The 255,607-nt window shown below is 41.4% G+C and overlaps 3 protein-coding genes across 10 annotated transcripts; 2 read left to right on the forward strand and 1 right to left on the reverse strand.

Annotated features, from left to right (window-relative positions):
• Positions 1–4,683: 4,683 nt before the first annotated feature.
• phf3 (PHD finger protein 3) lies at positions 4,684–17,352 on the forward strand (the record flags this gene model as incomplete). Its single annotated transcript, XM_028989155.1, has 15 exons — positions 4,684–4,870; positions 4,962–5,087; positions 5,364–6,645; positions 7,568–7,841; positions 8,378–8,438; positions 8,767–8,887; positions 8,969–9,125; positions 9,210–9,326; positions 9,502–9,630; positions 9,711–9,849; positions 11,517–11,703; positions 11,822–11,969; positions 12,178–12,267; positions 12,357–12,552; positions 12,647–17,352. Coding segments are annotated over 15 exons (5,016 nt in total), but the record flags the coding sequence as incomplete, so codon positions are not given.
• On the reverse strand, positions 14,881–185,084 carry eys (eyes shut homolog). Of its 8 annotated transcripts, none has more exons than XM_028989232.1 (49): positions 185,031–185,084; positions 181,869–181,921; positions 175,128–176,027; positions 174,250–174,366; positions 169,938–170,131; positions 168,771–168,898; positions 167,722–167,836; positions 165,985–166,144; positions 160,989–161,093; positions 159,598–159,737; positions 159,067–159,230; positions 158,687–158,940; positions 158,441–158,545; positions 151,040–151,162; positions 146,719–146,823; positions 143,861–143,983; positions 143,414–143,527; positions 143,018–143,131; positions 142,348–142,461; positions 140,182–140,379; positions 135,314–135,435; positions 130,450–130,571; positions 128,071–128,330; positions 117,730–117,826; positions 115,824–115,931; positions 114,916–115,061; positions 108,931–109,063; positions 108,703–108,781; positions 107,718–107,908; positions 105,603–105,727; positions 104,498–104,622; positions 103,756–103,978; positions 94,883–95,073; positions 92,790–92,881; positions 84,989–85,139; positions 84,378–84,490; positions 83,727–83,977; positions 68,189–68,353; positions 61,968–62,118; positions 41,632–41,740; positions 39,444–39,664; positions 30,298–30,470; positions 26,690–26,872; positions 25,836–26,002; positions 24,312–24,456; positions 21,400–21,562; positions 19,173–19,345; positions 16,341–16,502; positions 14,881–16,154 (listed from the first exon to the last, which is right to left on the reverse strand). In XM_028989232.1, exons 3-49 carry the CDS (start codon positions 175,900–175,902, stop codon positions 14,959–14,961), a joined length of 8,685 nt encoding a protein of 2,894 aa, XP_028845065.1. In that variant the 5' UTR covers positions 175,903–176,027; positions 181,869–181,921; positions 185,031–185,084; the 3' UTR covers positions 14,881–14,958. The 8 variants fall into 8 exon arrangements, 7 of the variants coding, with proteins under 7 accessions (XP_028845065.1, XP_028845061.1, XP_028845062.1 ...); XM_028989228.1 differs by having other exon boundaries at positions 108,931–109,102; XR_003750536.1 differs by lacking the exons at positions 14,881–16,154; positions 16,341–16,502 and adding exons at positions 16,510–16,971; positions 17,040–17,184 and having other exon boundaries at positions 108,931–109,102.
• Positions 185,085–216,119: 31,035 nt separating this feature from the next.
• On the forward strand, positions 216,120–218,001 carry LOC114795704 (G-protein coupled receptor 4). Its single transcript, XM_028989285.1, has 2 exons — positions 216,120–216,204; positions 216,365–218,001. The coding sequence occupies exon 2, from the start codon at positions 216,371–216,373 to the stop codon at positions 217,376–217,378; it is 1,008 nt and encodes a 335-aa protein (XP_028845118.1). The 5' UTR covers positions 216,120–216,204; positions 216,365–216,370; the 3' UTR covers positions 217,379–218,001.
• The last annotated feature ends 37,606 nt before the right edge of the window (positions 218,002–255,607 follow it).

Consider the following 255,607-nt stretch of genomic DNA (forward strand, 5'->3'; position numbering starts at 1 on the left):
CTGCCAATATAGCGCGCTGAGACAAGAGTCCAGATGTCGCCGCTTCAAATCCGGTCGTTGGCATAACTTTTTTTTTTAATCTCCATTACAGAAGTCAGGCCCTCAGGTTATTCGGGCCCTGATACCAGATCCGGACTCTGTAACTATCTTCACTACAATAATGCACCTGCACCCTGCAATCCCGGTTCTCCATCATACTCCCGGACTCGGTCATGTTCTGTGGAACCATAAGGTGAATTTAAATGACTGGAATTCTGGAATGAAAATATCATAATAATTATTATGCATCCTTAAGTGAATTCTTCCTGCTGTGCAGATGTGGCTACATCTAAGAAAAAAGAACTACAGCCCAACAATACCATCAGAATTCTCTCTCACGTTCTTCTGTAGATGCCATGGTGACTGAGCATGGAGAGAACTTCAGCCAGGGCCAGCGTCAGCTCTTCTGTTTTGCCAGACCTTTCGTGCGACAGAGCAGCATCTTGATTACGGATGAGGCCACTGCCTCTATAGACATGGCCACGTAAGGGTCACCAGAGGTCAGAGCACCACGTCTGTCCTGTTGTGTAAATTCAGAACTACGGTGGCCCCGAAGGGCCAAGACAAATACAAATGCCGCAATGCAAATGCAAATGTCTGTATGTCTCTAATGCAAAAGCCGCAATGGAAGTTCGGCACAAGGGATATGTGCCGAAATGAGACTCTTTACTGCTGAGGACGGATATACGACGTTGGAGAAGTAAGTGAAACGCTGATACTAGAAAACATTTATTAATGCCTGACATAGAGCAATGTTATTCAGCGTGTTATGTAAGTGATGATGGACACTGTGTTCATATATGAAATATCTGATATTGCACGTCCGAGGTGGTCATGCGGCCATGACTGGAATCTATCAACCCTCCGGAGACAAAATCCATAATAAACACATGACCACCAACAACATTAACAATTCAAGCCACAAACTAAACTTCATTTTTGCGATCTGTTCATGGAATAACAGTAGCCACATGCAGTTCTAACATGAACAAATCGCACTATTCACCGCACACTGCTGGTAGTGGTGAACATAGGGAAATACAGATTTTTTATTTGTTTTATTTACAATAATTCAAGCACATCTGTGCTGAATCTATAGCACTTTTACAACAGTGACTCAGGCAATGGATGTTAAAATGTCAGACAAGATGCTTCACAAGCCCCCCAACTCCAGAAGCTTAAAGCACATTGCCTTAGAATAGATGAGGTGTTGTTATTGTACCCCAACTCCTTGGAACACAATAAGCACCTCACCTTTGACTAAAATAAGAAACAGTGAAAAATACAGTTCTTGAAAAGCAAACACAATGCACCTGAAATTAAGTTTACCTTATTATGAGTTATCTGCTCAAAATGTTCCCACACAGGGGAAATAGCTGGCTCCATCCTCTTACCTCTCCTTCTCTCCTCACTCTTATAAATCTTCAAACTCTCTCTAAATTATCTCCAAACTCTCCAAAGTATCTCCAAACTATATAAACGCTATCCAAACTCTAGTATCCAAACTATCAAAACTCCATCCAAACTCTGAACTGACCGCAACGCTCCATAAAAACCCAAATTTTGAATGGAGCCTGAGGTCTTTATATTGCCTTAAACCTCACGGCAAAATCTGAACATCTGTGTTGTAATGTGGTTTCATTATTTTGATGTCACGTGGTTTGGACCACTGAATCTCTGTTTGCGTGAATTATTTTTTCAATTTGGTGTATTTTATTCTTTTTTCTGTGTTTTATTACTTTCAGGGTTTGGAGTGTGGAACACGTGTGTGTGTGTCCTTCTCCCCATTGTGTGGTAAGCTGAATTTGGCTCCGGCTCACGCTTTGTGTATTTTATGATGTAAACTTTGGATTGATTATTCTGAATCACCTCTCATGCCTGGTTTTGTGAACTAACCTGTGTTTCCGTTTGAGCTCATGGCAAAGATTCCTTTGGGTGAAATTCCCTTAGATGGCGTAGTCTAACTCTCACGTACCCATGGTCCTGCTGACAAGATACTTCATTTTGCAGTCTTTCAGCTGTAAAGTAAAACATTTTATTTTCAATTTTATTTCATGTTATGTGTATTGTTTGAATTTGAGCATTCGGTGCACAAATATTTTCATAGTTTTGTAATTGATTTTTCCTTTGAAGTATGAATATTATTTCATGCAATTGCAATGCCTTGACATCAGAGATGTAAATACACACAGTCCCAGTCATAAAAGCAATTGTACCAAAATGAACATTTTAATTTGTCTCTTTTGGTTTTATTTTCGTTATTTGGTTTTATTTTCGTCATCCATTCAAAGTAGTTGCATCTCATGCAGAGCAAAAGAGCAAAATCCAATCCTTAATTGAAACACATGTAGCAAAACACATATGCCACAATTATTGGAATCGCTGCAAGTCGTAATTCTCACCTATAACATTTTCTGAGTGTGGTATGGCAAGCGGCTTTAACATTTAAGAGGTATACAGGATGAAGATTTAAGATCAGCGACATACTTCCGGCTAGTAAAAGTGTCATTTTAGTCATCTGCAGCTACATTTTGACTAGTTAGAATGTCTGATTGACATGAATGGGAAAAGTATTTTAAGTTTTGACTATCCAAATGTGAATTCCAGATATCATTAACTCAGTTGTGACTAGTCAAAAGCCTAATTTGTAGATATCTATAATGGAATTTCGACTAGTCATAATTCCAGTTAAAGATAGTTCTAATGAAACACATATAAAAGACATCTTATGTATCTTTTTGGATGTCTCAGAGTAGGATGTTGGAGTTTTGACTAGTCAAATATCTCATCCGATATCTAGAAAGACATTGCAGCTATCCTGTGTTGGCTCGCCGTTTTAATGCTAAAATCGATTATCTGATTCGATTATCTTGCTAAATGCTAAAAATCATCTCCTGACTTGCCAGATGTGTTTGTAGATATGTTGAATGTGTTCTGGTAAAACGCGTGCCTGGATGTCTGGAACGCTGCGTGCTGCGCGCGAGTGACGCATGACGCCGCGAGAGCGTGAAGTCACGCAGCGCGTGACCCGGCGCGTCGCGAGTCCTCGCGCTGAAGTCGCTAATGGCGGCGCGGCTGCCCGAGAGTCGGTGATAACGTGGACCCGCCAGGCGCCACCGCCCGCCAGATTCCTCCGAGAGACGACAATGGCTTGGCCCGGGCGCGGAGGATTGGAGGTAAGGCGGCCGGAACCGCGGCGGTCGCCGCACGGTGTTCGGGGACGAAGTTCCCCCGAGAGGGGGCGTGATCGGGCGGCCGCGGCCTCCAGCTTCACGCCTGGCCCGTCGCCTGCGTGTGGTCGTGCGTCCGAGTTTAATAACGTGCCGGGATCTGGCCGTCGTCTCCGGGGGGTGAATCGTGCAGCGGCGCCACATTTGTCGCTGTAAACACGGCGGCCGGTTGGTAAGTTCGGACCGGCCGTAGCTTAGCGTTAGCCGCGTTAGCCAGCTGGCCGCTACAAGCTAGTTAGCATTAGCATGTGCTGGCTGAGCGCGACCTGTGCGCTGCGGATAGTCCTCGTTTGCCGAGAAAAGCCCCTGTTCACGCCGCCGTTCCCGCGGAACGGTGCTCGGGGTTAAATTAAACCGGCGACGAGCGAAAAACGTGGCTGCGTTCACGGGAGTGTTCGGCGACTTCGAGGCCTACAAAGTACAACAAACAAACCAACAAGCTAGGCGAACAGCTCCGAGCTAAAGTTGGCGACGTCGCGCTTGTTTGGGTGTCTGCTCGCTAAAACAGCGTGTGTGTGTGTGTGTGTGTGTGTGTGTGTGTGGGTGCGAGTTGCGGTATCGTGTGTTTGGGGTCATCTGTGGTGCTGGTTAAGCCGGGATGCGGGGGGGTTTCTTGCTGTTTTACGTCCACTTGCTGCACGTGTGCCGTGTTCTGTGGGGTGCAGCTGGCGTGGTTTGACAGCCGTGAAGTTCCGTGGAGGGCATCAGTCCAACAATGTGTTGCTTTTTGAATGTGAACTCAATATATAAAGACTCAGGTTCTTAATTCAATTTCTAATACTTGATTTATTTTTAATTCGTAATAATCGCCTCAAAATACATATTTATTTAAAACAGAAACTAACAAATGGACATCGTTTTTAAAATATTGAATAAATAGCCTGTAAAGATGTATTGGCTGGTAAATTATTCTCAGATATTCCATTGGTCAGTTATAATGATCATTGAGTGTTTGTTGACACCATATTCATGTTTCTGTACACAGACGTGATGTTCTTTGTCCTTTCTGCAATAGAATTGCCAAAGCAAGTTACAATTGCAACAGTAGTTGCTGTCTTTCCTGTAGCTATATTGTCATCTACAAATTAAAATGTCATCTGTTTCTCACAATTTATATTGTGTCAAAAAGTGTATGTAGTCTTGTCACTTATTTCTACAGAGCTAATCTTATAATGAGGGTGGTAGCAGCCTAGTGGGTAAGACACTCGCCTATGAACCAGAAGACCCAGGTTCAAATCCCACTTACTACCATTGTGTCCCTGAGCAAGACACTTAACCCTGAGTGTCTCCAGGGAGACTGTCCCTGTAACTACTGATTGTAAGTCGCTCTGGATAAGGGCGTCTGATAAATGCTGTAAAATGTAAATAATTAGAGGCATTCATTGATGTGGTTGTCACCTTTAACCATTTAATTCCCAGTGATCAGGTGGAAGAGTCCTTGTTGCTTGGCCAGAGCTTGGAATGTGAAGCAAGTGATGAGTTTGGAACAGGTCAGAAGAGACCAGAGGACTCGCTGAAGAACATGCTCAGTGACAAAGATCCTATGTTTGGATCTGCTAGCACTCAGTTCCACCTTTTGGATGATGTTGGCAAGTGTACAGGTAACATAGTCTCTTGAGGATTTACTGCATTACATTTAAATATTCTAAAATACTGTGGCCATAGACTGATGTCATCTGTGATGTGTTTTAGATCCTGAAATGAGTTCATCAGAAACTGGACATAATGCCCCTGACACCAAGTTGTCAGGACCGACTGTCCAAAGGGGGAGAAGAAGAGGAGGACTGATTCGTGGAGCCAGGACTGCGGTACAGCACGGTAGGTTGCGTCGGGGATGACTCTGCAATGACATGTTCTTCTGCAGCAATTTTAAAGCAAGTGTCTTAATAGGATGACGTAATTTCTCTGGGTTTAATCATTATTTTTTTTATTGATTATGGCACTTAAATTAATTCCAGGATTGTCTGTACATTTCTGTGCAGAATTGCATGATCTGCATCATTATGCAGTGTTTTCTCTCACAAGTACATTTTTAAGTTTTGAATGCCACCAGTTTCATTGTGTGGGTTATTTAAAATCTCCTTTTTATTTCAGACCCTCCCAGTGGTGCAGTTGAAGGCGTACACACGCGACGGTCCGGGCCTGGGACACGACCGTGTGGTGTTAAGCTTCAAGGACGAACCGGCAGGAGAGAAGTTGGGAAAAGTCTGGAGAAGGATGAGGCTCTACAGGAGAGAAGGGAGAAGCTCCTCAGTAAAAGGTTTAGTGTGAATGATGTGGAGCCCTCAATGAACCCGGTGGTTGTCCTGAGGAGGTTGACCGTCACTGTGGGAGGCTACAAAATTGAATTGCTCCCAGGACCGTCCCATATTTCCGGAGTGCTGGGCGAGCCAGTGGATCAGACCAGTGCCACCCCAGCTGAAGCTGTACGTGTTGAGGCTGCGGGCCTCGAAGTTCCCGTTCAGAACGTTGGTGTGGAGAACTCTGCACCTGAAGTGACTGGAGGTCAAAATGGTGCTGAGAAGGTCGAGAAAGTGACGTGTGCTGATGACACCCTGTTAAATTTGGGACCTTATGTGAACCCAAATGAAGTGCAAAATGCAAATGGTGCTCCCTTACCTGTCCTCAGCGAGGTAGACGCCACGCCCACGGACCCCAAAGTCAGCGACCAGAATAACTCTCCTCCGCTGAAAAAGGGCAAAGCTCAGAGCAACAACATCGCACAGCGCATCGCAGCCAAAAAGCAGCTGAAATCAAAGCAGGCGCTGGCCTCCGCCAAAAGTAAACTTTCTGCACCCAACAAGCCCTGCCCCGCCAGAAAAGCGCCCAATTACGGGCTGTCGAAAAAGGGGCCGACAGGAGCGCTGAAGAACCTTCACGGCACCAAAGGAAAGCCTGTCAGCGCTGCCGTGAAACGGCCTAGAGAGAGACCTTCATCTCCCAGTTCCCCGTCCAAGCTGCTCAAGCTGAAAGAAGGAAACCCGAAACCGTCTGAGATGGTTCATCATAAAGATAATAAGGCCCACAAAGCCCCTGCACCTCACAGCGTACAGGCGGGTGTGAATAAATCTCCCCAGCCTCAGAAGAAACCGTCGCAAAATCCTCAGCCGGCTGTGAAGAAACCCGACATCTCCTCAAAGGAACCGGCCGAGGATGAGGAGCAGGAGAAGCAAAGGGTGAAGAAAGGCGAGAAAGTCGTGCAGAAACAGAGGAACAGGAACTCCAGGAGCCTCTCCGTGGACGAGCCGGAGCTGTTCATCCCTGATAATGCTCCCTCGGTTAGAAGAGACACCGCGGAGGCTGAGGCGGCCGATGGCGAGGCCGTGTGGGATCCTAGTAAACACTGTGGATTGTGCAAGAAACCCCACAGCAACAGGTACCTGTTTCTGTTCTTCATTTTTTTCAGGATTTGCCTTTTTTGTCCTGCATTTAAACACTTAAGTAGACAAAATAATATATTGAGTTTATACTATTAAGACAAATAGCCTTAACTGTAATCTAAGCGATGAAACAAGTGTGTAATTCGTAGATGCAATTGTAATCCTGAAGTAAAGGTCAGTACACATTGAAACGGGATCTTACTTTTGAGCTTCTGTATGTGTTTTGCTGCTTGCTTTATTCCAATTTTAAGTGATTCTCTGAACTGGAGAGAAAACAAATACTGTGATGCAATTTGCAGTCTGAGGTACAGTACAGATGAGGTACAGTACAGGCCAAAAGTTTGGACACCTTCTCATTCAATGTGTTTTCTTTATTTTCATGACCATTTACGTTATTAGATTGTCACTGAAGGCATCAAAACTATGAATGAACAAACGTGGAGTTATGTACTTAACAAAAAAGGTGAAATAACTGAAAAGTTATTGTTCTAAATTTAAGTTTCTTTCACCCTTTGCTCTGATTGCTGCTTTACACACTCTTGGCATTCTCTCGATGAGCTTCAAGAGGTCGTCACCTGAAATGCTTCTCCAACAGTCTTGAAGGAGTTCCCAGAGGTGTTTAGCACTTGTTGGTCCAGCTCACCTCAAACCATTCATAGTTCATTCATAGTTTTAATTCCTTCAGTGAGAATCTACCAACGTAAATGGTCATGAAAATAAAGAAAACACATCGAATGAGAAGGTGTGTCCAAACTTTTGGCCTGTACTGTGTATGCATAGAAAACTGAAGAATTATTCCAATATTTGTGCCTGTGTTAATGTTTCTTATTATTAAGTTTCTGGATTAACGTTATTGCTATGATCATTATGTTTGGTGTCATGAAAATAAAACCATTTCTTCTTCTTCTTTTCATTTAGGTTCATGGTAGGCTGTGGCCGCTGTGATGATTGGTTCCATGGTGACTGTGTGGGATTGGACCTGGCTAAAGTGCAGCAGATGGAGAGAGATGACCAGGAGTATGTGTGTCTCAAGTGCTGTGAAGAGGAGGACTGTAAACCTGAACCAGGGGATCCAAGCCATGCCCCCAAGGAGCAGCCACCACCTCCTGATACCCAGGCTTCCAGACAGAAGCCTCCAGCCCAACAACAGCAGCAGCAGCTGACAACAGGTGGGGTCAGACCACTGAAGGAGGTGAGTTCATTTTCTGCTGTTATTAACATTCTGTGCATTTCTTTGTACAATTTATTCTTTGCGTTTTTTTTTCTTTTGTTTTAAATGAACAATGCTAGCCTTTGCCTTTTTTTTTATCTTTTTTTTAGTGAATTGTTCATGATCACCATTCTTTTAATGGGTTTGTTGACAATTTTACCTTTCACTATGAATGAGAGAAGGCCGTGGTGTGGGGTGTGATGGTCTTTCACATACGCAGTTTAAAAAAATTATTTATTTTTTTTTAAAGCCCACTGTTGTCAGCTTAAACAAAGCATCTCTTATTTGTGGTGGGAATGTACTGTGATTCTTTTTTTCTGAGGCTTTTAGAAGATAACACATCATTTCTTTATTTTTTCCTCACATGGGTTGCTGTGTTTGCTGAAATCCTGCTGAGAGCAATAAGAGGAGAATAAATTTGATTGAACTCAGTAAACTAAACTGATGATGATTGGTTTAAATATACAAACATCCTTCATTAGTGCCTTGATGATCATTTCTTGTTCTGTCCGAACCAGGAATCCTCCAATCCACAACGAAAGCAGTCAGCTGAAGTCAAAGATGTCACACCCAAACCAGGTTTGGTTTTCTTATCTTGTCCTCATAGTTTGCATATTTAAGTATATATTAGTTTATGATTAGAAGGGTCAGTACACAGTTTCACCGCCGTTTGGAGTTGCGAGGCTACACCACTACGTAGAGAGTTTTGATTCTGGCCTCCTGCTGTGTGTGTGTGTGGTTTGTGCGGCTGGCTGTCTGTAACCCACACAAACAAAGACATCCACACTAGTTGAACTGGCAACTCTCAGTTGACCATAGGTGTGAGTGAGTGGTGTGTGCGCAAGCACCCGCCTTGGGTGAAGGCTACTTATGTATGGTCATTGAATGTAATGACTTGTGTTAACAGGTTCACATGCAAAAGTGGATAAAAAGAAAGTTCACATTTCATCTGTGAGTTCAAAGAAGCCATCCACTGAGCAGATCCGCCGCAACGTCCGGCATTCTCTGAAGGATATTCTCCTGAACCGGTAAAGGTCATTGTACATACGGACACAGTAAACATTCTCAGTTTGTCGAGCTAACAGGATCTAAATGTCTCAACGCTTCAGGCTGAAGGAGTCTGACTTCCAGGTGTCCTCCGACAAGACTGCTGAAGTTGCAAAGAAAATCGAGAAGGAGCTGTATGCCTTTTTCCAAGGCACTGACACCAAGTACAAGAGCAAATACAGGAGCTTAACTTTCAACCTGAAAGACACAAAAAACAATGTATGCCTGCTTTTTTATGCCCATTTACTTTCAATCCACTCAAGATCTAGAAAGACAAAGATGACATGATGCATTCTGTCGTAGGTGTTGTTTAAACGTGTTCTTAGAGGAGAGATTTCTCCCCGAGACTTGATCAGAATGAGCCCTGAAGAGTTGGCCCCCAAGGAACTAGCTGCTTGGAGACAAAGAGAAAACCGCCACGTAAGTAACTAAAATGTGCACTGGGGGAATGTGCTGAGGAAAGGTGTTTTTTTTTTTTTTTTTTTTTTTTTTAAAGCGATACCATCCGGTTGTTCTGTTGACGATGATCACGTTCTATACTGACCGAATGTCATGGTGTTTGTATGAGGTCTTTACCAACGTTTCCTTCCATCAGACAATTGAAATGATTGAAAAGGAGCAGCGGGAGGCTGAGAGGAGACCCATCACTAAAATCACCCATAAAGGAGAAATAGAAATTGAGAACCAGGAGCCTGTGAAGGCGTCAGAGACTATTGAAGTGGAGGTAAGGCGGAGGTCATCTGGCGTGTTGCGTACATGCAATCAGCACTTCCACATACTGAGTGAGCCGTAATTTTCCCTCAGCCAGAGCCGGCTCCCAAAACCTCAGAAGAGCCGGAAGAAAAACCCCACAACACAGAGCCAAAGGTCTCCAATGTCGCTACAGACACAACCAGCATGCACAAGTCTCACCTCTTTGACTTGAACTGCAAGATTTGCACAGGTAAGAAAGAATAGATTTTCGCTTACACTGATTGAAAATGATGAATGCTATATAATGCAGAAAATATGGTCAATCATCAGGAAAAAGGATGTTTGGGATTTGTTTTGCTAGATTGTGATCGTTTATACAGGGAGTGCAGAATTATTAGGCAAGTTGTATTTTTGAGGAATATTTTTATTATTGAACAACAATGAACCCAAAAAACTCATTAATATCAAAGCTGAATGTTTTTGGAAGTAGTTTTTAGTTTGTTTTTATTTTTAGCTATTTTAGGGGCATATCTGTGTGTGCAGGTGACTATTACGGTGCATAATTATTAGGCAACGTAACAAAAAACAAATATATACCCATTTCAATTATTTATTTTTACCAGTGAAACCAACATCTCCACATTCACAAATATACATTTCTGACATTCAAAAACAAATCAGCGACCAATATAGCCACCTTTCTTTGCAAGGACACTCAAAAGCCTGCCATCCATGGATTCTGTCAGTGATTTGATCTGTTCACCATCAACATTGCGTGCTGCAGCTACCACAGCCTCCCAGACACTGTTCTCCCTCCTTGTAAATCTCATATTTGATGGACCACAGGTTCTCAATGGGGTTCAGATCAGGTGAACAAGGAGGCCATGTCATTAGTTTTTCTTCTTTTATACCCTTTCTTGCCAGCCACGCTGTGGAGTACTTGGGCGCGTGTGATGGAGCATTGTCCTGCATGAAAATCATGTTTTTCTTGAAGGATGCAGACTTCTTCCTGTACCACTGCTTGAAGAAACTGGCAGTAGGACTGGAAGTTGAGCTTGACTCCATCCTCAACCCGAAAAGGCCTTACAAGCTCATCTTTAATGATACCAGCCCAAACCAGTACTCCACCTCCACCTTGCTGGCATCTGAGTCAGACTGGAGCGCTCTGCCCTTTACCAATCCAGCCACGGGCCCATCCATCTGGCCCATCAAGACTCACTCTCATTTCATCAGTCCATAAAACCTTAGAAAAATCAGTCTTGAGATATTTCTTGGCCCAGTCTTGACGTTTCAGCTTGTGTGTCTTGTTCAGTGGTGGTCGTCTTTCAGCCTTTCTTACATTGGCCATGTCTCTGAGTATTGCACACCTTGTGCTTTTGGGCACTCCAGTGATGTTGCAGCTCTGAAATATGGCCAAACTGGTGGCAAGTGGCATCTTGGCAGCTGCACGCTTGACTTTTCTCAGTTCATGGGCAGTTATTTTGCGCCTTGGTTTTTCCACACGCTTCTTGCGACCCTGTTGACTATTTTGAATGAAACGCTTGATTGTTCGATGATCACGCTTCAGAAGCTTTGCAATTTTAAGAGTGCTGCATCCCTCTGTAAGATATCTCACTATTTTTGACTTTTCTGAGCCTGTCAAGTCCTTCTTTTGACCCATTTTTCCAAAGGAAAGGAAGTTGCCTAATAATTATGCACACCTGATATAGGGTGTTGATGTCATTAGACCACACCCCTTCTCATTACAGAGATGCACATCACCTAATATGCTTAATTGGTAGTAGGCTTTCGAGCCTATACAGCTTGGAGTAAGACAACATGCATGAAGAGGATGATGTGGACAAAATACTCATTTGCCTAATAATTCTGCACTCCTTGTATAGTTTTTAATGAATGCTTGATGTGACATTTTAACAGGACGTATGGCGCCCCCTGTGGAAGAACCAAGCACCAAGGTGGTGAAAGTGGCCACTACAGTGGTCAGGAGGCAGTCTACTGCAGATGGAGATGCGGCTCCCACACCTTCCATGGGGACAGAGGATGAACTCAGCGCTTTGGAAGGCAGCCTACTGAAACCCGGGGTCTTATCCATCTCTGAGGGCAGGTATGATCACTTTCCATGTTTCATTAATTCTTCTCATTATATTTAAATATTTTATTGTGGTTTTAGAATGTTTGACTGGATGATAAATTAATAAACATGGGCTGTCTGTTTTTTACAGACCAGAGAATCTAGGCAGTAAAGAGGATACAGCCACATTTCTTGCCAGTTTGGACCATCTGTGGAGAGGTTTTGTTGACATGCCAGCCGTGGCCAAGCTCCTCACAAAAGCCTACCCAGTTTCCGGGATTTTGGACCGCTTGACCGAGGTAAACATCACATTTGTCTGAGGAAACACCAGAAACGTCTACAGCACAGTAGGCCCACTCATGGTGCTTTGCAGATGGGACTTTTTCTATAAAAAAAAAAATAAATAAAATAAAACATTTACAGCCATGCTATTCTAAATATAAAATGTGAACGAAGGGAAAGAAACACATGAAAATATGTTTTTTTTTTTTTTTTTTTTTTTAAAAGGATCTGCCTGGAAACATCCAGGTTGGCGGCAGGATTTCACCACAGACTGTGTGGGACTATGTGGAAAAAATCCGCGCGTCTGGGACAAAAGTGAGTTTTTATCTGAGCCCATTATTAATATTTCAAAAGGGTCAAGTGGTGCGACCAGCTGATTATTCAATCGCTGCTGTTCCATTCAGGAGGTGTGTGTGATCCGTTTCGCCCCGGAGACGGAAGAAGACGAGATCTCGTACACGCTCCTCTACGCCTACTTCAGCAGCCGCAGGAGATACGGTGTGGTTGCCAACAACCTTAAGCAAGTGAAGGACCTGTATCTGATCCCGCTGGGATCTTCAGAAAAGATTCCGCACCAGATCGTCCCATTTGACGGTCCAGGTACAGAAAGAAATGTTTATTTATCTACGTAGTCAGTCAGTCCTGGTTTACTTATTAATTATTATTATTAATGTTAATTAATTTCATTGACCAGGCCTGGAGACAAACCGTCCCAATCTCCTTCTGGGGCTCATCATCAGACAGAGACCTAAGAGGGACTTTGGAGTCATCCTCCCCGTGGAGACCAGTAGCTCGGGAAGGTTTCTGCCTGAGAACAAAGTTCAGACCGAGACAGTGACCAAGCCCGAGAAGATACGGGATGAAAGTGACTATATTAGTTCCCTGCGGGCCCCGGTCGTGAAGGAGGCCCCAAAGCCGCAGCCCTCCGCGCTACACGAAGATCCGATGAAGGTCGACGGTAACGAGCTGGTCACCTCGGTCACGGAGATCAGCCTGCTGGAGTCCGCGAAACCGCTACGCTTCCTGCCCGGCGTGCTGGTTGGCCACAAAGAGGAACCCGTGGCTGCTCCTGATCTGGCAGGCAAGCCTCCATCAGCAGGGTGCGAGCTGAAAAATGCACCTGGAGCCCCCCTGCCACCGACGTCACAGGACGAGTGCGCGACCCTGGCAGGTGCCACCAAAACGTCACCCGCTGCGCCCCGAATGGACAGATTCATCATCAGGAAAAAAGATTCAAAGACCTCTAAAACAGATTCATCTCCATCCAACCAGGCCGAACGAACAGAGAACTCTGTAGAGAGAGAAAGTCCTGACTTGGCAGTCCGGCCCGTTTCTTTATCTTTGAAGGACAAACCGGCAGATGTTCCAACAGAGACGTTTCTTGCTGCTCTGTCAGCACCTCAGCCCAACACGGAGTCTGGAACCGCTACTGCACCAAGCCCTTCGCAGCCCACCGGCGAGAACACCAACCCAGCAAAATCTGATGAGGAAAACAAATCTCCTGCTTCTTCAGAGACGCAAGAAGAAAGTCCTACAAAAAGCCTGAAACGGCCAGCGAGCTCAATACTGAAGAACACTTCTGCACAGCTCTCTCCAGAAGAGTTGAAATCTCCACAGGCTGCCGAAAAGCTCAGTGGTGGACAGCTGGAGAAACAGGACACTGACAAGACGTCCCCTCTACCACCGGTGCCTGGGAGCTCTGGTGAGGAACCCAAGGAGGACTACCGGCCTGTGGAGAACATCCAAAGCATACAGATCATTTCATCCAATGGCAAAAACGAAGATGCGTCAAGGTGTCGTCCTGCTCTTCTCAGTCCTCCGGCATTCCCTCCATCCAGCCACGTCCCGCCGTTTCTCCCAGGCGCCCCGGACTTCCCGTTCCATCCGACCTACCCTCCTCAAACCAACCCACCGTTCTCACCCATGTCGTCTCCCCTCGCCCCTCCACCGGTGATGTTCCCCCAGAACCACCTCCACACTTCCACCTGGCCCCAACCCATCCTGCTCCGGCCCGGATTTCCCCCGGCTCCGGACCCGCTGTCCTACAAGTCCGAGAATTTCGCCGCCAAACCCCCCCCGCCCTCAACCAAAGACGACAAGGGCCGAGAGCAGCACTACACCGACCCGTGGGACCGCCAGCGCCGCCCGCCTGAAGATCGGCAGAAGAAGGACGACCGAGACCAGGCGCGACACCGGCACGAAGAGAAGAAGAGCAAACACCACGACCGAGAACGCGGCAAACACCATTCCGAGAAAGGCGGCCATCGCAGCCGCAGCCGCAGTCGCAGCCGCAGCCGCAGCCGAGAGCGACACCACAGCCACGACGACAAGTACAGGGACCGGGGCCGACACTCGAAGGACGATCGCCACGCAGAGCGGAGGAAAGACCGTCACCATAGCGACGACCACAGCACCCGCCACAAGGACCGAGACAAACACCGACGGGACTCTGATTATGAGAAAGGGAGGAGGAATTCCAGAGAGCGCCGATCGTGATTTCTACTCGTAGCCTGCGTTTTGGTAGCGCCGCCGTAAACGTCCACGAAAAGCTTTTTAAATCCCGAAGAATGCGTTTTAGTTTGGTTTTCTACCGTAACACGCTTCACGCTCTGTGTACCGTGCTGTTACCGGTCCGCGCCGCCATTTTTACCGCCTCTCCATCATTACGCCTTTAACCCGCACCGCGCCCGGTTCTGTACGTCGACATTCTTAAAAAAGAAAAAATCAAGTTTTGTACATTTTAACTTGTTATGCACATTAGAGAGCAAGTGTACAGTTCGTAATAAAGATAATCTTTTATTATTGATAAATACGAGTCTGTTTCCCTGTTAATTGATTGCTGACAGACTGCATTGTTTTAAATGTGTGATTTTTATTGAGAATCAACTATTTGTAGAACAGTAATAAAACCTGAGGAATTCCGCCCCTTTTATACTGTATATACTTATTAAAAATCCGCATTACAGTGCCCGTCGCGGATAACCGGCTCCCACGCAGGCCGCGGCGCTACTCCTCGCCCCCGAACACGTCGGAACCTTCGTGGTTGTGCAGAAACTGCAGCTTTCCGGCGCCTCCGAACAGAACCGCGTCTTTAACGCGGCCCACGAACCCCGCGGAGAAGAGTCCGGACGTCACGGCCGAGACGTTCCTGTGCGGCTCGAACCCCCCGAGGTAGCACACCGCCTCGTAGTTGAGGGCGACGTAGCGCTCGTCCGGGTCGACGTCTTCGAACAGGACGCGGTGGCCGTTGAGGAAGACCTGGACCGCGGTCCGGCGGTGAAGGACCCGCAGGTGGTTCCAGGCGCCGCGGCCCAGCGTGGAGTTCCGGTGGATTAACGGGACCGGGATCCTGTCCCCCAGGTTAATGGCGACCTGCAGGTCGCCGCCCCGCAGTCCGACAGACAGGAAGTCGTCGTCGTCGCTCTCCGCCCGCCCGACCCACGCCAGTAACCCGTCCTCTGCGCTGCTGGAGAAGTTGAGGGACAGCTGCGTGTGCCGCAGGTCCCGCGTCCGGTACTCTGGGTCAGTCAGCTTCAGGTAGGACCGTCCCACGAACCTGATCTCGTCCGTGGATGCGGCCCGGTCACAGTGAGCCCCGGCCCGGCCCAGAGGACACATGCAGGCGTACGAGGCCGCGGCCATGTCGGGGACGCACACAGACCCGCGCCGGCATGGGCTGTTCCGGCACAGGACGGACATGTTGCACACGGGACCTGTCCATGCTGGGGGACAGGCGCAGCTGAACGCGGCGACGCCGGTGGCGTGGCAGGAACCGCCGTTCTGGCACACCTTGTACCCGCAGCCAGTGCCGTCCCAGTCGCCCACGTTGGCCCCGCCCCCCGCCCCACCCTCCGTCAGCTCCAGCTGCTGGCCGTTCACTGCCGCTTCCCGGATGCAGCCGGTGAAGCCCACGGGCTCGCGCTCCACCGCGCCGGGGGCGACGGCGGCCAGTGGGGACACGCCCCCCACATACAAGCTGCCGGCGACATCGAGGGTCGTCATTCCACCGGTGGCGTGGTGTGCCACCTGGTGGCCGTCCAGGACGAGGTAGCCCTGGCCACCGTCCCGCCCGGCCTGCAGGAGGTGCCACGTCCTGCCGCTCCGGTCCACCGTGTTCAGCGACTGCAGGACAATGGTGACGTCACCGAGATTATACCGCAGCTGGACGGAGCCTGCAGACAGGGAGACACTGAAGAAGTCCCCTGCGGAGACATATAAACATACACAAATACACATTTAACCTTCTTAAATTGCACATAAACAAGCCTGTACATAACCAAAATGCACACACTCACATTTTATTATATAAAATGTGTATATATATATATATATATATACACACACACACACACATAGTTTGGTTATGGAAAACTGATGCATTGTCCCACCTGAACGGCCGCTGAGATGCTGCGCTGTGTAGAACAGGATGCCCTCTGTTGACAGAGTCTGGAACTGCAGCTGCACATGGGTCCTGTATCTGATGCCGATGGGAGGGAAGGACATCCACGAAGAGAGGTTCCCGCTGAAGAAGGGGTCACTAATTGACATAGCTGGGGGGGAGACACACCTTATTAGCAGCCTGGATCAAACCTCATAAGGTTATAAGATTTAAAATTGTCGCATGTAGAGTTAAAGTAGTGAAAATCGTCCTGAACCACCCTGTTTTGACACACAGTCAGAGGCATGTCCTCCTTCAGCATCCTTATGACCTGAGGATAGAAATTTCTCCTCGGTCTCTCGGTCCTGGCCATGATGCTTTGGAGACTTCTGTCCAATTTAAGGTGCTGTTACACTAGGCCATTCAGATACCCCATGCCCAGATGCTCCGCTGGTGGTCACCTACTCTTTCCAGGTGGTCACTTACTTTCCTCTGGGCCACTACCTGGATCAGGTGGTGCTAACCAACCATCCCCGCGTTCTTCCATGTGACTTCAGTGGGTCCCGCCATGTCCCCATTCTCCCCTTTCCCTGAGAAACCTCCCTCGATCCACCTCATTGCCTGCAGGTGTCGCTGTGGTCCTGTGCCCAAAAATTCGAATGGTGGTATATGTACATATTGACATAGAGATAGATGGACAGATAGTTACTCGAAATGGCGCCATATGGAGGCAACAGGCTAAAAGAAGTTATCGGTGATCCAGCAGCAGTAACATTAACCGGCGAGATCGCCTCAGGACACCAGAGCCGCTGCCAGCTGACCAGCACCGGCAGAGCTGCTCTCAGCACAATTTTCTGTAAAAGAGGAAGACTAAGTGAACAATAGAACCAAAGCTGTCCATGAAAGACAATGTGTGTTATCCTCAGTGATTTCTTGATGATGTGGGCATTTAAAAAAAAAAAACAAAAAACAAATTTGCATTAAATTCTCTCTCCTCTCATTTGTCATGCTGCTATTTCCAAGAGCATGAATGAGATTTGAACTGCGCAGCACAGCAGCTCCCCATTGTACAAGGTTTGCACACATAAATGGATGCTCCACAATGAAAAGAAAGTCCACAGAGACAAATCATTCAGTGAAGTGATTTGTAAAATTGTGCTGGAGGGATAAAGACGACAAAACATGTATACTGCAAGAACTTGGAGGGAGCAAACGTAAGAGGAGACTTCAAATGGCGTCCCATGATATAAAAAAACACCAATTTTACCCATATAACATATATTATAAAATCATAAATCATTGACAGTAAGAAATATTTTCCAACATATTCCTGCATGTAGGAACATGGTGGTAGTAGCCTAGTGGGTAACACACTCGCCTATGAACCAGAAGACCCAGGTTCAAATCCCACTTACTACCATTGTGTCCCTGCTCCAGGGGGGACTGTCCCTGTAACTACTGATTGTAAGTCGCTCTGGATAAGGGGGTCTGATAAATGCTGTAAATGTAAATGTACATACATATATTCTTTACATATACACATATATATTTTAATACACTCATCCATATTCATATTTGGAGATTGTATAGTGTACTTTTTAAAACTACTGTTAGTATAGTTTTTTTATTCTATTCATTTTTGTTGCTGTTATTTTCTACTGTCCACTTTCTGCAGTAACAATGCAATGTTCCGAATTGTTGGACTAATAAAAAATCTTATCTGATCTTATGTTACTATGGCACACACAGGTACCTTATTCATGCTAGTAAAAAAAACTGTGTTCTGGCAGCATTCAACATGTGCAATTTTTACGGCACCCCTTCCCCCTACACCTGCAACAATTTGCATAAATAACATTTCACAAGCAACACTCTAGCCTAGTTTTTTGTACATAGCATAAAAGTAAAAATAATATATGCAATGTTATCTTTATTTGCATGTCAAAAAGAATTTGCGGCTCCCGGTGCTTTCTCCTTTTGGAAACCGGGTACAAATGGCTCTTTGAGTGTTAAAGGTTGCCTACCACTAGCTTAGATAAATATATAAAAATATTTTATATAATGCAAAAAATATAAAAATGCTTATTAATGCTGCCCCTGACATTATATAGCACATATTTCACTCTTGAATTTTATCTTGTAATTTTGAGTTTAATAGCAATAAATGATATAATGCATGATATGTAAATTTGAAAGTATAAATCACTACATTAGTGAATTGATGTGGAAATAATCGAGAATCAAATAGAACAGATTCTGAAAAATGTAACTAGTGAATCAGAAATTCAAACACACACGATACGCTGTATCTTATATGGCACTATAAAAATCTTTATATGCTATGTAAATATTATATAGACATTCTGCAGTGAACTGCAGGCTTTTTTAGTTCTAAAATTCCACTGAGAGAGTGCCCATTGTCTATAATCCAGTATTAGTCCTAGACCGAGCTGTAACAGATGTGGGACAGCCCTCAGCCGGAATATCAGTTTTTCTGTGGCTGCCGCTGCTTTGTGAGGGTGAGTTGATGCTCCAGTTTAATGGCCCACAATAAGAGTGAAAAGACTGTTTGGATGAGAACGCATGACGTTGAATCGGGTCTGTTGAGTGATGGGATGACTGCATTCTGAGGGAATCTGACCGACCAAACACAACCTCATATCCACCTTCTTCCCAACGACTTGGTGAAGGAGTGATTTTTTACCTTTGACAACTGAAAGTCTGGCATGAGTAAAAAGTGAGGGAATATGAAAGTAGGCATGATTAATTCATGCAGCCATCACAGAGCAACCCACCCAGTTAACACTGTTTATTCAGAGAGGTGGGGATTTGCTCATCTCACCTTGCTCGCAGAACTGGCCCGCGGTGCCGAGGGGACAGTGGCAGGTGTAGCCATCGGGGACGGGGACACAGGTGGAGCCCTGTGCACATCGGGGAGGGGGGTCGTGCTCGGCATCGCAAACGGAAACAGTTTCTGTGCACAGAGCTCCCTTCCAGCCAACTGGGCAATGACAGCTGCAGAGGCAAGAAAAAAAACAACATGCATTCTGATACACCACCAGTCAAAAGCTTGGACGCACCTACTCCGTGGCGGTTATGGAGACTGACGTGGAGCCATTATGAAGAATCCAATGCAGGAAACATATTTAGTACTTTTTATCAGGAGAAAGTGAAGTATGTTTGATGAATCTGCTTTTGCAGAGTACCCTTGTGTTGTGAAGATGCTGCCTCGATCAGGGCAAAGGCTCCACCTTGTGTTGAAACTAACAAGTACAATAGGATTGAGAAAAAATGGTATGTGTGGGCCATATTTCATATTATTTTTAGAATTAGCTGTGGGCCGATTAAAAATGGATCACGGGCCGCAGTTGGCCCGTGGGCCGTAGTTTGGACACTGGCCAGGAGACACTGTGTGTTTAAATGCAGTGTAGTTACTGTTCTTAATATCCTCAATAAAGTACGGTTACTTTCAATAATAAGGAATAAATCTGCCTTCTGTGTAAATTAATAAGCTGCTTGATTTAATGGAGTGCCAGAAATGTTTGGAGGTGGTACCTGCTGTGATAAAGCACTATTATTACATATTAGGGCCTAGTGACCATTTTTTTATTTCTATTGCATATTGAAAGGTTTCCATTCATTGCTCACATATTGCTCCACCGTGACTATAGTTACTATAGTCGTGACTATAGTAAATCTAGGAACATTTCTCTCTGGAGACCAGCGCATTTTCTTCAGAACGCTAATGGTTACTGTTCAGACACTCCATTAGGAGACGGGGTGCTTGTATATTTTTTCTCGCGATGCCCATCCTCGGGTGCCGTTCTGAATCCTGGCAGTTATTCTGACAACGTGGGGAATGTGGGGACCGAGTGTGGCGCGACACTTCAACTCCGCCACTCCGGCAGCTTATTTAGCTCGGTTACTTGGTTACTACCAGCGTGTGAAGACAAGCGAGGCTTTTCTCTCCGACTGCTGCAGATGCTGGAGCTCAATTCTCATCCAATTAAAAAAAAAAAAAAGGAGCGGGTGAAAGCAAATCTGTGTGCTGCAAATTTGTGCTGGAGAAACGTCCAATAGAAGAATCTAATGGGCCGGAGTCTTCTCAGCAATCTGACTCCTGTATGAGACGCTTGTCAATTTAACACGGTGTTAAGCAGTGTTTCGCCCTGCCTGCATCCCTCCTCATGGTGCAGAGTGTGATAATCATATTGATTGACTCAGTGGGAGGGGAGCGAAGGTCTCAGAGCCTTTGTGTGACGCGGCGCTTTAACGCAGGGCTGGTGCCACCAACAATCGGCATTTACTGAGGAGAATGAATGAGGAGATGAGCTGTGGTCAGGTGATTCACAAATAATGACTGGAAATGAACTTCGGTATCAAGGTTAATTACACACCTATTATCTAATGCTGCTGATCGTTCTGGCATCACCTTGTCACATGGCATTGTCACCCGGCACAATGTAATAAGGTGGGACGATATTTAGAGACATCTGCCGTTGTGAGATTATTATGGTGAGATATTGTGGCTAGAAATCCAACAGAGGTTCTTGGATGAAAATGGTTTTATGCTATTGTGCAGAATTGTTTTCTGGAAATTGGTGAAACTGGGACTCGATATTCACATGTCACAGTCTAACACCCTGGAAACATGGCCCTGAACCATACTGTCATTCCCTAATCCATAACACACACACAGTCAGCAGGAAAGCCACATGGTTCAGAGATTCCCTCCTGGACGACATTCCACTGACCAGGTCGAAACCAAATTGAACCAACCTGGGAGACGGGTTTTACCAAAACTTTTACTGAAACAGCTTAATTTTCAGTTTTTCTAATGCAAACATGAATGTAAACCTGTAATCTTGAATTGAAACTGTAATATTTAGATTTATTTGAAGGTCAGGATACTCATCACAGAAGACCACAAAGTCACAGGTTCAGGGGACTGTCCCTCTAACTACTGATTGTAAGTCTCTCTGCTAAATGCCATAAATGCTATTAGTGGTAGAAACTGACACATGAATAATGTCCAACATGTCCTAGTCCTCGGAAGTGTGCATACTTACTACACGGTGGAGCCCGAGTCAACACAAGTCCCTCCATTGAGGCACGTAGTCAGGCTGCAGGGACGGACGCCACACTGCCCCACACTGCGCCCCGACACTGGATTTCCTGGCGTCCGGAATTTTCCATCTCCTCTTGTCCGAAATTGCAAGTCAAATATGCATCCTGTACCAAAAGAGTGAGAGAGATGAAAGAGAGTGTCAGAGACAGAGCTTGAATTTTTCATTAGGACCTGAATATCAGAACCACCGAGTGAGAAGTGGATCGCCCCAGAGGACAGAGCAGAGCATATCCGAATAAAAGATTTTTTAGTTGATACAACAGGCATGACGTGAAAAGATGTTCTTGATTAGATGAATCAGACGGTGTTGTGGTGGAAGGGAATTGTCACGGCCTGATAACTGATGACCTATGTCTCTGCTTTTGAGCGCAAGCCCCTCCCATTTCTGCTGCATGGCTTTAGACCTCTAGGGCATTTATCAGACGCCCTTATCCAGAGCGACCTGCAACCAGTAGTGACAGGGACAGTCCCCCATGGAGACACTCAGGGTTAAGTGTCTTGCTCAGGGACACAATGTTAGTAAGTGGAATTTAAAACTTGGCTCTTCTGGTTCATAGGCGAGTGTCTTACCCACTAGTTTACTCTCATCCCCACCCGGCTTTACCGGAGCGTTCTGAGCAGTGGTATAAGAGGAGGTTCCTGCCTCACTCTGTGCAGCATTAAGCTTAAAAAGCTCGTCCCCACACACACGATGCCACGGAAATGTCATGCTCGCTCATGAATATTCATGGCGCGCAAATATGCGCCATTGACAACAGCCAGTCAGATGGCAGGAGAGGCCGAGCGCAGCACAAAGAGAAGGGAAACACACACGGCTCCTGGGGGAGAGCGTGGGACGGGCCTGGAAAGTGATGACGGCCTGGAAGCAGTCGCTGGCGAGCATGGCGGGAAGAGAAAACGTGTAATTACGTATGCAAATGCTGCTCCCAGTGTATTACCCGGCTCCGTAAACTGACAGGCAGCCGCGTAAACAGAGGTTCTGCGAAGTAACGGAGGGGGAGGATGTGTTGATAACCAGGCAGCTGAATGCATTATCAGTTCATTTGCCACCAGCCACCGCGGTTGGAGTAGCTGCAAGGCCACCGCAATCAGATTTGATGCCTGTTAGCCGCTGTTACTTCCCCCTGCAGAAACGTCGTGAACGAGAACATGCAGCGTGAAGGCGAGTGTCGTGTTCGGCATCTTTTAAATGAACGACTGAGCATAATTTGCTTGCTGGAGTCATGCAGAGTCAGTCTCTCCCCGTTTTCCAGATTTAATATGGACTCGTTCCTCCGTTCATTTACAGTAAAAAAAAAAAAGAAGTCATCCAGAGGCCACTTCTCATCATCATCCCGCCTACAGAGCAGTAACGACGTGGCCCTCGTATTAGACCCGGCGCGGTCAATGTCAGCCAGGAAGCGGCGCTGTGGCGAGGTCACAGTGGAGCGGAGGGAGATGATGCTGATTAACGGAAAATCATTCCGATGCTGCAGATGTGCCGTACGAGCGGGAAAATCCATTTCCACCGGGGGCTTTACATCGCTGGATGAAAGTAATGAGGGGCGTGAGCGTAATCAGGCCGTATACAGGCTATACAATCCCCTCTGATGAGAAAACGTCACCCCGGAAAGAAGTCAAATAGACATATTCCGAGTGGAACTTCTCATGGTATATGCTGTTTAAACAACCTGGCCTCATCTACTCATCTGCTCACTTTAGGACAGATAAATTAACCCTATAGCTCCTGTAGGATCCAAGAACCAGGCCCCAGTTCCATGTGAATTACTAAAAAGTTACTGCAGAATAATAAAGCAGGTGCTAAATTTTTAAGTTTTTGCTTTACTGGTGTCAGTCAAACAGCACAAAAAAGATCCAGCACTCATTTGAGCTTGTTCAGGTATTTAAAAGTGCCGCTGTTATTTTAAAGATGCCCTGAGTGAATTTAAAAGTTTTTTTTATGCATACATAACTGTCCTGACACGGTAGAAATGATGTTGCAGCAGCGTCCTGCCTGGTCTTGTAACACCATTGTGTGCCTCGAGATGGAGAGTTACTGTAGTAGCAAGTCCCACCTTACAGGAGAAGAATGAATGCTGTTCTGATTGGAAGGTTCCACCCAATGTGCATTTCTTGGTTTCGTATGACGAGGTGAATTCAAATTTCTCCGTGTGCTATAATTTTACACGTTGCACCTTTAATGTAACAACCGAGTCAATCTGTTACTAACTACCACAACACTTACAGTTGCTGTAGTAGATGTGGTCATGATGACCCATAACCTGTTCTAATCGACTAATCCCCACTTTCCTCTGATGAAATTAAATGTGGGACTAAATCTGTAACCAATGACTGCAAGAATTTGACTTGACATGAGTTAGAAGGAGAATTTTGATGAACTTTTTCTGTTCTTTCCACTAGTTAGCCTCTGGAAGATAAAAATTAGACTTGATCACCTAACATGTCCAAGTAATTAATGCCTATCATATAGTAGTAGCGGGGCAGTGGTGGCCTAACGGTTAAGGAAGCGGCCCAGTAATCAGAAGGTTGCCACCAAGGTGCCACTGAGGTGCCACTGAGTAAAGCACCGTCCCCATACACTGCTCCCCGGGCGCCTGTCATGGTGATGGGTGATGGGTTATGGGACTCAGGGTGATGGGTTAAATACAGAGGACAAATTTAACTGTGTGCACCGTGTGCTGTGTATCACAAGTGACAATCACTTCACACTTCACTTAATGTTTAGTAAATCTCTGGGTACACAGAGGCCATCTTCCCTGAGAACTTTTCTGTTAAAGGAAAGTTAAGAGCAATCCTGTTGAGCAACAAAACACAAATAGAATATTGATTGATGTCTCCCATGTCCTGCTTTACCTTGAAAGCTGTTCTGAAACCGGGATCCGAGAGGCAGCAGTTCCGGCGTGTACTCGTTGTATCCACCTACATATAGCTTGCTGAAGATATTCAAGCCGCCAAGTTGGCCAGGAGAAGACACCGTCTTGTTTCTCTGACCATCGACCTTAGAAGAAATGGAGAACAAGGAAAATGACTGTGGCTTTGATGAGTCACCCGAAATGGATTGAGTTTTATCCATGCTTATGAAATATGGCATTAGGGCCATTCATGAATACAGAAACTGCAGGCCTGGCCACAATTACAAGCCTCTGGCTGTCACCCCCCCCCCCCCCTCAAAAAAGAAAGATGAGGCATTGTCAGACAAAATATGGAATGGAAATGGAGCATCACATAGTCTATTGAGGACAGACAGTAATTCAGCTTTTCATGAAATATGTGCTTCAGACAGTCAGTAGCTTGCATTGAAGACTTTGGTCTTAGGGTCCAATTTCAGTATTAGCGTGGAATAAAGGGCAAAGTTATTTTCATTCATTAGCACAAAATATTTCCAACCACACAGTAAATGTATGACAGTGGTGTGGTCTGCTGGGAGAGGAGCATCACTGCTGGGGACAGAAAGAGACTGAACAGGCTGATCCGGAGGGCCAGCTCTGTTCTAGGATGCCCTCTGGACTCAGTGGAGGTGGTGAGTGACAGGAGAATGGTGGCTAAGCTGTCATCGCTGCTGGACAACATCTCCCACCCCATGCAGGAGACCCTGACAGCACTGAGCAGCTCCTTCAGTTGCAGTCTGCTGTCAGGCTCTACAACAGCTGACCACACTTATACCATAGTGTATATTTATACATATATTTTTTAATACTCTCACATCTTATATCATCTTACAGGAGGTGGGAGTAAACAAAATCATTGCAAGGTCCTATTACGTCCATAAAAAAACATTTGTGTCCATAAATAACCATAAACAGATTTTGAAGATCAGCCAGGTCCTGACATTCAGCACAGAACTGCATGTACCCAACAAAAGATGGCTTTAATATGGGGCTTTCTAGGCAATGTTGTCCACCAGATTGCTTATGTTGCAAGACTAGGCGATCAGTCAACACAAAAAATGATATTCATACTAGGAATGGAATTGTGTCTTGTGTTCATGATGGTACTTCAAAGGGGATACTCAGATTTTATCTTATTATTTAAATTTTTTTTAATTTAAAATAATAATACTAGTATTTAGTACCCCTTTCCTGAGAAGACTATTGAATGTGTCCATTATCATAAGACCACCTGCTATCTGTATGGAAACAGACATAAAACATTTACATTTACAGCATTTATCAGACGCCCTTATCCAGAGCGACTTACAACCAGTAGTTACAGGGACAGTCCCCCAGGAGCAACATAGGGTTAAGTGTCTTGCTCAGGGACACAATGGTAGTAAGGGGGATTCGAATCCGGGTCTTCTGGTTCATAGACGAGTTACCCACTAGGCTACTACCACCCTTTACCACCATTTACATTAAAATTAAATGCACAGTGAAATACCTTGAGCCACCCAGTTTTGAGATATCTGCCAAAGCGGACAGCATGAATCCTGATTCTGGGGTTCAGCAAATCACTGACCACCGTGCCCACTCCAGAGCCGAGGTTAAACTTGTGAACAATCCGTCCGTGTCGTACTCCCAGCACAACAAAGTCATCACCATTTACACCTGAAACACACACACATAAAAAATGTACATATTGCTGTAATAACTGAGTAGATTGATAAATGCTCCATGTGATAACATCTTTCACAGCTTCTATGCACACCTTGGCTGTCCATTCACATAAAAACGCAGAATTAGACGTAGTTGATGAGTCAACGCCGGCGATTTATCAGGCCAATTATCAGGTGTGCCGCCCGTTTTTCATCCTTTATGATTTCTCTCTTTTGATTTTGTCCTCTACTGTAATGTGCGTTCCCTTGACAATTGCTACATTATTCATGCCGCTGTCTTTTCTCCCCTCTCCCTCGATGAATCACCCTAAATTGTAATCCCAGGAGGGCCCGGCTGAACCGCTCAAGATCCGTGGCCCTCGTGTTCTTATTCAACTGTCTGTCTGTGATTAAACAGCCCGGCGCTGGTGACATGGCAGCTCAGCCACCGCGGCTGACCTTAAAGAGAAATGAGAGGAAGAGAGGGAGCAAAGGGGAGAAAAAGGGAAGACGTGCAGGGGCTGCTGTCAGGCGGCTTACCTGTTTTAATAGGATGAGAAGCACCGCTGGCAGGCGAAAGCAAATGCCTGGTCTTTAACAGACTTATGAGGGTCTTTGCTGAGCTTTTGCGTACTTTGTGTATATATTTTTATTTCGGCTGCCAAAGCCGCTTCCGCTGTTGCATCATGGTTTTTCTCACCATGTCCTTTCTGCCCGGAGAACAGGATGAGGTTGTTCCTCAGCGCAGAGCCATTGTTGGCGAACGTGAGCTTCAGCTGGAAGTCGTAGAAGAAGCTGGCGCTGAGGATGGGCGGGTAGGACACAAACGCTGTGTAGCCGAACTCGTCTGTGCCGCCGAACCTGGTGCGGGTGATGTTGATGGCTGAGAACCCAGAGAGGGAAAGGAAATGATGGAAAAAGCCAGAAGGCACCAGCATTTAGAAAACGGCCTCAAGGTGGTGCCATTGACTAACGCAGAGAGATGAAGGTGAAATCCTCTCTCTCTCTCTCTCTCTCTCTCTCTGTCTCTCTCTCACACACACACCCGTTGAAATGAGCTCATAAAGATAAAGGTTAGTTTACACATCCTGCGTTTATTCTAATAAAGCTTCTTTCGTTCTTCTGGGAAAATGAGCCTTTTAGGTTTTAACAATGGTGGTCAAAAAAATCCCCCCAAGATTCATCAGCAATCATCCCTGTGCACATTATCACACGCCTCTCAGACATGATTGTACACATGCGTATTTATTAACGTCCTTTTTCCTGCTTCCTCTCTCGCCGCCGCCCTGAACGGCACCCAGACCTCGTTTCTCCGACAGAAGTGTCTTTGAGGGCCGAGTGCCGCTGCTCTACATCTTCACAAATAACTATCATTTGCCTCGCCCCCCTCCCCCCGTGGGCTCCTGCTAAACACAGTACTTTGGGCTGCACTCATTCTCTACTCTTCAGCGCTGCGTGTGTGTATGTGTGTGTGTTTAAATTATTTATGCCCCCTGGAATGGTGGAGTCATTATATGGTCCAGTTTTATTTGCACAGTGCCTAATGAAGGGCGGCATCTCTCCATCCCATCTCTGTCTGTCTGTGTGTGTGCTGGTTGATGTGTGAAGATTATGCTCTGTACAGTAGGGCTGGGCGTGGCGGCAGGCCTGACAACTCTTGCGCTGATGCCGTTGTGTGCCGCATGAAGGCTAGTGGGGATAATGGGTGCTGGATAAACTCCTCACAAATCTCATAATCTGTGTTTGTGTGAGGGGAAATTGTAAATCCATTTGGGAAGAACTGAGGGGAGACAACTGTCATGTTGTCTCATCAAAAACTGTCCAATAACGCCACGTTGGGGCCCGCAATATCACGACGTGATTAAAACGTATATGCAGTCAATCTGATGGCTACACAAAATGCAGCAGCACGACTGATCTTCAACCTTCCCAAATTCTCCCACACCACCCCTCTGCTACGTTCCCTCCACTGGCTCCCAGTAGCTGCACGCATCAGGTTCAAAATACTGATGCTGTCCTACAAAGCCAGACATGGAGTAGCACCATCCTACCTCACAGCCCTTATTACACCTCACACTGCACCTCGTATACTCCGAGCCTCCAGTACTGCTCGCCTGGTCCCTCCATCTCTGAAGGTAAAAGGAAGACGTTCATCTAGACTCTTCTCCGTCTTGGCCCCTCGGTGGTGGAATGAACGTCCCCTCGAGGTCAGAACAGCTCAGTCACTGAACACCTTCAAATGGCAGCTCAAGACCTTCCTCTTTAAAGAATATTTAGAGGAACTTGTAACCTTCTTATTGTTTGACTTTATATATAGAAACTACAACAGAGTGAATAAAAAGATTGTATTCATAGTTGGGGGTCCTAATGAACCAGAATTTATCACTTCATGGATGATAACATGGAAGCACGTTGTAAGTTGCTCTGGATAAAGGCGTCTGCCAAATGCCCTTTAATGTAAATGTACTATTCATGAATTTGGCTCTAGTGACTCACACACACACAGACACACACACACACACATACCATCATCTGTTGAGCGTGACTTATCCAGACTCACACGTTCAGTTCTGACACACTGTAGGCCTATCCGGTAACTACCCTAAAATGAACCTATAAAAAATCGTAGCGGAGCAGGCGAGTGCTCTACATGTTACTGACAGGTAAATGAACTCTATTCATCTCTGCCGCCCTGTTTGAGGGCATACTTGGCGTCCCCGCACTCGAACGGCCGGGCACTCGACACTTCTCTGCAATCTACCACCGATGGAGAACCAAATATGGCGTGAACCGGCGTGTAAATAGAGACCATAAATTTGGGGCTACAACTCCCCACCCCCATTCCTTCGGCGGTTCAGTAGAAGCTTGCTGCGGTTTGTGTTGTAAAAGGACGGCTTTACCGCCAATCGATACTCGCCGGCGCGCTTTCACTGCAGCTTGGTCGTTTTTACATCACGAGACAAGCTTACACACATTATATCTTTATGGCAGAATCGCAGAGTAAAGGCTGCACCCTGCATCCATCACCAGCACGCCATGCTGCACAAAACACCCCCCATAAATCAGAGAAATTATCAAACATCCTTCCCAAATGACATTTTAATCCCCCTCCCCCTTTTATGATGCGGGCCTTGTTAGATTTGCGCCAGACAGTGGAAGAACACCTGAACAGATGTGTGCCGTTCTTCAGCCACTGCGCCGAGTCTCTGGCAGCAAGAAGAGGGCGTCACTTGGGAGACATTCATTTATCCAAATGGTTACTGTGGGGACATTTAGCAAGTGTTGGCAAAACAGCTTGCCCGTGGTATAATAGTGGGGCTGTAGAAATTGGGATTATCGCATTTAATCCACAGACACACTGTCATCCGTCTGGGCCTGGATCCAACTGGATCTATGGTTGGGATGTAATGGACTACATGATAAGAATGCAAAAATGAAGCATCTGTATTCAACCCTTGTCACAGGATTTTAATTTTTTTATATTTTAGAATTCATCTGTGAAAGTTAATGATTTATTCACATTGAAGCTGCTATCCAACAATGAAACGACAAGTTCACCCCCCCAGAGAGGCATCACAAAAAGAAAAATGCACCAGAATACATTTTAAAGAAATTAAGTATTTTGCCCGACTCCGATCAACATTCCATGCTCCTGCTTGTAGAGGAAGAATGTGAACATGTTTAATATCACATTAAGCCATTAAATATCATTTCCCATCAACACTCAATGATTAACTAAGTGAAAAAACCAACAACAAGTAAATTTAAGATGTTAGGGTGGTGCCGTTCTTGGGTAAAGGGCCGCTGTTTTGGGAAGTGGGCTACTAGACAGCCTGACCTGAAGTCCTGGCTGGTGCGCGGTATTGACTCCGATGTTATCTGATGTTATCAGACTTTAAATTCAAATGTCAGTGTGAGATTAGAGGACTGCCTGGCGTGTGGGCGCTGTCTGGCATGGCCGCTTGTAAGCAGTGCCAAGGAGTCCTTCAGCTGCCGCTAATTAGATTAGAGCAAATAAAAGGACCATTTGTTTCCCTGAAACTTCTATCCTGCTCTACGTTCTGGAATAAAAAGAGGATTTCACCCTTTATGTCATAAATCAGCAGAATATTGATTAGGAGAGAGAGTTGCATATTATTTCATCAGGGGGAGTCCGGATGATGCGTACTGTAGAAACGAAATCCTTCCGCTGGAAATAAGGATCACATTTTTCCTTATGCATGGCTGCATAACACAGCCAGATCTTTAAAGGACAAATAACATTCATTTATAAATAATGGTGACATGTCACTGCCAACCGCCACTTACCGTCCTCACACAGGAGACCTTGGCGTCCATAGGGGCACACGCACACAGCCTCCTTCTGGGACTTGGGAACGCAGGTGGCGCCATAAGCACACGGGCTGTGCGCGCAGGCCGTAAACTGGCACAGCTTGCCGGAGTACAGCGGCGGACACACACAGAACCAGTTCTCCGCATCGCTGCGTAAGGAAGGGAAACACACAGGGAGAGACGTCGTGAGGATGCAACCTATGAACCGAGGGAGAACTGAGCCTGGTGGGGGACAGTCGACATACGTCCACGATAATCAGCTGGAAATGACTGGGCCTCCTATGGCCAGTTTGGTAAAGAGGCCACGGCTAAATGCAATTTCATTCCACTGAACTCTCCAAACTACACGCGTAAACCCCGCCAGCGGGGCTGCAGGAGAATCTTTGGCCGAATGTAAATACAATGGTTCCCACTGTGAGACAGGATCTTTCCCTGCAGCTGCCGGATGATTGGGAGCATTTGAGTTAATGTATGCAGGGCCAAAAAGCCCACATGAAATTCCAATCCATCCTTTCTCCATTCGTATTCCCCCGCTTTATCTCTGGGTGAGAAGTGGAGGGTGGGACGGCATGATAAGTAATATTCAGACAGGGACTTCATAAGCTGCTCAGAGATGCACACACTTTTCAAAGGTATTATATCAGATACAGGAAGTATTGGAGGGGTGTCAAGTCTATAAATTAATAATGCGCCTTGAGCAGCTGCACAGCGAGATGCGTTTTGCTTCTCCAGAGCCGGATTCCCGAAATGAAATATTTACATTCTGTCTCAGGAATTTAGAACAGTGGGAAATGAGTGTCTTGATGGGGGAGAGAGGAGGAGGAGCACCTTTTTCCTACAGAAATGTCATGCTATTGTGGTAGCAGGATAAACATCCCGTGAAGATGCTGGCCTGACTGTCTTATTTTAGTATGCGCTGTGTACAGACACACACACACACACACACAAATAAAAACGTCTTAACAGCATAATAAAATTGAATATAAGAAAAGTTGCCATCGGAGATAACTGCTCCACCGCTTCTTTCAGATTGAGCATAAAAGATAAAAAAAAAATTGCAATATTTATCAAACAGGAAAAAAAAGTCTAATTTCCTCTCACTGTAGGTAACATAATCTCTGACCCGATTTGTGGCGCCGGCATGCGAGAGCCGTTTTTTCCTGTCCCCGAGGAGGGAGCAAGTGGTTTGTCACTGCCTTTAGGACAGCAGGGGGTAATGACACTGCAGGCTGTGAGATTAGTGCCCTGCATTATGTACAACATGCAAACACATCTGTTTCCATGACTGACTGCACTTCACTGCGTTCACTTGCTGGAAAACGTGTCTTCTGCTGACCGAGGCTATCGGAGGCTCCACAAAAACAAAAAATCGTAACCTGACTCGCAACCTCTGGCCAAAAGGTTAAGAACGTCTTGGGAACATTTTTAGAATTCGAATCAATTTGAATCCATGCCTCATTATAAGTTTATGTAAAGCAATTAGAAATGGCCTAATGCATGCTATCACGGTAACGTACGTAGCTTGTTATTCATGAAATTGACACCGAGACGCAACCTCTTCCTAAAAACCGCCCATTTGAATCATAATGACAGCTGCGAAGCAGCGTTATGCAGGTCACAGCTAAACTGGGTCAAATGTTTTTTGAAAGTATGATTTTCATAAGAGGAATAATGAGCTGTCACCACCACTGCCCATACCGTAATTCATACGGAGAAAATAACTCTCCTGCATAATTTAATGAGGGGAAATGAGGGAGATGGTTTCAGGGATGATGGCCAGAGCCTTCGATTTGCCTCAGTAAACATCTATGTAAAAATATGTTAAAAAAAAAAAACTTTTAGAGAACACAGCACCTTGTGGGAATCCAGTTTCAAGTATCATTTGGCTGGAGAGGCGATTTGGTGCCAGATCGTTGGATTGAACGGGTCTGGCTGAAGCGGTAAAGTGATGGAAAATGGCACATTGAAGAGTGCACAGCCACTCTGTGACGCTGAGCATTATACAATCACGTTGTTGATGTTCACAGCTATTATGGCCTTTGCAGGTATTATCACAGGTAAAGCAATGTGAAATTCCTTGTGCCAGGAATTTTAAAAGAAAGGGGTCCTGCAGCCTGAATTTCACTCATACAGTATCTCACAAAGGTGAGGACAGGACACCCCACAAAATTTATTACATCTTTCCCTGGGACATGTGAAGTAGTCAGTGTGCAGATTGAGTAAGAGTGCACATGTACTGTCCCAAAATAACTAAACACAGGCCCAGACAACTAAAGTGAGTAGAAAATGAAAATGTCCAGATTGTGCCCAATTATCAATTTTCCCTCCCTGGAGTTATGTGGACTCATGTGTGTTAAACTTTGTGTTGTCACTCTCACACACTCTCATCCTGGTCACTGGAAGCTCAACATGGCTCCTCACGGTAAAGAACTCTGAAAAAATAATTGTGCAGAATTATTATGCAAGTTGTATTTTGAGGAATCATTTTATTATTGAACAACAACCATGTTCTCAATGAACCCAAAAAACTCATTAATATCAAAGCTGAATGTTTTTGGAAGTAGTTTTTAGTTTGTTTTTATTTGTAGCTATTTTAGGGGGATATCTGTGTGTGCAGGGGACTATTACTGTGCATAATTATTAGGCAACTTAACAAAAAACAAATATATACCCATTTCAATTATTTATTTTTACCAGTGAAACTAATATAACATCTCCACATTCACAAATATACATTTCTGACATTCAAAAACAAAACAAAAACAAATCAGTGACCAATATAGCCACCTTTCTTTGCAAGGACACTCAAAAGCCTGCAATCCATGGATTCTGTCAGTGATTTGATCTGTTCACCATCAACATTGCGTGCTGCAGCTACCACAGCCTCCCAGACACTGTTCAGAGGTGTACTATGTTCCCTCCTTGTAAATCTCACATTTGATGATGGACCACAGGTTCTCAATGGGGTTCAGATCAGGTGAACAAGGAGGCCATGTCATTAGTTTTTCTTCTTTTTTACCCTTTCTTGCCAGCCACACTGCATGAAAATCTTGTTTTTCTTGAAGGATGCAGACTTCTTCCTGTACCACTGCTTGAAGAAGGTTTCTTTCAGAAACTGGCAGTAGGACTGGGAGTTGAGCTTGACTCCATCCTCAACCCGAAAAGGCCCCACAAGCTCATCTTTGATGATACCAGCCCAAACCAGTACTCCACCTCCACCTTGCTGGCGTCTGAGTCGGACTGGAGCTCTCTGCCCTTTACCAATCCAGCCACGGGCCCATCCATCTGGCCCATCAAGACTCGCTCTCATTTCATCAGTCCATAAAACCTTGAGATATTTCTTGGCCCAGTCTTGACGTTTCAGCTTGTGTTTCTTGTGGTGGTCGTCTTTCAGCCTTTCTTACATTGGCCATGTTTCTGAGTATTGCACACTTGGCACTCCAGTGATGTTGCAGCTCTGAAATATGGCCAAACTGGTGGCAAGTGGCATCTTGGCAGCTGCACGCTTGACTTTTCTCAGTTCATGGGCAGTTATTTTGCGCCTTGGATTTCCACACGCTTCTTGCGACCCTGTTGACTATTTTGAATGAAACGCTTGATTGTTCGATGATCACGCTTCAGAAGCTTTGCAATTTTAAGAGTGCTGCATCCCTCTGCAAGATATCTCACTATTTTTGACTTTTCTGAGCCTGTCAAGTCCTTCTTTTGACCCATTTTGCCAGGAAGGGAAGTTGCCTAATTATTATGCACACCTGATATAGGGTGTTGATGTCATTAGACCACACCCCTTCTCATTACAGAGATGCACATCACCTAATATGCTTAATTGGTAGTAGGCTTTCGAACCTATACAGCTTGGAGTAAGACAACATGCATGACGAGGATGATGTGGACAAAATACTCATTTGCCTAATAATTTTGCACTCACTGTAAAGATGGCTGAGGTCAGAGGAAGATTCCCAACACCCTGAAACTGAGCTTCAGTATGGTGGCCAAGACCACACAGATGTTTAACAGGACAGGTTCCTCTCAGAAGAGACCTCACCCTGGTCCACCAAAGAAAAAAAGACGTATGAGTGGTACCAGCATTGCTGCAGAGATTGAAGGACTCAGGGATCAACCTGTCAGAGTCAAAGTAGATTCAACACACTGAATCAAACTGGTGGGCATGGCTATCGTCCCAGACGGAAGTTTCTTCTAAAGTTGATGCACAAGAAAGACCTCAAACAGTTCACTGAACACAAACAGACTAAGGACATGGATTTGGTTCAGATGGATTTAGTGTGTGGTGGCAACCAGCTCCATCATGTCGTCATGGAGAAGTGGAAGAGGATTCAAGCGGCAACCTGTAAAGCTCCAGCGAACTACCAGATAGTTAACACATTGCTGGAAAATAATGGTGTCCACACAGAATATTGACAATTTGGACATTTGTTACTACTGTATCAAAGTGTCATATCTTTGGTATTGTCCCGAGGAAAGATAGAATAGAATATTTACTAAAACATAGGGGTGAGATACTGTATATTCACTTTTGCAGGAAGGTGATGTGTTGTCACCCTGAGAGATGATAAATGTTGTAATAATGCTTGATATTGGGATTTAAAACCACTGTGATATAATCAGTGTTAGTAATGGCTTTGTGCTTGTTATTGTCGAGATGAGTTCTCTCCAGCCCGTTTCCTTTTAAATTTAAAATCCCCAATAAATCCAATAATGCATTAATGCTGGTAACACTGAACCAGCCAACTGCACCAAATCCTGACGAAGACTATAATTGCAGTTGTCTATAAAAACAACAACAACACCATTAAAGGCTCTGGATCAATGCACTTTTCAAAAACGTCCTGAGTATTCTCACCAGACATAGACAACGATCCGCCATTACAATTTTTAATAAATGACTGTAGTCAGAGTCAAAGTGGTTTGAAGGTGAACCCAGCGTACAGTACATAAGGCAGGAGTACGGCCCGAATGAAGAGCAGGGAAATAACCGAGGTTATATATAGATGCCAGTCCACCTGAGCTCCACGTCTACAGAATGCCACGGCTGCCGTGCCGATTCCCACAGAAACACGGGGAGAGCATGAAACAATTACTTCCAGAGTTATTGCAACTGGAGGAAAGCTGGTGTCCAGCGCAATAACACACAGCAACGCAGCACAGCGCAGCAACCCCCCCTGCCAATGGAGAACACAGGCAGAACAGGCCTTCTGGTTGCTTGCTATGTCTACGAAGTCTTTAAAGCGAAACATTATCTCTTTAACCTTCTTTTTTTTCTAACCTGGGGCCAGAATCCGGCGTTTAGCGCTGTCAGGTACACGCTGGCAGAGGGGCAACCGACTGATTGGTGGGCCTGAGAATGCAGTAGATTGCTTGTGCTGTTTAGTGGGGCAAGTAGTCAATTATCCACTTGGGCAGGCATGACATACATTGTAACAGAGTTTAGCGGTGGGCTTGACGGGGCTGGTGAATGATGTCTTGGTGTGAAAAGGTGAACCGACTAGAACGCCTACGGATGTTCGGATGTTTGGTGTTAAGCCCTGTTCAAGGGGACCACCAGCGGCAGTGCCGGCATTTTCACTGTACGATAATGGCCGAAGGCATGACCCACATTATAAATAAACTAAGACAGCATTCTACATCTGTATCGTCATTATATTTATTTCACAAAATATAATGCACAATTCCAAAAGATGAAAAAAGGTACAGATAACAGATTTATTGAGGAATATCTCTTTATGCACAGTTTCTGCTTTCTGAGTGGGTTAGACATGTCCAGATTCATCGGTTACTGAGCCAATTTTTTTCATTTGTTAAAAAATGCAAACTTTGCACATTATGCTGTGCTAGTGACGTGACACGGTTCTGGTTTTCTTCTTTTTCTCCAATTGGATAATATTGCAGCTATGGCAAGTTCTGACACAACGCAACCATCAGTTTTGTGCAGCCCATGATTTCCCGGCCCATGGTTCTGTAATCCAGAACATGGTGCTCCCTGAGAGGACCTCAAAACTGGATTGAGATTACGTCACTAATGTCTGAGCTATTAGATTTTTAGTTTTCAATTATTGTTATCCAAAGATTAAAATTGTAAAATACTGTATTGTATATGTCAGGAAGAGAACTGTATTATTTTATACACACTGTCAGCTTGGCATAACACTGCAAACACATCTTACAGCCCCAGAAAGTGGCAAAATGTCCCATTGTATTTTGTAAGGAAACTCATTTAGGTTTACTTTCAGGCCAACATGAAGCAAGACAGAAGAAGCTGGATTTGTCTCCTCTCTGAAAATATATACTGAAGCCCAGAGGTATGGCGGGAGCCACTGCTGATCTGCGCTACAACTATTGCAAATAAGTCTACACATGCACCCACTTGAAAATATACACATTAATGATATTCTCTATCATTTGCAGAGAATAAAACAAAGTCAGGGGCGCTGAAATAAGTGTGACTCCTGGCAAGTCTTATAGGTACTACTAGCTGCTCTGTCCTGTGAAGTATGAAGCATTCTTCAGACAAATCCAAATCAGATCTCAAAGAGAGAAGCGTGCCTTTCTAACCAAAAAGAACGAGAGCGAGGTAAAAAGATTAGCCGTTCTTTCAATTACAGGTCTCCTCGTGTTGCCCTCTAACTGAAACACAGAAAACTCGCCGTCATCAGAACTTTATCACTCACAATCTGAGTAAAAAAAAAAAAAAAAAAAAAAGCTACTGTGTGTTGGAATAAGACTGGAAAAGTACAACAGCCTCAATTATTCATGATTCCAGACATCTTGTTGAGCCGCAACTTTAAACGGACATGGAGATCATGTGGCACAGGAATCAATTATTAACTGTTATCTCATATTCAACAGTTTAAAAATGTATGGTTTGAATCATTTATCCAGATGTGTACAGCCATTCTCTTTCATCACATTATCCCAATGTGGGCAGAAAAAAAAATCGTTGCAATGTACATTGATCAGACAGAAGCAAAATAGATGGCATGTTCACAAACATGGGCTTAAAAGCGCTTTCATTATCCCACATCTGTTACAGTGTGCAACAAGCCTTTAATTTCTGCAATTAATGGCTGGAGCTCAGCTCTCCCGTTTCCTCGCTGGCTGCACAGCACCAGTGACTCCGTGCTTCTCTTCATTCGGACATTTCTAAGTGCGTTAATTTTAATTGACCGTGGAAAGCGATACCACCTCAGCAAATCGGCTCTTCATTTCTAAAGAAATGAAGATTGGTTTTATAGTTATGCAGGTGCTGCCAAGATCTGGATTTTGAAAAAATGAAACATAAAAAAACAACTCATTAATCTTGTTTGGAGTCTGTGAATAATCAAATCGATTAAGAAATGAATGAAATCATCGGTTCCGAGGCCTTTAGGGCAAAAAGAGAAGGGGTTCATTCCACAACGTGGCCACGCAATTAAGGTCGATTGCTTGGTGAAGGCTGCGCCGTGGCAGATTACAAAGAGAGATAATCGCCGCACCTCCAGCCTTCGCGACACACACCTCCTGTGGTGTGTGTGTGTGTGCAGACTCTCCTGTGTGTGAACGCTCTCTCTGGGCGAGTGTGCGGTCCTGCTGGCACCTTCCCAAATGAACAGCTGCACTGTCACATTTCCGCGCTGCGCTGCTGCATAATGCCCTGTAAGTGGAGCCCGATCTGTTCTACCCTGTTAGGACCACGTCACAGTGGCAAAATGTCACCGTGTGCCCAGCTGTGCTCATCCACGCTGTATATTTTTGCAGCTCCTGTGTAAAACCACCGACTGTAACCTCCCAGAAATCCCTCATGTTTTTGCCTCTCCGATGTATAAGGGCTTGCCTTTGCATAATATCTTGCATAACATGCATGCACAGTCTATTAGAAATAATGACAGGCAGGGCAGTTGGTGCAACTGCAAGAAACCTGACAAAATCTGGAGGGGCCTGACCATCCATCATCATGATTCTCAGGAGAACATGCATTAACTGCAAACAGGTTTTAGTTCATCTTAATTGTTCTGTGTGTCCTTTCTCATCCAAACTGCCCGTGTTTGGACAGTGTCAAAAGACACTGCAGATATTTAGTTTTCTCCCCAAAGTGATATTTGAAAAAAGTATTCTATGGTCAAAACAAGGCGGGGATATGAAACCTTGGCCTTGGCTGGGTCCAATGAGTATGCGGACCTGACACTGCGATGTCCATGTTTTTTAATATGTAAAATGCACAGAGCTGCATTTTATTGGCACTGTGCATGGTGCAAATGAGAAAAAATGAACTCAAGGCGACATGCTAGTTAGCTGAGGCGCAGAGGCATGGGAAGCAAGGATATGGCTAACTATTCCTCTGCACTTCCTTCTTTATGTGCTTTCATTTCCAATCATGCAGGACTTGATGCTATGTCCTATGCACCATGCATAGTACTTTTAGAATGAGCCCCAAAAAAAAGGGCATAATACACTGTGCCAAAATGCTTAACCATGCTCATCAACGTTGTAAGTCGCTCTGGATAAGGGCGTCTGCCAAATGCCGTAAATGTAAATCAACAAATTGTCTATGCCTGTAACAAGCTAAATTAGAACTATTTAGGTTAAAACCCTCAATGAAATACATACTATGTATTACTACTTTTTAAACGGACATGGTTAAGTAATTGGACTTTCATGAATGTTAAAGATGTGTATATGCAGTGAAAGCTTCAGGAAAAGAAAATGAAACATTTTCCACACTAATGTGCAACTAATGGCTTTTGATTCTTTTACTTTCCTAAATTGATTAACAGTAATGGACTCCTTATCGTGGAGAGGGAGCATTAAGACTAATTGGATGGTGAAGAAACAGACACTTTCGGAGGTGAGAGGATGGAGTATTGATTTACAGAATTTATAACGTAAGGACACATAACCATTATGCCTGTTGTTTTAATGGTAAAAATTGAATTTTCTGTCACAGTACAGCCTGAGCCATATTTATTCATACAATTAGAAAAGGCGAGAAAGTGAAAAATTCCTTCTCCACTATCTATGTCATTTATGGTTGACATTTGCTGACATTTGTCCATAAGCTGATAGATAGTTCCGGAAATGCGATGAGGCTATAAAGAAGGTTGGAATGCCAGTGGGAATGTGTCTCTTACCTGACACAAGTGCCACCGTTGCGGCAGGGCTGGTGCTGACAGACCGGTGAGGCGCAGTTGAGGATGTTCTGTCCCCTTACAGCCTCCCTCACGATGTCCAGCTCCTTCGTGTTGACCTGCAGCTCCCGGACACACCCAACAAACCCAGGCCATGTTCCTGTTTGGCCGAGCAGTTCTGAGTGAGGTGGGACCCCTCCAAGGAACATGGGCCCAAACGCTCCCTATATGACACACACATAACATGGGACAACGGATTGACTAAGACAACAAGCAATAGTGAGGAACATCTCACCAGCCACAAGGGACTTTCCTATTCTGTTCCTTCAGCCTGACCCACATGTGAAAAGATGATGTTTTCCTCCTGTCATATTTATAGAACCTACAATCTCAGAGGAAAGTGTTTTGCCCACTTTTTGCATCATTTATTCATTGATTGTCAATGTCTGAGTCAGCATGTTCTGCAACAACATAGCTGATTTTTTTTTTTTTTATCTCAGCAGAAGCACTCAACAAAGTTAAACAGCATCAGCTTGTTGTGTCCGTTGCCCTGTATTAGTCAATTCAATTTAGCCAGACAGTTCTTTAAAAAAAATCTGGAAAACCCATTCTCCATGCATGGCTTTTTCTTTTTATCTAGCTTACTTTAGCTTAGTTATTTATAATGCAGTCTGTAATGCACTCACCCGAGGGAAAGAAAAGAGAATTTGAACATTTAGATACATGTAACAGGCACAGGAGATAAGGGGCATCTCACTGCCAATTTAGGGCTTGGTGTTATTAGGGAAATGCAACTCCTGCCTTAAATGGGTAACTGTATTGATATTTACACACACACACACACACACACACACACACTGCAATTTGCAAAGGACATAAAGTCATAACCAGCCCCACTCTACTTCCCAGGTCAGATTAACACAACCTCTTATGACAGGATGCAAATAAACCAGTCATTTTTAAACAGCGTGTGAATACAGCCCCATACCCTTTTATGTGATGTGGCTGCTGTTGCACAATGAACATTTAATTGAAACACGGACGAGGTGCTCCAAGCGTGGCTTTTATATACAAATTAAGTGTGTGGTGTGCTTGCTTGCTTGCTGTGCTGAGCCAGGCATTTTGAATGCAAATAGCCCTAATACATGACGGCCATCAAACTACTCTGTATGCCCCTTAAAAGTATACGAACAACAATATAGGAGCTGTGTGTGATTATGCTCCCCGTGGCTGGTGAGGTATTTTGACATTTCATTCAATGAAATATTCATTTCAGATTTCTTTTTTGGATAAATTAACCCCCCTTTTTAAAACTATAATACAAAAATGATAGAAAACACTCATTTTATTTAATGGGCCCCGCTACATTATTACAGCGTGTATTGCTGGTTAGAATGGTGGGGGTTCATTTAATCTGTCTGATTTAATAATACTGATGCTAATTAAGCTATAGAACCCAATATAGAGAGGGAGCGTGTTACTGCAACTCATGGCACAGCTGTTATTGGGTCGCAGGCATACACAGCATGGGAGAGCAAAATAAAAAACTCAAAATGGTTCAATACTCATTAATATAGAATGTTGCTATGCAAATAAAAAAGTACTTACTTAACACACCATTATAATGCATTTCAGGCAATCTGTGTGGTCCAAGCAAACCACTGTAGGAAAGTTTGACTGAATAGTTGATTAACATGCTGGAGAATTACAGCATGTCCCCTCTGTACAGAACACACCGTGAGGAGCATTGTGGTCTGTGGTAGGCTGCGTATGCTCTCACACGTGGACCTTGGTTTTCGTACTGCGCTTTGCTCCGTTGCTATTCCACTTGAAAGCATCTGATTACGTCCGCGGGAAGGCCTGAAGTTCTCAGTAATTACCATCACCATGATGAGCTAATTATTTTCCTAGAAATCAAGCTCTGCGTTCCTCAGAGAGCACATTAATTTCAATGTACAATCATTCCCGTTCTTTACAAAAAGAGCAATGTATGGGTGCGTTCTTCTCATTAATAAACAATTTACAGCTTGTTGAAGAATGCCCAAGCGCCCTGTGTGTGCGTGTGTGTGGACAGCATTCGTAAACTTGACCTCCTCTTTTGGGTTCATTGAGACAATCCCGCAAAAGAAATTCTATTCATCACAAAGCACAGCCCACACATGCCGTTCATCCAGATCCCGCCGGCCTTTACCTCTGACACTGGATGGGACAGATATTCCTGCTGCTGGCTCACGGTTTCATTATCTACAGCTATTTCAATCACACACGACCCTCCATCTTTACTGACAGGCAGCCGATATCTGCGGAGCAGAGGGGGAGGACACGGAGGAGGGGAGAGACAGAGGAGAGGGAGAGAAATCTCATTAGGACATGCAGCATTCATGATAAATCCATTTAACCATTAAAATTATGCAGACTTGGTGCAGAAAGCAGGGTATGGCAGTAGATCTGGTGTGACTGCTGACATCTAGAGCTTGCCATTTCGTAAACTCGGACCCAGACAAAGTGCAGCCACCAGGAATTCCTCCTCCCCTCTGCCGCTGCAGCGATGTAGTTTTTAACACACCGAGGGTATAAAAACACAGTACAGAGCTTGACATCATTTCTGTTTTCACTCTCGTACATGAAGGCTGCCTGAACAAATTACACACTAATTATTAAATGAGTCAGAGAGAGAGAGAAAACATTTACAAATGCAATTTCACGGCAGGATGGTGATATGCTGTGTCAAAAGAGAAGGCCATTTAGACAGATACTTTAATATAGAATCACAAGAAACTGGGGGAATTGTTACATCACAATATCAAAAAGAGCAGACATCTCAATATGTCACGGGTGGGCTGGACACGGCGATGAAGGAGGACGCATTCGCACGATTTCACATGACAGGGATTAATACAAACTTCACGAGACAGGGGAACATAAACACGCACAATGACCCGACGGCGAACAGACACGAACAGGACAATTATATAAATATACACCAGGTGAACACGATCAGGGAACATTACACAGGACGAACATGAAACTCCAGTCCAGACTATGGATCCGGAGTAACCCCTGCCGGTCCGGATCATGACACAATAGAATTCAATGTGTTTTCATAAATTGTTCCTAAATTTGTAAAACTGCATGAACACCAGAGTTATTATGATGAGGAATTGTATCCCATTGTCCTGACATAGAAAATATCAATTCAGTCATATATTTGGCTTCCATTTAACAATCAAATAAATTTAGTCAAGAAACGTCCCACTCAGGTCAACTCAGTGCTATGGTGGTTTGGATCCAGCGATTTGACTGCAATCATTTGTTATTCATAAATCTCCAGCATGAACATATAAAAAGTCCACATAAATCACTTAATCACTTACCCATATACAGTACAGGCCAAAAGTTTGGCACACACCTTCTCATTCAAAGTGTTTTCTTTATTTTCATGACCATTTCTCACTGAAGTCATCAAAACTATGAATGAACACATGTGGAGTTATGTACTTAACAAAAAAAAAAGGGTGAAATAACTAAAAACACGTTTTATATTCTAGTTTCTTTGCTCTGATTACTGCTTTGCACACTCTTGGCATTCTCTCGATGAGCTTCAAGAGGTCGTCACCTGAAATGCTTTTCCAACAGTCTTGAAGGAGTTGCCAGAGGTGTTTAGCACTTGTTGGCCCCTTTTCCTTCACTCTGCGGTCCAGCTCACCCCAAACCATCTCGACAGGGTTCAGGTCCGGTGACTGTGGAGGCCAGGTCTCCACTTTTTGTTAAGTACATAACTCCACATGTGTTCATTCATAGTTTTGATGCCTTCTGTGAGAATCTACCAACGTAAATGGTCATGAAAATAAAGAAAACACATTGAATGAGAAGGTGCGTCCAAACTTTTGGCCTGTACTGTACCTATTGCAAAGTCAATATAGAAAATATTTATTGCATTTTTATTAAATATGTATTGCTTTTATTGCACCATCGTCTGTAAATTAGTACTGTGATATCCTGTGTGTTCGTCTGTTGTGATTACTGTCGCTCAGGAGACGATCAGGAGGAATTTGATCTTTTTCGTACCTGTGTTTTTTAATGCAATTATTGACAATACATTTCACTCAATGTAAAAATCCACACTCAAGTCATTAAAAGACAAAAATGAAAACATAAGATCCCTCAGACCTGAGAGGAAAATGTAATGTTGAAGTGTTACACAGAAGATGCATGCTATTTGAAGGAATCAAAAACAGTGGTGTCCACTTGATTTGCTTGATTCTTCAGCAGTACCCGTTGAGGAGGGAGGGAGGGAGGGACAACGTTGTTGCTGATGTGTTATCCAGAGTATAATGTTTTTCCTGCGTTCTTCGGTATTGGGGTTTCATTCCCGTCAGTCTTTCACTACTCCTAGGGCCCAGGGTTTGTGAATGAGCTGACTAGGTTTGATGGGTGTGCGGGTGGATTTTCTTAGGTTTCGCTTGGTTTTGTGCTTTAGCGGTGGTTGGGGGGGTCTGGGGGTGTCAGTGTACGGGCAGGACTGGATCTGGAGGCAGCTAATTGTTGATTACACCTGTGCTTATAGTGAGGTTACATAGGTGGCTCACTTCCTTCTTCAAAAGGGGGTGAGAGAAGACTCTCTTGCCTGACACCTGACTTCCTACCCCCCACGCCGACACACACCATTCTCTCCTTTATCTCTCCCACTTATTCATTTCATTTCTGGTTGTCTGTTTGGATCCATGTACCACTTTTATAATCATTCATTATTTATCTTCCCATAGATTTTGAATTACATGTTTGTTTCCTTGTTTTCACTAAAATATTATTAGCCTTATACTTTTGTATTCATGTCCCAGGTTGTGTGTTCGAATCCCGAACTGACAAGGTGCCACTGAGCCAAGTGCTGTCCCCACACACTGCTCCCCGGGCTTAACACTGCTCACTAAGGGTGATGCAGGGTTATAAGCAGAGGACAAATTTCAGTGTGTCACTGGGTTGTAATGAGTGGCATGTTTTACTTTCACTTGTGAACAGAACAGTTACAGTAAGAAACCTGTGAAAATATAGAGACATTCAAAAATGGAAAAGTGAGGTTGAAATACCAGCCGTTAAAAAATGGCGAGCAAGATGGACATTCCAGCATCTGCGTGTGTGTTTTTCTTAAAGGTTTGCTGCCTTCTCACTGAATTTTGGGCCCTCCTCCTTTTTGAGCCATTTATGTGTAAATCCTCACTCCTTTCCATTAGATGGGCATTAAAGCAACAGACTTCCCAATGGTGGGGCCATTGGCCCTACTCATAAATTCAGTGATAAGACACCACAGGATTGCTCCAGGAAGTGTTCTTCTTCTCTGTTCACATGAGCACTATAACCCGTCTCAGGTCTGCCTTCAGTCCTCAACTCGGTTTATCCTCTCTGAGACAGCTTCGCTGCCATCAGTATATTACACGGATGTGGTTTCCAGTGGCAGAAACAACGGAAAACGCTTCTGCTGAAACGCACAGTCCAAATCACAAGCATGGCGGAGCATCTGATTTGATGGCGTAATGTTGACTCCAACCAGTGACCCGCACCTCATTGGGTCTTAAGTCAGCAGTAAAGCTATACACACACATTGTCTGTATGTAGTACCGAAAGGCAGGGGGAACATTTATTAATTATTCAGTGAAACTCTGTCCATGAGTGTTTCCTGTTGTCATTTCCTTTCTTGCTTGATTTTAGGTTCTAGGTCTAATAACGTCTTAAAAGTTAAAAAAAAAAAAAAAAAAAAACATCAGGGCAGAGGTCTCCAAATTAAACTATACAGATCTGGTGGATGAACATACAGAACTGATTCTCAGATTCAGAACCTTCAGCGTTATACAGGTCATGACATGAGAACATGACCCCCGAAGTGATCGCAGATGAATCCTTATGTGGGGGTGCAGGCTATTGCAAGGGCAGACAAGCGCAGGTGATGACAATAATCTGAGCAGAGTCAGGCGACTGGTGAGGGTGAATGAGGCAGACGGGGTGAGGGTGTGACGGTAACATGCCCCCGTGAAGGAATACCACAGGGGTGCAAGACGAGATTCGGGGAAAGGAAGACGCGCTGACAAGACCTAATCAAGGTGATGGCAGCAAACGCGGAATCATTGTTGGGGTCGGGGAACTCAAAAGCCTTCCTTCCGTATATACAGTTGTAGATTTGGGATTGTGTGTTCACTCGGAGGATGGTTCCCCAGCCCCTTTAACCATCTCTCCTTGGGTCTAGGGTTGTGTGTCTGCTGCAGGAACCAGGATGTGGAACCCACAGACTGTGGTCCGCCCCTCCTCTGTTTGGTTTTTGGGCTGTGTCCCCTAGCATGCTCCAAAAATGACAGGCTGAGATCAAATACCAGGAAGGTTGAAGAGAATCACCACCCGAAGGGTCTTGCTGAGGGACACAATGGAAGTTTGGTCTTCTTTATGGTCTTCTGGTATATAGGCGAGTGTCTAACCTACTAAACTACTACCCAATATTTAGTTAGTCTGTATGTGTGAGTGAGATATATTATATATATATATATATATATTAGTGGATGTGATTATTTGTTACGTGACACACCACAGCACCCAGTGCAGAGTGAAATGTGTCCTCTGCTTTTAACCAACCCCCTGTGTGGGTGGTACCTTGCTCCTCACCTCAGTGGCAACTTGGCAGTTCAGGATTCAAACCGGCCACCCTTTGATTATGGGGCCACTTCCTCACCCGCTAGGCCACCACTGCCCCCCAAAGGTTGAGCGTGGTGAGATTCGAAGATAGGTCTCATTCACCAAACATTCCGGATATAACCGCTTGGCCAAAGGGGTAGATAAGTTGAAGTGTTCTTAGTGTTCTTGTAGTGTTGTAAAGCTCTCATGGTCTCATGCTGGGGGGTCAGAGGAGATTTCAGGAATCAATCCTGGTTCAAAGTGGGTAATGATGCAAAAAAGCTTGAGAACCACTAGCCTATATTCTGCTTTGTTTTGGGTACCATGCCCTATTATAACTTCTTTTATGTTTATTGAAACTTGTCTTGACACACATGAACTGTCTGTGCACTCTGTACATGGCAATAAAGTTCATCTTGTTGAAGGTGGAAATGTTTGGCAGGTCTCTCAAAAATGTTAGCACACAAAGGCTAGGCGCTAGGCTCATTTTGTTGTGACATGACAAAATGACAGCCACAGGGCAGTCAAGTCATGTCCAGCCTCACTGAGTTTGACTGATAGGCATTCAGGCCACACTGACATCAGAAAACATCAAATATACCAGATAAAATAATATAATATCCTGTCAAATTTTCATGACTGAAATTGTGTATGTAAATGCAGTTACTGGAGTGAAGCAGGCTGCATTTTCTCTCATTGCTATGCATTCTGCTACTGAAAATTACTGTGAAAAGAACTGTGGGCATCTGTATGGATGATTATCACCATATGTTTCACTGGGCTAACCTTGATCACATGGGGAGGAGGTTTTCTGCTACTTCATTTACAAAAAAAAAAAAGAATGCTCAAAACTTGAAGGGCACCTCATGGGTGATCTAATCACACTACAGCAACACAGACCAGCTTGACTTAAGCTTTATAAAAATAAAACTCAGACAGGACCATTTGTTACTGTCCTTACGATTTGTTCCAGTTGCTTTCAAATGTAGGCGCTGTTAGTTCAAGTAGGTAGTCTTTGGATCAAGTTGATTCCACGTCCTTTTCCATGCTTTTGATAACTGCAAAACTATGTCAGATGGTAGGGTGAACCCATAATTATAGCAATCAATACAGCAATTTGTTGTATTAGTAGCACATCTGTTAACATACTGACCTTAAGTCCTCTTACAAACTTGTCACTGCATAATCCATATTCTGATTATGCTCAGATTTTTAGGTGCTGGCAATTGCCTTTCCATTCCCTGTTGAATGATCAAACACTTCCCGTGTTGGAAAACACCCCCAAACCCTCCAGCTGGCCTGACAACAGGGGCAGCTGGGGACTTCTGTGCCGCACATCAGCTCACCCACACAGCCTAAAGTCCACGGTCCATTTGTGATTGCGGCTTCACGTCGGCAGGAAAATAAACTAGTAGATGCAAGCAATCATGGTGGCCACCCTCACGCTAATTTGACGCAGCCTTCCAGGACACCTCCCCAAAGGCAATCAAAGGCGCACAACTTCAGGCTGGACTAATTTGAGCTCGGGTATGTTATGAAGGCCATGGTGCATACAGATTGAAGAATTAATGCCCCCCCTAACAAGCGAGGATGGAATGCAGCCTGATTTTTGTTGCTCAGAGGAAACAAAAGAATGGCTCATTGGACAGTATGTATCTTGCATGAAAAGGGATGTGACACTAACAACCCAACCCAGGTTCCCCTAATCTACCATCCTACTGGTCTTAATATAACTTAATAACACCGATAATGCTTATGAAGACATTTAGGGTTGCCTGAGTACTGCAGCGATTTGGGTTCTCTGTAATGTCTTCTACAGACAGACATGATCATTACAAACAACACGTGTGACATTAGAGATTAGAGTGCACTAGAGATAAACACAACAGCACATGTAAGCAGAACAAGAGGAACTGCAATCATTTTATATGTCAGTGAGTAGAAAAATTGGCTTGGAGTAGGAAAACTCCACAAACTATCCCACATATCCTAGTTTCTTCACAATGTTCTGCATTGATAAATACATTTCTATAAAGACATAATACAGACTGTCATAAAATTATGGCAAACTATTTATGGGAATGAGACAGTGATATGTTTTTGAAGTATCGCAATTGTAATTTTTTAAGGCTGAAATCATACAACATATACAACAGAAATAAGATTGCAGAAGAAAAGGGTTATGGAGTGCTACAAGTGCCAAAATGAAATAGCTAAACACATCAATAATTAAATGTGTGATTAATTACTGACTTGAATTATAAAAACTCCAAATGAAAACATGATTAATTAATTAAATGTGTCATATTGAAATTTTCAGAATTTATTTAATTTGGGTACATTCAGTGCATCACAAATTACTTCAATCTGTCAGTCTGAACCCACTTGCTGATCTAACCCTTGTCCTTTGTAACAAAGGTTACCTGTCGAAATAACTCAAGACTACCTCAATAAATTCCTCCACTTTACCCGCTACGTGCAGTGACTGAGCATATATGGAAGTGAACTCGAAACAGACACAAATCCCGAATCCCATCATGGTGCCACTGAGGTGCCCTTAATCAAGGTACCATGCCCACACACTGCTCCCCAGGCACCTGTCATGGCTGAACACTGCTCACTAAGGGTGGTGAGTTAAATGCAGAGGACACATTTCGTTATGTCACCGTGTGCTGTGACAAAATCTGCTGGAAAATCAGCCAGAAATGGCTTCAGACCAAACTAAATCAGGTTAGTCCCGCCCACTTACTTTGATGGTGAGACTGACAGATAAATGATGAATTACATCAAAGTAAGTGAATGAAACTGAGTTAAAATTTTATTTTATTATTTAATGATTGATGTATTTATCTATTTAATTTTGCCACTTGTAGAACTTCATACAAGGCTGTCAATCCCCATGTATGTATTAATTAAAATTAAACAATGTACTCGTACCACCCACAGGTTTTAAAGTAAAAAGACGTAAAAGGGGGCATCAGAAGGGCAAAATTAACCCACCTAATTACAGAGTGAGCAGATGATTGCTGGCAACTTGTAAGGGTATCGAACCCTGTTCCTTGTTATCAGACATCTTTCAGATTCTGGATTTAACCAGAGACATGAAAAGGAAAAAGGCAAAGCACATACTTTTCCAACCCTCCCACCAAAAGGCTAAATCAAGAAAAAAACAAACTAATTGTGCTGTTGCACACATATACATACCCATAATAGAAAAAAATGTTTTAACAAGTCATCTTAGTATCAAATCAGATTTGATAGATTTAAAGATTTGCAGATTTTAAGTGCTGGTGACCCCTGAAAGTGCCCCCAAACATGGCCAGCATGGCAAAGCTGGCTCCTGAGTGGTGAGAATTTCCGCTCAAACCACCATAAAACAGTCCAGAAGACAGATTTCCCTGAAAGTCATCAGTACTCTTATCAGGCATCTTAGATTATGGTTGCACCTAAATCTGTGGGATAGTAGATGATGTGGAACACGGTTGGACACTCCCATGATACACGATACAAATAAGCCTCCCGAATGAGCTCTGCAAGGCACATTATGTCATGGAAATCGCTACTTAGATGAGAGTTTCCATCAAGAATTTGTTTCAGGAATTGCTATGACACTCCCCAGCTTTTCCTGTAACGCTTAAGTTGACCATAAACCATCCACTATGACTGAATAACTAATAGATGAAACATTAAACTCTGGTTCACCAGATGTGAGGCTCTAATCACAGCATGTGGCACTTTGCCATCAGACATCTCTTTGCGTAATTATGAGCAATTTCTGCATTACCTGATAACTTCACCCAGGCTGAGATCAGGCAGGAATAAAATCAGAGTGCAAAAGAACGGTTTGTCATGAAAGAGCAGGGCAAGCATTTGCATTTTGTAATGTTTGTTTCTGAGGACGGCCCAGCAGGCTACTGCCATATTATTTTCCAGTTTTTAATATCCACCGAATGGCTATTTGTTGATAGAATCAGCGAGGGAAAAAAACAAGACTATATATAGAAAGGACAAAATTCAAAAAAGCATAATTTTTGTCCTCAAGACAAACACTGATAAAGATGACATTGCTTTACGTTCTGAGGCCATAGTGGACGCACAGTAAAACCTCGCCATGGGCCAGCCTGAGCGGAGCTCCCAGTGAGGATGCATGTTGGTTTTCATGATGAGCCCGGGCCTGTGAGAGCCTTACCAGACTCCAGGCTCCTGTCCTCAGGGGACAATGAGCTGGCGTAGTGGTAGCAAGGGGGAGAGAGAAGGCACTTTACCAAGCAGGAAGCATATTGAGATCAGTTCTGAAGTAGGCAAAGTGAAAATGATGGCAGTTTAATATGCAAATATGTGCAAAAGAATATGACACAAAAAACAAAACATGATTGATAAATTAAAATAAAGGTTTCCATATTGATGTGGAAACTTTCGTTGAAATTCATTCAAGAAGAACAATTGAGAACTAACCATCACTCTTTCTTTTTTTTTTTGCTTATTAATCAACAAGCTCTCATGTCTGTGAGGCAGGTATAGGGGTCATGAACCCACTTCAGATTCATACAACACACAACAGCACACAGTAAATACCACAAATGTTATGTGTAACATTATTTGTGTATGGTTATGAAATTATGATTCTTTTTCTTCCACATAAATTCTGTGAATCTGTGTGTTGCTGACTGTGAACGGGTGTGGCCTGATGTCTCCTAGCATACTGCTTCAAAGTCTGAAGAAAACAAACAATTTAATAAATATTTCAAGGCTTGAAATAAACAATATTCTCCATGCTCTTCTCGAGCTTCATTTATTCATGCCCTCATATGGCTACCACTCCAACGGGAAGGGCCTTTCTAACTGTGCTATGCGCTCCTCCCAATGAGCTGGAGATTCAATAATTTAGTACAGCACCTTTCCCAAGGTCTTGGTAAATGGTGTGTTTGTGTCACTGATTCTCAGTGGTTTAGGGGTGGTGTGGTGAAGAACTGTGGCTTAGTGACTTAACATTTTTCAAAATAAAATAAAATAATAATAGTAAAAAACCCAGGGAACAACACATTTACGGTAGCAGCACTGCTCAACATAATCTACATGCTGGCAACAGATGGCAGTAAAACATCATGCAGGGTAGCACTCTGCCAAATGTTTTTACTGGAGGGCACACAAACAGCATCCCGAGGAAAAGGCGAAAAAACGTCTCATATCATCCAATTCCAGAGTCCGGCAAGATGGAAATAATAATGAAAACGACGTGTGAGTAATCATTGTAATTTCCAGGGCACACCACTTCTCAAACCCCGATTCCCTGCAGGTGCAGACACACACATTACAGCAGATGATGCACAGATACTAAGTGGGTCAGAACCTTTGAACATTCAAAGCGACATCAGCCCGAATTCTAACACCATTTATCTAAGGGCACTGCAGTTTAGAGGCATGTGTATTATTATTAATAATAATTACTAGGAAATGCTTTACTGCCTCCTGTCCAACCCAGAAATGCATTAAAACCAAACAATATCTTTAAGAATCGGTGTTTGTTGGATTTACTACTACTACAATATTAATAATAATAATACAATTTTTATAGCATTACTGTAGGTGGGAGTGAAAAGGGCTCTTATCACACGATTGTCATGTTCTGTCCTCTTCCAGCCATGCACCCGTCTGCTTTACAGCGCTGTGGCAGATCAAGCCGGTCACCCACCTCCGGCGGATCAAATGGGAGCAGACTGCTACCCGGCGCTGGCACTCGTTCTGCTGCGGTGGCTCTCACACTAACTGCTACAGCAGCTCCTGCATAATGTGCTCCGTGACTGGCAGGCATCAATTATTTTGGGTAGCCGGCGCACCATGACCCCTCCCCCCCAACTCGCCCCACCCATCCCGCGATTCCGTCTTTCCGCCTGATCAACGGCAGTACAATTACAAGACAGCCGCCTGACATTGGGCTGCTTTGCAGATGAGGCGTTTAGGGAGGAGTCAGACGGAATCAGAGGGTAAAAATAACCAGGGACATTCGACCTTGGCTCTTCAATGTGATCACTTGACGGAAAGGCCAGCGCAATGAAGTGAAACAGATGTTGGAGATGCAAATTGGATATGAATTTTGTTAAATAATTTGGGCATGTGTTAGCTTGTTATTTTGCTGTCCCCATTCAGTAGCAGTACATTTGGGGGGATAGTTTCATCTAATACGTAGCACAATGGGACATCTGGATCATATGGGATTCACTTGGAAGTCAGAATTCTGAAATATTTGTGCTGATAATCTTTGTGTGTTTGTGCTCAGTGTTGCCAGATTGGCATTATTTTGCTTTATTATTCAAATATGTTAAGTGCTTATAAAAATCTTGCCAGTTTTGTGTGTGTTTTGTGGTGTGACATATTAACAGGTGAGGATTTAAATAGTCTACAATAAGGAAGTAGGGTGCATGACAGCTGTCAGTCATATATATCAGCTGCATGGCAAGTAAATCACAAATAAAATGAATGATTTGCATAAATGAACTAAAAAAGCTGAGCCCTTTAGCATGAAATCAGTGATTAGCATTGACCACGTTTACGTCCAAACAACATGGAATTGGAACTGGCCACACATCACGCTGTAAAATAATCAGTTTCGGAATTGAATTGATCTCTGAGACTTTGGCTCTCATAAGTAAAATAAAGACAAGCACAGCAAGTCGCCGCAAAAGATATGGCATGGATTTAAATATTCCCCGTGTCTGGGTCTTTAAAGCTCACCTGTAATAAAGAACAGAATGTGGCGTGGTGGAAAGCAGTGTCTCATGCTTGTTGACCGTTGCCACAGTGACAATAGAAAGGACTCACAGAGCGAAACACGGACCAGGCAGGTCTGCGCCAAAACGTGCAGACAGGGGCTGAGCGGAGAGGTGGTGCATTTCACAATATGCATGACACTTTAACCTAATTTAACCCTTCCGCTGTGGGAGAGGGGGATTCTCACGGGTCACATTTAACAACCTATGGCTCAGCATGAACAAGATCACTGGGTCTCAGAGGTTACATTTGTAATGCAGCGTGCCAAGGAAGCCATAATTGACCGTTTCATTGTCTGTATTACACATGCAAATCTGATGAACCTGGCTCGAAAGCAAGGTCACGGACGAGCCAAGACGAGAGTGTCAGTCCAATCACACTGCCATTTTATATCAGAAATAGGTAGCACCGCACAGACAACAAGATATTATAGGACAACGTTCGAGTGGACTAGATTAAAAGGGCCATTCACCTGTTTTAGCTATTCTAAATAATGCTGATTTACAACTACATTATTTTAATTACAGCATTCTCTCCAAATGGTGAGTAAGCATTTAACGATCTTATGCACATCCACCAGCCAATTGAAATAGAGTGTTCACATGGATATATGATTTACAGAGAGATGTTACATTCCTGTGCTGGATGCACTTTGTCACTCAAAAATAGGCATATTTAATGAAAGTTGACATAAGCTGTTATACTGTAATATTCCCCACCCTGCAATACTGTATTTTGCATTACTGCTTTTTATATAAAAAAATGAATCCAATGAAAGCATGAAAACAATTTAGCGCAACTGTGTATGCAGCCTATGGGGATTTTGCTCTAAATGAGGCAACTGACACAGGTTTCAATCTCTATTCAGTCTTTGAAGATGTGCTATAATTCTCCTGGCCTCATTTATAAACATTGAAGTTGCTTGTCACCTCAGTTGTCACCGATGGGAAGCTGCTCGGAGCCGAAATCATCTCTCATTCCGCCGCATTTGTGCCATATCAACTGAGTTATCGCCTGGATAAAGTTAGTGCAAGAAGACCGTCGGCTCTTACAGTCAGAAATACTCTGATTCTTGGTTTCCTCAAGATTTTACAACTGCAGGGAGGAAAAAAAGGTTTCTTGACATCAAATGACAAGCAATGAATACAGGGTGTAATAATTAGCCATTTAACAGATTTCATAACTCAAGAAGGGGTGGAATGTCGCTGAACAATTAGCAGACGACCACAAAGAACCGTAAAGCTGATTGCTTGTCACACTAATTCCTGCCCACAGTCCTGACACTCCTTTAGATAAACCAGCGCTGCCTTTAGCACTGCGCCACTATTTTTGGTTGAGTGTCTCCTGAATGACCTTCTGAGTCAAGACGTGGTGATGCCGGGTCTCATTAAATCTCATGGACCCTGAAAGGTGACCTCTGCAAACTAAGTCCATCGCCTCGATTATTGATATCCCCAACATCAACACAGGACTCTTATTTTTTTAACCAATGAAATGAACCAGAAGATGTTAATGCTGGAGGCATCAGAGGATCCGTACATGTTGTAGCATGCTTGTTACAGTAATTATCCATATTGTACTTTTTAAAGAAAGCACGGTATTTAAAAGCCAGAGGCGTGGCCCAGCACATTACAGAGCACTCGTTGGGAGCTGCTAATTCCCTGATTAAATATTCACAATGCTTCATCCTCCCCTGATGTGCATGATTAGCAAGGTCGAGCACCGGAGACTTGAGACAGATGAGATATGGTAGCTCCTGATAGGGTTGGGGTCCAGCTGCTCATCAACAACACCGCTGCTAGTTTCCAAATTTGCATACCGTGCAACAAAAGCTGTTATGGCTTACTCAGATTAATAGAAAAGATGGAGAAGGTCACCAAAGTGACAACAAAAACCTCACACACACATACACACACAAAATCTCAGCTAAAGATTAACATCCATATCTCAAGGATCTTCCTTGGAATTGTACATATTTGTAGTGCTTACTGTTCACTGTTCGAGACGTCATTTCTGTAATTCGGCATTCAGAGAACTGTCTAAATGCTCCAGTGTCAGAAACAAATGCCACTCCAGAGAGATGGGTCTCTGATCGAACAACCCCATCAGACTGCAGTTCCGATGGGCCCATTCGAATGTCTGTGCCTTTTGTTTCAAGTTCCCAGCATTCGTGCCACTCAAATATGGCGCTAATGGACTGGTCTCCGACACAGACTGTGCTGGTTCTTGTGACAGAAAGGTTAAATAGGGGCTCCTGGTGTGGCTGTCACATGGCTGATTTGTTGAATTAATTGGCAGATTCACTGGCTGCCGGAAATCAAAGGAGAAACTCTCTACAGAATTAATGCCATGCAGTGAGGTGCCAGTCAGTGACTCGCTTCCACACTATGGCTTTGAGGATGGCACAGGAAAGACCATTTCTGATGGAACGGTGGACTTTCCATGCATGAATTAAAAGATTTCGCAATGATTCTTGATATATAAATATACAGATATTTTTCAGATAGAAATAAAGTTGTAAATAAAAGGAAAACCCCTTAATTATCCAAGTTGCAAAGACTTGTTGGTCACCAGTGCATTAAGCACAGAGCTGACTGCATTTATCAGGCCAATTTTCTTGACTTTATCTTTCAGTTTAATGGGTTTGTTGATCTGTGATGTCATCAATTTGCCATTGTTCAAGAAACAGTGTTTCAAACAGCGTTCAAGAAATACATTGCTATTCAACATAATCTATTTTATTTCAATCTATATGACTAGGTGTTAGCAATAGGTTCTGAATAGATAGAGTTTTGTCACTAGTTCCCCATTACATCATTTTGATTGGGTGGTAGTAGCCTATGGGTGGTAGTAGGCTAGTGGGTAACACACTCTCCTATGAACCAGAAGACCCAGGTTCAAATCCCGCTTACTACCATTGTGTCCCTGAGCAAGACACTTAACCCTAAATTGCTCCAGAGGGAACTGTCCCCCTGTAACTACTGATTGTAAGTCGCTCTGGATAAGGGCGTCTGATAAATGCCGTAAATGTAAATGTAATGTAATGATTGAATGCCGATTACTGTGTAGGATGTGTTTAAATTGTCCAGAATGAGGAAGATGGGGGTGTCAAAGGTGCACCCTAAATCAGTACCTCCCATTATACTCTAGTTATAAAAAAAATGTGTTAAACATTGTCTTCTTTGTTTCTAAAAATAATTATAAAGTTTGTCCTAATTATTAGGAGGTTTCATATTAAGAGTGCACATTGTTTACTTGTACAGTAAAGTTACAGTAATGTAGACAAAATGGAGAGTAGTGGGGTAAATACTGCATTAACTCCATATTAGCAACCACCATTACAGCAGTAGAGCAAAGACTACCATCTGCCAGTCTGAAGCCTTGCAAATCGGCTCCATTTTTTTTGACCCACAAATCTTGCAGTTGTGTCATCATTTGAGCTGAGTGCTATGGAGAATATGGCCCCAGACTTTCCCCATGATTCTCCTGCTGCCATCTGGGTAGCACAAGTAAATAACTGTGAGTCAACCAGAAACATTACAGGGATTTATCACAGACATGATTGAGTATAGGGATGCTATTTTTTTAAGTACAGAATAGCAGACATGTGCTGTATGGCCAGACAATAAAACCACTGCCCAAGTATTGTGTAGATGCCCCTGTAACCAGTACTCGAGTTGAGGGGGGATGAGGAGGGATGCCATCCCCCTAAAATAAAAACAGTCAAAACGATCCCACTTCTAAAACGAACCTCCCCCTGTTCCCTGCCTTGAGCAAAAAAAAATAAAAAATGTACCTCAGTAAGTGGCATAGCAGGTGACAGCAGGGTATTAATAATAATGTGTATTAATATGAAAAGAACAAGACCACATGAATTTACGTGTGTAGCAAACCAGCGTACCCTCCCCTTCCCCCTCCACTAAAGCCAGCCAACAGGGCCAATAATTGGCAGGTTCATTATGCATTTTTTTGCCCTTTCATGGTGACTGTGTTGATGTTTAACATCAAGGCCAAAAGGCATGGACAGCTCGATCTGAGGGAATTCAGATTTAAAAAGGCAAAAAGTCAAGAGTCAGAAATATCAGGTCACACTGTTTATAACCCTACCATTATGCTACCAAAGGTGTAAAAAGTGGACACAGCAATATCAACACAGCTAATGATGTTTGTTTGGGGTCAAGCTTACAATCATTTTACAAGTGGCATTCAAAGTAGGTAGTAAACGTCGCTAACATTAACATCATTAATCATACTGAAGAGCAACCAGACAGTCTACTGTAGCAGAGACATGAGAGCAAGAAAATCTGAGTATCTGAAACATATCTGAGTATCTGACACGTAACATCCACACCATGCATGTTGTTTTAGGATGGTAAATATATATTAATTATATTTTTGCTTAAACAACAACAAAAATGGTGCACAGTTGGTATCCCACCATGTGCACCGTCATCAGCACAAAATATGTCTGGTAAATGATAAAATTCACCATCCCGCCTGATTTGTTTTTACAACTCGACTACTGCCTGTAACAGCTCACTGTACATCTGAAGATGTTAGCAGCATTCCGATGAGGGACCTTCATGGACTGCTTATACCTTGCCTGCATAAGCCACAGATGCTTAATCGGATTGAGATCTGGGGAATTTGAGAATTCACATCCACATGAATGCAGGACCCAGAGTTTCCCAGTAGAGGTTTGACAAGAGCATCGCACATGTATCACAAGTGTGGCTAGGCTAGCCATAACCTGGATCCTGTTATCCAGTCTTGGACACCTCAAGAAGAAGACCTCAGAAGATTTTAACTTCTGTCAAATAAACGCTGCATGCAATGTTTTCTTGGCGTCAATTTCTGTTGAAATCCCAACAAACGTTAAAAGAGCATTAAACAGCATTAAGCGAACACCAGTGAAACGGCAATTAAATGCAGATGAAAAACACAAATGGCTTTCAGAGGTATAGACAAGGGTGAACTCCAACTCAGACCAGCGCTGTACTCAGATCAGGTAGCAACAGCAACTCTAAACTCAAAATAAACTCCATATATGTGCTATATCTCCATAAATGTACATAAAACATGCAACACATCTTCACACAACGTGCAATAGACTGTAAAATCCAGTGCAATTTGTATTTTTGTATATTCGTTGTACTCAGTATGACAGACCATTTACTATGGTACGCTTTTGGCTCCCTGAGGGTACCCGTTAAAGCTAATGACCCGGGAGTCAAGTCAAAGGCCTCGCCAAGACCTGCTACAGCATTACAGAACACTACAGCAGCATCGCCAACACTGTAATTCAATGCAATCTTAAACCAGTCACTTCATTAGGATGCCTGCTCAATCAGCCACTTTATTAAGACCCCTGGTCCTTCGGCGACATTATTAGGAATGCCTCTCCATGAGCCACATTATTATAACCGCATGCTAACATGCTAATTTTTCAACATGCTCCAAACCTCACCAAATTTAATGTGACGCCTCTTGGCCATGCCCTGTTAGGCACAGACACTAGAGGCATGACTCTTTAACAAGAATTTGTATGCCAAAGCCAAAAAATCACCAAGCAGTGTCATTATGATGTAAATTGGCATGTTCTGCACAGTATCGATGCAGAATAATCCACGTCTGCATCACGATGTATCGATTAATTTCAACAGCCCTATTGGGAACAGATTTTGGAGATGGTCTGAAACCCTCATCCAAAAGCACAAGTTGGTCCTTGTCAAAGTCACTTTTCTCCTCTCACTTGTTTTTAAGTTGAGACTAATTTATTTACATTTTATTCACCCTTTAAACATTTAAAAGTATTATTTAAAGTCTTATTTTTTTTTGTATTATTATTTAGATGCAGTCTCATTTCCCTTCATTACAAAACACGCATCTCATGACTTACAGACAAAGCACATTATATATTATTCAGCAGATAGAGTGCAGCTAATGATTTGGAAATGGTTAATCTAATTTTTGGGGGTGGGTACACACCTGACATCTTGTTTGCACATCTGACATTACAACAGGATAACTTTATTGTTACTGTTTAGCAACTGCACTGGGAACCATAATGATCGCATTGAGTCTACAATTCTTTCAGTTTAATGGGAGAAAATGAAATTACGTTGTGTTGTTGTGTGTGGCTATATTAGGTTATGCTAACAATGCACGACGCAAATGAGTTTAGCAGGTTTAACACAGGCCTGGCACAAAATGCAGGAGTGAGCATCATGGTCAACCTCTGGTTAGCAGCTTTTTCTGCATGTGCATATGTTTTGGCATGTCTGTGAGTAAAGAGCAACTTTCATCTTAATCATGATCAGATTAGCTGCATGTTAAAATGTAAAATTTTTGCAGACTATAAAGTCAATTGGTTGGTTAAATACTATACACAACTATACACAACCTAACCTTTATGGAAGGTTAATTCATAAACACGTTCCTTTTTAAGCACTCTTAGAGGAGGGATACTGAACTATTAAACTAATTGTATTTGGAGACCGGTTCCTAGAGAACTAAATGAGCGATTTTTAAAAAAATTATAGACATATTAAAGCACTCGCTGTGGATGAGAGTGCCTGTGAATTTTTAGTAACACTCCACCCTTGATACTTAGAATAGTCCACTGAATACTATGGTTTATGGGAAAAAATACTGTGAAACACAATTGCTGCAGTATTATAGACCTTTTCCACTTTCATTTCTCACTGCTGTTGCTGAAAAAAGCACTGGTTATATTAATCAAGTCATTTCTGCTCCTGAACTGGTTCACTGCAGCTTACTCCTGCAGTCCAGCTAGAGGGGAAAAAAAAACCCCGATGTGAACCCTTGGTGAGACATGACTCACATATCTGCATTCTTCTGGTGCGGCGCAAACTCAAAAAGTTTGAGTGGATTTGATCAGTCAAACTAACTCAACCCTCCAGGTATTCAAATACCTTTTTTGAGGTAATTAACCCAAGGGTTCAAATACTTTTACATCGATGTTCTCAATAAAGACAAATATTTTTTAGTATGCAATGCCTTATTTTTATATTAGATTAGATGAAGATCAGATTTTATTACAAATTAATGCACAAAACCATAAAATTGAGTTCACATACTTTTTCTTGCCACTGTAAGTATTGTCCTGAATTGGTGTCTCCCAGGTCCTCAGCACATAAAAATAAAGTAAAGCACTTGGCTGTAAGTATAATTTCTTGCATGTAGCATAGCAATGGTTAATGGAATAAAGCTCAATTTGAATGTCTGCCTCTCTTGCCTCTGGCCTTTAATAAATCTTTTCAGTGGTATGAGCTACTGCTTCTATGTTCACATAGTGTATTTTAAAAAACGTTGTGCATGTCGATTATAATTAGTTACTGATGAATTCCAAATGTTTGTATAAATGTGAAGCAAATTATTTTGCATACCATATGAATTAAAAAAGTGACCTAATCATTTAGTTGCTAGTAATATTAGTTTTTAAATGTAACATCAATTTAGCACTTACCAAATAATACATAGTCAAATGCATTTAGTACACTTAAATTCATCCAGTAATTTCTAAATTCATTACAAAAAAGCACAAATAAAGTTCAATTATGAGAATAGGCCTTGAAGGAATGACATGCATGTTGCCTAGCAACATGTGGCTATTCTCTCCAGAGGAGAACTCAAGTCAAGAAATGGAATGCAAAAAAACAAAAATAGTTAGACGAAGACCAAACAAGTAGCACAAGATGTCTCTTTTGCTACGCCTGCACAAAAAAATTTATTCTGCAAGCAAACTAGAATGAAGCAGCTAACATTTCATTCCTTAACACAGATGGCAACTAAAATCCTTTTGGGTTCACCAGGACTGGAAAGGGAAAGTGCAAATTCTTCAACCAACATTGAACTGAAAACTGGCCCCAATATGTCAGTGCTGTTCTCTGAACAGAATGTACAATTATAATTATATCAATTATTTACTACATGAATTAATCATTGTATTAATTAACAGATAAGCTTACGCATGGACATATTATGTATTGCTTAGAAAAATACAAATCATCTTACAGAGATATGAACGGTCGACGTAAAAGTAAAAAAGAGGCACACACACACAAACATACAATCCTGACAATTCCTCTTCAGAACCGTAACGCAAGTCAAATTGTCCTGAGAAACAAGACTCGCTGAATAATGAGCAAAGGCTGTCCCACGTTATCAGCTCAAACAGAAGGGCTATTGTAGCTCAATTTGCTGAAAAAGTGAAGTTCAAGGTGTTTACCTCTAAATTGTGAAAGTCCAATCCACGGAGGAACCTCCTAACAATATACAGGACTTGAAGGAACTGCCAAGCTGCCACTGAGGTCCCCTTGATCAAGGTACCATCCCCACACACTGCTCCCCAAGTGCCTTTCATTTACATTTACAGCATTTATCAGATGCCCTTATCCAGAGCGACTTACAATCAGTAGTTACAGGGACAGTCCCCCCCTGGAGCAACTCAGGGTTAAGTGTCTTGCTCAGGGACATAATGGTAGTAAGTGGGATTCGAACCCGGGTCTTCTGGTTCTTAGGCAAGTGTGTTACCCACTAGGCTACTACCACCCTACCACCCTTTCGTGGCTGCCCACAAAGGATGATAGTTAAATGCAGAGGACACATTTCATAGTGTGTCACCATGTGCTGTGCTGCAGTGTTTCACAATGACCAAAAGAACCACTTTTGCTTCAAAAGGGGCATGAATTGTTGCAAAGGACATGCACATATAGATACTTAAAATGTAAGGAAGAAAAGAAGAACCTGCACTTGAAAAAATTAGAAATGGCTATTCATTCCGCACTTAAAACAGGAATTTAATCACATAATCTTTACACAGATACACAGTAACCTCCAGACATTATGCAGGTCATTTCATGCTACATATCAGATAATCCACACTTAAAATAGTCTGAAGTATTTTTACTCGTGTTAGAACCCTTTCTTAGTTCGTAACTGATGACTTGTGAAAATTTTGCCATTTAAATAATGCAAACATGCCATTTCGAATTACCACTTAATTTTTCTGTCATCAAAATATTTTATCCAATGGACTGATTTGTGGGACAGATTCTGAATATTAACATCAAAACTTACCGTATAGTGATTGGTGTCAACTTATCACTGCTGATATTCTGTGCAGAAAATGCCTCCAGGACATGAATACCACTGCAGCCCAATCTAACGCCTGGTCGTCCATGGTGCAAGAAAATGTGAAGGAATCGATCTCCAAAATTTTGCTCACGAGCTAGAAGGAAAAACAATTTAACAAAATTTTTTTCATCATTCAAATGAATTCACAGTGGCTCAACTCTTTCAACTCTCTCAATGGCTAATGTCTTGTTAGAAGCTATCCATAGCTTGGTATTATTTCAGCAGGCACAACTTATAGAATTGCTTATAGTTTTTAACAACTTCTTTCTCTAATTTGAAAATCGCATGAAAGGTGCATCAAATCTGTTATTTTACCAAACATAATGGTGTCAGGCACAAAAACCCCAACCCAAACCAAACCTATCAGAATTACTGTAGCACATCGCTAGGCAGAAATGTGGAAGTAACTCCAGCTTCTAATGTCTGATCACGCACTCATGCGTGGCATTGGGCTTCCCTTGACAGAGGGCTCTTTCACTCGTGTAGTGAGCAATTCTGTCACTCCAAATTTGCAGCTAAGACATAAAGAGTCCCCTCAACTCAGCACGTATGAGCTACAGTCAGAAGCCCTAGAGCGGAATAATATGCTTCCCTTTCATAAGTCTGCTCTGTGTTTTCTTTAGTGGTAAAGGTTAAAACGGCCAACTGTTAAGGTGTTTGAGAATTTTAGAATGACAGATTATTAACTATAACTCACAACGAACAATTGCGTATAAAATTATAGTTATTGTTGAATCAGCCATGAATTTTTACCATGCATTCTTATTCCTAATATAACTTACTTAGAACTTATAACTGTGCTACATAGATAGCTTCTTTTGCAGAGATAATGCAAATGATACTTTACAAGCATCAGGGGAAAATGGATGTTCATTTTTGATGAGAACACATTCATTCTCAGCAACAAACCCCTTCTAACCCCTCTGAGGTACCCAGCCACACTGACAGCTCAGGCAATATACCGTTTTCAAAAGCAGTTGCTTTCTTCGCATCGCTGAGACATTCAGGATTCATGGGTTATCCAGAAAGATAGATGCGAACAGATATTATTTTAATTTTTTTCCACTTTCCCCTTTTTGGGAATAGGGAAGGAAATGACAAATTACTTGTCGCTGTCCCCATGGCGTGGTTACCGTGTGCCGGGCCTAACAGACCATTCGTCCTTTTGTCAGTAAGTGTCACCTGCCCTCTTTCCTTGTCTCTAGCTGACAGGCGAGCCCAGAGGGAGTCTTGTGGTGTGCTTCAGGGAAGGTTGTGTACAGAGAGGAGAGCCGGATGGGAGGCTGGTCTGCCGTTCAGACTTTCTGCATTTACATGCCTGTTTCTGCCTTTCTTCTGATTAACTTTGTCTTTTTGATCTCAGGAGTTTTCTCCTCAGCTGGCATCCTCTGATCCAAAACCGCTTCGGCACTGTTTGTCATGGGATCACAGCAAGATGAAAAGCAGGATGTCTTCCATTTGCTCACTAAACAACAATCATTGTTTGCTGCTTCATTTGTATGCTATATGCTTGCAACCCAAACAGGGTCATATTCATTTATGCAACATCTGCAACTGCAACATCATCAGATTTATTGTAGGGTGAGGGTCTTTTCAAAAATCCAATTAATTCACCCTAGTAGGTTAGCCTAAATTCTCCCCTGGTACAAACCCAACTTACTACCATTGTGACCCTGAGCAAGGCACTTAACCCTGAGTGTCTCCAGAGGGACTGTCCCTGTCACTACTGACTGGAAAAAGACATATGATAAATCTTGTAAATGCGTGCATCATTCTTTTCATTTTTGTTCGTTAATCCAACATAAATAATAACAAATAATCTACTGTTTCGTGTTTAGGGTGTGATCAAAAACAGCAAATGAAAAAAATGTGTCATGATATTTAAGTCCTTTAAAAAATTGTAAGGTGTGAATAGTGATCGTTAATGTGGCAGTGCAGTATAAATACGGTGGCCATACATTTTTTTTAAACACACACATATTTGAGGGAATGAAGAATCAGAGAAGACAGTGAAGTGGCTGTCAGTTCACATGGAAGCACAAAAACAAAGTTTTATTTTTGTTCTGTGATTTTGAATAGAATCCATATTCATAGAATATGGAGACATTCAACTAGCTAATTCTCATGACTATCTATATTCAGACACTTAATGGACATTTAGCTCCGTGTATTTACTGCTCACAAATAGTTTTTTTGAGAATAGGTCCACTCCTAAATTTATATTTGCTGTAATCTGAAACTTTCATGCACCTTGAATTACGCATTGATTATCAGCCCTCATATTTAGATAAAAGCATCTCACGAATGAATGTAACAGAATAATACACGGATCTCTGGCTCACGAATCTATACCACAGACAGCCCTTCTTGCAACTGCATTTCATTCATGCAGTAACTTTATGGCATAATTACATGAAGTGGGTGTATGAACCCGCTCCAAGAGGTGTGTAAATAAATGTGTCTTGTTCCGCTCACAAACAACTCGGTGAACAGCTTTTATATGCACTACGAGGCTTTGGCATGATTTCAGTGATGGGATTATGTGTTGACATGAGCTAAATTTACAATCCTGCGCAAATGTTATTGATCTTCCAGGGCTAATCAATATTTGAGCTTTTAAGTGAACCTGTGTTTGCCCATCCAATGATATTCTACAAAGATACTCAGTAGAATGTTACTCTTGGGTTTGAAGCCTCTAGTTCACTGTTCCCCAAATCTGAGATGTTGTACGGTCCCTGATTTCTTGTGTCAAGCATATAAACAATGTAGACAGGATTGTAGCATCTGTCATTTTCAGTAAAATGTTTTGTCAGTGCCAAATAAACATGATTACTGATGTTCTCAGTGACCCATGGATCAATAACTGAATCCATCTCTTCTGCTTTTAAAACAATACTGTATTCTGCAGATAAGCTATTTTGAGCATACATTCAATGTAAATGCACTAGGGAGGACACAGGCGGAAAAAGCAATGGAGTAAAATATATAAAAAAAGAAGTATGTTGTCAGAGCGGGCAGGTCTCAGTCTGTCCTTTTTTGTCTATTAATCTATAAAGGGAACTCATGCTGATTTTGGCAGCTAATGACATGAGATAAACACCATCAGATAAAGATGTGATAGGAAATACACACAAGCAGGTACTCTAACAGGCTGGAGTGACATCCGTAATCAAATTCACATAAAAATTCTGTTACTCAATTCATGTCAGACGATTTAAAGATAATTTATTACATATTTTTACTCTGACAGAATTATTAATTTCCAGTCTGGCTGAAATGAATAATTAAAGGGTCTATATGAACATCTGCTGACAGCAAACACAAATATTGATATGGGGATGCTGTGACTTATTTCATGAGCATGGTTTCCTTTTCACAGAATTCCCCTTCCAGGAAGCACACATAAAAGCAAAAGACAAAAAAGGGACAAATTGAAGAATTGCACAGCATCTGCAGAACTGCCTGGGTTTTTCATGGGTAGAACGAGAGGAGCCCTGCCACAAGAGCCACACGAGGTACAGTTATAATTTACTGATTTATGTTGGTTTGTGTGTGTGTGTGTGTGTGTGTGTGTATGGTGGCTGCACTGGCTGAAGGAAAGCATTGGAATGTTTGTATGGAAAACGGGAGAAAGGGGGAACACTGAGTGCTGTCAGGCTTGATTTCTTGACACTTGTTTTGAGTTTAATTGTAAAATATTGGCACAGTAAGAAATGGGTGGACAATAAAGGACTAAGAGATTGTTGCATTTTCATTCCATAGCTTAAGCACCTACTGTAAAATCCAATTCAAAGAATTTGCATTATGCTGTGGACATTTCCAGAAAGACCTATTTTTTTTGCCAGAACACTTTGTCCATTTTTCTAAATGTAGCAATTTAATGGAACACAAATTGTAACATAAAATGTGCTGATAAAATGCTGACCTTTTGAGTTAAAGAACATTTTAAAGAAGGGTTCAATGTGGCTAAGAAAAAACAGGAATACCAGGAATGTAAAACATATATATTTTTGGTACAATGGCCATAGTCAGCTTTAACTAATTTTTTAATAAGTCCTCTGGAGTTATATATGGTAAATAGGTATTTTCATAAATACGTTGTGTGCATACTTCAGCTTGTCTGTTGCATTGAAACCAATATAGTGCTGCTGGTTCCAGGGTCTCAAATGAACTATTTGGTCATCCGGCCAATTGCTGGTAACCTGAGAAATACTACTTTTTATTATATTATATCAAATATTTACTATTAAATGGTGATTGATATTATGTTTCATACACACACTCTGCAAGCATCATTTATATATCTCTCAACCATTTCCCAGGACCTGAAGTCCTCAAAAAGACCCAGCAGAGGATGTACTTCCTGAGGCAACTGGGGAAGTACAGTCTTCCACAAGAGCTGCAGGACCCAGTTCTACACTGCGGTCATTGAGTCTGTCCTGTGCTCCTCCATCACCACCTGGTATGGAGCAGCCACTAAAAAAGACAGGATCAGACTGCAGCGGACTGTACGGACAGCAGAAAGGATCACCGGTGCCCCCCTGCCCTCCATCCAGGACCTGTACCTCTCCAGATCCAGGAAAAGGGCAGGGAAAATCATCTCAGACCACTCACACCCTGGTCACAGACTTTTTGACCTGCTGCCCTCTGGCAGACGGTATAGAAGCCTGCAGACCAGGACCAACCGACACAGGAACAGCTTCTTCGCCCTCGCCATCTCCCTCCTAAACAGCCGATACTGTCACACTGCAAATCACCTTCAATATTGCACACTGCATTTTATGTACACTTTGTATATAGGATTTAGTTTTTTGCCTATTTATTTCAGTAGATTTAGTTATTTATAAAACAGTACAAACAAATTCCACAACTTGTACAATAACACTTACACACATCCTTGCACATTGTTGTTGTTTGTTGTTGTTGTTTTCTACTCTGTACTTGAGAGACACCATCTACCTGAATAATCAAATTCCTTGTATGTGCTTGCACTTGCTTGGCCAATAAATACGATTCTGATTCTGATTCTGACACATGCAACACCATGTCAAAAGAAAATTCTTTTAGCCTAGCCGGGTTTTGGTGTTATTGTGCACCTAAATAACATCAGATTTCTTTATTAATTATTAAATATTCATTATGAAGTGATAAGAGATAAAAGCATCACAATATAAAAATTAAGGTAAACATTTGTAAAATATCACCTGTAAATGATTGTAATAGGAATTGTTTCCATATTATCGTGCAAAGATTTCAAAGTCATATGTACAGAGTACAGTGTACAAGGTCAGAACTGTTACGTCCCTGGACGTATGCTCCCACGTGTTCTGTGTGGCTGGCTGGGTTTTTGTGTCCTGTCTCTTTTAGGTTGACTTTGTGGGAGGAGTTGAATCCTTCCAGCTCCACCTACCATCTGCCTATTGGTCACCTCCACATATATAAAGAGACTTCGGGTGTTCGGGAGGTCCCCAGGGTCTGCTAGGCCATTAAACTTGCGGGATGTCCCCACGGTCCACGGAGATCTGCAAGGATCTCATTCGTGTGTCCTGTTGCTTTGTGTGATAGACTTTTTGTTGTTAGCCTGTTAGCCTTATTTTTGTTATCCCTGCTGAACCATCCCTTCCTTTAGGCTGTTTTGATGTTGGTTAGCTGTCCTGAGTTTGGTTGTGAGGGAGTAACAGTGGACCTCCTCCTCTCCACACCCTTGTCGCATTTTTTAAACCCCTGGACCCCTAGGAACGTGACAACTCTCTTTAACCAATTAACCAATAATTAAACAAGGGGCCTTCAAGAGGCCACATTATTCATAGGGGGCCAAGTATTTGTCCAACATTCTTGCACACAATCCCTGGACAAGGGAGGTCTTTACTGGGGTGTGGCTGACATATCTGCAGTGCTCCAGCATGTTCTGCCAGCTAATAAACCCAGAGGTAGGCTACTGCAGCACTGCAAATGTCTTCCTCTGTGTGATTGTTATAAACATTCAGCCTTCAAATCTGAAATCAATGACATTTCTATTACTATTTGGATTTTGCTCTCTCAGTGCAAACCAAGCTCCCTTTCAAAGCATCTAAAATTCAACGCAATGTGAAGGGGCCACTGCTGAAGCTGCAACGACCAGCAACGCACAAGACATTAAAAGCATCACAATGCTGTATACTCACTGTAGAGCATTGTGCCATGAGATGCTCTTGTTTTCACAGTCAAATATATAGTAACAGTGCTGTCTTTGACAGTGGAAAATGAAGCCCCGGGCTGCAGTAGAGATGTGAGCGACTTCATCTCCAGGTAGGAAGTACCACCGAAGGATGGAAAGTACACAGTAGTATCTGGAATAGAAGAGAAAAGGGGAAATATCAGTCATCTTACTGGCAGAAAACTTTCCAAGGGAGTGGGATTTTTGTGTTGCTTTTTACACAATTGTAATCGAAATGAAAAAAAAAGCAAAAAAACAATGAGAAATAGAAACACACACACACACACACACATATATATAAAACGTTTACATATCATTCCATAATTCAGTATAACAATATCTAATACATAAATATGTACACATTGGTATGCTATATCTGACTCTACAGAAGCTTCTCATGTTATAGTCTGGATGTGAGATTCTACATACAAGTCTAGTTAGTACCACTAATCTCCTAATATTTGCATCTTTAAAAATAAGTGCAAATGTACAGTGGATAAAAAAAAGGTTTTCCTAGGTTTAATGTGACCTGAACAATAACCTGAACAATTCAGTTGACTAACAAAGAAATCTCTGAGGGGAAATAAAATGTACAATACACAGGTTACATTAGTGCGCACACTCTTACACTAAAGGTTTGTTGCAGCACCTTTTGGTTTAATTGCAGCATTCAGTCTTCAATCAGCATAGAATAACTTAACTTGGCAATATTTGACCATTCTTCCTTTGAAAAGTGTTCCAAATTTGTCAGGTTGTGAGGACATCTCCTGGAACTGGCTGGCCAATTCGAAAACATACTTGTGAAGCCATTAAATGAAAAGGGGCTTTAACAAAGCAATAGATGCACTCATATAAAGTTCCGAAATATTGTACCTATATTTTACATTTTAGCAGTTGGCGTAAACTTTTTATGCTCACTGTATGCATGACACTAACTTTTGAAGGAGTGCAGCTTTATTAAAGTATATCATTCTGATTCCCCTTATTCCTGATGAAGATATTTCTGTTTACCATGATGCAGTTTAAACAAGCCAAAATCCATAATCACATAAAAAAATCCTGCCTGCACTGGAATACCATATACATTAGATGCTGAGCTTATATATTTAGGTGCCATTCCTTCCCCTGTTCCCTCAAAGCCCTGAATGCTTCTTGGTTATTTAAACCCAATGTGTCCTTGTCTGTACAATGCACAGAGTGATTTATTGTTTATACTGTGCTTTTGTTCAGCTCTGACAAATACATGCTCTATGAAGCAGCGCTCATGTGCCTCCATGCCACATTTAGATAATGACCAGAAACAGCAACCCAGAACTGGAAAACTGGATTGGCTGCTCATGTCTGGGTCAGACCATTTCCAAAATGGCCTTAATGGCCTTATTGCTGTAAAGAATGTTGACCAGTGACAAGGTCTGTGACATAGAGGGTTCAAAGATGGACCATGGAGAAAAGGAAGAGGGTGAAGTGGTCTGAGGAATCATGTTCTCTTTTAGATTATGTTTACCAGGGAAGACATGGCAGCAGGATGCATTATGGGAGGAAGACAAGCTGAACGAGGCAGTGTGACGCTCTGAGCATCTGCTGCTGGGGACATTCCCTGATGGCAATGGCTTTATCAGCAGGATGATGCCCCTGAACCAAACCCAGCATGATTTTCCTGTATTTTTATTCATGCAGTCCAAAACACTTATTTTAAAGTTCATTTTACTGTCCAAGACATGAATTATTTCTGCGTTGCTAGTTTCATTACCAGCTAAACCGAACATGAAGACAACATTTTTCATGTTTGCATGATTTTTTTTAGTAACTGGTATAGTTCCTTTTTTAATTTCAATTAATTCCTATTCATTTTACGTTTGTTCGCTCTTCCGTCTCCTTGGAATAAAGCCTCCTAATTTACTTTTTACATGAATCAGATTCATTTCTTGATTGTGCGGTAATGTGTATGCTCAGTTCTGGACGTTGACAGTGGTCTGAGAGGGGCCTGTCAGAACTGTGAGCTGCTGCGTTATCTCCCTCAGTGTGACAGGGGCCACCGCTGCGGGGATGGAGGCTGGAGGATGCTGACTGGCCAAGGACTTCACATGACAGTTGAGAACAAGGCTACTCGTCTCACTACTCGTCACCGAGCTGAAACTGGGCTTTTTTGCTTCTGCAGAAGTGCTAGAGGGTCTCCTGTCCGGTAGATAGGATTCTGGCTGCTCAGCACAGACAATAAATGGCACAGAGGGACTTCAGCGAGGTCACTTACAGCATACATTTATACATTACTTACTTTTGACAGCCAATTAATGTAAATGTCTGCTGTAGCTTAAACATCAAACTCCCCTGAGAAAATGGATATGTTTCAGTTCTGTCATGGTCAAGTCGTGCTGTACTGTACATACTAATCACTAGACATCTGTCACACCATAGGCACTCACATCCAGCTATAATAATAATAAAATGTTCTATTTTCACATTTATTTTGTATTTCATAATTCACATAAAAGGTGAACAAATGTTGGCCACACACAAGCAGATTTACAGAAACCTAAAAACACTACACCATTTGAAACATTTCAAACAGGACAGATTTTGGAATAAAACCAAAAAAGAAAACTAATTTTTCTACTCAGCACTTCTGCGATCCCAGAAGAGGACAGAGTAATTGATCGAGGCAACATCTTGACTGCCATCAATCTATCACTTTGAAAATTACACAGGCAATTACCAGCATGTGCTTTATAGCACTTCCTACAATTAGGGTTAAATTATAGAATCGGTGTGGCCTCTGACATCCCATATCACCTTAATTGTACCAAACAGAATGAAATATGACTTGTAATGTGCATTGGATGAGGAAGACCTTAATCGATTAATTGCCTGTCATTCGGGATGACCTTATGAGTGACCGCCAGCTTTTGATCTAAGTAGGTTTGTCGTTTATCCATAGACAAGTTCACCCCAGCAGATATCGGACCCCTGTCTTAAATCTCTGATATGCGTCTTTCTCTAAAATGAAATGATTACTTGATTAGGTTCAAATGACAATAATCCTCACCTGGTATGCAGTGTGTTGCATTTTGAGGAACGATGCATAAAGAAAGGGAATGAGCCACTCAGTGCAACAGCTATCTTTCCTGAGGTAGGTAAGTCTGACAGCTTTTACAATGAGCAACACCCTACTGGGCTGAAACAAATTTACGGAGAGTGAAAGTAATGAGGCGTTCCAGGAGGTCATGATCAATACAGAACAAGCCTGAATAATTTCTTGCTTCATCGCGTTACTGGCTCAGCCACCTCTCCCTCTGCACCCCCACCCCTCCCTCATTTAGTCCACAGCTAATTTTTCTTAGGTCATTTAGCTTTCAATTTAGGCCTCACATATTTTGCAAACTATTTCCCCACTGCAAGCAGCCGCCCATTTCTAATCCCACGCTAATCACGAAAGGTGTGAATTCATTCGGAAGGCAGGGAAGGAAAAAGCGAGCTCAGCTGGTGAGGCGAGCCATTTCAAAACAGAGAAGAAATGAGCTCAACAGTGTCACAACGGAAATCTGGTTCTAATTCCAGAGTTGATATATCCATCCACCCGTTAGGAGCGTGTCTTCTGAAGAAAACTCGGACGAAAACTTTCTTCTCATTATTATTGTCAAAGCTCACAAACCCACACTCTCATACGGGAAAAGAAGAGGAAGGTAGAAATAGTATTAGCTGGGAGAGACGTAATCCTGGTCAGGGGAATGATAGTTATTTCGTGTTTTCTGCTATTTCTACAGTGTCGCACAAACCTGAAGACATGCAGTAATGCTTTACTATTCGATTGTACACATGAAACCTACGGCTTTATAATAAGCAATCACAGCAAAGTGTGTGAAGGTAGAAAACCCCTGATTGCTGATTGCTTTCAGTGGAAGAGAGCTTGAGGCTGGTGATGTCTGAAGTAGTGATTCAGATGTGACCCGACTCTACTGTCACTTCCACAATCTCGCCGAAGTCATTTTCTCATTCCCAAGATGCGGTCAGCATGTAAACAGCCCTTCAACCATTCTACTAGTGGAAATCAGAAGTGCGGCTTCCTCTGTGTATTAGCCTGTGAAACCAGCATAGTGCAGTGCTAAGCCCATACACTTATCTAAAAATACACAGCGCTGATACTGAGGGAGCGTAATGCATTTCAACAGCGTGTAGCCTTCTGACTCAGCACAAAGTGCACAGCGCCAGAGCAGTCCCAGAGCTGGTGTTTAAAGGGAACGCCACAAGACTGATGAACCATGAGATACAAAATGCACTATGGAGGCAAAGCACTGGGCTCCACTGATGGCAACAAATGTAAGAATAAGAAAAACTCAGTCCAACAAATGGAAACTCAGTCTTTTTTGTTTTCCTCAGTACAAAACAGTACAAAAAGGATGGCCCTATAGGCTGTACTACAACTGGACTACAACTATATACATAAATATACTATATACATAAATAAATTACTCACTACCAAGTCCTATTCTTAGTCCTATTCAGGTTCATGTCTGCTGGAGCCCACCCTGGGTCACTGAGCATGGGACGGAGTGCCAGCCCACCACAGGGAGCTCACTCGAATGCAAGAGTTTCCAAATGTAAGAGTTAAGGTCTCATTCAACCATGGACCCTTTGATTTCTACAATGAGAGGGAAAACTCTCTGTGTTCAGTCTGAACTCCGACTGCCTTTTCTTCTCATTGTAGCAAATCTAAAGCTGATTTCAGGACCAACACAGCATGCGCTGCACTTGCTGCAAGGTTTACGCGAGAGCAAAAAACAGCTCAACACGCCGCAATTGCTGTGGGGCTCAACATGTTCAAACAAAACTGCCACCTGGAGTGGCGCTGTACTCAGATCAGGAAGCCACAGTCACTACCGGCATGACTTTTTTACAAACATTTTGATGCCACTGCCAAAAAAATCAGAAAGCACCATTGTTATGATATAATCAATTATGCACTGCATCATGCAGAACCATTCACGTTGTAAAACTGTGGAGAATAGAATAAAAACTCTACACACAAAAGCACTGTTTTAAAACCACTTCAACTTGATGTTACCATGGCACAATAGAGGTTAAAAGGATGAACAATTTCTAATTTATTAACACCAGTAAATTATTATTGCAGTTACATGTTAATATTGTATGTAAAAAGGTACCAATGTTACAGAGAACACCAAAAATAAAAGAAAGGAGAAAAGATAGAGAAAGAGAGGGAAAAGTCAGGAGAAAAATAGGTAAATAGAAAAGACTCAGGGACTGATGGGAACATTCCCCTCAGCTCCTGATGGAAAAGAAAATGGAAGTCCCGAGACCACAAGTGAATGTTCTTTATACATTTGACTCCCAGGAAGTGTCACAGACCAATCAGAATTTGTTGTTTCTGTCCTGTCATGCCCCCGGTGTCTCCCATCTGGGGCAGACAAAGAGAGCAAGGATCTCAAAACATGGCTGGCGCTTCACACCTTTTGTTCGGGGGAAGGCTGCTAAATGCTGTAATGCAATTTGACAAAGATATGGAGAACAAAGAGGTGATGGCCTCTCCACAAGACAAAAAGCTGCCGAAGCATCGTGGCCCTGCAGAATGTCCCATCTTCAACGTCACATTGATTTTTTCAACACCTCTAGCGCACACACACCATTCAATCAAACACTCACATCCACCTAGTGTACATGCCTCTGGATGGTGGGAGGAAACTGGAGAACCCAGAGGAAACCCAGACTAACACAAGGAGAGCATGTGAGGCCATGTCATTAACCACCAATAACAACACAAATATAAAAATTAATAATAAACAGAAAAAAATAAACATACAAAATGTTATATAATATATCATTTAATGTTGTGGCAAAAGTTAGGTGGTTAGTTGGTTAATTGGGGCAGTGGATAAAGTGTCATTTAATAAGCATTTAATTGACAGGTTGTTGCTTTTTTATATCAAATACAATATCTGCTTGATTATGTTATATTTCCCATGGGAGAATTCTAATGAACTTGTCCTGAAAATAGAGCCGCTGTTGCTTTACCACAATGCCGGAAGAGACAAACAACATTTCACTGGATTACTTAATTATCTGCAAATTAGCACTTACAGAAGTAATGGAAGAGGTGCCAAAAAGGCTGAGGGTGTGGTGGGTGCATCAATATTACCCCATACTCGGAATCATTTTTAATGGCCCACACGGCTGTTTTTTTTTTTTTTTTTTTTAAGAAAAAAGCCGTTTTTAACTACTACTTCTACTACTACTACTACTAATAATGCTTTTGACTAAAGAAAAAGAACCACACCACTGAAAAACTACACATTTGTAAGATGTTTCCTGTCAAAACCATTAAATTACCACCTCAGCTGCAAAATATGTTTGAATCCACATGGGTAGCTTCAGGCTTTGAATTCTGCCCTGTCTATGAGCAGAATTTTAACTCACGGCCAAAAAAAAAAAAAAAAAAAAATTAAAACCAATTACAGGTGAGGCACATAACAGAGACTATCTGGTTATCTGGATATTTCAGTCAGCACATAAAGATTCAATATGCTGCATTGCATGGGTGTGTTTGCTAGTTTATGTGGTCTATGTATGTGTGGTCAGCTGCAGGGACATGGAGTCAGAAACCTGTCACACATCGTGGAAGTAGAGATTTGGAAGATTTTCCTTTCTGACATGGGGTGTTGCTCGTATGCAGTGGTGAACACATACCACACGTGGTCCAATGGAGAACCATCATAGAAATCAGTTGCTTCTTATAGCAGGAACATACCCCCCACCAGACTAATAAATTAGACCTACATGGCCATAAATATCAATCATAAACTACTAGTAAAGGTGATTAATTATAAATCACACAATTAAAAGACAGATCCCTGTTGACAACAGTAGGTTTGGTGATGCATGATTGAATAAAGATCTGAATGTTTTCAAATGAGATATTTAATTGTTTCCCCCTATAACTAACAAGTGATGCATACAGTGCTCTCAAAAACAGTATTAATGCAAAGCATAACAGCAACTGCATATGCCCTCTGTGTAACATCACTCATCTTTACACTAGCCATCATTGTGCTACGCAGATTCGGGCAAATGCACGAGGTTGCTTCTGTGCCCTGACATCTCATGTAGCATTGGCTGGACATCAGATTGGGCAATTACGAAAGGAAGCTAAATGAGGCTGGCAATTCATCTGGCTCACCTCAAGGTCAACGTTAACCAGAATACATGAACCTTAGCTGCTAATTTTTGCGAGTCTTGGCCAACGAGAAAACTTTGAATCCAATAAAAACTGACATCCCCACCCACACTAAGACTCCACTGCACAACGATGTCTCTCAGAGGCCAAGCAGGGATATACAGCAGCAGATCCAATGCAGCTTTTACATTAAGTGAATGAGAAAAAAATTACATATTTATAAGACGAAGCTAAACAAATAACCGGTGTAATTGGAACCAATTCAGTCAAGCTGCTTCTCTGGCACTTGTTCATTTGAAATGAGGACACGGATCGGAGCTGACTGACAGTAGAGTTTTAGAGCTGTTAAAGGTGCTGCCAGCAGCTGCACCAGTGCCATTATTATTATTACAGGGACTGACTGAAGCTCTCGCTATAATCTAGTGCTGCTTAATGTTTCATGTTACAGATGAGGGACTTACTAGGTAAAGAGGCCAGCTTAAGGCTTTTCAGCACCACAAGCTGACCTGTCTCGAAACTGGGCTACGGTGATCTGGGTTAGAGGTAGTTAATGAGCCATACCCAGTTAATCTCCTCTTCAAACTTTCAGCAGAAAGCCTGACCTTTAAATGCACTTTGGGACTGTAGCAAACAAACCCCCAGTCCAACGTTCATACACACCTACTCATCTGTGTTTCTTTCTTTTTCACATTATTTGGACTATTGTGGAATAATACTGAAGACTAAAATCTATGAAATAACACTTGGGGTTATGTGAGGGTCGCAGGACTTCAGGACTGTAATACAGTGGAGAGAGGTTGGTCACAGAGTCTCTGCTCTGCTGGGAGCAGTTTGATCTTCTGAACTCCACTCAGGGGCAGTTGTGGCCTGGCGGGTAAGGAAGCAGACTCATAATCGGAAGGTTACGGGTTCAAATCCTGAACCGCCAAGGTGCGACTGAGGAACTGTTGGTACCGTCGCCACACGCTGCGTCTTTTGTGGCTGTCCACTGCTCACAAAGGGTGATGAGTGAAATGCATTTTGCCTGTGTTACATTGTGTGTTACCGAGTTCTGTGCTGCAGTGCTTCACAATGTCAATTACTTAGACACAAAAGAAGAGAAATGGACACTAATGAACAAGAAGGTGGAGTGGGTGCTGATTTTGGACCTACTAAAAAATAAATCACGCACACACTGAATGGTGTAACTGAATGGATGTGAAAGTTTATGTGCAAGTTTCATCAAAATTACCAGCCCTTGCCTTTATCACAGCAGAGTCACAGATGCACTGTGTCCTTTCCAGTCATTTTTGGAAATACCATTTACATTTACGGCATTTAGTAGACGCTCTTATCCGGAGCGACGTACGCAAATCAGTGCTTTGTACTCCATGTCTGAGCTTCATATCTGTATAGCTAGACTTAACAGAGACTATTATCCAAGTTACACACCATCACAATCTCCATTACAGTGCAAAAAAACTCACATTTATGAACCAAAAGCACAGTCAGGACAATAAACTGAGCAGCCAGCACTGAAAAGAGTCTGGCTGCATGTTTTGATCTTTGATGAGAGGAGGCTCAAGATGAGAAGTGCTTGATGCTCTGAGAAGATGAGAAGTGACCCTCTGTTTAATCTGTCCCAAGAGACAGGAAGGAACAGGTCCATTCTCATCTGAACTTAATACAGGCATTCTGGACCAGCTGAAGGAGTCGTATAGTCTTCAGAGGAAGCCCAGTCGGTTGAGAGTTTAGTCTAGTTTATAGATGACCAGGGACTGGGCAGGTATCTGAGTAGCATCAGTGGTAAGATACAGTCTGATTCATTTAACGCTGTAGAGGAGGTATCTGCATGACCCTGTAAAACTGTCAATGTGAGTAGAGAAGGACGGGTCTTTGTTTACAGTTACTCCAAGATTTCTCACTTTGGATTCCCTTTGAATTCAATGATGGTGGGAATGGTGGGAACGCAACATCAGCCAGATGGTTTGAGATTTGTTTAGAGTCATCAGGGTGAAATGAGAAGATGAGTTGAGTAATAACTTGTGTCCAACCCTACCGGCACCCATTTCAAGCAGAGTGTCAATCTACAAAACACACACCTCACATGACTTAATCAACAACCTATAGTCTGGGGCGAAATATGTGTTACTATAGACAATAAATATTGAAAACCAGTGCGAAACCACCCCATCACTCCGGGGATCTCTACGGGACTTAATTGAGTTATTCCCCAAAAAACCTTTAGAGGAGTGGTAGCCAGGAGAGGGTCTGGAGGTGAGTGGTAAACTGATGCCAGCAGCTGAGTCTAACTGTCAATCAGGGAACAATAAAAACAGAGTGAGGTGACACTACAAAGCTACGGAACTAAGAAGGCTATATGCACTTCCAGTCAAAAGTTCGGACACACCGACTCTCTGGAGACTCTTTCAAAGAATCAAATACAGCAAACTTGATTACATGCATGAAACAAAGTTTGCTTGATGAATCAGGTTCTTCAGAGTTGCCTACCTTTATGACTGCTTTGTACATTGTTATCATCATAAGCAACTTGGTCAGATGGTGTCAGGATTGCCTGCAGCTGGGCTCCACACCGGAACCCAATCCTGACGCCCCATAAATGCCGGAAGTTTCCGCCCGTTCGGGGTCGCTGGCATTTTCGTGGACTCTGCACGAACTTGACCTTGTTTTGTTTCATATGTGTTTTGAGTTCTGGCAATCGCCACACGCCTACGGGTTAGTTTCAGTTCGTTATTTAAGTTAAATCGTTTTCGGCCACCGCGCCATTGTTTCTTTGTATTTCGTTATTGTTTGTTATAATAAAACCCCCTTCCCAGTATGTCAGACCTCTGCGCTTCCTTCCCCCGTAAGTCCGTAGTCGTGACAGAATGCCAGCGACCCCCCCCAAAAGCGCAGCGGTGGAAAGCAGAGGAGAAGAAACGCCGCGAAGGACGCAGCCCGGCGCGGCGAACGCGGACGGCAGGGGAGAGACGCGCCGCCCGTTCTGGTGGAGCGTTTTCTCCCCGAGAAGCCGTGGTACGCGGCGCCGCGTGATGACGTCACCCCCGGGAAACTCCGCGAAACCCGGAAGCGACAACGTCGGCGGGTGAGTGGGCGGAGCGAGGACGTTGGCGTCGGCAGCAGCGAGGAAGTGACGTGGGCAGCGAGCGCAGAAGATGCGACCCCCACGATCTTCGGCATGTCGAGCCAAGAACTCTGCGCTCTGCTGGCAAGGCTCCCCGTGGACTGGGACGACACGGACGACGACGAGAGCACGGGAGACGAGAGTTGGGCTCCGCCCATCGCACCAGTCTGCGATCGTCGCAAGGTCCGTGGGGACCCACGTCACTTCCAGGGGGGTGAGAAGCGGCAACAACAACGGCGGCGTTCCTCCAGCGAGGAGGTGGGCAGCCTCCAGCCCGAATGGCCAGAGTACTGCCCATGGGAGCTTATCGCGCCATGGGTCCAGGATGTCCGCAGGGTGGACGACCCTCGGAGTCACCGGTGGGAGGACACGGATGACGAAAGCGATGATGACGTGGATTTTCGGTGGGCGGTCGTTGCCGGGATGGCTCCGCCCAGCGTGCGCGTCCGAGATCATCGCGGCGTCCGTGATGACCCATGTGACTTCCGGGGGTACGAGGTGGACACGGACGACGACCAGGATGACGCCGTTTGGGCAGTCTGTGCCGGGATGGCTCCGCCCATCGCGCCCATCCAGGATCGTCACGAGGTCCGTGTAAACCCACGTCCCTCCCAGCAGTGTGAGGAAAGCTGGTGGAAGAGGGCGACGGGAGGTCGCCAGCCAGCAACTGCGCTGCCGGGACTGCCTCGCAGGGAATCCTCCATTCCTGCTCCAGTCACCGACCCGCCTTCCCTCTGCCCGGACGTTCCCCAGCGAAATGGCAGCGCAGCACCAGCGCCCACACCTGCTGGAGAAGACGTCCACCCCCCTCCACACCACACACCTACCACCATCTCCAGCGACGTGCCCAGCCCCGTGTGGGACAGCCCAATTGTCCCGGGACCCTTCAGTGGGGCAGCAGACACTGATAAGACCACCACCATCCTATCGTGTCTGCTTGGGTCAGCATGGGGCTGGAGCGCAGCCCTCTGGCAGCAGGGAGAGACAGACAGCAGTTTTCGGGACTTCCAGCAGAGACTGAGGGCGGAGTTTGATCGGCCAGAGCCTGAGCCAGGGATCGAACTCTGCCCCTCCACCACATCCAGCGCCAGTCAGGATCCGGGGCAAGAAGACCAAGCACTGGCGGGCGACGAGAAGGTCGCTCCTCCCGAGATCCTGGCTGTGCCCCCTGAGGAGGTCCCGGAGTGCTCAGAGAGGGAACTAGACGACCCTCTCTTCTGTCTGTCTCTGTCTGTGTGTGTGTGCGTGGCATATGTGTCCGTATGTCGCCCCCACTTCCCCTCTTTGTGTCCACCAGATGGTGACCCAGCAGCAGAGCCGAACCCCAGGGAGGGAGTTCCCAACCTGACTGCACCGGTCCAAGGCGAGGTGGACGAGCCCCAAGGTACCCCTAAGTCCAGCCGGGGGGGGTGCTCCCCCAAAGAATTTTTTGGGGGGGTGCAGTTCGGGTTGGGGACTCCTCCTGAGGGGAGGGGAGGTGGGGAAGCGATGGAGCTGGGTCCTCTGGTAGCCAGTGAGGAGGGCGGGCCAGGCATGGGCCTGCGTCTGCCTCCAGAGGGGTGGAGCGCCATAGAGCCCCCGGGTAGGCATGAGGACCCAGCTGGGACAGACAGGAAGAGGGCCTGCTTGTCCCAACGGACGCAGAAGGGGCTAGCCGGATGGTCTGGCAATGCCCCCCCCTTGGCACCAGGGCCGTGCAGCGAGAGGGGCTGCATAGTCCCAGAAGGCACCAGCCTGGGGTGCCTGGAACAGTTGCCGGAGGCTCTGGGACAATCTCCCTGCGCGGTGCAGGGGGTGACACTAGACGTGTCAGAGGGGACATGTGGAGACAGGGCCCACACGTACCCAGATGGATCGGCCCTGATTATTGTGTGCAGGTACGGGAGTCCGGGGCCGCCATGCGGGACCACGCCGGGGAGCCAGGCCGAGGGTCCGGGGCCGCCATGCGGGACCACGCCGGGGAGCCAGGCCGAGGGTCCGGGGCCGCCATGCGGGACCACGCCGGGGAGCCAGGCCGAGGGACGCCGGGGACCGGGGCCGCCACGCCTGACCACGCCGGGGAGCCAGCCCGAGGGACCGGGGCCGCCACGCCTGACCACGCCGGGGAGCCAGCCCGAGGGACCGGGGCCGCCACGCCTGACCACGCCGGGGAGCCAGCCCGAGGGACCGGGTCCTCCAAGGGGAGGATACAGCAGGGCAGGAGCCCTGTGGTTGCCGCCGTCCGCCCCGCCGCCTCCACTGATGGTACTGTTGGGGCTCCGAGGACGTAGCCCTTGGAGGGGGGGCTCTGTCAGGATTGCCTGCAGCTGGGCTCCACACCGGAACCCAATCCTGACGCCCCATAAATGCCGGAAGTTTCCGCCCGTTCGGGGTCGCTGGCATTTTCGTGGACTCTGCACGAACTTGACCTTGTTTTGTTTCATATGTGTTTTGAGTTCTGGCAATCGCCACACGCCTACGGGTTAGTTTCAGTTCGTTATTTAAGTTAAATCGTTTTCGGCCACCGCGCCATTGTTTCTTTGTATTTCGTTATTGTTTGTTATAATAAAACCCCCTTCCCAGTATGTCAGACCTCTGCGCTTCCTTCCCCCGTAAGTCCGTAGTCGTGACAGATGGTCATAAACATAAAGAAAAGCATGACATTTTCAGAAAATAAAGCATTTGAGAAAGAAATGTAATTAATGAAAGCTGAACATTTTGTAATGGAAATATCTTAACCTACCATCGACAGAGATAAATGAACTTGGCATTGGCTTATCGACGCCGATGGAAACGTGCTGAGTGAGCGTGGGGGGAGGTGGTACAGTCAAAAAGGCAATTAGCAACTCTGAGCATCTATATCGGGCCACTGAGAGAAAAAAAAAGAAAGAGAACCCTAGTCTTCCTTCTGTTTCGTATTTACCGTGATCCTCACCCCCATCTCGACCTGCTACGTAATAATAAGAAACCCTGTCAGTCCAAGTTGAAGTCAACAGCTTACATCAAGTAACAGATCATCATAGCAATGCAGCGTGTCAGGCTTCATTTCTTTAGACACTTGACTGTAAGAAATCTCCACATTGCAGTAGCATAATTCAATATTCTCTTATCGCCGTTATCCTTTATTACCACAGTTTCCACTGAGGAATGACATTCAAAGAGAAGTGACATGTCACTGACAAATGAAATGTGGGGAGAGAGAGTGACAGATAAAGAAGAGAAACACTGGCAGGCAATATCTAAAAAAGGGGAAATAAAAGAGCTCTAGACTTTTTGTTTATTATTTAATGCTTCCCCTGGTCTAACTCTGAGTTTGAAACCAGGAATTGATGTTTAACTCTTTGACCTGCCAGTGATTACTATCTGAGTCTCTCAGAAGCAGTAGGTTCCATACCACTTCAAAAAGACCAAAGCACTAGCTGAGTAGTGTATGTAATTCACAACAGAGGGTCTGATTCACCACCTCAGGCCACCATGCATTGGATGAACTTGTTTAGACTCCTGCTTATCTTTCCCATTGGCACCTTTGGCTGAGCTAAAACAAAGGTGTCTTCCCCTTAGTAGGACATAACCAAGCTGGCTGTGCCCCCCCAAAAAATTGAATGCTGTATATATTTTATGACAACATAAAATGAGTTGCTTAAATGTCTTTGCTTTTTAATATGATATTATTAAGCAGACTTGTAATTGTAGTGGTTCTGTCATCCATAACAACCACAAAAAATACCATAATGGCATCACCCTCTGGAAAAAAAAAACTTTGTAGTTTTGAGGGATAAGGGTGGATGACTTATCTCTGGATGGTGCAACATGGCATGAATACCACCCTTTAACCGGACAGCTCATATTACATGACAAATCAATGCTGGCCATGGCTGACAGGTCAAATATAAGCCAAGCCATTCATATATAGAAAAAAAACAGAGAGAGATCGTGAATCGTGTTCATGAAAATGAAGATTCACCCTGGGTTGAGCTGTCAACCGATATTAACGTGCCATCTGTTTTACCAAAGCAGGCTGCAATGGTATAAGATCAGGTGCTCACATATACCAGAGGCAGAAAGATGAGAAGTAGTAGCTGTGGTAGCTTCATCAACTTCTTCATGGAGATCAATATCATCAATTAGAATAGGTGGTGTTGCTGTGGCTTAATTAAAACAAAAAGGGCCTTACTGGGTCTCCTCCACCTCCTTCCTAAGTTTATCTCAAATTTGCTCTTGAGAAACGCCTATGTCTGATTCTTGATGTTCTCCTTAAGTGTAGAATTGCTCACATCTGTGATCTTATAATAATGAATCCCAGTGTCCTCATAAACCGCATGCCATGAAGTGCGTGCCAGTTGCATTCCTAATTAGCATAGCTAAACGCTCTGCCAATCCCCATAAAAGGCCATAAGACTACAGTTGAGAGGCGTCAAGAGAAAAATGGGCTGAGCACTGGACTCCAGACATAAGGAAGTGGTTCTAAACAAATGAGCTGTCACGTATAGTAGTGTCAGGAGTGGCTTTAGAACAACAACAACAACAAAAGCGATGAATGGGAAGCTATTACGCGGCATCCAGAGATTGCTGCACTCAATTCTTTTGGGCCAACAGGAATCATGCCAAACAGAGAAGAGAGGCATTCACTACTGGAGGAGGAATTTTTAAACAATTAACAAATTAGCACAAACATGTCCGCACTTAAACATGTTCAAGTGTGCTGCTGAGATTCTGTAGATCTGTCAACATGAAAACATTACTGTTAATCATATCGGCTGATCCCATGGAAGACCTTCCATGCTTTCCCTTCAGTTGCTTCTACCCAAAATTGAGACAAATGAAACCACTGAGGAGACAAGCCCTGCTGTTTCTCATGGCAACAGATTTTGGGTTGGCAGCTGGTTGTAGTGCTGTCACCAAATGCTGTTGTTCTAGTCGGTTGCTGTGCTGTAAAATACACATAAAATATTTTACCACCAGTGGGGTGAGTATAGTTGTTATATTCATGAGGTGCATTTCCATGTTAGAGTTTATTGCTCCCCACAAGGCTTTCTGTGCCAGAGATGCTACTATTCAGAAATCATTAAAAACCATGATACAATATTTATTGATTAACACCAACACTAGTTATTACATAAGTAAAGAAAACTTTGTGAAAGACGCAGAGGTTGTATTTGCCTGGAATCTTAGGAACTTGTGTGCATCTGGGCCTGTTGGAAGTGGGAGTGGGGGTACCTTTCTCACACAGGCGGCCAGAGAAGTATAGGGGGCAGTTGCAGAGGAAGGATGACGCCCCGCTGGGCAGGCGCAGCTGCTGACATGTCCCACCGTTGCGACACAGCCCCTCAGAGCAGGACGATGAAATCCGTGTGGGCGGAAGTGTGGACTGCACAGGCAGGTCTGGGCTGAAGGTGCTATCAGTCGGTGTGTTTTCAGCAGGAGCTGAGATCGTGAACATCACTGCAGTGTCCTTATGCCATGAAAACCTGTATGCATGGAAATAAAAGCAGCTTTTAAATAATAATAAAAGCAATTTAATATTCCAAATGTATGACTAGTCTGACAGCAGTGAGCAGCGGTAGTGCTGGGATCTGAATCCCCAGCTGGACAGCGCAGAGCTGCAGCAAAGATGGTTCCCTCATCCACAACGGAACTGGTGCTTCATGTAGAATCTTGATGGAGCCATTGTGCCAGTGTTTTTTCCATGATAATAAAAAACACCACCCATTCTACCCACGCACTTTAGGCATAAAAGCTTATAATTTCATTTACACACAAAGCAAATCATGTGTACATAATGGCTGACTAAATCGTCAAATCAAATAACACAGACAAAAAGAACTAGAGGTGAGAAATGTCATCTTCTAAAATAAAACCTGTACTTACATGCAGCTCTTCACATTACTTCCAGAAGATGCTGCAGCTACATGGAATCCTCTCAGCTTGTTAATTTCAATTATTTCAATGCAGCCGGTGTAATTGTAGAATGGTTCAGCACTCTGAGATAGAAATATAATAATTATTTGAGAAAAAAACAACAGTCAAAAACTAAAAAATTCCATTTACAGGTCTGCCATTTACAAAAGTAATACATGGTTTTAACTTTTAAAAGCAATAACAGGTCATCCTCGTCTCATCAGCTACTTAATCATACAAATGTACTGAGAGTGTGAATAGAGCAAGCCCTATAACAACAATACTTTCCACACCCACTCTAATGCCAGAGTGGACAATAGAGTCACTTTCCTCCAAGCCCCCAGTGTAGATGCTACTATGCAAATGAATAGCACAATTATTCAAATTATACATTACGCTACCATTTCAACATAGGACAATTATGTTTTTTTTTGTCCTGCGAGTCCTGTGTGATAGAATTTTGCAACAAAATGCACCCAACCTTCTAACATCTTATAACAAATTGATCCAATTTGCCATATAATGTCTTTATTTAGCTGAAGAGAAAATAAAGTAGATTACTTTATGAAGCCCTCACTTACCGTATATGGTGGATACCTGAGAGGCAGGCCACCTATGAAAAGATGGCTTGTTCTCTGCAGCGTAAGGCCCGACCAGTAATTGCTTGGGATGCTCCTGACCTTGTTGTAGCCGGACACAGCTACTTCAGCCTCACAAGGAGCAAGACGTTGCCTGCAGAGGTTTAAGAAATGTCCATCACTGCCATCAGATCAGCTTCTTCACTCTGCACCTTTTCCTCCTGCACTTGAAAATTCACATACTCTGACGTGAACAGCCTTGTTCATACTCTGAAGTGTCTCCCACTGACTTTTAGAATAATTGTTAAGCTGTCATCCATAACCTGCCTTGCCTAAAAGTCTCTGCCAAATGAACGTAATGTAATTGTTAAAAAAAGATAAACAGTTCTTTTCCCCACATTTTTCCCACATTTTTAAGCACAGATGTCTTTATGACAGGTCCATGACTGATGATGCAAACTGTCAATATTTTTTGCTGCTACTGGAGTTCAGACAAGGTCTCTTCGAATGTGCATCTGTGGGGTTCTATCTAGAACTCACTCAATGTGACACTAGAGACAGTTTGAAGGAGATCTGGTGAAATTTGGAGATGACAGGCCACAGACAACAGACACTGCCATTGTGTGGTAATAGTATGGGAGCCCTGCTCATCTATGGCACAGTTGTGAAAAGATTGCAGGAGATCAGCAGACAAACACTGCTAAAAACTATTACAATGAGATTGTTTCTAATAATAAATAAGTAAATAAGTCTCTATTTACTATGAAGGAAAGTGTATGCAACAAAAATCTTTCTTCAATTTTAAAACATTTACATCTTTCAATTATGGTTAAAATAAAAAGAAATTCTGAACATGGCAGGTAGCTAATATCTAAAAAATATTACTTTATGTTTATGTTGACCTTGATGATGTGGATGTTTCATCTCCCCAAAATGTTTCATAGAAAAAAATGTATTTGTTGTTATCAGAGAAATAAAAAAAAAAATCCTGAATTAGTTTGTACAATCACCAATACAATGTTTGCATGATGAAAGAGAGATGCTTCCCTCAAAAAGCTAAAGCCACTGCTGCAAAAGTGACGGCAGCCTCATCCTCAGTGGTGACATGTTGCACCCGAACATCTCCATCTCTGAAGACAGCTCAGTACATTCCTGACATGTCTCTTTTCCTAAACTGAGCAGTGTGTAAGCCTGCTGTGTCCACATGTACTGTGTGTCGTAAATTAAAAGTTTTGCTTTTCTGTAAATTAACACAATATAGAAACTTAATTCTGGAAAAAAATATAACATTTATAGTTCTTGGGGAAAAAAATATTATTGATTCTGTTGGCCGACTGTATGTTTATTCAACAAATCGAGATTTTATATGAGAATAGGCACACATCACATAATAAAACAAAACCTGTGCCATGAGATTTTTTTCCCTCCATTGTTGTCTTTTAATTCTGTCAGTTTGATTATCCTAACTTGATTATTTTCTTCATATGGTGCATTAAAGAGGATTTGTCTGAGCAAACATTTCATTATGAGCTGTGAGTCAGCCCTCACATGACTATGAACAGATCAGAATCAGAATCAGAATCAAGTTTATTGGCCAAGTATGTGAGTGAACATATGATTCCGGTTGATGGTGTCAATAGTATAAAAACAATAATAATATACAATCTCATATACACAAAAGATTATAGATTATTGAGATAACAAATGTAAATGAAATGTACAGAGTGCAAGAGTGAAATGTCAGTTGCAGTCTGTTCCTATGGTGTTGAGTGGCTGCTCAATACCAGAGGAGCATGGGACAGACTCAATGGCTGCAACTGGGTCAGCAGCTCCTGTGGAAGACTGGGCTTCTTGTGTTGCCTAAGGAAATACATCCTCTGCTGGGCCTTCTTAAGGATGGAGGAGATGCTGGTCTCCCACTTGCTGGTACCCAGGAACTTGAAAATCTCCACCGAACATACTGGGCTGTCTGATATAGTGACTAAAAGCTTTGTTGAAGGACGTCTCTTGAAGTTGCTGGATATGGACAAGATTTACTACAGTAGCTAAAAAACCCATTGTAACTCTACACACCCCTCACATACACTCTTCACCCTCCTGCCATCTGGAAAAAGGTACCAAAGCATTCAGACCCTCACTGCCAGAGTATACAACAGCTTCATCCCACAAGCCATCAGACACCTACACACTCAGGGACTTTCCACTCTGGACTGACACACACACTCTACCTCTGTTATGTTTAGAAAAGAATTATCTCTACTTTACTCTTCCATTTTGCACTGCAGAATTTGCACTATTTTAAATTTCATTAGTTTAGCGCTATCTGTCTCATTGTTGTCTACATGTTTTTTTTGTCAAACATTACTCTGGCACTGCCTGTGTCCCATGTTTGTACTTTACAGTTTGACTGTCACATGTGAATTTTATGTCTGTATGTAACTTGTTTAATTGTTGTTTCACTATGAACATGTATTTAGCTGAAATGACAAAAAAAGCTCACTAGACTGTGAATCGTCCACAGCTGCAGAGGGGTTTAGGTGGTGGACATGGGTCAGCATGAGCACCTTGACTGGTCTGTAGCTACGCAGCCTTATACACTACAAATTGTGATGCATTCTTTTTTTCTGACACCGTTCTATCAGAACCAGTATTTTCTATTCTATTTAATCTATAATAGGCAGCCTTCATCCCCCCACCTGTTGCCAGTTCACTGATTTTCTTTCCTCTGATAAATTTTGGTAGGTCTTAAACAGACTGGTATCACCCCATAAGAACTGCAGCTTTGGAGATGCTATGACCCAGCTGTCTAGCCATCCCAATTTGGTCACTGCAAATGTCCTTCCTCTTATGCATTTGTCAAGGACAAATGTTCACTTGCTGTCTAACGGCATGTGCCATTGTTCATTTGTCACTATTGCTAATGTCATGCTAATCTGTACACATATTTGAAGAGACACCTTGTCTGTCTTAGATATCTTGCATAGCTCCTAATACATATTTAGGCCATGCGAGATTTCTAAAGCCAATTCAGCTCATCGAAACAACAGGGGAGAAAAGATAATTACCTAAGTGCGGATTCCAACCATTTGCAGCTGGAGGGTAGGCTTGCCACAGATGTGCGGCCCCAACCCTGCTACATCACGATAGACCCCTGGTCCCTTGTGTAATGAGGGAGGTGGTCCAGGAAGCAATCTAGCCTGATTTGTTAAGCCTGTAATGCGCAGACTGTGCCATTTGCTGGTTTGACACTCAGGGCCACAGACCCAGAGCTCCCATAGGTCCTCTCTTTGGAGCCAATGCAGAGAAGCGGTTAATTTAAGTGCGCTCTGCCAGAGTGGCCTGGCCGGCAGCCAGAGGGCACTGGGCTCTAAGAGTCCTTGAACAGGCAGGCCCAGTGGATTCCTATTAAAAATATAGAACATTGCCTTTGACTGGACAGATATATTAAAAAGTCCATAATAAAGAAGGCAGTGACGTAGAGGATGGCAATTCAGAGGTTGCTTTGGGTCAAATAAGACAGAGATGGAAAGTCTGACTGCAAGACAATTACAAAGATTCAGTTTTGGTTGAGGTTAAACCTGTAGCCATTTTCGTCTTTGCTTTCGAGATATGACAGCTCTTTTCTGGCAGGTCTTTATGGGCTGGCATGGGGCATGGTGATTGATTTGTGCAGCTGTTGCAGTTTCACTGATGCTGCTGCTGTTTAATTCCACTGAAAAACAGATATGACAGATTAATACACTTATGATGAATAACTGGCCAGGGCTCAAGCAGCACCAGGCTGAATGTGAGCAGTTTTAGAACCAGTTTAGCTTTCATAAAGCACTTTGAAGCTGTGATCAGCATGGCCATTTAGAAACCCTTAAATAATACATTAATGTACTGAATATGTCAGACAAAGACTTCTTCAATGACAGAAATTTCCCATCGCCATGTATTATGAACAGTATGAGTTTAAGTACGTAATTGGGAACAACCAGTAACCAGACTGTCAACCAAAAAACTATTTAAAATGTCAACCGGATTTGGAAAAACGCAGTTGCTTTCACCATATTTTACTCATTGGTGCCATCAGCCTTGCACGTTTCCAGTAAGATATATTTCATTTTTCCTTTCTTAATAACTCAACCTGTGACAACCAGTGAATAATTCAGTCTCTGTCACTAGTCAACTCCGTATTAATACAAAAACTGTTGTGGTTAAAAACTTTTTTTAATTTGTGGACCGTCTGTTATTTCAATGATTAGTGAAGATTTAGATAAGATTTTATTATCAAATATTTTTTAAATCTATTAAGGCCACATTTACTCATTGTGTGCAATGCACTCTGAGCCAATGGCAATGTACTACAAGAAGCTTGCTGATGGCATTATTTAAACAATGCTACATTGTGCTGCAGTTGGTTGTACTTTTCATTTGAAAGGCAAGAAAAAGTGATGAAAAACTTTCTTTAGTTTTCTTTAAGAAATATATATTCGGGTCAATGTTCTCACTGCTTCTCTCCTCATGTGTTTGTGCCATTCAGTAGGCCACAGCTTTTAAAAATGCTCACAGGATTTGGTAACAAGCAAAGACTTAATACTAAGAGTCTAAACATCCCTGGACAGCAAAAACGCCAAAGTCAAGTGATGCAATCCAACTAGGAAATATACAACCCATTCTCACAGTTATGGACACAACTATGATCATAGATGAACCTGATAATCCACCAGTGCAGGGGTCCACATATCTTCAATGTGAAGTCGAGCTTTAACGTCCTTTCAGCTACGTATTTGTTAAACAGTCCCTAGTGAAGCAAAACAACGTTTCGCCAGAACCTGGTGCTACATATAACATTTAAACAAGTAAGCAAAGTTTTGGGCTACATAGAATGCAAACGGGGGGTCTGGGGCAGGTGCGGAGTGGCTAATCAGGAGGACTAGAACTGAGTTTATCACGTTGCTGTCCCCCAAGCCGCCTCTTTTTTTTTTTTTACAGGCACACCATGACGTAACACATTAGAGCACTCGTCAGTGGTGTTTGAAAGATGGAAAGTAGAAAAGGCAAGGGTGGCACAGAGAAGGCTAGAATTAAATAGAGGAAACCTCTGATAAGACTTGTGAACTTATTCACAAAAACGAGCTTGCGGTTTGTAACATCAAACAAGGCAAATTAAATGGGAAAGGCAAGATGTTAAACTTTGCCTGCAAACCACTGTTCATTATCAACTCAGTGTATCGTGTGGCGATGTGGCATATAACAACGTTATATAAGTTATCAGAAAGGTATATCATACTGTGAAAAAGAAACTTGCAAATAACAGTACAAATTTTAAATTCTAACACTAATTTGATTGATATTTCAGAAAAGGACATTCTGATATTGTAAATAGTAGTGGTGGAGATTTGACCTTTAAGTTGAGTTGTGTTGGAAGTTGTGATGGAACAGTTTCCTAGCAAAAGTGCACTTTTTTTATATTTCTTATATTCTTTTACACTTTTATATATTCTTTTATTTCATTTATAAAGTTTGGATATCTGTGAACATCTATTTGAACAGAATAAAGATTCTGATATTGTTGAAAAGAATTATGATGGAGATGTGTCTCATGTTGAAATAATCTACATTGTTGAAATAGTTTACATTGTTTTAAGAAACCCTTACTTGTACTGAATTGGAAATATTTTAGAAATGACAAGGCTTTACAAAACAGTGCACTATTGTAGACTTAACATATAAGGTTATAATTACATTGTCCTGATCTTAAGTTGGACAGTTTGAAGCACGAAATTCCAGGGCTGAAATTGAGTCCCACTCCAGCCCTGGACAGGGGACACTTTTAGTATAACAGGGGACACATGCAGAGTAACATTTCACAAAAAAAAAAAATGCAAACAATGAGACAGACAGCGCTAAACTAGTGAAATAATGAATAAATGTGCAAAGTAAAATAGTGCAAATATTGCTGTGCAAAATGGAATAGATAATATTAAAGCTAGAATAATATTACTCAATGTAGCAGAAGTAGTGAGAGTGTTTGTGTATGCCTGTGTGTGTGTATTTGTGTGTGTGTGTGTGTGTGACAGTCCAGAGTGTTTCATGCCTTGAAAACTTTCCAGAGAAAGTTTCATGCCTTGTGGGATGAAGTTGAATTCTTTGGTACCTTTTTTCCCGGATGGCAGGAGGGTGAAGAGTGCATGTGAGGGGTGTGTAGAGTCCTTCACAATGCTGGTGGCTTTCCTGATGCAGTGTGTGTGGTAAATGTCCATTATGGAGGGAAGAGAGACTCTGATGACCTTCTCAGCTGCTCTCACTGTCCACTCTAGGGTCTTTCGGTCCGATACGGTGCAGTTCCCAAACCAGACAGTGATGCAGCTGGTCAGAATGCTCTCAATAGTCCCTCTATAGAAGGTGGTGGGAGATGGGTTTTCCTCAGCCTTCACACAAAGTAGAGACATTGCTGGTCTTTCTTGGCTGTTGAGCTGGTGTTGAGACCAGGAGAGGTTCTCCTAGATGAAGTCAACAATCATCTCCTTCGTTTTGACCACGTTCAGAAACAGATTGTTGACCTTACACCAGTCTATCAGTCAGTGTACCTGCTCTCTGTACATTGACTCATTGTTCTTGCTGATGAGACCTACCACGGCCGTGTCATCTGCGAACTTGATGATGTGGTTGGAGCTGTGCATCTCTGCACAGTTGTGGGTCAGCAGGGTGGACTGAGCACACAGCCCTGAGGAGCTCCAGTGCTCAGTGTGGTGGTGCTGGAGATGCTGTTCCTGATCCGGACAGACTGAGGTGTCTCAGTCAGGAAGTCCAAGATCCAGTTGCAGAGGGAGGTGTTCAGGCCCAGCAGGCTTAGCTTTGCAACCCGGTGCTGAGGAACGATGGTGTTGAACGCAGAACTGAAATATATGAATAGAATTTATGCGTATTTGTCCTTATTGTCCAGGTGGGTGATTGTCAGATGCAGGGTGATGGTCAATGGCATCGTCCAAGTGGTTTGGACGAATTTCAGTGGGTCCAAGGTAGAAGGCAGCAGGGTCTTCATATGTTTCATCAGCCTATCAAAGCACTTCATCATGATGGGTGTAAGAGCAATGGGACGGTAGTCATTGAGACACGACAGTGAACACTTCAGCAGCATGTGCACGATGGTGGTGGCCTATGTTCTGTGTGACCAACGCAGCAAACCAGACAGATTTATATACGCCTGACTCAGTGGCCATATCTTATAATGTAGCAGCAGTGGCCGAGCACATAAGGAAGGGACTCATAATTGGAAGGTTGCAAATTCAAATCCTGAACCTCCATGGTGCCAATGAGGTCCCCTTGATCAAGGTACCGTCCCCACACACTGCTCCCTGGGTGTCTGTCAGGACTGCCCAGTGCTCACTAAGGGTGATACATGGTTAAATGCAGAGGACACATTTTGTTGTGTCACCGTATGCTGTGTTTGCCGCATATCATAAAAATCATCTAACGTAATTGGTAAAATAATTAATCAGTTTAAATAAATATATAAATACATAAATGTGGCTTGTGAGGAAAAAGAAAGTATTCAACTTTAACTAAAAAAAAAAAATCTTCATGGTCTTACAGTCATCTGTGATTATAATGATAAAACCAGCAGCAGTTGCCTGGATACCACTTCAAACTCATATATCCATTAGGATTCACTTCATGACAAAATCCATTTATATTATAATTTTGTTGACTTTAACCATTTTTTTTATGATTAGGTGCTAATGAGATGACATGAGCACTGATAAAGACAATTTCATTTCCAATGCTTCATTACAAAGTAATAGTAAATGGGCCTTACCTGACAAAAACCATGTATTCTCGGCCATCATCTACATGTATAGTTGTATTGATTCTCTTAACACCTTCTTCCTGGTTGCATGAGAAATGGTACTAAAAGCAAGAGAACATTAAGAAATAAATTGTAAAATGTGGTGAAAACACTGTTAAAAGCAGTATTAGAGTGATATGGGGTTGAATTAATTTGGAATAGAACAGAATAGCATTGTTTTAAGGAAATCAGTCTCTGGATTATGAGAAAATCTCTGGATGACTTGCATGACAGTTTCCAGCCTCAATGACAACAAGCTAGAAGCCATAGCAGGGATTCAGTCTGGTGGCCTGAACAGATTTACCCAAAACCCTTCAGATGCTTAGTATCTAAAGCCTTTGGAGAACATAAAACAGCTGAACAGGCAACTTTCTGCCACACTCCCAAATGATGGCTCAGGATCCCACTGTATTAACAGCAAAGCACTGGCACGATTTGCCCTCATCTGCGACTGAATAAAAGTTCATGGTGGCAGTGCAAAAATCCTGTTTTTGATTATTAAATTTGGGATGTTTTGCTTATTAAACACTCCACTTTTCGTAAGGCTCATAACAAAGACCACTGTAAATAGTAGCATATCTTTCTGCTAATTGTGAACTGTATGCAATATACACTTCCCTCACAGACCATCTACAAAAGCTTTTTTTTTCATTCATTGTTTGCCATGTTTATCATACAAGCAAGAGTGAAATGATAGAAAAGTGAGCAGAATTTTAGCACAGAGTGAAAGTATAATGATGATTGCTCAAGGGGAAAAACTTTACAAGAGACAAATAGAAACTGACTCAGCAACAACAGAAATACAGAAACAGAAAAACTACTCATGACTAAAGTAAATTTTAAATAAATGGTGCTTTTTTTAATTAAGTTGTGGGAGAAACATGTAATCAGATGTTACAGTAGCCATCAGAACACAGAACCTGCTTCAGGCACCTAGATTAGGATATTAAATATATGACTTTGAAAATGCGCATTGGTGAGACATACTACTGATATATGATTTATTCAGGATAAACTGGTTCCCTTGCCCATTTGCTCAGTTTTACCTTCAAAACAATTTTTGTCATGTACTTTAAAAGAGGGTTAAGGAATTAATTCCAGCAATCCTGCACCTTGGAACCAGCAGCCAGAAACTGGCACCTCATTTTTAACCTTACTGTACACGCGGTTTGTTTTCCACAGGAACAGGATTAGCTATTCTTTGAAAAAATGGTTCAAGTATCTACAACAGTGACACAGGAGGCCTCGACACAGTTTGAAGTGAGGTGAAAGATATATTGCACTCAAATCATTTGTGCATGTCCCTTGGTGCCACCTAGGATGCAGAGGCCAGGTGACGTAATATGCTCCTGTACCAATGAAGCATTGTGGCAAATTTACAGGGGCTTACAGGGATCAGAACAGTTACTTTGTACCTCATTAACTTGAAATATATGCACATGGTGCTATTTAACAAATACACTGAATTGCAGGGCAAATGATGACATACATACTCACTCACCCTCTGCTTCTTTCAGCATGATCTTTTTGTTATCTATATTTTAATCTGTCACTCTGGAATATTTTGTAGGTTTATCTCAACAGCTTTTCAGCCATTGGTATTAGAGCAAGAAAAGCTAAGGTTTAAGCAAAAAAAGATCAGAAAACAAGCTTAAAGAAATACGCCCTTATCCAGAGCGACTTACAATCAGTAGTTAAAGGGACAGTCCCCCCCTGGAGCTAATTAGGGTTAAGTGTCTTGCTCAGGGACACAATGGTAGTAAGTGGGATTTGAACCTGGGTCTTCTGGTTCATAGGCGAGTGTGTTACCCACTAGGCTACCACCCCTGAGTTATAGTTATGTTTAACTTTAGAACATGAGACAGTTGTGTTAAATAAACCAAAGTCCTTATATAAATCCATGACATGGAGAGTGTCTTTTTTCAGTGTATAATTATTTGACCAATTTGACCAATACATGTTATACATGTTAGTATATGTAAAAGACATTCAGCTGGTTTGTCCAATGAAAAAGTGCTAAGGGGAATGGTGTGGGTGAAAGGTTATGGAACTAGCAGTCTTACCTGCAGCATCCCCTGAGCAATGAAGAGTTTGATGAAGAAGAAGCCAGTGGCAACAAGTCCTTGGTCTGCATAAAGAATGGTCCCATTGGGCTCCTGAGTTTGAAGTCTGACTGTGATGGTGCTCAGAGCTCCCAGGTCAATGCCTTGAAACTCCATGTAAGAATCACTGTCATATCTCACATATCTAATGTCTGGGTTGGGAACACGGAAAAGGAACGTAGCAAATTACAATTTTATTTAAAGAACCCACACACAACATTGCAAAGTATTGCATTGACTGCCTCTTGAAGTTTACAAAGTTTAAGCCCATTCATGCTTTGATTAAGGCTAACAGCTGTGATTAAAGAATACCAACTGTTGGTGGGGCTGATCTGATGGCCAGTGGCAGGCTATTCCACAGTCTAGGTGCAGATACTGAAAAGCTTAACCAAGCTTAACTGTGGTTTGGCATATTGAAGGAGTTGCAAGGGAAACAGTCTGGATTGTGTGACTCCCATTTAGAGAAGGTTTGCAGTCCCATAGCCCTTTACTCAGGGTTCTAAACATTTTTACAAAATTTACAGGGTTCTAAACATTTTTCCATGACTTTTCAATGATGCTTATGGTCATAAATTTTTTTGACCATTAACTTTTTATGACCATAAATTCTCTTACATTTCTGTACAAATTAACCAGAAAATTGTTAAGTTCGCGCAGCCTGAGTCCGAGTAAAAATGGACCCCCATCATGTTCCGGTATAGTTCATCAGTTGTAATTTACATGACTTTTGAAAGGGATATGTAAGCAATGCACATGGTAGCACGTGACATGGTTTACTATGTAAAGACAACAAAGATACTTTACAGCTGCGGTAGTTTTAAATGTTGTAGTTGTAAACGTAGAAAATTTTTTCTCGCACAGTCTTACTTCATGTTATACAGATTTCAATACCTGGAAAATGTCAGGTTTTTAATAACTGCAGAAACCCTGTTTAGTATAAGAATATGAGCTACTCTCTTTAAAGACACAAACAAAAATGTTATCTGTATCATACGCAGCACAATCTGAAACTACTGTTCACCATCATTTAGATGTGCCTTGACACATTAGATATAACATACAAAGACACAAAGAATATAATTCAGAACAGAACATTCTTTCATGACTTCATCAAGAAAACCCAGATGGAGAGGATACGTTTAACTTCGTTTTGCATGCTCATGGTTTATTAGCGAAAAAAATCACTTTCATGAGCAAATTCATTATACATATACTACAATGAAAATGAACATAATATCTTGATTAATAATGGTGCTATGCCAGAACTGAGTTGCTTGGTGGTCGTTTCTGGTTTAGACAACAGTGACAACTCGACACACTAGACTTCAAACCAGTGTGACAACTCCAAAATGACTGGCACAGGCTGTGCAGTAAGTCATTCTCCATATCTGCTTTGAAGTGACTTGACAACTCATCTACTCTCCACAGATCCTCCTGGGGCTAGAGAACAGTCAAATACTGTACCTCGCTTGTCCGCAAAAATAAAAAAAGGAAAAAATACATGGTTTACTATAATAAGATGTTTTGAACAAAATCTGTGTGCATAATATAGCTTTTGCAAACTGTTCTACACTTTCAGTCAAAAATCTGTATATCCGCTCATAGAAAAGGTGATGGATTTCCCTACAAAAAGTTATGTTGGTAGAGTGAACAGCATGGTTTACTTTATTTATAGAATCTTAAATAAGACCTAAAATACATGCTCTACTGAGAAAGCAGCCTCCAAATGATCCTGAACTAGATGAATCATGACTGGTTGAGTTTGGAAAATAGATTAATTGATTGCCATATCTAAATAGTCTTCACTCGAGAACTTAGGAAGATGCAGGAAGTGTGTAAACGCCATTAGACACATGAGGCAGGCTTATATATACAGGCAAGCAGGTGGACACGATGTGTCAAAATCTCTCCTGCACACTTTGCAGTGGTGTTACATTCTTAGAGTTGTTACTGCAGAAAAAAGACACTGTGCCAGTCATCACTGTGTGAATACACAAATATCTGTTATAATGAAATTAGATTAGAATCACTTTTGTAGAATTTACCATCAATTATGAATTTTTGTGGAGAAAGCGCTGAAGCACGTGTTCATAGCAATTTTAAGAATGCTTTATAAGCACTAAAACTCCATTCCACACCATAAAGATTCACAAGGACAACTGTATTTATGTTCTCATGATTTAACATACATTTATCTATAGTCCATGGATATGCTTAGGGTGGTATAAGAGTAGCACAATTGCCTTTGCACCAGAAGACCTCGAAGTCCCAGGTTCAACCCCCACTTACTACCACTGAACAGGACACTAAACCCTGAGTGTCTCCAGGGGGACTGTCCCTGTAACTATTGATTGTAAGGCGCTCTGGATAAGGGCGTCTGGTAAATTATGTGAATGTAAATACATTGTTTGCATTGATACAGTGACAAGTACTCAGGGAGTATAATGCATTTAATGAAATGGCAATATAGTGTCAAAAATAATCTTTAAATGATGCATTTATCACAGAGTGTTATATTTATGGCAATTACGGAATTTATGGTATAAATATAATATGAGGTCAATGTACTGCATTATTTTGTGAGGATTTGCATGTCAGTTGTTATACAAGTTTGAAGATTCATAAATAATCATTATGTCTGTTTATAGCTACATTTACTTTTGCACTGTTCTGAAGTACACACGTTGCTTATTAACTTTTACAGTAGACAGCAAATTTTAAACAACCACAAACATGAAAACCATTAGAGGCTATAGTTAAAATATGTCACATTCTATGGCACATTCCCTGAGTCAAACCCTTCGAGAAACTGTTTTGTTAATAAAATATAAGCAGGTATAAGCAGGCGCTTTATTTATATGCTTCCATTTTGTAAATAGACTGCGACCCGTGAAGCATGTAAACATCAAATTCCAGCCAGGGTGGAGGGAACTGTCTAAAGGGAACTTCAGTCTATTACATGCCTCATTGTAAGCCATGATATCCAGGCTTCTACCATCCATGTCCCTGGGTAATTACAGGACATTTTGCAGAGACGTACTACTGCCTCTTGGCTTATTGAGAGCAGTCACGCAGACAGCTTAAAAGACCGGCCAATCTTGCTGGAGAATTAGAGGAACTCATTCATAACATAACAAATTCTAATATATAACACGTATGAACTGTGAGCAATATTATGTATTCAAACTAAAACTTCTGTAATGGTGGGTGAAATGTTTATCCAGTATGCAAATTAAAATATACATACATTATATATATGAATATGAAGAATAAAATGAATCAGGTTAATTTATGGTATACGAAAAAGCAAGTCCTTAATAAGCACAGGTACTGTGATGAAGTCTGTTCTCTGTCCAGACTGAATTCGGCCCTCAAGTGTTCATTGTGCAATCTAAATATCTGTGTGTGTACTTCCTGAAAAGAATGGATTATTAAACAGGCTTCACATCTTAAGCTTGGGACCCTGAAATTCTACAAAGTCTGTGCTTCCCCGTTCTCCAGAGTTCAGCATGACCCGAGATTCAAATGAGGAGGGGGAGGAATTATCAGGAACAGAGACTGAATTAATGAGAACTGAATGAACGTCAGCCATGGTACACTATCTCCTCCCCTATGTAAGAACAATGGGGCTTTGCTATTGCTGATGATGGAAAATTACCCTTCAGAGACAAAGCCATTCATTAATTTTAAAGCCCTGTTTGGTCTGATGTAGGCTTTGATGCAGTCTTAGGCTGCAGCCAGGAGCTACAGAGATGGCTAATTAATACTTAGCGCACATCCCTTTCCCAGGACTCACTGTGTATTTTACAGATTTATGAAAGAACACTCATTTACAGCTCAAAACCAAGAGAAACAGAAGATCAGATTGACCTTCAGACCTCCATTTAAAAGAGCTCAGCCAATGGGTTAAATTCTGCGGAAACATTGACAAACACAAATAACGGCGGAACAATTAACGCTAAGATGAGCGCTTGCAACAGATTTTAGGATAAATGCAGTGCTGATGAGCGGCATATTTGTTATCAAAACACAGCAATTGCTCGCTAATTAACCATGCAGATTCCTGAATAGGTTTTGCATTGGTTACTGTCATTACAGAATGTCAGACTGTAATGAGCGAGTTTGGATTTGAGGGCTGAGAGGAATGAGAATTAGTGGGGACAGGCGCAGCTAATGATTTACTTATGGTTTTGGAGCCAAAAATTATCTCCTGCTGCTTCATGCAGCAGTCTACAGTACAGCAGCCTAATGGGTACAGAAACACACGCGCACCCAGAAAAATTCCTTATACTAGCATAATCTCCAGCACACAGTTTAAGCCTTTTTATTTAGTACAACAGGCCAATTTCATTCAACTGGATTCCCAGTAAATTACCTCTGCCCATTGTTTCACATCCTAGATTTAGAGACAGGTCCTGGAGAGAGTGCAAAATAAGAGAAAAGAATCCTGCAAAGTTTCTACTGAACGTTCAGCATCTCTCGGGATAAGTGGAAATTTGCAGATTTGTGTCCGTTTTATGTAGGCAAACTGCTGGTAATTCCCACCTCCTAAAGCTTTGGGGACACACAGCTCATGTATTAAATATCACAGAGAAATAGGTGGACTAATGTGGAATAATTTCTAATATCTTAATATGCTCCTAACATTCTAAAAGTATATCTAAGTGAATTACTACTGCCACTACTACTAATATTAGTATATGCACTAATGAAGATACACACAGCACAATGGATAGAAATCACAGAGAATCAATAAGATAAAATATTAATATGATTATATTAATTCTGTGATAGTCTATACATGGTAGGACAATTCTCTATAATCATCAGATGTGTATAACTGTTTCCCTCAAAGTACACGTTAATCGGCAAAAGCAGAAATCACACATATACAACAATATAGATCTTTACATCTTTTTTGGTCCATTCACCATCTACCAGCCATGGGATGTGGAACGAGAATTAGAAACTTTGACCAGGGTTCCCTAATCCTGCTCCAGCAAAAACGACATTCCAACCCACACTGCTTACAATGTGTCACCTTCATGACAGACCATTACGAATTGGGCGTGTTTCAGAAAGTTGTATTCATTCAAAATTCAAGATTTTATTTGGCACATGCATTGTTTTAGCTGTACAACATGCAGCAAAATGCATTCTGAACCACTCCGTTTTGACTTTGCATAGTTAAAGTATAGATATTTATAGAAATAAATTAAAAAAGTGTAAAAATAAAATAAAATAGATATAATAAGGCTAGTAAAAAAGTAGTAAAAAAATCAAGCAGGCTATAAATGAGCCATAATATTTCTGTAGGAGAAAACAAAATGGAGGTATGTGAATCTGTCACAGATTCATCAATTCCTTCATTTCTTTTGTCTTCCACGCGTTGCCATGAAGTCTCAAACCTTCTGCTGTCCTAGAATGGGATTTAAAAGGGCGCATCATCCCATAAAATCTATTACACATCACATGCTCATAAATGTGAATGCGTCTACCCTGCAAAATGTTCTTAACAGCTTACTCAGCAAACGAAACTTGCCAACTCTGGGTACGTGTAGCCACGTATCCACATTACAGCAGCCACGACTTGAACGGCATTTCCAATTTCCTGTGGTCAGCTGTATTTAACTAAGCAAATCTGTGCTGAATTTGGAATGAAGTCACCCTTAATACCAGAATTAGGCCCCAGCTCATTAATATTCTTGTGACACGAGCATGGGACAATGATCCATGGTTGAGGTTATGCAAAAGCAGAGATCAGAAGGGCCTAATGCAGCCAACATGAAGATGAATAATTTGTAATACAAAATTCACAAAGCAGTGTATCATTATTAGCCATCGTTTGTGAAATGAATTCATTTAAATCAAAATAGAGAAACACAAAAGAGGTAAACAAATTAAATGCATTTAATAATTATTACAATATATGTCCTAATGCATATTTTATTTCGGCCCTCCATAATTTGGAATTAGCCACAGGGGAAAGGAAATAGAGTGCACTGTAGATGCCAACTGGTAATCTCTGTCGCTTCTCCTGACAGCCTGATTTTGGGGGAGGCAAGGCTTCTGACATTTATTTTCTGTCACACTTGGCACTGAGTGATAGCAGGTGCTGCTACACTGTGGTCATCACTTCAGAAAAGGTCTTCATATCGCGATTAATCTCAAAGCCTTCTTTGAAATGTGGCAAAAGACAGTTTCCTTCAGCCACTGCTGCGCTGGCTTTAACAGCATGTGTGCTGTGCGGACGGACATACAGGGTGCCAGCCGCACCCTTTGAAATATGGATATTTGTTGAAGGCTGTAGTTCCCTCCCATGCATTCCCTCCCATGTTACATCCTATTACAAATAGCAAGGCTGGCAAGTTCTGCACAATATCAAAACACTCACACACTGTGATTTATCAGATTTGACCCCACAAACATTTTTCCAGCAACATACTGAGAGATTATTTAGATCATGAAATTCATCTGACACCCTGTGTTCTCGAAGGTAGAAAAGAGAAGATGGCACAAAGAGTGGGGAGAGGTTCAACAGAGTGTCTTGGGAATCTATTTATAGTTGTACCTAGGGCACTGGTTGTTTTTAGAGAATGACCTACATAGATACATTCATGAGATTTGTAGACCTCATTAATACGTCTCCATTAGAATTGCTTCATCACTGTGAAAGATGCGCTTATCAAATGCTGAAATTATCTGCCGCTGTGTAGAATGCTAATTAATTTAGTGTTTCAGAAGCTAAAGCTCAACTGAATGATCCCCAGTGGAACCGTCCATGCCAGGAACAGCATAAATTGTAAATTAATAATCAATACCCTGCATCGAGTAGTCTTCACATAAACAATGTCAGAAATCAGTAGAGGGATTCCGTAAAGGAAAACCCACACCTGGTGAAGAGAGATAAAAAGTAATTAGCCTTTTCATTGAGCTGCGAATTGCGGGATATCATATTGTCATCTGGGATGTCAAAATGTCAAGTTTGCTGTACATTTGTCTTTGTATTTACTTATAGATAAAATACATTATTTTACCTTTAGGTTTACATCAGTTTGGCACTGGGGCAGGACCCTTTACGATATTTGTACCTCTCAAACTTCATACAATCTGGTTTATTATATACCTTGCGGATCACACATTGACTTTCTGAATGTACTATATAGTAAGAGTGTGCGCACTACGAAGTAATTGTGATGTTTATTCACTAGGGTTAATGTTGAATAAATTATTCATAAAGCAAAAAACACGATTGCAAAATATTTCTGTGCATGTGGCATACTGACACGAATCCAGGATGAGGAATGATCGGGCTACTCTTATTTTAGACTCTGTTATAAAAACATAGTTCCTGTAGAAAACAGAATTAATTATACATCAACAAAATGGTGCTTAATTTCTCAGATAAGAGGTTTGATTTATGTAAATCCTGAGGACACCAAGCCCCATGCTGAGCCCATAATGCTGCTTTTAGCCCCGGTTTGAAAATAGTGCCTGAAATCAGAAATTTGGTGCATAAAAGTTAAAGCAATTTGCTGCTTCAAACAATTATCACTAATGAGTGAAATGAATGGCTAAATCAATGACGAATTCTGAAAAGCCTCTATGAGTTCATACATCAGCTGCTACCAGTTATCTCAAACCAATCATGACCCTGAAATGGACCCTGTCTGGACAAAACATTACTTATTTCTCAAAAGAGCTGGTCTTCGAACTTCTGGAAAACTTGCTTGCCTCTGCTGCTATGAGATTTCTCTGTGGTTAACAAACAAACAGTGATTCTAATCTTGCAGTCCAGTAAAGACACGCGGTGGTTAGATCAATAATGGCACTTGGGATTTAAAAGAAATCACCTATAATATATCATGATTTCATCACCTTCCGACATTTACCTGTCAATAAATGGACACATATCATACCTACACCCCAGACGCTCTGCATAGTGCCCTATATACTGTATACTTTCATACCACATTGCATGCAAATATGATGCAGATATATGATTCTCATTAAAAACAAGAGTAGTCGATTGAATCCACTCATGACCTCCATGTCAGAAGCTTAATCAGAACAGACACCAGCCTATAGTCAATTTCGAGCTCTAATTCAATGTAGGTTCATACGCAACGAGCATGGCACCGCTTCAAAAATGGATTTTTAACAGTGGTTAGGTTTGCCCGTGGGAATGACAGAATAGGAATTGTGACGGCTGATAGACTTTCATCTGCAATTATATCAGGATCTCTGTTCCTTAATGCTTCGAAGGTCTTCAATACACACCTATCCCCCAGGGAACACTGAAAGAATTTTAGTACCAACACATCGGGGTGGTAGCTCACATCAGTTAAGGCAAAGGCACCTGCAAAATGTGCTACACGAATCCTCATTAACTATTCATTAAGTTTAATACATTCACTTTAATCTTGGGAGATTGGGATTTTAAAACCCCTACAATAAAAAATTAGCTGAAAATGACTCAAGTTATATTAAGTTAAGGGCGGGAGCTGAGAACTAGAACATTAAGAAAGCAGACCGGCTGCAGACACGGCATTTAGATTCCAAACTACTTGAGTGAACCGCCCATCTGGGAAAGGCTTGCCAAAGGCTGTCAAAAATTAATTGCACAGCTCAGCGGGATTGAGGGCACATTACATATTTTGTATATTTTCCGCATCTGCACCAACAGCAAGCAAGCACTTTTTTCTTCATTTTTCAAAAACATTTTTCACTAAAAACATTTTTCTTTTTTTTCTTTTTTTTGCTATTTACCTACTGATAGACTAATAGGGTGTTTTGCTGCATTGTTTGGTCTTGCTATTTTTCAATTTCCATACCAGTTGGCTCCACATTCAGCAAGACCTCAATGGGCTCAAAAGTGGAAGGCGGTGCTGGAGTGGTGGGGATGAAGTCCCATGGAGACAGAGATACAGCCGCCTCAGAGAGGATATCAGCCTCAGCAGCTACGCAGCTGGCATTGTTGATACCGTCAACACAGAAATATGCATCAGGGCACGGATGGAGCAGACAATCGTCATAATTATATTCACAGTTCTTCCCCTGAGAAACAAGAAGAAAAAAGAAAATACTGTTTTGAGCTCATGACAATAATGGCTGAAATGATTGAATCATGATTTTTTTGTTTTTGTTCAGATATCTTTCAGATACTATTTGTAACTATTAATTAATTTGATGACTGTAAGGCACTTTGTACATACACAATGTTTTGTCGTATGAATAATACCAAGAAATAATTATCCAGAATATACAGAAATAAATGAAGCTGAATCACTGCAACCAGGAAGCTTTGGGACGTAATTGGAATACCTCAAATCTGCCTAGATATGGGTGTAAAATATCTTTATACATTGCAGCGTATGTGTGTAGGATGCAGTGCATGTTGTCATATTTAAATGTCAAGGTTAAATAAAAGTCTATCACTGCGTCGGGAAGAAGAGGCAAGGGGAAAAAAACCCAACAAAAAACAAATACATGACACAAGAAAGGCAAACACTATTGTGTCCCACATGGCCCATGAAGAAGCGAAGTAGATGAGGAGGAGGTAGCAGTGAGCCTCACCACAAATCCAGGACGACAGAAACAGGTGTAGCCGTGGCCCGGATCATTCTGGATGCACATCCCTTGGTTGCATGGCTGCGGCAGGCACTCATTAATGTCATCCTTGCAGTGAAGGCCTGTCCAACCTGCCAGGAACAAAAGCCCACAGAGTGCCAGAGTGAGCCCGCCTTAGCACTCCCCTTCCACCCCTCCCCACACGCCTTTACTCTGAAGTGAATATCAATTGAATCCCACAACAATGATGCTCGCTGGCCCTTCATCTAAACAGAAAGACAGAGGGTAAGAAGAAAAAGGAGTCCAAAGGCATTTTGACCCCTAAACCTCTCAAGGACACCAATTAGACATATTTGTTCCTTGTACAGAATAATGAAGAGCATCTGTCTTTAGTGCTGATTCCTGAAATTCTTGCGGTTTAATAGGTCTGCTGTTTTCTCCAGGTCTAAATTCTGAAAGTACATCCCTTGGGAAATGTAAGTCACTTTTAAAAGGCTACACAGCTGTGAGAAACCCATCTCATGTCATTTTAAAAGAGACCATTAATTAAAGTCTTTATATCATATTTGGTCCTTCCATTTCTGGCAAGCTCCAGGCTTTTAACTAAGGTACATGTTAAGTGTATGTCACTGTTTACTACTTTACATTCATCTTGTGAATGTACATAATCAAACGTTTTAATACCAACGCATGCATAAGCCAGTTCATTTGTAAATTGTGCTTAATGTAATGGAGAAGTCTGTCATGTCGCTCACCACAGGCCATAACACAATCGCTCTGTTATGTAAACAGTTGTCAGAAGCTTGACTGGATCAACTCTTAATAAGCACCGGCCAATAAAACTGATTCGATCTGGCATGTGAAGGCAAAGGGTGCTTTATCATGCCATTTCCTTACCTCTTATCAGTGAGCGCTCAGGCGTTGCACCTGACATGTTTCAGATTGAGTTCACCCGGGTAGCGCATTAACGGCTATATTCAAACATGCCATTTCCTACAAACCGTATTTCTCACTCGGGGTGAAGGCCTGTTTATTGCTTACTGTAAAACCGAGCCATGCTAATTGCATATGTGATGAATCACACCAGTGCTCAAGAATGGGGAAGCTTTACCAGGCCTACAGTGGCATTGGAAACCATTGATAAGGTCTTCGCAGATGGCACCATTGTGGCAGGGCTCAGAGCAGCATTCATTGAAGTCCACTTCACAGAAATCACCCACAAAACCATCTGGACAGCTAAAGAATAAGAAAGAATAAGTTTAAACATTCACATTTGTTTTTATCAGTTTCCAAGTTTTGATGCAAGACTGCACCACAAGAATCAGCCAAGAGGTGCAACAAGAACTTGGCAATTAAATAAATCCCTCAAAACCTTCCAGAAGAATTACGAAAGACAGCAGTTCAGCTGTACTAATCTATTTTCTTTATAACTTACTCCAGTCTCATAAAGATTAAGGATCTCTTAACATACAATGGATCTTCTCTCAATAAAAAAAAACATATAAATTATAGTGGACCATTTCCAGACACATTATCACCAGTTTCATGATTTCAAGCTCTCTTCAGGAAATTGCAGTCATTGTCAAAATGGTACAACATCATTAACAGTTAGCCCAGTTAGACATTTGAATGGCAATTTAAACAGATGCTGACCCATCATGGCATATAAGTGGCCATCAAATCCACACATAACCATCCAGTACGGAATGCAAAAAGTTGGTGTCTTATATAAATCTGTTGATCTGCATTTTTGGTTGCTGTCTCAATACTGTCTCTTATCTCCATCTTTAAGCATATCTGCTATCACAATTTAAAGTCATTTGTAGTATGATTAATGGTTCGAATGACTAGTTGATATTACACAAAGTATATATTACACACAAATAATCCTTTCTAAGAGATAATCCATAATACAAAAGATTACCAGCAAAAAGAAATTGTCAGATACATTAAAAGTAAAACCATTCCATCAGAAGGTAATGATTGTAGCATAATGTATAACATGTAAAATTTATAAAATAAATGAATTTAGTATAATGCTTTTGCATCTTTTGTTTATCTTTGCACTTCATTATTAGATACTTTGAAGTATATTCTGTTTGAACTTTCTTTATCTGGGGGTGGGGGTCACATTAGGTTGCAAAATGAAGATTTCCTAACATGCCATTGCTCAATGAATAAAATTACATTAAATCTTATTATCAGGGTAATGAATTTTGAGTTCACATTAAATATCCCTATATTTGAGCTACTTAGATCAATTATTATTAGTAAATTTAACCTGTTGCCTGATGTCTGTGGGCTTTCACAGCATCAACGTTTACATTTGTGTTCTTTGTGCTTCTTGAAAGACTATTTGGTTGCTGTGGTTTCATGCAGACTAAGTCCCACTGCTTCAACAAATGGTTCATCAAATTAAAGATTTTTCACTCTTCTTAATATAATAAGGCTCTATGTGACCTCTTTGACATGGTGACAGAAAGAAAAAAAAAACAGTCCCCCCTTTTCTCAGTAATTTCAGGAATGGTCAGACTAAGAGGGCACAGTCACCCGAGGACTGACACCTACAGAAACCTTTTTGTTTCATGAAAGAACATTAGATTTTTAGAAAACTTGTAAATAGATTTTTTTTTTATTTATGTAAGAACAAGCAGGCCAGTGCCAGTGACAGCAGCCTTCAGCCAAACAGCAGTCTCGATAGTCTTTGGCTGTTTTGGCTACAACCACTGAACAGCATGGCCAAAAAGAATGGCATGGATCAAGAGTAAACTGCCACAGAGTTGTCAAATAGTTCAGAGTTGTCACGCCTCGTAACAAGCACCTAGAGCTGGCATGCTTTTTATTTCCTAGTTAGATGGTGTCAAGAGTTAAAATGTGTAGCGTTTAATTCAGTGATCCAAATGAAGGAATGGAAGCCAATTTAGTTGAAGTAGTTGCTAATTAAATAAAATGATGAAGTAGTCACACGTCTAAATACTTTCATTTGAGAAGCAAATGAATGTGTGATATTTCAAAAATACACTCTGGACATATGGCTAATAATTTTTAGCAGTCTGTCACTGCCCTAAATGTGCCCTATAACATAATGGGTTAGTTTTTTTTAATTCATAGAACAAGCCTGATGCGGGTGTTTTTGAATGGATAACTTCACAGAAGTTCTCTTTTTTTCTAGGACAAGGCTTAATGAATGAACGGCAAACTTACCAATTGTGTCTTTTTTTCTCACCTGCAAGTGAAATTGGAGCCTAGTCCATCTAGACAAGTACCCCCATTGAAGCACAGAGAATAATTTTGCTGGCATACGTCTATGTCCACTTCACAGTTCTTGCCGATATATCCATCCAAGCAAAAACATGCGTACTTCTCAATCAGATCCACACACGATCCTCCATTCAAGCAAGGCATGGACATGCATTCCTGAGAAGCAAGAAACCCACACACCGGGTTAAAATGCTACTCTAACATGCGTTGTATAAAGGGGATGCATTATCAGACCCAAGAAACAAATCCCAGCAAAAAGTCACTGTGGACTATTAATCCAAGTAGAGCCCCACTATCTGTATAATTAACATCACTTATATGCATTTACATTCCATTCCTTTCACAGTTCCCTATTGTTCCTCTGAAATAATTTTTAAAAAGTATTGTGACATTTAAAAGAAGCAGTTACAACGCATGACAGTATAAAACGAACTAATAAAAAGCTGAACTGAGTATTCAACAGCGCTATTAGCATCTAATTCCTTATTCCAGATCATTCAGTGGTCCTTCTGAGCTTCCAAGTGTTTCATCTCTAGGGTCCATTTCAGGCTATGGTGGGTATTAAATCAATCAGAGATTAGAATGAGTGGCTGCTTTTTAATTACCCCTTTTAATCAGACATTTGTAAAATGCTTACAAGACATGTGGTTGTTGTTTTTTTCCCTTTATGTGCTGAAAAAAATCAATAGTTTGGTAGTACTAGTAAATGTCCTGATAGAGTCCTGCATTAAAGTTTGTTATGACATTCCAATAATAATTAAGCAAAATGTATTGATCATTTGATACTTAACTGTCATAGCCTATAAAGAAAAAAATCATTCTTCCACCTTCAGCAGGACAATATGAGATGATCTTATCTGTGGATATGCTAAGGGAACTGTAGTTAATGAATTCATATTGCTCTACTGTTTTACTGTTTTGACTATTAACCATGCAGAAGAATGGCTTACGTCAATATTGGTTTCACATCTGTTGCCAGTCCATCCCACCTCACACACACAGTAGAAAGCATCGACAGCGTCTGTGCAGCTAAGAGAAGCGATTTGAAACACTTATTATACCATTATAGTACCATCTAGGAGCACATAAAATACATTTTATTTTCAACTAATCAACTAATAATAAAAATTATATTAAATTTAACATGAAAACAACATTTTTGGAATAATGAAACATACCTCCCATGAAGGCAAGGGCTTGACATGCATTCATCAATATTAGTTTCACAGTTTAAGCCCATGAAGCCTCGTGGACACAAACACTGATATCCACTGGAGCCATCAATGCATCTCCCCCCATTCTGGCAAGGATCTGAGACACACTCATTGACATTTAATTCACACCATGTTCCTATGAAGAAGGAAAAATGAAATGTTCACAAAACTCCTTTTTCGATTTGATAGCTTTGTTTTGTTTCAGATGAGTCTTGGGCAGATTGGACTGAAACTGTTGAGTGTTCCTTGATTCTCAAACTACTTTTTAAAAGGCTACTCTTAAGTATTCTACTCTAGAGTCCTCCGTGATTGCAGAATTTAGAGAGAATTGTCCATTGATTCAAAAATTTGCCCTTTCAATCTAGGAACAAAGACATTTTGAGCTTAAATTGTGAGTTTAACAACCGTAGTAAGAGGCTACATTATTTAAAAGAGATTTGGAATGATAACAATTGTAAATCTGAAAAGTTTAAACTCAATGCAGAATAATTAAATATACAATAAAAGCACAATAATATTCAAATGTTTAAATTCTAAAATAAAAGTGTTTAAATTAAATATATTTAAAATATAAATTGTACCCTTCATTTCATTCCATATGATTTCTGAATATGTGAACTGATTAAAATCCTACAGGGACAACAGAATCAACATATCTGAGGTTTGAAGAAATTAAAATAACTCATAGGCTGACTACAGCTTTACCTGAGTTGTATCTAAGGCAACTAAGGCAAGTATCACACTGTTTCTGTCTGCTTGCCTGCTTCACATCCTGGTGCCATGCCATGGAGATGGTACAGGTCATTGTGAGCACCCTGACTAGTCTGCAAATACACAGTGCCATAGTGTTGCTGTTTTTTTTTTTTTGCATACATTCTTTGCATTTTAAAAAAATATATTTTTATCTGCTTCCAGTACATCAACTTCAAGGACAAAATCTTCCCTTTCTGCCTAATATAACTCAACCACTGCAAAGGAGAAATATGAAAATCAATGTTATTTCTTTTGCCTGCTCCACAGAATCAGCACCACAGACAGCTCCATGCTATATGTTATTTCATTTTAGGGGAAATACTTAGATTAAATAGGACTCTTAATAAAACTATCATGCAAATCTAAAAATATAAAACTATATAATATCCTGAGTTATTAAACTAAGGGTATTTGCAGATCGGGTCTTAGTGAAACAAATGAGGAATTCCAATGATAGACATCAAAAGCACTTATGTAAGTTGCTCTGGATAAGAGCATCTGCCAAATCTTGTAAATGTATAAATATTCTATCTATATGCATGGGATTCTATAGATTGAATAGTTAAATAAGTTAAATAAGTGAAAAATTAGTCATCATGGGAGATAATGAAGCTGAGTTCTGTATTTAAAGTAAAGGTAATTAAGTACTTAATTACTGCGTGCATTGTCTACTGTGGATCTAATAGTGTATGTATGTCAGATGTGAGTCTGGTGATGTGGAACACTCATGGCAGCAGATTAAGGTGAAATGCAAGTGGTTAATCCAATATGTAACATTCAATTAATTTAACAATTAGTCTGGGATGTCTCCTTAATTTCAAGTTCATGCCTAGGAGTTATAGAAGAATGCTACTATGCAAAATGTAAATGTCTCTATCCTTACTGTCTAATTGACATTATCACATGTAACATATCAGTAAAACTTCAGTCTACTAAGCACTGGCGTGCTTTTTTCCACTGCAAATCACCCCAGACACCCATTCCACATATTGATTCCAAGTAGTTGCATTAATAAAATGTAGTGATGGAAGAGGACGTGTATGGTGCTGATTCCTGAAGTGTTAAATCAGCTGTTGGAGCGTTGAGCCCTCTGGTGAGAATTTAAGGCTTAGCTTCTGGGTTGACAGCTAATGGTCACAGATGTCTTAAGCCATCGGCTAACCCAAAAAGAAAGCTCAACTTGCTGGTTCTCACCAACAGGATCAATCCAGTGACTTGCAGAACTTTTTTCTTCAGTTTGGATAGTGGTGTAACAGTGATTAAACAGCTAGGAGAAACCTTAATTGGATTGAATGAAGCTTAATGCATTCCACTGTGATCATATCTCATACAAGGTGTGTTCAATGAGTTAAAAAAGTAGAAGCTGTTGTTAATAAATTATAGTCCTTGTCTGCCATATATGTTTTTTACACCATTTAACCCAGTCTTATGCTTCTCCACTATATATGACAGTCTGCTCAATTTACTGAGAGAAAGTGTTTGTGAGGAAGATTATTTTCAGTGGTGCTTAAAGTGAGAAACTGCCCTCCCATTGTGGGAGTTTAATAGAAATTTGAAAATTGAAAGTGAAGCTGGGTTAATCAAAATGTGTAATTTGGAATCACCCTTAAAATAAAAGGAAAATGGGACAATTCAGAACCTTAGTCTATTTTAATCCCATTGCACTCCAAGAATCAGCTCCAAATACATCTCCCTTTTTGTTCAGTTACTACATTTTATTAATGCTTTATTTTAACAGCTTTGAACAGGGGTGTAGAATAGGTGTCCTTGGAGTGATGCGAGCTTATCCACAGGATATGGGGGGCCTATCATATCTTGACAAAAGAGTTACTCTGCCTTGAAATTTTCCATGAATGATTTAACCGTGAACTTTAATTGGCACAAGCGTGGGAATGTAACTGTTCCAAATCAAATAAAACGGTGCAAAACGGTCATGTAATTCCCAATTGAAGATCTTGTGTGATGGCAAAAAGACATGTCTAGGTTGATTAATTTATGTGTTACTTTGTAATTTAAACCTCTCACATTGGAACATTGTTCATATTTGTTCATAATTGTACTCTAAATTAATTTCAAAATGACATTAAATATTTTTATTGTTTTCATTCTACACTGGAAGCAAGGTGTAAGATGAGCTAAAAATAAGTAAAATTGTTTCTAATTCTGTGTCTGTGAAGCCCAATTCTATATTGAATAACAGTCAGGGATATTTGTTTCCTTCCCTGTAGAATCAAGTGACTTTCTGCGATGCATGGCAATTTGCCTGTAGGTATCCCCTTACATATTAATTCAAATGGAAAGGACTTATCCAACTTTTTCTTAGGTTGTCCTTGGAGTTCAAATTAAAGACTTTTGATAATTTGCATATAGATAAAGGTGCATATGTAAGTATATGGGGAGATAAAAGCTTCATCATGCTCCAGCTCTCCAAATAGTTTATAATTCCACGTGCATAAATAAAAACCAAGCACGTTGTCACTATCAATGAGATGAGCATCAAGAAACCATGGTTGTCAATTCTGTTCCTCAATTCCTGCCAGAATGTTTTCACTCTAATGTTATGTTAATCAGAACATTGGTGGAGTTAAAAAAATCAATGCAACTTTGATGTTTTCATCCTGTGTGAGGTCAGATCTATGACATGGATACAAAACTCATCATAACCATAGGATGCCAAGGTTCTGAATTGTGCAGTGTGCCTGCGATGCGCCTAGACATGCCTTTCTCTCAGTCATACAGAAAGTGCAAATCAGGTCTGACCAGTTGAGGGCCTTGTCAAAAATCTGTTCAGATTCTCATTATGATTTTTAACAAAGGTCATTCCAATTCTTGATGGAACCAATGAAAGAATATCTGTTATACAAAATATATACACATATATTGTTACAATGCAAAAAAATTGTTAATGAGAAGGCTTCTTATGACAAGAAAAGTGTCTCATTATAACAAGCATAGAGCTTCTACAGGATACAGCCCTACAGTATTTAACAGGCTATTTGGATGCTCAGGCCTGCAATTAGATTGTGTTCTAAAGCGGGTCATTCCTGCTGACCTACTGGTCTACAGGACACATCATCACCTACAAAAAAGATGCCAAGATTTCACAGTCCACAGGTAATCAGTTATTTGGGAGGAATACCTATTTTGTCAATATACTAATGGATGGATGAAGTCCCAGCAACCAGTCCCAAGGTAACAGAATGTCTCTCTCTCTGGACCTCTTACAAGAGTCTGTGCTGACTCTTTCTGAATGAGTAAAAAGAACTGTAGTATATTTTTTGGGCAACTTAAATACAAATGCCAACAATCCTCTCCATTCCTACCTCAGGCAGAGCCAGTTTCCATTATAGCTACAGAATGTTAAGCACAGCAGTGGAGCCAAGAGAAGAGATTTAACTTAGGAAATATATATCAAGGTCTTAATACGATTATAGGAAACCTAAATGCACACAGCTTTAACTAAAAAGATAAATAATGCTTTTTGACATCTGGCTTTGTAAACTGTGAAGTGTAATGAAGGAACGGGATTAAAAAGCTGTTATGTTTAATCCTAATGTTTAGCCTTCTTAAAGGATATTCCTAAAGTCATCTGAGAAAGTGGTGAAAATTAAATCACCTTCCACTTCAAGCCCAAGTTACTCTTCCACGTAAAAGATTTAAAAAGAATCGTTAGAGCTGGGAAATATGATCAGATTTCAGTCTTCGTCAGGGAAAGAAAATCTTTAGTGTTATTGAGGATGATAAGAAAAAAGTGGTGCATCTGTGCACACTTCGAGTCTAGAGAGGTATTTGATGTGCTGCTTATTTTCTGTGCCACCTCAGCCTTTTCATGTACAGAAATAGTTAAACTGTAATTCTTTTCATTACTGAGCCCTCCCTATGTGGCATGTAACCCCATTCCTGGAGGGATGCCGTTTGCAGGATTTCATTGCTCCTCAGCACTTAGCGGAGTGATTGAAGGAATTGATTGGCCTCAAATTCATTTTAGCTTTCAAAGCATCGGTTATCTGCTGATTAAAAAGGATATGCACTAACAGTTCACAGTCCTGCAGCCAATGACATTACAGTGTTGGTGTCAATGGCTGCGACAATCTGGGCTTGTTTGAAAGAGTACGGTGCCCAAAGAGCTGCACAGTCTGTCCAACAACATACTGTGCAGCAGTAGCACAGCTGCTGAAACTAATGAGCAACTGGCCGCAGCCTTTAGCTACGCCTTACAAATAATGACCAAGAAAAGTTTTTGGAAATGGAAAAAATAAACGTGAAAATTGTGACACTACACTGCACAAATGACACATGATTCCAACAATTTCGATATTGGCATTAATTTTGTTCATCACAAAAATGCTTTTGCATTATTTTTATAGAAAGTATTTTTTGATTTCAGAAGTAACAACCCCAACACACACATTATTCTCTCTCGTATACAATAAAAATGTTGGGGGAGAAAACAACAAAAATATGATGTGCTTGTGAATACACACACACAAAGAGAAATTCACACTGGGTCGAAGCACAACATATTTTTTGTTATCGCTTTGCCCTTACTTCTCTTGAAAAAAGTTGCAACTTGCTGTTACATGTCTTATTAGGAGAAATATGTTATATGTGCTCAAGTCAGTTGATCCAATCCAAAATGTATCCTCCGGCTTTGCTCTCTAGGGAGGACCCCGTTTCCTCAGATGAGCTGAGAGCAAGGGAAAAAGTAATGACTTGTACTATGCTGAGAAGGGGCCTAATAATAAAAGCTGCTTCTGTGGGAATTGGGGCGTGCGTGTCAGGTTCTGCTCTCCAGAGTGGCAATACCCCAGAGATTTATCTCCTCCTTCGACTGGAAAAGGATAAATTGACGATACAGTATGGAAGACAAATGAAATTAATCTTCATACTATCTTGACATGAATCAAGATAAGATGGTCTTAAGTTCACTATAAAAAGCTCAATGGCATATTGTGTGTGTAAATTTAAAGTGTAATAACGTGCAGAAGTTGACCACAAATCCGTGAATGTTGAGTGTGTTAAAGATTGATAACTGCTTGTTGAACTTATCTAACAATGAAATAAATGAACTACGAAATAATAACATGTTTAAGGGCCGCAATCATGATTTCATTCTAAGGGGATAAAGAATGTCACAATTTCTAATTGCAGTTCCCAGGGTCCCCGTCTGACTTTCACTGAGGTAAAGAGACATACCTGAGAAACCAGGACGACAGACACACTTAAAGCCTCCAGGCTTGTTGATACAGAAACCACCGTGGAGACAAGGCAGTGCTTCACACTCATTCACATCCATGTTGCACAGAGGGCCGAAGTATCCAGGCTGACAGTTGCAGCGGAAGCTGTAAATATCAATCCATTAAAAAATGGCACTTGAACACAGACCAGTTTCACATGGAACGTGCTAATGCTTGGGCTTCTTGGTTTCTGGATGTGGAGTGGGACTCTAGCACTACTTTAAGAAGAATCGAGAGATTCTTTGTTTTTCCAGTACCTCTCATAAATAGTCACAAGTCTATATTATATACCATATTATTCCTACAGTATGTCTTTATTTTGTGTTTCCATTCAGATCATGTCACATTGGTATGAACAAGATAAACTAACTCATGAACGAGTTAAATTCTAAACTGTACAATCAGGACGTGTACAATGAGAAGGTCAGATGCAAGCAGATTCATGACAGAAGACAAACCAATAACAAACTATTTAAGACTTAAATTGGCCCTGGGACCTCATTGCCCATCTGTCCACCTAAGTCAAGAAGCCCCAAGGCTCCCATTAAATACAGTGAAGAGAAGCTCTGCTGAAGTAAACAGTGTCTGAGAACACAACGTGCTCCAGTTGAATTAAGCTGTCTTTAGCAAGGCAGCTTATCCATGTCAAGGATGAGAAATGTGCTGTTATATAAGTTGTAGTACGCTGGAGAGTAGCAGCGCTTCCTCGAGGGGCTATTTCTTACCTACCTTTATTTCAAACCAACTCTTCTTTTCTCTGGTGGAAACTAATACTTCACAAACAACATCATATTCAATTTGAGCATGTCTTAAATTCAGGTAGGAGGTGATATAGTATATAGATCTGTAGCTTGTCCAAATACAAACCTGTTCACAAGGTCTTGGCAAATCCCTCCATTTTGGCATGGGCTTGAAGCACATTCATTGATGTCTTCCTCACAGTGCGTGCCAGAAAACCCTGGTTTACAAACACAGCTGAAAGGTGGAAAAATTGTCATTATCGCTGGGCTCTTTTCCCCTTACTTTCTTAGAATATTTCTTTCTCTTATAAAATGATGTCTTTATTTTGACACAAATGATGCCATTAGTCGTACAAATTGGACCGCCCCACATATGTAATACATGTAATTAATTCCTTTCACAGTAAAATACATTTCTTTTCAAGTTATTTTCAAAATTCCTTTAATAACTGCATTTTGGCAGCAATCTATGTAATCATAGATTGAATGTCAAAGAAAAAATAAGCTTTAAAGGGCTGCATGCATTCAAGGTAATTTTTAATCACTCCTCAGCCTGTTCCCATTATGTTCTCTCATAATCGCATCTAGACTTTTCAATTTACTGCTCTTTCTGAAAACTGTTTACCATGTCAACAAAGGCTACACAATATGAACTTTTGAACATTTTGATTGCTATGTAGCAAATGTTACTTAATCATATGAAAAGAGAATCACCAAAGATGAATAAAGATACTATCTTTAGTAATATTTAATAGAAATAGTAATCATTACTATTATTAATAGTATTACCATAAGATAATAATGATAATGGAAATGTATTGTTTATATATTATATCAGAATATATGTGCAAAAAGGCCTCTTTTGTTGTAAAAGTGAAAGAGAAGTGATTGTCATTGCGAAACACAGCACAACACATGGTGACACATAACAAAATGTGTCCTCTGCATTTAACCCATCAGCCTTGGTGAGCAGTGGGCAGCCATGAAAGGTGCCCGGGGAGTAGTTTCGCGTCCATTTTTTCACTCGCTAGGTCACCACTGCCCTGGCATCTAGACTAGGTGAATTGGTGACTCTGAATTGTTTGTAAGTGAGAGTGTGTGATTAAATGCTGTCTGAGTGTATTTTTGTCTGTATTCCTTGCAGTGGCCCATCGCCCTGCCCTCGGTGTCATCACACTGCTACCAGTACTGTAACAGAATGCTTTAGATAAGCAGACTGTAGACAATATTTTACATGTTTTCATTGATAACCCCTCCCCATATAAACCCTTGCAACAACCCCTTTCAGCTAAGATGATTGGATGTAAATGAAGAGTCTCCCAAGACCTGCAAAAACATTTACATTTACAGTATTTATCAGACGCCCTTATCCAGAGCGACTTACAATCAGTATTTACAGGGACAGTCCCCCTGGAGCAACTTAAGGTTAAGTGTCTTGCTCAGGGACACAATGGTAGTAAGTGGGATTTGAACCTGGGTCTTCTGGTTCACAGGCGAGTGTCTTACCCACTAGGCTACTACCACCATGGTAAAACCATGGTTTGTGCTCTCTTACTGCCTTTCACCCACAACTTGTTGAAGCCATGAGTCGTGAGCTGCGGTGGTAACAACTGTGGAACTAAAATACACTATAATATGACCCATGTTGGGACACTGGCCACAGGACAGGAACTCACTCAAACATATGGCCAACTTAGACACCAGTCAACCTAGTGCGCAGGCTTTTGGACATCAAACTCATACACAAACACAAACAAGAGCCCGGATATGAATGCGTGAGGCCACACTATGGCCAAGTATACCCTGGAAGGACATAATATAATTACAATTTTTCTGAATAAGTCAGATAAACATATTTTTTTTTTGAGTCAGGGAGAACAATTTTCTGCCCCCTGTGCTAAATCAGCTGATGCTTACTGTGGATACCAGTAGGAGTGAATCCTAGTAATCGTCAAATGAGATTATTTGCATGAATATAATGCCTTTAAAATGAAACATGTAGTTCTGGGAAAACTAAAGCACCTTGTCATTACCTGTAATGGTTCACTCTATCCAGACAGTAGCCCTGGTTTTGGCATGGGCTAGAGCTACACTCGTTGGTGTCAATTTCACAGTGGGTTCCTTCAAATCCTGAAAGATAGATGAGATGGTCATGGATCAGCAGGTCCCACTACATCCTGAAAGCATTAGGATCAATGATAACAAAGGCCCCAGTGAATGCCATCCTAAATGAACTAGTAACCCCCGCAGCATATCTCATTCCTCAGCCCTCCACACTCCCTGTTTCCCCTTAGAGGGCGAACGAGTCCAATAACACTTCAGTGCAGCAGACAGATTGGGCTGCGGGTTGGTGGTATACGGATGCACGGGGGGATCTTGTTAAGTTAAGCGAAGGAGAAGAGGTGGAGTTCAGGAGCTCCTTCGCTCTTGTTCATTAGGGGGTGAAGGATAGCAGAGAGGATCGGATCAGCATGGACGAGCCGTGGCACTTCTCGGGTCCTGAAGGAGGGGGGCTGAATATTCCAGCCTGTCAGGGACCCCTCTCAAGTGTGTTCTCCGCTTGCTTTAAAGACTTTGCGACTCTCACACAAGTGCAAATTATGTACGGTAATCAGACCTCTTAAGAAAACTGATTACGGGGATAAATATCACATATTTTTGCTATCTTATGCTATTCCTGTGCATTGTGAGCAAGAATCATATGTGAAAGGGAAATGTTCTGAATCATGTCGAACAATGTGGCCTGATGAACATTACAGATAAGAATGTACAAAAATATAAGGTATCCTTTAATATATGCTGAAGCACTGTAAAAAAAATTAAGTGCTATAAGGTTGGTCGCAGAGATAATCAGACCCACTGAGTCTTTTTGCATGCCTAAAAAGTCTATAACGTTACCATGGTGAAAGACTGTAAATTCCAGAAGCAATTAAAAAAATCCTTAAATGTACCATTTGTAAGGGATGTATTAGAAGAAACACTTTAAAAAAAGGACCAGAGGGAACGTTCAGTGTCTTGTGATTATAGAGCCTTCCCTTCCGTGTCAGTCACAGCGGAGGCTAAACACCTCTGGGACGCTCTCGAATGTCAACTGTAATGCATCTGGTAGCACCAGGCAGGGACTTGAGGCTTGTCTTTTTTTTTTTAGTCAGAGCATGGAGCAGGAGACCCAAGGCGTGCGCTAGACACTCATTCCATCATCCAGCATGGCGATGTGATCACTGTTGCGACTGTTCAGTGTCTCAACACAGTGAGTGTGGGGAATCCCCAGGACATGCTGTTGCAAAGGTAAATAAATAAGGTGCAGCCTTCAGCCTAGCGGATAACAGCGGATAATGCTCAAATGGTTTTTCTGTTTTTCCTGCTAGCTGAGAATCAGTTTTCCCCATCCACAGGAAATGTATTTATTGCTGCAGTCCACACTATAGTATGCTTACAATTATGTACCCAAAAAGTTTTGCGCACTGTTTTGCATCCTTCCTGTTGGCTGACACCAGCTACCAGAAGCAACCAAAAGACACCATTAATACTTTAATCACTGCAAATGTCTTGGCTTTTTTAGGTTAATGTGAGTTGCACCAGACCAGCCGGTGCAACATTATTTATCATAGAACACCTATGGTTCATTAACTAGCCAGATAAATGAATCAAGGTGAAGTAGACACAGTCCTATTATTAACCATTTTTAAAAATAACCAAGATCTATGCATCCAACACTTTCACAAGCCCTTCTGGTAATTAGCCTTGATCACTGCACTCATTAATCTAAGTGACAATGAAAAAAGTGCATTGCAGAGTTTACGATATGCCGTAAATGTGTGGAGCAAATAATTACACAGGGGAATGTAAAAAAAACAAGAGCATAAAGATTTTAAAGGGTTGCACAAATATATGTGAAACATTTAAACACTATTTCAAAGTCAAGTGGGGGAATTCAAAAGCAGCTTGCACACAATGCAAAAAAGAAATCAATTTATATGCATTTATATCTATTTTTGCCACATATATTTTGTGATGAAGAATCTGGATTAAATATTCCTGTATACTAATGGCTGTTGGCATAATGTCAGCATTTCAGTATAAACTGTTTTTAAATCACACTATCTGAAAGTTGGAATGTTCGTGGACAAAGTCCATTTAAACCCTGTTTCAGGAGAACAACATGCCCTGCCAAATGGCAACATGAATGTGTTCATATATAAATAGACATTTTGATCAAGGATTACATAGTTCTTGGTCTCAGTAAAGAATAATAAATGAGCTTTTATGTCAGAGTGATTAAAAAACAACAAAATACAAATATAAATGAATGTTTTTTGAATATCATGTACACAGTTGTTACTAGCCAGCTAGATGACATGTTACTGTTACTATAAAAAAATAGCTGTAATAAAACTAAATACAATTTTGCTTTAGGAATATGGCTTCAAAAGTCATCACTCATGGGAGCCTGAATGAGGAAATGCTTGGCTGATATGTATCAATTTCAATATGGTGAAAAGAAGAAGCTATATGTGCAAAGACAATGTCTCACTCACAACTGGCAAACACGGATATCCCAAAGGTGGCATGGACAGGCTTGTGAACATAATTTACTTATATTCCAGAATTCAATTTTCTGCACCTGATTTTGAGATGGGAAAATGAACAAAGAAAGGTGTTGTGAGAAGTGGGAACCATAATTAGATTGGGTTAGTGGGAGCAGATATTCCCTTCTTCTAGACATCAGATGGAGCTGACAATGGAAAGTGCTCATATAAAAAGAGTGCAACAGAACAATCCTCTTTACACATTTTCCAGGTTGCTATGTTTGTAAAATAATGATGGTGTCATACGGAACTTTCAAGAGCATGCTAGAATGACATTTTTTTAAAAAGAAAGAGAGTCTAAAGGAATTGTCCATTTAAAAAAAGATGTAATGTTTTGGCCATATCTTCTTGTTATCTGTGATGCAATCCAATACCAAAAGCTACAATTATTAAAGCTGCATGACATTTTCATAAAAAGTATGGCCAAAGAAGAAAGCGATGACGATAAAATAAGTGAATTACTGTCACACACTTGCACTACATTTATTATGATATTTTAAGACCTTTGTATGCAGAAAAGAAAAAAATAATCCATTTAGGCAAGTCAAATTTCCAACTGTTGGAGCTTCCCCAAGCCCTGCTTGAAAATCTGAGAAATTTTCAAGACCCAGGTCATACTTAGAAACAGAGAGAAGCTAATTTATTAAAAAAGTGAGGAAATATGGAATCTGCTCAGAACTGGCAGATTGTACGAGCAATGGGAGAAGAAGCTACCCAGAGACCTCCGGCAGTTTTACTAGAGCCATGGCAAAAAACGTACATGACACAACAGCCATAAATCACATTTTTTATATAGAAGTGGCAAAAAGAATGAATTGGGGGTTCAAAGTTCATCACAAGTTGAATGCACCCGGGTCAATTTAAAAATCAACCAATTCATCTAACCTGCAAGCCATTGGACACAAAGCAAAGAAAATACCCAGGATTCTATAACCAAATAAAATACATAAAGATTGGACATGAAGATGTTACAAGTCAATTATGATGTACAGCATTAGCCACATTCATGGATTTACAGCAAGAGATTTGACATATATAGTAGAAAGAAATGAATCAGTTCTTCCAAGTGTACAAATGACTCCAGTCAAGCTAGCAGAATATCCCATTTCAGGGTAATGGTAATACGAATGGCTTTTCACGGTACTTGGGTAAAAAGAACTGAGGAGGGGAAAGCTTTCATTTAAAACCATCTAAAAATAAACAAAAATGTGATTTAATCACTTTCTCCTCTAGGTTGCGTTCAAGGAATAATACAGGTTTTCTGTGGATTGTGTACCTACAGTTTACAGAGCAGGTGCAACTTGCAACTTGCACCAAGACGGGGTGACAGCAGAGAAAACAAACTGGAGTGAAAAACCTACTTGTCTCTTTTAATTTTCATTGTGGCGGCACATCACTTCCACAGACATCAGTGTCGTTTAGAGCAACATCTCATGCTCAGCATAGTCACATGTGTCCCTGTGTCTCTCTCTCCCTGCTCTATTCAGCAAAATATGACAGGCAATTTCTCACTCATGTGCGCCCTCAGGTAAGATCTTGGAATTGCAGGAAATGGTTTCGCTTTTGATATGTAAGCTTAATCCTGCTGGTGGAAAAAATGGCTGCAATTTTCAATTTTATATATCTCTTTTTCTTTTTAACCATCTGACATATTCTGTGCAGGTTCTCTGAAAGGTATAATGCTACAAAGGTCAAAGAGCACACTGCCACAGGAAACTGGCACACCGTATTACCATCACTTTAAATCAAACAAACAAAACAAACAAAAAGAAAAATGGGAGAAACCTTTGGAAGGAGAACCACAGAGAGGGACAGGGGTAGCAAGAGTGTTCCATAAGCATATCTGCCGTGTTACTGTTAACACTGGGTCAACAAAAGCCATGAGTATAATTAGTCCATTGTTTCTAATTGTCCTTGCCAATGATGCTCAGAGACATGGGTCCGCTTTGGGTTGGCAGGGCCTGGGGTCATGTCCACACTTGTCTCTCTCTGGTGGTCTCATCCTTGGACTGTAGAGGTCGTCTGGGCACTTGATTCATTGTGCCTCAGAGAGAACAAACAGAAGCAATGGCAGACGGTGGCATTGTACAACTGGTACAGGAATACTTGGTTATGGAGGACCACTAGTGTAATAGTGACACTAATAGGTACCCTAACTAGGACAGCCTAACTGAGCTGAATTTAACATTATCTGTGTAACTGTATTTTAAACTGAATATGATAATTGACACTGTGTAACTGAGACTTTAAACAGCATTAGCAGAAGGCCGAAGTGAACAGATGTGTTTTCAATTAAATTTGATGGGTACTTAGTACAGTGAACATAGGACTGAGGTGATGTGGTTGTATTTCCTGTTTTTAGTTAGAACTAGATCCATACTTCTGTACTGGGTGAGATAGAAAGGCTATCCAGAGTTATTATGTAGTCAGACATCTGAGAGCTTCTATTTTATCAGGATTTCGAAGAAGAAAGTTAGTGAGCATCCACTGTCTAATGTCCTTTACACAATTGTCTATTCTGTTCAGCTGCTGCCTCTCATTTGGCTTTGCTGATACATACAACTGTGTGTTGTCAGCATAAAACTGAAGGTTAATACCATGTTTCTGAATAACATGATCTAAAGGTATGAGGAAAATAGTAGTGGACCTAAGATGGAACCCTGTGGAACACCAAAACTTACTAATTGAGGAGGAATCACCCTTAATATCTACAAACTGATACCGATCAGTCAAATATGACCTGAACCTGGAGATGGCTATTCCCTTAATACCAGCAACATTCTCTAACCTGTCAAGGAGAATAGCGTGGTCAATACTGCAGGGAGATCCAGCCCTGATCAGAGGGCAAAAACATGTCAATAAGCCCTTTAACCAGCACTGTCTCAGTACTATGATGAGTGCTAAAGGAATAGCCACAACTCAACTCACAAAAAACAGGGGTGTCGTGGTTGTCGGACATCGAAGGTAAAGTGGACAGATATGCACAGCATCACAAGACGGGATTAATTTCACAAAGACAGGACAGGAGAAACATCCCCTAAGAATTACTCAATGGCAAAGTGACACAAACAGGGCAGCTTTATACAGGTGAAAATAACCAGGAATCATAGTAACACAAGACGAAAATAAGTATCCCCTTCCAAAATAAGACACTGACAAGGCTACATTGATACACTTAACATCAGGTACACACAATCAGGGCATCAGGAACAGGCACAGTCGATACCAAACCAAGGCTGGAGGCACTCCACAAAATTAGGCCACAATATGTGGATACCTTTCAACTCAAACACCTGACCTTTTCTCCAAAGGATAGACCATCTCCAAGGTTTTTATAGAATTCTGCCATAGACAAAAAAATATATAATTTCCCAACAGCAAGTGGTCATGGTTGTTTATGAACTGGGAGCCTTGCATTGCCTACAAGGTACCCACCTCCCTCGTACTGATCTGGGCCCACTGCCACTGAGAAATTCCTCCTAGTGTGACTGTGCCTGATAACCTTTTCAACTCACTTAGCCTCCTTGATAAAAATACAAAATGAGGTTATGGATGTCTTGCCACTCTAAGATGCATGATGTCCTTTCAAGAAGAATTTCCACAAAATGCCTTGCGGAAAGTCTGAGCCACTTACACAGGGGTACTGGTTCTGTGGAAGGGATAACACTGTTGTAACCATGGCAACCACAGCTGCTGAGAAGTGTTCTGAGGTGTATGAATTAGGAAAAATAAAAACCTTCCATAGCCCATGTGTATCCTCAATGCTTGGGATTCACACTGATTCACACTTAAGACACAGGTCCACAACAAGTTAAAACCTTGTGTAAAAAATAAACAAAAAAAGAATACAAAAAGTATTCACAGTGCTTAACTTTTTCCACATTTTGTTATGTTACAGCCTTATTCAAAAATTGAATTTGGAATTGAATGCATTGAATGTATTGAATGCATTTTTTCCTCTACACACAACATCCCAAAATAATAATGTGAATAAAGTTTACTTGACCTCAGGTTGATGCACCTTTGCATTATAGCCTTAAGTCCTTATGAGTATGATGTGACAAGCTTAAACCTATCCTTGGCCAGTTTTAACCATTCCTCTTTGCACAGCCATTTTAAGATCTCTCCAGAAGCCACTCCTTTGATATCTTGGTTTGCTATCTGGAGCAGTCATCTTTCACTCTATCCCAACTAGTCTCCCAGTTTCTGCAGCTGAAAAACATCCCCACAGCATGATGCTGCCACCACCATGCTTCACTGTAGGGATGGTATTGGCCTGGTTATAAGCTGTGCCTGGGATCCTCCAAACATGATGCCTGACATTCACAACAACCAGAGAATTTTGTTTCTCATGGTTTGAGAGTCCTTCAGATGGCTTTTGGCAAATTCCAGGCAGGCTGCCATTTGCCTTTTTACTAAGGAGTGGTTTCCATCTGGCCACTCTACCATACAGGCGTGATTGGATTGTTGTCCTTCTAGAAGGTTCTCCTCTGTCCACAGAAACCTCTGGAGCTCTGATAGAGTGAACATCGAGTTCTTGGTCACATCCCTGACTAAGACCTCCCTCAGTTTAGATGGCCGGACAGCTCTAGTAAGAGTCCTGATGGTTTTGAACTTGTTAGGATGATATGGATGATAGAGGTCACTGTGGTCATTGGTCATTCAAAGCAGCAGAAATATTTCTGTAACCTTTCCCAGATTTGTGCCTTGAGAAAATCCTGTCTCAGAAGTCTACAGACAATTCCTTTGACTTCATGCTTGGTTTGTGCTCTGACATGACCTGTGGGATCTTATATGAACTGGTGTGTCCATTTCCAAACCATGTCCAATCAACTGTTTTTTTTTAACAGGTGGACTCCAATTAAGCTACAGAAACATCTCAAGGATGATCAGGGGAAACAGGAGGCACCTGAGCTCAATTTTCAGTTTCTTGGCAAAGGCTGTGAATACATTGGTAAACACGATACCTCAAGTAATTTGTTTCATATTGTCATTCAATTGAATACACTACAAAGACAAGATATTTAATGTTCAAACTGTGATGTGATGGTGGACACTTTGACCAATACACCTGAATCTGACAAGCTTTTCAGTAAGAAAAAGCCATAATTGGTGCAACTGATAATTGTTCATACCTTATGGTCAAATTATATATTCCGTTTAAATATAATATATAATTTACATTTATTGCTTTTGACATGGCCTTGGCTCCATGTATCCTGTTGTATATGGAGTCCTGGTCCATCAAGCTAATATGTGTTCAGCTAGGATGGATCAGGACTCCATAATCAGGTGCAGGAGCTGCTGTGATCGTCCCTGGGCATCTCACACACACAGACACACACACACACACACACACACACACACACACACACACACACTGAGTGAGGATAGTGAGTGTGCAGAAGACTGGCCAGAGACAAGGGTTTTGTTTTTTCCTGCAGTGTGTAGTGGCCTTGATCCCACCTTATCTCTTATATATCACCTCAAACGAGTATGTTTTTTTCCTGTGCAATGTATTCCAAGCAACACATCACTCTAATTAAAAAGTAATATGGTTTTACATTAAATAAATACAGATGACTGCAATGAATATTGTTGATTTTATAAACAGTTAATCATAATAATGTTTGCTGTGTGGGTGAAGATGAGGGAGGGTGACTTGCTCCTCAGGCAGTAAAATCTGGCACTTTGGAAGAAGCCAACAAATCCCAATTTAATTAGGCACAAAAGTGATGAGTGGTTCACATGCTTTCTCTCGGTTACGGCAATCATACTGCAGAGCAAGTCATTCGTCTGCGGGACGGCTGGGTCAAGCATGGCGCTACGCGAGATTGCGGAGTTTCTGCCACACAACCCCGCGTACAGTGGGATTGCAGGGTAGCACAGGCGGGCAGAGAACAGGGAGACATCCAGGCCCACGCACACAACCTCATCGTAATGTATGCAGTTCATTTCCTATTCCTCACAGAGGGAAGCCTTACTCGGCTTGACAACGAACCCTATTTTTAACTCTCGCATTTCTTTTCATTTCCTCCCTGATTATACCCACAATTACAATGCTACAATATATAAAAATACTTACACAGCAATCAGAGCCAGGCTCCCATTCCCATAGTCCTTGTGCCAAACAGCTTCACAACAGACTCAATGACACCTGTCCCCTCCCCAGGAATTCTGATATAGTAATAAAGATATACTTTTATCCTGTATATATATTAATAATATTGCAAAAAATAATGTATCATTGTGATTCATTTCTGAATCATTCCTGTGGGATGAGGACAACGAAGGAGTTTTAGCATGAATTCAGACAAAATCAGGAGTAAGCAGATGAAAAACTATTAACCACATTTAATATCATGTACAGATGGTTCACAGAATCTTTGGGTCCATTGAATAAAATTGTAAAAATGCAAAATGTACTTATTTTGACAGTCTTTAAAAAATATATGTGAAAGTGAAGATGAAATACTGCAGCACAGCACACGATGACACATCAAAATGTGTCCTCAGCTTTTAGTGAGCAGTGGGTTACCATTACAGGTGCCCGGGGAGCAGTGTGTGGGGACGCTGCTTTGCTCAGTGGCACCTTGGTGGTTTGGGATCTGATCCGGCAACCTTCTTGTTACGGGTCTGCTTCCTTACCTGCTAGGCCACCACTAGTATGTACATACTAAAAGTGCAACAAAATATTTTAAGAAAATTTTTGAATCAACATCTTTTTGAGGAAACAGACAACACTGCTGCATTTTTTTAGCGTCATTCATGTTGATTGTGGAATTAACAGAATTAACTCATCTTTAATGAGATCTCTACATGGCAACAGTCTTGATTGCTATGCTATGCAGTTTCTACTATTTCTACTATTTCTATTGCTCAGAGTAAATTTGTCTGCCATTAATAGCTGCTAAATTTTTCTTTCATTACAGTAAGGAAATTATCTATTACCTAAATCTGTCCTAAACCAGCAGTATGATTCAATCTAACAGTCTCCCCAACGTCCCACATTAGCAGACAACTCAGAAGCAGAATAAGACAGGAAGTATTATTTTTCAGGGAAAACTGCCATTGCACTGGCAATTTGATAAGATCTTGCCTTCATGTAAGAGACACAGTACATGAAATATCACAGCTGGTAGGAGAAGGGAGAAAAAGAGAAAGAAACAGAATGCTGAGGCCCTTTGTTGTGCCACACATTCCCCATTAATCAGACATGTCCTGCCTCCTCCGGTGGGTACCTGTAGCCATGATTTAATGAAATAGTTGGAACTTGTGTCATGGCCGAGGTAGCAGGATTTATTTCTCCGAAGAGAAATCAGAATCAGACAAAACGCCTCTGCAGAGGGAGGCTCACTATTCAGTGGAGACGCTGTGCACCACAACAGGTCATTTTGACTTAAGTTCTGCGTGCCATTGATCATTCTCAGTCCAGACAGCTACAGACATGCACTTCAGTGGTGGAACCGCATCTCAGTACCAAAATAAGCAAATTTTTTTTTCCAATTTCCACACACCTGCACAGGGTTCATATCTTTCTGTACACCAAATAATGATATTTAATTGCCAAGAAATATATCATCACTTCCATCAGACACATGAAAATAATAGCCTCATATATGCATCATTTGAGTTCCATTAAGCAGGAAACAACACTTACGAGAGGAGAAAGACTTTGAGAGCACTTCCATTAAGCACAACACCCTCATTTTCACCACATCGCACACTTTTCATTCCTGTGAGTAATTATTTGCAGTTGTGGCTGAAACAGGAAAACTCTCTCACCGGCTCGGCAGATGCAGGAGGCCGTTCCATCAGCTGTGGTGAGGCAGGTGGAGTTGTGCAGGCAGGGGTCATGCTGGCGGTCACAGGGATCAAAGGGTGCGCTGCAGCGGGGTCCGGTGAAGAAAGGAGGGCAGGTGCAGGAGAAGTCGCCCGGGACGTCGGACTCCACACACCGAGCCCCGTTCAGGCAGGGCGCGGAGGCGCATTCTTTCACATCCTCCGCACAGTCAGGTCCAGTCCAGCCGCGAGAACATGTGCACCTGAAACTCAACCAGGGCACGTTGAGGGTGTGTGGAGCATGGCTGAAGTATTTTCTTGGATTTCCTAATGAAGAGAGTTGTGCTACCAATTTCTATTTATCTATTTTATGTTATTGATACAGAGATTCTGCCAAAAAGAAAGTCTCAGTCTACATCTCCATCTTTGATACGTATCTGCCGAGTTCTGTTGGGAGTTTGCACTGTCACATACATCAAAAGATTCTTGATAATCCTCAAAAGAACAAGCACAAACAAAATAGGGCCATATGGCAATAATCGTATTTTTGATATTATTTATTTTTTACTTCATCCATTAATTTCCAGATCGCTGGATCCTCCAACCTGACAACCAATCACAGTGAGGTGACACATACAGAGTTGTTCAAACATTTTAGGCACCCTAAACGAATATAGTAAATGTTGAAGACAAGGTCATTTTTTTTAAAGCAAAGCAAGAAAAAACAATTTTGTGGTCTCTAATATGTTTTTATTGTCATAGTGATACTAATACATGTAAAAAGAAAAAAAATGTCTCCACACCATTTTGTTATCCTGAGGTTTTCCTGAGTCGATCAATTTAATATTTTTCTGCAAACTTCCACTTGCAGGAAGTCAGAAATGGGTTTACAAAGGTTTCAGTACAGCACATGCACTATTTACTGCATCTCTTTGCATGCTTCATGTTTCTGAATACAAAAACGCTAACATATGCCATGGCATTAATTCATCTCAGAGTACCACTTCTGAAAATGACCAGCATTAAAAAAACTGTAGAATTGGCCTAATTAAGATAAATGTGATTTAATACTGATGTCATCCACAGTCAATACTGCAGTTAAACACACAGCATGAAAGGATATTAATTGTACTACACTGAGGTCTACACAAAATGTACACATGTGAATATTAATAATAATCTCAAAAACTCCTGAAGTAACACATTCTGGGAACCAAGAATCTAAACTGCACATCTTTGGACATGCAAAGAACATGATATGTACCCCGGCCAGGACGACGGTCCCACATCACATAAGTTTAAGTGCAAAAGCAAGCATTTGTGTTTGTGGTTTAAAAACAGCACTATACTACTCTTGTATTTTTCTCCTGAAGAGCTTTGAGGCTAAATAGAATAGAATAGAAGACCATATTTAGCAACAATCTACCTGGCTAGATTTCATGCAGAGGGGTATAATTAGGCTTGAAATGGCTGAAATTACACGCCATTATACAGAAATAATGACCACTCACCCTATCACCGACCAATCAAAAATGACCATTAAAACGAGTTGTGGAATTAGAGGGCATTAATACACTGGCCCTCAACACTAGTTCTGCAGAACGAGAACCGGAATTACACAGTTCTCACAGTAATGTTTGACAACATTACTTTACCTGCATAATCTTAGCGGCTAGACAAGTTTACCTAAACTGTGAGAAAACATCCACATGCAGCCATTAAAAAGTATGCATACATTCAATCCACCATATATTCTGAGCAGCAATTGAGTAATGTTAAAATATCAACAGGGTAAAGACTTTTCCCCATTTTAAAAACCAGAACCTTTCTGTCTAAGATGAGCAATTGTAAAATGCCTCCTTCTCATGAGTGGATTTATTAACTGTTGAGGGGATTAACAGGTTAATTGCACCATTGGACTGGGAAGCATTACATTCTAGACATCTGGATCTAGGACACTGGAGGCTTTAAAGCCTTGAGCAGGGATTAAACAAGAGTGTATGCAAGCGAACGTGTCTCAGTGAGCGCTTGGGGAACCTACACTCCACATGGTGGCACTGATCTCACAGTATGGTCTTGGTCCTGCGTTCTCCCATGTGCCATGCACCATGCGCCCGCGTTCACCCTAATCCCCCTCCCTTGCTCTTCACCGTCCTTGCTTCCTCTTGGTGTGCAGGTACATTAGGTATAACAGAGAGGGCCGGCTGCAAGTCAGTGTTTGATTCATTTGTTTTACCTGCCATCCGTAATTCATTATAACCACTGTTTGTGAAGGTGAATATTGAAACATGAATTACGCTTTGCCACAGTCCCAGAGTGGCAGCTGAGGTCTAGGAGGTCACTGGTGACTCGGTTTATCCACCAGTCTCCTGCCACCTTTACCTGTAGCTGTTGTGAAGGTCCACGCATGTGCCATTATTTTTGCAGGGCTGTGATGCGCACTCGTCCATCTGAAGTTGACAGAACTCTCCTTCCCATCCAGGATCACATATACACTGGTAACCCTAGTCATAAAAAGAAAAAATTAAACCCCATCACCCTAACCCCATCACCCTAACCCCACAAAACATTAAATCACATATTTTTTAACTGATATTCTGTCCCAGAAGCTAAATTCATTTGACAATGTTTCTTCAAAACACACACATCTACATGGCTTAATCAGTTAAGCTCAACCAAAGGATTTGAAATAATAAATTCATCCCTTAAGAATCTTATTTTACATCCTCCCACATGTTTGTTATTTATTCTTTTCTTTACTTGCAGCCTATGCAGTTGTCTTCCTCCTATCTACACTGGAGCCATGCAGATACTCTTCCTAAAGATACCACCCACCTAAAATCTAAAATCCAAGCATGAGTTTGAAACCTTTCATTTCCTTTTTAAAAAAATGTATTCAAGAACAGTCACAAAAATGACGCAAGTGTTACGTAAATATGTTTAGGCATTGGCATGCAACATGTTAAGGTTTATTTATTTGTATTGAATTCTGTACTGGATTGTTGTAAGTACACGGAACTCTTATCCCTGACCCCATCACTGAGCCTGGACTGCTATCACTGTTTGTCATGCAAAAAAAAATCATCATCATGATAATTAATCTCGAAGGAAGAGGAGAACAGTTTGTTGTCAGTATCCAGGTTTAATTTAACTTTGCTCTGCATACAAATTGAAGGGGTCACATGGTCAAGGGGTGTTCAGCATTGCTTATTGGAAACATTCAGTCAAAAGGTCCTGTGCGGCTGCTGGATGAACGCATGCTAATCTGTATTTCATACACTAGAGGGGAAACGTTAAACTTTGTCTGATATCATTTGTACACTGCGGCCATATTCATAAGAGGGGTGAAATAATGCAGACGTCTTATGATAAATTGGATGCCTCCAGGAGACTCCAATTGTTCACCTCTGGCTATGGAGACTATAATCTAATTTTTGCTGCTAAATCATCTTCAGGGACTGCAGCTTCACCCCCCCAATAGGAATTCTGCTCAGCAGAGGATTTTTCAACAATAAAAATGCAGTAAACAAATCATGTAATGGGAGAATAAATGAAAGGATAGACCGCCTGTTCCCTTAGGTTGAGCACCGAATCAAACAAAGCAGCCGTATTGTCAGCTGGAAAAAAGACCATTTGACACTAATCTAAGAACCAGTACAGTTTGCAATTTCGCGTCCACTTTATCTGAGAATTAGATAACAATAGCAATGATCTCACCGTGGCAGCTACACCTAACTTTCATCAGGCACCATGCGAAAAGATGACTGCGGTGTTGTGAAGATCTGATAGGTGCGATACTTGACATTCGTTACATGATCCCGGTCCAGGCCCAGAGCAATACCTCACATTTGATCTGAGTCCTGACAGCCTGGTCGGCTTATCAGAAGTTCATTAGCTCTGAGAAGTGATTGCCTCAAAAGGAATGATTCTAAAACATCTCTTTTTTTCGGCCCACTGGTTCATGTCTTTTGTTAATAGATATTTGTGTTACAGGCGCTACTTTATGTAAATGATTAAAAAAAAAAAGAGCACCCATTGGTGTTAGTTTGTGAATTTATCATTATGGAAGGAGGGGGGGGGTATCCTGTATTATCATGGCAGAACTGTGGAGAAGAAGATGCTGTGGAGCATTAAATAAGAAATGCTTTGACACATGTAATTAAGTCGATGTGCGTATCTTACAGATACAACTTTGAAAACATATGTTTTTAGCTCTCCTCTCTCCTAAAAGCAGCTCTCCTACACACAGAACAAAAGGGCCTGATGGTAAGATAGACACGAGCTAGTAAAAATAAACCTATATGACTATATGAAAAAATCCATCTGACAATAATAATAAGAAAATGCAGCACTGACTTTTTATTGGGGAAGATGAAACAATTACAGGTGTGATCTAAGAAACCTATGAGACATCTTGAATTTAGTCATTTCTGAAAAGCTGTGTTGAACACAAGAAATCAATTGATCAATTGATGCCAAGATGTCAATTGTAATACAAGTACTTCATAAATGAAATCATATATTTTATATATTATAACTGGACATACCACATTTTTGTAAAAGGGACCTAAACAATCCAACAATCCAACAACAGTGTACACTAACAGCGACTAAATGCCCACCCACCAATCAGCTACAGCTGCCCACCCACAATGCATGGACTAATGGGAGGGATCGGAATAACCCATCAAGGTTTAAAAATTCATAGCAAGTGCTAATGTGTATACGATAGCCCTTGATCAATGGAGAGAAGGATTAAAAACCATCATTTTCATTTCAGTTGATGGGAGGAGGAATGAGTCACGATTCTTAACAGTTCTAAATGCAGGTAAGTCTGAGTGCTATCTTGTTCTAGCTGCTGTTGTAGGTTTCCCCCCCTGTGTGTGACATCAGAGGGATATGACTGCCGTGTGAATATATTCAATGAGTCATAAAAAGAAGAAGCCCAAAATTTTATGGAATCAACACAAACCAAAAAGTATGACAAAAATCAAAATGACTGTGACAACTTACATTATATTGGTAACACACAGACACATCAACGTGAGAATACGAAGCACCTAATGACATGTGACCGGCTTCCCTTAATGCAGGCATATGAGAAAGCTGCCCACATTACCATAATTGCCAACACTTTGACAAGGGAGCAAAGTGGAAATGGAAGGAAGTGAACGAGGCAGAACTATATTTATTCCTCCCTCTTTGTGCTTTTGGGGAGGCTTGTGTGGGCAGCTCCACAGACCCCACGTGACAGACCTGATTGTCATGAAGATGGATAAAAGCTCAGTCTAATTCACTGGATATGAGAAATTGATGTAATAAAAGGCCTATCGATGTAATAAATTTGTGTTTTTTCTTACACAATTTGTGTGAATCCTTAGATGTGGTTGCAATGTTTGTGTAGCATGGAAGTAATCCTTGTGTGTCCCATTTCAGACTGACTGAATTTGCTGTAACAAGCTCTTAAACCTCTCAATGCTTATTTGTCTACCCAGCCATATGACTGCATGTTCACAAAACAACGTGGCAGATGGATCATCTCATACCTCATAAGACAACAGTTTTAGGGGCCGATTAAGTAAACCGAGCAAATTAGCATGAGCCTGCAATCATAAACAACTCCTGATGGGTATGGCCTGTTGACTTATCTAACAATACGCAGTGACTTAAAGAGACCCCAAAGAAGTAGAGATGGGTGAGAAGTCCCTCATTTTATGTGAAAATGGATATTTACATTTAAAAGTGTTGGCAGCAACATAAAGCATTTAATACTGTAATATATTCTATATCTTTAGTCACAAAGTAAACTGTATTATAGACTTTATAATATCCTACTTAGTGTATATATTAAGCTAAGTTATCAAATAGAAAGGCCAGATATAATCATTTAGATTTCACTTTGTAAATAACCCTATTTCTATTAATGTGGACACAAGAAAAAAAGAGGGTGCAGTTCTCCCTGGCTTGTATTATTCAAGAAAAATGAATGATGCAGTATTTTGCCATAGTGTTCTGTTGTGGAGGACATGTGTATGAATCCTAGCACCTTGTTTATAATTTAGTAGGAAGAGGACTGCCCTGTATGCAGGGATGTAGGAAAGGAGAGGAGCCAGAAGAGAACAGAGACCGTCGAACAAATACAGTGAAAAGGAAGAAACCAGGCTTTAAAAAACAGAATGCATATAAAAAGGGATGCAAGAAATGGGAAGCTGAGCCTGAGTATTATTACAAGGGCATTCCATAAAATGTTAATATTCTGAATTTAAATGCATTATGATGATGATATTATTATGAGCATTGGAAAATGCTCTTTGCCTTTCCAGGTACATGACACACATTAATAGTCAACATTAACAGGCAAAAGAATTACAGATTGTCTAAATCTGGGAGTATAAAACATTGATAAGCCATACAAATAGTCAATCATAAACCATTTTCTAACAACATGAGGAGCCCTATCTGAAAAAAGTCAGAATTTTGACACTAAGTGAATGATGGAATACAAGGTATTTTATATTCCCTCTGGGGATAAGTCTATGAAAAAAGTGAATGTGATTACATTGCTATTGAAAGACACATTAATAAAACCTGGCATGTAAACATGTCCCTTGTTTATACTGGCATTTTAACAAACTGTAATGTTTTGTGGAAGTGAAATCAACATCTTGTTATTAAGCCATCAATTTCCTACCACGACTCATGGTGCTTGAGTAATAGTGCAGCTTTTTTTCCTACGTTAGCAAAACATAACAGTCACAAAACGTGAAGGGCTTCTTAAACCATTTCCAATTTGGAACTCCCATGAGCACAGGTCTTAGGTCCTGATTGGATTTTCAAGAAAAAAAATTTGCTCTCACATATTGCTGTCAAAATCACAACCCAACACTTGTCATTTTAACTCAGATTTAATTTGTGGTTTTTACATGCTGCATTTTTTCATTCAAACACTGTTTTTTATGTAGAAAACAACAGAGAGCATCTTTTGTTGCCACGACAACAGCTTTTTTCAACAAATGGCAAGAAAACAACAGAACAAGAAAACAACTGTCATGTTTTCCTGAAGTTTTTTGACTGCATGACATGGTACAAATGAGAGCACAGTGTGGTTTAGTATGGTAACTTCCCTACCGCTACCTTCTCCATTTTTTCAGGTTATTATAAGAAACTGCATGCTATTCTGCTTGTAACTGGTCACTTGACTATCAGGACTATCACTATCAATTAACACATATATTGATTTACCTACCATGTGGAGATCCACACATGTTGAATTGTTCTCACACATGTTGCTCACGCAGTCATCAATGCCATGGTCACATCTCACACCAGCAAAGCCGGGGTTGCACAGGCAGTAAAAACCATCAATAACTGAAATAAAGAAAAAAAATAATGTTCACAAAAAAAAGGGAGACATTCAATCAGTAGTGTGATATGAACATCCCTGTATTACTTCGAAACTAGGAGATTTGATCAGGGTTTGATCTATTTTTCATGGCATCTCAACCCTGAGATGTTCTTCTGTTTTAAAGGTCCCTGTAAATGTATTACTTTTTCTACAAACAATAATCACGATTTGGCATTCAAACTGGCAACCTGCTGATTATGGGACCGCTTCCTTACCCGCTGGGCCACCACTGCCCTGGATAGGACAGCAGGACACATACAAAGGTAGACAGGGCTAGGCCAATCCTTGCACTGTTCTTTTCAAAGTGCCAATGGTAACAACCACTGCATTTTTACAGACCAAAAAAGGTTATAAAACTGAAGTATTCTGCAATTTTTAACATGAGAAACATTCCATTTCAGAATTGTTATTCTGGTAATCTCCTCAGAAGCATGGTGATGGCTCTTTATATAAACAGTAGAACAGGGCAGACCCAAATCCAGGTAGCAAGGTATTGTATTAGAGGTACATGAGGCACAAGTTTACCTTTATTGCACTAGAAGTAAATGAGGTAAATCTGTGGTACAAGTTTAGGGTTCCAGGTGAGGCTCAGGCTCATTGCTACATTAAACTCTTTCTGTATCATTTGCTCACTGCTTTTAAATAATCAGTAATCAGAGTTCTGAAACAGAATCTAAGAAAAGGACATGTAAGAACTCTGCCTCAGGACAGGTAGGGTTCGGGTTCAAGGTCTTGGGTTCAAGGTCTCAGGTTCAAAGGCCGAGCTTTACTGTTAGCCTCGTACAGTGTGTGGAATTCAATGTCAACTTGCAAGAATCTGCCCATTACAAAGAAAGACTCAGCAGTTGTGCAAATGTAATTATTTCTCTCCAATGTGCTTTCCAGTCATTTTAACTATTCTTATCTCTCAGCTTCTCTCCATGCCCCTCCCCTGGTCTCTACCGAGCCATTTATGTCTAGGCTTTCAAGACGTGGTGCCAATAGTCTCTTTGTCCCTCATTTATTTTTTTATTTCTGTTTCCTACCTGACACTTCAAGTACTATATCAGAATTTGCCAAGGCTAATAATCAGAGTCTACCTTGCTTTAATCATTAATGATGTTAAATGGAGATGCATTCCCCCTTCTCCCGTTCCTGAACACAACAGTGGTATACAGGCAGCCCAGTGACAGTGGTAATTGCGGTTCTTACAGGGAGTGAATTTATTACAAGCAGAGCACAGGTCCCAGGATTCTTCATTATCCCTAAGATTTACCACGTAATCTATGCTGTCACTCTGTCTCGGCGCGTGTAGCTGCTATTACTCTCATTAAATGCTCTGGGTCCTCTGTGGCAGAGGCATTACTCATCCCAGCTGCTGCAGAGATGCACCTCGCTCCCCTACGCCGCCTGTCCAGCCACAGTCCTAGCGAGCCGCCCGGCCGTCCACAGGGAGGCGCGGGGATACGGGGGAGGTGGACAAAAGCTAAATAGATCTGGAGGCACTGATAGTTCCAGCTCCATGCTTTGGAGCATCTGTCCTCCCATGGCAATAATGCAATGACTGACCCATGTGAAATCGTGTGTCATGTGCACTTTGAAGAGCGAGAGGTAGGGGGAATAATACGGGTGTGATGAACAGAGTGGTGAACACCCCATAATTACTCTTATGGATCGCTTAAATAGACGACTGCCTGCTGGTGCCAATATCACAGATGCTGTTAGGGTATGTGACAAATAAATCTCCAAAGATTCATGGGAGACGACACGCCTGCTATTTACGGTGAACAAAACAATTAAGCCCATATAATAACCATCATACTTTTTTCTGAAAATTTTGAATATAAATAAATAAATACATAAATCGCCTTATGACAATTTGTGCCACAAATACTCATTAAACACACCTTTAAAAGCACTTTTTAAATACATTGTTTTTCAAACAGATCAAAAGGTAAAAGAACCTGTTTACTTTGTTCAAAGGCACATTAAAATCTTCTGAAGTGGCCACAGTAAAAGCACCTTTATGGATAATTTACCACGCTCCCCGAGGCAAGTCATCATAACGACGGTGAAATTATAATATGAATGTATTATTTAGTCAGTGTTATAATACCCCTCTTGTTTTTGTGCCATGGCAAACATTACAGCTATGTAACTCGGAATACATCACACCACCATTGTTTATCAATGTGCTGGTGACTGAATAAAGGTTTTAAAAATATAATATAAAAATATATAATCATTTATAATCATTCCAGTCTCTGGAATTATTGTGAACCTAAAAAAACAGTATAAATAGCGTAAGCATGGGCAGGCATGTTGTGTATAATGGCATAGGCAATTTGTGGGGTGGTAAAAAAAAAAACATAGACAATTTGTGGGGCCAAGTAGGTAACACATTCGCCTGTGAACCAGGAGACCCAGGTTCAAACCCCACTTACTACCATTGTGTCCCTGAGCAAGATACTTAACCCTGAGTGTCTCCAGGGGGGGACTGTCCCTGTAACTACTGATTGTAAGTCTCTCTGGATAAGGGTGTCTGCAAATGTAAATTTGTAATTCTGATGTTTCATTTATATTTAATTCAAAATTCTCTCTTATTTTAAATCAGCCTGTACTTTACTGTTATTAACATTAGACTAAGTAAAGCAACTTTAATTTCACAGCTTCTATGATGCTTTCATTCACTACGAGTGTATGTTACTTTATTTTCCACTTTCCCAGGAAGTTACTGATTCTTTTAAAAATAAGGGCAATAAGGGCAAATGGCAATTTGAGTGCATATATCAGTCTATGAGATGTATCAAAATTTTCCCGCTATTCTCAAAAGTAATTTAGTACAATGAGAAACATTTTTTTGGTGGCACCAGGTCATTACTTCACGAAAGGTTTTTCTTACGTTGACTGGATAATGGTGGAAATAGGCCTCTACAGAAATCCACATTTTCACATCACATATTTGAAATGTAGTATATAAGTCTACACCTTCCAGTTTCATGTTTGTCATTTATTAAATAATTAATACTCCTAGAAGTCTCCACTTTCACAAAGTCATGTGTGCCATTTACATTACATTTACATTTAAGGTATTTGGCCCTTATCCAGAGCGACTTCCATGTATCAGTTCTGGTTCATTAGGACCCCCAACTATGAATACAATCTTTTTATTCACTCTGTTGTAGATTCTGTACACAAGTTCGACAATAAGAAAGTTACAAGTTAATCTAAATACTCTCTAAAGAGGAAGGTCTTGAGCTTCCGTTTGAAAATACTCAGTGACTGAGCTGACAGTGACTGACCTTGAGGGGAAGTTCATTCCACCACCGAGGGGCCAAGACAGAGAAGAGTCTAGATGAACGTCTTCCAGTACAGGAGGCTCGGAGTATACGAGGTGCAGTGCGAGGTGTAATAAGGGCTGTGAGGTAGGATGGTGCTACTCCATGTTTGGCTTTGTAGGCCAGCATCAGTATTTTGAACCTGATGCGTGCAGCTACTGGGAGCCAGTGGAGGGAACGTTGCAGAGGGGTGGTGTGGAGAATTTGGGAAGGTTGGAGATTGTTGTTGACAGTCATCTATGTCTGTGTGTCTCTGAACACACATGCTGGTTTTTCAATTGCTGCTGCTGATAAATTGTGAAATAATACAGCCACTCTTCCACTTGCTGCCCTTGTATATATAATCATTTATAATGTATGCCACATTGTGAAATAAACCCCTAACCACTAAACCTAACCCTATTTTCACAAGTGTGAAAGTGTATGATGGCTTTTTATATGTAGTTTGACCCCAAGCTGAAAGGTGCTAAATTAATGAATACAAAATCATTCCCTGTCTTTCCTTTTGGAACTTTTATTTTGATATATTGAATACAGTCAAAAGATCAGCAAGCAGATGAGTGGCTGTATTATTCAGCATTTCTACTATTTATTGGCTGCAGCAATTGAAAAGCAAATGTGTGCGTGTAAATTCACAGACATACCTGCCATTGTGAAAGTTCTGTTAATGTTTGTCGAATACAGAACTCACTGCTAACTTCACTGAGGTCGAAAAAGCATGTTTCCTGGAGTCACACACATCCCACTATTTGAGAAGCAGTCTTGGCATAGAAAAAAAATTTGATTACATATCAGAAAAAAGGTGTGGCTTGCGTTTTTTGTAATGTAGCTTACAATGTAGCTTTCATTTTCAGGTCTGAAGGGATAATATAAAAGTATCCATGGCCTACATGTCAAGATTGTTTCAGGATATATTTTAAAAGCATGTCTCCGCTCAATTATTTACCACTTGGATGTGCACATCATTTATTTGATCTATGAGCCTCCTAATGATTTATGTTGAAGATGGAATACACTGGGAAAAAGATGATTGGATTACCATGAGAAGAGGAACAGCAACCTTCCAGGGCTTTGATTGTATTACTGCTGTCATTTATCATCCATTATTTAAATTACAGCACCCCATTGATGCTTAATTGATCCTCTCCTGTGGCTGCTGTACGACACTCAAGTACACTCCAACACTGACACGCCCTGGATTCTCACATCAGACAGGATGAATGTAATCTCATGAAACTCATTATGAACTGGCACTGTGACCTGCTTCAACATAAACAATTCTGAAGTCGAGGGAGCAAAGTGGAAGCTGTGAAGCGTTAAGCTTGGATACACCAGTCTGAACCTGTGCGATTGGCGATTTTGTGTTTATTTGGGGCTGGAGCTGGTTCTCACCGTCGTAGCAGAATCCATGGAGGCAGGGGTTGGAGCTGCACTCATCCACGTTGATCTCACAGCGCGGCCCAGTGAAGCCCCTTCGACAGCGACACTGGAAGCCCAGGGGGAAATGATGGTGGTCAGGCTCTGCCACACACTCAGCCCCATTCTCACAGGGGTTGTTGGCTTCACAGGGTAAGAATTCACAGTTCAGGCCTAAAATTAATGTGGAGGGAGAACAATATCCTCAAATTCAAACATGTATGTGCAAAGTAAAAATTTTTTCAAAAAAATAACCACATTTCATGCACAGTGCCTGTTTCAGTAGCACGTTACCACACAATGGCAAATAATGGTGTAGCCACACAAAACAGTGGAAACAAACAGCAGCACAGCACAACATGCGGCTAAAACTGATCCTAGAGAAGACATGTGAAACAGAGCTTTATATTAATTGTTAATTTTCAGATGGAGGTGCCAAAATATGTCAACCTTATATAGATTGCAGATATCGGAATACATATCTGCTTTACACATAATATGTTATAATAATGTTCCCTTGAGTGACTTCACTGTGGAATACAATCTTTATGTAAAGCTGTTCAAAGCAAGACCAACTGAAATACTACTCTATTGACTGAGGGGTAAACATTTGTCCACTTTGTAAAAAAAAAAAAAAAATGTTGCTGCTGGCACAAGATGTTACTGTTGAAGGTTGACCAGCATTCTAACCAAAAGCACAAATGTTTAGTACCTGAAAACTATTTAACCTATTATATAAAATCTGCACTACAATCTAATTGAAATTAACTAAGAAAATGCCAAATATAATAATGACTGGTCCGCTTCCTACTGCAGACTTAAATTTCTTCCATTGATTTCATTTCTGGTATTTTACTGCAAATTGGATACTTTTCATAGTATACACATTTACCTAAATTTGTCAAAGTTTCCTTCAAATTTGCATAACAGCAGTATTATTTGTATTTTGTGCTGATGAGGCTGCAGCTGAAGCATCTGCCTTCAGACCATTCATAGCTTGGAATAGTCTCCAAACTGCATGTGTCTGTGGTACTTTTGTTTTTTGTACACCAAAACACAGCTTTCATTGTTGTAGATGTTGTTGTATTGATCATGAATGGTGTAAATGCTGCATAGAGTGGATATGCCCTGTTTTTACTTACAACAGATGTTTTTAAAAGACTGAAAAAGACACACCAGAAAACAATCAAATTCGAAAGCATAACTGATGCAAAACGTTTCAGTCAACCGTCATGCCTAATTAGCACAAAAAAGCCAAATGCAATGCAAAGGCAGACAATGACAATGTATTTCTTATTTGCATGCTATTACAGACTTCATGCATTAATGCAATGGCAAGTAGATCAAACAGTAGAATATGTTTCTTACCACTGAAAATTTCTAGAACAAAGCAAAACATATGGTAAAATAATAGTGTATTATGCTTTGATAAAGATGAATTTGTCCAGTGTCACCCAGTGTCAGCAATCAAACAATTTAGAAGTCAACATTTGTCTCTGAGTTACCAGTCAACTGCCATAATAAAACTAATTCAAACATTCAGAGAGAGTTCATAAACTTGCATAATGCTAGATAATGCTACATATTCCCATTTAGTAGCCCCAACAAATAATGTTCTGTGGTGAAACTGATTTGTTTGATCACGCAAATAATAGTTTAGTTTGTATGGACATAAAAATAAATCAAGTAGCTTCAACGGTTTCAATTATAAATTACAGTTTATTATTTCTGACAAAAGTGACACTCAAGAACAACTGGCTAGATGTGTGTGAACAGAAGGCTGTTTTTGACCTTTCCAATCAATCCGGCTAATGATGCCAATCATTGTGAGTGCTGCCTTACAGTGCACCCTATTTAAATTCTTCTGTTCCATGAACAAGTATCTGTATAAAGTTCATCCTTGCTGCTCCATACATGCCTTTGAATGTTTGCCCTTGGATTCTTTTGATTAGCACAGAATGTGTGGAGCTCTGTGGAACTATTTTGGAGTCTCTGTGTCGCTGTGGTGTTTGTGTGAAAAAAAAATAATGAAGACATGCTAACGTCACAGGAATAGTAAAATGAGTTCAGACAGGTCAAAGGAATTGCTATCTGAAGTTAATTAACTTTGCTTTTCGCTTCCACTCCCTCACTGTTCATTACCTTTAAATGGAGCCACACATTGGCAGTAGTAATTACCAGGCTGGTCAATGCAAGTGGCTCCATTCTTGCAGGGGGATGAGGCACACTCATCAATGTCCAGTTCACACACTGCTCCTATGGGATAATAAAGCAAACAAATAAACACAAGTTTATTGTGTATGATAGTACAGATCCTTTTACCATATCTGGGATTCACATGTCAGGTGTCAAGTATTGTGGGGAACTGAGGAAAGATTGTACGTTGTACAACATGGTACATTGATGAGAAGCTTGTGTTTCCTGAATAACTACAAATGCAAAAGACAGCTTGTCTATATATCTAGTTCACACTGAGAACATGATGTCACATGGAAACCGATAAAAGGTTAATTATAAAAAAAGAAGCTCAGTACACCTTCACTGCTTTTTCATGGTTATCTCTGATATATTATTCCTGAATATGATGACTGCAGTTGAAACCACTATTGTAAAAATGGTCTGTTAATAATAAATACAGCCAGGCAGAATGTTCTTAATAAATTACAGTAACCAATTGGCTTGCCCGATCTAAAGCTTTTAAATGTGTGCTTTTTCTCCATAGGATGGTCTGCACCTTATTAGAAGAAACTGTCATCTTAAGCACAAAAGACAATCAGAAGCTGGACAATGACTGTGGAACATGAGCTCTTACCAAAAAAGCCCGGGACGCAGATGCATTCATAACCATATGCAAGATCCTCACATGTGGCATTGTTTAGGCAAGGTGATGACTGACACTCATCTACGTTGATTTCACAGAGGTCACCTGTAAAGGTATTTGCATGTAAATAGAATTATATTAGTCTCATTTCTCGTTAGGAAATCTAGATTTTTTTTGGAGGGGTGGCGGGGTCATTTTAAATCTTAAAACATCAGGAATCAGTACCATTGAGAGTTCCTCTGAATAATTCAGTACTTTATTAATGCAGTAAATCCATGGAATGGGAGATATTGGTGTCACTGTTTCACAAATATATTTGTGAAGACGTACACAGTACAGTTTCATATGCGAGGTTTGCCGTAAAAAGTAAATGCAAAGCTTGTATACCTGTGACTCCATGTGGGCAGCGGCAGCTGAAAGAGTTGAGCTCATCAGAACAGGAGCCTCCATTCTGGCAGGGCTGGCTGAGACACTCATTCACTTCAATCTCACAGTTATTACCTCAAAACAAGGGAAGGGTTCACTTCATTAAGATGTTAGATGTTGCCTTGATGGCGGTGCTGACAACAGACCCGTCAAATCAAATAATCGTACTTAATGATGTGGAGAAGAAGGAAAAAAGCTCCTTCCACCAAGAGAAATGAGTGTCAAAGGACAAGGCTGCAAAGAGCAAAGTGTGTAATGGATATTTCTTTGGATGAGGCGTAAATTGATGTCATACAACACAAAGCCACAGTAGGGCCGCAGTCTTTAGCCTGAACTAGGAAGAGACATACTCTAACTAACATGAAATGATAAAAAGCATGGTTTCAGCTTCCACCTCCAGCAACTTACCAACAAATCCAGGTGCACAAAAACAGTCATAGCCATTGATAGTATCTTTGCAGATGCTAAGGAGGCCACAAGGCTTCTGTTCGCAGTCATCAATGTTTACTTCACAAAATCGCCCAGTTAATCCTGAGAAAACAACAGGTGTATTAAAGGCAAAATTGTTGCAGACAATGAAAATGAATTTCACATTTCAAGCATAGATTTAAAACAAACGGATTGTAAGGATGAGGGCTTTTGCTAAGATGGATTGCCAAGTGTGTTTGCAGATAGTCTCTTGAAGAGTGAATGCAGTGCTTTAAAATTATTATTGTGCACTTACCCAATTCGCTTATTGTATGTGTTTATTTTGTTGCTTAGATTTATGGGACATTTGTTTGAATTGAATTGTACAGGTTGTAGAACAAACTAAATGTGTGAAAACTATGTATGTAAGTGTCTCGGGACAAGAGCATCAGTCAAATGTAAATGTAAATGACACTATGGTTTAATTTTCACAGCTGGAAGTTCGCAGGAATTAAACAAAGTGCAGCAACCAGCATTTGTTTTAATTTATGATAGCATGTTAAATATGCCATATTGAAAATTTATTGACAGTCATAGTATTTATTTGATTTTCAACCACTAGGAAAAAAACATTTGCATTTCTGTAAATTTCCGGCAGTGTTGTATTACAGATAAAATTGGATGTATGCGTGAAAACTGTGATGTGATGTGAGAGAGAATGGGCAAGAAAAAAGCCATTTGGAGCCACTGAATAGGGTATGAATGGATTGTTGCCATGTGGTTGCAGAGTGGATGGGTCTTTCAAGCCCATCATCGTCCTGTTGGAATATGGAATGGTCCACCACCCTAAACAGCAGGTCAGTGATTTAAGGCAGTGATAAACGGTGAATGATAATGCAGTAACATCTACAGCTGCCCTTCACTATACATGCCTTGGTCTTGATTACATTCATCATAAATTGTCATGATGCATACACTTTTTATATTGAATTCTGAAGGTGGAGGGGATTTTGAGCCAGAATATTATCAAATATTTGCTATTTAAACAATAGACTACATACCTGGGATGCATTCACACTAGAATCCTCTCTGGAGATCCACACATGTTGACCCATTTTGGCAAAGGCCATTAACACAACGGTGTACTGGGGTTTCACAGAACCGACCTATGTACCCATGATGGCAAATGCACTTAAAGCCATTCATCTCTTCTTTGCAAGAGTGGGTCCCCTCAGGTTCACATGGATTAGACATGCATTCATTGAGCAACCCAGTGCAGTCTATCCCTCCAAATCCTGTGTGAGCCAGGATGAAAGCTCTGATTGAAATGTGCTGCATTGAATGGTTCCAAACTTCTGTTGCCACAGTTCTGTAAGCCAACATGGGTGGCTGAGTAATAGCAGCTCCAACTCTTCTTCTTAACTTAACTTTATCCAAATACCCAGCAAACCATTATAAATAAATGATGCACACACTGAATTCACATTGTCAACAGTGCATTTACAGCTCAATTCCAAACCTCTTTCCAAATGTTTGGGAACCCAGAAAGGGCTTTGGGTGAGATACATTTGGGAACTTTTGAAGACAGCTGCAGCATTTGTCTTGTATAAAAATTTATAGACAATAAATGAATCATTCAAAGAATAAATGAAAAGTATCAAATGGTCAAAAAGCCTAAACGAAATTACTTCTTCTACAGATTTGTGTTCAGATTTATGATCTATTTGTATACAGTTATGTGCTTATAAATCATGTCATAAGCCAAATCACAGCAGTTGGGTTTACAAAAATAAAAAGCTGAAATGATTGAAATAATTAATGGGCACAGAATGATTGGTTGTATATCTGAAAATGAACTATGCCTTTAATTAATATTAATCACATGCTGCAATCATTGAACAGCATTACATTACAGAATTTGATGTCACTGCACACCAAGTGATTGTTATGTCATTGTGATACACAGCATATTGTGCACACTGTCACGTTGGCGAGCTGACGGGGGAAGGAAGCGCAGAGGCGGGACATAATACAAACAATAACCGAAACAAAGCCAGGCTCGATGGCCGAAAACAGGGGAAACAAAAAGGTACAACTTAAACTAGCCCGTAGGCATGTGACGATTGCCAGAACTCAAAACAACTTAACACAGGGTCCACTAAAGAATGTCGCAGTCACTGATGGGCAGCTGCGTTGCGCCTTTTATCTGCTGTCTTGATTGGGCACAGGTGATGTCTCTAGCTGCAGCCAATCCTGACACGCGATTAAACTTCCCCTTTGTGAGCAGTGGGCATTTGAACCTACTGCCTTTTGGTTACGAGTCTGCTTCCTTATCTTCTAGGCCACCACAGGGTTAGGGTTAGGGTTAACCCAACAATCGATACAGTGATGGCCTAGCGGTTAGGAAGCCGCCCCCCGTAATCAGAAGGTTGCCGGTCCAAATCCTGATACGCCAAGGCGCCACTGAGGTGCCACTGAGCAAAGCACACTTCTCCCCGTGTGCCTGTCATGGCTGCCCACTGCTCACCACTTGTGATACACAACAGCACAGCACATGGTGCACACAGTGAATTTTGTCCTCTGCATTTAACCCACACAGTGAATTTTGTCCTCTGCATTTAACCCATTTAACAATCATTAAATGGGTTGAAAGCAGAGGACAAAATTCAATTTGTGCACCGTGTGCTGTGCTGTTGTGTATCACAAGTGACAATCACTTCACTTCACTACAAGTAACTTTGAAAAGCATGCAGAATCATGAAGTATATAGTCCAAAAACACAATAAACTGCTGAATCCCAGCCGTTTTTGTAAGAGACTTTACTAAATAAGACATGACTAAAGAGATAAGCATTTTACCTTGTGGACATTTGCAGGCCAACATTGTCTCGTCACAGATGTCACTGCTTTTACACTGATCATCCCCTACCGGACAATCAGCTAAGAAAATGGAGCAGTTTTTACCTAAAACAAATGTTCAGAGAATGGTTATCAGACATCATCAGACTTTATTAGGCTATGCTCAATTACCTAAAAGTAGCAAAATAGCAGTTACATTGCATAAAAAACCATTCCATTTCAAAAACCTGATTGTAAATCTGTGGTAAAATATTCAACACACCTGTGACCTTATATCTATAAATATTATTATGCCAAAGTTTGCTCCGATCTGGCATTTTGATTTAAATGGGGTGAATCCCAGAGGTACAGATATTTTATTATTGGAAGGCTGGTGAATCTCTTTAAACAACCAACCATATTATACACTTTACAGAAGCACTAAAACACGCTTCTACCTGAATGACATTTTTGCTTAATAATACCAATCAACCGAATCATAGATTGAACTATCTGAAGCTAGATTTAAATCTGCTATCATAATAATACACTCTAGCTCAAGATACGGCTCTGCAGTGCTGATGTATGGAGCATGGTCACAATTGCAGAATACCAAAGCCCTATTTAATGTAGTATTGCACTTTCTCTCATGAACTAGTGCTGAATGTAACTAAGCCTTTTTTATGTCACTTTTGCTTATGTATTTAATAGTAAATGCTGAATTTTAAAACTTGGCCATCTGACCCCTCCATGGTGTAATGGTTAGCACTCTGGACTCTGAATCCAGCGATCCGAGTTCAAATCTCGGTGGGACCTTTATGTCAAATGTCAAAAAGCAGTTTGTTAAAATTGAATTGCATGTGTTATAGGGTGGTAGTAGCCTAGTGGGTAACACACTCGCCTATGAACCAGAAGACCCGGGTTCGAATCCCACTTACTACCATTGTGTCCCTGAGCAAGACACTTAACCCTAAATTGCTCCAGGGAGACTGTCCCTGTAATACTGATTGTAAGTCGCTTTGGATAAGGGCGTCTGATAAATGCTGTAAATGTAAATGTAAAACTACCACCTCAGCTAAATTGTCTGCACAATACCAATTCCCAATACCACCCCATAGTTTATTATTATTCTAGCTGCAATAAGATTCTTGGAGCGCCATTTCACTGAACAATCTGCTGTCCCCATGTTCAAATAGCTGAGGCGATGATGGCTTTAGAGAAGACTGCAATGGCACATCCCATGGTGGGGGAACAAGACCTCCCTCAGTTGGCTGGGAGAGGTCTGTCACACCAGCTGCCTTCCTCCCAGAGCCAGTGGCAGAGCCACTCATGTGTTTCATTCTTCAGCAGCTCTCAACAAAGAGAAGCAAAACACACCAGTTCACATTTCGATCATCTCCCAAACTGACAGACATAATTGGAATTAATTTGAAACATATATGGCAAAAATATATTAATTAGGGCCATACTTTAATCTGCAAAGGCCAAATTACACACTCCTAATAAATTTATTCAGAATGTATTATTCTTTGTGGCCAGTGGTACACTTTTAACACAGCAAATTGAAGTGAAGAATACATAATAACAGACTTATTTAACAATGATCATTATTTGATTAACAAACCAATTATCGCTCCAATGAAGCATTATGAAACTGTAGGGCACCTAATCACTGGAGGTGATTTCACATCAAAACAAGCCTCTTTTCCACGATGGAGAATTCCTTTAACTGTCTAATTTAGACTTCTATGTGCGCAGACATTTACTGTTTTAGGCAGGAGTGAAAAAATGCTGTAAAAGGAAAATCTAAATCAAATCATTATTTGGTGTTACTGCTCTGTCTCAGTCCTCTCTTCATGTTAACACATGTCCTTTCCAATTTTGGAAGACTTTCAGTGTGTTGCTTGCACAGAGAGACTCAGCCGAACTCTATTTTTGACGTTAACTTAGAAGGTTGAGTGTTTACAGGCCACACCCCAGATTTCCTTTGTTGATTTTTGCATCTGGGTACTTGGTTTCTCTCATATACTTGCAGAAAGACATGAATTTTGTAGGATTATATTCATGTGTATGATCAATCAATTATAATGAACACATGGTACTGACCATTCAGTTGATGTAAAGTCAAAACCCAATAATTTATAACTGGAAGAGGAACATTCAAAATACGAAGGTGAGCTTGTGGAAGATCCACATATCTCAAAGCAGACTGGCGTTTCTAGCTCAGGCCTGAAAAACAGAATAATAATGTTTTTTGCAGGCAACAGAGAAGCATGTTGGAGTTTGATTGCAATTTTGAAGCTGCATTTCTGGAAATTAATGGTCAAAATTAATGGTGCGAAATGTATGCAGATATCTCTCCATCATGCAATGCCATCAGGTAGGCCCTGTATGATTGGTCTCAACGTATTTTGCAGCAGAACAATAACCCCAAACATACAGCCAATGTCATTAAGAACTGTATTTTAGCATAAAGACGTCCTGGAACTGATGACCCTTCCCCCACCCAGGCCCTGATCTGACAAACATCGTGTCTGTCTGGGATAACAGGAGGAGTCAGAAGGATTTGAGGAAAGCTACAGGCACAGAAAGTCTGTGGTTAGTTCCCAAGACATTTGGAACAAGGTCCATTAAAAACTGTGTGCAAGCAAACCTGGAAGACTTTATGCTGTTTTGAAGGCAAATATTGAAATAATTTACAGCACATCGCCTTTTCCACATTTTGCTATGTTACAGCCTTATTCTAAAATGGATTAAATGCATTTTGTTCCTCAGAATTCTACGCACCAGCCCTCTAATGAAAAAATGTTTACTTGAGGTTTTGGCAAATTTATTACAAATAAAAAACTGAGAAAGCACATGTACAGTTGAAACCAAAAGTTTACATATACTGTATAAAAAGACATAACATTTTTCCTTACTAAATCATACAAAACCATTTTAGTTTTAGGCCCATTCTGATTCCCAAAATTATTTCTATTTGCTAAATGTAAAAATAATGTGTAAGAGAATTTTTTTTAGAGACAAATTGTCTATGGGATTGAGATCAGGGCTTTGTGATGGCCACTCCAAAACATTGAGTTTGTTGTCCTCAAGCCACTTTGTAACCAATTTTGCAGTATGCTTAAGGTCATTGTCCATTTGGAAGGCCCATTTGCGCCCAAGCTTTAACTTCCTGGCTGATGTCTTGAGATGCTGCTTCAATATTTCAACATACTGTTGTTTCTTCATTATGCCATCTATTTTGTGAAGTGCACCTGTCCCTCCTGCAGAAAAGAACCCCACAACATGAGGCTGCCACCTCCGTACTTCACGGTTGGTATGGTGTTCTCACACATGAAGGCATCGCCATCGCCTCCAAATATGACAATGGTCATTATGGCCAAACAGTTACATTTATGTTTCATCAGACTGGAGGACATGAGAAGGATGGTAGTAGCCTAGTGGGTAACACACTTGCCTATGAAATAGGAGACCCAGGTTCAAATCACACTTACTACCACTGTGTCCCTGAGCAAGACACTTAAGTTTCTCCTGGGGGACTGTCCCTGTCACTACTGAAGTCGCTCTGGATAAGGGCGTCTGATAAATGCTGTAAATGTAAATGACATGTCTCCAGAAATTAGGGTCGTGCAGAAACATCTCAAGGATCAGGGGAAACAGAGACACCTGAGCTCAATTTTCAGTTTATTGGTAAAAGAATACTTATGTGAATACTGTGAATACTTATGAACATGTAGTTTATCTGATTGTTTTTTTCTATTTGCCAAAACCTCAAGTGAACTTTTTTCACAATGTCATTGTCACATTGTCAAAATATATATTTTGAAATAAGGCTGTAACATAAAATGTGGAAAAAGTGATGCGCTGTGAATACTTTCCGAATGCACTGTATATTATTTTGTTTTCAGCATCTAAAGAATCTGAAATATAAATGACCTATTATTCCCTTAATATGATGACTTCAAGTCACCCCTAACATGACTGTGTATGTTTTTCATAACAACAACCTCTATTGAGGTTTTCATTTTCTTTGTGGTGAAGTATGGTCTCTGTATCAGACTGTCAATCTGTAACATTCTCCTGTCAAGCATCCCTCAAGAAATGTGTGGTACAGTCTCTTTGCAGCTCCAAGCCTATAACAAACACTGGAGTTCATTACCTGTCTGACCTTTCTTTTGGGAGATTTCAGTGTTTACCTCTAAAATTCCATTAATGAAGAGTTTGAAAACTGATCTCTAAAGGCTTCCCAGGACAGGTCTATTTGTACAGTGGATGTGTTTGCTTTTTTCCCACAAGCGAGTGGGAAGTGGCCAGAAAATTTCAAAAACATTAAACTTACCTGTAAATCCCTCTGGACAGATGCAGGTATAATCTCCTATCAGGTCAACGCAGGTGGAATTGTTTGTGCAAAAACCATAGGAACACTCATTGTGGTTAATTTCACAGGAATCACCTTCAAAGCCTACAATTAAATGGGATTAAAGACATTAAACAAGACATAATTTTGCACTCAAATAAACCAATCAAGACAGACAGCTATTTCTGTTGATGCAGCTGGAGTGTGCATAAAAGTAATTGGCAAAAGCATATATTAGGATCATCACCAAATTGCTAAATTAAAGTGCTTGTGTGCTATACTGCATCCTTGTTGGGTGACATTGGTAAGTTAGTATATTAGCACATCCTGATTTTAAAAGATAAAAGGTTAATGCCAGGAAGTGAAGGAGAGTGCTACACTCAAATTTGTGACATTTTATGCTCCCATAAACGTATTCCACTGCATGGTCACGCTACAAAATGACTATCATTAGCACTGTCACAGGCTGCGGCTACAGCAGGGCCATGACTAATGCTAGGCTATCAGCAGCATCGGAGCAGGGCAAATTCCCATCATTCCTCAAACTGACCATGGAACCAATTTCCACCTCTCCCCATGTCATAAAATTTGACAATTATCCTGACTTCATTAATAATGCATAACAGTCCTGGTCCGCAATCAAGGTCTAATCAGAGGTATGTCTCACAGGTAGGACACGGACTGGGCCAAAAAAATTAGTGGCAAAAATTGCAAGGATTTAGCCCCCCCCAACCCCCCCAAAAAAATTAATGACACAAATGACTCAGAATAATTTATGATCTGAATTACTCATTTAATGAAGAGGATGGAGGCCAAATTAGATAGATGTTTGTAAATATGGACCATATATATAAGACTCAAATTAGAAAACTATTCAGCGCTCTCCTTTTTGCGTCCAACATGACATTCATCGTTTTCACAGCGAAGCATGCAATGTTAAGCGACCCCGATGGTTCTGTATTACAGCATTTTTTTCAAAACCTGTCACAAAATACCACCTATTGTTGCTAATTAGTCATTAGTATATTACATTATAAAACATCATTTCATATCTACAGCTGTCCCTACTCAGAACTATAAACTGCCCTTTACTGCAGTCCTCCTCTCCATTAACATGCGCAGCAACTTGTTGGCTTTGTGTATTGTTCACTGGGGTAATGAGATAGCAGAGTTACAAAACCAAAAAATTTAATATAAAAACACCCACAGAGGAGTGATGAAATTCATGCCCTATGTAATGAAATGTTCAAGAGCATAATATTATAAAAACACACACCTGAATAAGAATAATGCAGTTGCGCAGGTCATTGACATAATGCCCTCACATTTTCACTCCGGTTTTGGCAGCGCTCTTTAATTTGTAGGAATAGTTAGAGAAAACGTTAAATGGACTCAGAGCGCTGCTGCTTCAGCTGAGTAAATGTTTTTTTTTCTGCTTCGGTGTGTTCTATGTTAAAGTGACAGCAGAAAATGAGGAGAAAACTCTCAAAAAAACCCAACACATTAATTATGAAGCATAGTTTATATAAAATTGTGTACGCTAATGTTGCTGCAAGGGAGTAGATGCAAATGTCATGTCCAGAAAAACAAAATTTACCCTCTGGACAGAAACTCTGATATCTGTTAACACCACACATGGCACAGATTCTCAGTCGTTTTGATTTACCTCATAGAATGGCTATGCAAGGCCTGCACAGGAGAAACGCATCATTACTGGAGTCCCTTTGGTTGGTTTAATCCCACAGCCAATTAGGATTTGTATGACTTTGTTTCTCCACTCAAAAGCAGCTTTACAAAGCTGTTATTGATTCAGAGAGCTTGCTGGGCACATGCAGCCTCAGCCCACTGGATCATTTAATCATGTTTAATAAGTGCCAGTCATTGCCTCTCTGATTTATTACATTAAACAGGCCAGTGACAAATCTAGTAATGGCCAAGATCAAAGCCAAATGTCATCTTCTCATACACAACTATCCAAATATTTAGTACTAAAATAAATATGTTTATTCCTTTTAACAGAAAACGTTTATTAAAGAACTATTCCATTTGAAGACTGCAGTCAAATCTACATTTGAACAATAGCCAATAGCCAAGATCACTTATCATTTCTCATTTATGCTCTTTTCTCACTCGCTAAATGAATCTTCATGTCATGTTGTCTGTTCTGTTCATTTTCTGACATTAAAAACTAGTTAACTGGTTTCAACTATGACTGTACAAAACGAAACATCAGTGTTCAACCTAACACCAGCAGTCTGTCAACAATAGTCTGACTTCAAATAAAAAGAGACCATTTCAGTCAAATCTTGTTTGGTTCATCATTTCCATGAAGGAAGTTTAAGGGTGCTTCAGAGGACATGGTTAATTAAAGCATCTTCACTGAAAGTGTTGTTTAATGAGACGGTCAACTCTATGGATAATTACAGTGTCTCCATCATTTATCAGAGGATATAACAAACGATCAATAAAATCTGCAATTTAGAATTTAGCTTTTCTATAATTGTATCTTATTTTATTCATATAAGTAATAAGTGATTGCTATATGTGCTATGAATCGTGTAGTATCCTTGGTCATAAAGCATCCTTTGGGTTAATTCCTCTTGGGAATGACAAAAAGGACACCTCCAATGTGAGCCAACCTTGTTGTACCACGTGTGACGTGTTCGACTTCAGAATGATACAGCCTCTAAATTGAAACAATCGGAGTTGTTGTTGGTTAATCCAGCAGATTAAGTATTTCCCTGTTCTGCAAAAGTATTACTTCACAAAATTGCCAATGTCTGTCCTGTTCCTGACAAAGTACATTAACTTTCACATTATTATACACAAGACTTTATGTTTTTTGTTCTTGTAATATGACATGATTTATCCTGTAACCCTAACTTAACCATAATCACCTATTACTTGTTTTTCTCCACTGGCCCTAAGTGTCATATTTTGGTTGATTGGTATAGAACTGATATTTGCTATCTAGTTAGCATTTTTCCGCTTTTTTGATTGAAATGAAATACATTTTTACTGTGTTCAGAGTAAGAGCAGGGGGTATTTGTTGACACAGCCAATAAGGATTACTGTCTTTTTATATTTTTACGGTGTTCGCAGTAGCAATTTGCCTGATTCAGAGCGTATACAATGCAAGTAGATCCTAGCAAGAGGATTTCATTCTTTTCATTCACAATTTCATTCTTTGCAAAGTGTTGGCAATATATCTGTAACAGAAAAAAATATATGTTCTGTAGATCTTTAACATCTTTTAACATAGAATATTTTAGATTGTGATAAAACAATCAGCTTTGTTATTAAAAAAACTGCTGACTGATCACACATGATGGAAATTTAACCCTAAAAGAGATATTTATTCTTCTGAAGCAGACCTAAATTAGTTGCCAGACACATAAAATAGACACACTGTGCTTTAGTGATTCAAGTCCTACGACTGATTTCTTTCAGATAAATTTTGAATTGCCCTCCTCATTAATCCCTGGTGAGTGATTTTACAATTACATTAGTGTTCAGCCAAGAAGGGAGAAGGTTTAGGCAACAAACCTTTGCTTTAAATTTCAACAACCAAAATAAAGTAGCTACCAGCATATGGTACTCCGTCAAGCACATTCATCAGTTACGAAACCTGCAAATCTAAACGGGCGCGCATTTCACGTTTACTGGTTTGATAGTGCGTATTTTTGCGGGTAAAGTGATAACATTAAAATGGAAACACACCATTGACTGTACCCTTCCAGTTTTAAGATGCGGTTAGTCATAACACATGATACATCACTGAAAAGCCCACTTGCAGGGCCAGTGATCTCCCTCACTGCACAATGTGAATGTTCAGCCCACACATCTGCACCACTCATGAAAGACTAACATGTAATTTGTCCTTGAGCAGTAAACTAAGCTGCGCATGGGAGGCTGCTGTCATTTACATACGACACCATCAACAATCTTTCATACTGACGCATGCCAAGATTAAGTGCAACTAGAGTAATGAATTCAGGGTTATTGATACGGTTACATGACCCACTATAAAATAATCATTCAAACCTAAATGATATTTTCATTTCGCAGGACACTATTGATGTGTAGACTGATGAAGTGACATTACAAACATTCAAATTACCATGCAAACAAATAGCTTGGTGAACTTATATGTATTGATTTAAATGCATTGCCTAGCCATGAATCTATCCTCTGGCGGTGCTGATGATTTGAATTGTAAATAAATTATATAAGAGTGAATAAAAATGCAAAATTAAAGCATTGTTTTTTTCCCCTTCAGATTCAGAGGAATTGGACAAAACACCTACACAAACCATTACATTTGGGGAAAATTACAGTAGAAGATTAACTTGAAAAAATACAGGGATACACTACACCCTCGACCACAAAAACAAGGATTACCTGTTACTGGACCTTCGATGAACAATAATCATTATAGACATGTGGCATCTGAAGTACAAATATACATTATGATAGTACGAGGCTATATTCGATCCAACCCCAAAGCATTTAAAAACCAAAATTTCCAGCGGAGTCTCCTCCTAATGCTTCTCTAATCATAAATTTGTTTAGCAGTTCACTTTAAGGTTCCATATGTATTCACTAGGAATTATAAGGTATCTAATAACAGTGTATATATTGAATTAGCCACATTGGTTAGTCACTCCACACAATATCTTAACTTAACAGGCTATTACTAATTAGTGAATTAAGGCTAAAATAGAAGTGTTACCTAACTACTTCCTACGTATATGCATGAAAGTGAAGTGAGATAAAAAACCATAACAACAACTATCTCCACTCTCATTAGCACAATTGAAAATTAATTTAATTATTCAAACAATATACCGTACTCTGATACCGAAAATCTGACTTACTCACGACAAGCCATCATAAAAAGACGGCTGTAAATGTGAACCGCATCTACGGGAGTTTTATGATTCATTAGGTAAAGACAGCCTTCCTCTAGCAGATTTAAGGCATTGATTCTTGCTTTGGCAGTCAACCTGCTGCCCAGTATGCTAATGCAGTGAATCACTGACAAAAAGACCATCCTGCCAAGCTGATCTACATCACATTTGTCTGCTGAAGCAGATGCGGCACCGACATGTCACTGACAGATCATTGTGTCGATAGCCTTTGTTATAAATAAGACACAGCCACCCGCAGTATCTAATATTTGATCAATAATTGCTGTAAATAAGCCAGGACAATATATATTTTAACATTAGGAAAAATGTTTTACTTTTTCAATTCTGATTTAATATACGCAAAGCCAGTCAGCTGAGTCTATACTGATACAGAACTGAACTGGAATATATTAAAAGAACTGATTCACTGAACAATGTTCCTTATCAAAACTGACACTGAATCATTCAAAATCTTCAAAATGTTACATTTTAAATGATAGCTACGAAAAGCATCTCCCCACTTCTTTTTCTCAAACCACCTTGTGTGTTGCCCTGAGCTGTTAATGGACATCCACTGCTTCCAACAAAGTATGTAAGCGGTATTTAATAGGCAATTGTGCATGCAATTCACTCGGAGGTTAATGTTGCATGAAGGAATGTCACACTTACAGTGCAGCCATTTCCAAATGGGACCACCTTCCCCAACACACTGCTATTATTGAATTATTTTTACTGTCCTGAAGAACAGAATTGTTCCAAACTGTAATTTTATCACCACATTTATAGAAATGTGTCAAAGAAAACATGATATGCCAACAGTTCATGAAGTGCCTTTGGTTATGAGCTCATTAATAAAAACCCACATCTCAGGGACTACATGGACATGTTGTTTTTTATTTTGTCATATATTCATTTGTATGTAGGTATTTATATTGGCAGTCAAAATTTTTCCCTTTTCCTTAAGAGTGTCAAGGGATTCTTCAATTTATGACGCTGCTGAAACAGTTTTGCTCCTTTATGAAAACATGATAGAGGTAGAAGTGATGATCATGAGATTAAAATTTTAACTTGCACAACATTAGCCAGTTTTCTGTGCATCCATCTTCGTTCAGCCTCTGTGACATGATAAGTGACACACAAAATGTTTACTCTTTGGGCACAGAAAGCATTCAGCATTTGAGCATGTTGATCAGTCCCAGAAAATAAAAAATTACCATAATGTTACCAAAATTAACATTACCAAACACGCCTTGTGTGCTCCGTTTTATACGGTGCCAGGAAAATGTGGCCCATGGCTGGTTTCAGCTCTGGGAATCAGTGAATCGGTATCACATGCAAGATGCAATCGCACAACAAAGGATGCTTCCTCTTCGTCTGAAATGCAGAAATAGTAAAAGAAAAATAGCAAAGAGTGAAGTGCGTACGCACATGGCTGAGTGGCACTGCGATTTCCAGGAGCAGCCAGCATAATGGAGTACGGTCAAGGCAAACTGAATGGGCTTGGCAAGTCTTGTGAGAAAAAAGGTGTCTGGCTTTCACACCACAAAGTTAACTTGCGCGCCCACACTTGTTTTCTCACTTCCACTCATTTCCTAAAGCCCAGGAGTAGCCCCCGTACAGAATGTACTTGAATTAGCTCTGTGCCACAATGTCAGCAACTCATTATATCATTCAATGGCTGAAATGACTGAAACATCCCTGAAAATGTCAATATTAAACTGTAGGTCTGATTGTGTCATTGCAGTGAAAAATTCCTTTAATTCTGAGCATATGCTGCACAAACACACAGTCACTAACACGTCGATTTAGCTCTTTCCACAGGGCGGTAGAAAAAGACAATCCATTCAGACAAGATATATGTCCAGAATAATGCTTATAATGTTCATCATAAACCCCTGTGTGCCTGCAGTAATAAATATACACTGTACACACAAAGGTCCAAATAAAATTTTGTCCTTGAAAGAAAATGGAAGCACTGTGCTTACAGACACAAACAGACACAAGACATATAATTCTGACATACGGCAAAATTGGGTTAACCCCTGTGTAACCTGCTTTGTTACTTTTGTTTCATCAATATCAGCATCACAAGCCGCTTATCTGATTTGATTTCTAAAATGCTAAACGGATTTAACACACCTAAGTCACAAAGTCTGCCATGATGACTATTGCACTAATGGAAGTTTTACTGACAAGGTGGTGGTCTGCAGTTCTTCAACAGCAAGTTTAAATAAATGGCACTGGAGTGTTCTTCGCTCACAGACAAAAATTTATGGTGATGTATTTCCCTTGCCCTAATATTGATATTTTGTTAAAATAAATGAAGACATGGATATGCAATACAGAAGACATCTAGGATCTCGGATCGATGTGTGTGTGTTTGTGTGTGTGTGTGTGTGTGTGTGTGTGTTCTGTCAAAATGGTAAACACCTTGTTATCAGGGAACATACACAGGGCGTCAATCTCTACGTACCAAAAGCACACGAACAAAGGTAGCCGTTGATTAAATCCTTGCAAAAACCTCCATTTAAGCAGGGCCTGGACCAGCAATCGTCTACATCTTCAGAGCAGGTCTTGCCTGCAATACAAAGATCTAGAACATTCTTTTTGTTGTAGATAGGACTTAAATGTGTGCCATTTGTGTGCTTCTATTTCATGTAATCTACAGAATTTGTACCATGTTCTCCATTTTACAAATGTCTTAAAAAACCCAACTTACCTTCAAAACCTGGGGAACACTGGCAAAGGTAGCTGTGCGAAGTATGGATGCAAGTGGCACCATTGGCACAAGGGGAACTTCTGCATTTGTTTAATTCAGCTTCACAGAATCTTCCCCCATATCCCAGCATGCATTGGCAAGTGTAATTATACTGGTTGTCAAGACAAGTGCCATAAGCAGAACACCGATGTCCAATGCAGTGATCAATATCCAACTCACAATATGTTCCATTGTATCCAGTTTGACACACGCAGCTGGTGAAACATAAAAAAAGGAAGACATTTTTACTATTGTATTTAATGAACTCTAATTGAACTAATTAGCTAATTCTATAAACATCTGTTTTACAGATAAAATATGTTTGACCAAGATACACAAACCTGTATCCATCAACTGCATCTACGCATGTGCCTCCATTCTGACACCAGTGATCTGCACAGTTGTCGATGTTGACCAAACAGCTGCGGCCAGACCAGCCGGGTGGACATATACAACTGTAACTCGTGGCATTATTAAGAACACAAACGCCCCCATTGGCACACGGCTGCAAATATAAGGCATAACACAAATGACAGTTAACCTCTGTTTCTATGCAAAACTCCTCCTGATTTACTGTCTGAGCAGGGAAAATAAACACAAAATCAGCATTGCTGATATCTTAAATGTCTAAGGTGAAATGCATTTGTCTGTATTCAGATGGCACGTTTTCACAGCAGCATGATGGCTGTACTTTCAGGATAATCTGCTAATGAGCCTTATTTGCATATAAAACAACTACATTCTGATTAATGGTAACGGTCCAGAGCGTTTAAAGGGCCAATTACAGAAAAGCAAGATTAATCTCTTATGTCGCTCTAATAAGCTTGTATTCTCTTGGGTTCAACGAAAGAACAGCAGGTTTGCTGACGCACCTGGATATGTTGAGGACAGGGTATGCGACACATGTACCTGAGAGCCTCAGGTAAATCCAAGCACATGGATTTAGGTGGACAGGTACTATTTGGCAATGAACAAGCATCTATGTCCACCTCACAATTTGCTCCAATAAACCCTGCATAGAATAAGCAAAAAAATTTGCATGAGCAATGAGCAGTAGAAGAGTAATAAAGTGGCACAGCAAAGCATGACTATGAAAAATGTGTGTAACTGCACTGCCTTTTCATTAAAGGTCCAACAGGAACCTCTGGTGACCATCTGTAGCTTGAAGAAAAAATATCTGTACGGGAAACAATTCATCCATTCATTAATTTTCGAACGCACTCATGCAGGTCGGGTCGTGTGGGAGCATATCTTCAAACAGGGCCAGCCCATTGCCAGCTTAACTACAGGGCATATTCAGCATCACCAGTTCACCTAACAGGCTTGCCTAGCACTGGGAGGCAACCAATGCAAACATAAGGAGAACTTAGAAAGGTTGCCTCATAACGAATGCCAACTCTGATCACCTAAAAGTGTTCAGGCCTCAAGATTTGTGCAGCAAATGCATTCAAAATGTTAGCGACTGACACAGTTCCCTATACTTGTTCTTATTTGTTACATGAAACATAACAGATGGTGAATGTGTACATAATCAAATGTTGGCTACAACTGGGACATGCATATCCTGATGAGAGATGGCAGATATTTCACATTCATTTATCTTGTTCATTTGGCGTGAGTTAAATGAGGTTGTCCATAACCCCGTTGAGGTGAACCAAAATTTCAACCAATTCTATGCTAGCAGTAGCCATGCTATAAGACAGTGCTGTGCATTGAAATATTTCAGCGTGTTATGCCAAGTCAGATACAAAGCCATCCTGATTTTTGATCGGGTTTATGGTCCCACGGAAACGACTGGCATGCTGCACATCAATCTCTATGTTTCATGAACAATGAAGGGTTCATCCCTTTTTTCCTCATCTGCACTGAGGGCTCTTGAATTGGATGAGGGAGGGGGGCTAGGGACTTTGGGTTGGGCACTCATTGGACGAATGGGAGCAGCTGGCAGAAGACTGCATCTGTAACCCTGCCAGGAACACGCCGATCTCTGGGGTGGGACTTCAGGTTCCATCAGTGAATGCAAATGCTGCTTTGGCCGATGGAGCAGAATCAACAATTACAGGCGAATCATATTATTACAATGGCCTCTGAAGGGGGAGTATTTCATAACACAATATTGACACAATTCTGCCGCACTAATGAGCTCTGGAAATGAAAGTGAGTGATTTGCTCAGCTGTCAGTCAGAGGCTGTTTTGTGCTAAGCTGTCTAGCTGTGCTGGTGGCACAATCAATTGCACAAGAACGGATTTGAGAGTGGCGTACCTGGGAGACAAGTGCATTTGTAGGATCCGACAAAGTCGGCGCACGTTCCATTGTGTTGACAAGGGTTAGACTCACATTCATTTATTTCGGTCTCACACTGGTGTCCTACAAAACAAGGTAGAAAATGAATGATAACCTTTTTTCCTCCCTCAGACCACCCTTAAAACAAATTTGAATATATCAACCACATTAAACATATTAACATAAAGAACATGCATATACATATCCTTACACATAATTTTCTAACATTCAGGTTATCAAAGATACATGTTGTCATTAGATTTAAACATGATTGGATTGAATGTGAACAGAGATTTTGAGACCACATAGTGGTCATAAATATATAAGTATACATGTTACTATATATAATATGAGTCTTTGTGAATTTGTATATATTCATGCATTATACTGTCTATTTTAGTATTTTATGTATGTAATTTTTTTTTTAAAGTAGCTCTAAATCACAGCGTAAGCTGCATTTTATTGGGTCTTACTTCATACAACTGACGCCTCAATGGTGACGGTTGCCAATATAATCTGTTTAATGCCACACTCTTTATAGCGTATAATTGGATTGATTTTAATAAATAATTGATTATGCTGATTTTAATTACAGCCAAGTTACACAGCACTCCCTGAAGATGGAACATGTTATGAAGATATGTTTATGTCGAAAAAGAAGAAGTTATTCCAAATTACTGTCAAAAGTTAAAACTGTTTTAAGTAGAACATCTTTTAACCTGATGGTTTTCAACATAAGAAAGGCAGCAAACTCAAAAGCTTTATAGGCTGTTCCTCCTCGTAATGATATAGAAGGCTTTACTGCATTTGCTTTGGGGGGACAGATGACAAATGTGTATGTGGAAAGGTCAGCATGAAGAGGAAGCAAACTCAGAATAAAGAGCTGACACAGTGACCAGTTAAATGGGATGACAAAATGCTATCTTAAAGGAAAGAGAGCAGGGCGGGAGCGATGGAAGGATTTTAATACAGAATCTTAACAGGAAAAAAAGACATGGTTTTTTTGCCCTTTTAGTCTACGTCAGTGATACAAATTTGCCCGAAGGCATTTCAGAGCAGCCCAAACATGTTGCAGAAGGCTGAAAATGCTGTTCAGGAGTTACAGTGCAGGCCCCCCTGCAACCTTTCACCCAATCAATTCACAGCATGATCCCAGATGAGTGTTTCATGATTCGGGCAAATGCTGTCGAAGGGCCATGCAGCTATGGTCTTTGTTGCTGCGGTTGCCGTCATCCAAAAGTGCTTGAAAATTTTTAATCTCAGGGTCAGAAAGGTCCACTCCAGACAAGGTAAAATTTGGTTAAGAAATAGAATATACATGGTCATACTGCAGGAGGCAACATACATCCATCTTAAAGAACTTAATTTAACAATGATGTAATCTGTAGAAAAACTGCAAAAGCACATCATTACATGTTTCTATTACATTTTTCAACACAGAAACAGAAGAAAATGGCACAACAACAAAAAATTCTGGCTAAATTTATATTGCATAAACAGTTCAGATACAAAGCATGAAAGGGTAAGGTGACGATAAAAAATAATCATCTTGGACGGATTTTCCCTTCTTGAGATTTAACCTGTCTTCATTGACACACAATTCTGAAATGCTACATCCCACTATATTCCAAATCTATTGCATATTGTACAATCTTTTCAAACAATTTCCGGTCAGTGTTAAATCATAAATTTAGATTCATGGCACTCATACCTAGGTGCAGATAAACATAAATACAATGCTATAAATGAAGTAGGCCACAATGGCGAGGCTGTTAGCGACATGGCCTCACACCTGCAAACTTGTGGGTTGGTGGCGTCCTTTTGTATGGGTGTGTGAGTGACTAGTGTGAGTGCACTGCAGTGGACTCCAGGAGGCTCAAGCCAGACCTGGAAAAAGTGTTGATGGAAAGTGATTATAACAGACATGGCATGTTGGGCTTGTTTAATAGAGTAAGACTAAAAACAGCTAGTTATGGTGATGACTGATTGCTTTCACACACCCTATTTACTTAATTAGGGTGGAAGTAGAGTGAAAGTGAAGTGATTGTCATTGTGAAACACAGCGGCACAGCACACGGCACAACAAAATGTAGTCTCTAAATTTAATTTATCACCCTTAGGGATCAATGGGCAGCCATGACAGGTCCCTTGGAGCAGTGTGTGGGGACAATACCTTGATCCAAGGGACCTCAGTGGCACCTTGGTGGTTTTGTATTTGAACCCGCAACCTTTGATTATGAGTCCACTTCCTGCCCTGCTAGGGCACCACGTGTACTTAAATGCTGTAACAATTTATTCCCCGAAATATCAAATCTGGCAACATCTCTGTAACACAATCTGAAAACACTGACATCTGTCTCCCATTTGCGGACGACACAAACACGATCTCTGTTATAATAATCTCAGGACCCTGTCCGCTACCAAACAAAACACGCAGTGAGATTATCAGCGCCTTTCTTAAAGAATTCTGTTTTGCAGAATTCCGCAACACATCCAATGCGTCTTTAAGCAGCTCCTGGAAGATACAGGCTAAGGAAAGGATTCTCCCTTTTAACCCTTTCCTAAAATGCTACAACACTATTCAGTAATCTGCTTCTCCAATCCAATCACGAGCAACGCTAGCTTGTTATGTAGGCAGGCAGCGTGAACATATTCATTTGCAAACAGGAACGCTACAGACCACAGTAAATACACTTTAATCTCAATTTCAAGGACGTTTGTCATCACATCCTGATGCCCTGGAGAACAGACAAGGAGCCACCAGGCTAAAATGGACATGGCTTAAAGAGATTGGATGTTTAAAGATATATTGTGTGCATTGGCTCTAATTGTGCATATCTAACATGCCTAATTATCCTGTACTTTATGTATGAAAAACATTCTGCATGTAACCAGCCAAATCACATTATGCTACACAGAGTTTATCTGATCATCTGCCATTATGGTGGAAGTGTGAGCTGAAGTGACCAAGATGAAAAGCACCAGATTCTAACAATGTTCCGGACCTTCTGTGTCACTGTGTACAACATATTATTTATCAGTGTGCGATTTTGTTCAGTTATTGCTTTCAAAACAAATGGCACTGTGATAACAGTGAACAAGCATGTGCTGAATGGATGGGTTTGGGTTGCGACTGCAGTCTAACAGTTCCAGCAGCCTTGTTAATTTCTGTTGGCTTGATCCATTACAGAAAAGAAACATGCAATTTCACACCAATCCATGGTGAAGTGGCTAACTGTCCTTTGCACCCTAGCCTGTTAGAATTGCTCATGAAATGTTGCCTAACCTACATGTGCCCTTCATTTTTTAGCCATGATGAAGCAAATTATGGAATAATCCACTTAGAAAAGCAATGTGCAAAGATGAGTAACGGGAAAGGCTTGCCTTTAGGCTACAGCCATCATTTGGGTAGAATACAGCCTCTGGCCTCGTTTCAATAGTTACAGCAGATGGCTCAGTGAGAGAAATCGCATCAAATGTAAATGTGTGGTAGGCAGACTGCAGTTAGTGTCCAATATGAATGATAATGCACCAACATTACTCTTAGCAGAACTGTAAAATCAAGCAATAACTGTGCAGGCCCATTTGTTGATTTAGGAAAAAAAACAGCAATGCAGCCTGCCTTTATTTTTTTATATTTTCCATGTTTTCTACTTACAGACGTTATATCAATATAAACACATTCATAATACAATTTTACAAAAATGTTGATAAAACGTCACTAAATATGAACAAGAATTCTTATGTACACATAATGTACATCTAAAATATGACAATAATTATGCATAATAATCGAACTAATTACATTATTTGTTTAGACATATTTTTAATGAAACATTGTTCACGCATCAAATCAAAACAGAAGCAAGAAGTTCAGTAATGGAGTTTTGTGAGAGAAATACACTAGTCATGGAGTAGGGATTGGTTTTATAGCCTGCAACAGACTGGGCTCTTCACATGTAGCCTTCAAAAGATAGCAGAAGACAGACAACAATACATTTTGCCAGAAGGCATCTGTAAGAGCGTGAGACAAAGTGCAAGAAGATTCTACAGTCATGAATGGAGAATTTTGCCTGTAATACTAAGTGCTTTGTCTAGTCTGTTCCACAAACTCTGCAATATCCTGGAAATACTAAGAATTTCACAGCCACTGCCCCTTTGGGCAAAACTGTGCACAAGATTCCAGAATGTTATCTTACTGCATCTTAGCCAGTTTGATGCCAGATCATTTCACAATATACATATTCTATATAAAGTAAGTGACAGAAATGAACATGCATAGAAATTGCACATGCTGTTGTTTAAAAAAGCTTGTAAGATCTGATAATAGTTTGTTGCAGATTTAAAAGTGCACTTGTATGGTTGAATAAATAAAGTCTTTAATGCAAGTGTACCCAACTCACTCACACACTTTCCAGAACCGGGTCACGGCTGCCGGAGCCCATCCTGGGACACTGGGCGCAGGGCGGTGTGCCAATTCACCACACACACACACACACACCATTCACTCACACTCACACCTACATGCAGTTTAAGTCACCAATTCACTTGTGTGCACTACATAGTGCTCATTAGAGGACTAGTTATGCATTTATATTTTCCAATATCACTTTGAATACTACAACATTGCAGATAAAGGAACAACAAGAGGATTGTTTATTTTAAAATGTTAACTGTTCTATGTTAATATACAGTTTATAGTAACTTCAGTGTTACTGTACAGTTACATGTACTAAACTGAACTGGAGTTAGGACTAATGTCCATTTTATGTTTGGTTTTGACTGAACTGACTGCCTAGGCCTTGTTAGCCTTGTCAGTGTCTCATTTGAAATGTAAATTTTTCCCCTTTCTTGTTAAATATTCAGTAGTGTAACAAAAACAAGCAGCCTTTTCTTTAATGCACCACTAAAGAGCCTATGGGAGGTCTCCCATCCCAAAATCAGTATTCAACTAACACTCCACAAGAATTCCCACCTGTGTAGCTTGGAAGGCATTTGCAGGTGTAGCGAGGGGGTGCTGTAGGCTGACTAGTGCTTATGCATGTAGCTCCATTCCTGCAGGCTTCTGGAAAGATCAAGCAAGAATTCTCCACATGCTGACAAAATTCTCCTGTCCACCCAGGCGCACAAAGACACTGTTGGAAGAAACAGAGTGACCTGAATTTTTCCTGCTCTGTATATAAAATCATCAGCAATAAAACAGGTCATTGGAATTAAAGAGGCCTTTCACAATTTCTCTAAGACTGTAAATCTGAAAACACTGTCATAAAGGGCAGAGTTTAAGCCCACATAGGCAAGCATTTTAATTTCATTATAGTTTTTTTGGACAGCAGTAGTGGAGCAGCAGGCTGACTTTGCTCTCTTAGAAAACCATAATGTGTCTAGAAGCTAGACATGTTTTTTACACATCCAAATATATAAATAAATGAATTAATTAAAAAAGGTCAGTGAGGAAGATTAAATATTCAAAGGGATTCTGAGCAATCTCCTAGTTTCCCTGGAAATAGGTATATTTTTCACCATATGCAAACAAGGTGAAATTCCTAATGTTCTGTGTACTCTTACATTCAGACTGGAAGTGAAATTTTTTATTTTTGTATTTATGATAATAAATTAACATCATTTTCATGGAGCACTTAACACACTACCTCACTCCGAATATATGCATGCCATAGCTGCACATTTTTCAGTTCTGCATGTATCCTTGCCTAAGTGATGAACTTGGGTAAACCAGACACGGTACACTGTGGCCTCTATATGCCCTCAGCAAAAAAGTAATAAAATGACACCGACATTCATCAGCATTATGTTTACAGTGGCAATTTTGTACTAACAGCATATGGTTATTTGGGCCATCGAAGAACTACAATCAGTAAAACTGTTTAATGCTGATTTTCACAAGGATCAGTGTTCAAAGTAATGGAAATCACAAGAACACAACAAGAAATATCTGGACCAGTGGAAATAGCTAAATCATTGGAATGGAATTTTGCAATAATGTCATATACAGAAAAAAATGTGTGTAGATTTGGCATATTCTTTTCTTGCAAAGAAAGTTGAAAATTACTTAAAATGTTTAAGCACTATCATAACACAAGGCTTAGATAGTAACTTTACCTTCTCGTTGTTCTTTTTCAGTAGTCCAATAAAATTCAGAAAGAATAAATCTTCATTGTGCAAGGCTATCTGAACTCCAAAAATTAAATTTATACAGAGTGTATGTAATGGATGAGCGGCGCAATATGAACACTAACGATTGGCAGCGAGACTGGGTTCTGATCTGTGGTGCTTTTTTATTGCAAGTCATTAGGACACCCCATTTCCAGCTCTAGCATAGCAAGTCATCTGTTCACACCTACCTTATTTTTAAACTCTATGACTATTTTTTCCCCTGTAAAATGCATAAACCATTCTGTGTAGGTTGGAAGAGAAGCATATGGTAGGACTGAAAAGTGCTCCTGCCATTTGGATTCTTCTCTAAATTAATGCAATGAAATTGCAGCTAGGCAAAAATGCAATTACACGTTGTTCTCAAAGGCTTTGAAAAAAAGTTGCAATATCAGTAACAAATGGACAATTTTACTGCTTGAAAACAGGACACAGTTTTCTCATTTAAACACTGTTCATGTACCATCTAATAAACTATGTGTGTTATCTGACTTACTTCTGTTTACACGTATTTCATTAGTTTTGTCTGTATTAGGTTACTTACATTATATCCGCCAATTAGGTTGAGGCACAATCCCTCATTCAGACAGTTAATACCAAGCACCCTGCAGTAGTCAATTATTTCCTCGCAGTTCTTCCCAGAAAAGCCTCTGAGGCATCTGTAAAGAGAATAACCATGAATTCATGTCGCTTCACTTTTTCAAAGTCCTGATAGACACTTTTGATAGATGAGCTGAATGCTAATGAGCCATAGTGCAGTAAACCTGACACATGTCTCTACTGTCTCTAAAGCATAACGTTTTTTGACCAGCATGGTACGTGGAACAACAGTGTTATTTGTATGGCTAAAAACTAGGCTAAGAACATGTCAATTTGGCACAGAAACTTCCGGGCTTGAATAAGGTTTAAGAGCGTAGTTTTACATTCACTCAGCTCAGCGTGACAACACATTTCCTTTGGGCACTGGTACTTTTTAAAGTGATGTTATTGGGTCAGACCGAAGCATGATCCCAACATTATTAACACCGGTCCCCCATGACCTTTATCTGCTCTGCTCTTGCTGCCGCAGACTCGAGGGTTAATGCCAACACAGTACAATTGTTTCAACCCACTTGAATCCATCTCCCTCCATTCAGGCGTTATTTTACTTCCGTCTCAATCGAGAATTTTAATTTAAGCCGCTTTTTCGTTGCCACTCTCCTACTGTCATTTAGGCAAGAAACCCATTTAAATATATTGGTTCAGGTGATCTTTACCCTTCAAATCCACAGCAATATTCAGCAGGAGATAAGTGAAGCAATAACGGCATAAAAAAGGGACATTTCGCCAAATAAGCTATCCACGGTAAGGAGTAATAAAGCACCTATTGCTATTATTCTCCATTATCTACACGAAACAATTCAAAAGGTGTCATAAGTGGAAAGCTTATTCACATTTAGTGTGAATCGGAGTGAATATAAATAAGATGGCACTCAAATCTTATTAAACCTTAAAACCTTATTAAAATGATTTTGGCTGAAACGTGCACTCTGTGCATCTGGATTTTTTTTTTTATTTGGTCCATAATTAAAAAATACCACTCATCTCTGTTACCTGCAGATGTAATCACTGTCCCCCAGTGGCACGCAGCTGCCGCTGTTGAGGCAGGGAGAGGGACCACAGGGTGGCTGCAGCCTGCAGTGGCCACCGGCAGAACCGTTCACACAGGTACAAGCAGACGGCTGCACAGAGGGCCAGAGAAAAATTAGCGCAGGCATTCATTTGTTGCAGCGCATGGTTAGCAGGGGAGGGTCATAGTGGTCCCATTAATTCATGATGAAATGTTTCTATCCTCATGGGAGTGGAGCGTGGTGACCATCCAAAGCACATGGGCATCACTGAATGGTTTGATTGGTATGACAGGTCTGGTAATCATATGACATGGCCTTCATAGTCACTCATTTCAACCCAGATGCCTCAACCCACATTATACAAAACACCAAACCAGGCAATGATGAAAGATGGCTTCCATCCTTCCAGGACATTAATATTTGTGCCAGCGGTCCTTGTGTGGTGCCTTCTGACTTGGTTTTTCCTCTCTATATTCTTACTATAGCACAGAAGATGATTGGGCTTCGAAGCTGGTTTAATATTGCCACTTTATTCTAGCTGATCTTGAAAGTCACACATCTGATTCCGCCACCCAAAGGTAAGAATAATAAACGTATGGTACAGAAGGTCATTAAAACTGGGCCAAGTCTTCTTCCCTCCATTTTTATACTGATTAAGCCTTTCCATAAAGTCATCTCAGGAACAATCAGTGTCAAACTGATCAATTAAGGAGTGTCATGAACAGCAGCACCATCTAACTGCCCTGGTTCTCCAGCAGCTACCACACCTCATATAATTCAGTTATTGCCTGGCCCATGAGGCAAATTTCCTGATGAAGAAAATCAAGGTCATTGGACACAATTAATTCATTATTGTATTTTCCTTTCTAATTCATGCCCATTCATTGCAGGAATATACTGATTAAGGGCCGCTATCACATTTATACAGTCTGTGTAAAAGTGAAAATTGAGCTAGACACCTAATACCTAGGACATTTCATAAAAACACTTAAATATAATCCTGCTCTGTCAAGTGCCACCCCTATCTCCGCATGAAACAGTGCTGTAACCTCCTTCAGTAACACTTGATGTCATTCAGCGAGAACATATCAACTAGCATGTGACATTTTCTATTAATCCAGCATATTAAGCAGAAATCAAAGTTACTCACATCCAAAATAGGGTCACATGACTGCTCACGCGGGCATCCATATGACATGCAGCTGTTAAAGTCGGCAGAGCAGTCAAAGCCGAAAAAGCCATCCGGGCAACTGCAGTTATATCCGTCACTGGTCTCGTTGCATTGGCCTCCATTCTTGCATGGATTTGACGCACAAAAGGCTTGTCTCATATTACAAAATGGACCTGGGATTAAAAGAGCAGGTGATCTGAGATAAATTGACAAATGAACTAAATAATTTTACACATTGCAAAAAAATTTACAGACAAAAAATGATCTGTTATTGTGACTACATACAGTAGTACAATTAAAAAGTTTTTGTACTGTATAATATGAAACATTTTAACTGAATAAATTGTGTTGTAAGCTCCCTGAAAGCTACGCCATTTCAATTTTTAATTACAGGAACTGTGGAATCTGGAACAGAGCCCTACCATGATTTTAAATGCAGATACTTAAGAGGATCCCCACATTCATCTACGCGTTCTTTGAAGGAGTCTTCTTGAAATCCTTTTTTAGTCTACCTTTGGTGCTGGATGGAAATCCACATAACAAGTTATTCAAAAGAATAAGCACATTAGCTTCTAAGGTGAATAGAGAGAGAATATCGGATTCAGCAAGAAAATGGTGAACATGCTGCTGCCACTCCTTCCTATATAGAATTCCAGCATGTGTATCACGCAGCATTAAATGAGCATTTAATTATATGAGTAAAAATGATAAAATACTGTACGTAGTTTTGTTGTTTTCCGGTTTTCTCGAATTTTGAGCAATGCAGATCGCTCAGTGTCCTCGCATCTATTTTGCTAACAAAATCACCAGCTATGATTTTGCAAATAACTACAGATATGTGTCAACTGGCTAGTCTATGCTGAAAACCAGATTTAAAAAAAAAAAAACTCAAGGTTTGACCAAGGACACCTGACATCCAAGACTAGTCTGACACTTGGCCCCCGTGGGTTAAATTTAGACGGGATGCGCAGAGAGGGAGGTTCAAGGTGAGCACAATTTGATTGTATTCCCCAGAGAGGTGTTTCATTTTTGTGTTCTTCAGCAGGTGCTAACTCATTTATCTTTCTTGTGACTCCTTTCTTAGCATATTCCTGTATGCTAATCCCCTTGATGATACAAGTTCTCTTCTCCCAAGCGTACTCCACATTTCCGGAACATGCATCAGTCTCTGTGTGCACCATTACATTACTGTATGTAAATTTCATCGACAGTCCCCCAGATGGTCAATAATATTACACATATTGTCAGTAAAGTCTAAGAACTTCAACAATTAAATTAACCCTCAACAGATGTCCAAAAACTTGCCTCTGTATCGGTGTGCTTGCAGCACACACACATTCACTTCCTCAGAGACAAACACACACACACACAACAGAAAGGAGGGGGGTAGTGGTAATTTACAAAACAATTAACAAAAAAATCCCTCATGGGCTGTACCCTATTAAGTGTGTAATACCTTCCGGTAAATTCTGCAACTCTCCAGGGGGAAGGCACAGAAGTGGGGAATCAAAGGCAAATCTCAACTGAAATGTCCCTTGAGTTTGTTTCATTATTATGTATGAATGGGCACTGGCCTGTGCCAGAGCAGCCAGGAACTTCCAAGTGATTAATGAGATGACAGTTGTGGCAAAATCAGAGAACCCCTGGCCCCAAATGAGAAGAGAACACAATGCCAAGACTTGGCTCTCAGTACCTATGAAGGTGTTCCAGCACAAAATGAGAAGCAGCGTTAAAGGGACTCCAAGTACAAAGCTGGCTGGAATGGGACCATATTCTTTATAAAAACAGCTGACAGATCAATAGCCACCTGAACCGCTGACCTTTGGCTGAAATGTCTGCAAAAAGTGAAACACAGACCTGAGAAGTAATGAAAAAGAAAGATAATTATTGAGAACATTAGGATGGGCTGACCTACCAAAAAGATAAACCCGACGCCATCGTGCAGATATCATTTTTAGAACTGTGGGCTTCAAGTCGTAGCCAAATGTGGGCAGGCGTCCGGTGGACAGAACTGGCAGATAAATAAACGGCCCTGAAATCGCATCCAGAATGTCCATGGGAATTTGTAGCCGGGAATGCATCCGAGCTGCAGAGGGATGTCTTGCTGTGCAGTGTGGAGGCCAAGCACAGTAATTACAACTGTGAGTTAGTTAAATCTCCACCAGTGAATTCACACACGCAATGTCAGACGAGCTAAAGTCTGGCTGCACATAGTCATATTGTGTTCTCCAGTTTACGAAATTCACACATAATGACACGATGCAGAAAGATAAACCTAATTTCTAAATATGATAACATAACATTTAAGCTGTACAGCAATGCTCAGTAGTCACAATGAATGTTCATAACTTTGATCAGTTTATAATTACTTATAGACCTGATTTCTCCACAATCATTTGACCTACAAAAAAACCCAGTACCTCTACAAAGGCCCAGTCTTATTAAGATGAAGACACAAGACTGTAGCAGCTCCAGGAAGCTGGTGCAAGATATGTGTCAGGGAAAACACACAAACAGACTTGAGATTTGTATGAAAATGGACACGGCCACTACCTTGGTAATTATTTATATTGTCTACACTGGCACCAGCACTCAGCGTACTGGTCCAAATGCCACAATCACAGCTGATGTGAGTCATCATGGACAAATCTCACTGTTGTAAAAATGCAACAATTTACCAAAGCTGAGAAGATCTACTTGCGTTGTGTCAGTGAATTATTCATGTCGTACTGTTCAGCCATAAGTACAGAACTGAAACTCTTATTGTATTCATATTCCGTTTTCAGGATACTGTTTTTGGATTGTACTGAAGGATGGATGTCGTTTATATGCCTGACTCACAAAAAAATGACCAGCCACCTTCCATGAATGTTGGAAATGACATTTTAAAGCTGGTCTATACAGCAAATCCACAAATTTAATTTCACCTACATTGTAATCAATGTACAGCATTGTACTAATTCTAAATAAACTCTTTCTTCAAAAAGAATGATGCAAATTCTAACGCTAAACAACTAAACTTACTTTGTAAGTAAACAGTTGTCTGCAATATTTAGTGTTTAATACATTTGCATATGTTGACTTGAAGTTGATAAGTACGTTGTGTAGAGTTAGCATAGCGCCGCTAAGTCAGGGTGACCAGATCTCCTGTTTTCCCTGTGCATGTCTGGCCGGGTTTTTAGTCTTGTCTGGTTGATTAAACATTCATCACATCATTGGCTTCTACATGCATATTTGTGCTAGTAATTAAAAAAGTTCTGGCAGGGTTTACCCCACAACCCACGTGCAATCTTCGCGAACCCCCGGCTCCCACCTCCCGCAACTATTTTCTTTGCATGAATAAAATTTCACAAGCGACACACTAGCCTAGTTTTTTTTTATGCAAAGCATAAAAGTAAAAATAATATATGCAGGGTTATCTTCATTTGTGGCTGCCGGTGCTTTCTCTTTTGTGGAAAATGGGTCCAATGGCACAGGGACAACAGTGGACTAGCGGTTACAGAAGCAGCCTTATAATCAGAAGGTTGTCGGTGCGAATCCCGATCCGCCAAGGTGCCACTGAGCAAAGTACCGTCCCCACACACTGCTGTCACGGCTGCCCACTGCTCACCAAGGGTGATGGTTAAAAACAGAGGACGCATTTAATCACCGTGTGCTGTGCTGCGGCGTATGACAATGACATTTCACTTACTTCTTCTTACCCTGATCTACAGGTTCTGGAAACACTTTGATCTCAACTATATGATTCCAAATATGCTTTTGTGAAACACATCAGAAAATTAAAGTTAAGTTCAATTATGAAACATGGCCAATTTGGCCAATACAATTACATCACTTTGTAATTTCATGGGTATTAATTATCTGGGAAACATACTTTAAGATGTTCCAACTTTGCTGAAAACATGACGTTCTAATGGTAATCTGCCAGTAAGTACGATTCATTAGGGATGCCTGACATTTTTTTTATAAAATAGTAAATATGCCAGCTTGTCTTGCGAATAAACCTGCATAGACCTATAGCAAGTGATTGCATCAGCAAGGCAGGCTTACAGCTTCTGTCTCATCTCAGTCAGGAGTTTCAGACAAAATAGATTTCGAAATATACGGTGGCCTGCAAAAGTTTCCTTAAAATGTCTGTAACTGTGAATAGTTCAACTTTTGAACTTTTGTGTGTCACTGTATACAGCGTAGAAAATTTGCACTTCATAGTATGAACTCTCAAAAGGCTGGTCAAGTGATAATTTCAAGGGTTTATTCATTTACTCAAATCATACATTGCTGGTCAGCTTACCTGAATATCCAGAGTGGCAATCGCATCTGAAGGATGTCGGTGAGGCTCGTACACATGTCCCATTATGGCATTCTTTGTAACAGGTTTCTAATCCAATGATTTCAGAGCAGTTGGTTCCTGATGATTTCAAGTACATATTATCAGCAGGAATGGCAAAGTTTTAACGTTTTTAATTTACGTTATCAGCTTTTTTTTTTTAAGGACAGTCTGCGAGGAGCAAACAGGCTTCCGCTGATAGAGCTTGTTCAAACAGGCCATGCAGGTTATAAATTTTCTGCAAGCACAAAGCCAAGAGGCCAGATAAAATCAGATCTGCAGTGTAAACCCCAGGTGACAACACAGGTGACAGATGACTGCGCTGCAGTTTCAGTCGGCGCTCCGAATTCACTCTAGTTCGCTGTCACACTATCTGTCCTGACTGTGAAACCTTCCGGGTGACAATCACTACGTGCGCCTCCTCTTTTAGCCTGATGTCATATCATGAGGCAATTGTTATTGGCACAAAAGTATGTTCTGAACACGCTTGCTCAGCATAAGGTCGTGGGGAGGCTGGACCCCCCACCAGCAAGGTTCAGGCACTTTTCTGGAACAACTTGCCAAAATATACCGTTTTCTGTATATTTTGCAGAGAAAAGGTGAAAAGCCGCTTTAGGCATGGGGTGGTTGGGGTGAGAGATAAACATAAAAATGCTCGAAGAGAATCTCTTGTGGGGGCATCCAAACGTTCTGAAAACGGCTGCACTACACCACACGCAGACAACTAGTAAAAAAACGAATAACTCTGAGGTCCTTTGCAGGTTGGTAGATTTTGCTCGCGGTAGCTTTAATTTAATGAGCTCCATTTCTGAACCCAGGGTCAAACGCAGTATAATACGTACCCGTGAACAGTGACGTGCACATGCACTCGTACGTATGATTGCTTGGGTCTGCAACACAAGTTCCACCGTTAAAGCACGGAGATTCTGCACAGGCGGCGAAATTTTGGCAATACTCTCCAGAGTAGCGCGGGTGGCAGCGGCACCTGTACGCGCGCTCCCGAGCGTCTGTCCGGCAAGCCCCGTGCCCGAAGCACAGGCGCGTGAGAGGGGAGTGGCGGCAGAGCTGCTCCTTGACGTGGACTTGCAGACGGAGGCCCAGCCGGCACAGCTGCGGGTTGGCTTTATGGGACGCCACGAAGTAATTGACATTGGGGGGAAGCCATTTTGGGTGAATAAGCTCACTGCCGTTCATAGCTTTGCCAAATAAGTACCGGCCTTTGGGTTGGTGTGCGGTGGAGCAGCTTTCAAAGTCCTGTTTCGACACACTGATGAGCTCGACCTCGTACTGTTCCAGCGCGGCGTCCGCAACGGCGTACAGCGCGTCTCCCGCCTGAAGCTCCAACGGGCACAACTGTGGGAATTCTCCCGCTTTCGCCAAGCGTGGACCCTTTCCCTGGATTTGCTCACTCTGGCAGCGGGTCAGACTGGTGCAGGTGTTCTCCGTGAGTGTCCATTTCACAGTGGTGCTCTGGGGTTGCATGCGCCACTCACGAGAGGTTGTACCTCCACAGATTGGCTGGCCACTGAGCCTATCAACCATGAAATAGCAGAGCAGGAAAGCAATGATGTGAAGATTTACCCACTTCATGTTCCCCTCAACAGGTCTGCTGGACATTTTTTCATGGGCTCTTATGGCTTTTCAGGGATCATTTGAAGGCTGGATGAGAGGAATTTGTTAATATGGAAGATGGAGAAGGGTGTTCATTAAATGTTTGATGAATGGCATGATGAATTGAAAGCCTATAGTAAAAGGATGGAAAAGAGAGGAAAGAGATTAGTGCCTTAAGCATGGATGTTTCAGCACACACACACACACACAAATCAGATTACCTGTCCTGAAAATCTAAAGATAAGTTCCCTTGTTCTCCCTTGTTGTTACCTATTCTCACAGCTGAACCCCCCACCCCCAAAAAAAGGATATCGACTGACCAAAGTGTTTCAGCGCTACATTCACAGGTGAAGAACAAAGGTGTCGCCTTTACAAAAGCCATTTCAATCTGCCATCGACAACGTCAGATAAAGTCTCTCCTCTCGCCTTCCGCCGAGCCGGGTCCCTTAGTGCTGTGCGGAAAGATGAGCGAAAACAGACTTGCTTCCGTAGGCACCTTTCCAACCCCGAGCTCAAGATAAAGGACGGCGTACAGAGATAATGTGCTATTGCTATGACTACAAATCCACACTTCTCGATGTGAGAACAATGTGAGTCACAGATAGCATTTTATAAATGTTTATTAATAAAGTAAATAATGGTGATCTGTGAGGAATACTGCAGAGTGGCTCTCTGAGGCTGACCCAAACACGACCAGTCGGCTATTTGTATGAACAGCACCGGGCTTAATTAAATGAAATGATTCCCATCAACATGATAATAACATTTGCTGAGAAAGACTATTAATCATAATCTAATCAATTCATAGATTTATGGAAAAGCAGACGCTGAAAGTAGCCTGGCCAAAACAGTAACAAAACACAAAATTATTTTTATAAAACAAATAAAAGGCACACTGTGGCAATGGATGAAAATGCGACTGATTGTGCTAAAAATAAGATTGGATCAATTGATGCTATAAAATTATCGTTTGGATTTTTCTGATCGTTTTGATCGATTTGTTCTATGAATTGCAGATTTTGTTGTGATTTTTTTCTCTATTGATCAAATTTCACTGGTATATTGACCTCCCCACTTGGCAGCTATGTGGATGAAGTTGATGCCAAGTTAGTTGTGTTCCTTGTAGACAGGCAATTTAGCAACTTGCAATGTGATTACTGTAAAGCAGCAACATTAATGTTTAATTCCTTTAATGCCATTTCGGCACCCTGGAACACAGTTCTGATGAGTGTGCAAATGCTTTGGCTCTAATCTACACTGCGTCATGATAAGTCTTTTTAATTGATGCAAAATATTACCAATATTAAATACCATTTTAGTTCTAAAGCAAAATCCTGGAACACAGGTTCCTTACAAGAATGGTCCTATTGTGGAAATTTAGGTCTATCGATTTATGAATTTTTATAGACACTAAGCTAACTTGCTGCCAGCATAGTTAACAGTTATAGCTTTAAGAAAACCTTCTTTTTTAAGAAAGACATACGTGAGTCTCTGTACAACTTCAGAGAGTTAGGAGATCTTCAGTCTGCACTCCTGTACTGGCCAGGTTCAAACCTGCATTAGCTTCAGTGTATTGTTGACTGCTGGCTGCACACTAAATTAAATCAATCAATTAAACCAATCAAATCACAATAATCCACTGGGATGTCTTCATTGGGGCAGTGGTGGGCTAGTGGGTAAAGAAATGGACCCGTAATCGGAAGGTTGCCGGTATGAATCTCGATCCGCCAAGGTACCACTGAGGTGCCACTGAGCAAAGCACCGTCCCCACACACTGCTCCCCGGGCACCTGTCATGGCTGCCCACTGCTCACCAATGGTGATGGTTAAATGCAGAGGACACATTTCGTTGTGTGCACTGTGTGGTGTCTTGTGTATTTACTTTTCATTTGCACACATCAGTTGCTTAATTTTGTTGCTAGATACTTTCCAACCAGGCCAGACCATGCATAAGTATTTTATATTTAGGGGTGTTCGCAATACATTTTATTCTCCCTTCTTTGGAGCACTGTGAACAAAAGCTACAGTAAAGCTTGAGTGAGGGGATTCTAATGGTTTCACACCCCTTTTTCAACACAAGTAGTTGTGAGCTTCCTTGGATCAGGTTAGGCCAAATCTGATATGATATCTGATATCTAGCATATCTGATGGATATTACAATCAAATGGAACATGCACAATGGAACAAGTCTGGAAAGGTTCGAAAATAATATAAATAATAATAAAATATGTTCATTTAAGTCCTGGTTGGTTTTTAAGTCTGTAACCGACTGTAAGAGTGTTGATGTCTCTGTCTCATTATTTTTATAAATCATGCACTGCAGATACACATTACAATGTGGCAAAAAAACAACCCATTCCATCCGTTAATTAATTCTATTTCTGGGCACAAAGTCATACTTTGTGCAACCATGCCATAATGTAAATTTTGGGTGTATATACTGTGGGCAATCATTAAAATCAGATCAAGATCTGATATAATAATGATCAGATTACAACTGACATTCAGGACATAGTCGGAAGGGAATATTAACATTAATTTTTAACACTGCATCCACGTATATCAGATGTGTTGGTCTGATGAGGGAATAATGAGTGTCTTTTCTCAGCCTTTTTCATCCAACTAGCATTCAGGCACAATTCAGGGACACAATATATTAGCAAAAAAAGAAAATCCATTGAATCTCTCAGATGAAAATAAACATATGCTTCCATTACAAAAAAGTATAATTATGTAATAAGTGTTATACAACTGTGATTATTCAACACAAAATGTAAGGTCTGGTAAGGCTCTGCTGTATTAGCAACCACCACATGAGTTGAACTGAGCTGTTTTATTAACACTTTATTAACTACATGTATATTATCTATGTATAAAAAAACTCTACCATACTCTACAAATGGTAAACAATAGTTCAAACAGTGAACTATTCATTTTGATCCAATCATGAGTAAAAGGGACAGAACTAAGTGTCTGGTAGTAAATGGGGTCTGAACTGGCACCTCATAGGCTAATACCACTGTACTTCATATCTCCATCCATGGCCATGGCCAATGTGTTGCACTGTACAACTGATCAACACATCAGAGCAACCGTGTGTGACCTAAAACCTAAAGGACACTGTGCTGTGCACCACAACAAAGCCGGAATGCGGGACTAAACCAATAATGGCAAAGCTCAGATACAAAAAGCAAGGCGTGACCTCAATGGCACAATCTAAAGCAATGTGTGTAATGGTTTTCTACGCCGCTTTACCTTTGTGCAACTTTGATCGATTGCTAAAAGTCTGATTAAATGTCAAGGATCACACACAATTTTTTTTTTATTATCGTCAGCGTCGGATGAGGAGGCTTCATCATTAATTCTAAAAATAATACAGGAGCTCAAATTTTTATTTATTTCTTTTTTGAAAGAAGGAGGGACTGAAGCACTTTTTCACATAACTCACACAGTCAAGTAGAGAAGCCCAGTTTTATCAAGGAGGTGACTTGTGAGGATATCCCAGCATGCATTTCATGATGTCATGATCTGGACATTTCCCAGTACTCCGGAATGGGATTTCATGTTTGCCTTTTCTTGTGTTTCCTGACTGTTTCCATCTGTGCTTAGTAGTTTAAATCTATCCTTGCCGTGTCCTGTCCTTGTTTGGTTATTTTCCCTGTCTGTAATTTAATAGGAACGATAGGAATGGAAAAGCATTATTTGCGCTGTAATTGACATAAACAACCTATATTAATGTTTATTTAAAAAGTTGCTTTCACTACTTGAAAACTTCATAGTATTTAACCTAGAAGCAGGCAAATAGGTTTATTCTTATTGTAAAATAACGATGAGCCAAGATCTCTGCTGTCACGTGTCCTCTTGTCTTCAGGAGTCTGGCCTTCCTGGACAAAACTGCATACTAGTATGCTAGTTAGATGCCACATGTAAAAAGGACCTCCGCGTAGAGACATTTATAGCCCTTATCCAGAGCGACTTACAATCAGTAGTTACAGAGACAGTCCTCCCCTGGAGACATTCAGGGTTAAGTGTCTTGTTCAGGGACATAAGTGGGATTTGAACCTGGGTCTTCTGGTTCATAGTCGAGTGTGTTACCCACTAGGCTACTACCACCACCCATCCCTTTATTTGGCAGCCCAGTCCATCAGTCTCAGAACAAAGAACTCCAACATGGTGACATGCGCTCTCATACACTTTAGCCCCTGATCCCTAATGCTTACGCAATAGGTATAATAACTATATTGGTACATAATAATAACAATGTTGTGGGATTAGATCCCTCAGCACATTGGGCATATTTAGTAATAAAAGCACAAACCACGCCTCAGGGTCACACCTAAATCGCAATAAATTGCTTTATTAAGCAAATTAGAATTTTTTCACAGCATGTAAGAATTCACTCAGCATTCTGTCCTCAGAAATATAAGGATAATTGGTGAAGACGTTTAATTAAGGTCAGAATGACGAGAATAAATATTATAAGTGCTAGTTAGCATTAGCCCAGGTGAAGCAGTGGTGCCAGGTTATTGACACGCACAGTGGCACTTCGACCACGTCCCTTAACGCGCAAACTTCATTCTTCATTAGACGACCGTCATTAATTAGCAACCGTCGCAACACGCGGTGTCCCTACCGTGTCTCCCCCTCGTCGCAGACCTGGACAACTGCGAGTCCCCCGACTTTATCTGCCTAATCTGACTACAGAGTCGCCATCTGGCCCCGGCGCGCACGTGCGCACAGTCGCCGCTGCAAAGTGCGCGTCCACCTTTTTATATTTTTAACACGTGGTTTAAAAATAATAAAGATAAAAAAGTGTAAGTTGGTGAGTGAAGTTTACCGTCGCGTACACAGTTCGTCCAATTTGGCCCCGTTACTGAGGAAACCTGACGCCGGTGGAGATGCAGCAGGTGCGGCCGAAGGGGCTCAGGGAGCGTCGGCCAAGAGCCGTCCTGCGGGAAAAACGTACAGGCCGGCAAAGGCAGCATCGTGCAGATCATGGCTGTGGCGAAGTCAGCTTGTCATTAACAGCTGCTGTTTTCGTATGTTTGTATGGTGCATTTTTGCAAATCACAGTAAATTACTAAAAATCTCAGTCGAAAAAAAAAATAATGAAACAAGTGTCAGCTGAATCAAAGGAACCAAAACTGTTGGAGATGTGTGGGACATTAAAGTAAATAATGCCAGATTTTGAGTAAAGTGAGCAAGTAGTGGAAAATGTCAAAATCCAGGAAAAGTTGTATCCTTCTGTACCTTTAAAGGTCATAACTGTTGTATCTGCTGATTTGTCAAGTTTAATCATATTTTAGCCTGCAGTGCTCTTTGAACATCAAGTGTGCTAAGGTCAAGTGTAAAGCATCCTCAAAACTGTAATATATCTGACACTAACACGTTGTCAACTCCATAGTCATTTTAAAGAAAGTGTCACGATGGCTGGACATGGCAAGGAAGGAGGCCGCATATGCACGACGTCACAGGACAGGGGAACGAAACCAGACAATGACCTGACGGCAAACAGACACGAACAGAATAGCTTTATACATGTGATAACAATCAGGAAACAATCACATGAGACTAACATGAAACTCTGGTCCAAACTCCGGACCTGGAGTAACCCCTTCCGGACCGGACCGGATCATAACAGAAAGAGAAAATATGAAGCCAGTGGTATAACATCACGACATTTGGACAAGTGCTCGAAAATAATGCAGTAGGTAATGTTGCTCATTTTGTCTGGTTAAATGTGATAAAATGATGTCCTTTAGTGTGCAATAAATGTGTCATGAAATGAAAAATCTGGAGGTTCTGCAGCTCATTGACATTTGTTTATTATTCACACCAATGCTTTCTCTGCAGGACGTTAGAGAATGAATCCATGAGGGAGTCCTTATAACACAGAAGCAGGTGTCATGCACCTCCACAGAAGCCTTTGTCTGAACTACATCAGCAACAGTAAAGGCCATGAACATGACTCACCTCCAAAAGACCAATGGTGGGGTAATCTTCTCTTTAGCTTTCCTCAGTAGCATCTGAAGGACAAAAAAAGAGGGAGAGCTGTGTGTTGCAGCTGGGATGTCCTTTTTTCTGTCAAGCATGCTGATAAAGGGTTAGGATAGTAATTTTCTGTGTATGTTTTTTGCTGCAGCGCCACAGAATTTTCACCTGCATGGCGGTTCAGAGGTTCTCTCAGAGATAATCAAAGGCACAATGTGAAGTGCATGTTTTCTGGGGCAGTGGTGGCCTAGTGGTTAAAGAAGCGGCCCCGTAATCAGAAGGTTGCCAGTTTGACTCCCAGTTCGCCAAGGTGCCACTGAGGCACCACTGAGCAAAGCGCCGTCCCCACACACTGCTCCCCGGGCGCCTGTCCTGGCTGCTCACTGCTCACCAAGGTTGATGGTTAAAAGCAGAGGACGGTCCCACGATTCAAATATAGAGAACCTAACGCCTTCGGTCTGGAGAATGTTTTGGAAAATGACACACTGACCAACAATGAAATGATTTTGAGTGTCAATATGATTCACCTTCTGCTCCACAACTCTGCCGTACAGACCACACCACAAATCCATGAATAAAGAATCATACTGCTGAATACGCTGAATTAGTTTAGTGCCAAAAGAGGATTGACAATGGACATGCAGTGGATCAGCAGCAGGGGTTTAGGATTAGGGGACCCAATGAGAATGAAAATAATAGAAAACAATGTTTTTCAATGTGTAAGGTATATTTTGTATTGATTGTGTGACATGCGTGATGTGTTATTTCTGCTGTTCGTAACATATGCATAAGGACCGAGTTAGCTGAAATGAAAGAATATAGATCGCCTGGACTGATGCAGGAAATCAAGTTGCAGTTTGCAAAACATCAGAGCAACAATTCTGTCCTTTTCACTTTTTATTAGGTTGGTTAAATATAAAACATTAAAAGTTACCAAAGGCCACACATCTAAAAAGAAAATGTTGGTCAAAATGTCATTTTAGTGCAAACGCAGAATTCTTGCTGCTGGATGGGCAGATGACATTCACTCAAACTGGAACTGGTGAGAATATATGTGCTACATGCAGAAATGTGGAAGGATGGAAAGATGTGCTTAAAGACATTCCTGCTTGTACATAGGATTTGGAAAATAGGAAAATAGGGGGACCTGTTTGTCAACAGGCTTTCTTGCAGGGAGAGACAAGAATAACGTTGCTAGAGGTCAGCATTAACAATATGACCATTAAATAATACAATATATTAGCAAGAACATCATATATATTAGTAATACAATTCATCTAGTATAAAAAATTAAAATAGAAGGAGAACCCTAATTTTACCCCTGATTTACATTTTAAGGCAAGATTGGGCACCTTTTCCAATAAGGTATCCCTTTCCTGTTAGGCTAGATTAACGAGCTGCCCTTTCCCTCCTAACATTCCTCATATTTCTAATGCCCACAGCATGGGGAATCTTCATTAGAAGGAGAAATATTGACCTTCATGTATCTTTACGAGAATATATAACTAAATAAAGCAAACATTTATCCATATGAGCCAGACCTCATCTGTGGTATCTTAAAATGCTATAGAAAGCCTGCCCTGCAATTTGCCAACGGCAGCCCACATTTTCACAATACCCAGAGACTGATACTTCATGCCAGTAGAGACAGTCAGACTGGAAATGCAGAAGGAAAAAGATCATTTCAAGGGTATTCCAAATCATGAGGATGTGTTATCATGTTCCCAAAATGCCACTGGAGTCTTTGATGTGTAATAACCTGTTGTCAGGATCTGGTCCGGAAGGGGATACTCCCTGTTACTATGATTCCCGATTGATTTGACCCGTGCAGGCCTGTATAAAGCTGCCCTGTTTGTGTCTGTTCTCCATCGGGTCGTTGCTGGTGCTGTTTACCCCGTCGTGAGCTTCGTGTATTGAGTCCCCGGTCTCGTGAGTCGTGAGTATGTGTCCTCTTTCCTCATCCTGTCTGGCCACCATCACACCTTTATAATGTTGACAGTGAGGCGGACTGGAGTCTGGTGTAATTTGGTATGGGTTCAGGTCCATGCATTGCTAATATTAGCAATATAAATGTTTCTTTACATTACTATGCAAACTGACAATATGAAAGCCACGATCTGTCAGACGGAAGTCCCAGGACCACGACATTCTGTGCTTGTCTTGCGCCTGTGTTGTTGTCAAGTGGCCTCCCCCAGTCACGAGACATTTGCTTGAGGTCTCACAAAAAGAAGAAAACAAGACAGAGACATCAAAGGAAAGTTCTGTGGGAACTTTTTGGGAGCCAAATGTATAAAAGAATTTTGTTTTGTTGTCCGGGACTTGGACTTTCCTCTTCAATCGGGCTTCTCTCCCCCCCCCCCCCAGTTTCTGAGTCTGCTCTGCAGCTTGGCTCCTGGCTTTCCTCTCTCTTCCTCTATCCCTTTCTCCTTTCTTTTATTTTGGTTTTTTCTGTAACTTTGGTACTTTTTTACATACAATATTTCCATGTGCAATAGTAATCTACTGGTGTTAATAAATTAGAAACTGTTGATTTCTTGTAACCTCTATTGTGCCACGCCTCTTTCTTGCCAGTTAACATCAGGATGAGTCTTTTTAAGTGCTTGCAGTTTATTTCTTTACAGAACTTAGTAAATAGGAGGAACTGGAGCCAGTCAGCCTCAAAGTCCACTCTCAGCAGTGGCCATGTTTATGGAGTATGTTTAAAACCAGTTCCAGGTCATCCAGCTTTTCAAAAATAAAAAGCAAAAACAGAATGCATACTGGCTGGAGGACAAGGTTGGAAACCCTGCTGTATGTTGCTTAAATGTTCCTACACATTTCCCACAAGGTTGTCCAGGGTCTGACGGACATTTTTTTATTCTAGCTCGTAGGGAAAAAAAAAACTGTAACTCCTGATATTGCAAAGTGACACGCGAACCGGGACCAGAACGAGAGAGACGTGTAGGAGGAAACGAGAGACCTCAGTGCGGCGGGACGCAGGGAGGCAGGTAAGTTCCTCCGCGTTAATCTGCGAACGGGGACGGCGCGAGCCGCAACACCACACTGATGTTGTCGTTCGCGTATTAAGACACAAGACAGGGCAGGACAGGTTGACAGGAAGGAGTTCAGGTATCGGGAGAACAGAGAGGACAGGTACGGTCTTACTGGGAGCGGGTTTTCGGAGCCGAGTCGAATGGCGTGCGTCATTCAATGACTGAGCAATTGGCAGCTGCTCTCCAGCCTAATATATAGGAGTCACGTTACCTCGTTTCCGTGTTACTCCCGGTCACATGATGGAATCATGTGACACAAAGTAGTAGTGGTTTGCAAATGTTCATTCATGGTCAGTATGAACCATTCTTGTATTGTCATAGTCTGTTTTTTTTGTTGTTATTTCGATTTGTGTTCCAAGCTATTGGGACTAAATATTAGAATAAGCTGAGCTGAAGAGATTTTTTACATGCTGAGTGTATATAAAGTGCCCCCGCCTTTGCCAACATGTGTGTGTAAATTTGTGTGGACAGATGACTAATGTAACAAATTGAAGTAGGGCTTAAGCACACAGAATAATCTGCACGGCGCCTTGGGAGAAATGATGTCCTGTGACGAGTTCTAATTACATTATTTCTAAATCTGTGCATAATGAACCTTAAGTGCATGTTTCACTTAAGATACAATTTATTCGTGAATAAATTAGACCTTGAGTGAACATTAGAGTGACATTTATGGAACAATTCTGTCTATGGGAGTTTGTATTGATTTTTTCCCCCTCGTGAATAAGTTTGATAGTTCAAGCCAAAGGTTAAGAAAGTTGTTTCTTGACTCATAACTTTGTGCCAACGAGCTACCTAACGTCTCACATCTTTTCATTTTTAAATGTTAGTAATCCAGTCATAGGGTCACAATAATATAAAAAAGCACTTTCACAAAAACCTGATTTCCCAGCTCTGTGGTTATTTTGAAATTGATTCTTCTCAATGGAATTGTTAAAGGGAAAAAGGTCCTGGAATAACAGTCTGTCAGAGCAGCTTTATAGAGAGGTGGAATTTAAGGCAGTTAAGCTGCAGGGCGACAGTTGTGAGGAAAAAAGCCCCTGTTAGGAGAAGGAGAGCTCACAGAAGCCACCGGTGTTCACAAGGGTGGCTGGGTGGGTACCTCCGGATTATGCTTTCTTGTTAGTAGGGCCAGCCTTTCACTTCTGTCCCTTATTCATTTGTTCCTTCTTCATTTCGCCCTTAAAAAACGGCTTACTGAAACTTCATAATATTTTAACAGTTTAAAAATATGCCCACCATCACCCCACTTCATGACTTTTTTTTTTTTTTGTGATCTTTGGAAGGCGCATAAAGGTCAATGTGCACTGTATTTTCCTCACGCCACCACATTAATCACACAAATGCCAGGGGAGGTCATACTGCAATATTAAAGGAAGATCCTTAACTACAATTGTTAGGTGGCTTTAAAACTGTGTACAGTTAATCCCTCTGTGGTTTCCCCACAAAAAAAAACAAAAAAATTCATAGAAATCACACCGTGGAAATGAGACAAAAGAATAAACACTGAATTTATTTCACGGATTTTTGGGTCCTTTAAGACCCGTTTTGAAAAGGTTATATCAGGCTAAGCCATGAGGATGTTTATAGGGTGGGATTCACTGTGTGTGTACATATTTCAGAGTAACATGCGTCTTGTTCTCATATGCACAGGAAACAGGTTAGGCTCTGGAAAAAATAAATAAATGAGCTGGACATGGTTTCCAGCAAGGACACCTACCGCCCTTCTATCTTTACTCCCGAGATTTAGATATTAAACATGAGTTATGGCAGATGATTATCCCTCTCACCTTGCCTTAAGCAATGATGCTCAGTTTTTAACAGAGCCATCAAAAACCTGCTGTGTCAGAGATTAGTTTGATTTCAGGTTATTGTCAAACGCGCAGGAGAGTTAAAGACCAAGAATGATGTCCTAATAAACATGTAAGGCAGGAGAGAACACGCTGCATTTAATGCTGGCTGAATATGTTAAATAAAAAAAATGTCGACATGAAACAAAACATTGATAGCCTTACTTTCAGTGTGAATGGCACCGGTAATATACTTAGAATAAGTGCATATTTATATGCACATTTGTAAATGTAATCATGTTCTTTACAGGTTGCCTAACAGCTTTGTAACCTGGACTGTAAATATATCAGCCTGAATGCAGAGTGAATGTATGGCCCTGGTGAACCGCACTGGATCAGCATTCTAGAGGAAGGCCCTGTTTTATGTTAATCTGTCATGGATGTGTGTGTTCATGATCTTGCGGAGTTTGTTATAAGGGAAAAGCTTTTTTCCAAAAGGCTTCAAAGGCATATGACCATTTAACATGAAGATCATCTGCACACAATCAAAATGATCCACTCACACAGCCAGAAAGGCAAGAAATTATCACTTATCTCAAACAGCGCTAAAGACTTCAGCACGTTTTTCCTGTAAGTGAAAGTGAAGTGATTGTCACTTGTGATACACAGCAGCACAGCACATGGTGTACACAGTGAAATTTGTCCTCTGCATTTAACCTACAGTGAGCAGTGGGCACCATGACAGGCGCCCGGGGAGCAGTGTGTGGGGACGGTGTTTTGCTCTGTGGCACCTCAGTGGCACCTTGGCAGATCGGGATTCGAACCGGCAACCTGCTGATTACGGGGCCGCTTCCTTAACCGCTAGGCCACCATTGCCCCTGTAGGGAAACAGAAATGAAGACACATTCCACGTTCCACTAATGAACCAAATCCTCCCACCACACCAGACTGGAGCATGAATGAATGTGGAATGAGTGAAAAGCAAGTGTGTAGTGTATAAGTGTTATATCGCCTTCTTATGATGAGTAGAAAAATGAAATCATCTCTGGCCAATCTCTGGAAGTATGACCCAGCCTTTCTTCAACACCAACACATTGGCCAAGGCCTCAACCTGAGGTGTGTGTCATGCTGGAAATAAAGGAGGCATCCCGTGGCCGACCTAGCTAGCGGTTAGCAGTCAGCAGTTAACAGCAAATGCAGAAGATCAGAGTCATCAGGGCAGAGCAGAAGAAGATGAACCGAGCAGAGCACCCTATAGAGATGGCTGTATGAATGAAGGTATCTTTTGTGTTGTTTATTATAGCTTTTAGAATTTGTACCCAGTAAAATTCCAAAAAGGCCTTTCTCCTGAATTTGTTGAATTTCTGCATTAAAATCTAGGGTCCCTAGATTTTTCTTTATTATTAGAGACATATTTGGTGGATAAGTTGTCAAAGATGTGGAATTAGTAATTATGTACTAAAAATCATTTACAAATTGATTCATAACCATAACTTTGGGAGAAGGGAGAAGTGGAAGGAGAAGAAGGATGGGAGAAGTGATGGAAATCTGTTTTCTGCATTCAACAAGTATGCTAGTATCCATCAACAAGTAAAAGAGGGGATAGATGACCTGTTTTTATTTTCCTGGATACATTGCAAATGCAACACTTGGCATAAATCAAATTCAAATTCATACACGGTATCCTCAATATTACAATATTACAAATTACAAATATTAAAAAAGAAATCTGCCTCATTACTGTAGTATGGGGATTCAGAATATATGAAAATAATGTACCATGTGGGTTTTAGTTGTACCATGTGGGATTTTTCCATTTTTGGAAGTCACAAAACACAACTTTTCAATAGTCATGCGATTGTTATGAAGAAAAAGGCATTGTCTGGCATGTTGTCACACCTCCGGCCTCACTGCCTCGTTCCTGATCACCCTCCCTCCGGTTCTCATCACCGCCTCCTGCACCTCATCTCAAACCAAACCACAAAAGGCTCTGATCAGCACCCATCACTGCTGATCAAGGTGCCCTCCGGCAAGGGGTCTTGTGCCTAAGCTCCTTTAACCTGAGTGCTTTAATTTACATTAGTAACACATTCCTGTTATGTTTGTTTTGCACCAGTTTCGTGAATTAAGCCTCCTCTAATACTTTTGCATGACAGCTTGTTGTGTGGATGTTGGTAATAATTTCACTTGCTTTTTTAACTAAAAAAAAAGGTGTTCCAGATGCACCTGCCATATTTCTTATCACATATCCTTCACTGCCAACTGTCAGCATTTTAGAAGCCTTGTTTATTTTTTTTGTTTGTCTTCGGATAGGGATCAGTTGTCACAACCCCAGAAAAAAATCTTTATCTTTATTACTCATCTAACGATACTAATACTAATACTCATATTGAGGACGTTAGTCTCTGCATTTAGCTTTTTATTTAATCTATTGTCATTCAGAACTGTAATATTCCTGTTATTTTATGATAATGCCTACCAGTGTGTGACTCCAGATTTGTAATTTGTTTACTCTTTTACATACAGAAAAAGGTTTCTCTTCTGCATCCTGCACCTCGCAATTATCAAATGAAACAGTTGTCCATCTGTGACACAATATTTTCTTTGACAGAACTACCAGCAGGTATTTCTGGAGAGAAAACTTTTGATTAAAGAGAAGCAGGTATTTTACCAAACAATAGAAAATTATTGCCATGTTTATGATCCAAAAACAGGAGACTTGGTTTTAGAAAAAGATGAAAGGATCGATGGAGAATTCAACACAGATGAGCACTTTACTGCTCCAATTTAGAAATGTGAAAGTAACGTGCCACAAGAAATATTGTTATGGTGAAGAAGCAAGTCTTTTCTTCTGAATTCAAACTTCAATGCTGTGAAACATGTTTTACAATTAGTTAAAACGAGCCATCAGATTAATTAAAAAGAGTCAGAGCGGATAGAATTGTGAGATCGTTAGACATGCAAAATTCGTGAACAAAACGGCTAGTCTGTTGGTTTTCATCCATCAGAAGTGCTAATAGTACATCCTTCAGACTGGTAATGTCCTGGTACCATATGACACAGGACATATACAAGTCTGCGTGGTAGAGATGTCAGAGCTTTGTTGGGGGGGGGACTAATTATTAGAGAACTCTTCCATCTATGGAGGCAGGCATACGCTCCTTATATTCTGGGGGGAGTGAGAATGTGGGCAATCTGCAGTCCTAGTTGTTTTCTGACTGTGTTGAAATAAAGCTCATGTCCTTCGTGACCTAGTTATCAGAACTCCCTGCCCTCTTCATCTATGTCCCAACCAAGCTATTTTTTTTATCAGTCAGGCAATCTGAAACTGCTGCCAGCACAGCCTAAAGTGTTTGGGAGTCTGGGGAGGCAACTTGCAAGGTACCATGGATTCCTTGGAAATATTTAGAAAAAGTCATTGATAACTTCTGATTTTCCAAACAAATTTCACACACAGCATCATTTTATTAATGCATTTACGTTCAGTTAAATAGCAGAATTCAGAAGGGCAAAATGAATTTAATCCATTTTGCAGGCTCTTCCCGGTGTGGCCTGGTTTAGTTCTTTTTTGTTCCACATCAGTGAAATAATTTTGCCAAATAAATGTTCTTCCTGGATATTCAGCAATATATTTTACTAAGGATCCTACTCAAGTAAGTGACTGATAATTTGGTTAATTAAGACACTCTACAGTAGACACATTTAATAGACTACATGAATCACCCTTATTAGAACAACAGTGATGTTCATTAAACACTCTTATAATGATCTGCATAATAGTTCACTGGTGATTCCACTCCATGCACTCTGCTCCTTCTGGGTCCATTCTTTCCACCAAATACACTTAGAATGAATCAAGGACAAGGTGAATTCAAACAAGGTAAAATTAAGGTCCTGCATTTGCACAATGTGAGGTGGATGCTAGCTTTTCATGTATGGATTGTATAAAGAGCACTCAAGGGACCACTCCGGGTCCGGAGTTTGGACCGGAGTTTCATGTTGGTCTTGTGTAATGTTCCCTGATTGTTATCATCTGTGTATCATTGCATAAAACTATCCTGTTCGTGTCTGTTTGCCGTCAGGTCATTGTCTGGTGATGTTCCCTTGTCGTGTGTATTATGTATTAAACCCCTGTCCTGTGACATTGTGCATATGCGTCCTCCTTCCTCGCCATGTCCAGCCAGTTTTTTCGTGACAAAAACATATAATTAATTACCTTATTGTAATTCCTATCAAGAATTTTTAACAACAAGGTGAGTGCCAATCATCTTTAAAAATGGGGTAAATCCTTTAAATTATACAGTATTTCTGAATATAAAACAATAGACCAGACAGTTTGTACTTTTATCACAAGCTGTTTGGGGGGGTTTGGGGGGTAATTTGCCATAATGACAACAGACAAAAATGGCTTTATTAGGTTTATTTTTTCTGGTTTGTTTTTGTCTACAAACAAGGCATTATGATAAAATACTGAGAAAGGGAACTTGAAAGTTGAAAAAAAAAAACTTTGAAGTTATTAAATGGACCTAGAGATTTATTTACCCCCCTCATCTCATCCACCCCCTCTTGGTCACATCTGGTGCATGCCTGGTAATTCTACAACAATGATCATGATGCAGAAATATAGTACTATACAAACTTATTTAATATAGCACTGGAGCACCGGAGAGATTTCTGTATGTTACAGCGGTGCAAGTAAGATCCACCCTAAATCTCCAGCAACTACAGTATATACGTGTAATGTATTTATACCGGTGAGCAGATAAACAATACTCTACATTTTCAATCCAGTGCACATGCTGTCAAATTAAGTAATGTCACAAGAAAAGGGCAAAGCACCAGTGGTACCTCCACAGGGGTATAATTCTGTGACCTTTTTATTAAAGCCTTTTGTATATTGCGATTCCAAAGACAAAAAGGGAACAAAATTGAAACAAATGTTCTAATAGCACGACTGTAACAGGTCTATTACAATCAGGAATGATTGAGAAGAACAGTTGCAGTAATATTTAACAGTGGTACAATTTGATTTGTTATTGGTCTACGCTTATATGGAATGTTTCTAAACCTCAGTGTGGTAATATCACTTTACCGATACATCCAGATCTCCATTATTATCAGACATGATCACATCATGCCCTTATTGATGCCCTCATCATGTGCAAAAAAGTACACATATGCTCTGTAGCCCTGCTAGAATCTGTCATGAGACTCCACGCTTCTGTCATTTTCAGATACCTTGCATACAGGAGTGAGTTTGATTCTGATGCCTCTTTGCCCAAAGTGAGACTGACCTTACGGAACACACATCACAGGAATAAAAATGTTGGCTAAATGAATGTAATAAACTGGTCACGGGCAAAATGCAGATTGTCTTTATGTTTAGCCACTGGTACACATAGAAATAAATACAATCACTGGCATTAAATGGTTGGCTTCATGTTGCACATAAAATTCTTCACTTTGACCTCGATTAATACTTGATTAATCAATGCACTTGCAATAGATTACATAAAAATAGATTAGCCCAAGCAAATGTGATTTTTCACACAGGATGCCTTGCCATATACAATTGTTATTATCACAAAGGGTGAATTGACCAAGCTTCAAAACCTCCACCATGACAACAAGAAAGTTTCATTTTAAATATTTGCCGCCTTCTTTGTTTCTGTTTCCAGGGAAGGGATTGCATGAAACATCAGCAGTGCCTATTTATATTTGAACTGCTGAAATCTGCTGAAATACTGCTCAGCCATGCATTTTTAGCACTAACATTTACATTTTATGACAACATTACTAAAAAGAACTGAACAAGGCCCCTAGTTATATTTTTATTGAAAAAGTGTTAAACCATTGAGAAATACACCGCCTGTCCAACAGATTATGTAAAGAGTAGCTTCTCATTTCTTAAAATGACTAGGTCTTTTTCCACATCCTGGATGATCTACAAGATGTTTTTAATGCATTAAAGCAACTAAAAAAATTGAATCAAAATTAATGTTGCGTGGCATAATCAAGGCTAAACGTCGTTGTCATCTTCCTCCGCTTACCTGGGTCCGGACCCGGAGTTGGCAAGCCACCCTTTTCTGGTCGAGAACCATGGTCTCAGATTTGGAGGTGCTGATCCTCATCCCAGCCGCTTCACACTGTGAACAGAACCGGTGACAAAGGGCAACCCCTTTGACCAAACTCACGCTCCTCTGGTACAAGGACTGAATGGCCCTTAACAAAAGGCCATCCACCCCATACATAGGGTGCCCAAGGGGACACGGTCATAAGCCTTCTCCAAATCCACAAAACAAATGTGGATTGGTTGGGCAAACTCCCATGCCCAACTAATAACCATAGCAAGGTTAAAGAGCTGGTCCACAGTACCACGGCCAGGATGAAAACCACATTGCTCCTCCTCAATCTGAGATTCAACTATCGACCAGACCCTCCTTTCCAGTACCTTGGAGTAGACCTTTCCAGGGAGGCTGAGGAGTGTGATCCCCCTATAGTTAGAACACACCCTCTGGTCCCCCTGCTTAAAAACGGGGACCACCACCCCAGTCTGCCACTCCATCGGAACTGCCCAGATGTCCATGCAATGTTGCAGAGACGTGTCAACCACGACAGCCCTACAACATCCATAGCCATGAGATACCCAGGATGGATCTCATCCACCCCCGGGGCTACCTCAGCAACTTCTGCTCCTGAGATTGGACAGTCCATACCCAGGTATCCCAGCTCTGGTTCCTCTTTGGAATGCGCGTTGGAGGGATTGAGGAGCTCCTCAAAGTATTCCTTCCACCACCTGACTATAGCCCCAGTCGACGTCAGCATCTCCACATCCCCACTGTAAACAGTGTGAGCGAGTTGCTGCCTTCCTCTCCTGAGGCACCGGATGGTTTACCAGAACCTCTGATCGGTAGTCTTTCTCCATGGCCTCACTGAACTCCTCCCACGCCCATCCAGTAACTGTCTGCTGCTTCTGGAGACCCACAGACCAGCCATGCCCTGTAGGCCTCCTTCTTCAGCCTGACGGCTCCCCAAACCTCTGGTGTCCACCAGTGGGTATGGGGGTTTTCGCCATGACTGGCACCGGCCACCATTCAACCACAGCTAGCCTCAACAATTGCAAAGCGGAACAAGGTCCATTCGGACTCAATGTCCCCCACTGCTCTCGGGGCTCTGTCAGAGGATGGGAATTGAAGGATCACTGTACGTTTGGGTCTGCCAGGTCTACGTGGCATCTTCCCCTGCCATCTGATCCAACTCACCACCAGGTGGTGATCAGTTGACAGCTCCGCTCCTCTCTTCACCCAAGTGTCCAAAACATATATTCGCAGGTCAGATGATACGACTACAAAGTCAATCATCGACCTGCGACCTAGGCTGCCCTGGTACCAAGTGTACCGATGGGCATCCTTATGTTCGAACATGGTGTTCGTTATGGCCAAACTGCAGCTTGCACAGAAGTCCCAATCACGCCCCTCCAGGAGATGCTGTCATTGCCCACATGAGCATTGAAGTCCCCCAGCAGGACAATGGAGTCCCCAGTCAGAGCACTATCTAGCACTCATCCCAGTGACTCCAAAAAGGGTGGGTACTCTGAGCTGCTATTTGGCGCACAAGCGCAAACAACAGTCCGGACCCATTCCCCGACCCGAAGGTGCAGGGAAGCTACCCTCTTGCCCCCTGGGGTAAACCCCAACAAACAGGATGAGAGTCTTGGGGCTAACAAAAAGCCAACCCCAGCCCTCCGCCTATCACCCAGAGCAACTCCAGCAAAGGAGAGTTTCCAACCTCTCTCAAGGACTTGGGTTCCAGAGCCAATCCTATGTGTCAAGGTGAGTCCGACTATTTCTAGCGATACCGCTCAAACTCTTCCAGAAGCTCCAGCTCATACCCCACCAGAGAGTTGACGTTCCATGTCCCAATAGCCAGTTTCCCTGCCCGGGGATCGGAGCGCCAAAGCTCCCACCTAAGTCTGCAAGCAAAGCTCCCACCTAAGTCCACATTGCACCAGACCCTTCAGGTGGGTCCAGAGTTGGATGAGCCCATGTATCCAGTTCGGGCTGGGCCATGGGCAAAAGCCCGGCCACCAGGCACTCGCTCACGGGCCCCAACCCCCCAGGCCTGGCTACAAGGTGACCCCGGTTAGGCAGCATTATGTTACCTGAAAAAGTAAAAGAAATTCAAATATTAAAATGAAATGCACATATTTGGCCTTATATAAACATCCATGTTGGATTACACATTCTTTGGTTGTGGATAAGGTGTGATTCTGTTTCAGAAGGGGCAAATTTTTGTCAAGTATCAGTCAAAGAAAACATCTAATGAGATTGCTGAAACTAATTTGTGAAGCCATTGTGAACCCCCTGGGTTCACCAGGTGGCACCAATTCACAGGCTGGGTTCTAATGAAATAGAACCACTGTGAACTACTTCTACCCTGATTGCATTGGCATATTCCAAGATGACAGTGGATTCATCATACTCAAATTATGAAAGACATCATTGAGACATTATTTTCGCACATGGATTGGCCACCAGATTCCAGACCCAAATCCCACTTTGGAATCTTTGGAATATGATTGAGAAGTATTTACTGGTCTGGTTCTCCCATCATCTCTAGATGTTTTTAATACATTAATGCAACTCTGAAAGAAAATAAATGTGGAGCTGTTAGGGAATTCAGTGGTCAGGACTTACCATAAAATCACCATAGAAACAAAACCAGTGACGAGGTGATTGGAGACCAAGACTCACTAAGGTACATGAGTCCAGGTGATTTTGAATGCAAAAGAGGCACCTTTTCAATATTAGGAATGTGATTGTGTTTCTCTATTGTTTTGATATTAGTACTTGTGAACTACAACCATAAGAATAAAATTGAAAGCTGTAGACGAGTGCTCCAGTGTCAATATCTGATTATATTCTTGTGATTATAACACAGTTAATTCTTTAATATTAGTTAATAGCTATTTAAATAGCTCTGTCTCTGACTGGCTGTTCCTAAGTAACATTGATTCCATGACCAGCTTGTGCCTACATTCCGGTTCGGAGTTTCATGTTGTCAATGTTGATTTCTTGATTTTGCGCATCTGTGTTTCAGAGTAGAAATGTATGTCTGTTGTGTCATGTCCTCATATGGTCATTGGTCGTTTTCCTATGTTTGCTGGTGTTTTTTTGTTATTTATCTCCTTTGTGTCACAACCTTGGGCACTCAGGGAAGGGAGTGGCAGAAGTGAGGCATCACGCAAATGTAGCCGTTTCTTCCTGCGGCTTTCTCTTTATATTCATGGAGCCCTGACTGAGCCCCGCTCAGTTGTGATCAATCAGGACTCCCCAATCAGTTGCACGAAGTCCTACTGTGAGTGCCTAGCGGTCCCCAGGCATCACACTTTGCTCTTAGTCGCGTGTTTGTGTCTACTTTTTACTTGCCCTGCTGTGCCATCATGAGACTAACAGTATGTCTCTAAAATTAAATTTTAAAAACTTTTTGGGGTAACTTTAAGAGTTGAAGCAAAGGGCAAATTTCTTTTTTAAAATTGTATTTTGACTGTCATAATTCCCCCAGCCCTGCAAAAACCGACCATTCTCCCTCCAGTAAGGCCTTCTCCATTTCCTCTGTCATATTGTTTTCTGTGTACTTTTCGGCCTTTGATATGTGAAGACCTGGCAGTGGTGCATTTTACAATTGTGAGAAGCATGCTAATGGTGGACTAATTTATTATTCAGTGGCCACCAAAGAGTTGGTGATTTCACTGCATTTTCTTCACTTCTGCTACAAAAGCTTCAGTAGTTATTCTATTAAGTATGTCTATTGTTAGTTGTTTTACTGCATGATTATTATCATTAGTATTATTTAATTAGGGCATTCAAAATAAATGGAACAAAAATGTATATATAGCTTCTTCAGTATAATGGCCAGAAGATAATAGGCATATATTTCTGAGACCTTGCACTACTCATAAGTGACATAATTCTTTCTGTCTACAAGCCTTACACATTCCAGAAAGAGGAAGTAGAACATGGAAAGCCACTCATGAGAAATGCAATGTGAAATAGGAGCATAATTAATGGGATGACTTCAGCACAACAGGGAACAAGAAACCCCTCTGGACTCTGACAGTGTCTTTCAACAAACATGGCTCGGTCTGAAAAGAGGGCTGTCAGTCCTCTTTGGTGAACAGTGCCCGTGCCGTTGAGCCTTGCTGTCCCTGTTAATTAATCCCATGTTTGCCTGATGCCTGCAGAAACCTGGTAATTGATCCAAAGAGAATCTAACCCTGAGTTCAAGGAAATACACCCTCTGACAAAAGGTAGGTGGGTGAGTCACAGTGGTGGATGCTGTCACAAGATACTAAATGGATATCAGTTTTAACTTCATCTTGATATTGTTTTTTATGTATTGTTAGAATTTTTTTTATCCTTAGGGATAGTAACGCAGCCCACATTTATGGATTTAGCTGTGTCCATTAAAAACTTCTAATCAAGTAGAAGAAACTGGAACAGATGTCCAGTGTATGGTGGTGCTGGTGGTGGAGGTTTCTCCCAATTTCTAACATTTGTATTAATCCTATTAGTTGAATTTTGTCAAATTGTGCAAAGAAAGTATAATGCATGGTGGGCGGATTGTTATTTTTTTTTTATAGGATTGTTTGTTTTATGTGTACTCAGAGCCATAGGGTCTAGAGCCTATCGCATCAGTGTACAAGCTTGGAAAAAGTGGAACACCCACACACCCAATCACTCACACATGCACACCCTAGGGCCAGTTCAGAGTTGCCAGTTCACTTAACCTGCATGACCTCTGTAAGGAACCACTACACCAGAACAACACAGGGGAGAAACCTTGGCCTCCTTGTTGCGAGGCAGCAGTTAACAACTCTAGCAGTTCACAGCAGTTAACAGTGGCCCTTTTGCCACTGAAATATTACATTTAATATAAAGAATTGCTGGCCCATCATATGTAAGTTTTTAACACTAGAACTCCCAGGTTTTTCTGACCACCTCAGCCCTACCAGAGGTAGGCCAAATGGTCCCTTGGCTTAAAACTAACAACTCAATCACAGACAAATGGCTCCCATTCATTTGTAAATGAGTGGCCGGTTGGAATGTGTCACTTCCCTTCCCCCCAAGAAGTGTACTCTAACACTGCCGTGTACTCAGCTGCCTGTGTGTGATCCCTTCACATTCACCTTCACAAAAGCTTACCATATCTATTCAAAATATCCCACACACTGACTGACCTGCAAATATGACAGTGAAAAATATAAAATGTAGCAATGATGTAGATAATTACTTAAACATTAGGTGTCCTTACATCAATTAAATTATATAATGTCCTGGCCCAACAGGTGGCGCCACATCAATTCTAATTAAGAGTTATGGTTATTTTAAATTTTAATCATCTGTCCAGATGCATTGTTTCCATGATAGAAGTATTTCTTCTTTAAGGAGAACACTTCTGGCCAGACTTGATTCAGAATGATTCTGCATCACCATGAAACTAATTGGATTACAGATTACTGACCATATTACTGACTAGTCAACCAGTATTACATCCATGTGTTTACCATTCACATGTAAGTCATTTCCCTAGTCAAGCCATTGCCTCCCTCACTATACACTGTTCACTAGGATTAGGGGCAGTGGTGGCCTAGCGGTTAAGGAAGCGGCCCGTAATCAGAAGGTTGCTGGTTCGAATCCCTATCCACCCAGGTGCCACTAAGGTGCCACTGAGCAAAGCATCGTCCCCACACACTGCTCACTGTGTGCTGTGCTGCTGAGTATCACATGTTGACAATCACTTCACTTTCACCCCCTTAAACAAATGTCCTGCCCCTTAAATCAAACTTGAGAAACTTAAGTTGAGAAAGAAAATAACAGATTACCCACATCGTTCATCATACAGTGTATATGATGTACAATCACCAATTCACCCGACCAGACCTCGACCCATAATTGCCTGGTTTTAAGCATATCGAACCTGTTTGTCACCTGGGGTTTAAGTAGCAGCATATGGAAAGACAAAGCAAACCTTTTAAACATGGTCTCACCTACTTATCATGGCTGGAACAACAGGGAGAAAAGTTATTTATAGCGCTAAATCATACATGTTGCTGCCTCTTTTTAAATGTTTCTGTACATCAGAACGTTTCATTCTGTTCAGGTTCTTCTGCTTCCAATGTAGTCGTATTCCTCGTGTAGTGTGAGCAGTCAGGTCGCATCCCAGCCTCGAACCGTACAGTGTGCGCACATGAATCGTGGGCTTCTTTTTCACCAGCGATTTATTCGAACAGCTTGAGCTGGGTGTTTACCCCATGACAGGGAACGACAAAGAAAAACCACAGTGTAAAATAAGCGGGAGGCTTGAAGGAAGCAGCAAATCTCTGTCTTCAAAATCTTAGCGACTGGTGAGATAATTAACACCTAAAAAAACTATATATCTATGTTTGTACATCAGTGGGGGACTAGTCCATTGTATTTCTCACAGTTACAGTCTCGTAGAGAATTGTTTCTTTCTCGATCCCACAAGCACCGCTGTCAGCCTGTCTGTTGCATTGAGCCGAGTGGAGGACCCAGACACAAAGAAAATCTTATTCACTTTCCACCCCAGCAGCTCACAAAGGGAAAGTTAATGGTGTAAGATGCAGACCAGTTCAACCATGCCAACCCTTTTTAAGTTTTGCTAATATTGGCAACAGTGAGTGTTATTGTTGGGTTTGAACAACCTACCTGATGGTATCACATGATGGACAAGTATCTCTCTGTATTTCTCAGCATTGAGGACATAGTTACTTCAAGGCAACACATCAAGGCAAACTGGCTTCTGAATCAGTCCTGAGAACATCCGCAGTTCTTATGTTTTCCTGTGTAGAGTCATTTGGCCTTTTTTCCATGTCAGAGGTATGACTTCTTCCATGAAGACCAGTTCTGGTCTGACTTCTCCAGACAGTAGGTGCGACACCCAGGGACCTCTGGCCTCACACAGCGGGTGCAGATGGAGAGTCCTGATCACTCCAAGCTGAAGGTGATTAAGCAGGAGTGAGTAGGACTTCACAAGGCTGCACCATTGATGGACAGAGCTGTTCTCCAACATGTTTCCCCTTCCCTTGTTGTCCGTAAAGACCAGATTGTGCTGTGCATGAGTGTTATGTGGTTTTTGTGTCATACAGGATCATTTGAAGGCTGCAGAATTTTTGGGCCGTGGGTTAACCAGTGAACTGGGACAATCTCATCAACCCGGCCAAAGCTTAGGACTTAGGTGACAAAAGAAGAAAGCAGTGTCCTGCAATCCTTGATTGACACACACCATAGCGCCTGAGTGGGACTTTGATGGTGGGTTTTTCCAGTTTTTGTCTGTATCACAATAAACTGTTTTCTTTTTCCAAACTCCCTCAGCATCCATCGTTCATCCCACACCTTGGTCGTGACAGCAGGTGGGCGTACCAGAGTCCCGCAGAATGATTCTGCATCACTATGCAACCAATCGGATTAAGTATAAGTGGCACATTGTCATTTTGTTTGGGAACATGAAGATTACATACTGTAGCTGTCACATATTCCTGTGAAAATCCTGGTGAGAAATAACAATGTTCTGTAGGCTGGATTTGATGCTTCAGTATAAATGCACATATGCAACTGACCTTACCTTTGGACTGAATTCAGGTTCAATTAGGCAGCAATAGAAGTCAGCAGAAAAGTACATTTGTAACGCCTTTCCTATCCCTGTAGCTCTGAAATAGTTGGCTCCAGGGCTCAGCAGGATGGTCCACAAGACCGGACATTGTGGTAAGGGGGGGTGACAGTGTGAAAATCAACCAACAACAGCTAGCAGGGTGCAGGTGACAGATCCCCAGGAAAAACTGATGGTGTTTGAGGAAAGGAGGGAGGTTTGGCTGATATTTGGAGCAGACCAATGTTACCTCACATGTTGTGAGCTCCAGAGGTGTCAAAAGTATTCACAGTCATTACTCAAGTAGAAGTATAGATACTAGGTTTTAACCAGACTTTTGCAAAAGTAGAAGTATCAATTCGAGCTTTTTAATTAAGTAAAAGTTAATTTAAAATTGAGGAATTATTAAAGTACTGAATTTAAAACTACTTAAAGTATAAAATTAAAAGTACAGTAAGGGAGGAAAATCTTAAGGTCAAAATCTTAGAGGCCACACTGCACTATAATGCACTAACCCACCTCACAAATTTTTTGAAGATCCAGTGGTGGAAAAATAATATAAGCTCAGATAACATTTGGCAAAGAATTTCAACGTTAAATCAAAAGAGTTGGCTGGTCTTCCTGGATACCAAGCTGCTCGCTTGTGACATTTCGGGAGATGGGAGTTGGGAGTCACGCCACGTTTGTTACATCCTTGATGGAGCGTGTCGTAATTTGCGTCATGTGCAGGTGCGATAGAAAGACCAATAGGGTGTTGGAATGGTGTATGTTTATACTTCTCATCCAACCACCATGAAACTCATTCTATCCTAATGGCACGATTTAAGTAGAAAGTACTGATAATTGCGTAAAAAGTCATCTGAAAAATAATTAATCCAGTAAAGTATAGATAACCAAGGTTTCTACTTAAGTAAGGTAACAAAGTATTTATACTTCATTACTTGACACCTCTGGTGAGCTCAAACATGTTTGTAAATGTTACCTTGGTTGAAGATGAGAAATATGAAATTATGAGCTGACGGGTACAGGGCATTTTCATTTGTGACTCTCTGATGCTTTGGAGGTGCCTTGGGAATAAGCCAAATCATGCTGACATTAATATTTGAGGCATACTAAATTGAAAAAAATGTTCATATAGTCCAAGCAACCTTTACACTGTAATATGATGATGTATAAAAAGACAATTTCCCTTATCAGATCTGGGAGACAGCACTGTCTATTACTCGTTGGCCCATTTATCTTTCTTACACTGATGAATTCATTATAGCAGCAATTCCTGTTGGAAAAAATGAAACAGTGCCCAAAGAAATTGACATCTGGTTCAAAACAAGACTTTGTGCCCTCAAAGATGGATAACGTTAACAGGGGTCCTGAGGTGCATGTTCATGAAACACTTTTAAAACCAATATCATTGCAAAAGTCTCAACAGAGGTCTTGCTGAAAAAAAGGGGTTTATTTTGTGGCTTTACATTTCGCATGACCAATATTACCTTATCTGAATGAACAAGGGGTACTAAAATGAAATAATACTTGCAGTAATTAAATAATATCCATTTATTTTACAAGACTGAGAGCTATATTTTGCTGTACGCAGATTCAAAGCAGAACAGTACAATGACTACATTATTCAGGGGATTAAAGTTCTAGGATTATATTGAAATGGCTAGATTGGTGAATAAAGAAACAAAAACGCCGACCTACAGACAGTCGGAATCATTTGAGATGATTATTGACAATTATTAAGGAAATCACATAGTGAGCATGCTAATATATTGAAATCTACATATTTATGAAAATCATTAGTTAGGCAGGCTGCACACCGTGTACACAACATTTGTAATTACTAAACAATTACACCAAGATATATAGACTTTCAATTATTGCCTTGGAAAATAAACCTCACCCTGTTTTTCTGCCGTTTATTACTTATAAAACTTTGTGCAACAGAGCAACACCTAATTCTGATCTGCAAATTTTGCAGTAATGGAAGAATTTTGCACTTGATGTGATTGCCTGTTACAGAACTCCTATTTCTGCTTCTTTGTTGTCCATCAACAAAGGAGCTGAGCTACAAATTCATTTACGCAGTGTAACATGCTGTGATTATGGCATTATAACAATATATCATTATTACATAGCATAGCATTATAGCAATTATGTACAAAACGTAGCCCCAGGAGGAATCTGACATACACATTGCTACTACAATAAAACTGAATTATACTGGAAATACATGATTATGCTTAAAAAAAGATATGGCAAAACAATCAAAACCATGGGCACATGCACAGCTGCACAGAAATAAAAATCATATTTAGACCCTCCATTATGTGTTCACATTAAAGAGACCCAACTTACAGTACAGAATGATAACGACAGCTTTGTATTAGCTGGATGGAGAATTCCAGGGTACACTGTCGTGTCCATCACTACTAAATGTACTCAGGAGCTGACAGCTGCATGGCTTGAAGCAAGGAATGAAAAGCAACTACGCTGCTCCCCTTTTTGGGGCATTTGCTTTGAGGAAGAAATGTTGAACAGCAGAGCAAAAACATCCTCCAGTCCAGTCACTCCGCAATAAACAGGACTGATGACTGCCGGTAAGACACTGAGCATCAGCAGAAGGTCTTAAGACTATTTTTTTTTATTGAATTTTTTAAAAACACCATCTAATGAGATGCTACAAAAAGTACCAGTATAAATGTAATATTTATTTAGTGATGGATGTTTTGAGCTGTAAAATCTGCAGATTTAACATATCAATAACCAGTAGGTGAGTGCTTCTGACTTGTTGCGAGCCTTTTTCTATAAAACACTGATCATTTTTAATAACATGTTACACTAACCAGTAGGTGAGTGCTTCTGACTTGTTGCGAGCCTTTTTCTTTTAAAACACTGATCATTTTTAACATGTTACACTTGCACGCTTTGGTTTCACAGACGAGGGCGTGGGCCACACTAGCGGCTGGCGAGGTGGATTCAGAAAGCTTGAGCTGGGGTGGTGCTGTAGTCGAGGGAGCACCTACCTCAGAGTAGTTATACTACAGGAAGATGGCTGTAATCAAGATCAACGAGCTCGGTTGGTTTCGGGTGCAGATGTACAAATTAGCGGCGAGACGGGAAATGCGGTCGTAGACGGAAAAGGCAGTCAGTAACGTCGGAGGCAAACAATGGTCAGAAGGGCAATCCAAAAGAGTGTTCGGGTAGAACGCAGTCGTCTTAGGCAATGTCAGTCCTGGAAATGGCTTACAGCAAACATGATAGAATCGACTAATGAGTTTGCGCTTTTATACTTTCTGTGCGTGTTGTCCTTTTCCTAGTGCCCTCTGGTGGCCCGGCAGGTGAATGGTTGCTGTGATTTTTGGTTTATTTGTATAGGTAGTTTTCTCCTTGAACCGGTGCATCAGCAGAAAGCAAAAACACAATCTCTATTTTTGAAATCACATAACCACACCCACTAACAACCTACCCATGGCTGTGGGGCAGTGGTGGCCTAGCGGGTGAGGATGCGGACCCGTAATCCTGAACCGTTAAGGTGCCACCAAGCAAAGTGCTGGCCCCACACACTGTTCCCCATGCACCTTTCATGGCGGCCCCTGAGACACTCAGGGTTAAGTGGCTTGCTCAGGGTCACATTGGTAGTAAGTGGGCTTTGAACCTGGGACTTTGTGGTCTACTGGTTCATAGGTGAGTGTGTTACCCACTAGGCTAACAGTACAAAACTACGGGATGATTCTCTAAAACTGTAGATGCGTGTAATCTTGCACAGACATAAGCATCTGATAAATATGGTGAATAAAACACATGACCCAATTTTAATTTCACCCAGAGGCAAAGTACTGACTTTTCTTGGCACATATTCACTTTGGACGCTGGACACGCAGAACTACAGCCTCGCTGTGCAGCACCGCACACTGCTCATCTGGGAAGCAAAGTCAACAAATAGTGGTTCTCTAGGAATGAATCTGTGCCTTGGGTTAAATTAGATAGTAATGTCATATTAAATCCCTCAGATATGTTCTTTGAAGGATTCTGTGTTCATGCTTAACTAGCATGCACGCTAGAACAGCAGCATGTTGTGTTCTATGGTAATGTTTACTTAAAATGGGTTTTCCTTTCTGCTTCGTGTCGTTTGATTTCACTTGGGATACTTTTCAGTTGCAAAATGACTCAGGGCCACTGTAATAGATGTAACGGATAAGGAGTGTTAATGTCACATCAAGGGCTCTCATGTCTCCCTGGTACTAAGCACAGCACTAAACCTATTTTGAATTATGCTGCACGGCGTATGTCTTTTCGCAACACAAAAAGCTCAAGTGAAAGTGAAGTGATTGTCATTGTGACTGCACAGCACATGGTGACACAACGAAATGTGTCCTCTGTATTTAACCATCACTCTTAGTGAGCAGTGGGCAGCCATGACAGGCGCCCGGGGTGCAGTGTGTGGGGACGCTGCTTTGCTCAGTGGCACCTTGGCGGTTCGCGATTTTACTTCATTAGAATTACAAATGTCCATATTTAAAATATAATAGTTGTGTAACTGTTTCAATTACCACATGAACAGAATGTAACAAATTGGATTTTAATACATGATTATTTTATTCCAGCCACCTCAAGATCAGTCTTCAAGGCATCATTATACTGTAAGATTATCGAGTTCCAGTGTCGGGAAGGTTACTTTTAAAATGTATTCTGTTACAGATTACAGGCCCCAAAATGTCGTTTGTAACGTCCTCTTTTAAGTTACTCAATGTGAGTAACGTATTCTGAATACTTTGGATTACTTAATACAGGGAGTGCAGAATTATTAGGCAAGTTGTATTTTTGAGGAATAATTTTATCATTGAACAACAGCCATGTTCTCAATTAACCCAAAAAACTCATTAATATCAAAGCTGAATGTTTTTGGAAGTAGTTTTTAGTTTGTTTTTATTTGTAGCTATTTTAGGGCGATATCTGTGTGTGCAGGTGACTATTACTGTGCATAATTATTAGGCAACTTAACAAAAAACAAATATATACCCATTTCAATTATTTATTTTTTCAGTGAAACCAATATAACATCTCCACATTCACAAATATACATTTCTGACATTCCAAAACAAAACAAAAACAAATCAGTGACCAATATAGCCACCTTTCTTTGCAAGGACGTTCAAAAGCCTGCCATCCATGGATTCTGTCAGTGTTTTGATCTGTTCACCATCAACATTGCGTGCAGCAGCAACCACAGCCTCCCAGACACTGTTCAGAGAGGTGTACTGTTCTCCCTCCTTGTAAATCTCACATTTGATGATGGACCACAGGTTCTCAATGGGGTTCAGATCAGGTGAACAAGGAGGCCATGTCATTAGTTTTTCTTCTTTTATACCCTTTCTTGCCAGTCATGCTGTGGAGTACTTGGACGCGTGTGATGGAGCATTGTCCTGCATAAAAATCATGTTTTTCTTGAAGGATGCAGACCACTGCTTGAAGAAGGTGTCTTCCAGAAACTGGCAGTAGGACTGGGAGTTGAGCTTGACTCCATCCTCAACCCGAAAAGGCCCCACAAGCTCATCTTTGATGATACCAGCCCAAACCAGTACTCCACCTCCACCTTGCTGGCGTCTGAGTCGGACTGGAGCTCTCTGCCCTTTAACAATCCAGCCACGGGCCCATCCATCTGGTCCATCAAGACTCACTCTCATTTCATCAGTCCATAAAACCTTAGAAAAATCAGTCTTGACGTTTCAGTTTGTGTGTCTTGTTCAGTGGTGGTCGTCTTTCAGCCTTTCTTACCTTGGCCATGTCTCTGAGTATTGCACACCTTGTGCTTTTGGGCACTCCAGTGATGTTGCAGCTCTGAAATATGCCCAAACTGGTGGCAAGTGGCATCTTGGCAGCTGCACGCTTGACTTTCCTCAGTTCATGGGCAGTTATTTTGCGCCTTGGTTTTTCCACACGCTTCTTGCGACCCTGTTGCCTATTTTGAATGAAACGCTTGATTGTTCGATGATCACGCTTCAGAAGCTTTGCAATTTTAAGAGTGCTGCATCCCTCTGCAAGATATTTCACTATTTTTGACTTTTCTGAGCCTGTCAAGTCCTTCTTTTGACCCATTTTGCCAAAGGAAAGGAAGTTGCCTAATAATTATGCACACCTGATATAGGGAGTTGATGTCATTAGACCACACCCCTTCTCATTGCAGTAGTAGTAGGCTTTCGAGCCTTGGAGTAAGACAACATGCATGAAGAGGATGATGTGGACAAAATACTAATTTGCCTAATAATTCTGCACTCCCTGAATACTGTCATGCTTTTTACAACTACATGAATGTAGCATAATTGTTTTTCCCTAACCATTTCTTTATTTATTAAGCTGAAAAGTGAAAGAGAAACATAAAATATGCCATTGAAAAGTATTTACTGTTATGGTCACCAACATATTCCATCACATAGTTAAAATAAAAAGTAGCCTTGCACAAGAAAAATTACCCTGCACCTTCCTCGCGGCGGAAAGTGGCCAATTGCAGCCGTCTCCGTTACGTGCGGCCCTCCTTAAACCCTCCAAGCGGCGAGGTTAAACCGGGTGATGGCGTGTCACCGGGTGATGGCACCTCTGTCCATGTGCACTGTAAGAATATAAAGATCATGGTGTAATAGTGACTTAAATCATATTTATTTACAATTTCAGGGGTAGCATGAATTTATGGGCGCTGAAACAGAGCGCATAGATTTAATCTTGTCATGACAAGATTAAATCACTATAAATTAACTTATAATCACTGCTATAATCAACCGATCCTCCATATTGGTTTCAGATCCCCCTTCAATGCTTTGTTACATGCATTTACAGGTTTCATTTTTCCCCAACACTGCTGCTCTCCTTGAATCTGTACTTAATAATATTAACATTAAGATGTGATACAAATAACGATAATAGATTACAGTGAAGATAATCATGTCACTATTTAAACTAGATTAATAAATGGAATGTCCTTCTGTGGCCATTGATCGGTGAAGCATAGTAAAAAGCAGTCTATAAGGTGTGTTAATTAACAAGCCTGCTTGCCACTATAACTTGAAATATAAATAATGTAACTATAATATAACAATAAAAATGGGAGCAGTATGGTCTCACATATAGGATTAAAGGGGTGATCATGTTTAATTTTGACCAAGAATGAAAGTTATACTGCATCTCTGCCATGGAAGGCGCCCAGGCACCTCAGTGGAGCCTTGTCGGTTCAGGATTCGAACCTTCTGATTATGGGTCCATTTCCTTACCCGCAAGGCCATCGCTTTTTGTTGTGTGGAAAGGAAGAACTGTTTACCTGTCATGGGCGACAAGGGGCGCAGGGGCATACTGTACCAGGTTGCAATGGCAGGACAACACACAGGATAAAAGGGGAAGAGCGAGAACAGGACGAAGCAAACCGATTCTCATCGCAATGATTCTCTTCGCATATAAGTAAGTCTGTCTCCTGACTGACCCTGCCTCATGTCGACTGCTTTGCTCCTGACCATTCTTACCCTTGCCTGCTTTACTCGAAGACAACAAGTACAGCCAGCTGCTAACGTGTCCCACGACTGTGGCACTGATACTCTACACAGTCCTTTTTTTTGGTGTCAAGTCTCGGGGACGAAGGTGCAGAAACCAGAAAGAACGGATTTTATTACAATACAAAGAAAAACAGGCACGTGGGCCAAAACAAAGAAAATAAAGGAGAAACAAGAAAAAACCCAAAGGCGTGTGTCTCAACGACAGGAACAAAACTGCAGATGCAAAGGGTAATGGCGGTTCATATGGAATCCTGGTCTATCAAACATTGGTTTCAGCTGAGCTGGACCAGGAGCACCTTCTGTGATCGCCCAATGTCCCCTGGGCACCACAGTCACTTTGTAATGATTTCTAATGATTTTTTCAACATAATTGAAGTTTAAAATGCCAGCTTTCACACACCCTACTTCCTTATTTTTTTAAAGATAAACCTGAACCAGCCAGTATCTCATATGTGCAAGTACAGCAGTAGGTCTAAGTGCCTTTCTTACACCTTTACTTCTCTCCATTCTATGTACTCATAATACCCCTTGCATCAATTTCTAAATGTTAACTGTATGTGAGGGCAAACTGTATTATTTCCACTACACCAAATTTTGGATGTTACTGTTGCAATCCAACATTTATACAAATTGCTATGGACAAATGAGGAAAACACCAATTATGCACTAAATTAGCAAAGTTTTCTTACTGTTCAAATCTATTCTCAATCAATGCACATGTTATAATTTTTTTCTGAACACTGCCCTAGACGTTATTTCTGAAATGCACTTTTCAGATCAGGATAAATGTAGCCTGAACATTTAAAACTTTAAGATAATATTCAAATTTTTGAGGTTGAATAGTATTTTTAAAGACAGTTTTGTTGGTCCATGTGGTCATTAGCAATAGTTAATGACAAGAATGACTGCATTAGATGGCTTGAGGGTATAATTTTTTGTGTCAGCATGCCCCAGTGGACACAAGATTAATTCTGACATTTAGTGTCAAGAATGATGTATGTGACGTTTAATTGCCACTTAAACCACATCACATTGCTTTCTCAAATGGGTAACCTCAATGTGCAGCAATTAAATGATCACGTTTATGAGGCAAGTAGCCTCTATATTAATTTACTCAGAGCTAATAACTAACATTGGAAACCTAAATGCATTACATTAACAGCACCACACACTTGTGCAGCGGTTAGCAACATGGCTCCACACTTCCAAGGCTGTGAGTTTGAATCCTGGCTCAGACCGTTGGTATTACATGCTTTTCTTATATTGACTCAGGTTTCCAGGTTCTCCAGTCATCCACACAGTTGTACACAAGGTGAGTTGAATGAATGGTGTGTGTGTGTGTCCTATGTTGGGCTGGTGCCCTGTCCTGGGTAAATCCCCGTCCTGCACCTAGGGTCCCCGGTTGGGCTCCATCAGCCCGACCCTGAGTAGCAGGACTAAGTGGGTAAGACTGGCTATTGGATGGATTTAAAGTAAGCAGTAAGTGCTTGTAAGGTGGTGGACAAGAAAATAAATGTGATATTGCACAGCAGTTATTGCACTTTTTTTACACATAAGTTAGCTGTGGTTAAATGGCTTAATTTTTTTAGTTAACATAGATATTTTGAATTCACTGGTATAATTAAAATGTAATTTTTCCAATGATGACAAGCTGATGTAGCAAAACAATCCCAAACAATGAAACAACCATCACCATGTTGCTGTCAGGATTGCCTGCAGCTGGGCTCCACACCGGAACCCAATCCTGACGCCCCATAAATGCCGGAAGTTTCCGCCCGTTCGGGGTCGCTGGCATTTTCGTGAACTCTCTGCACGAACTTGACCTGGTTTAGTTTTATGTGTTTTGAGTTCTGGCAATCGCCACACGCCTACGGGTTAGTTTATGTTTATCTGTATTTAAGTTAAATCGTTTTCGGCCACCGCGCCATTGTTTCTTTGAGTTTATTGTTTGTTTATAAATAAAACCCTTCCCAACATGTCAGACCTCTGCGCTTCCTTCCCTCGTAAGTCCGTAGTCGTGACAGTTGCATTGTTCTTATGAAAGTGTCACAGCAAAATGACACAACAAAATGTGTCCTCTGCACTTTTAAGGTATCACCCTTGAGCAGCCGTGAAAGGGGAGCAGTGTGTGGGGACAGTACTTTGCTCAGAATCAGAACTGTATTTATTGGCCAAGTAAGTGCAAGCATATATTGGGAGTGCAAAATTATTAGGCAAATGCGTATTTTGTCCACATCATCCTCTTCATGCATGTTGTCTTACTCCAAACTGTATAGGCTCGAAAGCCAACTACCAATTAAGCATATTAGGTGATGTGCATCTCTGTAATGAGAAGGGGTGTGGTCTAATGACATCAACACCCTATATCAGGTGTGCATAATTATTAGGCAACTTCCTTTCCTTTGGCAAAATGGGTCAAAAGAAGGACTTGACAGGCTCAGAAAAGTCAAAAATAGTGAGATATCTTGCAGAGGGATGCAGCACTCTTAAAATTGCAAAGATCATTGAACAATCAAGCGTTTCATTCAAAATAGTCAACAGGGTCACAAGAAGCGTGTGGAAAAGCCAAGGCGCAAAATAACTGCCCATGAACTGAGAAAAGTCAAGCATGCAGCTGCCAAGATGCCACTTGCTACCAGTTTGGCCATATTTCAGAGCTGCAACATCACTGGAGTGCCCAAAAGCACAAGGTGTGCAATACTTAGAGACATGGCCACCACTGAACAAGACACACAAGCTGAAATGTCAAGACTGGGCCAAGAAATATCTCAAGATGGATGGGCCCGTGGCTGGATTGGTAAAGGGCAGAGAGCTCCAGTCCGACTCAGACACCAGCAAGGTGGAGGTGGAGTACTGGTTTGGGCTGGTATCATCAAAGATGAGCTTGTGGGGCCTTTTTGGGTTGAGGATGGAGTCAAGCTCAACTCCCAGTCCTACTGCCTGTTTCTGGAAGACACCTTCTTCAAGCAGTGGTACAGGAAGAAGTCTGCATCCTTCAAGAAAAACATGATTTTCATGCAGGACAATGCTCCATCACATGCGTCCAAGTACTCCACAGCGTGGCTGGCAAGAAAGTGTATAAAAGAAGAAAAACTAATGACATGGCCTCCTTGTTCACCTGATCTGAATCACATTGAGAACCTGTGGTCCATCATCAAATGTGAGATTTACAAGGAGGGAAAACAGTACACCTCTCTGAACAGTGTCTGGGAGGCTGTGGTTGCTGCTGCACGCAATGTTGATGGTGAACAGATCAAAACACTGACAGAATCCATGGATGGCAGGCTTTTGAGTGTCCTTGCAAAGAAAGGGGTTCATTGAGAACATGGTTGTTGTTCAATAATAAAATTATTCCTTAAAAATACAACTTGCGTAATAATTCTGCACTCCCTGTACAAGGAATTTGATTCTGGTAGATGGTGTCTCTCAAGTACAGAGTAGAAAACAAGCACAACAACTACAACAAACAACAACAATGTGCAAGGATGTGTGTAAGTGTTATTGTACAAGTTGTGGAATTTGTTTGTACTGTTTATAAAGAACTGTATCTACTGAAACCCAGTGGCACCCCAGTGGCAACCTTCTGATTACTGGTTCATTCCCTTACTTGCTAGGCCATCCACTACCCAGGCTCTTCACATATTAACCAAAAAGGTCTGTTTTGTCATCATTGGAGTGCAGTGGTTTTGTCCCATTGTACCAGGACACCAGTGAAGGGGAGGTATGCATTTGCAAACAAGTGAACACTCAAATCCTCAGGGTGATGTGTTGTCAGCTGGAAAAATGGGCAAGACTTTGAACAACACAGAATCTCCAAAACAAGAATTGTGGGTCATTGGTCCAGTTCCACAGTCATCGCTGCCAAATTTCCAAATAGAAATTTATTTTTTAATTGGCTCTGTGAGTTGAAGATGCTTACACAGACGTCTCAAACCAAGAGACCAAGAGGCTGCACACCCTATAGACACCTTCAATGAGTTATTAATGACCTCTTAGCCTCATTTATAGATTAGTCAGCTTCCATCAGCAATACATTTCTCCGAATGCCTACTCACTAACCTTTGTCCAGACAGCTAGCTGGGCGTCGGTCTGAGTGGGGCCTTTTGCCAGCTGGAAGCAGTCAGCCCTGAATCCTGGGGAACTGCCACAACACCTGCTGTGATTCACCTGCTGTCCTTGGGCTTAAAGCTTTCATGTCACGCTGACATCTGTCTGTTTACAAAAGCATGCAGTAAATGGTATGTCACATGTTCTTCCAAAACGAGGGATTTACATTGCGAGCTGGAGAACTGCATGTACATGCGCACACGGCAAACCGTACATACTGAAGACGGGGTGCACAGCTCTTCAGCTTTGGCAGCACATTTTGCTCAGTTTCAATTTTTAAAGAAGCCCAGAGTTGTGCGTGTGCACTCAAACTGACATGCTGGGTCACGTTGGGATGCATCACATTGTGCTATGCATTCTCACCCCTTGGAAGGCATGTAAGCTTGCAAGGTGGGCCTAAGCTTTTACTTTCATGCATTTTTATGCATTGGTCCACCAGCATGCTGTGAAGTACAAGCATACCTCATGAGCTTGGCAATGGGATTGATATTCTGTAACAGCTTTGATGCACAAGCTGTTCTGATGGTCAGAGGTGTTGGCAAAAAAATTATAAATGCATTTATTTATGTGTATGACCACAGGTATCTAGACTTTCTCAACCCCATAAAAGGTGGAACTGCAGAATCTTTTACACAATCAACCTCAAATGTTTAAATGACTTTTAAATAAAGATAACAAATTGTAATAACAAATACAATAACAAATATTATTGTAACAAATGCAGAAAATAAATCAAAACAAGATCAATAACCAATCAAGCGATAGTAAAGTAATTTGCATTAATTCACTGTGGCATTGTGAAAGTTATGAAAGCATCACTGTGCACATCAAAATTAGTCCCTCTGCCTTTATCATGTCACCCATTCTGTGCATCGTGAGCCTTGAAATGCTACCTACCTTAAGGGTACATCAATGGCACCTTAGTGGTTGGTTGATGTGAACCCGTGACCTTTCAATTACAAGTCCATCAGTGTGTAAAGTTGTTCTCCAGAACATCCCAAAGATCTTCAGTTGGGTTCAGGTTGGGCAACCCATGTGTGAAAATATTGTCTTATGTTGCCTGAACCACTCTCTCACCATCAGAGTCTAATGAATCCTGGCATTGTTGCAAATGAGGCAGCCCCAGACCATATCACTGCCTCCACAGGCTTGTACACCAATTGTTGTGCTTCCTAGCAGACTGAAACCTGTTTTATGATTTGCCCCACTAACAGGTGTTCTTCTCACACAGCTATTTACTTCCAATCTTTCTCCAAAGTGTGTGTGGAAAAGATTTTACTAAAACTATTACAGAGAGCTGTGAGTTCACCTCTCCATTCAATATGACCAGACTTCACCATACCTTCACCATACAAGTCACCTCCGATTGCACTCATTCCAGATGCTGTTTTCAGACCACACTTTTTTCCTGACCTTCTAGGCATTGTCAGCAACCATCAGAATGTGGTGGAAAAACTACAGTTGACCATTATTCAGTCAAAACCCTGTATGCAATTATACTTGCACCCATCTAGGATTGTTTATGACGGCACTACAGAAGACAATGAATTGACTCTTTGGCTTTTTTCCCCCACTTTTTCCCCACGACGTTGGAAATGTGATGAGTGAAAGGACACTGTAGGTGAAATCCTTTTTTAAATTATTTCTCAATGTCTCATGTGAAAATATAAAAAATCCAAGTCCTTCCTCTAGAATCTGGGCATTCAAGTGAATAATTAAATGTGAACCACCCAGTGTAATTTGTCATGTCATACGCTGGACCCAGGGCATTTTCACAGGGAGCAGATGCTCCTCACGGTTCCTTCATATGGGTCATGATTCCTTTCATCCCTCTATTGAGTTCACTGTGGACCATGACAGATGGCTGAGGTAAAGGTGTCATGTCTTTCACCTCTGTGTCTCTTCTGCACAGAAACAGCAAGAACATTTCCATCTTAAACTGACTGCAGTTAAACAAGAGGTGAGCTTTGATTAACTTCCCTGTTTCCCAAATGCCAGATAACCTTGAATTTGTTGCTGGAGTCAGTCAATATAAACTGATATTCCCAAACGTTACACATTTAGCATCATCATTTCGTAACCCCCACATAGTGAGGTTATACTTAAGGCATGTGCATTTCTGCCATGTCAAGGAACAAGAAGCACCTTTAAATGTAAATGCATCACATTCTGACATCCAATATGTTTTATGAGCAACCTCACCGTGAAAGGCTTTTAGACTTCATTTTCTGCTCATATCTGAAAGCTTTGGTATTGATCGGGGCTTGGATTCTAGACAGATATACACTTTACATTGAAGCTGGAGCCATGCCCTTGGAGGTCACCATTGAGAATACTTCAGGATTCAGCACAGGCATCTGGCCTGCTGGACAAAACGGATGGCGTCCAAGATGAGGGGTTTCAGCACCTTGCAAGCAGAAGTGACATTTCATTAAACATCTATCTAGATGAGATCTTCAAGTTATGGGGGAATGTCTAGTGCTGGAAAATGCAGTTATTGCAAAGCATGTTGCACTGATGTTTTAAAAATGTAACTTTCACAAATTCAACATTTTCAATGTGTGAGAACTCGACTTTATTTTCCTGTTGTAGTGGTACTTTCAGATTCGCTTTCAAATGTCTTTTCTAACGTCACACTTTCGGAGTAATACCAATGTCACATCACTCTTCCCACGAATTGAGAAGTACAAACCATTAGAATGTTGCTGTCAGCAGGGATATGGGCAAACATTTTTGGACACCTGCCCATTATGACATTTCATACAAATACACATACTTGCGTCCAGTCTTCTTGAAAAGTTTTACACAAGTGGGAATTGTGTGGCCATTCATTCATGGAGCATTTATGATGTCATTCATAGATTTTGGAAAACAAAATCTTCCATGCAGTTGCCAGTGGAAGTTTGTAACTCTTTAGCTATGGAATCAGCAGGGTACTGGTGACCGTTGTGCACCATGGACATTAGCTGTCAGTGACCCTGCTCTGTCACTTTACATTGAGGTTGAGTTACTTCTGTTTCTTAGCTTTTTTTTCTTAACATCTCCACTTGCCAAAAACACCACTTATAGTGCGCAGTAGAATATCCAACTGGGAATAAACCTCACTGTCTTATCGCAAAAGTGGTGTCACAGGACCACACTTGATGTCACCGAGCTCTTCAGAAATGACACAATTTCTTTCACAAATGTTTGTAAATGGAGACTGCATAGCTAGTTGCTCAATTTTATACACCTGTGGCAGTGTGTGTTCTTGTACATAGCACCCTAGGGCTAATGTAGTAGAAAAAAATATTTAGGTTGAAAAGTGGTAGAAAAAAAAAAAATCAAGCAATGTGATAGGAACAAAATAATAAAACTGGCAATGTAACAATCCAAGTGGCCTGACCTGGGACCTGCTGGATGTGGAGCACTGTTCTCCAACAGCTGTAATGTAAATAGACCTTATACAGTACTTAGCAGGTTGATAATGCATTCCTGTAATATAGCTGTAATATACAACATCGTCGTAGATATAAGCTCATTACGGTTCCTGACTATTTTTGCGCTATGTGGTTCCTATGCTAATTAAGAATCTTTGTAACATGCAAAATTGCATTGCAATTACAAACTGCAATTTCAACATGCTAAGTACTGTATAAGGTCTACTTCCTTGTGCTTTGCATCCAGCAGGTCTCAGATCAGGCAGCTTAGATTGTCACATGACAATTTTATCCTTCTACCTCACCTCATCTAATTTTTTTTCTTTCACTTTTTACTCAAAATATTTTGTTCTACTACATGACTCCTAGAGGGCTCTGTATTATTCAAACACCTGAATATTTAAATATATTTTATTACATGTAATATAATATATCATGTGATATAATTGTGGTATTTACAATAAATTTCACACATTTTTTTAAATGATGACATCGCAAATACAAAGAGCATTACTGACAAATCACATGACCCTGACCATGGAATTTTTGAGACTAGTGTCAATAAAGTCACAAGGAAAGGTCTGAGCAGGCTGCATGTGGCCATTCACACTCTTCAAGGGGAATTACAAACAGAAGTGTTGCAACGTCATGTTTCCTTACTGCCTCATATCCTGTCCTGGCCGCTGTATAAAGAACGCAGAACAGCTGTATGCTCCGATAAAACTGACAGAATTTCCACGTGGAACACAGAAGAAAGTACAGTAAGTCTTTCAGTATACTTTTTTCAGTGTTTTTAAAAAATAATAATTTTATATTTGAAAGATAACACTTTTATCACTGCTTATGAAAATGGATCCAATGTGAGTGTGAAAAAAGCCGTAATTCTATCTAATTCATAATTTTCTTGTACATTCATAATAGGCAGAGATGGCTTTGAATTTTAACCACACTAACTCCAAAAACATTAATGACCTGGGCAACATATGTGGAATAGACTTCAGTCAAGATGCCATCTTCCTCCCTGCAATGTATGGCATATTCTTCATTGTTGGCACTCCCCTCAACGTATTGGCTCTGGCAGGACTCTACCGACTGGTGAAAACTGAAAAAGTGGTTGCTGTGTATGTGATGAACCTGTTGCTTGCTGATCTCATTCAGCTTTTCACCCTGCCCATGTGGATGGACTATTATAAAAACGGACACTACTGGAGATATGGCCCCGGGGCGTGCCAGTTCATGGGCTACAGTTTTTATATTAGCGTTTATGTTGCAATATTCTTACGGTGCATCATTGCACTGGAACGTCACCTGGCCATCGCAAGACCTTGGATGTTTCAAGGTCTGAGCAAACTGAAGGTAGCTGGCTGGCTCACCCTGGGTGTGTGGGTGTTAATCGCTGTACCCCCGTCCGCTGCCCTCAACAAGCTTTTCCCGGTGCACGAAAACTATACGCTGTGCATCGAGAAGTACCCGTCGGAAGGAAATTTCATAACCTACAAGCTGATAACATTGCTCCTGTCTTTCATTGTCCCGCTCACCTTCATTCTGGTCCTCCACATAAAAACCCTGAGGTCGCTGATGGCAGTCAGCGCCCTGCCCCCGGAGGAGAAGAAGCGCATAAAGGACTTTCTGACTCTGCTGGTCGTCGCATTCATCATCGTTCTTGGCCCTTATCATTTCATTGGATGTGTTAAATATGTGGGGCTGCTGCTTCACAGCGATGCTTGCGCGTGGGAGAAGGTTGTATTCGTTCCCTATCAGCTGGGCAGAGGCTTGCTGAGCCTCAACAGCCTGCTGGACCCGGTGCTTTACATGTTTCTCAGGAACGACTTCAGATCAGCGGTAGGCGTGTACGTGCCCTGCCTGCAATGGGTCACCTGGGGTCTCAGCCAGCCAAGGGCTTCTGTTGCGGTTGAATGTTCCACAGCAGACTGACATAGTTCACATTTGGAAAAAGAACGGTAGATGATGAAACATCCTCCTTTAGGAGTTTATAACTCCGCTGTACTGAGGACCATTGCACTGAAACCCCTTCTTATGGAATTGTGCATATGTATGCGTGTGTGTAGACAGGAGCATTTCCATTGATACAGCCTACATGAATAAAACCAGGTTTTATTGCCATGTTTAGAATTGCAGCTAAAAACTTTTTTTTACATTTATAAAGTTGAATTCTGTGATCTTGTGGCTGTTCTCAATACACTATTGTTTTCTATCTGCGGAATTTTAAATTCTTACATGTCATTTCAGTGCATATCAGCAGTGAATCTGAAAACAGAATTCATTTGTTGTGTTCCTTTTTTAAGACTTACATATGTAAAAGAAAAATCATGTGAGCATCTAACTCACACACACTGATGCACATTCTCTGGGAAAGCTGATGGAGAGCTCAGGGCAAAAGGGGGGCATTTATACCCTTGGGGTAGGTGAACAAAATCAGGGCAATCGAGGAAACAAGACAAGGTCAGGAGGCTGTGGCACCAGAGTGGCGGCAACAAGAAATGGATTTGGCTGTATGTTTTTTATAGTTGTAATAAAATTTTTTATTTCAAAATTAACATTTTGAGTCTGTTTAAATGTACATTTCGTAAATGCATGTAATCCTTATGCAGAGGACTACACAGATGTCCGGCCCACTTCCAGCTACATCACCTTCACTTACATGGTCAGTGCCTTCGGACGCTGGGAGAAAACCCGCACACATTTTTGGCCGTATGGAGAATGTCATACTCTCGTATAGGGGTTAAGGGAGACATGGACACGAATGAGAGAAAGTGGATACCTGGGATTACCTCGCCACACACAAATAACTGAAGGTGAGTAGATGGTGAGTGTGTTTATTTACAGTGGACCCAGAACCGCCCCAAATAATGCTATATACAATCAAAACCACATACACACAATACACTACTAGGGAAAGCCCAAGACAACCTCAGCACAGGATGCAAAAACAAAAGACTACTGCTTGCAGGCATGAAAAAATACAGGCACAAATCACAAGTGTTGGCACAACATAAAATGTGGCAACCGTACTGTTCTGTACTGTTGTAGTGATGTGCAAACAGTTGACTTGCATTGTGGAAGTAATTACAAAAGTTAGAGTATTTCCCCATGCTTTTGAGCAGTGACAGTGCAACCATACATGGAGTAATGTATGTTTGTAGTAGTACGTTTGGGCGCAGTATTGTTGTGTTGGTGAACTGTATATGAGTAAGATAAACTTCATTTGTATTGATTTCTACCCCAGTATGCAGTTTAACAAAAGTCCAAATCCTCTGTGAGAAGCACCAAAAAGTAGGACAGTAATGCTATTTAGACTGTATACATGCAGTACACTCTAACCCGCCCTAATATTAAGCATGGACCTCTAAAGGCAAGGGTGTAATTTGCAGGGGTCCCTGCAAAAATCTGATCCAGCCAACCCCCCAACCCCCACCATTACTGTAAAACATTACGCTAATGTTATAGAAAATGCGCTTCATAAGTGGTGAACCGTGGCGTCTTTGCCCCTCCGTACTGAAGGTGTCCTGTGGGATCTGGTCTCAAGCTGCCAGCCTGACTGCTCTGCTGCTGCCAGTCTGAAACCTTTCTGTCAGACAAGGCTGGGTGACAGAAGTTGAAACTAAAGAAACGAAAGTGTCTGTGTAAGAAACTAACAGAGCTTTTTGAAGTGAAAGTGAAAGTGATTGTCATTGTGAAACTCTGCAGCACGGTACACGAGTCCCCTGCTTTTAACCCATGAAAGGCGCCCGGGGAGCAGTGTGTGGGGACGTTACTTTGCTCGGTGGCACTCTCTCCCTCATTCACTTCCACCCTTGACCTAAAACTGGCCAAGATTACTAGTGTAATATGTCATAGTCCAAACTGGTAAGGTTTGTGGTTAAGTATAATGAGTTAATGACCGGGTGCCGGGGTGATATTTGGAAATTCCCAGGGTGCTTTTTTTTTGTTGTATGTTGCTGTCTGTTCCTGCCCTCGGTGTTTGTCATATTTTAACCACATACTGTAAGTCCTGATAACTGTATACCAGGACGTTTTGGAGATTCTATTACCCAGCTGATTTTGTTATAAAGCACAATATCATTGTTAAACAGACTTTCTCAATTCCTAACTGGCAAGACCAGCATCTCCAATTCCGAAAGCAAGGAGGGCAAAAAAGAGTTCTCCCACTACTGAAAAATATTTTTTCCATCTTATGGTTTTGACATTTATATCTGATTTGTTTCTTCCTGTTTTTTTGTGTTTGGGGGCATATAAACAGGAAGTCCTTTGCAGTGCGGTTCTTCTCTTCTACAGCTCAGCACATTTCACAGATTGGTGCATGACTGAAATTATGAATCAGCATTACAGTCTAATGTAAATGAGTCATTTTTTATGCTGAGTTGGATGTTTCATCAGGGATTTTGCCTACATTGACTTGGTATGGTTGCACGGAGTGGTTTGCAAAATTGTTCCTAAATCGATCACCTCGGTTAGTCTGAAGAATAAATAGACAGACAATTTGTTGTGTACTGTCACGCCCAGTTTACTTTTTTCTATACTGACTGGCATATCCAATTAGAATCCCATTTCTCCCCACAACAAGCCAGTTTGTGCTGTCAAGAAAGTATTTGTGCTTGTGTGCACAAATATTGTGTCTAACAAATATTGTTATAAAATATGTTATAATGACAAAGTGTGTCCATTTCAAATTCTTAAATGAAAAATGTGTAAAAAATTCAAATAATCTATGACCAGAATAAAGTGCTGGTGCTGCTTAAACAATCATTTAACAGCAGGGCTGAGGTTCAGAATGAGTTGCAATAGAACACAGAAAACTGATCAAATGCAGAGCGAGATAGTTCACTATTTTTTTTAAAAGGCTGAGCTCCAGGTGGAAGTGAGGAGCATCAGTAGAGGTGTGGTCATGGTCAATAATCAGTGGGTTGCAGGCATCACAGACAAGTTTCAAAAACGTTGGGAAGGGACATGTTCACCACAACAGACTATAAACATATTGAATGTGGCTAGGACAATAATGTTGTTCCGTTCTTGTCTGATATAGGATCAGAGTTGGGAAGATTACTTTAACACTGTGCATATACATACATTACACTTTTACAGTATACATTTTTTACAGTAATGTCATTTTACAGTAAAATAATACTATAATAATCAACTTATAATCACTGCACAGACTCTTTGCTTTCATTATAAAAATAAATGCAATGCTTTAGTTCTATTGGTCATGTGACAATACATCACAGCGTGTGAAGGTAAAAGGAAAAAATGAAAGTTACTTTCTTTTTATCACAGGCAGATGCAAATTCAGGAGTGTGCAAAGGATTTGATATCGCCTTTTTATTCTATGTGTGAGCCAGTTTATAAAACTGCAATGTCCACCACCATTGGCATTCAAAAGGACAGGTAAACGACCAAAGGAATGGGTAGGAAAATAGATCAGGCTTATTTTGCATTAAGTCTAAAAGAGCCTTGTCAAAGCTGAACTCAATGACTGAGAAATGACTGAGCAACCTGTCACCGTCTGACACTTCCTGTCATGTGACTCTTTTTCCCTTAACTTTATAACGCTGACTAGAAATAGAAATACTGTCCCTTTACTTTGTAATGTAAAGCTTGCTGGCCCGAGCCGGGTCATTTTAGTTGGGTTTGGATTGGGTCTGTGACTGGTAGAAGTGTTTCTGATGTTGTAAATTAGTTTAATGAAATGTTAATTTGATATGAAATTCTCGACCATCGTCGTCAGGTGTCGTGTTTCAATTATCACGAGAGAGATGCGAAAGTGGATGTGGAGGAGGTGAAATGGAGGCTAGCCTCTGGCAATTTTGTTTTAAATCCACTCGTTTCACTGCACATTTCCTTTCACTCTGATTCTTGCAGCGCGTGCAAAGAAAGCTATAATTTAATGGCAGAAGCTGACTTAAAAGGATACAGTGGATACAGTGCTCAGACAGTCCAGCTCAAAAATCCGAACAGACAGGTTCAATATCAAGATTCATCTAAAAATGTCCGTTTCACAGGGATTTTTATAGCCACTGATCACTGATTGGATAATGAAAGTGAAACTGAAGTGATTGTCATTGTGAAACACTGCATCACAGCACATGGTGACAGTGAAATATGGCCTCTTTTAATCCATCACATTTAGTGAGCAGTGGGCAGTTATAAAAGGAGTCCTTTTTTGTGGGGTACTTTGCTCAGTGGCACCTCAGTGGCACCTTGATGGTTTGGGATTTGAACCGCAGAACTTACGATTGCAGGTACGTTTCCTTACCTGCAAGGCCACCATTATTAATAAACATATGAGCAGGGTTTTGAATACAGTATTAAGATTGTAATCATGAAACTTTCAATAAGTAATTGCAATTTAAATACACCTTTTCCTCCAGTCTCTGTAATGGACTACAATGTTTTTGTAATTAAATTATAGAACGTCATAACACATAGCTTGTTACTATCCAACACTGTATAAGATGTGTTTTTTTTTCATGTATATTAGTTCAGCACTCGCACTCTTCCACTAGGAAGTTGTGTTCTTGTAATAGATGTAGTGTGGTTTAGCTGGAATAGGCCGGGTTTGGCCAATTCCACACCCTGTCATTAGTATTTAGTTGTGGTCCATTCGTTGTGGTCCAGTTTTTTTTTTTTTTTTTTTTTTTTTTTACAAATGATTAAATATGTTTTCCCTGTCTCATTCCGTTTTAATTTTCACTTTTTTTGCATGTACAGACTGGATGGATTGTTAGCAACATCTGGTAAGAATTTAATGTCATTAGCACCTTTAGAAAATACATTTATGTTTATGACATGTTCAATACTTATTTTATCCACTATAAATCAAATACATCTTTCTTTCTTCCTTATCCCCTTCAAGAAAAATGTGAAACTATGCTTCCGTCATGACTGACAGGCTCTATATAAAGCAGATAGTGGCTGTAGGAGCAATGGAAAGCATGAAAAACCTCCTGTAAGGCAAAGGGTTTCTGGTGTTAAAATGAAATACTGTATATGGATATAGATATTTCAAATTACTTTGTTCTGAAAGAGAACTAGACGGGATTACCCCTGATGCATTGTGAGTGAGAAAGTCAAAATTAAAGTATTAAATAAAACTAACTAAAAAGGCACCAACATAGGCACTATCCAATTATTGTAGTGTCCCATCATAACCCCATTTGTTAACACAATAAAAAAAAAAATGGCTCAATACCTTAAAAGGAGCATGCAGGTCATTATTCATTTATACTGCAGCACAGCTCACACTGGTGTTTGGAAATAAAACTTACACACTGCAAATCAAATGTTGTCTTCTCTGCATATCCCACACTGAAAAACTGCTTTACACTTTTGTTTCAGTTTCAGTTATTATATGAAATCCCAATAATATTTGTATGATCTCAAGTTTCTAAATTTATTTATTTTTTGATGTTGTAATATTTTCAAGTTTTAAACCACAGTTTGTGTGTTTGACCCATTGACTGGAAGTGGGTGGTAGTGTCCTAGTGGGTAACACACACGCCTATGAACCAGAAGACCCAGGTTCAAACCCCACTTACTACCATTGTGTCCCTGAGCAAGACACTTAACCCTAAGTGTCTCCAGGGGGGGACTGTCCCTGTAACTACTGATTGTAAGTCGCTCTGGATAAGGGCGTCTGGTAAATGCTGTAAATGTAATGTAAATGGAAGTAGGGTTAACACATTTTTGCGGCTAAAAAGACATGAAGGGGTCATTATCCGGTCTGGAAGGGTTTTATTCCAGGTCTGGAGTTTGGTCCGGCGTTTCATGTGCATCCTGTGTTATTATATTTCCTGATTGTTTTCACCGGTGTCTGATTGTATAAAGCTGCCCAGTTCGGTTCATTGTTACTGGATGTTTACTCTGTCCTGTTCATCATCGTGATGTCATGCATATGCGTCCTTCTTCATCGTCATGTCCAGCCACATCTACTACCTTGCCAGGTCAAACCAGCATGACAGAAGGTGCACAAACACTGCAATTTATTGTAAAATATATCTGCTAATTTACATTAACTGATACTATCACAAGATTTTAACATCTGAGAGTGATGCCAGATTTAAACAGACCCCCCTTTTCATTAATAACTGATGTTCAAGTAAAAATGAATTCAAATATTGATTAACTCTCACTGTTTTCTAGGCAGAGGTGAATGTGTCTGGATGCCTGACACTGAAGAACTTCAGCCTGTCAGAGCCATGCCCTCGAGGGCTCAGCGCTTTGGTGATACTGACCTCTAGGTCTCTGACCAACCAATCGTTGCATAGTCTCCAGGCTCTCCTCTTGCAACTTGCATATCAATAAGGGATCCATATTGCTTGCTGTTTCCCAAGCAAATCTTCATCCCAAATCACTACAAAATAAAATTCCCTGGGGTTGAACAAAAAACATCTTGTCTTGATACTACAAATAGTAAGTAGCATGACCAAGTATTGTTAAAGCTTCTGAGATTTTTGTTAACATCTTCAGGGTTGTTTTCCACCAGGCTCTGTACTAAGAATAGGATGGACATCAAAGTTTCAGGTCTGTTTTAATTCACTGTAGACTTTGTGTCGTGAATGCACCCTTCTCTTTCCTATTTCTTTTAACTGTAACTTGTGGAGGGCCACATATGCAAATGTGCTTGTTATAAAAAATTACCGTATGTTGTGGGGGGGTTGAGGTGCCAGAAGTTGAAACATCCAATGAACAATGGATTCTATGTTTTGAAACGTCTATATACTTTCTGACAAAGCATGCGGTGCATGGTAATTTTAACCAGGCTCTCCAACATAATGAACCATATTATATTAGAATAACACAGCAACTGTTGAAGTTGAAGAATCATATTACGGTAATCAAAATGTATTTTAACGTGGACCATCCACACAGTCAGAATCAGAATCTGTAAGTAAAATTGTAACTGAACAAAAAAACCTGTGAATATTTTTATTTATTAGAATTTTTTAGCTAAAAAAGTAAAATCAGATAAAAAGGGAAAGAGATAACATCTCAACCTGGATATAGACATAGTAAATTGTCACGGGGACATGGTGTAAGAATGGGCGTACCACCTCCCGAGTCAGGTCCTGACATAAAATTTAATACTCAAGCTTTCATTTGTGAAAAGATAAAGAGAGCCTTATGAGGGCTATTTCATTATTAGAAATTATAACATAGCGACACGCAATCAAGAAATGGATCATCATTATTTGTAACAACAACAAAAAAAAAAGACCTGAGGATACTTATACACTAGATGCTTAGCCAGTTCCCACTTTCAGAGCTCCGGGTGAATGCTGTGATCAGCATCACCTTCTGCTCTCTCTGGTTCTTGTGAGGACCTACCTGTCTGTAAGAGTCGCTCTCACCCCCTATTTCGATGTGACTAAAATAAACGTGAAAAATGATCTGCCATGTCTGGTCCTTCATTGATCAGCGGCTGCCTGCCTAGAACGAGCCACAGTGCCTGTCCACATCAACACATTCCTTCCTCAGCTCTCTGGTAGTGCCATGAAGATGTGCCAGTGTGGTTTTGAACACAATAAATAAGTTACAAAAATTCACCGCATAAATGAAAGCTCTTGTTTTTGTAGTGTCTGGACAAATTGGGCTCTCATCCACTATACGCATTTTTTTATGGACAGCATGAAGTCCTTCTGGGCAGAGATTTATGTAGCTTGTATGAATAGGTGTCATGCAAAATGTATTGCTGTCTGAATGAATATTTTGAGGAGACCAATTTTATTCTAAAAGAGCTGTGAATTTTTTAAGGCATGCACTGACACTCCTTGTTGACTTGTGTTGTTCATCTTGTACTGTAAATTTCCCCATAAACTCTGTTCTCAGGGATCAACAATGTCCTGTCTGCCTCTATATAGCCTCATGAAGTGAATTTGTTCTCTGGTTTCTAGCAGGCTCAAATGAATCCAGAGAAGGAAACAAACAAGTGCTTTGCTAGAATACAAATTCTGTTTGTATGTCGGTGCTAAAGTACGTTGCATATTGAAAAATTGTATGTTGAAGAAAGTATTGTGATGTGATCTATATGAGATTCTCTTCTCATAGAGTCGGTTCTATAAGCAATGAAGTATTAATATTTCTTAGTCTAAATTAAGAACACTGTGTACACTAAAGGATTTTGGTCTCCAGTTCTTGATTATTCTTTATTTTGCTGTTTTGACTGTTTTCGCAAGTGGTTTTGCTTGTACTGATATTTTTACTGATATTTTTATATTGTAGTTTCATTGTTGAATGTTCCCTAATCGTTTTCCCCTTGTCCCTGGCCTTCCATGGCTTCATGTTCAGCAGGGTCCCGACTCCTGCCTCTCAGTCCCGTGTCTGGCGGTGTTGAAGGTGAGGAGCGGCCAATCAGCGGGGCGAGCCGGAGACTGACCGTGAGCGGCGGACGCATGCGGACGGCGGACGAGGTGCCGGTACCACACTGGCCCGAAGCCGTCTGCGCTGGACATGATCCGCCGCTCGTCCATCATGAATACTGGACCAGTCATTCGTTCATTTATCATTCCTCACAGCTGTTAATCTAATCTTTTCTGTTTTTCGAATCGATTCCGTTCGATTCCTCTTGTCCACTCGAACCATTCAGACTCTGTGTATGGACTTTCCTCCCTCCTTCATGGACTGCTTCGTCTGGCCCGCCAGAGGTCGTGCCATAAGAGGGGGGATTCTGTCACGATCCGGTCCGAAAAGGGGCTTCATTGTTGTCCTGTGAAATGTTCCCTAATCGTTTTCACCTGTATCAATTGTATAAAGCTGCCCTGTTCGTTTCTGTTCGCTGTCAGGCCTTTAACGTTATGTTCCGTGTTCACCAGTGTCAACGTCTCGGATGTCTTCCCCTGTCCTGTGATTCACCATTAAACCCCTGTTTCGTGATGCCAAGTGATAGCTCTATGTGCACCCGCCTCGTCATACCCGCATGGACGTGACAGGCTTGTTGATATTTGTCTTTGGATTTTGTCACAGACTTGGACATGAATCTCACCAAATGTTTTATTTGGTCTTGACAGATTCTGACGTATATATCCTTCAAAACAAAACAAAGGATCTGGTAAGTTTGTTCAGGCATTGACACTGGCTGTCTGGTAACCAATCGTATGCCTGCCAAAAGCCATTAGCCATAAACACATTGATGATATTTAACAAGATGTGCCAACTTAAACAGATGAGAGAGGTTTGTACCTTTCATCATAGATACACGTCAACTGGGAAAGACAAAATGCAAACTATTTTTAGTTTCATAATAGTGCAGATAAATATTAAAGTGCTAAATATTAAATATTTAGCACTTACAAACAAGCAAGAATTCCTGCCTCACAGACCTGTTACTTCTTCTTTAAGAAGCTTTTGTATCTTTCACTCGTTTCCTGTATTAATGGCAGCGGTTTGAATTGGTTATCTGTATAAAAGATACCTGTCCGCACCTATCCAAGCGTCAGACTCCAACCTCCACCATGGCCAAGACCAGAGGGCTGTCTAAGGACACTAGAAAATGGAATTACTGACAATCTCCCTTGACCAGGGGCTCCATGCAAGATCCCACCTTGTGGGGTACAAATGATCTTGAGAATGGTGAGGAAACTACACAAGGGAATTGAAGATAGCTGGGACCACAGTAACAAAGGCTACTATTAGTAACACACTACAAACACAGGAAATGTTTGACCTCTGTCATTACCAACTGAAATATTTATTTTCTGCTATAAAAAAATTATAAAAAAAAATTATAAAAATCATACAGTGCTATTTCTTGGATTTTTTTTTACATTCTCTCACAGTTGAAGTGTACCAATGATGATTACAGGCCTCTCTCATCTCTTTAAGTGGGACAACTTGCACAATCGGTCGATGCCAAATACTTTTTTGCTCGACTGTATGTGACTTCAGAGGAAAATGCTTCCAGTAAACAGTATGATCTAACTGGCCTGTTAATGTGGTTAAATGATACTGTGATGATCACAATTGCAGCAACGAAAGGAATTGATGTGGTGTTATTGTCACATAATTCCATCCACGTGAAGCAACACGGAGATGAGGTAACGTGACTATAATAAATTGGCTGCTCAGTCATTGAATGGCTTTTGTCAGTTTGACTCAGCTCTCATTCACCTCTCTTCTGTTTTGTCTCCTCCGTGGGGTTTAGCGGTTCATGGCGAAACACATTTGCTGTTCAAACCAGAGGAAACTTACCTGCCTCCTTGCATCCAATTGCACCACGGTTCCTTGTTTCTTCCAACACATGCTCACTTTCTGGTCCCACACTGGTGCTGTGGCACTATAAACCTTGTTTGGATTCTTGACTTGTTCTTTAACCTCCTTTGGACTCTTGAGTGGGTCTCAGCAGGTCCTGGACTTGCTCTTGTCTTGGTCTCAACAAAGGGGGCCTTCACAACAGCCCTGCTAGTATGAACATTGAGTACATTATGAGATCTAACATTAGTACTGCTGCCCAGTTGGACAATGTTCAAGCAATGACACTAAGCACACATTGCATCTTTGTAGATGTAGGAGGAGGACAGAGACAAGAGACAAGGGAAATTAAATTAGGGGGAAAAAAAGATTTGGAACAAGAAGTTGCATTGTGGCATCCTGGGTTTAACCTCTTCTGTTTTCAGAAACCCAGCACTGTCTTTGGGAGAACTCACATTCAACGTACAGCCAGAAGTAGTTCCCATAGCAACATCAGCTCTTCTTTTCACATTCCTAAAGTGTTTTAAAGCATCTGACTACATTTTTTTCCTTCCTTTTCCCCAAGGCAGTGGTCTACATTATGACTGATTAACCAATCATATTTTCTGTTCTATTTTCTGTCAGAGAAGCACTAACGCTTCCTCAAATGCTGTAAACAGAGGTCAGAATGTCTGGTTTGAAGGAGAGGTGAAACTTGAATGTCTTGATCTTCACACCTCACAATCCTGTAGTCCAATTACTGGCAAGACTGGTTAAAGGAAAACTGGCAAAACAAAACAGCCCTGGGCATTGAATTTTAAGCATTACACTATTACTGCTTGAGGGGACACTGTGCATTAGCAGTAAAAGTAGTAGGCACCAAGTGTTTTGGACAAGTGATTAATTTGGGCAAATGTATTTGTGATAAGCTGTGGTTTACCTCACACAGTGCAAAGTAGTTATATCGTTTAGGTAGAATTATGCCAATTTAGCTCCGATAGGTGGGTGAGTCACATGCACCATGTTCAACTTTTCATTATTATAAGCAGAAAATACAAACACGGTCACTGGCCCTTTTAGCCAAAGTCAAAGTGAACTTTATCATCTCACCATATACAAGTACACAGAGATGAGATTGCAAAACCACAGTGTACAAAAAAAGAAAGAGTGAAAAATGAAAATAACAGACAACACAGAAACATCACAAAGTACATTGTGCACCAACCCATAATATAGTGCAGGTCAAGACAAACCAGACAGAAGAGTAGCAGTAATATGATAATATATCAGTGTATGGGTATGTTCAGTGTGTGAGTACATACATCAAATAATATGATATGATAATAGTAATAATAATACTAGCAGTAATAGTAATAATATGACATATGATAGAATGATAAAAATAACACAGCAGCAAAGTATGAGGTAGTGAAAGATGTAAATGCAGTGTGCAAAACTGTTAGTTCAGTTTTACCAGTTATATAATACATAACACAAATGTCTTAAAATATTAAACTAATAAATTCATGATGATGTTTAATTCAATAATCCATATTTTACAGCCATATGCTCATGTTTAACAATATAATTATTAGGTATAGCAGGATTCATCTCTATTATAGTTGTGGTTACCAAAATTAGTTCTGACTTGGTATTTTGATTAGCTGAGAGCAACTGAGATTGACAATATCTCACAGTAATATCACTCTAATGCGTCATTACATTATTCTGAAACATTCCAGGACAATCATATTAATACATGATGGGGGGGCTGGACCATAATTACATTTACAGCGTTTATCAGAGTGACTTACAGTCCCCCTGGAGACACTCAGGGTTAAGTGTCTTGCTCAGGGACACAATGGTAGTAAGTGGGGTTTGAACCTGTGACTTTAAGGTCTTCTGGTTCAGAGGTGACTGTATACCCACTAGGCTACTAACACCATGTCATATGCCAGTCAAGTGGTATGGTACATGAATAAAGGAAAAGAAAAGACAGAATCCACTAACACAAAATGTAGGAATAAAACAGGTAATTTAACAAAAATCAAAATAAATATATAATAAACACACACACATTTCAAAACCGGAAATGACAGTAACAGGTAACGTGAAAAGAAAACAGAGTGGATGGGGGAGCAGGGAGGGTGTACTACACGGCAAAGTGCAGCCCCGGAATAGGAAACAGAGAGCGTTTTTAATGCTGGTGTGTCCTTCATTAAAAATGGCAGGAACAGGAGGGATCATTTAGCCATCGTCATTAGGTCATCCTGCAACACAACACGCAGGATAAAATACACCCGGACGCAGCACCTATAACATATATATATCGTCACAGGTGTGCAGGGGCAAAATACGTTAAGGAACAGTTTGTAGTTTCCAAGCAACAGATTAACAGCAGAATTAAAGCAATGCTTTTCACATAAATTTGATATTAATATTTAATCATATGGACCAACCAATCAGACTGGCTACCAAAGTTAGTTGTAAGTTGGCCTGTTTCGGATCATCACATTGTCTGTTGTGGTAATGAATGCAGCAGTGCCACTTGATACATGTGGTCGGCGTGATTAATGAAGTAAAGTGCTGAGTAGGGGTCACCATAGTGAAAAGTAAGCTGGGGTGCTTTTTACCCTGCAGGTTCAATGCCTATTATGTGTGGCTGAGACATGTAGCACCTTGATTGGAAGGAAGGCTTAGGGAGGTGAGAGAAGCAGAGGTAATCCGAGCTCAGGTTGACCTAACCTCACTCCCAAACCCTCATAAGTTCCGATAGCTGTCAAGCTAATGGCTCTGGCCAATTTTAGCCTAGTGGCTAGAGAGCATAATCACCCAAGGCTGCGGGCAGGATTCGATCCCCGCTGAAGGTGGTTTGGATCTACTTCAGAAACAAGAAACATTTCATCTGACAAGTGCTTCCGAATGATTAATGTAAAGGTTCTTTTTTTGAAGGGGGGGCATGACTGCAAACCTAGATAACGGGATCAAATCTTATGAGGTTAAATTCTGATTTCAGAAGCAATAAAATACAGAAACACTCAAATATTAGATTCACCTTGAATGCAAACCTTTATTTAAATACAAAGTTAAAACAATTGCAATTGCATCTTTGAAGAATGTCTGTAACAGGCAGGCGTTGGATGAATTGACCCACTCAATGCACTTTCTATGTTTTTGCCTGGCCTGCTTTGTCCAGAAGCTCATAAGGGGTGTACAAGAACACATCTATTTCAAGTCATTACTTTGAACTCAGACTGGACCACGCGATGCTGACAACACTGGCGCAGGCTTTCACCCTGTGCTGTGGGGAGCTGGCAGTGGCGCGCACCTCAGAATGAGTGCCAGGGGTAAATTTAACACTGTCTTTGATGTTGAGCTGCCATTTTGCATTCAGCCTCAAGATGTATTCCTCATACATTTATATAAGGTCACAGCTCGTCCATTTCCCCCAAAATTTTAATATAAGTTTTATTTTTTTCCTCTAGAGGTTTCAAAGAAAATGAGAATTATAAAACAAACACTTTTGAATTCAATTTAATATTAACGGAGTTGTCCTATTGGAGTGTCCTCTAAGTGTAACATGTGAATGTGGGAGGTTTGACATTTTGCATGTCACCCTATGACCTTTAAGGACAGCAGAAGACACGATCACCTCACTGATAGGTACCAACCGGTTGTTTTAATGCCACAGGACACTGCTTGTTCCGTCATTCTGACACTTGCTGAACACATTTTCTCTCATCGCGTATTTGTCACAGTCTCCGTTGTCTCCGTTACAAGTGAAGTGTGACACCCCTTCAATTTTCAGTATAGAAGATATGATCATTCCAACAGGGAATAACTGAATAGTAATGACTACACTGGTGCCACCCTCCAACCTGATTACATTTTAAAGGATCATTACACATACATTTAAAAGGGTAATTATACCAACACTTGAATGTTTCAATTACTTATTGAAAAGAAATAAAAAAAAAGCTAATAAATAGCTTGACTGTTTTGCCCAGTGTGTAGCAATCACTTGACCTGCCTCCACGGTTGTCATGCCATGGGGTGTAAAGGAGGCGCAAACGCTCGACATCTGAAACGATAATGTCGTTTTAATAAACGAAACAAAATGCGGCGCGATGGCCAAAATACTAACATAACAGAAGAACCGACATGCAGCATGCACAGTGAAAACACCAATAATGCAGGACGAGAGGGTGAGGGAGAAACTGACATATAAAGGGTTGTAATCACCCATGCCAAACGAGTGGCATCTGCGGGTGATTCAAACCCTCGTGTGCAGGACTGGACCGCCTAGGCACCATAGCCGCTCTGTTACCCAGTTGTTCTCTGAGCAGCAATTCAATACTGTTTTCCATCTGTAGACTTTTGGGAAAATGAAAACCGGTCTGTTAATTTTAGGTTATGAGTTTGAATCCTGGCTTGGACATTGTGTCTCTTCCCATGTTGGGGCAGGTTTTCTCCGGGTTCAGCCCCCCCAGCCAGAGGCATGCACACCAGGTAGTTTGGTGACACTAAGCTGACCGTGTGTGAGTGAATAGTGTGTGTGTGCCCTATGGTGTGGCACCCAGTGTCTCACGATGGTCTCTGAGTAGGACTGAGCAGTTAAGGATTGTGAGTGAGTGAAAGAACTGCCTAAAACTTTTGCACAGTACTGCGTGTTACAGATGTTACATGCATGTTCTGTCTTTTCTCATCATCCCTATTATACAGTGAATTCAGTGTGTGATCAGACAAGTTCATGCTGGTAGTCCACCTTAAACCCATATCAAACTGCGGCAGCTGCACTGGAGCCCCAAGCCTCCTCAGCTTAATCCAATTTGACTGGCCTTCACTGTGGGCTATGCTGAGCAGAAGAGCACACTGGGGTGCGGGAAAAAATGTTTGATGCATTTCTTTCTGACTCAAGTGACAATCAAATAATGAGTTAATATTCATTGTTTATTTATCATTTGAGTCAGAAATTAACATGTATAAGGCAATTATCAAATTTCTAAAGCATATTACAGTAGGTAAGGAATAAGTTTTCAGATATTCCTGGAATGTAATGGTTTTAACGTCTGGAAACATATACACCAAACAGTAGTTTCCATGGGTCAAATGACAGAGCATATTGCCTAATTGCAGGGGGAAAGTGAATCACCTCGTTTATCAATGTTGCATATTCATACATTAATCGTCTGGGCCAGCATTGAAGGACAAATGCATGGCTGAATCATCCAACGTTTCATTCATTGGATGCTTCATAGAGTGCATATGGTTTGGGGACCAGTAAATCATCCAAGGCAATGGAATCCCTGAGCCAGAGAAGAAGGAGGAATCATCTCTTGGCTAATCCAAGACAGACATATCGGACATCTGTCACTCGCCGTGCTGGCTGGCCTTGTCACATGCCCATTCTGGCAGCGTCTTCTACCTGTTTCCAAAAATTGCTCGCTGCACGAGTAATGTGCCCACACTAAATGCAGGCGAGATGGTCTGGCCAGAGTTATCTGCATTCCTGTCTGTTTATCTGCCACATGTCCCCGTGGTTTAAATGTCACCAAGATGTTCATTCAAACTGACACAATTAACTTGCAATCAGCTCACCAAGCGTAAGGCGAATTTGACAGGGGTGCAATCAAGAGATATTGCATTATGCTCACCTGAGCAGATACCTTCAGTAAACAGATGACAATGTCCAGGGTGCAGTGACATTCTGAAGCCTTCACTGAGTTCTGAACGGTAATGTCACATGCAAATACATTTTTCGTGTTGTCATGCTATCTGAGTCATATGTGGAAATAAGAAAAATCAAAACACTGGATTGCTTGAAAGTAACATCTTATGGCTTATTAAAGAGAATTTTTCACAGCTCTGCACATCACACGCCGTGAGTTGGTCTGGGTGGCGGTTAGTCAGTGTTGGACTCTGGGCCCCACACCACTCAAATACATAAGGAGGAATTCTACTCAAAGACGACTGACATACTTATGAAAAGGTTTGTATTTGTAAACTATATATATTTTCAGGCTGAACATATGGGCTGAGATTTGTAACAGTAGAAACTGAACTTGAATTGAATATATTTGAATCTGAATTCCAATTAAACTGAATTTGAATTTGCACAAACATAATTTGAATTCAGTTTAAACTGAATATGAATATATTCATTTGAATCTGAATTCCAATTAAGCTGAAACTGAATTTCAGCTCTCACATTTCAATTTTGGTTTATTGCGACATGCAATCTGGGTCCTTGATGAAAAGCAATTTGAATCTAATATATTTGAGTCTGAATTGCAGAAAATTAATTTGAATGCATTCATTTGAATCTGAATACAATTGTAAAGGACACAGAATTTTTACATCACTGAAATGTAATGGAAAACTTGCTTCTTCAAAGTCAATTTCAGTTCTCACACCTCAGTTCAGTCACATTGAACCATTTACTCCATTGCACGATGGAAAGAAAATCTAAATTTGTAATTTGTTAACAAAAGGCTTGCACTGATGCATACATGGAGGGTCTGGAGGGAGGGTTGACTTCCGCCTTCTCCCCATCTGGTATGGCCACCTAGTGATCCCTTCTTGACACTTTTTTTTACTCAGCTGTCAGTTTCTTTCCTTCTTTGCTACTCGCATCTCAAAACGCAAGGTATTTTGAGAAAATAGGGAAAAATCTATATCTGTGTGCAGCAACTGCATCATCACATAGGTTCAGACTCATTAAGGCTCGCAAAGGGCAGACACTCAGTGGCAGCCCAGTTCTCCACCCGCACAGGTCATTACTTCAGATCCATGGCAGGAGCCAGGAGGAAAATTCTTCAGCCCTTTTCTTTCCTTTATTAAAATGTATTTTTCAATCCAATAATGCCATGTGATGGCAGAAACGGTGAGTTCAAGGTAAACTTGCGAATACTTATTTATTACAAGCACTCCTGGGCTCAGCTGTCTTGGTTTCCTCCAGGAATGAAGTGAGTGAAATTTTGAACATTTGATAAACTTTGCGTGTGCTGATGCAGATTTTTTCTGTCTGGTTAAATTTACTTTGGTGTACCAAAAGGCAATATGTTCCCAAATAAAGTACAATAAAGCAAAATAAAATGTTATTAAATATGAGGAATTAAAGCCAGAAAGAGTGGCTACTCATCTTCCTGGAGAGAGAAAAAGCTTTGGCACCCTCTGGTGTCAACTTTATTCCCAAATTCTTTGTTCTTTTTTTTATCCCTTCTTCTTTTTCTAATTCCTTGTCCTTCCCGGGGCCTGCTGAGAGTGAGTGGGTACTTCAGCGCTGATGCAATGCTCTGAATGAAATCCGCTGTTTGATCATAGATAACAGACCGTTTTTTTAAAATAACCTCAACAAGCCAGAATACATATCTCAAAATTGTGTCCTAACGTATATAATATGTACAATATTTCAACATTGCAGGGCGGTGTTACGGGGGGCAAAAGAGTACGAATATATAGGCTAAAATGAAGTCGTGTATTTATTCTCTGTGTTTATAATGAGACAAGGCCTTTTGAAGTCTGGGCTTGTCCCCGATTTTGGCTGGCCGTGGCCTGACTGATGTCACCGAGCCCCGCCGCTGTTTCCCGCCGCGCCCCGGCCGCAGTGTGGGAGGAATATTAGACGAGCCGTTCTAAATGTCTTGAGACAGCTGTAACTTTTCATCATTTGGCAGAGCTGGAGCGGCGTGTCAGGGTCACATCATTCCCCCGGGATGTGACACAAAGCCAGCGCATATATGTCATCCAATACTGGTGTCCCGGAAGCAGCCTGGACCGCTCCCTGTGTTCAACATTATTAAAGCATTTAAAAGACGGACACAAACACACAATAAAGGTTCCAGACGCCCGCAGAGACGCAGCTGCACAGGCCCCCTTGCGTGAAGAATGGAGCTTCGCGGTGGTACGTCTCGCGGTATTCCCTCAGAGATGCACACGGGAGATTAGCCCATTAATATTTCCAACTACTCATGAGGAAGAGGCGGGGGGGTTTAGCCCAGGTGGGCCTCATGCGAGGTGACATCCGAAGACAGCGCGACTCCACCACGCTGGAGCCACAGGGAGAGCGGACGGCGCGCCATTTATCTGCTGCAGGCCGAGCGTCCCGCGTCCTGCGCCGCCGTAATCAGAGTGGACGCAAACACTCAAATCTATTAACATTCATGGAACGGAACTGCCGTTGTTAGAGTCCCTCTGCGCACATGTAACTGGATCACATGAGGACCCACATTCTGTGAAGAGCATGCGGTCGTGTGTTCGCCCTTCTGTTCCAGCATCTGCAGAACCAGACACTTGTCTTCATCTCTTGGAAGTGCAGATGTTAGTCTGAGGTGAAGACATTCTCTCTGAAAGGCTTGTTTCTTTGTTGCCCGTAGTCGTCTTCTTGAAGGAGTTGGATGGTGGTGCTGACCCTGGAGGACCTTCGGGTCAGTCTGACACGTGCTTTGTCACAAGTGCCATGCACTGATGCCAGAATAATAATGACGGAGAGTATTTTTATTTAACCCCTTAATACTCCAGTAATCTCCACCTTGGACAGCTCCTCAGCAGTTTTATTCAGCAGCAGTTTAGAGCAATGCAGGAACTGGACACGAGAGCATGAGCTCACAAAAATGGTAAAAAATTAAAAACACTGCGCTGTATTCAAGGTACTTTTCAAAATCATAGGTGCAAAATTAAAGGTGCTTTTAAAACTTCATTTTAGTACTAATTTTATTATTTAATGACCACACTTTTGTTCAGAATGTATTTCAGCACTGGCGTTAATAATGTGGCTAATTGGCCTGTTTTTTGAGTGGAATATAAATATGTGTTTGTTGGAATATAAAAGCTGTGCAGACCTAAAGTTTGCTTAAAATGAAAATGAAGTGTTCTGTCTTATCATGCAGACCTCGGGCTGTCACGTTAATCCCATGTGTGGAAGAGACGATCGAAATTTTGCCTCAGACGGGGAAAAAAAATCCATATTTCTGTGGTGACAACCTTATATGAGCCACTTAGAATTGATATGCATCATTTTGACTGACATACTGGTGGGCGCGTACTTCAGGCCCCTGCTAGGGGGCTAAATGAACTTTTAATGGACTCGGTTTTTAATTTCAAATTAATACAAAACCTTCACCGTTTATCCTATTTCCTGCTGCATGTCCAATCAAGCCTCTCTTCCAATGTTTTTTTTCCTCCAGCCCCCTGTCCTGTAAGTGGCAGATGTTTTTGGAATACCTCGTGTTGCTGTTGAGGTTCTTTTTGTAGTTCCTGTCCAGCTGCATTCATTCTTTGGTGGGTTGCTTCACTGCAGAAAATGGAAATGCGAAAAATCTTTGAGGAGCCACAGAGCACCTACACCAAAATGAATGTCCTGAGTGGACCAGTGGTCCAAGTCCAACCAAGCATCTGTCGGGCAACTTCAGAGCCGTGACTCCCAAACAAAAAAACTAAAGTCAGTTGGATTTATCTGAGGAAACCATCAAGTAGCAACAGCTGCCAAAGGAGAGATGCCATTAATGGACCATTCATGGCCTCAATTACGTTTGGTAGATGTTTCTACTGTTGGTTTCTTCAGATAAATCCAACTGACTTAGGTTTTTTTGTTCAGAGTCACAGCTCTGAAGTTTCCCAGCAGCTGCGAAAGGAAGAGATGCCATTAATGGATCATTAGTGATCTCAATTACTTTTGGTGTCAGGATTGCCTGCAGCTGGGCTCCACACCGGAACCCAATCCTGACGCCCCATAAATGCCGGAAGTTTCCGCCCATTCGGGGTCGCTGGCATTTTCGTGGACTCTGCACGAACTTGACCTGGTTTTGTTTTGAGTGTTTTGAGTTCTGGCAATCGCCACACGCCTACGGGTTAGTTTATGTTCTTTATTTAAGTTTAAATCGTTTTCGGCCACCGCGCCAGTCTTTATTTGTATTTCTTTGTTTGTTATAATAAAACCCCCTTCCCAGTATGTCAGACCTCTGCGCTTCCTTCCCCCGTAAGTCCGTAGACGTGACAGAATGCCAGCGACCCACCCAAAAGCGCAGAGGTGGAAACCAGAGGAGAAGAAACGCCGCGAAGGACGCAGCCCGGCGCGGCGAACGCGGACACCAGGGGAGAGACGCGCCGCCCGTTCTGGTGGAGCGTTTTCTCCCCGAGAAGCCGTGGTACGCGGCGCCGCGTGATGACGTCACCCCCGGGAAACTCCGCGAAACCCGGAAGCGACAACGTCGGCGGGTGAGGGGGCGGAGCGAGGACGTTGGCGTCGGCAGCAGCGAGGAAGTGACGTGGGCAGCGAGCGCAGTAGATGCGACCCCCACGATCTTCGCCATGTCGAGCCAAGAACTCTGCGCTCTGCTGGCAAGGCTCCCCGTGGACTGGGACGACACGGACGACGACGAGAGCACGGGAGACGAGAGTTGGGCTCCGCCCATCGCACCAGTCTGCGATCGTCGCAAGGTCCGTGGGGACCCACGTCACTTCCAGGGGGGTGAGAAGCGGCAACAACAACGGCGGCGTTCCTCCAGCGAGGAGGTGGGCAGCCTCCAGCCCGAATGGCCAGAGTACTGTCCATGGGAGCTTATCGCGCCATGGGTCCAGGATGTCCGCAGGGTGGACGACCCTTGGAGTCACCGGTGGGAGGACACGGATGACGAAAGCGATGATGACGTGGATTTTCGGTGGGCGGTCGGTGCCGGGATGGCTCCGCCCAGCGTGCGCGTCCGAGATCATCGCGGCGTCCGTGATGACCCATGTGACTTCCGGGGGTACGAGGTTGATACGGACGACGACCAGGATGACGCCGTTTGGGCAGGCGGTGCCGGGATGGCTCCGCCCATCGCGCCCATCCAGGAGCGTCACGAGGTCCGTGGAGACCCACGTCCCTCCCAGCAGTGTGAGGAAAGCTGGTGGAAGAGGGCGACGGGAGGTCGCCAGCCAGCAACTGCGCTGCCGGGACTGCCTCGCAGGGAATCCTCCATTCCTGCTCCAGTCGCCGACCCGCCTTCCCTCTGCCCGGACGTTCCCCAGCAAAATGGCAGCGCAGCACCAGCGTCCACACCTGCTGGAGAAGACGTCCACCCCCCTCCACACCACACACCTACCACCATCTCCAGCGACGTGCCCAGCCCCGTGTGGGACCGCCCAATTGTCCCGGGACCCTTCAGTGGGGCAGCAGACACAGACGAGATCACTACCATCCTCACGTGTCTGACTGGATCAGCATGGGGCTGGAGCACAACCCTCTGGCAGCAGGGAGAGACAGACAGGAGTTTTCGGGACTTCCAACAGAGACTGAGGGCGGAGTTTGATCGGCCTGAGCCAGGGATCGAACTCTGCCCCTCCACCACATCCAGTGCCAGTCAGGATCCGGGGCAAGAAGACCCAGCACTGGTGGGCGACGAGAAGGTCGCTCCTCCCGAGATCCTGGCTGTGCCCCCTGAGGAGGTCCCGGAGAGCCCAGAGAGGGAGCCAGACGACCCTCTCTTCTGTCTGTCTCTGTCTGTGTGTGTCTGTGTGGCATATGTGTCCGTATGTCGCCCCCACTTCCCCTCTTTGTGTCCACCAGATGCCGACCCAGCCGCGGAGCCGAACCCCAGGGAGGAGGTTCCTGACCCGAATGTGCTGGTCCAAGGCGAGGTGGACAAGCCCCAAGGTACCCCTAAGTCCAGCCGGGGGGGGTGCTCCCCCAAAGAATTTTTTGGGGGGGTGCAGTTCGGGTTGGGGACTCCTCCTGAGGGGAGGGGAGGTGGGGAAGCGATGGAGCTGGGTCCTCCGGTAGCCAGTGAGGAGGGCGGGGCAGGCATGGGCCTGCGTCTGCCTCCAGAGGGGTGGAGCGCCATAGAGCCCCCGGGTAGGCATGAGGACCCAGCTGGGACAGGCACGAAGAGGGCCTGCTTGTCCCAACGGACGCAGAAGGGGCTAGCCGGATGGTCTGGCAATGCCCCCCCCTTGGCACCAGGGCCGGGCAGCGAGAGGGGCTGCATAGTCCCAGAAGGCACCAGCCTGGCGTGCCTGGAACAGTCGCCGGAGGCTCTGGGACAATCTCCCTGCGCGGTGCAGGGGGTGACACAAGAAGTGTCAGAGGGGACGTGTGGAGACAGGGCCCACATGTACCCAGATGGATCGGCCCTGATTATTGTGTGCAGGTACGGGAGTCCGGGGCCGCCATGCGGGACCACGCCGGGGAGCCAGGCCGAGGGACCGGGGCCGCCACGCCTGACCACGCCGGGGAGCCAGCCCGAGGGACCGGGTCCTCCAAGGGGAGGATACAGCAGGGCAGGAGCCCTGTGGTTGCCGCCGTCCACCCCGCCGCCTCCACTGATGGTACTGTTGGGGCTCCGAGGACGTAGCCCTTGGAGGGGGGGCTCTGTCAGGATTGCCTGCAGCTGGGCTCCACACCGGAACCCAATCCTGACGCCCCATAAATGCCGGAAGTTTCCGCCCATTCGGGGTCGCTGGCATTTTCGTGGACTCTGCACGAACTTGACCTGGTTTTGTTTTGAGTGTTTTGAGTTCTGGCAATCGCCACACGCCTACGGGTTAGTTTATGTTCGTAATTTAAGTTAAATTGTTTTCGGCCACCGCGCCATTGTTTATTTGTATTTCGTTATTGTTTGTTATAATAAAACCCCCTTCCCAGTATGTCAGACCTCTGCGCTTCCTTCCCCCGTAAGTCCGTAGTCGTGACATTTGGTAGGAGTTTAATTCCCCCTCAATTTAATGTAAAGGTGCCTGTGCTGATGCAATATAATACATTAATATATTAAAATATATGAAAATGTTGGCCAAAACCGCAACAGAAATGCAGTAATATATTTGACAGCCTTGACTGGACAGCGTACTCAAACTAGAGCAATAAATGAATAAATAAGCTAACCAGTCATATGTATGGATGTTGTTTTTCCATAGTCCTATTGATTGGGTTGGTTTATTATTTATCACTAATCAATGTATGCATGAAATAAGTCAATGAACAAATGTTCACTTTTGATAAGTGTGAACTACAAATGCATGTTGTGGGCTGTGAGCAGCCTGCTACTGTTTTAAATGTATTATTTTTTTTGTTGTATTGTATTAGATTTGGCTTTACTTTCCATTAGAAATCACATTACACTGAGATTATCGATCAATAGAATTTTTTTCTTTTTTTAAGGTGGTGTCAGAGGGGTGGGGTATTGATTCTTTTTGTTCAGAATCAAGACCAACAACTGTAGCTTCGTCATTTAAAACGATGGAAGGAACATTTGAATAATAATGCACAGTTGAGCTGTGAACCATTTCTATTGAATGCATGCAACATTGCAAGAAACACCAAAAATATCTGGTCCCAGAAAAAAGGAAAACAACGACTGGGATTTCCTCTCAATTTTCATGAATATCATTTCAAGGTCCTCGGTTAACTTCAGCAGACAAAGGCAAATGGGAAGGCTCAGAGGATTCCAGGAAAACAGATGAAATCCTCTAATGCTTTCTTTCTCTGTAATTTGCCATGCCTCCACATCTCAGATGTTCTGAGCTTGCCGTGCTCTTCACTGCAGACCCGCATTTCCTTTAGCTCATCATTAAAAGCATCTTCTGGAAGCATTCTGTGAGCTTCCGTGCCATGCTCGTCCTATACCTAACGCAAGCCCATGTTCTCATCTTACTGACTTACTGACTTTCTGACTTGTCAATACCACATCAGATTGCTCTATTAATAACAACATGAGGATCCGTGTAACTGGACTCCTTTATGAGAATGTATACCAATAGATCTAAAATGAAGATGAATATTGAAATTGCTATTATGGTTCTCAATGTACATATACAGTTGCAGATTTACAGTAAAATTGTAACTAAATATTGATAACTATTATGAACAACAACAAAGTAATTTTATGATAATAGTTACATACAGTGACATAATGAGAGTTTAGAAAATAATGTGGAAAGGTCGTCTGTCACTTCCTCGACTCCACCCTGACGACTCTACCCAGCATGCATGTCACAGAGTATATAAAGAGGTTGAACTGTCTAAGAAGTGGCTTTGGAAGCTCTTGAAATGATCAAAACCCCTCCTGCATTTTGTGTGTGGCTTCTGGTTGTTGACCTTGGTGGTGGGTAAATTGTTTGTGTATTATAAGCCTAGTGTTGGGCCAAGTGTTGTTAGCGACCTAATGTTTGGTTTTGAATTCTTTTGTTTGATCTTTATGGGAGTTTATTATAAATACTGTGAATAAACAATATTCCTTCTTTCATATAATCTTTCTTTTCACCTATAATATGTGGCATCCCATCACCCCTAGTACCATGAGGACATTACACCAATACAAATTCTACTACTACAAAATAATAGCAACAGGAATAAAGAGAGCTGTAATCCTAAAGTAAAGTGAAGCGATTGTCACATGTGATACACAGCAGCACAGCACACGGTGCACACAGTGAAATTTGTCCTCTGCATTTAACCCATCACCCTTGGTGAGCAGTGGGCAGCCATGACAGGCACCTGGGGAGCAGTGTGTGGGGACGGTGCTTTGCTCAGTGGCACCTCAGTGGCACCTTGGCAGATCGGGATTCGAACCGGCAACCTTCTGATTACGGGGCCGCTTCCTTAACCGCTAGGCCACCACTGCCCAAATAATAATAAATATGTCGTAATGTGTCATGTCCGCGCAACACGCCCCCCCTCCCCTGAGTATCAGGGTCAGTGTCTTCGTGTCAGGTCGTCTGTAGCCATGGGCACCCCAGTTTAGACCCAATCCTGTAACGTACCCTCTCTCGCACGTCCGGCTTGGTGGTTTCCGCCTTACCTTCCCTCCCCAGGTCCTCTCCTTTGCTCCCCTAGAAAAGCCCCGCGTGATCTGGAGTCTGGAGAGCTGATCTCCAACATGTTGAACCACACAGGACCGCGACTAGTCACGAGGACTCTGAGAGCTGGCAGGTCGAGAGGAAGGCGGTGCCAGCTGACTTTATTTCAGTCCGGGGCGGAGAAGGACCCCTCCCCTGGTGGTTCTTTTGAGCCCCTTTTTATTTTTTTGCCCTTCAGTATTTTTTGTGTTCTAATAAACTGTCCTTTTTTGTTCAACTCGTCATCCGTCGTTCCTCTCCTTCCGACCTATCATTATTGTTCTGTGAAGAGGCCAGTAAAGAAAGCTACTGTCTTTTCCAGAATTAAACAATTCAGGAACATTTTTGCGAAGAACGCAGATGAGTAATGTACTTAATAAACACACATATTTAATGGCCGTAATTAACTACGTTGGCTGTCACTGATGTTTGGCATGCCCATCTTCCTGGAAGAAGGTCCATATGGACCACATGCCCAGTTTCTCTCTCTCTCTCTCTCTCTTTTTTTAATAAGGCAGCTGGAATTCAGCCTTGTGAAATGTGTGTGAATATTATGCATATATGACGCTTTTCACAGAAAATGAGCTCCATCCAACTGTTATGTGGATGAGCCTGGAGCTCGGCCTGTCTGCTCAGTCTGACACGGTGTGCACAACGAGGGAAATTGCCTCCGAACTTCTCGGTCGGCCAAAGACTTTGATTGACTCTGCAGCTTCAGAAGTGGAACGAGAAGACACTGCTGCACAGTTCATTTACAGTCAACTGCTGCCGGACCAAAGCCACTCCAAGTTCAGTGGGCATCTCGAAAGACGTTTCTATGAAACAGTAATAATTGTAGTTCTATCTTGCATCAAATCCGGCATCAGCAGTAGTTTTCTTTTTTTTGGGGGGGTGGGTACATTCAGCGGCATTAGGGGGAAATGAGCACACTTAGCAGCAATCATAATTTACAGATTAGTGGCAGAGCCCAATATGCAGAAATTAAATTCAGTTTGCCCAAACAGTCACTTGCAATTCAAATGTGTGTGCCTGCTTTGGTAACCGAATACTAATTGGCAGAAAAACAACTTGACTCTTCTGGTTTGGATTTCAGGATCGCGAGGCAGCCAGCGAGGTTCCCTTCATCAGCGCGAAATCGTATACGTTTTGAAAATTCCGGTAATGAGCACAGTAAGCTGATTGTGAGAGGAACAATTGCTTTTTCCAATTAAATGCAGCATGATGGAGGAGACACACACTTCGCAAATTTCATTTCACATTGGGGATGAGTCAATTCTTATTGACGATGGTCAAAACAGATTTGCTTATAAAGCATTAATTACACAGGCCGATGATGTCACCTCCAACATGGCTTCTCCAACAAGGTCTGGTAGGCCAGGTTGTTCTTTAAAACTCCAGGAATCAGCAGCATATTTTGCTCCCGTGTCTTAATTCACACAAGGAAGGGGTGTCTGGGTACACAGTGACATTTCCTGGAAGTGCAGTCTGAGTCTCTGGAAACATGATGACCATTCACCTTATTACTCATGGTCGGCGGGTCTTCAAAGCTACTTGTGAAAATGTGTGAACATTGCCTGCTGCTTCACATTATGATTCACGTCAGAGCACTGAGGTCACGATGCGATGCACATGAACAAGAGTTGAAATCATATCTAGTAAATTAGTAAATTGGGTATAGACAGCAAAATCAGGGTGCACATATTATACACATCAATACAGCAGAATCCATATTTGTTTTTTTAGATCATGAGCTTCAAATCCAAAAACAGCTGGATTCAACAATAGGATGTCACAACAATGTGTAAGACTTACGTAATACTATTCACCTGATATATAAATAGTTCTTCAGTTGCTACAGCACTATCTGCCACATAATATAGCACATAATTCCCACGAAAATATGCTAAAGAAATAAGTACAGGCCAAAAGTTTGGACGCACCTTCTCATTCAATGTGTTTTCTTTATTTTCATGACCATTTACGTTGGTAGATTCTCACTGAAGGCATCAAAACTATGAATGAACACATGTGGAGTTATGTACTTAACAAAAAGTGGAGACCTGGCCTCCACAGTCACCGGACCGGAACCCAATCCAGATGGTTTGGGGAGAGCTGGACCGCAGAGTGAAGGCAAAGGGGCCAACAAGTGCTAAACACCTCTGGGAACTCCTTCAAGACTGTTGGAAAAGCATTTCAGGTGACGACCTCTTGAAGCTCATCGAGAGAATGCCAAGAGTGTGCAAAGCAGTAATCAGAGCAAAGAAACTAGAATATAAAACATGTTTTTAGTTATTTCACTTTTTTTTGTTAAGTACATAACTCCACATGTGTTCATTCATAGTTTTGATGCCTTCAGTGAGAATCTACCAACGTAAATGGTTATGAAAATAAAGAAAACACATTGAATGAGAAGGTGTCCAAACTTTTGGCCTGTACTGTAAATTCAAATTCAAAATAAATTACATTTCCATATATGCCTTTATATTAAACCGAGAATAAAAAATTATTACGGGTGAAGTTTAGGGAATTAAATTAGGAGCACCCAAAACTATGGCAGATTATTATTATTATTAATGTTGCTGCTGTGGTTTTTGATTGAGATTATTCCTGTTGTGAATAGGACTCTTCTGTCCTTGTAAAATCACTAACAGCATATTTCCTTTGTCTGACTCTCCTGCCTTATGTTCATAAGTAACCACACACACTAAATTCACAACTTCTCAGCATATGACTGAGCCCCGGGATCATCGCTGTGTATTTATCCAGTGTGCTTCCTTTCTTCCCCACCTCCGTGTCGTCCGCAGCGTGGGGCAGCCCCTTATAGAATGTTTCCATCGGCAGGGATGGGGCGGTTTTTGCGCGTGTCGGGGGCCTTGTGGCTGGTGCAGTGTTCAAAGGGAAGGAATAAAGGCCCAGAGGATTCAAGCAGCGTTGGAGCCGTGCCTCAGAAAACAGGAGCACCGCCAGGGAAGGAGCACCAGGATTTAAAATTCAGGTACGAACCTCGCCGTGGCCCAGACAAGCAGGGATGTGAACAGAATGGGAAACAGAGGGGGTGCTCAGGACCAGAGTTTTACAAAAAAAAAAGAATAAAAAAACAACGCTTAAGGTCACTTGTTCAGACAACATAGTCAGCACAGGTCACGGTGCACAAAGATGCCCGTAAGGCAGGAGAAAGATGTCAAGATTAAAGGGTAAGTTGTTTCATTTACAGTTTACAAGCTCAAGCATTTGCAAAAGAAATGAGCGGCGCTTTCGTTTATAGTCCCCTGTCCCCACATATGAATTCGTTAAATGGCTTCAGCACCGTGTCACCTTTAGGTTGTTTGTTTGGCTGTTCCAGGGTACCCTGAATCAGAGCAGAGGGAAGTTCGCTCGTGGTTGTTTGACTGCGGCCGTGTTTCACGCAGTGAATTCTGTTCAGCTTTGAACGATTTACATGTGTTAATATGTTCATATTTTTAACATATTTCCAAACGATCAAATTTATCTCTGTAGGATGAACAAATATGAAAATGAAATGAAGATTGTGAGAGCAAAGGCAGCCTGGCAGGCGAAGGACGGCGCCAAAGACATGAGAAATCACTGCATTGATTGCCGACATGTTATTTACCGCGAGAGATGCAATCACGAATCTTTTTTTGAAAACCATTGATTATTCCTGTCAAAAAGTCTTCCTTGGTCTCTCCTTGGCGTTGTCAGAAACCAGCTTGAAGAGGAAAGGAGCAATTATCCCTCAAGACATACTGTGTTACCAAGAAAGAGTGTCGTGCTGTTTTCCGCAGAAATTTATAATTACATTTGCGTTCGCATTAAAATTTAATTAAAAATGGACACGTCACCAATTCGGTCTTCATTTGAATGTAGCCATTAAAAGCACAATCTACCCTGAACTGTAGGTAAAGCATGTCAGTTAAACAGCTTGGATTACTGTCACATGTCAGCCTCAGCTGCCCTTCCCAGAGATGAGTTCCTGGTCCTCAAACTTTCATTAGAAAATACAGCTAAAAATACCTCCTGTATGGTTCACATTTCTGATGCTCACAGTAGGAGGTGCTTCAAAAAAGGTCTTTTACCCTCATGTCATGTCTGTGTGAGTTTCCCTGTTTAATTTATCATTAAATACCTTTTTAAATACCTAAATATTTGTGAATTGAGCATTTTTTTTTCATTTCCCTGCCCCGTGTTCCTTACACCCTGTCCTACTTGTTTCTTGTTTTACTATGACTGGAGTCCCGCCTTTCTTTATACTGGATTAAGGGTAAAATGACTATAACGTTTACTTCGACTTAGACTTTGACTTTTGAATGGAAATGAATTGATTTCACTGATTTATTGACATTTTTGTCAATACCTATTTTGGACATTGGCCTTGATGTCAGTTGTGCATGTGGATCAGCTGTTTTGCCATGTTAGGTTCATTGTTTTTAACACTTTCTACGTCTCGTTTTCCTCTTTAAATATGTAATTAAAAATTTTAATCGTATACATTTTTTGCTGGTTTAATTGTATAATTGGTAATACCTATTTGTGTTACTAGCTATGTAAAATATGCAATTTGCCAGAAGTTGATTGATCACTTTAACGTGTTTGAACGTGATTTGTTGTCAAGCGCTTTAATTCCTGCAAGGTCCCACCCCACGACAACAAGCCCCGCAACCTGGGCTTGCGGGGCTTTATTTCAGCTTCAGCCCACAGCGTGCAGCGCTACCTGTGCACAGTGTGCACCTTGGAGAAGCATGCACTATTATGTTGGCAATCAGGGAACAACACTGCGATCCTAATTATTCTTTTTAGGACTTTCCAAAATTAATGCAGAAGCCAGCAAATTAAATAACTTCAAAGCAATCCAGATTTGTCTATGAGGACAAACTCACAAAGCTCACTTCAGTAAAATTGGAATTACGCTCTGTTTATGAATCCCCGGTGGCCTGTGTGGTGGAGAAATTGTCTGTTGCCAGCAGACAGATTAATTTTCTAAACCCAGATGCTCCAAACCCACACCTCAAATGAGCCTGGTTCTGAGGACCCCATCTTTCTTCTGTCTGTATGGGTTTTTGTGCACATGTCTAAAGCAAGCGGTCCATAAGACAAAAATGAAAAGATTCCTGGTCACTTTAAACTGTGTTAACGATGCAAAATCGTTAGTTGACCATTTGCATTGAAACCTAATAAAACGTATTCTTAAAAATAAAGTTTATTATACTGCTCCGGGTCTGAGGAGACTATCTTTAGTAGCGCACATGTGCAGTTGCAGCTATAGCATCGTTCTGTCAAGGAGCTTTGCTTTCATATCAGGAAGGCTGCTATAAAGCGCTATATTTACATCACCCACATTCCCACAGGGAACTGAGTCTTGCAGCCTGCCTGTGAAAAATAAAATAAAATAAAATGAAGGGTTTTTTTTTGTTTTTTTCTTTTTGCTGGCTTCTGCAGTTGGTCACAAGTTGCCCCGAGGCAAACGCCTTAGCCTGTAATAAGAGCCCCAATGCTTGGGCTAAACTGATAGATAAACAGCTTCCAAGTGCACAGACGGGAAAAATCATTTGAACTAATTTATTTATTTTTGCATGGCACCAGCTCAGCATAATTTTTTTCGCCATTTAAAGACCTCCTGCATTGACATTTGATAAATAATTGCCACCGAGTAAGAGGGCTGTGGGGGGCTATGGGCCATCATCAGTGATGTTTCTGGGGGTCACGTGATGTTCTGTGCCTTTCAACATCACAGACCCTCACCATGGGGACCCAGCACATTACCAGACACCAACCTGAGCCTCTGCAGCATGCCATGGGTCATCCCTCTTTATCAGTGGCTTCTGTTGTCTTCTGTTGCCTCTTTTGTGGCATGTGATCCTCTGCATGTGACCTTAGTGACAAAGTGTCTGCTTTCCTGCTGACTCTCTGGCCAGGTCTGGCCTTGTATTCATTTCTATTTAGTGGTAAAAAATGGAAATATACCTTATTTAGAATTTAGATCTAGGGCTGATGCTCATCAGGAAGTCCCGCAGCTCTGGAGCCTCATTTCATTCTTACACTGTGGCTTTGGAAAATAAACAAATATTTTAAGGTATTATGTAATTATTGATGAAAATGTTAAGTTGTATATTACTGTGATCTTGTAACATTAAAATGCAATGTGTTTCATTTTTGGTTGCTCAAAATGAGCATTATTAAAGCTTTTTGAAGGGGTGGGACCAGCCACTCTTGAAATCTGTGGCCACCCCCACAAAAGCTGTCAATTGGAGTGTTTCAAAATGTGAAGTCTTTTGGGGTGAGTAAACAGTTGTTTGCAATATTTAGTGTTAAATGATTTGCATGTGTTGACTTTAAGCTGATAAGTAAGTCCTGTAGAGTTACGGGTCTGTTCCTCAGGCCAAGATGTTCCTCATATCACAACAACGAGAAATGATTTTCATCTTGAGCCATTATTGTATGTGAATCTAAAGTGCAATACGGTCTCTCCAAATCGAGGAGCTTTTGCTGTGATGGCACCATTTCACACTCTTGTCTTCTCTTCACCACCTCAAGTTGGACAATGGGGACGGTTTCCAACAGTCCTGAAGGTTCATGCTGAACACTTTCTTATCATTCACTCATGTTAATGAGCATCTAATCACGCTAATTTAGCTTTTGATGATGACAATAGTGTTTGCACTTTCTCCCGATACAAAAAAATAATAAATATGGATCAAAATGGCTCCATCCTAGTCTCCATAAATGCCACAGAGAAGGTGTGTTCAATTTTTGGAATACTAATGTACATAATTGCATGAAAAGCATATGCAACTTATGTGTAGATTGAAATGGTGAAACCACTTCTGTTCTTTTGTAATTATTTTTAATGGACATTGGTTTATGACTTAATTTGGTTTTTCAGTTAATGTTGATTGCCAACTTTCATACACCCTACTTTCTCATTTTGGACGATTTAAACCCCCTCCTGACAATATGTTACATATGCAAAGTATCATAAACAGTGCTGTCAAATATCAGAGTGTTTCAGCCAAAAATCCAGTACGATGTCACAAAAATATGAATAAAACTGCCAGAAAACTGCCATCTAATACGTTTTTTTATCTGCCACAACTACTTAACATACTTAAATGAGAATTCGCTATCTCATTACATGTTCTTGACAAGCATCTGGCAACTCTCTGCACAAGCCCTGGATTCCTCCTTGCTCCTCTCTTTACCTCTTCTCCTGGTCCACGCCTCAACGTCTCTTTCTTCTTGCAGGTGCTGAATGGAGGGTCAGTCCTCTCCAGCGTACAAGACAACAGCTGAAATGTTTTAACCGCTGTTGTGCCAGATAAATTGTTTTCTTAGACACACTCTTGTGCTGTTTCCCATGTGTTGCTCAGTCCGCTGGCAGAGTAATTGCCAGCGATTTGGTCTCTGCAGGAAAACAGCAGAAACTTTGTGTGATTGACAGGTGATCCATGTCAGTTTTTGAGCCCAGACATTTAAACATTAACAGCACATTCCAATTAAATGAAGAGGCTTGATATCAGTCTGAATAGGACCTTTGTGGGCCTGTCACAGAATTTGAGGAAATGTTGACAGTTTTTGTACTACTGATATTGAAAACCTTCATGAGAACCTGTCATTAATTCACTACAGCTTCCATCTTGAGAACAAGAGTCTGTGGCTGATTTCTCCATGGGGAGCATCTGCTTACACAAAAAGCAAGTTCAGCCATCAGCGTTGAATCGCCTCACATTACTGCACATTACAGGCATCATTCACACACCATGGATCAAGCACCACGCCCTCCGATGCTTCCAGTTTGGGTTTATTTCTATAGATGATTCTCACCATGCATTGTGGGACAGTGGACAGATGACAGTTGCACTGTCTTTCATATAACATGTTCACTAAAGAGAAAAAGTGACGTGATTGTCACTTGTGATACACACAGCACACGGTGCACACAGTGAAATTTGTCCTGCATTTAACCCATCACCCTTGGTGAGCAGTGGGCAGCCATGACAGCGCTAGGCGACAAATGAGATAACCGTTTAGCTATGCGCGAACATATTTTAAGTAATAGAATTTGCTAGACACTAGTGGACATGTAAGAAATTGAAGAAATTGTATGGGTAGATAGATAGATGCCATCTTTACAAAGCACTCAGGTGAGATCACAAATCAACAAAAAACACATACAAAGAGTATTTCAGAAAAAAAAAAATTATGTTATTTTTACATGTTCTGTCTCGACAAACGATTTACATCCCAAACCAATCTCAATCTTCTCACAACACAAATAGGTCAAGAACCTTAAATTAGATATTATGGTGCTAACTTCTTAATTGTATGACCCCACAGTCTCCCTCTTCTCACCAGTGAAGCATGGCATTTTAAAGTAATTAATCAAATTCATTAGAATAATAATAACTATTACAGGCAGTGCTGGCACTTGGCCACTGTACCCTGTGAGGGAGACTTAAAGGAGGCAATTTTTTAAAGACCTAATCTTTATCCACTTTCTCAGTATATTGAACAAGTTTAATGAAAGCTAATTTTTTTTTAAAGACGTTCTTCAGCAATATTACAAATGCAACCTGCATTTAACACCACTCTTCATTGTAAAATATGTCATATGTCATTTTAGTTTGTATTTGAGATGAAAGAACCTCAGGAAACTTCTGATGAATAATATATGTCTTTATCTTTGCATTAACTTTCATGTGTTGTTTGTAAAAGAAGGGCTCAGATGCTCCATTTCAAACTTGCCTGGTCATGTCTTCTGAAAACGTGCATGGCAGGAAGAGGGATCATTTTAAGACGCTGGTCGTGCAGCAAAGCTACTTTTAAAAATGGAATCTTATTTATCCATAATACATAATGCATTCGTTCATAATGTGCTGTAATGAATACGCTATTCTTCTAACTATGATATTTTTTCTGCTAGCCTGCTTTTAAGGCATCGTGTGGCCATTTCAGTCCTTTGTCCGTCATCTTTTGATGATGACATCAATTGCACATAATTATGCATGAAGACAATATCTAATGACAAATAATGATTTGTTGTGATGGACCTAGTGGGAGCTTGATGTTCAGCGGTTATTAGTTTTATATTAGTTTAGCATTTATTGTCTTATCATGCAACTGTGATAATTTGCAAGAAACCTTTACTTTATTCCAGCATGGCATGAGTTAGCTTTAGTCAGCACAGAAACATGGAGTGTGATTCTGACGTGTGGGACAAAAAGCACCAGCCTGAGAACAGCACTGCGGAGTCACAGTCTTGCCGCGTTCAAGTGGGAAGGAATAATCGTACAAAACTCTGCTCCATTATCACCTTCCACAGGAGCGCCCTTCAGTGCAATTTTCTCCCTTTTAGTCAGACATTAATTGTTTAATTACTCAAGACTGTGTCTTTTCCAATGAAGATGTGTGCCCCAGTGAAACAAAATGCTTTTCATCCTTAAATGAATTCGTGGAAAAAAAAGAAACAGAAAAAAAGTTAATCACTGTTGTTCAGTTGTCTAGCAAGTTCCTTTTTGAGCACAAAGAAATGCGAGTTCACCTTGCCTGGCCTGCTGGCAACTCAGCTTTCTATTAGAATAATAATAACCTTTGTAAAAAGCCACCATTAAAAGTACACATTCTGTTTCATTTTTTTTCTAAGCATTAACAGTGACTTGAAGAAAATACCTGGTCTTGTTGGAATGATAAGGGTTGAGGATCAATCCATTTTTTCCAGGTTGTATTTTATTTTCTGGGCTAGTTTTCTTCATGGATTTCATTCAAAATTAGCACCTACCCGTCTTTTACCCCTCAAATATCCATTCGTTTGGCTGCCATTTCACCTGCCTTTTGTTTCCTGTTCTCCGCACCAATGCAGTTCATTACCAGTGGGTTAGTAATAGTTAATAATTAATATGATTAATATGTATTAATCTATGAAGCCCGGTAAATCTCTAGCAGCCATAGAACAGTGATGTTGCCTGTTTAATCCTTTCCCATTTAAACACATGGTAAGCAGTGTAAAATGCTGTACATTTAAAAAACTACAATGTGGTGATGGTGATGGTGTGGTGGTGATCCCTATCGGGAAGAAGAGAATGATTGTTTACAGCTTATTTGAAAGTGCAGTGATTGTCATTATGAAGCACAGGGTGACACAACGAAATGTGTCCTCTGCTTTTAACCATCACCCTTGGTGAGCAGTGGGCAGCCATGACAGGTTCCCGGGGACGGTGCTTTGCTCAGCGGCATCTCAGTGGCACCTTTAAAGTGAAGTGAGTGAAGTGATTGTCACACTTGACACACAGCAGCACAGCACACAGTGCACACAGTGAAATTTGTCCTCTGCATTTAACCCATCACCCTGAGTGAGCAGTGGGCAGCCATGACAGGCGCCCAGGGAGCAGTGTGTGGGGATGGTGCTTTGCTCAGTGGCACCTCAGTGGTACCTGGGCAGATCGGGATTCGAACCAGCAACCTTATGATTACGGGGCCGCTTCCTTAACCACTAGGCCACCAGATTGGGATTTGAACCAGCAACCTTCCAATAAAAGGTCTGTTTTCTTATCCTTTCACTGTCCTTGAGTGATTGCACTCAAACTCATGACTTGCAGAGCTCAGGCATGCATACAAAATTGGTTAATAAAGAAATCATCTGGCAAAGCTATGCCCCTTGTGTTTCAACTGTGGGAAATTTTCAATACCTGCTAATCCTGAGAAGAGAATACAACCAGGATGGGTAAATATTAAATGCCTAGGATGAGCTTCAGTAAATCCCAACTACATTAACAACATGAATAGTAAGAAGGAGCAAAGGAGCTGCCTTTGGGGCTGATTCATGAGATGTTATGAGTGATGCACAACAGCAGTCGGCTGCACAAGAGTATTTTTTGGTTTTGTGATTATTATTATTATTATTACATTTACATTTACATTTACGGCATTTATCAGACGCCCTTATCCAGAGCGACTTACAATCAGTAGTTACAGGGACAGTCCCCCTGGAGCAATATAGGGTTAAGTGTCTTGCTCAGGGACACAATGGTAGTAAGGGGGATTTGAACCCGGGTCTTCTGGTTCACAGGTGAGTGTGTTACCCGCTAGGGTACCTGTTCTTGGAAGTCTGTGCCTGGGTCTATTGCCTTCATTCTTTTCCCTGGGTATGAGTAGAATATACAGTACAGGCCAAAAGTTTGGACACACCTTCTCATTCAGTGTGTTTTCTTTATCTTAATAACCATTTACATTGGTGGATTCTCACTGAAGGCATCAAAACTATGAATGAACAAACGTGGAGTTATGTACTTAACAAAAAAAAAGGTGAAATAACTGAAAACAGTTATTGTTCTAAATTTTAGTATCTTTCACTCTTTGCTGTGATTACTGCTTTGTACACTCTTGGCATTCTCTCGATGAGCTTCAAGAGGTCGGCGCCTGAAATTATTTTCCAACAGTCTTGAAGGAGTTCCCAGAGGTGTTTAGCACTTGTTGGTCCAGCTCACCCCAAACCATCTGGATTGGGTTCAGGTCCAGTGACTGGGGAGGCCAGGTCTCCACTTTTTGGGCATTAAGTACTTAACTCCACATGTGTTCATTCATAGTTTTGATGCCTTCAGTGAGAATCTACCAACGTAAATGGTCATGAAAATAAAGAAAACACATTGAATGAGAAGGTGTGTCCAAACTTTTGGCCAGTACTGTGTATCCACAAAATGTACACTCTAAAGTGAAATACTGCTTTCATTATATACAGTACTCATTATATCCTTTTTTGAAAAAAAAATGTTTGTTTTAAAGAATTTTTAAGTTATTAGTCATTACTGTGCATACACTTACTTTCTTAATATAACGTATAAGCACAATTACAATGTCATGCCAGACTGGGGCAGATTTTATACTCCAATTTTTGTGTACTGTTAACCTGAAACCTCGCACTGGTGTACCGCAGTGTGTACAGTCTGCGCTTTCCCAGATTCAGCATAAGGCCAATGCAGCGCAGATGGTGACGCACAGCCATGCTAACTCATGCCTTCTGAGGTGGAGAGGAAGTGAATTAAACCGTGGACAACTGTTTGCTATTCTGCAATGTTAATAGTAAGAGTGAATTCACCATTGTGTACAGGAGTGGACTCGAGGAAATGATGTACGAAATTCCGCTTTAGTAAAGAGTGTGTGTGACAGAGCCATTTATTAAGGGCGTAAGGACAATAACAGCAGCCTGGCAGGGACTCTAGGAAAACAACATGGTGATATTACACGCCCCCTTTCATCATGCATTTCCCTTTATGATTTGAAAACAAATGGTGTTGAGTTGTGCGGAGAGCAGGGGTGTTGACATTAATCATATAATCAATGCATCACGATGCAAACGTGACGATTCTGCATCGATGCATTGCAGAACATAATTAATTACATTGGTGATTGGTATAAAAATTCTCGCTATGCAGAAGTGCCGGTGGTGACTGAGGCTACCTGAGGTTGCCTGTGGCTGGGCAATGGTGGCCTAGCGGTTAAGGAAGCGGCCCCGAAATCAGAAGGTTGTCGGTTCGAATCCTGAGCCGCCACTGAGCAAATGCACCGTCCCCACACACTGCCCCCCCCGATCCGAGTAGGAGTTCCATGGTATTTTCTCATGGCCAATAGAATCAAAGCAGGTGAGTGTTCATTATGGCACTTTAGGAACACACACACGAAGTGGAAATGGAGGAAAAGCTGATCTTAACAGTCTATGAGTGTCCAGAGATCTGCAGCACAACATTATCGTCTTACCTGGAGTTTCGAAGACCACGCCTATCTTTGCGCTGAACGTCGTGGCGAGTGCAGTGCAGAGTGCAGTTGGGGGTAGGATGGTAGTAGCCTAGCGGGTAACACACTCGCCTATGAACCAGAAGACCCAGGTTCAAATCCCACTTACTACCATAGTGTCCCTGAGCAAGACGCTTAACCCTGTGTGTCTCCAGGGGGGGACTGTCCCTGTCACTACTGATTGTAAGTCACTCTGGATAAGGTCGTCTGGTAAATGCTGTAAATGTAAAATGTAAATTAGAAGTTTGGTCATTTTCTCCAATGAGCAGAAAAATGGTCTGTGATCAGTCCGCGCTCAACTGAAGCCACAGGCGTCTGAATCAGGCGTTTTTTCTGGAGTTTGTAGATTCAGGTTGTAACGGGTTTGGGTCGGTGTGTATTGGAGGAAACTCT

Source organism: Denticeps clupeoides, chromosome 8 (genome assembly GCF_900700375.1).
Source record: "Denticeps clupeoides chromosome 8, fDenClu1.1, whole genome shotgun sequence".
NCBI classification, from domain to species: domain Eukaryota; kingdom Metazoa; phylum Chordata; class Actinopteri; order Clupeiformes; family Denticipitidae; genus Denticeps; species Denticeps clupeoides.

Excerpts from the sequence above, each read along its gene's own strand:
- LOC114795704 (XM_028989285.1), top strand. The coding sequence starts at position 216,371 with ATGGCTTTGAATTTTAACCACACTAACTCCAAAAACATTAATGACCTG.
- eys (XM_028989228.1), bottom strand. The coding sequence starts at position 175,902 with ATGTCCAGCAGACCTGTTGAGGGGAACATGAAGTGGGTAAATCTTCAC. Across the intron at positions 143,984-146,718 it reads GGCCTGCAAATGTCCACAAG|GATTAACTGGGCGATTTTGT; the intron begins GTAAAATGCTTA and ends TTGTTTTCTCAG. Across the intron at positions 107,909-108,702 it reads GATGTGAAACCAATATTGAC|GAATGCATGTCCATGCCTTG; the intron begins GTAAGCCATTCT and ends CTTGCTTCTCAG.